This window comes from Bacillus rossius, chromosome 17, assembly GCF_032445375.1.
Source record: "Bacillus rossius redtenbacheri isolate Brsri chromosome 17, Brsri_v3, whole genome shotgun sequence".
NCBI classification, from domain to species: domain Eukaryota; kingdom Metazoa; phylum Arthropoda; class Insecta; order Phasmatodea; family Bacillidae; genus Bacillus; species Bacillus rossius.
Genome location: NC_086344.1, coordinates 7,057,419 through 7,345,776, shown reverse-complemented (window position 1 = coordinate 7,345,776; position 288,358 = coordinate 7,057,419). Strand labels below are relative to the sequence as shown.

The 288,358-nt window shown below is 37.5% G+C and overlaps 1 protein-coding gene across 1 annotated transcript; it reads right to left on the bottom strand.

Moving 5' to 3' along the window:
• Positions 1 to 80,801: 80,801 nt before the first annotated feature.
• On the bottom strand, positions 80,802 to 207,287 carry LOC134540927 (cytochrome P450 4C1-like). The gene is made up of 13 exons (XM_063384004.1): positions 207,209 to 207,287; positions 195,248 to 195,437; positions 126,529 to 126,635; positions 122,463 to 122,553; positions 119,511 to 119,696; positions 116,480 to 116,549; positions 106,212 to 106,553; positions 104,159 to 104,301; positions 101,056 to 101,159; positions 100,638 to 100,706; positions 94,779 to 94,947; positions 92,995 to 93,174; positions 80,802 to 81,104 (listed from the first exon to the last, which is right to left on the bottom strand). The coding sequence occupies exons 2-13, from the start codon at positions 195,432 to 195,434 to the stop codon at positions 80,929 to 80,931; spliced, it is 1,824 nt and encodes a 607-aa protein (XP_063240074.1). The 5' UTR covers positions 195,435 to 195,437; positions 207,209 to 207,287; the 3' UTR covers positions 80,802 to 80,928.
• Positions 207,288 to 288,358: the final 81,071 nt, after the last annotated feature.

Here is a 288,358-nt window from a genome sequence, read left to right as displayed (position 1 = left end):
TTCCATGTTCAGACGTCATAACAATCGGTTGCTGGGCATCTGTTCTTTTGGTTGTACGCTTTCGTGTCTCCAATCTAAAGCGAGGAGTCGAAATGTCGGCAGGTAGTTCAACAGTAGGAGCACAGACTCCACCTTTACATTTTTTCGCATGATGTCGCAAACTGTCAATTCGAGTAAACCATTTAAGGCACTCATCACATCGAAACTTCATGCGAGAAGGATTCTTCGTACATTTGCTCCGCTCATGTCTTCGTGCATCATGGGAAAATGCGAACGACGTATCACAGTAGCTGCAAGGATACCGTGGTGATGAAGACGATCCTTTCAGACCCGATCCAGATACAGACGTTGCAACAGTAGTACCATTTCCAGGCATTCTCTTATGCACATCGATGCATCGTTGTTGCGACGAAACCTTTACTTTCTGCCGCACAGCAGGACCTTTGCATGCCTTCATGTGCGTTTTCATATTATCTTTTCTGGCAAACTGCTTATGACATTTCTCACAAACAAACATTTTACGATATAGGTTCTTGGCACATTCGCTCCTCTCGTGTCGTCGAGCATTGCTGCTGTTTGAGAAAATCTTGTCACAGTAACAACACCGATGTTCGTTAGTTGTTGTCGATTCGGCATCCATTGAAGCCTCCATCGAGGGCGAAACGAAGTTCGTCGAGTTTTCCTGCACAGCCAGCACTACCGGCATTAAAGTCTCTTCTGCTGGTGGTATCGCGTCTGATGAAGTCTCCTCCAGTGTTGTCGCCGTGGTTGTCAACGGATTCTGCTCCTTCTCCGTCGTAGCTGCCGTCAAGGTTCCCGTAGTCGACGGTACAACCTCCATCGAGTTCGACGTTAAAGACGGTAAAGATGCCATCGAGGTCTCAAGAACAGATAATTGACACGACTTATGCACCAGAAGAAACAAACTAGACGATCCTTACACCGCCGACGTCAGTAACAAACTGAGCGATCTACTGTCTAGGACTCGCTTATATACATGCACCGTATGGAATAATACGCTAGTCAAATCAAGAACCATGTACATTAATACTAGAGTCAAATCTACAAAATTAAAAAAGAGGATCATTTGATCGAAAAAAAAATTCGATCTCTCCAATATACGCCAGGCTCCAAGAGCTACAATTCACGTCATCAGATCCATCTACATTTTGCTCCTATGCTTCAATTGACCATTAGCTGCAAGTGCTCCAACAGCTCCATCAGCTCCAACACGTAATGTACGCAATGTACGTGCAATACATACAATTTACACGCAATAAATGTAATGATTACACAGTACACACAGGAAACGGAACGTACACACAGTACACACACACACAGGAAACGGAAACGTACACACAGTACACACACAGGAAACTGAACGTACACACAGTACACACAGGAAACAGAACGTACACACAGTACACACAGGAAACGGAATGTACACACAGTACACACACAGGAAACGGAACGTACACGCAATTTACGCAAAGTACACGCAATGTACGCAATGTACGCAATGTACACAATATATATGCAATGTACACACAATGACTACGCTTCGTTCGCGCAGGACAAGCATTTAATGAAAATGAAGCACGTTTGGACGGAAATTCTATAAAACGAAAGCTCATTTAACGAAAAGGAGGCACATTCTCTCGTTCATTCAACTTGGTAGGATACGATCGCAATGATAAGTTAGGATATAATTTCTCCAACAGTCTATGAATCCAACAGTTTATATTTCCATTAGCCATCGACTCCAACAGTCATTGGCTCCAACAGTCATTGGCTCCAACGGCCTTTTGGTTCATCAGCTCCAATGATATTTGGTTAGAATGCTACGACTCTAAGAGACTATGAGACTACAATTCTACGAGTGTACAAGACTCCTCCAACTACCTTCAAGTGTACAAAGCTCCAACTACTTCAACAGCATTATGTTATAAGATTACATGACTGCTTGTTTACATAGCTACAAGTCAACGAGGCTACTTGGCTACGTAGATACAAGTATACGAGGCTCCAAGCCATCATGACTACGCGACTACGAGCCATGAGGTAACGAGACTACGTGACTACGGGTATTCAAGCTTACGAGACTGCGAGGCTACAGAGCTACGAAGCTTCTAGAACATACGTTTACGAGACTGCGAGAATACAGGACTACAAGTGTACACGAGTACTTGACTACTTCTTAGCTTCATCAGCTCCAAATGGCTCCAACAGGTCCAACAGCCTCCAAATGCTTAACACAGCTCCAAATGGCTCCAAATGCTCCAAACGGTCTCCAAATGCTTGACAGCTCCAAATATCTCCAGCAGCTCCAACAGCTCCAAAAGGCTCCAAATGCTCCAAACAGCCTCCAAATGGCTCCAACAGGTCCAACAGCCTCCAAATGCTTAACACAGCTCCAAATGGCTCCAACAGCTCCAACAGCCTCCAAATGCTTAACACAGCTCCAAATGGCTCCAAATGCTCCAAACGACCTCCAAATGCTTGACAGCTCCAAATGTCTCCAAATGCTTAACACAGCTCCAAATGGCTCCAAATGCTCCAAACGGCCTCCAAATGGCTCCAACAGCTCCAACAGCCTCCAAATGCTTAACACAGCTCCAAATGGCTCCAAATGCTCCAAACGGCCTCCAAATGCTTGACAGCTCCAAAAGGCTCCAAATGCTTAACACAGCTCCAAATGCTTCAAAAGGCTCCAATTATCGCATCTGTCTTCGTCGGCATTTTCTCTTTTGCTCCCACTGCTTCAACAGCATTATGTTATATGATTCCATGGATACTTTGTTACGTAGCTACAGGTCTACGAGGTTCCAATGCATCATGTTTACGAAGCTTCCAGAACACAAGGTTACGAGACTGCGAGGCTACAGGACTACGAAGCTTCCAGGACACGAGGCTACATGGCTACGAGACTACATGACTCTAACTGATTACAATAGCACCACTCAGTGGTGAGAGTTAGGTTATCTAATGCAAAGCAAATTGATGCAAGTAGTTCTGGCTGTCATCAACAGATGTAGCCACGTGTTGCTTGCAGGTGAATATTAATTAGTTATTTTATGTGGGATGCGGGATGCTCACTAACGATCGCAAAAGAAGGAGGGCTTCGCTAGACACCAAGGAGAAGGAAGTTCGTCCATCCTGTTAGTGCTTCTTAGATTTCTCAGAGATTATTTGACTGAATAATGATATATTTTTTTTTAAATTTCCACCTGATAAAAATTTACAAGTGCTGATTTATTGGCAGAATTTCAGTAATTAAATGCAACCTTGAATAAAAAATGACATGACTCATTAAGTAAAAAATTCTTCATGCAGAGATCAATTCCTCATCAGTAACCAGAAGCACTCGGAGAAAACCATCAGATGTCTAGTCAGGAATAATCAGAAGCACCCAGAGAAAACCATCAAAATATTGTCAAGAATAATCAGGAGCACACGGAGAAAACTACCATAATATTGTCAAGAATAAACGGGAGCACACGGAGAAATCCACCATAATATTGACAAGAATAATCAGGAGCACACGGAGAAAACCACCGCAAGTTTTCTTTGATATCATAAAATTTCAGGAAAAAAATAATAAAAAATAAAAATAAATTAATAAAAAATTAAAAATAAATAAAATAAAAAAATACATAAAATTCTGGCTTGTACTAGAACTCTATCTTTGTTCAACAATGAGAAGTTCACAAGCTAGCAGAATATATTTATGTATTTTTTTATTTTATTTTTTTTTAATTTTTTATTAATTTATTTTTATTTTTTATTATTTTTTTCCTGAAATTTTATGATATCAAAGAAAACTTGCGGTGGTTTTCTCCGTGTGCTCCTGATTATTCTTGTCAATATTATGGTGGATTTCTCCGTGTGCTCCCGTTTATTCTTGACAATATTATGGTAGTTTTCTCCGTGTGCTCCTGATTATTCTTGACAATATTTTGATGGTTTTCTCTGGGTGCTTCTGATTATTCCTGACTAGACATCTGATGGTTTTCTCCGAGTGCTTCTGGTTACTGATGAGGAATTGATCTCTGCATGAAGAATTTTTTACTTAATGAGTCATGTCATTTTTTATTTAAGGTTGCATTTAATTACTGAAATTCTGCCAATAAATCAGCACTTGTAAATTTTTATCAGGTGGAAATTTAAAAAAAATATATCATTATTCAGTCAAATAATCTCTGAGAAATCTAAGAAGCACTAACAGGATGGACGAACTTCCTTCTCCTTGGTGTCTAGCGAAGCCCTCCTTCTTTTGCGATCGTTAGTGAGCATCCCGCATCCCACATAAAATAACTAATTAATATTCACCTGCAAGCAACACGTGGCTACATCTGTTGATGACAGCCAGAACTACTTGCATCAATTTGCTTTGCATTAGATAACCTAACTCTCACCACTGAGTGGTGCTATTGTAATCAGTTAGAGTCATGTAGTCTCGTAGCCATGTAGCCTCGTGTCCTGGAAGCTTCGTAGTCCTGTAGCCTCGCAGTCTCGTAACCTTGTGTTCTGGAAGCTTCGTAAACATGATGCATTGGAACCTCGTAGACCTGTAGCTACGTAACAAAGTATCCATGGAATCATATAACATAATGCTGTTGAAGCAGTGGGAGCAAAAGAGAAAATGCCGACGAAGACAGATGCGATAATTGGAGCCTTTTGAAGCATTTGGAGCTGTGTTAAGCATTTGGAGCCTTTTGGAGCTGTCAAGCATTTGGAGGCCGTTTGGAGCATTTGGAGCCATTTGGAGCTGTGTTAAGCATTTGGAGGCTGTTGGAGCTGTTGGAGCCATTTGGAGGCCGTTTGGAGCATTTGGAGCCATTTGGAGCTGTGTTAAGCATTTGGAGACATTTGGAGCTGTCAAGCATTTGGAGGTCGTTTGGAGCATTTGGAGCCATTTGGAGCTGTGTTAAGCATTTGGAGGCTGTTGGAGCTGTTGGAGCCATTTGGAGCTGTGTTAAGCATTTGGAGGCTGTTGGACCTGTTGGAGCCATTTGGAGGCTGTTTGGAGCATTTGGAGCCTTTTGGAGCTGTTGGAGCTGCTGGAGATATTTGGAGCTGTCAAGCATTTGGAGACCGTTTGGAGCATTTGGAGCCATTTGGAGCTGTGTTAAGCATTTGGAGGCTGTTGGACCTGTTGGAGCCATTTGGAGCTGATGAAGCTAAGAAGTAGTCAAGTACTCGTGTACACTTGTAGTCCTGTATTCTCGCAGTCTCGTAAACGTATGTTCTAGAAGCTTCGTAGCTCTGTAGCCTCGCAGTCTCGTAAGCTTGAATACCCGTAGTCACGTAGTCTCGTTACCTCATGGCTCGTAGTCGCGTAGTCATGATGGCTTGGAGCCTCGTATACTTGTATCTACGTAGCCAAGTAGCCTCGTTGACTTGTAGCTATGTAAACAAGCAGTCATGTAATCTTATAACATAATGCTGTTGAAGTAGTTGGAGCTTTGTACACTTGAAGGTAGTTGGAGGAGTCTTGTACACTCGTAGAATTGTAGTCTCATAGTCTCTTAGAGTCGTAGCATTCTAACCAAATATCATTGGAGCTGATGAACCAAAAGGCCGTTGGAGCCAATGACTGTTGGAGCCAATGACTGTTGGAGTCGATGGCTAATGGAAATATAAACTGTTGGATTCATAGACTGTTGGAGAAATTATATCCTAACTTATCATTGCGATCGTATCCTACCAAGTTGAATGAACGAGAGAATGTGCCTCCTTTTCGTTAAATGAGCTTTCGTTTTATAGAATTTCCGTCCAAACGTGCTTCATTTTCATTAAATGCTTGTCCTGCGCGAACGAAGCGTAGTCATTGTGTGTACATTGCATATATATTGTGTACATTGCGTACATTGCGTACATTGCGTGTACTTTGCGTAAATTGCGTGTACGTTCCGTTTCCTGTGTGTGTACTGTGTGTACATTCCGTTTCCTGTGTGTACTGTGTGTACGTTCTGTTTCCTGTGTGTACTGTGTGTACGTTCAGTTTCCTGTGTGTGTACTGTGTGTACGTTTCCGTTTCCTGTGTGTGTGTGTACTGTGTGTACGTTCCGTTTCCTGTGTGTACTGTGTAATCATTACATTTATTGCGTGTAAATTGTATGTATTGCACGTACATTGCGTACATTACGTGTTGGAGCTGATGGAGCTGTTGGAGCACTTGCAGCTAATGGTCAATTGAAGCATAGGAGCAAAATGTAGATGGATCTGATGACGTGAATTGTAGCTCTTGGAGCCTGGCGTATATTGGAGAGATCGAATTTTTTTTTCGATCAAATGATCCTCTTTTTTAATTTTGTAGATTTGACTCTAGTATTAATGTACATGGTTCTTGATTTGACTAGCGTATTATTCCATACGGTGCATGTATATAAGCGAGTCCTAGACAGTAGATCGCTCAGTTTGTTACTGACGTCGGCGGTGTAAGGATCGTCTAGTTTGTTTCTTCTGGTGCATAAGTCGTGTCAATTATCTGTTCTTGAGACCTCGATGGCATCTTTACCGTCTTTAACGTCGAACTCGATGGAGGTTGTACCGTCGACTACGGGAACCTTGACGGCAGCTACGACGGAGAAGGAGCAGAATCCGTTGACAACCACGGCGACAACACTGGAGGAGACTTCATCAGACGCGATACCACCAGCAGAAGAGACTTTAATGCCGGTAGTGCTGGCTGTGCAGGAAAACTCGACGAACTTCGTTTCGCCCTCGATGGAGGCTTCAATGGATGCCGAATCGACAACAACTAACGAACATCGGTGTTGTTACTGTGACAAGATTTTCTCAAACAGCAGCAATGCTCGACGACACGAGAGGAGCGAATGTGCCAAGAACCTATATCGTAAAATGTTTGTTTGTGAGAAATGTCATAAGCAGTTTGCCAGAAAAGATAATATGAAAACGCACATGAAGGCATGCAAAGGTCCTGCTGTGCGGCAGAAAGTAAAGGTTTCGTCGCAACAACGATGCATCGATGTGCATAAGAGAATGCCTGGAAATGGTACTACTGTTGCAACGTCTGTATCTGGATCGGGTCTGAAAGGATCGTCTTCATCACCACGGTATCCTTGCAGCTACTGTGATACGTCGTTCGCATTTTCCCATGATGCACGAAGACATGAGCGGAGCAAATGTACGAAGAATCCTTCTCGCATGAAGTTTCGATGTGATGAGTGCCTTAAATGGTTTACTCGAATTGACAGTTTGCGACATCATGCGAAAAAATGTAAAGGTGGAGTCTGTGCTCCTACTGTTGAACTACCTGCCGACATTTCGACTCCTCGCTTTAGATTGGAGACACGAAAGCGTACAACCAAAAGAACAGATGCCCAGCAACCGATTGTTATGACGTCTGAACATGGAACTAAACCTAAGACTGTGTTCGGAGCATTACAAGTGAACGATAATGGCTTCTACTTGACGCAGTCTGCATTTCGTGGAACGTTGAAAGACTACTATTATCTAAATACGTTCGGTGAGTCGAAGGACATTTGTAATTTTCTTGACGATATCAGACAGAAGATAATCAATCAGCTTACTGATGATGTAGCAACAAACGGACCTTTGAAATATAACTTGTGGTTGGACTGTATATATGGAAAGCCATATCCGTTCGATGACAAAGTGAAGAAGTGTGCATTCAAGACATCGGCTGCAGTAATTTACAGTTCTAACGATGTGAAGCAAACTGTTAAAAACGGTATCCAGAAACTCTGTCAAGAAGAGGTGGACTATGTCTGTAAAGGTTCTGGCTGGACTCTGTCTAGTATAAACCGATTGGAGCTAAGAATTAGTCATTTCACACCGCTGCGGAACTAAATGATTGTAAATTTGCTGGCTTTCGTAAGTGATCCTGTAGTAGAATAGAAATTATGTAATAAATATTATGTTTGTGAAAGAACTTGTGGTGTTTAATTCCTCGAACCTGTTACTATTATGTTAAATTGATATTTTTTTCATCGTCCATAATCGTACCAAGGACCTAAGTTGATCTAATTAATCAGTACATTGATTGGAAATTTATTTAATGATATCTAAACTTTTTCCCGAATCTCTAGCATTAAAATTATGAATTACCAATATGTTGGTGTTGGTGGCTTATAGGATGATGATGACAGTAAAGGTTTTAATGTCTCTTTAAGAATGTTGAACATGGTTTATTGAAATTATTATTTTTTATATAAAATTAAATGTTTTGTATCATTCAGGGATCGAACCAAGGACTGGAGCGGATCGAATCAATATGTAAGTTAATGAGTGATTTATTTAATGAATTTTGGAATTTTTCCCGAATTTCTAGCTAAATAATTACGGATTTTCAAGATGGCGGCCATATTTCAAGATGGCGGGTGTCACAGTAATAAATGATTACTGCACTCTAGCGGATACGAACTAAACTAACATGGTGTCAGCGCACTCTCGTCGACGATACAATGATGATGATGGCTTCCAGCATCGAAGACAAGATGGCGGACATGACGTCATACTAGGTGACGATATATATATGCTTTAAGAAAAGTGGTGGGAGTCAGTCTGCCAAAAGTCACCACGGGAGGAGGATCGGTCGCCATTTTTATTTTTTTCGCCCTCACCGGGTTCGAACCGAGGACTCCGAGCTCCGTGTCGTAATTGTAAATTTTTTATAAGTATTTTATTAAATTTTTATTATTTAATTTTTTTATAAATTTTAAAAAAAATTCGTTAAAATCGGATAATAAATAAAAAAGTTAAAGATGGCGGCCGTAACGAAAATTGCAACGGTGACGTCATCATCCAAAATGGCGGAAAACACAATGCCGGAATTTTCGAGAACACAATTACGTCATCCAAAATGGCGGATCCAAGATGGCCGCCGTGATCTACTTGTCCCGTTACGTTATGTCCCGTTACGCTATGTCCCGTTACACTCCTCCAAGATGGCGGTCATAATCCTAGATGACGTCAGAGGCTTATCGGAGGCTGTAGACAAGGATGCTTAAGCCTCTTTTAGGAATTTGGGTTCTTTCTAGGACAAAACGACTTTTGAGGATTTTCGAAATTCTAATTTTTGAATTGAGGAATTTTTTGAGATTTTTTGGTGGAATTTTTTTCCTAAGAAATGTAAATTTTGGCGATTTTTGAGGAATTTTGGGCAATTTTTGCCCAATTTTGGCGGATTTTGACACATTTTGAAGGTCAAATGTCAAGGTCAAAGGTCAAGGTCACAACCATCCAAGATGGCCGCCGTGACATCACAATCCAAGATGACGGAAAACACCACCTGCCACACACCACGCGCCAGCGCCATGTCCTCGGACCGGCTATCCTATACTACTCATGACTTTTTCTAGATACTACATCAGACTGGCTACTGTACCACTGGGATCACATCCCTAAAGCAAGCTGACTACATTCTTGTGCACACGATTTCGCCATTGCCCCGACAAGCCTCTTAACACAGAGGGCGCCGAGAAGACGTGGTCAGTAGCCGAGCTCAGAGAACTAAGTGCCACAATGGCGGACAAGGCTTCTAATTAAAAACTGGCGCTAACGCCCTAGGGAGGAAGGGGAAGGTTCGGTTCTAAGCCGAAAATTTCCGAAGGAGTCCGAGGCTGGCGTGACAAGAACACGACATGCGCACTCTCTACCGGCCAGAATAGAAGGCAACAAACAATCGACTTCTACAGGCCGCGAGAAGAAAGCATAGTGCCATATGGCACCGCGGCGCTGCTCTCTAGCGGCGTAAAGAGGAACTAACTGAGGCGGTGAGCTGACTTGCCACCAGGTGTCACGAGGGTGAGCTCTGCACGCTGGCGACCAGGCCCGCGGTTACTTTTTCCTCCGCTAGATGTCGGGGACGTCTCTGTCGGACCAGGGAGAAAGTCCTTGAATTAGGCCATCGTCCCGTCAGGTTACTGCTCCTAGCTTGATTTCTCAGAACTAATGTGAGGTGGAGTTTGAGGAAGGGGGGGACAGAAAACGCCACTCCGCTGGGAACACAGCTCCACTGGAGCCCCATTCGTGACGAGACATGCTATTCTCAGCAGGCCTCTACAAGGTAGCAGCTTGCAGCCCAGGAGCTGCTCTATGCAATTTTGGTCATGCAGGGAATTAAAATTACAAACTCGGGACGTGACTGCAGGCGAGAGAAATTTCAACAGGGCTGAAAATGTCCACATTAAACAGCAAAATATCAGATTGGCCCCCTGGGAAGGGGCTTCGGTCCACTGGCACAAAGTTTAAATACGTGGCGTACACCGGCCTAACAAAAAGTAAATCACCCCCATTAACAACCAGATAAATTAAAAAATAAGAAATCCCAAAAAATTTTAAAATTATTAAAATATTTAAAAAAAAAAAGGTGACGAATTGCCTAATTTCCGGCACAGGACTGAAATGGGAAAAATTTCCCTAAAAACGGGAATTTTTTCCTCGAAATAGAGACATTGTTAGGAATTTTGAGACATTTTGTGTCATTTTTAAGGAATTTTGAGGAAATTTAACACCAAAAATGACCATCGTGACGTCAGAGCAATCAGGTAATGACCCAATCAACAATCCACCACCTGAAGCCAGGGGTCGGATATATATTTGTACACTTCTACTATTAACTTGTTTGAAGTGTATACATTTATGACAGCCAAGGCATTTATTAAAGTTCAGTCTTAATTATAGTTCAGATGAAATGTAATATAATTTTGTATAGCCTTCATTATGTTTTTAGTTAATGTGTTGTAACAGTAATATTTAAAGCCAAAGTTTTTTGAATAGTTGGTATTTAATACTTTATTTGGAGATTTGTTATTACGTAATATATATTATTTTTTAGCAGGAAGTCAGTTGTTCATGACTACAAATGTACTATGAGACAAAGTGTTTAAATCAGAGAACAGGTTTAATGATTATGTTTGTTTCAATTTTAGTTTAAAAATAAAAATATACGTACGCAAAGCATTTTTCCCGCTCGTTATTAAAAACTACCATTTAGTGTTGCACTTTCCTGGGTACAGAACTTGGCAAGAAGTGTCAATTTTACCAAAGTACCTACGTAGTATCTACTTGAGATGGGCTTGAAAGTATTTTCACTCCTCATAGTAATTATTATTTAATTATCTTCAGTCTTACTTCAATCATCAACGTCCTTCAATTTAAGTTCTTTGCCGTGATCAGGAAAGCTATAACCACAATCACGTTCAAGAGAAGGAAAATTATAGTCGTCATGCAGCACACTCTTCTTTAATACAGTGGCTTTATCGATGGCCACAATCATGCATATCTTGAAGTGGGCATGGCTTTACAAGTCCTGCCATGTATTTTCAAGCAATCAATTTGTGTAAACAATAGCAGCAGCAACAACACCGGTAGCAGGTTAGCATTTCTCGTAGTGGGTTTTTAACACCATCATTCTTCTCGTGAAATCCAACTTTCTTTCTCAGAAAGCAATCACAATTGTTACCTTTTGATACGGCTGCAGGCAACGAACCAGGATTCATGTTAGCTTCTGCCACCAGATGCAAACTGGAACAATTACTTAAAGAGAATTTTTAATATTTCTTCAGCGGAATTTGATCTATCTCGTACAAGAAACTAATCGCAAGATAAAATTGTCCCTACATCGCTAGACATCAAGGTGGAGGAGATTGTTCTTGCATGATAGTGTTTCTCAGATGTCTCAAGGAATAGTAATCTACTCAGTAATGTTTCTTATTTAGTTTGAATTTCACATGATAAAAATATTGTAATTGCTGATTTGGTAACTGGAATTTGTCGATTAAACGTTACTCTGATTACAATTGCATGTACATAAAAAATAATAATGCATGTCTTTATTGTTTTCTCAGAAATAACCTATACCAAGGAGAGCACTAGCAGTCTTGCTTGCAATAACCAGGAGCACTCGGAGAACACCAACATTAGTCTTCAAAATACAGCACAGACAAATACGGGCGTGCGGCAATGCAGTTGACTTCACGTTTCTACCCTTAAGTATGGGTAGGCTTTTTCTTCAAAAACTTCTTCAAAATCTAGTAAGATAGATCGAAATTACCTTTTGGTCAAGGCATGAACGCAGGCGGAGTGTTTACATGAATACATGAAGAAACGTTGACAACCTACATAATCTCTAGCGTGGCATGTAGAAAAAAAGTTTAAACATGGAGAGTTAAAAGTTACGTTAGTATAAGAGCAACTGCAATAAACCAACAAACGCAACTCCAAGGCACAATACATGCCTTTGACCGTATCCGCGGCCCCTCTGCACGAGCTCAAGGTATGTCTGCTCGAAGTGACTAAAGACGTAAAAGGATTTTATATCAACCCAGGCAGAAGAGAAATAGTACCAAGACACGGGAGAGTCACGCATGCTCAACACATGACGAAGGGATAGGAGTTGCCTGCAGAGGAGTAAGAAAAATAACGATTGAGAGAGGGAAAGGGGAAATCGGAAGGAACTCTCTGAGATGAAAACGCACAGAGCCGACGATATACAAAGAACTTCGAAGATAACACTAGCTGTTTACTGCAAATCTAAAAAAAATTAACTTTAACATTTTTTGCTACAACCAACCATTACTCCAAGGGTGGATAAAGAAGGGTTAACATACAAAGACATTATTATCTCCCTTAGTAGGCAAACCATCTAATCCGTTAACATATTCTGTAAATCTTATAATTTTTATCCATAATATTGGTCTGAAACTGCATTTGATAGTACAAATTATTGCTGCAAATGGTTGGAAAAACCTGGGGTTGAAAAAATAATTTTAATAAACATCCCCTACTCTGCACACTATCGAATATTTTTCTAATTTTTTTTTAACTATTTAAATGTTGTGAAAATTAAATTTTTACGTAAAAAACCAGACTGGAGATATAAATAAGTAAAAAAAAATATTTACATAAACAAATTTGTAAGAAAAAATACATATTTAATTAGATATATATGAAATACATGAAAATTTATTATAAAAATCCCTAACTTTATCAAAAAACATTTTTGGAAAGAATGTTTGATAAATTGAACTATTATAAAAAAATAATAATCTAAATAAAAAAATATAACTTCCATAGTGTCAAATTTGTTCGAAATTGTTTTAAACCATATTAATATTATCTTACCCCTTGACCTAAAGAAAATTTTAATGAGATCACGCATTAGTTAAAGGGATGAAAAACTGTGTTTCAAGGTCTAAAATTTTGCGTAACATAGTAGTCATAATGAAAATCTTCTAAGCTATTCAATGCTGTATGCATTGAATTAAAAATATTCAAAATATTTTCCCTGCATGAAATACGAGAAAATGTGAATTTATTATTTTGTAATATTGGAGAACATTTATAATGTTATGTTCAGGAGTTTATAGAAGTTTCCAAAACATTTCCAGAAGAAATAGGTTCAAACATTCATTAAGTTTGTCGGCTGGCGTTGATCGAGGCATTACTGGCAATGTTTAACGAAAATTACCTGCCAATAGAATCATCGCTCCCCCAAACCGGTTTTGGTTGTTTCGTAAATCTTTCATTGTGCGGTCTAATGGCTCCAAAGATTTTTTGTGTGCCATCGTGCATTCATCCCAAACGATTAATCTGCTTTGCTGCAACACTTTTGACCATCGCAGAATTCCTCGAAAGGTTGCAAGTTGGAGTTTCATTAAGAGTAAATGGGTGACCGAGGGGTCTCAGGGATATTATAGGTGTGGGTACGTGTCGGTATCAATGGTCCCTCAGTGGGGGCTTGCACTGAGGGTAACCTGGGGTTATATGGTGGCACCGATGTTGGGATGGGTCTCCTGAACCTCTCGACGTAGCTGTTAGGCTATCAATAACGATACCGCGTTTGGAAACGGCGTATCCGTTTCTCGTCTCTCGGAGCCCATGACCTTGATTGGAATTTACTCCAATTTTGGACATGCATAAGAACCACCCTTCACTCCTTCTCAGGTTTTCCCTCACGGAAACAATTACTGGGGGAGCGGATATGCACAGTTTTGTAGACCACGAGAGACTTGTATGTCTTAGTAAATCTGAGAAATATCATCATATAAAGGAGATTACACTAAAAGTGAAGTAACTACTTAAGACCTAACGAAGCCTTCCTCCTCGTTCGTTTGTGAAAGTCATTGCATTTAAAATTTAAAAAAAGAGACTTCATTCAATTCAAACAACACTTGGTGAAATCTTTTGTTAATAAACGGAATTATTTGGAACATGTATTATTTCAATGGATGATTTACTCTTGCTAAAGAATTATATAAAATTCTAATTAAATATATGTTTCAAATTAAAACCTCAGTATGCATCTGGTATTAGTCGTAGAACGTTATATGGATTCCGGATTGTTGCCAGCAACAGAATCGAAAGATTACCAGTGTAGTTACTGCAGGAAGAAGATTGCCCTGTGAAAAAAAGTTAAGCGCCATGAGAGGAGCGAGTGAATTTTATGTCCTTAACGAAAATAATTTATTTGCAGCAGTGCCGGACTCGAGTATTCAAAGAAATATCTTGAATAATCATCGCAAGCTGACTAATGATAATGAGGACGCGTCTATAAAACCGAAGAACTGGAATGAAGGCAAAATATTAGAAGACTAAATTGATCACTATTAATGTGAAAATACTGATGTTGACAACACAATCCCTGATCTCGCTAATGATTTGGATTTTAAAGCTAACGAACAAAGTAGCAACTTTAAAGGAAATTAAAAAAATGAATTATTTACATCAAATTCTAGTAGCCTCCGCGAAATTAAGCACTATAATGAAAGACATAAAACTGACAAGATCGAAGACTGTGATGAAGCGCTGACAACAAAATGATTGGGAAAAATCGTTAAATAAAATTATTTGATCAACCTTATGATGGTCACTGGGATGATAAAGATTTAATGACCTTGAGGCAAATCTTAAAACAGAAGACTTAAGAGAACTTAAAAACATTAATTACAAACCACTAATAAATATATCAGCAGCATATGAATTTATTACACATCATGGAAAGATCCTAACAACTAGCTTCGCAAAATGGCAAAAATTTATCCATCACCAAAGAAACATGGACTATTATACTTTGTGCACTAAGAAGAGTGGGCTACATACAGTGATGACTGGTTTTACATGCATGAATATAAAAGTGAAAAATAAAAATTGTCTTATTAGCTACTCGTTATCCTTACTTCCTTACTAACATTAGAAATGCGAAAGTAACTCTGTCTGTCTGTCTGTCTGTCTGTTTGTCTGTTTGTTTGTTTGTTACCTTTTCCCGGCTGAACGGCTGAACGGATCGTAAGGAAATTTGGCAAGAAGATAGATTATATCCTGGGGATGGACATAGGCTATCTTTTGTCTAAAAAAATTATCTTTAAACGGGTTAAAATAATATATCTTAGTTTTATGTAATGTGTGTCATAGATATACAAACTGTTAGTGTCATTCCTCTATGTCTGTCGAGCAATAGCTTTCAAGACATTAGGTTACGTTTTGCTATTGTAAGGTATTTAGTACAGAGTAAGAAAAATTAAATCTCTGCATCGTTGTACCTGAATACACCAGTAGATGTCACTATTTTTTTTAAATCGTTTTATAATTTGCACATCCCAACTAATATAATAAAAGCGAGTTTTTGTTTTCTACGCCAAGAAATTTTGCATAGAGATAATTTATGGGCTGGAGAGTGACATAGGCTCATTCAACGACATATATATATATCATAGACCCAGCATGCCTTCTGAAAGCTGAGGCCAACATGTCCTCCCGCCGCGAACAGCTGATTGTGGGCCGTTTTCTGTTGTTTTCCTATTAGGATACATTGAAAATTTGTGCAGCTGCCTGTGAAAATGGTTCAGAAATGTGTTGCCTACGGTTGTAATGAAAAATCTGTCAAAGGAACATCGGTGTCGTTTCACAGGTAAGTGTATTTATCAAATTTATGGTGTATTTTGAGATTTTATGTAAAAATTGTTCTGAAATAATTGTACTACTTTGACGTTTTGGTTGCATGATAATTTGACTTAAAAATTAATTTATATTTACGTTAAATTTGGGGTATATGTATGGTATAACTATTGGTTACATGTTTTTATCGGAATTGTGTGTTATATTTGTGTGTTTAGTTTTCCTGGAGATGACGAATTGAGGAAGAAGTGGACTCTATCTCTGAGACGGGAAAGTTTTGTGCCATCCAAGCATTCCAGAATTTGTTCCAAACACTTCTCCCAAGATTTTTTTGACAAGGAAGCTTTTGGTAACGGAAGAAAGCTGAAACCAAATGTTGTTCCAACTGTTTTTGACTTTCCGGCACATTTACAGCCAAAAAATGCCAAGAGGAAAGCACCTACCGAGAGAACCCAAATTATGTCTCAGCCGCATGAAAACGCCAGCACCTCGCAGCAATCCACTACCAAGTAAGTATGTGATTCAGAAATATTCTTTAAATTTTATATTTATTAAATTTATTTAATTTTTAAGTTTTAAGACTATGTTTAAAGACAGTTAACTATTAGCCCGAAACTTAAATATACAATCAGTGCAGCTTTTGGCCAAAAAGTAGGGGTTGGGTTAGGTTAGGTTGCTCCTGAACTACTTTGTATTTTAACTTGGAATGAAATTTCAAAGTTCTTCAGGAAAATATCAAGAACTGTGTTACATTTTATATTTACATCCTCACCTTCAAACACTTTCCCCCAGTTATTGCATGACAATGCTGTATGAAGGTATTGATTTGAAATTCAGTAAATTTTCTAGTTATATATTTACGTGTTTCTTGTTTCGAGTCTATACTTTTCACTGACAAGTCAATTATTTGAGCCAAATGATCTGAGCATCGTAATACAACAGTTTATACTTTAAGGGAAGAGATGTTTGTAATGATGAAATCCAAGGGCATCGCAGTTGAACCACCACCCCCCCCCCCCCCACCACCCTGGAGCCCTAGAGATTAAAAAAAAAATGTAGCCAAATGCAAAAAAAAATACATTCTTTTTCCACAACTGGTGACGCCCTTGATGAAATCTATTGTAGTTTTTGATTGTGCTGTTTAGCACGTACTGCCAAACACTCTATTTTTCAAATTGCATGTGCACATAATCTCTACAAGCCTGGTACCTACATAATATGTCCATAGGTTTGCAAAATAATAATTACAACCATAATTTTTTTACAGGGATATTCATGTAGTTGGAAAAAAGTTAAGATTGGCATATCTAGGTGACTTCAAAGAGAAGAACCTGACTTCACCCAGCAGAAATAAGAAGTGCCTTGATGCTGCAAAGGAAATAAGATTAAAATACCGTAAGAAACTGAAACTCCTTCGTCAGCGGTGTAAACGAGCCACTGCAAAAATAGTGAGCCTTCAGGCAGTTATCTCGCATCTGCAGGACAAGAAACTGATAGGTGATGTTGCTGCAGATACACCACAGGTAATGCCACTTCAAATGGCTCAGCTCATTAATACTTTCATTGTTTGTAACACCTATTAGCATTGGACCACATGCAGGCACCATCACCTGGACACCTGGACACATTGTCACTAACTATTAGATTTATTCTCTCAGCTTTCCTTTTGTCTAAAATATTATATCGTAATTCAATTTTAAGTAATTATAAAACAATAAGTTCTCTCTGAAACTTGGTAAGGGTTTGAATGACCAGGATCTAAACTATACTTATGGTCAGAACTGTATACGATTATTCACACGTTTATAAATTTAGTGGTCTAAGTTATTGAGAAAATTATCAAGTAGGCTTACATTATGCAAAATTTCAAACAAAACATGTTTGTTAGGAGAAATGACAATTTGTAATGCGTCTGCTAGTTGCGTCCTTTATTGAAAGACCAGCTTTGACAGAAAATTCCTAGTATACATTTAAGCTGTTATACATTATTCAAGTTAGTATATTATTTGCAGATTCTGAAACAGCAATAACTTAAACCAGTTTCTTTTTACTAAATTTTAAAGGTAAAATCTGTTGCACTATAACACAATTAAGATCATTGGTTTCAGAAATCTTTGCCGCCTGCTGTTGCGGACCTCATCCACCGATGGAAGAAGGGGCCAACCAGAGAAGCCTATCCTCCAGAGTTGAAGACTTTTGCTCTGACACTGAATTTCTACTCTCCTAAAGCGTACAATTATGTTAGGAAGATGTTCATGAAGTGTTTGCCACATCCTGTTACACTGCAGAAGTGGTATTCAACTGTCGATGGAAAGCCAGGCTTCAGTACTGAGGCTTGTATAGCATTGAAACTGAAGACAGCAGAAAATGTTACTTGTGGAAAACCTACATTATGTTCTTTGATGTTAGATGAAATGGCCATACATAAACATATAGAAATTGATGGTAAGAGTTTCATTGGATATACTGACTTCGGTACAGGGTTGGATGATGATTCCTTACCTGAAGCAAGGGAAGCATTAGTGTTCATGGCTGTTGCTCTAAATGGTAGCTGGAAGATCCCAGTAGGGTATTTCTTGATTGCTGGCCTTAATGGTATGGAACGTGCAAATCTTGCAATACAGTGCTTGAAGATTCTTTTTGATTGTGGCATAGTTGTAGCATCATTGACATTTGATGGTGCTGCATCAAACTTATCTATGGCTGAACATCTTGGAGCCAAGTTTTCAGTACCTGATATGAAAACTTGGATCACAGATCCTCATACAGGTAAGCCTATATACCTGTTTCTTGACCCATGTCACATGTTGAAACTTGTCAGGAACTGTTTGGCCAGCAAGGGTAGTTTAGTGGATGAGAATGGAATTATTCTGTGGAGGTTTATTGAGGAATTAGAAAAACTTCAAAGGTCTCAAGGTTTACATGCGGCAACAAAATTGGGAAAACGCCACATAAATTGGTCTAACGAAAAGATGAAAGTGAAGTTAGCTGCACAAACATTCAGCCAGAGTGTTGTTGCTGATGCTTTAAAGTTTTGTAGCCAAGATTTACAGTTGGTTGAATTTGAAGGATCTGAGTCTACCTTCAGATTTATAGAAGTTTTCAATAATTTATTTGATATTTTTAACAGTCGAAACTTGCTGGCAAAGGGTTACAAAGCACCTCTCTCTGAACAAAACATTGACAAAGTGAAGGAATTCTTGGTTGTCGCAAAGAATTATATATTGACATTATGTGAATCATCAGGTGGGAAACCAATACATTTGAGCAACAGAAAGACAGGTTTCATTGGATTCCTTGTATGTATGGAAAGTTTATTGGGTTTGTATGATTATGTGGTCAAAACAGACTTGATGAAATTTCTGTTGACATACAAAGTAAGCCAGGACCATCTCGAGTTATTTTTCAGTGCAGTAAGGAGTCATGGGGGCCATAACAACAATCCAACTGCGAAACAGTTTCAAGCAGCTTTCAAGCGCCTGCTAGTGCACATACAAATATGCACCACTACATCTTCCAACTGCCAAGCTATTGATTCTACCACTATTTTGAATGCAAGCAGTGGGAAAAGGAATATTAGTGATCCCTTCCTCAACATACACTGTAGTGTTCCTGTTGCTGTGGAAAGTGTTGAACATGACCACAGCTACAATACACCAGCGAGTTCAACCAGACTGAGTGAATATGTAGATGATGTAGTGGGGTACATTGCTGGCTTTGTTGTCAGGAAGTTGAAGAAAGAGATTCATTGTGACAATTGTTGTAGTGCACTAGTTGCAGAGGAAACGAGTTTAAAGCTTCTGAACAGAAAGAATATTGGTGGATTGGTGAGACCTGCTGAAGATGTTGTAAAGTTATGCCGTTTGGCTGAAAAGTATTGTAGGATTGAGCTCTCGAATTTTGCTTTGCATAAAGTTTGTTTGAACACTGTTTTGTGTAAAATAATGAGAGGCCTCAATCTATCTCTGTTCCCTGTGCTAGACGAACATATACTGTATCAGCAACCCTTACATAACCATAAGATACAACTTTTAAAGTCCATACTTACCAGATACATAAAAATTAGATTGTATCACACAGGAAAACAATATTCAGATCACTTGCACCAGGAGAGAGTTAGGAGTGTGTGCACCAAGTTAGTGCTGTTTAAAAATCAGTAAACCTGTGTGGGTAAGTATTTATTTGGAGCATATTCAGAACCATTTTTGTTAACAACCAAAATGCGCCTATGGCAAGGAAGCATGGCAATAATGTGGTAAATGGTAATGTGATTTTCAATGATAAATGTGGTAAATGCCGTAAAGTCGTACGTAATGGTATTATTTTCGAAAGTGTTATGAAGTAGATGAAACCTCCGTATCAAACTCGGACTGGATGTGAGAAATGTGCAAGAATGGTAACAACAACATGGCACCAAATACACTGGATACTAACAACGGACAGCGTCAAGCAACCAACACAGAAGATAATGTTGCCAACAAAAACGAATATCTTGTAAATCAGCTTCTTGAAGAGGTGAGTTCTTTAAGAGAAATTATAAGTGTTTTGCAAACAGAACTGAAGTCTCTGATGCAAAATCAAACAAAAACTGTTAATGCGAGTGCACATTCAGGGTTATGGTTGCAAGTGGTACAAGAACGTAAGTGTAACAAACCAGCTCCACCTCGCGAACCTACGATTCATCTAAGAAATAAGTTTCATGCTCTGATGGTGACGGATAGGGAAGAATCTTCTGAGAAGTAGTCGGCACATCAAAGCATGCTGCAGTACAACACAAGAAACTCAAATCTGGGAAGGTAATTATTCTAGCCGACAGTCATGGAAGAGGAATTTCTGGAGAACTGTGTGATATTATGCCAGAAAAACGTATGTTAGGGTTGGTAAAACCAGGCGCAAGGATGCAAAATGTTTTAGATCAAAGTATAGCATGTGTAAACAACTTGGTAACAAAGACTCTGTCATTATCATCGGAGGAGATAATGATGTCTCAAAAAACGAAGGAGAAAAAGCTGTAAATGCTGTGAAACAAAAGCTAAAAACACTTAGTGAAACGAATGTCATTGTAACAGAAATTCCCCTTAGGTACGACCTGCCAACATGGTCTTGTGTCAATGTGGCAGTAAAAGAGAAATAGGAGAAAAAAATGTCTGTCGTATGTTCAGCAATGTTCATGTAATTGAGACATACATTTGAAAGGAAGTTGTACACAAGACATGGGATGCACTTAAATCTTGTAGGTAAACAAAGGTTGACTGCTAACATATGCAACACAATAAATTCTAATACACCTACGCTTTCTATCGCTCAAGTTATCTCTCTGGGAAACTAGATAAGCGAACCGAACCATTAAATAACAGTACACCACATAAAGTTCGGTTCTTAAACTCTAGAATTGATTGTCTACATACTAGAGGTACTGTTCCTAACAATCTAGATAGTTCCAATACTAAAGGTTCACTGGTCATTTTACACCAAAATATACAATCGCTGCGTAATAAACACAATGAATTGTATGTAATTTTCAAAACCCCTCAGTCAAATAGTTTCTTCACTCCTAAACCAAATATTATCTGCTCAACTGAACATTGGTTGAAAGCTGAGGAAATGAATCTGTACCCAATAACCAACTACATTATGTTGTCAAATTATAGTAAAACCATGTTTACTCACGATGGTAGTTGTATATATGCTCATAAAGACATGCTAGAATTATCAGAGAGTAGGAAGGTTATAGGTTTGCTAAGCAAGGAAAAGTTGGTTAAATGTGCAGCCGTAGAAATAAAACTTCCAAGTGACAGATGTGTTATATTATGTTTGTATACACCACCTGACGGAGACGTTGATTTATTCTTTAAACATCTTGACGAAATCATAAGCATAGCATGGAATACGGGGAAAAATAAAATTATACTTTGTGGGGACTTAAACATAGATTACTCAAAAGAAAACAGCACAAAAATAAAATTAATAAATTTATAAAAATCGTATAACTTACCAAATGTCATTAATAAACCTACCAGAGTTACAAAACATTCTAGTAGTACAATTTATTACTTCATCACTAACATTGATCCAAATGATCTTATGAGTTACGTAACTGATTATGGCCTATCGGATCACATGGCACAGAATGACCGTAACACGAGCTCATTTACCTAAAGAGAAATCTAAATGTATAAAATACAGATACATGAATGAATTTAGTATAAAATTATTCCTAAATATGTTAAGACAATGAGACTTGGTTGGATGTATATTAAATAAATAAATCAAAAATTTATTCTTTTAACTAACAAATTGATAAACATTATAAATGCATCAATGCCAATAAAACAGATTCGGAAAGACAGTAAGCCTAAACCATGGATAACCAAAGGGATAATCATATCAAGTCAGTATGCCTGCAGCCACCGCGGGGGAAGGATCGGTCGCCATTTTTATTTTTTTTTGCACTCGTCGGGTTTGAACCGAGGACTCCTAGCTCCGTGTCGTAAATGTTTGTTTTTTAAATATTTTATTAAATTTTTTATTATTTAATTTTTTTTATAATTTTTAAATTTTTTTCATTAAAATCGGATAATAAATTTAAAGATGGCGGCCGTAACGGAAATTGCAACGGTGACGTCATAATTCAAAATGGCCGATAACACAATGCCGGAATGTTCGAGAAAACGAAATGACGTCATCCAAGATGGTGGATCCAAGATGACCGTCGGGGTCAAGATCAAAGGTCAAGGTCACATCCTGATAGAGGCTTAACTGAGGCTTGAGTTAAGGATGCTTAAGCCTCTATCAGGACATTTCTAGCCGTTGGGATTTTTAAGGACTAAATCGGGAAATTTTCCCTCGAAACGGGAATTTTTCCCTCGAAAAAGGGAATTTTTTTCTTAAAACGGGAATTTTTGAGTCATTTTGAGTCATTTTTGAGGAATTTTGAGGAATTTTTGCCGCCGTGACGTCACAAATCCAAGATGGCGGACCGACAATCTCAATCCACCGCCTGAGGCCTGTTTCCGGACCGGCTATGTTATACTACTTATTGTACATACAAACCTGTCTTGAAATGAAATTGTTTGTCACAAGCACGTTTCCATTTTACTTATCTTTGGCCCAATTTTATTCAGTAAATACTCAAATTCTGTAGGAGACATCCTAGTAAAGTTTTTGTACTTTCCACTAATGTGTTGAAACTTCAAATCCCGCATTAGTTGCGACCCGGCCCGCTTTTTATACAATTAAGTACGCCACCATCGTCGAGGCTTGCGTGTGTTTTTTTAAGCATGTTTAACTGGTGTGCACAAATGAGCGTAGCCCCACTGCCCAGAATTAAAGATAATAATAGTTGGTTATCACACGCAGACATGCCGTGCAGCCTGTAGCCTACACCACTGGCCACTGCTGCGTTCGCTGCGGTGCGCTCGTTACGACTGATCGCGGCGTGCTCGCAGTGTGCTCGATGCTTGGCAGTAAGCGACGAGCATTACATCACATGCTCGGCTCGCATAGCGTGTACGCGTCTTTACATTTCCGTTCCATTACTTCCGTCGCATCCACGAAAATACTCCCCCCAAATGCCGCATACCGAGAGCTAAGATGTTACACATCAGAAAGCGAAATCATAGAAGCAAAATAATTAACGATACTAGCTAACCCCTAACGGCCCTAGACGCGTGTGTTGCGTCTCACGCTGACGAATGGTGATCTCCGAGGCGTTGGGAATGAGGAACTGTGCGGGATAACAGCTTCTGAGGAGGGCGTAACGTACGGCCTCGCGCGGTGCTGGTGGTAAATCACCCCGTCTAAACCCTTCCTGCCAACAACCACAAGCCTCTTCTTTGCGGCCGAAGATATTTACAATATATGGCCAGAAAGTCTGGGTCGGGCGCAGTGGCTTAGCGACTCGCCCTTTCCACGGATTTTTTCAAACATAAATCAAACTATAAAAAACCAACAAATGTGAGCGAGTCCTCTCCTACGTACCACAGATGTGTAATATCTAAACTCGGGAACGAGTGTGTTGCAAATATCTTTTAATACGAAACTTGGGCCTCGGTCAAGAAATTTAACAATATTTCTGGACGCGAATAACACGTAGTTTTTTGCAACCACTACTTGAATTTTCTGCCAGAGTAGCAACGTCGAATTATCGAATTATTCCATTTGGAGACTGAAATTTTAAACTATTTAATGAAACGGCTCTACAAGAAACGAAAATGACTTGAAAAAATACTGAACTCAGCTTTGGGCCTGATTTTAGACACATAATTTTATATAAATACTTTCCAAATTATTAAAATTCATTAAAGATTAACATTTTAAAATTCCCCTTTGTGTTTAGAAATTTTGGTTCCCGCCATTCGCCACAGACGGAAGCACTGTGGTTACACATTTCCGTTCTGTGAGACTTCCGTTCGATTCACGAATTACTCTTGCCCATTGCTTTATACTTAAGATGTTACAGAGCAAAAAAATATGTATATCAAAAGCCGAAAATTGGCAGTTCCTTAGAGAGTTTTGAATCTGGTGGCAAGAACATGTACTAAGTACTCAATAGGACTTACATAAATTATGTTTTTAAGGTGAAACCATGAAGGCAAGAAGATAGGGAATGTTTATTTGCAGTTTTTGCCATTTTAATACTCGAAGTTGAAATGAAAAATATCTCCGAAACACCTTTCTGATCGGGTTTTAATATATTTTAAGGCTAGTTCTTTGCAAATGTTACTATGTTCGTTTAAAAATATTCACTGCGTGAAAATGTTTTTATTATTTCCTAGCAGGTTTTGTATTAAGCTATTTAACACCTTTAGCATTATCAGCTATATACACCAACGAGTTGTTTTGCCATCCAATAGCGAACAAGTTGTAGAAAATCTTTACTACAATAGAACTTAAGTCTTTTTAATGTTGTTTTGAAATAATGAGGAATTTCCCACTACAGAGGCAGAGCTAGCTTTGGCTAAGTGTGACAGAGACGAGTGGTCCCATATGTATACCGCTGCTTTGCCGACTAAACTATAAAATAAATTATTTACAGGTCCCTCTAAATGGTTAGGACCATTAGTAGATTTAATATACCTATAATAACATTTACTAAAATTCTGGTTTCAGGTTGTTCTTAAAAACAAAATTTATCTTTAAATATAACAATATATACATTTAAAACCTAGTTTTAATTTTTTTTTCTAAAAGCAAATGGTAGGCAGTATAAACTTTTATCTGATTTACTATTCGTTTCAGAGATTTCTTTACAAAATGAAATTTTTTTAAACAAAGCACGGTATTGTCGCTGCATTTATTTTTACTAGTTACAAGTTGAGATATACAAATGTGTAGACAAACAAGACTTTTAATGTAGTAAAGATTTTCTATAACTCAAAACATACTTTTTTTTTAAATCGTCCACTTTAAAAGGAGTATTTAATCTCAAAATTGTAATATATTTTTAAATAAATTAAATAAAAAAATATTAAAAATAATAAGTAATTTCTAACAGAATTTTACAAAAACTTATCTAAAATCTACATAGGCCTATGTGTTTAAACTTTTGCTGGGACTTTTCGTTCTATGAAATAGCTACATATGTCATGGGACTTCCATTTGGCACAAGATTAATTAATTAATAATATACTGATTTTAATGCTGGTAATGATAAGTTTGGCCTTCCCAATAATCGTCTTGTGGCCATGACGTGACTTTAATACTTTTTTTGGGCGGGTAGGGGGGGGGGGGTCGAGTTTATTAGCTAAAATTGTAATGAGGTGAAAGTGAGATAATTTTTTTTTAAAGAAAATTTATTTGTGGTATTGACCGTTCATTAATGTTATAAGATTAAGATACTTTATCTATAGAAACGTAAGTATTTTTCGAAAGTTAATACCGACAGAAGAGATTGCATTCTTGATGTTGGATTAAGATTATAAATAAGTTGTAAGGTGCATGTTGTTTAGATCAGTTCGAGCTTTAAAAATATTACTTACTAGGTGCCCGACCCGGCTTCGCCCGGCTATACTAATGGAAAAAAATTAAGCCACATCTCCCATTTACAGTAATGGTAAATAAAAAAAATTCAGTGAAAATTTATTACAATGCTGTATAATGTACCGGAGAGAAAATGAATAGCACCAATGGTTTCCCGACTCGTGCACGCAACGTACAACTGATGTACCCGTACTTCGCTACGGCAGTCTACAGGCAGATCACTCTTGCGCCGCTCATTATACATGCCCCTCCTTGTGGGTACGCCACTGCCGCGCGATGCCCGTTGCCATGGAGACGCCGAAGGCATGAAAAATGCAAAATCCTGTTCTCATGCAGACAAAGAACCTTTGTTGCCTGGTTTTAACCACCCATGGATCTAATTTTCGGAAAATGTCATACTGCGTAACATAAGGAACATTACTGTGAAGTTACAAGTCTGTAAAATATAGGTATATACTTGAAAAAAGGGCAATTTTTGTTATTTAAAGTACCCGCAAAATTTCAACGGTGATGAGGACTGCACTAATAGTCGTTGCCATAGAAACGAATGAAGCATCAACAAAGCAACAGCCGTTGCCATGGTGATTTCCTACCAAAAACTGGAAATTTTGATATATTATGCCCCCGAAACTCCCCTTGGGATCGGATTTCCGCAGAATCCATTCTTAGTGAGCGTCTACATCACAAAATGAGTAACTGTGCTAAATTTCAAGTCAATCGGGTGTATCGTTTTAGAGATCTCCTGATGAGTGAGTCAGTGAGTGGTATTTCGCTTATATATATATATATATATATATATATATATAAGACCTGGTCAGAATTGTAACGGGAGAGGAAAATTATTGATGGTCCAAAAATTAAAATTAATTAAAAATAATTCTAGTAAATGAAAAAAAAAATTAAACACAGAGAGAGGAATTAAACAATAGTTTAGGTTTGCGATTTAAAGTGATAAAAAGTATTTAAATACTAATTGAACCCTTATGAGGGTACTGATTGCTTCGTTGTTAATATCACACGGGTGTTTTTTACTTGTATGGGAAAATTAAGAATAAGCCATCTAGTGCGTGGCAACAATGTTAATAGACAATAGGAAATAAACTTCTAGCGCCTGCGGCATTGTCAACACACTCTTCGTACGTGTACTGCATGTTGTATCTAACCCCCTCCAACGCATTTGATTCTAAATTGGACTTAAGGATCCCTAATGTTATTGATAATATAGTATAGCCTTCCTCGATAAATGTACTATCCAACACTGAAAGAATTTTTCAAATCGGACCATTGGTTCCTGAGATTAGCGCGTTCAAACAAACAAACAAACAAACTTTTCAACTTTATAATATTAGTATAGATTATAGATATGATCTGAATTCAAACCAGCGGAAGCTCTCAATCCAGGAAGTAAAATATTCCTCACGAGACAAAGTCCTGATCCAGCCGGAAACTGAAGCCGAGTCGGGCAAGATTGGTCACACTGCCACATAGCACTTTTGTGGTCCGAGTAGGTTGCAGTGTTTGCAGTAGTTCGGGGCGTGTCAGTAGTATGGTTTGATTCCTCCGGGGACAAGCGCCAATTGCTGGAGCTGTGTGTACGGCAGGCGTATTTATTTTTGACGTCACGGCGGCCATCTTGGATGACCCTAACATTGAACTTTAACATTGACCTTCAAAATTTGCCAAAATTTGCGCACAATTCCTCAAAATACGCCCAAAATTTCAATTTTTTTGGAAAAATTTCTGAAAAATATCCCAAAAATTTCGCAATTCAAAAATTATGATTATGAAATACCTCAAAAGTAATTTTGCCTTATAAAGAACACAATGTCCTAAAAGAGGCTAGCATCCATGTCTAAAGCCTCTGATAAGCATCTGACATCATCTAGGATTATAACCGCCATCTTGGATTATGACATTACCATTGCAATTTCCGTTACAGCCGCCATCTTGAAAGACCATATTTTTTATATTAGAAAATCAGGAGAAATTTTAAAATTCATAAAAAAATTAAATAATCGAATTTAATAATAAAAATTTAAAAAAATATTTAAAAAAAAATGTAAATGTACATTTACACCATGGAACTCGGAGACCTCAGTTCGAACCCAGAGAGGGCAAAAAAATAAAAATCACGACAGATCCTTCCTCCACGGAAACCGCTGGCAGACTGACCTCCCACCTCTTATGCCAAAGTATATATATCGTCAGTTAGTATAATGTACCAATCACCATCTTGAAAAACTATATTTATTATCCGATTTTCATGAAAAAAGTTTTAAAATTAAAGAAATTAAAATTAAAAATTTGATAAAATATTTATAATAAACTGTTGCATGTTTCGTTATGACCACCATCTTGAAAATCAGTAATTTCAATGTTAGAAATACCGAAAAAATTACAAAAAAATATTTTAAAAATTGCCTACTTTAAATGTTTAGTTATGTAAACGATTTCGGACCTTGGTTCGATTTATGGCAAGGGTAAACCAGTAATATTAATTTATTTAAAAAATTCTCAATAAAACATAATAAAACATCTTACATCACACCCGACATTTTGAATTATGTGTCCACTGTATAAATTATTGTTATGGATTCCATCTTAAAAATCTTTATTTATTATCCGATTTTAATAAAAAAAGTTCAAAATTCATCAATAAATTAACTTATTAAAATACTGATTGATTACGTCGATTCCCGTCCTTAGTTAGAAACCGGTAAGAGCAAAAAATAAAAATAAAATCAGACCCTTCCTCCACAGAAGCCACCTAACTGACCTCACACCACCAATACAAAGGTATATATCATCAACTGGTATGACGTCATGTCCGCCACCTTGTCTTCGTCCACTGGAGGCCGCCGTATTGTTTTCTTGTACTAGAGTGTGCTGACGCTATGTTAGTATAATTTTCTGTTCTCTATACTTTTGACCTCGACTGTTGGCATTGAACTTTGACCTTGACCTTAAATTTGACCTTGACCTTAAATTTGACTTTGACCTTAAATTTGACCTTGACCTTAAATTTTACCTTGACCTTAAATTTGACATTGACCTTAAATTTGACATTGACCTTTAAATCTGACCTTGACCTTAAATTTGACCTTGAACTTTAACATTGTCCTTGAACTTGAATTTTGAACTTGACTTTAAAATTTGAGCTTGACCTTAACGACCATCATGGACCCGATATTTTGTGTTCAGTACATACTACCAGGAGCTACCACCTGCTAGAGAACATTGCCACCATCTGGTTTTCGTCTGCTGGAGGACACCGTTTTGTGTGTGTACTCTTCTTATAGAGTGCATTACCATCATGCTAGTTTTATTTAATAAAAACAAAAACAAAATTACAATAATTCTACCTTGTTCTAGAACTCTATCCTTATTCTACAAATGAGAAGTTCACAATCTGACAAGCAGTTTTTGTAATTTTTTTGTTTTTATTTTTTATTATTAAAATTATTTATTATTTTATTACTTTTCTGTGATTTTTTGATATCAAAGAAATATATATGATGGTTTTCTCCGTGTGCTCCCGATTATTCTTGTCAATGTTTTAATTGTTTTCTATGTGTGATCCTGATTATTCCTGTGGTTTCTCCAAGTGTTTCTGGGTTGTTTCTGAGAAACCGATCTATGTATGAAGGATTTTTTACTTAATGAGTCATGTCATTTTATTCAAAGTTAAATTAAATTAGTTGAATTTCTGCTACTAAATCATCAATTGTAATTTTGTCGTCAGTTTGAATACAAACGACAATATCATTACTCAGTCATCTAAATATATATAACTCAAAGGTGACTGACTGACATAGTGATCTATCAACGCACTGCCCAAACCACTGGACGGATCGGGCTGAAATTTGGCATGCAGGTAGATGTTATGACGTAGGCATCCGATAAGAAAGGATTTTAATTAATTCTACCCCCAAGGGGATAAAATAGGGGATGAAACTTTGTATGAAACTTTGTCAATTTTAAACCGATCGGGCTGAGACTTTGCATGCATAAAGCTACTACGACGTAGGCATCCCCTAAGAAAGGATTTTGAGATGCAGGCTATATAAGATTAGTAACTTTTCAGTTTAAAATATACGAATTACTGTATGCTAGCGCCATCTACATTGAGTTATTTTGGAGAGAACTTTGAATTAATCATTTTTGTGCATAGTGCTGTGCCATTGCACATTTATAGTAATGCTCATGCTCACTTTATCTATTTTATAGTTATTGTTTTTATTTTATTTTGTATAGCAAACTGGGAGCCATAATTTTTTTTTTATTCTTGAATTTGTGAATCATCTTGTAACCAACAATTTCAGCATAATTTATATTTATAAAAGCACAAGTTTCTGTGTTAAAAATTGTTATATTAGTTTTACAACAAAATAATTTTACTTCTGTCCATAATGAATGTTGATTTGGGAAATCGCACTATAGTGTAACTCTATTTGTTTTACATGTGCAGTCTTTCATGTCTCAACTCTATGGTCTTCTTCAGTTGCACAAAATAATACGTCTTTCTTTTTGAAGCATGTTGGCCATGATGTAACTGTTCCTTAGCTTCGGCCGTTTCTTAATCTCTTGACATCAATGTCTTAATTAATTCTCCGTAAACCGCAAGTGGTGAGTAAAATTGCATATTCCTTCAAGAATATGTGGAAATGATATTTTGTTCAATTATCTTATTTTGTAAAACATTTATGTACAGTGTGTGTGCGGAAGGCGTGGGTGGCCATGGGCGCGATTACTTCGTGACACACAACTTCTTCGTCACCTGAGCCATGGTGCTCCTCAGTGCCTGATGCAGCTCGTCTAATCAGGAAAGATCTTCTTTGTTACTTTCTGCATGCAGAAGAGCAACCATGAGCCACCACATATCAAAAGATAAAATTTTAACCTAACATTTTCGGCATTGTTTTGGACTAATAATTAAATTTTTTTTACTTAACCTATGTAATTTTTAACCTATGTAATTCTTAACATCAAAATCAATGTGCTTAACTTAAATATCTAAAGGGGCCCCTTATCTTAACATTTATTTTTACTATAATTATGACTGTATACTCATCAATTGATATTAAACTTGTTATTGTTATTATTTAAAGTAAAAGAATTTAAAGAAAAGAAAATATAAGGAACAGAGAAACGATATTGCTGTATTCATTTAACTAAAACCACTGTTTGTACTAATTTTGACTATTATATATATTTAACTATTTTATCCTGTAATATGGCCTACCCAGTCGGCTCAAGGTTCTCATGATTTTCTACACGCCTAACAAGGCACCATTGAGCCCGTTCCCCATGCTTTCACTGCTGGCCTCTGTACCTCCTTGGTATTTGGCCAGGTTGAGGTGAAGAGGGCGGCAGAGTGCATAGATAATATATCTAGCGGATTATATTTGACGACTAGCTTTTGCCCGCGGCTTCGCTCGCGTTAAGAAGTATTATTATTAATTAGGTATAGTTTTTGCGGCTTTACTTTTGTTTAGCGTATGTAAAAAATTAGGATTAATTTTTTGGCTGTGCGTTGATAGATCACTATGTCAGTCAGTCAGTCACCTTTGACACCTGTCGTGGGTCATAATTGAAAACTTGCTCCAATTTTTCCCCCTTATATTCAGATGAAACAAAACAAATGCAATCCAAAATATGCCAAGAAAAGAACAGCCAAAATCTAAATATATATAGTACCTCATATAACTCAAAGGTGACTGACTAACTGATATAGTGATCTATCAACGCACAGCCCAAAAATTAAAAAATTAATCCTAATTTTTTACATACGCTAAACAAAGGTAAAGCCGCAAAAACTATACCTAATTAACAATAATACTTCTTAACGCGAGCGAATCCGCGGGCAAAAGCTAGTTTATAATAATATCGAAGATATCTGAAAATCACTAATAAGCAAGACGAACTTCCTTCTCCTTGGTATTTAGAGAAGCCATCCTTCTTTTGCGATCGCTAGTTTGCATCCTGCATCCCACATAAAATATTTACCTGTAAGCAGCATGTGGTGTCATCTGTTGACAAGAGACGATACTACTTTAAACAGGTTATTTTGCATGAGATATATTAACTCTCACCACTGATTGGTGCTATTGTAGTCAGTTAGAGCCAAGTAGTCTCGTAGCCACGTAGCCTCGTGTCCTGGAAGCTTCGTAGTCCTGTAGCCTCACAGTTTCGTAACCTTGTGTTCTAGAAGCTTCGTAATCCTATAGCCTCGCGATTACTTAACCTTGTAGACTCGCAATAGCATAGTCTCGTAACCTCATGGCTCGTAGTCACGTAGTCATTATGCCCTGGAGCCTCGTTGACTTGTAGCTACGTAACCAAGTAGCTTAGTAATCTTATAACATAAAGCTGTTGAAGCAGTTCGAGCCATGTATCTTCGAAGCCTCGTAGCATTATAGTCAAATAGCGTTAGGCCTATGACTATTTGGAGTCGAATACTTTTGACGTCATTGATTGCTGGAGCCAAAACACTGTTTTAGCCAATGACTGATGCAGGCATTGATTGCATCCTAACGTAAAATTAACGAACGCAACCTACTGCGTTGAATGTTCGTGAAAATGCACGTTCATTTCGTTAGATATGCTTCCTTTTTGTGACTGTGTGGGATTAATGCACGATGGCACAAAAAATCCCTTGAAGCTCTTGATCGATCGTTACGAGATTTTCATGGAAACGTTCAACCATTTGGGAATGCATTTATATTGTTCGCAGGAGATTATAGGCAAACATTGCCTGTAATTACTCGATCGTCACCAGCGGACGAAATAAATGCTTGCCTGAAATAATAAACTTTGTGACGACACGTACGTACATTGCAATTGACTATGAATATGCGTGACTAACTGCAGAACGATCAATCAACCGAGTTATTCTCACGATAGTTACTGGACATTGGGAACAGACAGCTGCCAGTCGATGAGACGTCAAGATGAATATCATTTCCTAATAATTTTTTTAATTTAGTAACATTGAAAGAAGAACTGATCAAAAAGAATTTCCTAATATTCAAATTAATTTTGAGAATCATGATTGGCTCTGTGAACGAGCTATCCTGGCCGCAAAGAATAAAGATGTCTGTCAAATTAATAATAATATTCAATCCAGCATTAAAAGTGAGGAAATAACATATAAGTCGATGGACACCGTTGTGGTAGCAGATGAAGTAGTTAATTATCCAATGGAATTTTTGAACTCAATTAATCTACCAGTGGTGCCACCACAAATATTGAAATTGGAAATAGGTGTTTCAATTTTCATGTTGCGGAATATTAATCAGCCAAAACTCTGCAACGGCACGCGACTCGCAGTTAAAAAATTGATGAAGAATGTAGTGGAAGCAACGATTTTAACGGGGCCTTTCAAAGGGTAAGATGACCTCATCCCTTGAAATCCCATGATCCCGACTGAAACACCATTTCAATAAAAAATATTGCAATTCTCAGTTCGATTGCCGTTCGAAATCACAATCAATAAAACTCATGATCAATATTTAGAATTGTGTGGTTTAGATTTAGATGCTGATTGATTCTCACATGGACAACTGTATGTTGCGTGTTCCCGTGTCGGCAAACCAGATACGCAGACAATAGAAAAACAAAATAAAAATTGTATACTCACAAGTATTGCAAAATTAAACTTCTATGAAAAGTATGCTTTGTTTTGTCCCTTATTTCTCATTCATTCAACCACAATGTGCCACAGCGATGCGTGGCAAAGTACAGCTAGTATTTATTATAAAAATGAATGGAAGATGATGGCCGTAGTAGATTTATTAAGCATCATAGGAAGATCCTTACACATTGGTCGACAAATTAAGACTTCTACATGTTAGCTTTGTGCAAGAAACTGTTCTTACATCAAAAAAGTATCCCTTATACTCAAAGAATTGAGGGAAGCTGGCTACATATAAAAATAGCTTATATTCCTTGCATGTGTATAAAATTGAAAAAAAAAAATATTATGTTTTCCAAAGTCATTGTTTTACTTCTCGAAATCTGATTTCTATCTAATAGCGAATTTTCGTAGTACAACTTCTAAATTAAAGATGTAAAAATCATAACCATTTACAGACAAAATGGAGAGTAATAGTAGTCATACCAGCAATCCTGCCAAGTACGATCAAAAAATAATTGAAATCATTTAGATCGCAAAGTAGGTGGAGCTGTTGGAGCACTTAGAGCAACTGGAGCTCTTGGAGCATTGGATCTCTTGGAGAAATTGTAGCTTTGGAGCTCTTGGAACGATTGGAGCATTGGACTTCTTGGAGCAATTGGAGCTTTGGAGCATTAGGAGCTTGGGGCACTTGGAGCAGTTAGTTAATTTGAGCATATGGAACAGTTAAAGCTGTTGTAGCTGTTGGAACTATGGAGAAGTTAGAGCACATTAAAACAATTGGTGCACTTGGAGCATTGTATAGGTGGAAGCTGTTGGAACAGTTGGAGTTGTTGGAGCAATGGTAAAATTTGAGTTTTGGATCTATAGATTATTTGGAGCAGTTAGAGCTTAAGACTTTGGGAGCTTAAGACTGTTTGAGCCAAAGACCATTGGAGGCAAAGATATTTGTCCTTCTCTTAACGATAACAGGCTAATTATAATAAATCAGCTAACTGATGAAGTATCAACGTATGAGTCTAAAATATAACTTGTGGCTGAACTGCTGGTAACGTAAACCGTATATTTTCAAGGACAAAGTAAAGAAGTGTGCATTCAAGACAAAGAATACTTCCATTTACAGTTCCATCGTTGTGAAGCGGTCAGTTAAACACTGTATCAAGAAACTCTGTCGGAAAGGAAAAGACAATTTAGGCAAAGGATTGCATACAATTAATTTAAAATGGCAATAAAGACCACAATGGCTTTGGTAGGCAATGGAGCATCGACCTTATGTAATGAGACAGAGCGACACTGGCGCTATCTAAGAGTAAACAGGAGAAACAAAGATGACGGAATCTAAAAAGGTTAGCCTCCAGCAGAACAGGAAAAAAAACAATATGTCGGATGTGTCGTTATCTAAGATGTCGGCCTCCAGCAGACGAAAACAAGATGGTAGACGTGTCGTCACAATCGAAAAAATTGCTTCGAAATCAAATCCAAGATGGTGGACATGTTTTTACAATTCAATATGGCGACCATAAATTAAATTTAATGTTATATAATCTCAGATGGCGGCCATAACGAAAAGTGAAATGGTGATGTCATACACATCCAGGATGGCAGGCATAACGAGAACTGCAACATTGGTGAGCAGGGCGGTTGATTTACAGATGGCGGAGTCAAGGTTAAACGTCAAGGTCATGGTAAAAGTGCAAGGTCAATGACATCTAAGATGGCCGCCAAAAGTCAATACTGTACTTTGGCTTTGTGAACCCATCCACATCTGCAGCCTTCCTGGCGCCGGATTTCCATTTGTATACTACTCTCCTTAATATCATATATCAAATGCGGCTTTTTTCGTTTTAGATCTACTAGAAATTTCATTGATTTTAAAAATTAACAATTACAAATTTAGGCACATAATGTAATGGGGTGAGGTACCTGTAGGCCTATGTTGTAGTAAATACTAATTAGGCTAGGAGAAAATATTTTTGTGCATTTTATTCCGTTTAAAATATGGTAAATTAAAAGAAAAATATGATTATTTAATTATTTTGTTGGCTATTCCTGCATAAATTCTAGAACAGCTAGCTAGCTTGCAGATACATTCCGTTACAACTTTTAGAGCCAGAAATTTATTTATATCGATTATACAATAAATATGAACACTCTCGTAACTTTCTGCAGCTCAAAGATAGCTTTATGTAATCATAATGATGATGAAATTTGAAGAAAAGTAAAGAGATTTAAAACAATTGCAGTTAAGTAGTAATAATTACAAGAAAAAGAAAATAACAACCAACTTAGGGTAAGCGACCGTCCTTGATTATCCCGTGCCACCGCCGAACAACCACGCAAACTCCTGTTTTCTTCCGTTTTGGAAGTCGTCCTTCGACGCGAATGATTAAAAGAGTGGAAAACTTCCCATTCAACCCGGTGATTGGCCAGGAAAAAAAAAAGTGGGGGAAGGGGCGTTAGCAGAAGGCAATTAACCACCATCCTAATTGTTTCTTGACAGTCACCGGACTCGCTATATCTCAACGAGGACGAACTCGGCCGACATTTCGTACGTTCCCACCACTGCATCGTTCCCCTGGGTATCCAGACAATTGTAAAAAAAAATAATGTTGTTTTTTCTCTCGTCTTTTTACTACTTCCCTCTCCCCCTTTTTTTCCAATCATATCCCCTCCTTCCCCCCTTCCCAACACCGCCAAAAACACGAGCAAACACACGTGCGAGCGAGCTCACATCCAATGGTAGAGACCAAAATAAATTGCCTTGCAAAAATTGTTACCCACTAAAGAGCATGAGTTGGGGAACTTCGTTGTCAAACGGAAAAGGGTACTTTCCCCTCCCACAATTCTTGTTCTATTTTTTTTTGTTTCTGCTCTTGGAGGGGTGAGTTTTAATTCGCTCTGTTCACGTCCGTGCTCGTACAATTCACACACGAGAAAAGGAAAAATTGGGTAAGGGAGAGAGTTGTTCCTCCCCTTAAATATTTTTTTCGCCTTCAAAAAACCAAAATCCATTTTTTTATTTTAACTTTTTTTAGATAACATTTCCCACGGAGGAGGCGTCCTGTCAACCAATTTACATGTTCGGAATCGAATTCGTGGGAAAATAAACAAAAAAAATTGAAGAGTCGATGCGTGAGCAAGGGAAAGACAATAGCATCCCGCGTGGACTCGCGTTTACTCCCCCCCCCCCCCCCCATCGGCCATCCGCCGAATTCCTAGCTCATCCAACCGAAAAAACCTCGCGTCCAAATGCAGAGACCCACCCCCAATATTCGACCGTCTCCCATTATGCCAGCACGGACGCAGCTTCACTTTTCTTATCCACCCTCAACTCCAAACTGAAAACAAGCAGAGTGGTGCAGGAAATAAAAAAATAAAAAAAACACACACACACGGGAACCTTCTCCACGTTGGCAACACCGTTAAAAAGAACTTACCGAGTAAAAATAATCTACAGTTATATGTTTTTAGTAAAAAATTTTGAGTTTTACGTCACGTAAAAAAATTAATAATTACGGCCTTCGCCTACCCGGGCACTACATATACGGTGTACAAACCTTGAAAAAAAAAATTGGTTGTCTGTAAAGTCGGTTTACGGACGATAGTTTAACGTGACAACGTCATAAAAAAACATTGATGAAATGATTGATCCAGAAGAAAAGGAAATATATTCGGCCTGAGAGTAGCCGTAATAGGTTTTTGCAACCAAACCATTTAGGCATTAAAAATATTATATTCTTTGAGGAATAATTTTTTTTAATTTTTCTATCTTTTGTATGATAAAATCTACCTCTGCATACTTTTATGAATAAAATTGAATCATTTTTATTGAATTATCACTATTTTGTATGGATACAAAGGAGTGAAATGAAATGTTAAATTTAATTAATAAATTTACTTTTATTTGTATTAATTAATCAAATATATTTATTACTTTTGAAATGTTGCGTACGCCGTATTTATTTTTACAAGTACAAAAAATAATTTGCAGCTGGCGAGATACGAACCGACAACCTTTGGATTGGAAGTTAGCTACACGGCCACGAGGCCATACTTGAGCAATAATAGTTTCAGATGTTATATACATATTTATAAAAATTTTGCTCACGGTAGGGGAATATTATTATTTCGTTTTTATAACACGATTTCATAACAAATACGCATCCCAAATACACCAAACTTATTTATAATGTGTTACAATATTTTTTAAAACATTGTGCAAAAGATCCCGGGTGTTAATTTGAATAATTATGTGTAACTGTAAAACAACATTGTTGGTTCAAAAACGTATTTGCATATTCAACATTACTTTTAAATAACCGTACCGATTGTGCTGAAAATCGGTGGACGATCGTTAAATTTCATAATATTAATAATTCAAACGACGAAAATATGTTTGTAAAGTCAAATCGATGGTTGTTCCAATCGAGTGGCAGAGAGATGCCACGCATGCGTACAATGAGCATAACAGGACACATCCGTAGTGGGACATCCGTAGTGGGACAATGTGCGTTACGGGACACTTTCTCGTGAGTGCAGCCGGCGTTCATTGATTTATTAGACGCTGTCACGTCAAAAAAATGTGATCAAGTCTTTAAGCGTGCGAGGGAGATAATATTTTCTCGCGCGCGGTCAGTTGAAGTGGTTCATTTGTTCCTCGTAGGATAGCGCTTCAATCTGCCACGAGCGTACGGAGCATGAACATGTGGAGATCCCGCGAACTAGTAGGAAAACTGAATGCCATATAAAGGGTTGGAGGGGGGGGGGTGGAGTGTGATAGAAAGACGAATGATGTACGGCTGATAGGGGTGGGATGAGTCAGCTGTAGCAGCCAAGGCAACAGCTTTGTGATGTGCTGAAGCACAAGAGAAGACACGACTATGGACTATCACGCCCGTTTCACTCATAACCAGACGGAGCGGATAGAACTTATCTACATATTTTTTTTTCGTTTAAAGGAACGCCGATTTTATACTTAACTGTTTCGGCGTTCATTTTATAACCTTCTTTACGCTTCGTGGATGTTACTGTGTGATACAACACCACTTCGTTTAAATAAAAACCGCACAACAGTTCTGGTACATAAATTATTACAAAGTAAATTTATCACTCATGTTTATTTTACATTTTACTGCAAGCGAAAAAAAATAGAACTTTAGATACAAGTCTACACTACATACCTAATAGTTTAGTATTGTCATCTGCCTGACAACTGCAGAACGAAACTTCTTATTTATACCTTTTTTTTAATACACTTGACGTTTCTGACTCGTGCTTTGTAACAAATGTACCGTTGATTTGTAGTAAATAAAACACAACATAATTTGTTAATAGTTTGAGAAGATAGCATATTAAACTATGAAAAATCAGCCATCTCGGCACTTTCCGCATTACAAAATATCAGCTTGACCTCAACTTTTTCTGCTCTTATCGCGCGAGGTGGCGTTAATACCAATGGCGCGTCCTGATAGGCTGGAACAGTTTTCCGCTCTGTCTGGTCGGCGTTGTCTGGCTGACTCGAATTACTAGGCACTGGCTCCGGCAACTGAAGCTGAACTACTCCAGGAAATATCCTAATCAGTTTGCTGGTATACTATTTTATACATGAACATTTGCTAATTGTTTCTCCAAATTTCGTTTCGAAGTAAAAAAAAAAAAAACATGAAGTCCGTGTAGTCTACGATTTTGATTGAAAAGTCAAACAAGAATTTGTCTTATTTTTTCCCCGCAATGGACCTAGATACTAGTTTCTATATTTTCTCTAAATCCAAATGTCCATACTTTAATTTTAACTTTAATTTAACTTTCATAAATGTATGTTGTGTATAATTAAGTATACCTTTTTTATCGATCAACATAATATTTGCTCCGTAACCAATTAAATGAACTTAAAAGTAAATGTTACTGGCATTACAGTATATAACACATAAATTATTATAATTGAAATCACAACTGGTAATCATAATTTAAACAGAACTACTATAATCTATTTTACTGTCCGAATTTTGACGTTTAGCTTGTGAGAAAGGTCTCTGTAAACAGGATTGCAAAGATCTTATTTTACCAGAAAACTATTGGACTGCCAGAAACTTTTTAAAAAGTGAACGTCAAAATTTGGACAACAATGACTTTATCTCAATGGAAGTTATTTCTGAATACAAAATATTATTATATCGGTTTTTCGAAATTGAATGACAGTTCACTATATAATCATTGTGTTATGTTGAAATTGAGCCAACTTCTAGCTACAGAAATAAAACGTATGTCTCTTCTCATATAACGTAGAACATGGTCGTGGTAACTAGCCACCTATATACTACCTCTGAAGGTACAATTACTAAACTCGCATTCGCGGTAGCCTGGGTTTCAATCCTTTTCCAGCGAGTCTTGTTATATTTTAAGTAGTGTATCTATATTGCGGCAAATTTTAGACTAAATTATATCTGTCGTTAAGAGCCATGGCCGTCTATGGTGGAAGGCCGCGGCCTAAGGTGTGGGAGGGCTTGCTGCCTTTCGCTCAGTGGCTGTTCTGTAATTGAAGCTACCGTATATCTAAATATGATACAGAGACTATAACAGCTAATGAGCGACAGCCATTAACCCTAGCACACCGCGGCCTTCTAATAAAGATGCCCATGAAAGAGCCCATCGAAAATTAATATTGAAACATGTAATTAATTTTAGTGAAAAATTATGTACAATATTTTTTTCGTTCATTTAACGTAGCGTTTTCTTTCCATAGGCCATTCATAGGTTCAGCAACTTAACCAAAGTAAGTTTACTCTTGGTTATTGAGAACTATATATATATATATAATATGTATTATATATATAATACATATTAATTTGATATATATACACAACGAGTATCTAAAACATACGTACAAACTTCGGCAGGCTGTTTCTGAAAAGAATACAAGGCGAAAGCACTTTACTCATAAATCGAGTTACGAACCTCCGAAAATGGAATTTTCGATATCTTGAAATTAACATCATCAGTAAGTAAACTGTGGCATATGATTTTTTAGGAAGGAAACTTTTTACCATGCAAACGTGCTTTGTAATGCCTGCCCCGGTTTTTTATTTATTATTAGTTTTCAGGTGATAAAATTTGCTAAAACAGAAATGCCGTTATATTCATTAAAGGATGTTCATTACAACCCACGTATCTAGTGGTGAAAAATTTGCGTTCTACACAATCATCAGACGCAGTGCAAGTTATTCAAGAATAGGAAAATTTGATTTTTGGGGGTTCAAAACTCCGAATCCATTTACGAGAAAAGTATGGTACACAGGTATTCGTCTTGTATTTTCGCCAGGAATATTCTGCCAGAATTTTTCAGTTTGTTTTAGATTTACGTTGTATATAGAATACATTAGAAAGTTTACATATATATTTTTTAGAATACAGTAAAAAATTTACACATATAATATATAGAATACATTACTAACTTTAAAAATGTATATGGAATACTTTAGAAAGTTGACATTCCGTGTTCGGCCCTTAACAATCGAAGTTTTACAAATCGCATCCACAAAACAATAAGTAATGTGTGCAGAAAATATAAATGATTATGGAGTATATATTAAGAAAACGATATGAAATGAATTTACAGTAGGATAGGTCTTACAGTAAAGCACACAAAAACACATTTACTATGTACTTCTTGCATCAGAGAATAGCTTTGGCGAAACCTTGTACTTATTCATTCAAACCTTCTTTTGAAAGTTAGCCTATCTGCGTACATGCATCGTAGTTAAAAAAAAAAAATTTGTTTCAATTTATACAGTTAAAAATAGTTAGGAACATATGAGTAGTCTAGTTCCAAAACTCGCCGTGTCCTCTTTCACTGGAACAGAGCAAATCGAGAAAAACTGATATGCAAAGAGGTTGTGACATAGCCAACACACAGTAGGTATTATTTATTTCAAAAATTAAATTGAAATATGTTTATTGATGTGTTTGAAATGTAACAGTATACACAAATATTAAAACTATTAAAATAAATTGGACAAGATTAGTTTTGGAACAATACTTTGGACAAGGTGAATTTTGGGACAGTATATAATACATAAAGGAATTGTTTGGTAAGGAAAACCAGTAACAAACTCTTTGATTACATCTCTTATTTTAATAATGATACAGAATACATTATTTTACACAAAATAATATTATTTCTAATGCATATTAAGATCCTACACTACTGAAGTTTCTCCTTATTTTCTCAATATTGTCAACTAAAAAATATGTGGAACTATTTCAAAACATCATACTCTCAAATATTCATCCACCATAGGTTCATCATCATCCTCTTCATGCACAGTTGTGTATTGTCCGGCAAGAACATCTCTATTAACTGCCAAACTTGCATTCTCCTTCCAATCAGGCCCATAGTGCTTCGACAGTAGCTTATTCTTATCATTGGCTTTGGCAGCATTTGGGTTTAGTTCTAGTGGAACTATTACTGGGTTAATTTGCCGGAAACACTTGCCACGTCAGCAAATACCTTTACTTTCCATAAGGTCAGTTCGGTAATTGGGTTCCCCTCGAACAAGTACTTTACTTTCTTTTGATTTCTTCAAAATGAACCGCTTCGTGTTACAAAATTTGAAGTGCCATGAACTCCTAGGTCACTTAACTTCTGTAGTAGCTGATTTCTAATCGTAGAAGTAAAACCAGCATTTCCAGGTTTGATAACAGTTCCGAACCCTCCAAATATATCAAAATATTCTTGGGGTGACACTATCACTTCCTTTGCTTTTACCCTCATTTCAATTCGACCAAAAACACGGTCTGCTGGCAGGAATGAGTGTCCAGGTACGGGGAAAATGATGTGTACTTCCTTGATGTGTTGTGGTGCTTTACACTATAACCATTTTGATACCACACCTACCATCGTACTATTTTTATTTTCGCCTCCGCAGCCGTCAGCAAAAAGCCTTATAGTTGGTAATTTTTAATCCATTCCAATATTCTGCAAGCAGTGCTAAACAGATGGTGAAATTTCATTAGAGCCTTTGTGTGCATCTAGTTCTCTCCATGTGTAAATAAACGTGTTATTGGTGGTTTTTTCTGTTTTAGACGATCCTCGACAAACAGTAAAATTATACACATAGAATTGCCTGCTAAAATAGGCACTTTGATCTGGTACCTTTGGTAGTACCATATTTTTTTGGCAATAAAAAGAAAATGTGAGGGTGTTATCATGATTTTCTTTCAGCATATCATAGAAAGCTTTCTAACGGAGTTTGTGAATCCTAAATTCGACTCCCAACCCTTGTTTCACATTCTCATTGTTTTCAGTTTTTATTTTACCTTAAAGTTCAATGCAACGAGAGCACTTATCTTTAGCTGGACTACGAAAGCTGAATTTGTAATCATTTTTTAAATTGTTCTAAAAAAGTCATATTTGACTCTTAAAAGACTATCGTTAGTAGTATTATTGTAGATCCTCCACATTTTTTAAATTGACAATTCACTTGGAAGATATTGTTTCTTAGAACGATCCCTGCAGTAGTGTGACTCAAGGGACTGAAAGGACTCTATAAAAGCTCGAACATTTTGTCTTCGTGCTGTAAAATGTTTACTACGGCGGTCCCCTCCACGATTTTCTTTCGGTGGCGTACCTTTAAGTAACTGTTATTTACAAAGCCTCTGTACTCTGAATTTAGAGACATCCAATGTATCAAGAAATGCTTTTTGGCATACTTGTACCAAAACACGCCCTGAAGCCTGGCTAAATCGTGGCATGTTATATGTCACAGTAACAGTTTTCCTTGACCCGTGTTGAGTTCTTGGACGAATTCTTTTCGGTACATTATTTGCGACATAACTTAAGATTTAATGGTCCTGTGTTATATTGTCACTGGTAGCATATAAATTTTGGTGGAAGCGACGAATATCTTGCATGCTTAATGTGCTGCACTTTAACATTGTCTTGAATCCATGACAACATGTATGACGTTGTGGCAGTGATTTGGAAGCATGCCTGAAACAAGTATTCACAGTTTTCTTGCCAAACTCTGCAATCTGCCGCAATGACAAGGACCATAACCTCTAAACTTTCAGTGTTTGCTTTATGTTTACATACAATACATTCATTGGCTGTCTTTTGTATGAAAACACAAAGTGAAACCTAAACTGAAACACAAAAAGTTTAACAGGTTATGGTCTAATTGAATAATGTGCCCTGTTAACATCTTTACCTTAGTTCATTTACTAAATAATACATCTTACCTCCTTTTCTTTGCTTCGTTTTTTGCCCATTCAGAATTGTTTCGCTGTTCCTTTCTGCCTCTTCCTGGTTCTACAGAAATGATTTTAAAAGAGTTTCGCACTTCGTTTTCACTAGTATCCATGTTTACAACAATTAACAAATACTTATATATAGTTATACCAACATATGAATATGTTTATGTGATTATAAAACAGTTTTTACTTTCTAAAACAATGTTAAATTAGACATTCTATTATGTTAACATAACCACTTTTGATTAATGCAGTTAGTTTGTTCATGGCTGCTTATAAGGACAAGGCGACATTTGAAACAGTTTTTATATATATGGACAAGGAGAGTTTTGTGACACAAAACCTTGTGGACAAGAAGAGTTTTGGAACAGTACCTGGTTTTCAGAGTGTGTCTGTTATTGGACATGGGGAGTTTTGGAACGTGTTATAATTCTATCTATTGCGCACTTATAAATAGCTGCACAAAACAATAAATAACTCAATTTTTCTTGGTGGTGGACAAGGCAAGTTTTGGAACTGGACTACTCATATCCACATATCATTATAATTTAGGCAACTATTATATATGTAAATTAATCATGAACATACCTTACAAAATTGCGGGTTTTAAAGCATGCTAACTTATAATAGGCCTACTTATACATTTTTATATTGAACCATTCAATACCGCACATAAAATATATTTTGGGTTAAAGTTACAATAACAGTGAGATAACTAACAACATTTACACTGATACAATTATGATTGCTACAGTGAATATTTCAATCAACATAAAAGAAAACATCTGTTGTTTTAGTTAATATGCACACAACTGGCACTTGTCAAAGCTCAACTAACCAAAAAATGTTTTCATAAACCGTACGCATCTAGGTACATAAATACATAACGAAGTAGCCGTTTTATTACATTATTCTACTACAACGCTCAACGCACTCATAATGTTGGCTGGCAGCAAACATGAATGACACTGTTGTCAGTCAAAGTAAAGCTGGCTGGTATTGTACGAAAAGAGGTAAGATGATACTGAAAAATAAATGAGCAGTATAACAACATAATATGTTTTCTAAATATTAAAGTTACACAGTTTACTTCATGCTAATAAACTTAGAGTGTCCTGTAGAAATTATTTAATAGGCAACTATTTGCAAGGATATTATAACGAATAAATTTCTTCTGAAAACAAGGAAGAAAATTAATACCCACATGAAATAATTAAAATTACATGTTTAATGTTTATTTCCGAGAATGTACTTCATAAAAAAAATATGTTAACGCTTCTTGAACACGTTAATAAAATTAGTTCACTACGGATAGGTGAGTTCTGGCAGCGTTATTAGTTAAATGATCTGAAGAAAATCAATTATAAAAGATTTGTGAAAACTAACAAACACAGAAAAACCTGCCAAAACAAAAATTTCACCTACACCAAATTATAATTGAGATGTCTGCCCCTGCCGTGTACGCCGACATACTGTTATTAAAATGGTCTTTAGACATCAGTTAATGATTTCAATTTAAAACACAATAAAAAGTACATATTTTATATTTGCCAACAAAATTTCAGTGCCATAATCAATGCCAATATACGCCACGTGCGAAACAATGTAACATAGTACAGACTCACATGTCTTCAATATCTACAGAAGCTTTTTCTTTGCTTTGGGAACCACGCTATTATCTTTCGCATGTTTCCTTTTCTTCAAAGCCTGTTGGGCGTCCATAATGTAAGGCGGATCCCGTATCGGTGGCGTGGATCGACAAGCTCAGGAAGAAGGCATTCTAAATAGAATCTTCGTAGCTTCTCTTGCATCTCATCACACCAAAACATGTCGTCTCTGTATATAATCTCTACTTTAATCCCCAGCGGCGTCCAGACTCCGTAGTAACACTTATTTCGTTTGGTAATGTGCAAATGTCCATGAATTTGAAAGAAATGCTTGTGTTCTGTGATGCTCGGTATATCGAGGCCTTCTGCACTGCTGTTCTCAATTTCAAAATGTTCGCTCCAATTTTTTTGGCGTAGTTTCACATTTCCTAGTTTCGCATTTTTCACCAAGAATGTGATTTGTACACTCTATCTTTTCCACTGTGAAATCGTCATATGGTCTTGCTTGGAGAATTTTTGAATATACACTTGCATCTCCATCAGCAATAAGAATTCCATATTTCACACCATACATCTCCATGCTAGACGCAAATCCATCGACGATTATATCAGCTTCCATTCTGGACGAGCTGCCAGTGAAGTTCTTGTAACAGGAATGTTTTTAAACCGGAACACCTGCGTTTTCAGCTCTCTTGCATAAAGTGCAGTGCTTATTCCTCCACCCTAAGAAAGTTACTTTTCCAGTTCGATAACCCACAATGGCTGCCTGCAACGAAAAAGAAATGGTCACGTGATGTCAGTTAACTCATCAAAAAAAATAATTTCATTGTGTTAGCATAGCTGTGTATGATTACATGTGACAAAACATGATCAAAATAGTCACAAACATTCAGTTTACAATGTATTTGTATATGCGATAGGTCTATGAATAACTATGGCTCAATTAAAATTTATCTTAACATTTCTAAAATATAGTAAACGTTTTAACTTATGGAGGAGGTAGCAGTGAACAAGTATTTAGACTTTGGGGCTCGTAGGCTGGCACCATCCCTGAATTATTGTGACGTGATATGGAAATCTACATTACAACACTACCGGTCTTGGGGGGGGGGGAGGGTTCGGCAGTTCTCCATGAAAACCCCTCCTGGAAACGAACCCGGATTATCGTGAAAATCGTAGGGTTCCAAATTCAAATAATGCAAATTATTTCCTTCGTATTAGTGCACCTTGAAGGGAAGTTTTGTGCACATTCTTGAATTCTATGCTAAAATATGATTTAGTCTATATATGGTAGAACTAATAATTCAAACTGGGTTTGTGCAGTCGATGTATCTGTAAGCCGCAGAATTACATTAGCAGCTATATATGGTTTTCCTGGTTTATTATACTTTTGTGAAGTATACAATTATTTACAGTGTTACCCAAGGGACCCGCTTGCCTCGAGCCTTTCTTCTAATTAATAGACATGACAAATACGGAGTGATAAGGGCAGTTCTGCTAGTGTAGAATCCTTTATTCGCGGAGCACTTTATTAGCATGCAGTGTTTACGAAAAACCCAGGGTTTTAATGAGACTTTCGGCTGTGACCTTTTGATGTTGACCTATGGTCGGGCAAGTTTTGCAAAATATATCCGTCGAATGGTTTCGTATGAAGGCGTTGCAATAAGTGCTTAGCAAGTGGCTAATGAAATGTAATCTTTTACTTTTTTTCTTAAGTTGTTGAACATATTTATTTTTATCGAATTTAGCTTTACATAATTACTTTGGGAACATTAAAAACCTTTCAAAAGTGTGCAAATTGTATGATTTTAAAGAGCCAAGCGGATTTTTGATGGAATTCATTGTAGCGCAATTTTTGCTCATGCAGGTGCGTTCCTTACGGTATTAATTATTTATTCCAAATTATTTTACTAAATACTATTTCTTACAATTTTATGGAACAAAAATATCTTAAACATTGCTTTCTTGAATTCACGAAATAAAAATGAAATGAAGAACTCACCACGCCAGACAGAGAACTGTAATTGTTCCTAAACGATCGTTTAGGCCAACTTCCGCCTGCGTACACTTTTAGAACAGGTATTCCATTTTTGTCCGTTTCGCCATGTTCCACAGCTAATTTCGCTTCTTCTTCAGCAGCACGCTTCATTTCCTGAAGAGCTGTGTTCTCGAAACCATCAAATACTTTATCTTGACTTGTTTTGAATGTTTTCGCTGCCATACTTGGTATATTCATCGCTGATGTTGGTTCAGTCAAGACAGATAACCCAGATACTGATGCGACACATCCCGCAACAGCAGCTGCGTTAACACTCATTTCTGTAGTTAGGGCGCGAAAGCGTACAAAAAAAATTTTTTTTGGGTTTTTGCTATTTTTTTCCCTAAACCACCCCTGTATCTTTGAATATATATACTGTATAGAAGTCGCCAGCCCAGGTTAAAACTTCTAATACGGTTTTGAGGTAGTTGGTTAATTCACCGCCGCAATCGCCACCATCTCTAGGGCATCGACTTGTGGTGGTCCCTAGCGGACAAGTCTCGAACTCTTTAAACACCCCTTCCCCCTCCCGTTGAACGACGTTGAGCTGCAGTGAATGATGGAAGAGGGGAGCGGGGAATGGCAGCGAGCGACAGCGCTGCGCTCTAACGTGTAAATAACAACTAAGACGATACAGGGCGTTACGGCAGCGCACTGCAGCGGTGAAGTTCCCAAGCTGCTCATCATAAGCTTCTGAAAAACGTAGAGTAAATCCTATCCACTCGCGACTTCTATACAGTATACCATATATTCAAAGCCTGTATTAAGGCGAACAAAACAAAACAAAAATTATTAAAATCGGTCCAGCCGTTTTCGAGTTTTAGCCAGACTAACGCAGGGCGATTCATTTTTATATAATAAGATATTCTATTCAACTACAGATAAACTTGCGAAAGTTAACCATTTCATAAACATTTAGTTCCGCATCGGTGTAAAATGACTAATTCTGAGCTCCAATCGGTTTACACTAGACAGAGACCAACCAGAACCTTTAATGATATAGTCCTCCTCTTCTTGACAGAGATTCTGGATACCGTGTTTAACAGTTTGCTTCACATCGTTAGAACTGTAAATTATTGCAGCCGAAGTCTTGAATGCAATTATTCACTTTGTCATCGAACGGATATGGTTTGCCAAATACACAGTCCAGCCACAAGTTATATTTTAATGGTCCGTTTGTTGCTACGTCATCAGTAAGCTGATTGATTATGTTCTGCCTGATATCCTCAAGAAAATTACAAATGTCTTTTGACTCACTTAACGTATTTAGATAATAGTAGTCTTTCAATGTTCCACGACATGCAGACTGCGCCAAGTAGAAGCTACTATCATTCACCTGTAATGCACAGCACACAGTCTTAGATTAAGTTCCATGTCAAGTTGCCATAACAATCGGTTGCTGCACATCTGTTTTTTTTTGTTTGTACGCTCACGAGTCATCAACCTAAACTGAGTAGACGTAATTTCTGCGGGTAGTTCCGCAGTAGGCACACGGACTTCTCCTTTACAGTTTTTCGCATGTCGACGCAAATTATCAAATCGAGTTAACCTTTCATGACACTCATCACAGCGAAACTTCATTCGAGAAGGATTCTTCGTACATTTACTCCTCTCATATCTTCGTACATCATGGGAAAATGCGAACGACGTATCTCAGTAGCTGCAAGGATACCGTGGTGATGAAGACGAGCCTTTCAGACCTGATCCAGATACTGGCGTTGCCACAGTGGTACCATTTCCAGGCATACTCTTATGAACATCAATGCATCGTTGTTGTATAGAAACCTTTACTTTTGCCGCACTTCAGAACGTTTATATGTCTTCATGAGCGTTTTAATATTATCTTATCTGGCAAACTGCGTATGACATTTCTCACATACAAATATGCTGCGAGGAGGATTTTTAGCACATTCTCTCTTCTCGTGTTGACGAGCATTGCTGATGTTTGAGAAAATCTTGTCGCAGTAACGACATCGATGTTCGTTAGTTGTTGACGTTTCACCATCCATTGAAGTCTCCATCCAGGGCGAAACAGAGTTCGTCGAGGTTTCCTGTACAGCCAGCACTACCGGCATTAAAGTCTCTTCTGCTGGTGGTACCACGACTGTTGAAGTCTCCTTCAGTGTTGACGTCAGGGTTCCCGTAGTCGATAGTACAACCTCCATCGAATTCGACGTTAAAGACGGTAAAGATGTCATCGAGTTCACAAGAACAGGTAATTACGCGACTTATGCACCAGATGAATCAAACTAGGTGATCCTCACACCGTTGACGACAGTAAAAAACTGAGTCACCTGCTGTCTAGGACTCGCTTATATACCTGCGACCGGTCGATTTATTTAAAACAAGAACCATTTACAATGATACACGAGCCAAAACAACATTAAAAATAGAAGCCCATATGATCGGAAAAATTCGATGCGGTGTAATACATTCTCGTCTCAGTAATTCGTTCTCACCAATATAGGCCTACGCTAGGCTCTAAAGCTCCAAAGTTCCAAATGCTCAAATAGCTCCAAAAACATCAATTCACGCCATCTGCCATCAACTACTTCGCTTAACAACCTAGTTAGGCTAGGAGTGAGAGGTAGGACAACATTGAAAGCCCGGGAACTATGCTCAATGAAGTGTTTTGCTTTGATGTAAGGTTATTTGAGACAAGAACATTGGTTGACTGGTCATGCACACTTATACAGTTAGGGTGGTTAATTAATAAAATTTTAATTCATGTAAATAATTTATTTCAATTTTTTTATTTTTACCTATACACTTTTGTCATAAATTAAAATAATATATCTTGAGTATAGTCTTTTACATGATCATTTTAAATTTTATATATATATATATATATATATATATTTCTTTAGCAAGGGCCCCGTTATCACACAATGTATTTAACGAAACATTTTAATACATGCCGTTTTTATAAGAAATCATATATATTAAAATTTTACAAATTTTCTCTATCTTTTATAATTATTTTTAAAGTTGTAGTTATGCTGTTTCAAAAGAATTTAGCTTCCTCCGTGTTAGAATTTATACAAAAAGTCCGACGTGATTCAGTTCAGAAAAATTTTAACATGCTTTTTAGGTTAGTAAATCATGCCAAAAATATTATATGACAGCTTTCCTGGCAGATGCGGTCACTGCATGGCTTCAGGGCCGATGAGGACAGGCCTTATACTCACCAGCACTAGGTTGTCTCATGTGAACCTCATGGCCGGTACTCGTCGACCGCTATTGACAAAATAACAAAGGTATTTGACCTTGTCCGGTAAAACAAACATTACCAGACATTCTTCACTAACAGATCAGAAAAACTCACCATTTGGTGCAGTAAAACAATGCCCAAAGCATGTTTAAATTCCCAAACTTCTACAGACACGAATTCACACTACTTAATCATGGCGTCAAGGTATTGAAAAAGAAAGTCTTTTGCCCACAGCAAGACGAAGAAGAACATAGATAATAGTGCTAGTAGAGAATACCTTTCGGAAACACAATATATATATAGATTATTACTGGATAATATTTTACAACAACAAAAAAAGAATTAACTTATTGATTATGAAATTATTCCTTTACACATTTACAAAAATAATTAAATTAGAACAAATCATTGTTTATAATAAACTTGAAGTTATGTTGACACAATAACAAAATTGCTGTATTACAAAATTTTAAGTTACACCTAATTACAATTATTATGAACAATTCCAACCTTGCCCAGTTGTAAACTTTAAATATTGAAGTATGACATATTAAATAAATAATTTCCAAATTGAATAAAACAAAAAAAAAGTGTTGAAAACAGTTCCTCATTAAAACAATAAAAAAAATTATAAGGTAAGTAAAGTTCAGCAAATGCTACAAAACAGTACATTGGCACAGCCATCAAGTTTATCTACATTTGGCACCAATGCTCCATTTGCCCATCGGGTTCAAGTGCTCCAAGAGCTCCAACACGTAATGTTCACGCAATTGACACGCAATGTACACACAGTACGCACAGCAACGGAATGAACGCACAGTACACACAGTACACACAGGAAACGGAACGAACACGCAATGTTCACGCAATTGACGCGCAATACACACATTGTACACGTAATGTACGCAATGACCACACAACATTCACGCAGTTCAAACGTTTAATGAAAACGAAGCACAATCACAAAAAGGAAGCACATTTGGAAGCACAGTCACAAAAAGGAAGCACATTCGGAACCACAATCACAAAACGGAAGCATATTTGGAAGCACATTCAACAAAAAGGAAGCACATTTTATGAAAAGGAAGTACATTTTCACGAACATTCAAACTCAGTAGGTTGCGTTCGTTAATTTTACTTTAGGATACAATACCTCCATCAGTCATTGGCTACAACAGTGTTTTGGCTCCAAAAATCAATGACTTCAAAAGTATTCGACACCAAATAGTCTTAGGCCTAACGATATTTGACTACAATGCTACGTGGCTTCTAAGATACATGGCTCCATCTGTTCCAACTGCATTATGTTATAATATTACAAGGCTACTTGGTTACCCCTTCTACTACCAAGGTATAATACACCCTTGGTATCTGGTGGGGGGTAATAAAGTTACCCCACCTATAAATGCTTATTATTAAGCATATCTTATATGTAAATTTATAGTTTTTAAGTTTTTAATTAAATAGTTTTGTATGAATACTGCTGTGAAAATATTTTTTCAATATATTTAATTTTAACAATTCTTAGCAAATATTTACATAAATATTTGCATATATCTATATAAACATCAACATTTTTGAAACAATGTGTGTGTATGAGAAGCTCAATGAAGTTCATTAGACGTATTCCAGTAAAAATAATACTGAATGATAACTGATAACTCAAATGTAAATATTTTATTGCATTAATTATACATATATAAGTTTGTAATCCTCCAAGAAAAGACTTACTTGTACTCTCTCCAATTAATTTTTATAGCTAGTTTACTAGTTCACTATAATGTTTAAACACTACAATTACAAAACTATATGTTCTCGATGACCATTATTCTATCATTTCAACTTACAAAAACAATAGTATAAAAATGAACATACATAACACACAATGGTGCTCAGAATATATGTAGTAGGCTTCCATAGTAGAACACAATGAATGGTAACTAATGTTTAGTAGCCAGTAGTTTAATTGTATGTAAATTTTCAGCACTGAAATACTCTACTGTGAACAATGTAAACACCTAGCTAAGATGTTCTCAACTCTGTGCAAATTGCACACTGGTTTCTTACATGCACAACACATCCACCTTATTTTTCTGTCTTGCTTTCTTGTACAGAAAGCACATCTCTTCCCTGTTGACATCTGTGATGATTGACCCGTGCGTGGTTCAGTTTCGTCTTTTCTCTGTACTTCCACGCCCTTAATTTGCATTGCGTTTAGAGTTTGTGTATGGAGCCCAGTAGGATTTTTCGCTCGCAGTTCAATATAGGGCTTTGAGAGTTCCAATATCAATTTGTGTAAAAACAGACGCCTTCTTCTAGGATTGTTTTGCTCCAATTCAGGAAACTTGTGAGTCCATAACTTATAATATAATCATTGTGGACTGCTATGTCAATTATTTCCAAGAAGAGGCGGAATGGCCAACGTTTTGTAGTACGAACACATGTATATTCTTGATTCATCATGTCGCCTGTATCTACTCCCCCCTTTGTTTCGTTGTAGTGGTGAATTATTTGCGGTTTGTCGTGATCTATGTCTGCACTGTGGTGCTGTGTTGAGAGGAGGATAACCGATTTATTTTTCTTTGGAACGTAGAACGTGAGAGTCATATCTTCTGTAAAGGCAAAAAGGGACGAATTTACTTCTCGTCGAGGACTAGGATAAAATTCATTTGGAATTTCCCTTTTATTAGCTCTCAGTGTTCCAACAAGTGTCACTTTTATTTCCAACAATGCTTGTGCTAAAGGTACGGAAGTAAAAAAAATGTCTGTCGTTATACCTCTTCCAGAGTGAAAGTATGGTTCTACAAGTTCCATAACAACTCTCTTTCCTTGGTTCACTTCTCTTTGTTTGTTCACCATTCCAGTGTATACTTGAAGGTTGCAAACATAGGCAGTTTTGTTATCTGCACAAATCCAGATCTTTATTCCGTAACAACCAGGTTTTGATTTCATATAAACCCGGAATGAGCAGTGTCCCCTATAAGTAGCAAGCCTTTCATCAACTGTTAGATTGTCATGAGGTACAAAATTACGAACACATGCATTGGTAAATATATGAAAAACATCTCTTATAGCCTGCAACTAATCATTTTTCAATTCAATACGAGCTTGTCTCGTAGCAGGATCATCAAATATAAGCATGGAACAAAGTATCTGAAATCTAGTTCTAGACATAGTAGCTGTAACAAATGGTTGACAAAATGCTGGATCAGAATCCCATAATTCTGCCACACTTACCTGATTATTGTGTAGTTTACCAGCTGCTATCAAAATAGCAATAAATGCTTTTATTTCGGTAATTGATGTATTTTTCCAGTGTTTTGTGGTTTGTGGCTGTTTCTCATTGTTAGCTTCAACACTTCTCTCGGCTTTCAAATTCGTGCACTTAGAAACAATTTCTAAAATTTCGACAGGAATAAAAAGTAAAAATGCTCTCACAATCAGATGTAACTTCTGTAGTACTTGCAATGCTTACCTCGTCATAAAATTCACTTTCTGCTTCAACGACATCTTCGTCTTCGCTGTCATTCCAAATAGCGAATATTCCTTTCTTCAGCTGTAAGATTACTTGGATCATCTATAGCTATTATTTTTTGTATCTCATCAGGTGTGTAATATTTAGCCATTTATGAATCCTAAGACACAAAAGTGAAAAAATGCAGTTTAGATAGGCTATAGGGTATTTTTTTTTCCTAGCCTAAGTTAATTCTAAGTGTGTAGGGGAGGGTCCAGGTAAGGGGAGGACCTAAGTGTGTCTCAGGCCGAAGCCTATACACTCTACCATGCGGGTTTTTAACCATGCAGGACAAGGGCGCGTGCATCGTGTGCTATTGGGGTTTACTGGCCAGCCATGGCTGCAATTGGCGCCACGACTGACGCCCCATTGGTCGCCTAGCTTAAAGCTAGCTAATGTGACCCAGGTAAAACCTGCATAGACACAGGGAAAACCCTGGGCCGGTTCATGCGGGGATCAAATAACATGCATTAAGCAAGCAGGTAACTACTGGACTAGAGGAAGAAGGGTCCAGGTAAGAAGAGTTGGAGGGGCTGAAAAATCAACCATGCTGGAGTTGGGTGCTTGGGCCTTGCGGCCCGCATTTAAATGTTGGGTACTCCTGGGTTATTATTAACCAGGGGCGCACGCACCCCCAGGGGCGGGCGACTTCACGTCAGCCCAGCCACAGCTGCCCAGGCAGCCACAGTTAAAACAGAAGTTGGCAGACGAGCCAGTAAACCGGCTCGAACTGCTGGCTCTCGGAGCGAAAGGCAGCCGGACATTGCGCCATCTTCATCTTCCTTCTTCCAGTCAACAGCCAACGACCTTTCAAGCCAGGGTGGGGGTAAGTCGTTCAGGCGAATGAAGTATCTTGCGAGTCGGACCCTCTTGCCCCCCAAATTCCCGGGTCGGTTGAAGGTCGCGCCGCCCAGGCTACCACTGGCTCCAACAGGGCCCCAACTTGAAGGCGCCGCCATCTCTTCCTTCAGAATTCCGATGCTGTTCAGTTCCATTGCGCGCGCGGCAGTCCACAGCTCCGCAAGTTCCAGCCCGCAGTTCGTCTACACTTCGCATCCAGGGCACATCGAGCTCCCCTGCGGTGCCTTCGCCGACGAAGCTGCTTTCTGCCGCGCGCCGAGCTACATTCAGGCTACCTTTCTCCCCGACAGCCGTGATAACGACTCCACAGGCCGGCCATTGGTCCGCGGACTGCTATTGGTTATTCACAGCCACCCCAGCGAGATTGCAACTCTCGAGCTGGGCTCCCGTATCCACCACCCGCGGGACGCGATCGGTAGCAGTTGGCGCTGCTAGGCCGCCCCCAGTACGCCCACAAAACCAACACGCACTGCCAGCCTTCGGTTACCCAACAGCCCGCGAGAGAGATGCGCACGCCCAAAGAGACGACCACCGACCTATAGGGTATATTCATTACTTCATTAGTTAGATAAAATATATAAAAGAACGAGTCATATTTATATCATGATAACTAAACAGTTACTACATTCTGTTCACAAAATAGAAAAATAGTAAACGCATTCTTCACACCAAAAAAAAGTTAGACTAAACAAATCACAATCGCATAAGCATGATATAGTCAGCAAGAGCAAGTCATCATAAAACAAAAAACACTGCTGCGCAGTGCAGTGGTCATGCGAAGAACTAATTGATGCAGGTTCCGATAGCTCAGTATGTAAATTCATCTTCCTAAGGTTTTATTTTACTTCTCAAAAAAATTACAAAATGGCAATATATTTAACCGTTTATTCAATGCATGAGTTACCAAGGGGGGTATTTCGATTACCCAAGCAGAAATTTTTTTTACACATTCCTGATAAATAAAGCTAGTTGGTGCTGACACTTTTATATTGTTTGAAATATTATAAACGAATAGAAAAATTTACAGCTTTGGAAAAAAATCACTGTCATTTTTATTGCAAAAAAAAACATAGTGGGGTATTTTGACTACCACCCTTGGTAGTAGAAGGGTTACGTAGCTACATGTCTACGAGGCTCCAAGACATCATGGTTACGTGACTGCGAGCCATGAGGTTACGAGACTATGCGATTGCGAGTCTATAAGGTTACGTGATCGCGAGGCTATAGGACTACGAAGCTTCCAGATCACAAGGTTACGAGATTGCGAGGCTACAGGACTACGAAGCTTCCAGGACACGAGGCTACGTGGCTACGAGACTACTTGGCTCTAACTGACTACAATAGCACCATTCAGCGGTTAGAGTTAATTTATGACATGAAAATAACCTTTTAAAAGTTGTGTCGATTCTTTTAAACAGATGACACCACATGCTGCTAATAGGTAAATAAAATTTAGTTATTTTATGTGGGATGCAGTATGCTCACTAACGATCGCAAAAAAAGGATGGCTTCGCTAAGCATCAAGGAGAAGGAAGTTAGTTTTGTTTTTTTTAGTGATTTCAGATGTCTTAGAGCGTATTATTATATATGACTGAGTAATGTATTGCCGTTTGAATTCCACCTTATATTAATATTACAAGTGATGATTTAGTATCAGTAATTCAATTAATTAAATTCAACTCTGAATAAAATGAAATGTCTTATTAAGTAAAAAAATCCTTCATGCATGGATCGTTTTCTCAGAAACAACCAGAAGCACAAAATTAATAACCAGGAGCACACGGAAAAAAACATCATAATATAATGAAAAGAATAATCGGGAGCACACGGAGAAAACCGTCACACATTTACTTCGATATAAGAAAAATCACAGAAAAAATTTAAAAAAATTTAAAAATAATACAAATCAAAATAATTTAAAAAAATTTAAAAATATACAAACAAATGCTTCTGTAAGCTTGTGAAATTCTCATTTGTAGAACAAGGATAGAGTTCTAGAACAAGCCAGAATTTTTTCATGTTATTTCGGTTATTTCACATTAATATGTTCAAGTAGATAACATTTCCACACATTTCAGTTCTTTCCTTTGATTAATTTCGTTAGAATTCATGCATTTAATGATTGTAATTCGTTCCTATTAAAATACATTTATTTAGTTATAAATGGGTTCTTTTGCTGCTTTTTAAAGTAATTTTAATTAAATTTATTTATTTAATTACATTTAGCTATAAATAATTATATTTCTACTGTAACGAGTAATTTTGTTTGAAGTGTTAGGTTTCGGAATCATTTCGGTATATGTGCATTTATTTTATTTCCATTTGTATCGTTTCAGATACTTTCCGTTATTTCACATTAATATGTTCAGTAGATAACATTTACACACATGTCTGACCTATCCTTTGAATTATTTCGTTTCAGTTCATGCATTTAGTCATTGAAATTCGTTTCTATTTAAATACACTTATTTCGTTATGAATGGGTTTTTTTATGCTTTTTCGTGTGATTTTACTTTATTTTATTTTATTACATTTAGCTACAAATAATTCAATTTATATTGTATCGAATAATTATGTTTGGTATGTTAGTTTTCCGACTTATTTCTGTGTATGTGAATTATTTTATTTCCAATTCCATCGTTTAAGATACTTTCGGTTATTTCAAATTAATTTATTAAAGTAGATAAGATTTCCACACAGTTCAGTCCTTTCCTTTGATTTATTTCGTTACAATTCATACATTTAGTCATTGAAATTCGTTTCTATGAAAGTACACTTATTTCGTTATAAATGGGTTCTTTTGATGCTTTTTCATGTAATTTTACTTCATTTAATTTTTTAATTACCTACGGCTACAATTATCTCAATTTCTATTGTATTGAGAGATTTTGTTTAATGTATTATGTTTCCGAGTCATTTCGGTATATTTGAATTTATTTCAATTCCATTTGCATCGTTTCATTTTATTTTGGTTAGCTCACATTAATATGTTTAAGTAGATAACATATGCACACAGTTCAGTGATATCCGTGGATTTATTTCGTTACAATTCATGCATTTAATCATTGAAATTATTTCCTATTAAAGTCGTTTATTTTATTTTAAATTGGTTCTTTTGATGCTTTTTCATGTAATTTTACATCATTCTATTTAATTATTTACATTTAGCAACAAATAATTTAATTTCTATTGTAATGATTGATTTTGTTTGATGTATCATATTTCCGACTCATTTTGGTATACGTGCATTTATTTCATTTCCATTTGTATCATTTAAGATAATTTAGGTTATTTTACATTATTATGTTTAAGTAGATAACATTTCCACACATTTCAGTCATTTCATTTGATTTATTTCGTTACAATTCATGCATTTAATCAATGAAATTATTTCCTATTAAAGTCGTTTATTTCATTTTAAATATGTTCTTTTGATGCTTTTTCTTTCAATTTTACTTCATTCTATGTATATATTTGTTAAAATGAATTCAAATTTAGCGCCATCCATTGTATCGATTTTCCGTTTATGTTTGTTTATATAAATTGACGGTTTTTATTTTGTGTTGATAGAAAGAAACTGTTATCGTTTTGTCTATGGAAATAACAAGAACATGTATGTGTGTAAGTATAAAATAAAATTGTGATTAATTACGAAAAGTTATCAGGTTATGGGCCCAGAGTGCTTAAAATATAAATTGTTGATCCACTGAATGTAAAAGTTGTGCTTCGTGAAAATTTGATCAGACTTAATAAGTTTTTTAAGATGTTTTCGTCGAGTTCGATTAAACCTCTCACAAAGGAGAACTACGATACTTGGGCAATTCAAATTGAAGCTGTGATGGTTAAAAATGGAACATGGGTATACGTAAATGGAAGAAAGCCAAGACCAGAACCAGTTGAAGGTAAGGACGCTTCACTACAAGACCTTGAAAAGTGGGAGGATGATGATGCTAAAGCAAAATCAGATCTAATAATTGCAATAGATCCCAGTTTATTACGTATGGTAAAAGGTTTAAAAACTTCAAAACAAGTTTGGGATAAGTTAAAGTCAGAATATGCTTCCACAGGACCAGTAAAAAGGGCAAGTTTATTAAAACGCGTAACTTCGTACAAAATAAGGGAAAATGATGATTTCCACACACAACTGATGGAGTTTTTCGATATAATTGCAAAACTGTCAGCTATGGGCGTTCAGATGCACAATGATTTACAATCAACGTTACTTCTAAACGCACTACCACCAAGTTTTGACATGTTTAGATGTGCAATGGAGTCTCAAAACGAATTGCCAAAACCGGATGTTCTTCGAGAAAAAATTATCGAAAGGTATGAAGCTAAAAATCAACGAGATACAGACGATTCTGAGGTTATGTGGGTAAGGAAAAATCAGAAAAGTTTCAAGCAATATCGAGGAAGTCCACGCAGATACAATAGTGATTTTAATAGGCCTTTCAAATACAACTGTTTTAAATGTAATAAAATAGGACATAAGGCAATTGATTGTCCCAGAAAACTAAGTGATGATGGTCAAGAATTTTCGTCAAAAGTTGAATCTCAAGTTGAAGATGTGTTCAAAATCAAAGAGAAAATTACCGAGGAATCTTTACATACGAAGATTACATCAAGCGATGATCGATGGTGTCTGGATAGTGGTTGCACGTCTCACATGTGTTGTAATGAAGCAGCGTTTCTAAATATGTCATCAACAAATGGAAAAGTTTTGTTAGCTAGCAGTGCGGAGACTGAAATTGTTGCAAAAGGAACTGCGCAAGTTACTACTACGGATGGGAAAGTAAACAGGTCTGTAAAACTAAATGATACACTGTTAGTAAAAGAATTGAGAACAAATTTGTTATCTGTTGCGAGAATCACTGATCACGAAAATACAGTCACTTTTCTCAAAACTGGTGCAACAGTTTTCGGGAAAGATGGTAAGATAAAACTGTTAGCACAAAGAGTTGGAAATCTATACTATGTTTGCGGTAGTAGAGAACAAACAAATGTTGCAAATGATAATTCTGCTAGTTTGAAGTTATGGCATCATCGTCTTGGTCATTTGAATGAAGAAGACTTGTTAAAGATTCCGCGAAAAGGATTAGCTGTCGGAATAAAGCTAAATGGAGAAAAGCAGTTGGGAACATGTGAGGTATGTTTACGAGGAAAAATGACCGCCTTGCCATTTCCCAAGAAATCTGAAAAATGTACAAACATATTGGAATTAATACATACCGACGTCTGGGGACCATCAAGAACAGAGTCATTAGGACACGCTAGGTATTTCGTGACATTCTTTGACGATAGCACTCGTTGGTGTGAAGTTCGATTCATTAGAAATAAAAGTGATGTTTTTCGAGTTTTTAAGGAATACAAAGTTTGTGTTGAAACACAAACTGGTCGTAAAATAAAATGTTTGATGTCAGACAACGGTAAAGAATATTGCAATAAGGAATTTTATGATTTCTTAAAGAAAAATGGTATTCGTCGACGTCTGACAGTTCCTTATACACCACAACAAAATGGAATGGCAGAACGAAAAAATAGAACATTAGTTGAAATGGCACGATGTCTTTTGATAAGTTCTGGATTAGGTCATGGATTTTGGGCTGAAGCAGTATCTACTTCAAATTATTTGAGAAACAGGTGCCCAACATCTAGTCTAGACAGTCATTCTCCATTTGAAGCTTGGAACAAAGAAGTGCCGGACTTGAGTAACTTGAAAGTGTTTGGCGCAAAAACATTTGTTTTGGAAAAAGGATTAGGAAAATCAAAATTTGATTCACGATCACAAGAAGGTGTGCTGGTAGGTTATTCTGAAGAATCGAAAGGCTACCGAGTATGGATTCCAGTCGAAAGGAAAGTTGTTGTAGCAAGAGATGTACGAATACTGGAAAACCAATTTTTGAATGAAGAAAAGGGAAGTAAAACCATTGAGAGTAATAAAGATGATTTTGAATGTGTACATATGCAAAATAAAATTCAGGAAGAAAATGAAGAAATAGGAAATGAGCAAATAAATAAAAAAGAACAGGCACAAGATGAAATTTTTCAGCCAATTTTGCATAAAATGCCCGGAAGACCACGATTGGAGAGATTAGGTAAACGAGGAAGACCGCGTAAAATTTATAACACTGGACCAACAGCAAAAGTAAATGAAGATCAAGAAGAATATGAAAATTATAACCAGACTGGAACGCAAGGAGTTCTGAGTGATGATGAAATATTTGTTGATGGTGCAGAAAATGAAATTGACATACTAGACGAAGCAAACTTGGTTAACATAACACTGAAAGAAGCTATGACTGGAAACGAAGCAGCTGAATGGATGAAAGCTATCTCTGAAGAAATTCGAGGTTTGATAAAATATAATACTTGGGAAATAGTTGAACGTCCTAAACATAGAGCAGTTATCACAAGTAAAATTGTTCTTAAATATAAATTAAAGCCCGATGGAACACTTGAGCGAAGAAAAGCAAGAGTTGTAGCTCGAGGTTTTACGCAGCGACAAGAGGTTGATTTTACTGATACATTTGCTCCTGTAGCAAGATTAGATTCAGTTAGACTTTTGATGGCACTGGCTGCTCGTGAAAAACTGCCAGTTTTTCAATTGGACATTGTCGCAGCTTATTTAAATGGAAGTTTAGAAGAAGAAATATTTATGGAACCCCCACAGTACATTCAAGAAGCTTTACAAGAAATAATTACAAATGATGGTATAAACAGCAAAATAGGAAAAGAAGCTCAAAAAATGCTCCTGACACTAGCACAAGGACATAAAGTTTGTAAGTTAAGGAAAGCGTTATATGGTCTACGACAAGCTGGTCGTCAGTGGCATAAAAGAATAAGTGAAGTGTTGCAAGGTATTGGACTTATTTCAGCCGCAAGCGAAACTTGCTTATATTACAACATGAGTGAAGATCAGTATACGATTTTAGTTGTCTACGTTGACGATATTTTGTACATATCAAAGAATGAAAAGAAGCTAAATGAAATTAAAACTGGTCTGGCAAAAGAATTCGAAGTAAAAGATTTAGGATTAGCACGACACTGTTTAGGAGTTGAAATTAATCAAGAAAATGGTGAAATTATATTGAGTCAACAAAAATATATAAACGTTCTTTTGAAAAAATTTAACATGGAAGAATGTAATCCTGTAAACACTCCCTGTGAACATCAAGCAAAGTTACCAGATGGAAATTCAAATCGAAAAGGGAGTGAAGAAAAACAATTCAGACAATTAATTGGATCATTGATGTATTTGGCAATCGCTACTCGTCCGGACATTACATTTATTGTAAACAGATTATCGCAGTTCAATGAAAAGTACCAAGATATTCATTGGTCAGCAGCTAAACGTGTATTACGTTATTTACGAGGTACCCAAAATTATGGCCTAGCATTTAAGGGGAACTCATATGGAATTCAAGGATATTCTGACGCAGATCACGCAAATGATATCTTCGATAGAATTTCATACACAGGATATGTATTTACATTAAGTGGAGCTGCAATATCATGGCGTTCGAAGAAACAGAAATCAGTTGCGATTTCGTCCACTGAAGCTGAATATGTAGCCTTGTCAGAAACAGCTCGCGAAGCTTTGTATTTACGAAATTTAATGTTGGAATTGAACTTGATTGATTTATCAAAAATAGATCTCGGAACAGACAACAGAGATGCGAAATACATTGCAGAAAATGCTACTTGTCACTCACGCACTAAACACATTGCTACAATATACCATTTTGTGCGTCAATTGTTGAAAAATGATGAACTAAGTTTAAGATATATACCAACAGAAATAATGCCTGCTGATGCTCTCACAAAGCCGCTTCCAGGACCTGCGCATCATCGTCATGCAGAAGCAATGGGATTAAAAGTCTGTAGAGATGCAAAAATTTGAGAGGGGCGTGTTAAAATGAATTCAAATTTAGCGCCATCCATTGTATCGATTTTCCGTTTATGTTTGTTTATATAAATTGACGGTTTTTATTTTGTGTTGATAGAAAGAAACTGTTATCGTTTTGTCTATGGAAATAACAAGAACATGTATGTGTGTAAGTATAAAATAAAATTGTGATTAATTACGAAAAGTTATCAATATTTATATTTAGCGACTTATAATTTAATTTGTAATATTCGAGTGATTTTGTTTGATGTATTAGGTTTCCGACTTATTTCGATATATGTGCTTTTTTTTTATTTCCATTGATATCGTTTAAGATACTTTCGGTTATTTCACATTATTATGAACAAGTAGATAACATTTCCTCACAGTTCAGTCCATTCCTTTGATTTATTTCATTACAATACATGCATTTAGTCATTGATCTTCGTTTCTATTAAAGTACACTTATTTCGTTATCAATGTGATTTTTTTATTGATTTTTCGTGTAATTTTACTTTATTCTATTTAATTACATTAAGCTACAAATAATTCAAATGATTTTGTTTACAGTGATTTTGTTTGATGTATTAGGTTTCGGACTCATTTCGGTATAAGTAGATTTAATTAATTTTTATTAGTATTTTTAAGATAATTTTGGTTTTTTCACATTATTATGTTCATGTAGATAACATTTACACACATTTCAGTCATTTCCTTTGATTAATTCGTTACAATTTATGTATTTATTCATTGAAATTATATCCTATTAAAGAACGTTTATTTCGTTATAAATACATTTTTTTTAAGGGTTTTTAATGTTTTTTTCTTCATTCTATTTATTTAGTTACATTTAACAAATAATTCATTTTCTATTGTAACAAGTGATTATGATTGATGGATTAGGGTTCGACTCATTTCGGTATTTGTGCATTTATTTTATTTTCATTTTGTATCGTTTAATATACTTTCGGTTTTTTCACATTAAAATGTTCAAGTTGATAAAATTTCCATACATTTAAGTCCTTTCCTTTGATTTATTTTGATACAATTCATGCAATTAATAATTGAAATTATATCCAATAAAGTAGTACGTTTATTTCGTTATAAATGGGTTCCTTAAAGCTTTTTTATGTAATTAAAATTAATTCTATTTTTTTTCATTACATTTAGATAAAATAATTCAATTTTAATTGTATCGAATGATTTTGTTTGATGTATTAGGTTTCCGACTCATTTTGGTATATGTACATTAATTCATTTTCTTTTGTATCGTATAAGATACTATCGGTTATTACACATTAATATGTTCAAGTATATAACATTATTACACATTTCAGTCCTTTCCTTTGATTTATTACGTCACACATCATGCATTTAATCATTGAAATTATTTCCTATTAAAGTACGTTTACTTCGTTATAAATGGGTTCTTTTGAAGATTTTTCATGTAATTTTTCTTCATTTTATTTATTTAATTACATTTAGCTACATAAACTTAATTATCTATTGTATCGAGTGATTTCGTTGTTGTATTAGGTTTTCGAATAATTTCAGTATATGTGCATTTATTTCATTTCCATTTGTATCGTTTAAGATAGGTACAAGTAGATAACATTTCCACATAGTTCAACCTTTCCTTTGATTAATTTCTTTAAAATTCATGCATTTAACATTAAAATTCGTTTCTTTTAAAGAACATTTATTTCGTTATAAATAGGTTCTTTTGATGCTTTTTGATTTTTTTTACTGTATTCTATTTATTTAAATACATTTAGCTACTAATAATTCCATTTCTATTGTATCGACTGATTTTGTTTGAAGTATTAGGTTTCCGACTTTTTTTCGGTATATATACATTTATTTCATTTCCATTTGTATAGTTTAAGATACTTTCGGTTATTTCACATTATTATGTTCAAGTAGACCACATTTTCACACATTTATTTCCTGTCCTCTGATTTATTTTGTTACAATTTATGCATTTTTCATTGAAATTCGTTTCTATTAAAGAACACTTATTTAGTAATATAAGTTTTTTTGATGCTTTTTGATGTTTTTTACTTCATTATATTTATTTAATTACCTTTAGCTTAAAATAATACAATTTCAATTGTATCGACTGATTTTGTTTGATGTTTCCCGACTCTCGAGAACGCAACGTACAACTGGTGTACCCGTACTTCACTTCGGCAGTCTGCAGGCAGTACACTCTTGCGCCGCTCATTTTATATTCTCCTCCTTGTGGGTTCGACACTGCAGCGCCTCGAATGGAAAAAGAAATCAAAGCGTTGCCCGTTGCCATGGAGACGAAGTAACCACTGTTGCACGGGCTTAACCACCCTTGGGAGCTGTTTTTCGGAAAACATCCTGCGTAACATAAGGAACATTACTGTCAAGTTTCAAGTCTGTAGGATATATACTTGAAAAAAAAAGAGCATTTTTTAACATTTAAATTCCCCGGTGATGAGGACTGCACTAAAAATGAAATAGTCGTTGCCATAGATACGAATGAAGCATCAACAATGCTACAGCTGTTGCCATGGTGATTTTCTACCAAATCATCACAACATACACCTCTAAACCTCTAAAATTATCAGTGGTTATCTACTATATTATGCATGTTTTTAGATACAAACCTTCCTCTTGAATCAATCTATCTTTTAATAAAAACCGCATCAAAATACGTTTGGTAGTTTTAAAGATCTAAGCATATATAATGACAGTCAGACAGCGGGAAGCGACTTTGTTTTATACTATGTAAGATATAGATTACAAGCGGAGTTAATAAGGGGTGTTAATTAACTGTAGGTAAAATTTAATATGGAGTGGGATCTTAAATTCGCGACAAGGCAGAACCTATGACTCTACTAACACAAACTCCGCTATTTCTTTTCTTCTCCAACACTTAACACTGATTAATATTGTGTAGTTTTTTTTTTTTTGTAAATATTTAACCTCTACCCGTATTGAACAACAACCTGAATTAAATGTGTTAATTATATTATTAATTAATTGAATTTTATATTTTTTCTTCCTGTGTCGACCAACAAACTGAATTGAATGTCAAAATCTACTTAAACGCGAGCGAAACCGTGGGATAAAGCTAGGAAGTAATAAATGTAATGGATATGATTTTTATTATATTTTCAGAAATGAATGTATTATGTATCATTTAATCATTTCTTGTTCTACAAACTGCTGAAAATGTTTTATATATATCCACATGTATATACAAACACAAACACTCACACATATTAGGTGTGTGTATATGTATGTATATATACCTGTATATAATCTTTCCTTGCGCGCTGCAGTTGTTAGGCTAATATTACACTATGCTTTTCTGACGCTGCGGATAAAAGTTACACTGAATATATATTAATTTTGACACAAGTAACTAAGAAATTTACTTTATCTAAAGTGAAGTATAAACATACCTATTGACTACTTGTAAAACATTTATTTTATAAAATTAGTTGTATAATTCTTTATTTATATTAATTTTTAGACCAGATTATTCTAATGAAAAAGTTGTGGGACTAAGTAAGTAGTATGGTTAGATCAGATTTAGCACTTTTCTTTAAAGAAGCAGTCAAATAACTGATATCTAAATTAATGTAAAATTCGAACAATTTCTTACATTTTGTTTTTTAATTCAACTTTATTTAATTATTGCTGTAGAAATGTAGTAATAATAACAGAAAGACTGTGTTAACATTCAAAAGTGATGTTAACTTGTGAGAATTATAATGTATCATATTTAAAAACACGTGTGCGCCACGTTCCAGTGCAACCATGCAGTAATAAAATAGTAAGTGAATCAAAGAATTATTCCTGTTTTTTTAACACATTAAATAGTTATAATTGATTGTACACAAAAATATCACCAAGAAAGTATTGAAATAAAATTTTTTTTATTCCGAACTAAAATCTAAAATGAAATGTTAACACCAAACATAATTTTACAAATACAAACATATTAAAAATGTAAATATACTTAAATATTTGTTTTAAAGCAAATTTATTAAAACGCAGAGGTTTGAACCGAGTAGGAATTTGAATAATTAAAACTTATTGGCAGTTTATAAAGAGCAATGTGTGGAAATACACCAAGGGCCTTTCACGACTGCAGTGAAGAAAGCATCGACAATGCAATAGCTGCGGTCAGTAGGAATAACACGGAATAGAGACTATACTAAGAATATGTCAAATTAAAAGTCATGCTACAAAATAAGTATGCTGTTGATAAAAACAAAACATTTTAAGTGTTTTGTAAGGTATTTCCGAATAGAAAAAAAGTTCATATGAAGAAAATAATACTAATATAATATAAAGTAAACTTAATATATGCAGAAGAGGCATGTGAAAGGAGTATGTTTAAAATAATAGTTTTACAATTTGTGAAACACGGGATTCGGTCGAGGTGTATATCATGGCATGCAGTAAAGGAAACTTTATTAAATTCTGATAATATTTATTTGAAGGGAAAATTTACCCCCTTCCCTTTCCTCTCTTCCAGAAGAATCTATGTAACAAATTAACGTCTCCGAGCAACGCGAAAGACAGACAGAAAAACACTAATTTATTATTGTAATAGACAGAATTTATAAAAAATGCATAGCAAAACAGGGTTTAAAATATATGCATTGCTCTTAAAAGTAGAGACACTTTAAAATATATTTATTGTAAAGATAGATGGTTTGATTAGTTAGCAAAACGTAGTTAGGTACACACTGATGGATAGCGTCTCCCTTCTGAGCTCCGTGTGCGTGGCTGATAGCAAATAAAGACAAGACTACAATCGCATTACTTAATAAGGTACATGTAAATGAAAGACTGTAACGCTATAGGCATATAAGCTTGACAGGAGCAAGGCACTGAGACTAGGGATTGCAATACAGCTAAGAGTAATCCCGCAATCCCGCGGGATCCAGCATCATCTGAAGGCCTGGGGGATCCCTCACTGGCTTGTGGATCCACATCATGTATTGGTTGACAAATCGCGCAAAATTCAGTCAAATTTGCCGCTCTTTGAATCGCTTAGTGCGACGTTGCCGCTCCGTCGCTCTGCATCTCGCATGCACTCGGACATAGCCGCGCCGCCGCGCCGCCGTCTCACTCGCCAGTTGGCATTTGACCCGTGCAAAAAACATGGGTGGTTTCGCGAACAATCCGTCGTCGTGTTAGTAAAGTATACTTTTGTTTACGTTCATTTAAATAATTTCTGCCTTTACCTTGATTCAAGGTAATCCCATTGAATAGTGGCAACTTTTTAGAGTAATTTTATAAGCTATTCACGTAAGGTGCATTACATTAATTCATGTACAAAACCTAATCTAATAATTTTAATTGCGGGTACTAGTAAAGTATGGCTCTTTCCAAACCACATCAGAAAAATTTTGGTGACAGTAATGTTAAAGGTTAATGGCATTATTTAAATACGTCTGAAGTCCTAATGTGTTCTATTTTATTTTAAATCAGTCAACGTTATATCACTGGCTTAAGAACCAACTTAAAAACAAAGCGATGCTTAGAAATAGGTCAGTTACGTACATTTATAAATACAGATACCAAAGCATCCACGTTAAAAAATGAAGATATGAAGAAGAAATACTCAAAAAGAAAAGTAAAACTATCAGACGGATATTTGATAAAAGAAAATTCAATGTGGCTTCTTACTACAATATTACAACATAAACACAATTGAGTAGGCCAGTTGCAAAGTAAGCCTTGTCCACAAAAATTGAAAAACGAGTTTATGGTGGTTTTGGGTGCACCTTTGTGGTAGGTATCAGTGACAGTTAAGAAACTGGAACAAAATAATTATTGTCCCTGTTTAAAAGCAGCACAAAATACCAGTACAGTTTCAAAACATGCCTTGTCCAAATTTGCTACTGTTACAAAACAGGTTATGTCCATCCCGAATACTGTAGCAAAATAGGTCTTGTCCTTTAAAAATCTAGTGTTTTCAAATGCGTGGTGTCAAAACTGGTCTTGTCCAATTAAGATTATTTAAACATTAGTACGTGCTGTGAGAGGTTTTATAAATCTACAAATGTTGTGTAAAATAAAAAGGCAAATATTGATGAATATTGTCGTAAATATTATAGTGTCGTAAAACTATTTCACTCATGTATTTTTGTACCTACTGGGTAGGCATAAAATAAAACGAGTTTTTAAAATATACCAAAGTGATAAATCTAACATCAACTTCAACATTAATTGCTTACAGGAGTTGTATACTATATTAATTTATTATCACTTCAGCCATAGCATTAATATTGTTACTTAATTTTGGTTTCGTTTTGTTGAAGGTGCACCAAAAGAAAATCGCAGTGGTGATGTTAGATCCAAACAATTTGCCTTAAAAAAACAAGCTGTCAAAACATACATTCAATCACTACAACTACTACAATTGCACTACTGTCGTGGCAAATCAAAACAGCAATATTTGCAGAGTTCTCTTACAATAAAGAAGCTTTGGCGTTCTTTTAACCAAGCTTCAGATATCAGCCTAAGAGTTAAATATGAATACTTTAGAAAGATCTTTGTTGAGGACTTCAATATTAGTTTTGGTTGCCCATCAACAGATGCATTTTTATTCTGTATTCGGTTGAAAGAGGAGATTAGTTACACCCATTATCAGGGCAGCAATCAAGATCTAATTACTCAATACAGAGTGCATAAGCTCAAAGCAAAAGTGTTTTATGAACTGCTTAAGAAAGAAGAAGATGGTGTAGTTAGTTTTAGCTTTGATTGCCAAAAAAATCAAGTGCTACCTAAACTACCTGATCAGTCTGCTTACTGCAGCCGACAACTCTATTGCTACAACTTTACGATGTGCCAGGGCACGTCATCCTCCAAACAAGATCACCATAGTACTTATGTTTACACGTGGACTGAGCCAGAAAGGTATAAAGGGTCTAACGCTATTGCATCTGCAGTCTACAATCGACTAAGGAACACAAGCCTTGCTGGTGTACATACCGTAAGTCTGTACTGTGATGGCCGTGGTGGCCAGAACAAAAATAGCTCAATGATCGTTATGCTATGCAAATGGTTACAATCATATGCTCCACAAATGTAAACAGAATTATACTGACGTTTCCGATCCCAGGACATTCATACATCCCTCCCAATAGAGTCTTTGGCCTCATTGAACAAGTGATAAAGAAGAGGGAAACCATAGTTGCTCCTGAAGAATACTATAAACTGTCCAGGGAGCATGGCCAGCAATTTAGACCAGTAGAAGATTATAAGTTTTATGATTGGAAGAGTGCAGCTGAAGTAATATTAAAGAAACCTGGTAACTGGCATTTTCAGTTTTCTCCGTTCAAGCGGTTCGTAATACATCGTTCAGAAAATGGAACTGTTCTTGTAAGAGGAGAGCCTAACTACAAGGTAGATGCTGGAGCTGCTAAATTTATATGCAGGCGTGGCAAAACCATTTCAAACATAACACCACAAGAATTGAAATTGGGAGTACCAATAAAACCTGAGAAACTAAAAGATGTGGAAAGCCTTTTGTGTAAGCATTATGGAAGTGAATGGAAAGACAATCCCCTTCTTGGCTAATACAGTTCTATCCTTGAATACACAAAAGTAGGTGAGGCAGAAGATGCTGAAGATGACATTATCATGACAGATGATGAACTTAGTATATAGTATTTAGGACAAACTAAGAAACTCACTGTTTGCTCATTGCAAACCTTTAATTTTTTTTATTTGCATATGTATGTTAAAATTGTGTTGAAAACAATGGTAAGCAAGTCGGTTTGTTTAGTGTTCTTAACTTACAATTTAAATTACCTGTTTGTTCCAAAGTCTGCATCTGTAGCTAAAATACACAATACAAATTTAATTAGTTATAATGTACATTCCTTTAGCAAAGTGCATCTTGTCCAAACCCAGCAGTTTCAAAATAAGCCATGTCCAGCTGACTGTTGCAAAATAGGCTATGTCCAAACAATTTTATTTTATTTAAGACACCCCAATTGTGCAATTTGTATGATACTTTGTGCCGTGGAAAGAAGACTCACTAGAAGTTGGTTAGTATTTTTTAAATCACTGTTAACGCTTGGTAAATGGCGGCAGCAGTTTTTCCTGCATTACGCAAAATGATTTATGCTGGACAAGGCTTACTTTGCAACTGGCCTACTCAATTTATTCATACAAATGTTTTCTGAACAAAACATTACCGCAAACCGTTATTTTCAAAGCCTTGTTTTCGCCAAACGAAAACTAACCATAGAGTGACTCAACATTTAAAGTAATTTACCCTCGAAGTAAATACAATTGGAGGCTTCGAACGAGAAAGTTTAAATCACGTTTAAAGAAAGAGGAATTAATTTCCTACATAAGTAAGGTTTAATTCAATACAATAAAATAATAAGTAAGCCTACTGTATTTGTAAACATTAAGTGGCGCTCACCCGTCATGACGAATAAAACAAGTGTGAAATGGACGGCGTGTGCATTTTACGCATTAAATCTAATATAATGCACGCACTTTTGTATGTTGTAAGTGAATCCAATTATATGTGCAAATAAGGCGTTTATAAATTATTGATTTGTATAAACAAAAAATTGCGTCTTCTTGGTTAGAACTTTTGCAATTTTTTTAATGATGTTTCATTATATGACACTTATATTGCATTCTTTAAGCAACAACTAAATCTGATTTTTTTTGTTAAATGTATATTTCTGTATTCACTTAAATATAGGACAAGAAAACAATGACGTTAAAATTTTTTTGCTACCTTAAACAATTTAAAATGACTCTTTATGTATATATCTACCATACGTTGCCAAACATTTCTAAAAATAATTACTTGCATTAAAAGTTATGAAAGAATTTCATCATATGAGAATAATTGTCATTAATGTTTTATTAAATTTTATAAAGATTTACCAGCATTCTGTATATTATTATGACAGATTCAGTCAGATTGAAAAGTTAAAGAAGAGAATGAGTATTTGAACATAAAGACTTCCTGCTTGCTGCGGAGAAGATCAGTGTCCTAATGGGCTTGGAAGTGGAGGATTTTTTGTTGTCTTCCCGAGGTTCAAATACCATAATTGAATTAATTGACACTAATAATTTTTTTTCAAGTGACTGGTTTCAAATACGTTTTAATATATGTTATATTTATAAATAGTTGTCTGAAAAAAAGAGAATGAAATAAATAATTAATTATAATTTATCTTTCAGTTTTTAGGTAAAATTGGAATCTAGGATTCAAAATTCACTTGAAGCATCAAATTCTACCTGAATTATGAAACTTTTTTAGATCTATTATTTTTCTGTCAAAGTAATACGTCAAAGTCGGGCAGAACCCAACTTTAACAACAATAACAACTCTAAATTATGTTTTCGACTCGCCAGACCTTACTACTTACAAGAATTCAGAAATTTGTTAGTCCATGAAAATGTTATGTAATTTTTTTTCTCTTTTAATGTTAAAATATCCAAGTTAACCAACATGAAAATATATTGTTAAAATGCTACTTTCCTTATTCATTTAATTTAAAGGAATTTTGTAACAGGTAAAAAAAAGACAAAATGTTTGTGACTGCAGAAGTAAAACTAATTATTTTGGCAACCAAAGTCAAGTACACTTTAAAAATACAGCAGTATGAATCAGTCCACCGAGAAATATCTTCAGGCAATATTTTGTATGGTTACGAAAAAAAAAAAATACTTAAATTTGTTTTCAGGCTAATTTTTCATATAAAATTTAAAACAAAGTTTTAAATTTTTTATAAGTCTAGAGAAATCGTTTTAAAATAATATTCTGAAGTAGAGGCCTATTAAGCGTTAACACAAATAAATTATGGATAGTAAAAGAAATGTAAGGTTATTAAATTAGTTCTTAAAATAACGACTCTCTTAAACAATTAACGTTATTGAGTTAAAATAAGATAGGATGGCTGGTCGCTACAGCAGTATCAAATATAATTACGAAACACAAATCATAAATTTTGTACGTATTTTTGGCATTGTTTTCTTGATAATCCAATACACGATCAAACTCCATTCGATAATCCGTTTGAAGTGTACAAAACTATGTTGCTAAAAATTTTTTCTCAATTCCATTAGCCTACAACACAAACTCTAGATGCTTTACTTACATATAACAAATGGTTGAAGTAATATCTTGTAACGTGTAATGAAACCATTGAACTATCAAGTATATATTTTAAATTTGCATGATTATAAAGCCCTGCAGTAAATAATAAAATTTACATATAGAAAAAAAATGAAATATGTTGATTTCAAACTTTTGCCAAAAGATAGACCCGTAAGTCTGCTAAGTATGTTTTTATTAGAGCAATTTTTAAACTAAAATAATACTATTTAACTGTGAATTGCACATAACGAAAACTTAAAAAAATATCTCACTGTGAATTGACTAACTTTCTGTGTTGTATGGGATGATTATGCATTTTCTATAAGACTTCGACTAGCCGTAGTCATTAATTCATTTTATTACACGTAATATTTCAGCGAACAAACATTATTATTGATCATTGGACTGTGAATTCATTTTTCCGTTTCACAAATGACCAATAAAGCGGAGTTTTATAAATTAAACGAAATAACATATACATTTTAAAAAATTATTTTAATTACGCAGTTTAAAAACACGAAGAGTTATTTGGTGTTCACTACTATTAAGGATAAACCAATCGTATTGTTCCCAGTTTTAAAAACATGCAATCAAAACAACCCATCAAGTTTTAGGCATTACTAGCTAATTTAAATGGCCGTTATTTCCATCATAACTATATTTTTTAATTCAGTTGAAGTAATTTTTTTTTAGATTGCGCTTCAAATAATTTAGGCTATTTTTATATCATAGTTCAACTTTGTGTTTCAATTGGAGATAAGCTCATTTTTTACTATTCTACAATTAATAATGCATTAAATTTATTTCTCACATATGTTCTTTGTTAAATGTACGTACTGTGTGGAAATGCCATAGTTAGTAAAAGAAAGTTTATAAAAATGTAGTATTTAAACTAACTAATATAAATCACTCGTGGTAAAGATGGTTAGGTATTCATCTCCATCTAACGGGTAAAGTGAGAACTATGTAGGGACTGCATGAAAGACCGCCACAAACACACAACCGAATGTTAACAATTCAATATCCTCACAAATTAGAAACGTCATAACGTAGAAAATCATAACTTATAACTATCACAACTTTGAAACACACAACTTAGAACTGTCATAACTTAGAAACACGTAACTTAGAAACACGCAACGCAGAACCACACAACTTAGAAACGTCATAACGTAGAAAGTCACAACTTAGAACTATCACAACTTAGAAACACACAACTAATAACTGTCATAACTTAGAAACACGTTACTTAGAAACACGCAACGCAGATCCACACAACTTGGAAACGTCATAACGTAGAAAGTCACAACTTAGAACTATCACAACTTAGAAACACACAACTTAGAACTGTCATAACTTAGAAACACGTTACTTATAAACACGCAACGCAGAACCACACAACTGAGAAACGTCATAACTTAGAACTATCTCAACTTAGAAACACACAACTTAGAACTGTCATAACTTAGAAACACGTAACTTAGAAACACGCAACGCAGAACCACACAACTTAGAAACGTCGTAACGTAGAAAGTCATAACTTAGAACTGTCATAACTTAGAAACACGTAACTTAGAAACACGCAACGCAGAACCACACAACTTAGAAACGTCGTAACGTAGAAAGTCATAACTTAGAACTGTCATAACTTAGAAAATTCTACGTTATGTGTTTCTAAGTTATGACAGCACCCTTGTTGGCACTACCGGCGATGCAGCAGCAAATCGACGAGTCGGGGCGTTACACACACTTCTAAAGCTGCACATCGGTGGCAGGAGGGGAAGAGGAGTAGTTACCCTCGGAACCTCGCGCCGTGCATGAAAGGTCCCGGCGCGTCGGCTGATGGAGAGAAATCTGAACGCGAGAATCGGTGAGTGACTGGAGCAACAGTCAGCTTCGGGGGCTGCGCAATCGCGCGGGGCACTGGCTGTCTGCGGGAGTAAACTGACAGAATCCCGCGCGGTTGCCTGCCTTAACAAACCTCTTTCCCACAGCGGAACTCTACACTATTCACGATTATATGCCTCCTCGGTGACTGGCCGGGCACATACCTGTTGGGGGGTCACTGTGCTGTCGCGCGCGACCTTGGAGCTCAACACTACACTCACACAACGAGATTAACTAGGCCACTTTTGACGCAATACTTTACAAGCCTCTAAATACAGACATCTCGATACTTCCATACATCAGTTAGCCACCTAACTGAGGGGGAAAGGCTAACCTTTACCCCTCCTGACATATACACTAAATAAATTAAATCCAAGCACCATACTAAACCGAGAGCCACCATTAATCTTCAAATCGCACATTTCGCGCCCTGCCGTCGTTTCTAATGGGTGTCACAATCTTGAATTGACTTCCCTCATAGCGAGTTATGGGAACATAATAGGTCCTGGTATCGCTGTCACACGCTCCCGGCCAAGCATATGAAGAAACGGCGGGTCAGTCTTCAGTCTGCTGGTGGCCACCGTGGGGGAAGGACCTGTTGCCATATTTTTTTTAACCTCACCGGGTTGGAACCGAGGACTCCGAGTTCCATTGTGTAAGTAAACATTTTTAAAATATATTTTTTTAAATTTTTGTTAATTTTTTACATAATTTTATTGATTAATTTTTTTTTATAAATTTTAAAAATTTTCCCGATTTCTAACAAAAATTGCGGATTTCCGAAATGGCGGCCGTTACGGAAATTGCAACAGTTACGTGATAATTCAAAATGGCGGATCCAAGATGGTGGATCCAAGATGGCCACCAAGGTCACGGTCAAAGTGCAAGGTCAATGTCATCTAAGATGGCCGACATGATGTAACAATCCAAGATGGCCGTTAGCTTCTCACCCTAAACCCTGACGCAGGTCGTTCTATTATACACTGCTATTAATAATAACTTATTTATTACATGATGAGATAATTATAGAAAATAATTCATTGCACGATTATTCTAACAGGGATACACACTATTATGTGTTTGTATACATGTATAAACAATTTTTATTACAGATAAAATACCAAAGTTTTAATGCTATCAAACATAAAACTTATTGTGGCATGAATTATTTCTTAAAGTGGCTCTGCAGTTCAATCTTTATTACTTACAAGCTCTTACCTTATTATGGGTTCTTTTAAATTAATTTTTTGTATACATATCCATTGTTATTTATATCTAGTATAACATGAAGAACTGAAAAAAACACGAATACTATTGAAGTGAGTCACTATATTTCAGCTACATATCTACCATACTGGACAACATGGGTGCAGGCACGAAACAAATTCCCAAAGTATATGAGATGTGTCAAGGCAGTATAACATTGTGTGTGAAAACCTTCGTGACTGCTCTATCATTCTATAATCACAGAAACAAGTCATTTAAGATGCGGTAAAATCATAAGTATTTTTAAAGGACATGTTACATTTCAATCACTATGCACGTGCGATAAGGACGATAAAAGAGTCGTTTCACAGCAAATGCTCTTTTTCAGCGTTGAAAGATTACTTTTGTTAATTTTAAATATTTTATTTTGTATGCACAGCAAGCTACTGCGATGATGGATGTTACAATTGGTCATCAAACCACCTTTATTGAATTCAGGAAACTTTCATAGATTACAAGAAATATAGAATATTAATTAAATTAGTGAAATTTAAAAATCTGGTGTAATTTTAATTTTTTTATACTTATTAGGTATTTAATTAAAAGGAAATAAAGCACAGATAAAAATATTCTTGGTTTTACATTAAAGATTTTAAAATTGACAGGATCTGAAACTAATATTTAATTTAAGTATACAAATTTCTGCTATAAATTTAAAAATATATAGATATTGCCGTCACAAAACAACAGCGTAACACTGATGAGATTTATAAAAAAAAATTTGAGGATTCATTGCTAAAAATTATTTTGTCAAACATTGCACTGTCAAAATGGTTATGACAATAGAAAACATATTTCGTGTATTACACTATCAATTTTGCTGAAAGTTAAATAGGGAAATATGAGCAATGACTTCAGATGAATTAAGAAACAAATTAGGTTTTTATTTCTTAAAATAGAATAAAAAAATTATGAAAAACTACTTTCTTGTATTAAAAATGCAGTTAGTTTTATATAAAAAATATATCATTGCGTATTTCTAAGAATAAAAGTTATTATTTTTGTTTTAAAAAAAACAGGTACCTACAGAAGATATTTGTGATATTACACGAAAGACCAAAACAATGGTTAAAAAAACTTATTTATTTATAATAAAATTTACACACTTGAATTAACAATCACTACAATATCACCATTCATTATGAGAGCGCTTGGGTTTTCCAGTGTGATAATCAAATATATTTACATTTTTCACCCAAATTAATACATAAATTTCATACTTATTTAAAAAGAAGTAAAATTATTTATTGACATTAATTGTAAAAAACAAAAATACATTTCAGTGGCATATTTATTACCGAATTACAGTTTAATTGAAGTTAAATGTTGAAAAATAATGTAAATATAAAATTAAACAATTAAAAATTATATTTATTTTTTAAATTAATTTTTTGGTTTTATTTGTAAATATATTTATTAATATACATAAAACGAATGCATTAAAACAATTATTAAAATACATATAACATACATTTTTTACTAAACACAAGCGTATCTAACTTGGCAACATTTGGAAATTTCAATAAAGGCAAATTCATTCAAAAAATTTGTGAACATTTTTTTAAAATTTTAAAAAACCATTATTTTTAATAAACCGATTGACAAAAAAAAAACAATATTTTTTTAATAATATCTTACATATATACAAAGGATATATAATGTACCAAAACCATAAATATAAATATCTGCACAAACAGCGTCACATGTTAGTTAAAAAATATATATATATATTAATATTTATACACACCTGCTAAAGTTTCAATTATTATATCAAATGGTTGAGAATTATTACAACAAACACTGAGAAAGTGAAAACAAATAAGGTAAAGGCACCTATTATGGGACCCCTTTTAAATAAAATTCATATATTTTTATTAAGTGAACATAAATTAACATTTAACGTATGATAAATTACTTGATATGTTTAACTATAAAATGCAATACATACATATTGTTTAAAAATAATAAATTTATGTCCTCTGCAAAAAACGGATGACACTGCACTTTTCCAAAGGAAAAAAAAGGGTTCCTAATATGGGACACATTATTTCTTTATCCTCTTTTGGCAATGAGGACACACAAAGTGACTGTCAGTGGCACCACAATGTTCATGAGCCCAACGACAGCAGACAGTACACTGTATCCACTGTTCGCCATGTTTGTCATCTGAAAATATGCATCCACAGAAGAGGCATTCAGCATAGTTGTCTTCTTCACCAGAGCTATCTGATAAGATGTCGAAATCATCATCCGACTCGTCGCTGCTGGATTGTTCCATTAATCTTCTTGTACAACATCGTGATCTTGACTTTTGTGTGTTGGCAGAAGGTTTTTGTCAGGGTTTTATGACATTTCCCTGCAGCTTCTTTTTTTTATTTTTTGCTGTTGTAGCTCTTTCCAAACTCTTCAGGAGATCGGATTTGTAAGGCGATGAGGTTATTACAGATGCTTTGCCACATCTTCGGCTTTATAAATTTGCTGAAAGACTAGGAATTGGCTTAATGTCTTTAGGAGAGATAGGTGTGATGTCCATTGTTTGAGCAGGACTAGCATCAGAAGGCCCTGTGCCAAAAAAATGTGGGTGATCCATAGGCAGAACAGGGTGAGAATTAGATGGTCCTGCACCAGTTTATGTGTCATTCGAAGTGGCGATGATAGTTGCACTGGTATGAACATATCTATCAGGAATTTCGTGACAACTGTGAATTACAAAGTCACAATCACGAAACCCATCACTGTTGAATGGGTAAAATCCTGTTTAGCGGAATGCATTGACTGCTATTTCCATTGTTGCAGCTCGTTGATATGCTGCACTGAACAACTTTGCAACCAAGAGTGGTGTTACAATACGGTAAGGGTTGTTTCTTAAAGAAGCCTGTATTTCTGAGGCATAATAGGTTTTCAGTGGTTTCATGAAGCCTACATCCAGTGGCTGAATTTTGTGTGAACTGTGAGGAGGGATACAAAAGATTGATACGTGGTTCTCTCTAGCCAATCGTATCACATCAACATTTCTGGTGTGTGAGTAGTGGCCATCGAGAATAAGAACAGGGTCTTCAAGTGGTGGCTTTGTATATTCAAAAAATGATCAAACCACTTTGTGAACAAATCCCCCTGAATCCATCCAGAAGGGTGGCATCCCCAAATATAACCAGCTGGTGCCCCATCCATGAGTTCTATTTTCATATTATTCCTTGGCCACACTATCAATGGAGGGACAAAAGAACCAACTGCATTCATGCAAGTAACGACTGTTATGAGTGACCCTCTCTCAGCTGATGTCAGTGCAGCTACTTCTCGTTTTCCTTTCAGGGATATTACCTTCTCAGCTCTGTGCTGTACCACAGTTACCCCAGTCTCGTCAACATTGTACAACCTGTGAGGACGGCCTTTAATTTTGTCAAATTCAGTTACATAGAGCTCAAAAAATGTTTTCACATTTTCAGGACTGAAACCTTTTACTCTGGCGTGAAAAATGCCTTGGGGAACTCTTAATGACAACTGTGGATGACGCTTTAAGAAAGACCCCATTCACTTCTTACCAGCTGATTTATTTTTTCTGAGAATGGGTGTTTGATACCATTAGCAATGGCTAGTTGGAAGGCCATCCTTTTAATATCACATTTCCTCAACCCATAAAACCTTTTATCCATCTCAATGCAGTACGGTACGAGTTCATTTTCTAGTTTACAACTTAATGTAGGCCTTCTTCCTAATGGCACATTTACCAAATCATCAGTACGCAATTCAGTATTTTTCATATACCTTTCCGCTGTGCTTTTTGGTACCCCAAAATGTTTCGCTGCTGACTTGTAACCCATAGTACCTGTTTGTACAGCTTTGACAGCTAGGATCATCTGCTCCTTGTCCATTTCTTCCTTTTCGGATTTCGGCTAGGATCCCTCTAAAAGCAAAACATTAATATGAAAGGTAATAATAAAGTTAAATTCAATGTCATTTTAAGCAAAGAAAACTGTTAATCTATGCCTATGAATTAATATCCTAAGTCCAGCATTACTTATGAAATATGTCATTACAGTTTGTTAATAAAGAGAATTATATTGCTATACATTAGATATGAAGCAATTTAATTACATTATAACATAATAAATCATCATTCTGTTGTAACAAGGCGATAGTTAAATGATACTCTCATGTTTAAATGCATAACACTTTATTTAGCAGGAAGCTCTTAATATGAGACCCGGTTCCTAATATGAGATAGTATCCCATAAAAGGGTACTCTGTAGGTCTCATAATAGGAGCCATCAATACGCAACAAAAGTCTTTGTGTTGCAGATACAAAAAGTGCACGAAACACAATCTCACTAGCATGCACATAACCACTCATCTATATAGCAATCAGCATGTATGAATGTTATAACAAGTAACCTTACCTTGATTTATATGTAAGCCGTTTCTGTTATCTCGGTGGAAAACTCGATAGCTCGTAAAACACAAAATCGGTAACCACGCTTGTCTGCACATTCGCTCGCTAATGAAAACAATACACACGCAATAAAACGTTCCCTACACCGAGTTAGTGTATTGTCCGCTAGAGTTGAGGAGCTCCCGGCTGAGAAAGTGTAGGGTCTCATATTAGGAAAGGTCTCATAATAGGTGCTTTTACCTTACAAAAATGTAAAGGCAGTCATAAAAATGAAAACTATCACATGAAGGAAATGCCGCTGAATGTCCCGTAGCAGACAATGGTTAACGCCGAAGCGAGCTGGTCCGAGCAAAGAGCCGTGTGAGGACAAGAAGGCGTGCAGAAGGGGACGGACTACGAAGGCGAGACCCACACCCGGGGAGTGAGCGCCAACTTGACGCCAGCAGCGGGCCGCAGGATCATTTCTCCCGCGACCAAGTTCCCCTGCTCCGGCTCCACGGACCGCAGCTCGTAGCGCCGCAGCACCGACGACAACACCATCTTCTCCTCCAGCATCGCGAACTTTTGGCCTGCCGGCAAACATGCACGCACCCCTCATGTGCTGGCAACTGGCCTGCCGGCAAACAACACACACCCCTCATGTGCTAGCAACTGGCCTGCCGGCAAACACGCACGCACCCCTCATGTGCTAGCAACTGGCCTGCCGGCAAACAACACACACCCCTCATGTGCTAGCAACTGGCCTGCCGGCAAACAACACACACCCCTCATGTGCTAGCAACTGGCCTGCCGGCAAACAACACACACCCCTCATGTGCTAGCAACTGGCCTGCCGGCAAACAACACACAACCCTCATGTGCTAGCAACTGGCCTGCCGGCAAACAACACACAACCCTCATGTGCTAGCAACTGCCCTGCCGGTAAACATGCACACACCCCTCATGTGCCAGCAACTGTCCTGCCGGCAAACAACACACAACCCTCATGTGCTAGCAACTGGCCTGCCGGAAAACAACACACACCCTTCATGTGTTAGCAACTGGCCTGCCGGCAAACAACACACACCCTTCATGTGCTAGCAACTGGCCTGCCGGCAAACAACACACACCCCTCATGTGCTAGCAACTGGCCTGCCGGCAAACATGCACGCACCCCTCATGTGCTAGCAACTGGCCTGCCGGCAAACATGCACGCACCCCTCGTGTGCTAGCAACTGGCCTGCCGGCAAACACGCACGCACCCCTCATGTGCTAGCAACTGGCCTGCCGGCAAACAACACACACCCCTCATGTGCTAGCAACTGGCCTGCCGGCAAACAACACACAATTCTCATGTGCTAGCAACTGGCCTGCCGGCAAACAACACACACCCTTCATGTGTTAGCAACTGCCCTGCCGGCAAACAACACACAACCCTCATGTGCTAGCAACTGGCCTGCCGGCAAACAACACACACCCTTCATGTGTTAGCAACTGGCCTGCCGGCAAACAACACACACCCTTCATGTGCTAGCAACTGGCCTGCCGGCAAACAACACACACCCCTCATGTGCTAGCAACTGGCCTGCCGGCAAACATGCACGCACCCCTCATGTGCTAGCAACTGGCCTGCCGGCAAACATGCACGCACCCCTCGTGTGCTAGCAACTGGCCTGCCGGCAAACACGCACGCACCCCTCATGTGCTAGCAACTGGCCTGCCGGCAAACAACACACACCCCTCATGTGCTAGCAACTGGCCTGCCGGCAAACAACACACAATTCTCATGTGCTAGCAACTGGCCTGCCGGCAAACAACACACACCCTTCATGTGTTAGCAACTGGCCTGCCGGCAAACAACACACACCCTTCATGTGCTAGCAACTGGCCTGCCGGCAAACAACACACACCCTTCATGTGCTAGCAACTGGCCTGCCGGCAAACAACACACACCCCTCATGTGCTAGCAACTGGCCTGCCGGCAAACAACACACACCCCTCATGTGCTAGCAACTTGCCTGCCGGCAAACAACACACACCCCTCATGTGCTAGCAACTGGCCTGCCGGCAAACAACACACAACCCTCATGTGCTAGCAACTGGCCTGCCGGCAAACAACACACAACCCTCATGTGCTAGCAACTGCCCTGCCGGTAAACATGCACACACCCCTCATGTGCTAGCAACTGGCCTGCCGGCAAACAACACACAACCCTCATGTGCTAGCAACTGGCCTGCCGGCAAATAACACACACCCTTCATGTGTTAGCAACTGGCCTGCCGGCAAACAACACACACCCTTCATGTGCTAGCTACTGGCCTGCCGGCAAACGTACACACAACCCTCATGTGCTGACATCTTGGCTGCAGGCAAAAACGAATATTCTCATGTTCTATCATCAGGCCAGCTGGCATCCATTAAATACCCCTTACTTGTTAGCAACTAGACTGCAGGCAAACACATGTGTTATGTGCTATTAGCTGGAATGTCGGCAAACTTTCACATACTCTTCTATATTAATACATTACCTGCCGGAAATCTTACACATACCTCTAATGTGCTATCTGGCCTGAACGAGACATGCACATATGCTAACATTTAGAGGATATTTGCATAGTTGTGTCTGGTGAACTAAACAGTCGTTAATCGAATGTATGTGTAAAATTGTTTGAAATCTCACCTATACAGTTTCTTGTCCAGGGTTTGTGAAGGAGTGTTTTGTGGACTCGTTTAAAGATCCTGGGACAGGCATTTTCAGCACATAAATATAGGAGCATCTGGTAGGCCTATCTATGCATTTTATGGGCCGAAGCTGTAGGGTATGGATGATTTTTGGGTTCACCTGTGCAACTAATGAGGTCAGCACTGAATGGCATTCATGCAATTTATGTGATGGCAGGTTCACTTAGAAAGTTCCTGGGGCCAGCACTGCACAGCACAGTGTACATGTGTCAGACGGGATCTTTGAGACCAGCACTAAATGGTACGTATGCATTTATGTGTTTGATGAACTGACTTCTAAAGTTTCTGAGCCCAGTAGTGAAGGCCACATATGTCTTGGCGTGTCTGGCAGGATACCTTGTATACAGATACTGAAGCGGTTGCTTAAGGGTATATATGCTTATGGATTTATGAAATTTCTTAGGACTGTGCATAAGGGCACATTATTCTAAGTTGTGTTTGGATGTTCACATTGGTTACATATCTTTAAGCAGACACTTAATGGTATGTATGCACACGAGTATTTGGTAGAGTAACTTCTGAAGTTCCTTAGACCTGTGTAGAAAGGTTTATGTACACACTATTCACTGTCTGGCAGGCACACCTCTGTTTACAGATACTGAAGCAGGCACTTAAAGGCACGTTAGCATAAGGGTGTCTGGTTGAGTCACATATGAAATTCCTTAGACTTTTGTTGAAGCTCACATGCACTAGTGGTGCCCAGCAGGCTCACTTAGGTATACTGATCCTGAAGCTGGCACAGAAGGGCATGTATTCATAAGGGTGCCTGTTAGGAATACCGCAGAATTTACTTAGACCAGTGCTGAAGGGCACATTTGCTAAGTAGTGTTTGTGTAGGTAACATATGTAAACAGATACTAAAGCAGACATTGAAGAGCATAATAATGTTTCTTGGTACAAATCAAAATTTCTCTGTTTGGTACTGAAGGGCACATTAACTAAGTGGTTACTGGTGAATTAAAATATATAATAATTGGATTCAGCTCTGAAATGAATGAATGTGTATCTTTGACTGTCGGTCTAACTTAAGCAGTTAGTGAGGCTGACCATGAAGTAGGTATGTCTGACAGGCTGAACTATACAAAACTTGTTCAAATGGGCCGATGATGAAAGGTGTATTAACATATGAAGTTATTTGGGCCAATTCTTAACGCAACATGTAGGTTTGTCTGTTTGCTTTCATATTCAGTTCCTGGGGCCAGTGTTAAGTGGCACATATTTATAAATGGGTATGGTTGCCTAACTTATAAATTTGCGAAGGCTGTCAGGTCAACCTCAGTTGGCTAGGTTAGCCTCGCGGGGGACACAGCAGGGAAGACTCCAGGACCACAGGCTCAATTAATTTGTTCTGTATGTGCACAGAAATAAATAAGCAGAGAAAACATGCGCCGACTAGCTCATCACTTGGTTCTTACTACCAACAGAACTTATCAAAAGAATCATTAATGAAATAAAAAAGGTACTGATTTTATATAAAAAATACTTATATACTTCTGTTCAGGTCATTTTATTTTAAATAATATCATGCTCATAATTAACTTACAGTTATCAAATGAGTTTTATAATTAACTATAATCGTTCGTAAATATAACCAAGCTTGGGGGCCCCGCAAGAGAACATAAACATTAAAAAATTATAAACACATGGCAGGTTGCACCAGTGGTCATTAAAATAACAAGAGCAACATTTAAAATTTGTAAAATATTATCACTACGTTTTATTTAGTCATTTAAGTTAATTATAAAAACATAAGGGAAAATCCTTTCACTTGATGGAGTTAATATTTTTCGACGCGATGATAGATTTGCAGAAGTCCGAAAGGAAATTAACATTCATGCCAAAACATGCTTGAAGCCGAAAGAGAATTATTGAAGTAACTTTCCTGAAATAGTAGGCTGCATCCTGATGCCAATAGAGAAGGAGAAAGGCTCAGTTCTGTCCCATACTTAATGTACTAAACCAATCATTCCCCAGGTGTCTCACGCCACACAAGGACCGCTAAAATAAATTACAAAAAAATAATAAATGTAAGACATCGGTCAAAAAATACATAATATGATTCCGGGTGAATCAAGGAAGTAAACTCACCAAAGAGGCGGTAAGGGGTAAATAAATTCACCGCATAATCCAGCGGATTTAAGCAGTTACAAAGTATTGATATGTTCATATGATAGCTGACGACAAGAAAGAAGAAAGGACAAAGTAGGTCTTCTCTTTAAGAAGCTACACCATAGATAGTGACACAAGATGTCAAACTTGGTAAACAAAAAATTAAACAATACAGGTTTAGTACCAAAATGACCAATAATATATCTCAGCTAAAGTAATTGATAAAAAAATATAAGGTAATTAAATATTAGTTTTAAAAATGTTTATAGTTCATACTGATATTTATTAATTTATATACCGTATATATATAAATATATATTTTGAAGCACTTCAATATAGATTATAAATTAAGTTCACAATTTTCACAATTTACATTAATATATGATTAAATAAAAAATATTACATAACAAAGAAACTATTTTCAAGGCTTACACAGAAATGTACATATAATTATGCAAGCGTGTCTCATGAGATCAACCTATGCAGTTCCTTGGAAATTACTGAAGGTCACATATGGGAGAATGTCTAGCATTCTTAAAAATATAATTGTTGATATCTGCACTGAAAGTCATGTAGGGATAGAGGTATCTGGAGGCTAATCTATGCAGTTCCTAGGGCCCATGCAGATGAGCACATTATCGTACTTGTATCTTGTAGCCTTAGCTATGCAGGTAGTCTGGCCCACACTGAAGGTTATGCAAGATTTGGTTTGTATGGTGTGTTAATCTAAGCAGTTAATGTTACCCGTGCTGAAGGGCACGATTTCCTTTTGGTGTCTGTCAGGATCACTTGTGAATTTCTGGAGCCTACACTGAATGCCTCTTGTAAGGGGTATCAGGCGGGCTCACTTATGCGGAAAGTTATGCATAAGTAGGTGTATTTCACAGGCTCTCCTATACAGTTCCTGAAATCCGCGTTAAATTTCGCAAATAGTAAGCGTGTCTGTATGCTCACCAAAATAGTTCCTGGTGTATACAGTGAAATCAACTCATAAAGTAACATTTGCGGTTTCTGGGACTCACATTAAACATCATTAATGAAATGAGTGTCATGTGCACACACCTATAGAGTTGGTGAGGCCTTCTCTGAATGTCACATGTACGTGTTTATGACAGACTAATATATGCAGTTTATTGTGCCTGTGCTGAAAGTCAAATTTACATGTTGGTGTCTGGCAGGCTAACAAACAGAGTTTCTGTGGCTCGGGCTATAGGTCATATATTCGTAGGTACATTCTGCAGGCTCACCTATAAGGTTCCTGGGTACACACAGAAGTACACGAGTGCATAGTGGCGTGTATTGAGCATAAACATGTATATGTAGGGGTGTCTGGTAGTCTCATGCATGCAATTCCTTGGGTGTATACTGAAAGCCACTTATACGAATGTATATCTGGCAGGATCACCTATATCCAGTGGCCCGCCATTAAAGTCATATATGCACAGATGTGTTAAGCATGTTCACATAAATATATATTGATTGGGGTCCGTGCTAAAAACATTGTGTAGGGGTGTCTGGTGTGTTAACCCATACAGTTCTTGAGCTACCACTGACCGTCACACATACTAAGGGGTGGCTGGTAAGTGCAAATATGCATTTTATGGAGAACATGATGAAGGAATTTCTAATAATGTGTGTTAGGCAGACTAAAGAACTTAATTACTGGGACTGTGCTGAACATAATGCATACTTAGGTTTTTTTTTTTTTTTGGTAGGATCATGCTGAAATAAACTTAGGGTTTATGGCAGGCTCCCCTCATACCTTTGCAGAGATGTATTTATGCTTATAGCTATCTGCCAGGCTCACATATGCAGTCCGTGGGGCCTGGGCGGAATGAAGGTATGAATATATAGTGGTTTCTGGAAGGCTCATCTATACAGTCTCTGAGGACTGTGTGGCAGGTACGAAAATTTATAAGTGTCTAGCAGGTAAAACTATACAATTATAGGGACCACACTGAAATTAATATATGCTTAGGATTCCTAGCAGTCTAACTTATTCAGTCACTGAGGCCCAAGCTGAAATTAAAGGTATGCTAAGGGATATATGGAAGACACACATACACATTTAATGTGACCCACATGAAAGATAAAAATTCTAAGGGTTGCCTGGCAGGCTCACCTATATTGTAACTAGGGTCTACAAAGGAAATTATTTAGTCTAAATGATTTCTGGCAGGTGCTCCTATAGAGTTACATATGACCATGCTGATATGAATTTATGCTTTGCGTAAACTGGCGGCGTACTTATGCAGTCCCTAGAGCCCCTTCTGAAATGAATGTTTGTATATGGTTGCATGGCAGGATAATGTATACCAAACCTGAGGCCTACACTGAAATGAATGTATGCTAAGGGATATCTGGTACGCTAACTATACATTCCTGGGGCTCATGTGTAAGGCACATGTCCTAGGAATGTCTAGCAGGCTCACCTATAAAGTTACTGTGGCTTGTTCACAAGAACACACAGTCTAGGGATTCTACTGACTCACCTCTACAGTTCCTAGGGCCCTGTCTAAAGGAAAATAGCAAAAGTGTATCTGGCAGGCTCACCTATACTAAGTCTAGGGGCCAGCACTTCAAGAGACGCAGCTTAGGGGTATCTTGCCGGCTCACCTATACAGTAACTGGGGCCTGGGCTGAAAATCATGTGACCAATGGGTGTTTGACAGGATCACAAATACAGTTCCTGGGGCCCTTGCTGAAAGGCACATAGCCTAGGGTTGTCTGTCAGGCTCACCTAAACCATGCCTAGGGCATGCTAATAAGCACGTAGTAAAGGAGTGTTTAGCAGGTTAACCTATAAAGATCCTAGGGCTTAATTTAAAGGCATGTAATCAAGAAGTCTCTGCAGGCTCACATATACAGTTCCTGGGACTCAAATAAAAGGCACATTACATAGAGGAGTCTGACAGGCTTATGTATAAAGTACCTGTGGATCATTACAAAAGGCATGTAGCGTAGGGGTGTCCGACAGGCTCACCCATACAGTTCCGAGAGCCTGTGCTGAAAGGCACATAATCTATGGGTGAATGGCAGGTTCACGTACACAGTTACTGGGGTATGTGCGACGGCACGTATTCTAGGGGTTTCTGGCAGGCTCATTATAAAAATCCTGGTGGCCGCGCTAAAAAGAGGAGTGGGCATCACCCTGCCGCGAAGGTGATTGTCCCTTGAGGTGTCGGAGCTGTTGCCGGCTCTAGTATCTAAGACATGATCCAACAGGTTCACAGAATGCCTCTCCACAACAAGTGGCAATCCTCTTCCTCCATGTGGACACTGCTGTTGGATGCTAATCATGGTGACTATGTAGGAATAGGTAGCCTCTTTTCATAGCCGCAGTGTATCCTCAATTGCATGTATGAGACCAAAATTGTTAATTGACAGGTTCTTCTATACAGTTCCTGGGTCCCATGCTGAAAGGCACTTAGTCTATGAATGTCTAGTAGGCTCTCATAGATAGTTAATTAAGGACCATTTGGTGGGATACATTTCCTAAGAGTGTCTGCTAGGCTCACCTATACGATTCCTGTGTCCAGCACTGATAGACACATAAACATATGGGTGTCTGACAGACTCACTTATTCAGTCCCTCATACCTGTGCTGAAAGGCATGTAGTCTAGGGTATCTCGTAGGGTCACCTATAAAATTTTGGGGCCCATGCTAAAAGGCACACAGTGCAAGGCAAGGGTGTCTGGCCTGCTCACCTTTACACTTCCTTGGGGCTTACACATAAAATCAGTTATCCTAGAGGTGTCTGGCAGGCTCAACTATACAATCACTAGAGTTGGCCCTTAAGTGCATGAATCCAATTGGTGTCTGGCAGGCTCACCTAAATAGTTCCCGGAGTTACATTGTCCTGGATACTCAGCTGATAGGTACATTGATAAAGTGTGTCTGGTAGACAAACCTATACAGTTCCGGGAGCCAATGCTCAAAGGCATGTAGCCTAAGGGTGTCCAGCATGTTCACCTATATAGTTCCTGGGGCCCAAGCTTAAAGGCATGTAGCCTAATATTGTCGGTCAGGCTCACCTGTACAATACCTTGGGATGATCTGAAATGTAAATAGTTTAGGGGTAGTCTTTCAGGCTTAAGTATACAGTTCCTGAGACCCGTTCTGAAAGGAAATTAAAGTAGGGGTATCTGGAAAGCTCACATATACAGTTCCTGGTGGCCGGTACAGAAAGGCAAGTATACCAACTGTAATACCCCAAGTGTCTTAAAGAATAATTAAATAATGAGGTAAAAAGATATGGAAACTCTAAATGCTGGGGCCCTCAATTAATAACTATAAAAAGTCAACAACAGAGGCGACACTAGGCATAAACAAAGCAAATTTAGAGACTCCCTACGAACACTAGGGAGCAAAAAGGATCGTTATTATAGATTAATTAAATAAAAACAACAGTTACGTCTATAAACTTCCTTATTTTATTAATCATTTTTCTTTCTTTTTTTTATAGATTTAATTTTCCTTCGTAACATTGGTTTTTCATTGATAAGTGATCTTACATAAATTCCTCACATTTACACTTATTATATTATATTCTTTGAACTTATTCACGATTGGGCCGGCCCTGAATGTTTAATAAAAACTACAATATTTAAAAACATGAATGAAATTAACATCGCTAACTTTACAGGTTGTACATATAGTCCTTGCAAAACATTATATAAATTTCCTCTCCTCGAACTGCTTTAACTGTCCGCTGTCTTAACTGGTTTACACTATTTTTGAGTTCGTAAAGAAAATGCTAGAATGATGTGGGTATCACCCGGGGCTGTAGGTAGACGGTGATCGAGTTAGTAGGCCTAAAGATGGTGGATTCTGCTCAGGAACTGACTCCAGAGGTTTTGGCAGAGGATTTTCGTTGCCCCAAACTTGGAACCCTGTCTGAAACAGAAGTCCAAATTCCAAAGAATCAGACCTGTTTCCAGACAGTAAACTTAAATGGCGCAAAAGGCCAATAGACGGAAATTAAAGGGGGGGGGATGACGTCAAGACTTACCAAAACAGGGTGTTGGTCCTGGCGCTCAGGAGAGGGCGTTTGGTTCCGAAAACCCGAACCACGATTCGCGGTAGACATGGAAGTCTTCATGATTTAATAAAAAAAACTAAGTTTCTCTACTTTTAACTAAACTACTGACTGGTTACTCTTAATTGTAGATAGGGACTTCATCCCTCTAGTCTGAGAAGACTACATAATATACGAAGTTCGCAGTTACAAACGGTACCAGCCAGTCAGGAGGCGCGCACCGAAGTCACTTCAGAGCGGGATATCATCAGTATATAATAAGCGCGGGATCTCTAGAGAATGGGAGGGGGCTAGGCTCTGAGCCGAAAATTACCGAGCCCACCCGAAGGTGTCCGGCATAAAAAATATCAGATCTTACTGGCGTGACTGCGCGACTGAGGCGATATCTTTTGGTGGCGGTAAGAAGTACTAATAAATCGACTTGTGGCCAACGAGTGTGTCAATGCTAGGAGTATATGGAGTAAACAGAGTTGCCACCTAGCGGCCCGAGACATAAGGATGAGAAAGGTTGTCGTTACCTCCGCGCGAGCGCGGTAGTGTCGGCGCTGCCGACGCCTACACGTGGATTAGTGACCCCAGCCGTCGCTTGATGTCGTTAAAGTCCAGAATCGTCTCTGCGGCTGTCAAGCCTGAGATGGCCTTGAATTCGGTTACCGCCCCCGTGAGTTCACAAGCGGTCATCGCTCCTGGCTTCTCTTCTGAGAAGAAAGGGTGGGGGATCATGGGGGATGGCTTCAAAAAACGCATGGTCTGTGGTACGCAAGGCCCACGGGATCCTCCCGTCGTGTCTTGCTGCTAGTGAACCTTATACCGATTCGTGATAGAGTAAGCAGGGCTCAGCACTGCTCCACGAGCTGCTGTAGGCAAAAGTAGTCATGCGGAGAAATTAATTTACCGGCCTCCGACGTGCCTCTAGCCGGGAGAAATATTAGCCAGAATGCTAAGCTAGCATTAGGGTGAAACAAAATCTGCTCGCCTCTGAGAACATAGGCTGAGGGCCTGGCCATAAAGAAATAAGAAGAGAAAAAAAGAATAAATTTCCAAAAATATATTTATGATAACAAAATTTTGAATAAAACGTGCCTAAATCCCTAATACACGGCACACAACAGTGTCTGGTAGGATCACCTGAACAGTTTCTGCGGCACATTATGAAAGGCACATAGTTAAGGGGTGTTAAACTGGCTCTCATATACTATACCTGGTGCCCTTTCTGAAAGGCATTAGGCCTAGGGGTGTCTGGCAGTCTTGCCTATACAGTTCCTAGGGCCTGCTCCGATAGGCACATAGTCTAGGGTTATCTGGAGGTCTCACCTATACAGTTCATGGGGTAGTGCTAAAAAGACATGTAGACTAGGGTGTCTGAAAGGCTCACCTATACAGTTCCTAAAGCCTGTGTTGAAAAGCACGTTGTTTAGGGTTGTCTGGCAGGCTCACCTATACTGAACCTGAGGTCTGTGCTGAAAAACTTAATGTATAGTGGTGTATTGCAAGCTAAACTAATAAGTTATTGATGCCCATGCTGAAAGAAAATAGCCTAGGGGAGTCTACAGTCACACATTTACAATTTTCAGGATGCACGCTGCAAGGCACATAGACTATGGATGTCTGACTGGCTTATCTATACAGTCCCTGGAGCCTGTGGTATTTGGCAGGATCTCCTAACCTTTTAATGAGGCCCATGCTGATCATAAATTAGTATAGTGGTATCAGGCAGACTTATTTATACATTTAATGTGACCTGCGCTTTATGGCACATAGCTTAGAAGTGTATGGAAGGCTTCAATATAGAGTTCCTGGAACCCACATGTAAAGGCACGTAGCCTACTGGTATATGGCAGGCTCAACTTTAACGGTTAACAGGGCCCGTGATGAAAAGTACTTAGCCTAGGGGTGTCTGGCAGGCTCACCTATAAAGTTTATGAGTGCTGAGCTAAAAGGCATGTAGCTTAGGACTATCTGGCAGGGTCACCTATACAGTTCTTGAGGCCCACACTAAAAGACACGTAGCCTAGTTTTGTCTGGCAGACACACCCATACCATTCAGGGGGTCCGTGCTGAAAGGCATGTAATGGAGGTGTATCTTTAAGGCTCACCTTTACAGTTACTGAGTCCCGCTCTGAAATCTCGTAGTTTAGGGTTGTATTGCTGTCTCACGTATATATTCCTAGTCTCATGCTGAAAGAAAATAGTATAGGGGTTTCTGGAAGGCTCAAGTATTCTGAACCTGGGGTCCTAGCTGAAAGGCACTTAGATTAGAAGTGCCTAGTAGGCTCATATATAGAGTAACTGGAGCTCATGCTGAAATGCAATTATCCTAGAAGTGTCTGGTAGTTTCACTTATACAGTTACTGGGGCCCGCACTGAAATGAATGGTTTTAAGGGTGTCTTGGCTCTCTCATCTGCACTGTACCTGTGAGTCTTCATTTCAAGGCAATTAGCCTAGTAGTGTCTGGCAGGCTCACCTATATAGTTCCTGGGGCCCGCGCTGAAAGGCACGTAGCCTAGGGGTATCGTTCAGGAATCACCTTTCAGTTTCGGGGACCCACACCAACAGGCACGTAGCCCAGGGGTGTCTGGCAGGCTCACCTATACAGTTCCTGGGGCCCGCGCTGAAAGGCACGTATGCGTAGGGGTGTCTGGCGCGCACTCGCTCCGTGGAGAAATTTTCTGGGTTGAACTTGTCAGGATCGGGGAAGTGGCGCTCGTTGCGGTGCGTGTTGTATATCAGCGCGCTCACAGTGCAGCCAGCCGGCACCGTGTACTGCCCTGTATGCCGCCAACACACCGCTCGTTACTTCCCTCTCGGAGACTGCATACCTACTGCTGTAAGGTTGGTGTTGTACTTCCTTACTTTTAAAATTAAAATCATTTGAAATTATTAGTTCCGTAAATCACGTTCAGAATGTAATATTTCGAGTGTAAATATTGATTACCTTAAGTTGAATGATTATTTTTTAATGTGTTGATAGTGATTTAGTTTTTTTTTAATTTCCTAAAGTTTTTTATTTATCTTTTAAACATTTGGAAAAAATTCAAAGAACAATGCTCAGGCAAAAATTATTTATCTTATCTTGCTCTTTTACTTCATTATGAAATAAATTAAAAAGTATTCCTGTTATTGTTATTTATATTGAAGTTTAATTATAAAATTAAATATATTGATAACTGTATTTTGTATTTAAAAGTAACTAGGACAATTTTAAATTATATTCTATAAACGAAAAATGTGACATTCATTTTTGTTTGTTTTTTTTATTATAAATATTTAAACTTAATTCCCAATTGTGCAGAACCATATAATGTGCTTAAATATTGCACGTGGTGCTGAACATTACAAGGGTGGCGACACTGCTGAAGTGACGGTTCGTTTTTTTGTTTGGTCTGAAAGCGTACCGAGGCATAATATCGGAGTTGGAGTAATGTGAAAAAGGAATATTCGTCTATATAATCTTTACAAAAAAATTTTTGCTGACCAGGGATTTCCAAAATTATTTAAAGTAAAAGGAAAAAGGTTCTTTACTTTGTACGCACTGTTTATCAATACGATACGCATTTTATTAGTTACAATTTTATAGTTTAACACAACTTTAGTCCCAAAAAAAATCATTATCCTACTGCACTCGAGCTTACAAGAGTGCTAATCATTTTGACAATTTTTTTCCTGACGAATCTATTTGAAATATATTGGAAAGTAGTAAGTACTAGTAACCAATAAAGGGGTTTTATATAAATGTGATGTTATTAATTTGAGGCAAAAATTTTATGCCACTAAACTGAAAGTTTAAATTAAACATTCGTGTAAAATGCATTAATTTGGTTTAGTATGTTCAAAACTGTTAAATTGATTTCTAGTTTCACTTACCCTGTTTATTCTCATCATATTTATAACACAGTAACTAAAAAAAATTACGTTTTACATGGCGTGTATTTTTTTGCCTGAAATATTTTTGCCTAAAAGTGTTTTCCTAATCTTATTTCCTCTTCGGAAAAATACTTACACGACTGTGTTTAACGTTATTTTGCTTAAAGTAACTTCGCTTAGTATTTCAGAAGATTGACTATATAGTGTTGCTGTCGCCGTAGTTCGACTTCCTGAAAATATTTACACAATTTTTCGTCTTATGGTCCATAGACCTAAAACCATCGTCAACTGAAATGTGTGTGTCAATGTAGGTGTGTACACATACATATATATTAAAATGCCGTAATTTTGTACAAAACAAAAACAAAAATAAAATGTTTGAGGTGTGCGGTGTGAGGTCTGATGTGTGTGGTGAGGTGTGAGGTGTGAGGTGTGAGGTGTGAGGAGTGTGGTGTGAGATGTGAGGTGTGATGTGTGAGGTGTGAGGTGAGAGGTGCGAGGTACTTGCCGAACTGCAGGTCGCAGGCCGCGCGGCGGGAGACCGAGTGGACGCTGGGGTACAGTCGCAGCGCCTCCTTGATGACCTGGCCCAGGTACTGCATGTCCTGCAAGTCCTGCATGCTCGCGGTGCGCTCGCTGCCCGCGAAGATCCCGTGCTGCTCCTCCGCCACGCGCGCCTGGTAACACAGTGGTACAGCACCACATAACTATGGCACACGGTCACGACACTTTGGTACACTGTCCCCCACACGATCAGGCCTGTCAGTCGGAACTGCCATTAGTGTGCGAGGACGATGGACAGATCAGTTTGAACTCATGGACAGACGAACTGATGGCATCTCATTGAATAGGACTGTAAGCTCTAGATAACTCCAAACTCTCAGACCAATAACTGAGTTTTATTGCAGACACATTTGTTTTTACTCTTTGGTTACTTTGGTTTTTTTTCTAATTAAAAGTGCAACTGCAACTTTAAACATCCAAAGTTTCTTCCATCTTATATATAAAATTCTCGTGTCACAGTTTTCGTTGCCATACTCCTCCGAAACGGCTTGACCGATTTTGATGAAATTGTTTGTGCTTATCCGGTATCTATGAGAATCGGCCAACATCTATTTTTCATCCCCCTAAATGTTAGGGGTAGTCCACCCCTAAATTTTTATTTTTATTTTTTGGACAACATTTTTTATTTTTATTTTTTTTATAATGTGCCATCAAAAATACATACAACCCTAAATTTTCACCCTTCTATCACCAACCCCTAATTTTTAATAGAATTTTATATTTTTCAACCCCGGTCGATAGCTGATCAATTAACACTTGATCAACCTTCCCCGCCTACAGCGAGCTCATTACCTGGATTAACACATAGACCACATATTAATATGAAATTCCATCCCTAAGGGAGTGGAAAAGTGATAATTTCATTTTATAACAGAAAAAATCATAGGTCAAAGACATACAAATAGTGAGTGAGTGTCATTTCTCTGTGTCTGCCACATGATCATACACATAGTAAGGTCTGGCAAATTCGTATTTTTCTCCTTGGTGAGACCAGCCCGCTTAGTGGAGCTCGCAGCGGCTAGCAAAATAAAGGTGCTAATAACAGTTTTGTTCTTAACTTCGTAAATAGATAGAGTTGCCTTGAATTTTAAACGCACCATCGTTTGATGCGTTTGTCATGTCTTTAATTTTCGTTTGTTTGTGCCGTATGCGTTCCTATACCATTCATCCGATTGCGATGAAATTTTGGTGAGTTGTTATGCGCATGCCCGTGAAGGTTTCTGAGACGGTATAACTATTTTGCAATAGTTGGAGCACAAATCGTTTCAAAAAATTAGTTTATTTCATATTATATAGCGGCACTTCGTCTGTTTTTGTTGTATAAGTGCGCACGCATGACACAATTGATTTAAATATAAAAGAGAGACAGAGATAGTGTGATATATAGAGAGTGAGATAAAGAGAGACAGAGAGATAAGTTGAGATAGAGCGAGGTATAGAGAATTAAATGGGTTAGATAAACAGATATACATGTATAGAGCTATATAGAGATTTATATATAGAAGATATAGAGATAGTGGGAGTTATATATATATGTAGATATAAAGAGATAAATATAGATATATACATATATAGATGTATATAGAGATAAATACACATTTGGAGAGATTGATGTATGATTTTTATATGTGGAACTACTTCAAACATATTACAAAACAAAACTGAATGAGGCATTGCAATGCATGCCGAGCATTAGCTAGATAATGGAATCTTTTCAATATTAGTAATCTCTTATTTTTAAGCTTTTATTGTTATAGAGTCTAGACTACATACAGATCACCAATTTTTAGATATATACAGGTAAATAACTATACACTGGCAGAACAACGTCTGTCGGGAACTGAAAGTGATATAAATTATTTTGCACACTTGACATTCAAATTAAGAAGACAATTACTAACTGCATCTGATTTCGAAAAATGTCACATTCACCCTGTGATCAGCCCGGGCAACGCCGGGTACTGTAGCTAGAAATTCCCTAGAAATAATTTATATGGCAAAACAACGTTTGCCGGGTAAGCTAGTCTTATATATAAAATTCTCGTGTCACAGTTTTCGTTGCCATACTCCTCCGAAACGGCTTGACCGATTTTGATGAAATTTTTTGTGCTTATCCGGTATCTATGAGAATCGGCCAACATCTATTTTTCATCCCCCTAAATGTTAGGGGTAGTCCACCCCTAAATTTTTTTTTTAATTTTTGGACAAATTTTTTTTTTAATTTTTTTATAATGCGGCATTAAAAAATACATACAACCCTAAATTTTCACCCTTCTATCACCAACCCCTAATTTTTAATAGAATTTTATATTTTTCAACCCCGGGAGATAGCTGATCAATTAACACTTGATCAACTTTCCCCGCCTACAGCGAGCTCATTACCTGGATTAACACATAGACCACATATTAATATGAAATTCCATCCCTAAGGGAGTGGAAAAGTGATAATTTCATTTTATAACAGAAAAAATCATAGGTCATAGACATACAAATAGTGAGTGTCATTTCTCTATGTCTGCCACACGATCATATGCATAGTAGGGTCTGGCAAATTCATATTTTTCTCCTTGGTGAGACTAGCTCGCTTAGTGGAGCTCGCAGTGGCTAGCAAAATAAAGGCGCTCATAACAGTTTTGTTCTTAACTTCGTCAATAGATAGAGTTAGTTGCCTTGAATTTAAATGCACCATTGTTTGATGCATCTGTCATGTCTTTAATTTTCGTTTGTTTGTGCCGTATGCGTTTCTATACCATTCATCCGATTGCGATGAATTTTTGGTGAGTTGTTATGCGCATGCCTGTGAAGGTTTCTGAGACGGTACCTATAACTATTTTGCAATAGTTGGAGCACAAATCGTTTCAAAAAATGTGTTTTTTTTTTGTTTTTTTTTTATATTATATAGTGGCACTTTGTCTGTTTTTGTTGTATAAGTGCGCACACATGACACAATTTATTTAAATATAAAATAGAGACAGAGTGATATATATATATATATAGTGAGATAGAGAGAGACAAATAAGTTGAGATAGAGCAAGGTATAGAGAATGAAATGGGTTAGATAAAAAGATAGGTATATAGATGTATAGAGCTATATAGAGATTTATATACAGAAAAGATAGAGATAGTGGGAGTTATATATGTATATATGTTAATACAAAGAGATAAATAGAGATAGATACATAGATATATATACATATATATAGATGTAGATAGAGATAAGTATATATTTAGAGAGATGGATAAATGATTTGTATATGTGTAACTACTTCAAACGTATTACAAAACAAAACTGAATGAGGCATTGCAATGAATGCCAAGCATTAGCTAGATAATGGTATCTTTTCAATATTAGTAATCTCTTATTTTAAGCTTTTTTCTATAGTGCTTTATAGAGTCTAGACTACATACAGACCACCAATTTTTAGATGTATACAGGTAAATAACTATACACTGGCAGAAAAACGTCTGTCGTGATCTGAAAGTGATATAAATTATTTTGCACACTTGACATTCAAATTAAGAAGACAATTTCTAACTACATCTTATTTCGAAAAAGGTACCCTTCACCCTGTGTTCAGCCCAGGCAACGCCGGGTACAGCAGCTAGAAATTCCCTAGAAATAATTTATATGGCAAAACAACGTTTGCCGGGTCAGCTAGTATTATATATACATTGAAATGATACATCCAACGGCAACAGCAACCACACAACTGATCGTGAGTGCGGAATGCTAAACTGTCAGTTCGCACTGTTCGGTCCGAACTGAGCAGCTGGAATAATCGCGTGTGCAGAGAGCTTCAATTCAGTCCAAATTGTCAGTTCGGGCTGTTCAGGGCGCTGTACTGATAGTGTTTCGCCGACCGCAAGAGTTGGGTGACCAGCTGTATTCCTATGAAGATTTCGTGACTGTGATGGCAGCAGTCATCGCTGGGTGATATGACTATTGCCCTGAACGAAGAAGTGTGCACCGAACTCATTTGGTGAAAAATTACTCCATAAGTTTCTCCCCTGTCAAAACTAGTACCGGTGTGACGGTAAATTGTCTGCCTATCCTTGTAACAGATGTTAGTCAGCCGAAGGAGTGGTTATGTTAGTTTTCCAGCAAATATATATATAAATATATACATGAGGGTTGTCTGAAAAGATTTAGACCTCAACATGAAGATGGCAGCACTCGTCAACGAAAATTGCTTTGAGAAATTTCAGCCATTTTGGACGAACATTTGTTTTTTAACAATTGCTTGCGTGAGTATCTGCATAATAGTTGTTTACGAATGTGATGGCCTCCTCATTCGTCAAAAATGTCTGTCCTCTGAGTGAAATTTTTAGCCTAGGGAACAAAATAAATGTCAATTGGGTTTAGATCTGGTTAGTTAGGAGAGTGGTCAAGCAGTTCAAACCACAGTTCGTAGATTTTCACCATGGCAACCGCTGAGGTGTGAGCTGGTGCATTGTTCTGGTGAATCAACATTTTTGGTTCTGCAAATGTGACATTTTTCTGTAATTTCTGCCTTCAGCTTGTCAAGTAATGATGTGTAGTTATGTTTTTCTTTTTCTAAAATAATTTATTAAGACAATTCTATGACTAGCCTAGAAAACAGTATCTCTGTTTTTTCTCCGGCCAAAGTAACAGTCTTTGCATTTTTGGGATCTGATTCTCCCTTCGCGGTTTTTGATGTCGCAGACGTTCATCGTCACCCGAACTGGTGTGGCCATGTTTGAATTGAGCTGCCCGAAATATCCTTGTGGTAAATGATGGCGCCGTATCACCATGCACACCGTCCAACTCGTCTTCAATTAGCGTAGGCGTATTTCCTTTCAAAAATAAATAATTAATGACACTTCGATACACAATTTTTTTCATTTACAAAAATATATGCGCATCGACCCACGAAAACGATGTTAAAAAAACAACTGCTTGTCCAAAGTGGCTGAAATTTCAGACAGTATATTCCTAAACATGATTAAACACATTCCCCAATGTTCGTTGACGAGTGCTGCCATCTTCATGTTGAGGTCGGAAACTTTTCAGACAACCCTCATATTTGTTAAACTACGAATGATTGCGAGGTACATAAGTGACTAGAAAAACTCAATTATTCGTACAAGAAATTTAAATAAAAACTAGGCTCTAGGCAGCCATAAACATTATAGCTACTTCATAAACACTGTAGTAAGAAATAAAGTTCGTATTAAATAATATTGCTGTTTATAAAAAATGTGTCTCACCTTTCTAAAATATTGCTGTGTGCATTGTTGGGTGAAAGTATAATAACCCTTAAACAATTCCAAAAATGAGTTTAAGATTCTTGTTTTATAACTCTATTACGTGGCCATATGGGAACGCTATTGTCAATATTATTAATCTTTGCATTCATTTTCATAATTTCTTGCAATTCACATCGTAAAGGTTTATTTTTGGTATAGAATTAGCATAGTTTAGCTTCTCAGTTAAACTTTTGCTTTTCCAAAACCATTTTATGTTATAAATTTGAAGTTTAAAGTTTTAAAAAGCCATCAGCAAAGGAAAAAAAAATAGCAGAATGTCGGTGCAAAGGTTAGAGTATTGTCCGTTCACATAATTTTGTGGTTTATTGCAGTGAATCATTATAAGGTAGACTGAATTTCTCAGAGGAGGCAGAAGAACTAGCCACCATACCACACTAATGTTTTGACAAAGTAGACCTTATCCGAAGTGAGCAGGTTCATAGGTTTTATTCAGCCGGACAGGTGTCAATGTGCTCAGTACATACTCATCAGGAACACCACGGCCTTCAGGGTGTCACCAGGAACTGTGTCGTACCTGCACGTCAGGGTGCAGCCCCAGCAGGAACAGACTCCAGGTGATTGCCACGGTGGTAGTGTCGTATCCCTGCAAGAGCGAAGCAGCAGTCACTACTGGCACCTCCAAGTGTCCCATTGGATGAGTTATTAGTAAGTGTCCCAGTTATTAGTTTGCTAAATATAGGAATCATTAAAAAAATCCAACGCAACAACAAATGTTTATTGCAACAATGTTTCGATAAATCCATAGTTGAGGAGATATTTCACATTTCCTTTTTTCCCATCTTTTTACGACTTTACTATGCACAATCGGTAATAATTACAGATATAGAGAGGCTACAACAAATCTATTCGTACCATTCGAAAGAGAATTAGATTTTCTGTTATGAAATAATGTTTTAACTAAACATTTGAAAATGGAGAAAGTCGACGCTTGCCTCGAACATGAAGGTGTCCACTTCCTCACGAAGCTCCTCGTCACTCATCACCTCCTTGGAGGACGCCTGCAGCAGGAGGTCCAGGAAGGCTGCCCGCTTCTTGCCTGCCGCAAGTGGGGCGCACGTCAACACCTGGGTCACAGCGAGGCCAGTGGAGATGGGCACAGACAAGGGATACTGGGGGAGGCAGCGGCCGTGGCATGTGGTGAGGAGCTGTGCGAACCTCGCCTGAAGCGATCTTGTGAAAAACGGCGGGAAGCCGAAACAGTGATGGCAATTCATACAGGAATTCAACCCCACTATCTATGGAATTCCAGACATGTGTCTTACCTCTGTGACACCCCTCTTAATGGCCCATGACACATAAGTCTGTCCACACTGAAGGTCAGTAAAGGTTTTACACGTCTGCGCCGAACCCGTGTTCGTCTCAGTGAGCCTTCGGCTGTCTTCGGCCTTCGTCGGCGTTATTGTCGTGTTCCTACCCCCTCCCCTCTCCACATCACGCCAAACCCTCCTGACCACTCTAGCCTCTCGGATCACTTCACTTTAGTTCCTTGATCTAGCTTGTTGTCACGGCCGGTCTAGGGGTCTATCATGGGTAAGTGTCTTAGTTCAAATTAGCGTGTAATGTTGCTCAGTGGAATATTGACCGTGTTAGTTCTTGTATACAGTTTAAATTTTGTTTCGTTGCCACGTTCTAGATTAAGGTTTGTACTCACGAGTCTATTAGCATTGGTTTATCTGGTTATATCACCCATGATCGGCACCCGGTTGACATGCATCGCATATTATTTACGTAAACTTAAATGAATCACTAGCCTTGCTTTGTAGAACCCTAACATTAGGGTGTGTAGAGTTAATCTCATGATCTCACATTGTTTGTACCTTGCACACGTAATTTCGCATAATGTTTATTCTCTAATGATAAGTGTTGCATTTGCTTATTAGTAACTAACATCCACTCATTATTTACGTTTCGTTCATACGTTCCTTATGATGTATGTGCAATTCACACACTTGTATTGTACACACACTACGTCAGTACGTCTCTTACGTTCAACATACTGTATACACGTATATGTATTGTACACATACATACACTATTTCTATATACGTTCACTACATTTATATGCACCTATCCTTTGCAAGGTTTCGCCTTTTTGTTATTTTCAATGATTGCCTTATTTTAAATGTATCAAGGTAATTACTTTTTACAAATAAAGTACAAAGAACGTCATACATCTCTTACGTATGACATATAACGTCTGTATTACGCTTATCCATGTATATTACTATTGTAGCTTAGCGGAGTATATCTCCTGTGTTATATAGTATGAAGAGATTGATATTTTTTATTGTTATTCGTGAGGGGATAAACTCCAAACCAATTAACAATTACACTTTCTCTTCTTTTTCAGCTTTTAGTTAGGGGCAAAATAAAGACAAACCAAATCAGAATTTATTGTAAGCCATTCACGGATTTCTACAGTAAAGCAATTAAGTAAACAAATCCTACACCAAGTTATCAAACCTTGACATGCCACTACCAGGGAATAATAGTCTAAAAGTCTAAAGGGACATATTTTTTTGTATTTGTATGTATGTATCTTGTTCACTTGTGTAACATAAATGTCCCCTTAAAATGACTTTGGGAGACTAGTGGATCTTTTAGTTTCAAAAAGGCAAAAAAAAAAAAAAAAAAAAGAGTGAATTTGTCTAAATGTAAGTGCTTCTATATGTATTGTACCATTAATTAAGTGAATATAAAACAACAAAACATGAATTCCACAAACAGGTTATAAAGGTAACTTAATTTACGTATACATATTGACAAATATATATATATATATATATAATTTATATAATCTTCAATGAATTGGTTGACAAATATGTTTTTAATTTATTAAATTAGATTAAAATTTATTTAAACTACATAATTTAAAGTATGGGCCAGCCCTAATAAGAAAACTACTCTTAGGTTTCATTTGGCATAGATAAACTAAACCATAAACCATAAAAAGGTTAACATTAACAATCCCAGATTTAGTGCTTAGAGTGATTAAAGTCGCGTAAAGAAAAATTTCGGATTTTCCAATCTTTTCAATGTAGTGGTTATGCTGTCGAAATAACAAAAAATCGGGAGGACTGGAGATATGACATTCGCTGGCCGAAGGTGAGCTGTTACATGGTATCAGGGCGCCTTAGTCGTCCTTTTTTCTGGAGGAAGGAGTCGAGGGTGGTGTAGTTAAGTCCACATCCGGCCCTTGAACCCTGTCCGTGAACAAGCCTTAATCGGACATGATCAGAACTGGTTCACAAACAGTTAATAAAATAGTCAGAAAATGCCCACTAAAAACGGTGATGGTCGGGGAATAAAAGTGACAAAATATCACCAGACAGGGAGGTGGATTCAAGTGTCAGCAAAGTAGCATGCCAGGATGCGAAGGTCGCGAACACGCGGTTTTCATTGACGTTTCCATAATTAAAAAAAATTAGTGTAGTATGACTATTTCTAATAGGCATGCAGACTGACTAATTACTGATTAAGAAATGAGTTATTGGGACAAAATCCCTTGCCTAGCTGACTACATATTTGAACGACGACCATGCATTGGAAGACACCGAGTTTGTACGGAACATGGAATGGTACAAATAGTATCGTTAGGGCAGTGACATGTATCTAAACAGCCGATTACATACTATCAATACGCAATCCATATAAATTTAAACAGACTCTGACAAATAGTATATATTAACGAGTGGGGGCAAATTTATTTTGATATTTAGTACACATTTCTCGTTTAGAGAATATTTATTTGCCTGGAAGCCACCAGTTACATTGAGATTGCATTGCTTAAACATTTTTTTTTGACAGTTATTAGCAGATATGTGTTAAACACCAGTTACAAATGTGTTTACACTTGCAAAAATAAATATTACATGTGCTTGGTTTGGTTAACTTGTGGAGAATTTCTGTAGATTCAATATTCAATGGCTAGGAAATAAATAATAATATCGACAATGGAAAATGTAAGAAGAAAAAATTAAATAATATTCATGCATCATTGATAACATATTTCTGCTGAAGACAAAAGTACTTTACCTTCGACAGTTTCTTGTCCTAGTTGCTCAGCGGTTGCATTAGCTGCCAGCTTGCTCTTCTTCTCAGCTATAATCTGGAACACCAAGAAAATGCGACGGTTTGGGACTTCTTTACACCGAATGTTGCTCGTGGAAAACCTATTATTTTATTTGAAAACAATGCCTAAATTAAAAAATTTGTGAGAACATTTGTTTTCTCTCTAGGGAAACAATTACCGAGCTTTGTAAATGAGATATTCTGGTTCGTGCAACACAATCCATGTTCTAACAAACTATAAATAAAAATTCGATTACACGGAGGATATTTGTCCTCATTAAAAACACAGTTACTTTAATATTATTTTTTTTAGTCGTATATATAAACTGTCACTACTTACATAATGTGTACGGCGATTAGAAATGGTGATCAAAGTATCAAAACACACATATTAGATGATATCATCAGTGCCTAAAAGGAGTGGATAAGTACCTATTTTACCAGTTGGAGTAAATGACGGCTACAGCAAAGATTTTATGATAAACATTTTGTAAATCTGTATCGGTGCATGAGCGCAGGTGCTGCCCCCATATGCTTATGTGATCATTGGACATGTTCGGCATGGGCTTCATGTACGCTGATGCATGATCCTCCTCCTTCCACCCCTCCTTCGGCGTGTTATACTTGTGTCACCCCACCTTTGTGTTAAGGGTAGCTAGGTGCATGCGCAGTTTAAATTCGTGCTGTAACCTATTTAAGCTCACGCAGCTTATCCTTGACTGGCTCCTTGAATTAAATTAACCTTGCAACTACATGTAACTTAGCTTTCCCACCTGGATCTGTGGAGTATATATTCCATAATTAGTCTTGTCATTAAATGAATCCTATATCTTTAGTGTTAATATGCTGTATTCCTTTCATTGTTTGTTTTTTAAAGCCTTACTTTATTCCTGTCTTGTAAATATAATCTGTTGTCTTAACTCGTTCGTAATTACAGCATGCACGACTTTTGCTCAAGTTTTTCACGTGATTTTGTTAGGATTATTTATTAATTGGATTGTAACAGTTTAATATGAAATCTTGTGTCATTCCCTGATTTTTAATTAATTTTTTATATTTGGTTAAATAAATATTATTTTGTCTTTCTTCGCACAATGGAGGTCCCAGATATCCTTATTAGAAGGAATTTCGCGGTTAGTTTAGAAATATTGTATCTTCGTTAGCAGGTTTGAAACCCCTCTGACGACGAAACTGTCCCATACGTTTCTAATTAGAGATCATTCAACTTGATAATTGGATATGACCTTTGCGACCCTAAGCAAATCATAAACAAGGAGAAATAGTAACCCAACTACATGCAGTCCTGCCTGAGGATGACAACTTTGTATCGACCAATGAGCAATCTGACAATGCTTTATTAAAAATAAGCTAGTTAATGCTAGCCAAAAGTGAAAACAAACCACTAGATATTCTTGATTCTAATACCTTAGGGACATTATTTCTTGGATCACTACTTCTAATCGTTGTCCAATTTAGTAATAAGTGATTATCAAACATTGCCCACGTCATAAAAATCAATGGCTTATAAACAACACAACCACACAAACATGGGTGTCGTAGAGTCGTCCAGCTCTGGACGAGATCCTGATGGTCTCACCATCATAGCAAATTCGCGAATGACTGCGAGGTGCCTCACCATGCACTAACAACACAGCCTCACTCAACCCATAGAACACGGATGTCATAGAGTCTTCCTGCTTCGGACGAGGTCCTGGTGGTCTCATCTTCCTGACAAACCCGTGGATGACTGCGTGTTCTCTCACCACACGCTAACAACAAAATTACACTCAACCCATAGAACACGGATGTTATAGAGTCGTCCAGATTCAGACGAGGTCCAGGAGGCCTCAAATTCCAGGCGAAGCTGTGGATGACTGCGAGGTGTCTCACCACGCGCAAACAACGCAGTCACACTCAACCCATAGAACGTGGATGTCATAGAGTCTTCCTGCTTCGGACGAGGTCCTGGTGGTCTCATCTTCCTGACGAACCCGTGGATGACTGCGTGTTCTCTCACCACGCGCTAACAACAGAACTACACTCAGCCCACGTAACACGGATGTCATAGAGTCTTCCTGCTTCGGACGAGGTCCTGGTGGTCTCATCTTCCAGGCGAAGCCGTGGATGACTGTGTTTTCTCTCACCACGCGCTAATAACAGAACTGCACTCAACCCATAGAACGTGGATGTCATAGAGTCTTCCTGCTTTGGACGAGGTCCAGGAGGTCTCACCTTATAGGCGAAGCCGTGTATGACAGCGAGGTGTTTCTTCATGCGTTTGCCACACGGCAAGCGGAAGTAGACGCAGTCCGGATGCAACCAGGGACGGAGTGTGCGGTACAAGACTTCCTCCGAGACTCTGAAACAAGAACAAGTCTCTCTCTGGTTGTGGGGAGTGTGTAGCTACTGTGAGTTAACAAGTTGCGTCGAGAGAAGATCACCTCAACGGAGCAAAAATATGTTGGTCATATTAGTGTAATTTTGTGAAATTATGTAGTGTCTACACCTTAAAATGTAAACGAGATAGAGTAATCATATATTGGATATTAGTGGAGTGGTAAATTGAATCGTATTTTATTATTCTTGGACGTGGCATAAGCCTACCTGTTATTTATTAAAGGAATGCCCCATTTTTCCACTGAAACTTTCACCACACACATTCTGTACAAGACTTAAGTAAAATTTAATTGGTTTTAATTTAATATTTACATATGGATTATGATGGCATCCTTCAGTAAGTCTGGCGTATTTTTATTTGATGACCTTGACAAAGAATGAGACATGAGAAGCAAAGTTGTTGTGAAGTTAAAACGAAATAAGATAATTGTTTCAATATTATAAGTAAACATGACCAAATTTCGTAATTAGCTCACAAACCATCTCGATCGTCTGATAGTTTACGGTATCATAAATTGTTCATGAACACATGGAAGTGTTACTGACTATGGTTTAGTATAGCTACTTAATAAAATTCTACCACTGACATGACAGACAATTCAAGTAGTGTAAAAATGTATGTCCGGGGACAGGGTATAAGGCGTGGTGCCGGCCGCCATCTTGGATTGTGACATCATGGTGGCCAATTTTTAATTACCTTGAACTTGACCTTTTACTTTGAACATGACCTTCAAATTAGCCAAATTTTGCAACATATTTGTCCAAAACTCGACACTTTTTCCAGAATTTTTAAAAAAATTCGCCTAAAAATCTCAAAAATATTGATGATTCAAAAATTAGGTATTCGAAAAACGTCAAATGACTTTTTCCCTTAGAAAGAACACAAATTCCTAAAAGCGGCTTAAAATTCCTAAGAGCTAGCTGCTCTAAGCCGTCGAGGTCATGACCTTGAAAGATAGGATGACATGGCGGCTATTTTGAATTATAACGTCACTGTTGCAATTTCCGTAACGTCCGCCATCTTGAAATCATTACTTATTATCCAATTTTAATACCAAAAAAAAATAATTTATAAAATTTCATTAAATTTTTATTAATATCTTCAATAAACACCCTTCTGCATTTAATTAAGCCCACCATCTTGAAAATCCGTAATTTTAATGCTAAAAATTAGGAAAAAAAAATTTATAATAAAAAATTTAACAAATCATATTTTAATAAAAATTTCTTTAAAAACGCACTTTCATCATGCAGTCCTTGGGTCGAACCTGGTAAGGGTGAGAATAAAAATTGGTGACCAATACTTCCTCCACAAAAGCCGCCTACAGACTGACCTACCACCACTAATGCCAATGTATATATAATTAGCTAGTATGAATTCATCTCCGCCACCTTGTTTACATCTGCTAGAGTGCACTGTCATTATGTTAGTTAGTTATTTACCTGCTAGAGTGCAGTTATAATTTATTATTACTAAGACACCCGCCATCTTGTGATTAAAAGCCATTTTGTAAAGTCGTACATATTTTGATAAAAATCGGGAAAAATTCCAAAAATAATAAAATAATTCTGTAATCAATACACTCATATATTCGATCATTTCCGAGCCTTGGTTCGATCCCTGGGGAAAGCAAAATTAATTAATTTTGTGTAAAACTAATAAATTCAATCAGATTAGCTAAAAAAAATCCTAAAAGCTGCTTACGTTCATCATATACAAGCATCCTATAGCCCTTTATGTACGCCATCTTGAAAAGTCGTCATAATTAACATAAAAATTAAGGAATAAGTTTAATATTCATTACAAAATTCACTCATTAAGTAACTGGTTTTATCAAGGTATTCATGTCCTTGCTTCGATCATTCTTCAAAGCAATTATTTTTAATTTATGTAAAAAAATACTAATTTAATATATGTCAAAAACCCTAGAGGAAGCATAGGTTCATAGTCTACCCAGCATCAGTAAGCCATATTGACCACCATTTTGGAAATTTGTAGATAATAATTAACCTAGAAATTCGGGCAAAATTCCAAACTTCACTCATTAAATTAATGACTGAATCGATGGATTATTGTCCTTTGTTTTATTCTCGACCAGTGGCAAGTATAACTAATTTTTAATAAATTGTATATTCAGTTTCCCATTTATTTACGAGGAGTTTATTAATGATTCACTCAAAGAAAAACAACTCAAGACAATATAACTATCCGACGAATTCAATACCTTGGCGATATACCTAACATGGAAGTTGAGTTTTCAATACTTATAATAACTTCTAAAGAGCTCATGTACAATGTTATATGTATAGGCAAAACATCTTCAGACCATGAGACCAAGTCAACAACAATGTCATATGTATAGACCAGATGTCTCCGATCCACAAGACCTTCGTCAATATAATATAACATATCATTTTAAGCAGTCAAGATAAAGTTTTAAAATTCTAAGACCTATAGTATGATTATAATAAATAATAAGCATTGAAACCAACAGATCATGTTTTACTGTAACAAGAGGACCAAGAATCCCTGAAAAATTATTTATCAATACCAAGAGGTTTTAAACTGGTAAAAGATTCACAGAAAATAAGATTTGTCTACGCACATTTAACGACGCACATTCAACAAAAGGAATGAATAAACACAGAGTATACACAGTACACAGAGTACATACAGTTCACACAGTACACACAGTAAACACAGTACACACACATGGACCCGCAGTACACACACATGGACCCGCAGTACACACACAATACACACAGAACATGCATTGGATATGTAATGCAGGCATTGCAGTAGCGTGCATAGAAATCAGATGCAAGAACTAAAACATTAAATTTTTGAAATTAAATTCTTTTTATTTATACAAATGCAAGTAAATCTAATCATTATAGTATGTAGCCGGCTTCCCTCAGTTCTTCGAGTATGGAGACTATTTCGTTGGTGCACGAATAGTTTCCTGCACAAACCAAAGCATGAAGAAGTCTTAGCCTGTCAGCCAATATGTTAGGATCTTCACTTGAAGTGTATTCATTCTCTTCTACTGCCTTCTTCCTTGCATGTTTATTATAAATACTTTTAATATCACCATCGTCCCAGATATCATCATAAGCTTTATCATAATTATTTGTTATAACACGATGTATCCATCGTTTCGGTCTCACGTCTTCGTCACAGCTTTCGATTCTGACAGCTTAAGGGAATTGAGTACAGTCTCCGATCACGTCAATAGCTTCAGAGTCACTATCAGGAGAAGTAGCAAGTTGTGTCACCTGTTGCCAAGAATCGACACTACTTTAAACGGGTTATTTTGCATGAGATAAATTAACTCTCACCACTGAATGGTGCTAATGTAGTCAATTAGAGCCAAGTAGTCTCGTAGCCACGTAGCTTCGTGTCCTGGAAGCTTCATAGTCCTGTAGCCTCGCAGTCTCGTAACCTTGTAGACTTGTAGCTTTGCAGTCAAGTACTCATGTAGACATGTAGTCCTGTAGTCTTGTATCTTCGTAGCCTCCTAATATTGTAGTCAAATAGCGCTAGGCCTAATACTATTTGGAGTCAAATACTTTTGACCTCATTGATTGTTGGAGTCAAAGACAGTAGGAGCAAATGACTGTTGGAGGCATTGTATCCTAACGTAAAATTAACGAACGCAACTTACTGAGTTGGGTGTTCGTGAAAATGTGTGTCATTTTCGTTAGATGTGCTTTCTGTTTGTTGAATCTGCTTCCGATTGTGTTTTTTTTTAAAGATTATGCTTTCAAATGTGCTTACTTTTCGGTGATTGTGCTTCCAATTGCGCGTTCTTTTCAATATTTGTGCTTCCGATTTTGCGTCCTTTTCTATATTTGTGCTTCCGATATTGCGTCCTTTTCTATAATTGTGCTTCCAATGTGCTTTCTTCTCATTGGATGCTTGCACTGCGTGAACGTTGTGTGGCCATTGCGTACATTGCGTGTAAAATGCGTGTAATGCGCGTCAATTGCGTGAACATCGCGGCTTCGTGCCGTTTACTGTGTGTACTATGTGTACTGTGTGTGCTTTGTGTACTGTGTGTACAATGCGTACATTGCGTACATTGCGTGTAAAATGCGTGTATTGCGCGTCAATAGAGTTACCTTATTTTTGTGTGCTTTTTTTAATGTTGGTTTGACTCGAGTATTATAGTAAATGGTTCTTGATTAAATTGATCGATCGCGGGTATATAAGCGAGTCCTAGACAGCAGGTCGCTCAGTTTGTTACTGTCGTCGACGGTGTAGGGATCACCTAGTTTGTTTCATCTGGTGCATAATTCATGTAAATTACCTGTTCTTGAGAACTCGATGGCATCTTTACCGTCTTTAACGTCGAACTCGATGGAGGTTGTACCATCAACTACGTGAACCATAACATCAGCGATGACGATGGTGGAGCAGATCCCGTTGGCAACGTCGACGTCAACACTGGAGGAGACTTCAACAGTCGAGATACCACCAGCAGAAGAGTCTTTAATGCCGGTAGTGCTGGCTGTACAGGAAACCTCGACGAAAGCTGCTTCGTCCTCGATGGAGACTTCAATTGATGGCGAATCGTCAACAACTAACGAACATCGATGTCGTTACTGTGACAAGATTTTCTGAAACATCAGCAATGCTCGTCGACACGAGAAGAGAGAATATGCTAAGATTCCTCCTCGCAACATGTTTGGTTTTGAAAAATATCATAATCAGTTTGCTAGAAAATATAATATGAAAACGCACATGAAGACATGTAAAGGTTCTGCTGTGCGGCATAAAGTAAAGGTTTCTATACAACAACGATGCATTGATGTTCATAAGAGTATGCCTGGAAATGGTACAACTGTGGCAACGCCTGTATCTGGATCAGGTCTGAAAGGCGTGTCTTCATCACCACGGTATCCTTGCAGCAACTGTGATACGTCGTTCGAATTTTCCCTAGATGCACGAAGACATGAGCGGAGTAAATGCAAGAACAATCCTTCTCGCATGAAGTTTCGCTGTAATGAGTGCCATAAATGGTTTACTCGAATTGACTGTTTGCGACATCATGCGAAAAAAATGTAAATGTGAAGTCTGTGCGCCTACGGCTGAACTACGTGCAGAAATTTCGACTCCTCGCTTTAGATTGGAGACTCGTAAGCGTACAAGAAAGAAAACCGATGTGCAGCAACCGATTGCTATTACGTCTGAACATGAAAGTAAAACTAAGACTGTGTATGGTGCATTACAAGTGAACGATAATGGCTTCTACTTGGCGCAGTCGGCATTTCGTGGAACGTTGAAAGACTAATATTATTTAAATAAGTTAAGTGTGTCGAAGGACAATTGTAATTTTCTTGATGATATCAGACAGGACATTATCAATCAGCTTACTGATGATGTAGCAACAATCTGTCCATTAAAATATAAATTGTGGTTGGACTATATATATGGAAAGTCGTATCCATTCGATGACAAAGTGAAGAAGTGTGCATTCAAGACATCGGCTACAGTAATTTACAATTATGACGATGTGAAGCAAACTGTCAAACACGCTGTCGAGAAACTCTGTCATGAGGAGGAGAACTATGTCAGTAAAGGTTCTGGCTGGACTCTGTCTAGTATAAACCAATTGGAGCTAAGAATTAGTCATTTCACGCCTATGCGGACCTAAAGATTATGAAATTGTTAACTTTCGCAAGTGTTCCTGTAATAAAATAGACATGAAGAAACAAAATTTGTTTTGTGTAAGAACTTATGGTGTTTTATTTTCGAACCTGTTTTTTTTTTTAGGTATTTTTACATAAAATTATATTTTTGTATCGGCCAGGGATCGAACCAAATTTCGAATCCATTATTACTTTAATGAGTGAATTTTTTGATGAAATTTGGATTTTTTCCTGAATCTCTAGCTAAATACTTACACGATTACAAGATGGCGGGCACCTTAGTGATAATAAATAATAACTGCACTCTAGTGGGTTAAAATAAAACTAGCATGATGGTAATGTACTCTATAAGACGAGTATACACACAAGATGGTGTCCTCCACAGAGGAAAAAAGATGGTGGCAATGTCCTCTAGCAGGTGGTGGCTCCTGGTAGTGTGTACTGAACACAAAATGTCGGATCCATAATGGTTGTCAAGGTCAAAGCCAAATTTCAAGGTCAAAGTCAAATTTAAAGGTCAAGGTAAAAGTTCAATGTCATAGTTCAAGTTCAAAGTTCAAGGTCAAGGCAAAAGTTCTATGCCAACAGTCGAGATCAAAGGTATGGTGAACAGAAAATTATACTAACATGGCGTCAGCACACTCTAGCAGACGAAAACAAGATGGCGGACTCTAGCGGACGAAGACAAATTGTCGGACATGTCATACCATTTGACGATATATACCTTGGTATTGGTGGTGAGAGGTCAGTCTAGGTGGCTTCCGTGGAGGTAGGATCTGTCGTTTTTTATTTTTTGCTCTTGGTTTCGAATCAAAGACGGGAATCGATCTAATCAATCACAATCAGTATTCTAATAAGTTAATTTTTGATGAATTTTGGATTTTTTTCATTAAAATCGGATAATAAATAAATATTTTCTAGATGGCATCCATGACGTTAATGATACAAGTGGTGACATAATTCAAAATGTTGATTGTGCTGTAAGACGTTTTTATTATTTTTATTTAGAATTTTTTAATATATTAATTAATTACTGGTTTACTCTCGCCGGAAATCGAACCGAGGACCGAAATCATTTAAATTATTAAACATTTGAAGTAGGCAATTTTTTAAAATAATTTTTCCGGAATTTCTAGCATTGAAATTACGGATTTTCAATATGGTGGTCTTAACGAAACATGCAAAGTTTTTTAGATTTTTTATTCAAGAATTATTTTTTTATAAATTTTAAAACTTTTTTCATTAAAATCGGATAATAAATAAATATTTCAAAGATGGCGGTCATGATGTTATACTTGCTGACGATATAAATACCTTTAAATAGGTGGTGGGAGGTCAGTCTGTCGGCGGCTTCCGTGGAGGAAGAACCTGATATCATTTTTTTTGAGCTCTTCGGGTTCGAACCGAGGACTCCAAGCTCCATGGCGTAAGTGTATATTTAATTTTTTAAAAAAATAATTTTTTTAAATATGTTATTATTAAATTGGATTTCTTAATTATTTTATATTGTTTTTAATTTTTCTTGATTTCCTAACATAAAAATTATGGATTTTCAAGATGGCGACCGTAACGTAAACTGCAACGGTGCCGTCTTAATCCAAGATGGCGGTCATGGTATAATTATTCCTAGAAATGGCCTTTCGGAGGCTTTAGACATGAATGCTAAAGCCGTTTTTAGGACATTGTTTTCTTTCTAAGGCAAATTTTTTTTTGAGGTTTTTCGAAATCCTAATTTTTGAATTGTGGAATACTTTGAGAATTTTTGGCGAAATTTTTTTCCAAAAAAAAATGGAAATTTTGGCGATTTTTGGCTAATTTTGAAGGTCATAGGTCAAGGTCAAAGTTCAAGTTCAAGGTCATCCAAGATGGCCGCCGTGACAACAGAATCCAATATGGCGGACAACACCACGACACCACACCCAGAAACCAAGTCCAGGGAGCCCAATTTACGTACTACTGTCGTTCGAATTTTCCTATGATTCACGAATATGTGAGAGCAGCAATGTGTAATGAATCCTTCTCGTACGAAGTTTCGCTGCGCAGAGTGCCATGTTTGGATTACATGTGTTGACAGTTTGCGACGGCATGCGAAAAAAAAAAAGGTAAAAGTGAAATCCGTGTGCCTACTGATGAATTACCTGCAGACATTTCGACTTCTTGCTTTAGATTGGAGACACTTATGCGTACAAGCACAAAAACCGATGTTCAGAAAACGCATGTGATGAGTCCTGGACATGAATCTAAGACTCAGACTTTGCTCGGTACATTACAGGTAAATGATAACAGATTCCACTTGGCGAAATATGCATTTCGTGGAACATAAAACACTACTATTATTTAAATACGTTTAGTGAGCCGAAATACATTTGTACTTTTCTTGACGATATGAGTCATAACAATATCAATCAGCTTACTGATGAAGTAGCTACATACGGACCTTTAAAACATAACTTGTGGTTGGACTGTGTAAATGACAAAACATTTGTTCGAGGACAAAGTGAAAAAGTGTGCATTTTTACAGTGAATACTCCCATTTTTAATTCCAACGATGTGAAGTAGTCTGTTAAACACAGTATCAAGAAACTCTGTCGGGAAAAAAAAGAACATGTAGGCAAATAATTTGTTAGGTCTCTGTCTCCATTAAACCGATTGGAACTAAGAATTATGTAGTCAGTTCAAGCCGATGCAGAACTAAATGTTTATAAGATTATTAACTTAAGCAAGTGTACCTGTAGTAAATTAGGAATTATGTAATAAATTATAATTGTAAAAACGTTATTTCCCCGAATTTATAACTAATAAGTTACGAATTTCCAAGATGGTGGTAATAACTGTTTACTGGAGGTCGGTTGGCAAGGAAACTAATTTGCTCTAAAAGGTATTCACCATATTTATTTCAATTATTATTTTTACCTATTTTTTTGCATCTATTAAGTATCGAAACAAGGACGGATGTTGATCCAATCATTCACTTATTTCATGAGTGATTATTAATAACAAAATGTGCAGAGGTTGTTTTTAAATATTTTTTATTAAAATTTTATTAATTTTTAATTTTCTTCATGATTTTTAAAAAAATTTCATTCAAATTGGATAAAAAAAATTCAAGATGGCGGCCATAACAAAAATTGCAAATTACCTTATAATATAAGATTATGTCAGAGGCTTATCAGAGGCTGTCGATGTGGATTCTTAAGCCTCAAATTGGACAGTTCAAGCCGTTGTCATTTTTGAGGACTAAAAAAGGGAAATTTTCTCTCTAAACGGGAATTTTTCCTTCAAAATTGGGAAAGTTTTTATTTTTTAAATTGTTTGAAAAATTTTGGCGGATTTTTTTTCTTCAAAATACTGGAAAAATTGGCGGATTTTGACGAATTATGGTGAAATTTTGGTAAACATTAGGCAAATTAAGACAAACTTTTAAGGTCAGGGTTATAGGTCAAGGTCACGCTCATATAATATGGCCGTCATGAGGTCATAATCCAAGATGGTGGACACCGACACCTCAAGAGAATCTGCGCTCGGAGAAACAATGTAAACAATCATCAATCCACAGCCAGAAGCCATGCGCCGGAGCCCGAATTGTACACAACTGATGACATAAATTAACTAACTTTAGCAGTTTAAAAGACGAGACCTTACGTACATTACCAATATTATTTAAATAATAATCATGCAATACATGTAGTTCCATTGAATAACTTCTTACTCAGCATAAATTAAGCGACAAGAGCAAGACTTGTTGCCATAGATTTAATATGTTACTGGACAATGTTCGCAAAGGTATATAAGGTACAATTATCCGTGAAAAAAGGCTTGCCTGAGATGTTTGGAAAATAACTTATGCGTCTCAGAAAAAAATATATCGAGTGTTTGGCTGAATGTCTTGTATTATCACGGTGATGTTAACTGGCATCCACTCTGTAGATAACGCAATACTTTACATATAAAAAACGTAAATTTTTTGTTTGAATGTAAAAGAAAACAAATAAATTTTTTATTTTAAAAATATTAAAATGGAGCCAAAACTGTATGTATATTGACAAATATACCGTGGTAGCTACGAAGAGTATGAAGTTAAACTTCATACTGTGGAACGTAAACCATTCCAACTCTCGCACCTTAGATATCTATCGATTAAATATTTAGCTGCTACATCCAATTAATAATTTAGAATGTGAAATATTAAAGGTTAACTTAAAATATATGTATTTAAAGCGAATGTAGCTTTCTTACCCGTACAAAGCTGTCACATATTCTGACTCCTTTTCGTCTTGTGCATTTATCTTAGTGCCCATTGCCGTCTCTAAGAAAAACAAGAAAACAGATAAAACATTATACAAAAAATCATAACAAAAATATTTTTTGTAGCATTTAGATAGTTTAATGTTACTATTTAGTTACAGTTCTTCAAAAATGTTTTAAAATCCTCAAATTTTTAAAACATGTAAAAAATAACGCTAATCATATACTTATGTATATGAAAATTATTTTAATTATATATTTTATTTAATAAATATATAAAGTTTTTTATTTGAGCATTTTTTTGGTAATAATAAATTTTATGATAACATATCCTTCAAACGAAAGAGCCAGATGACAAGACATTAAATAATTAATGGGATTTCGTGGGGACCCAGTGTGACTTGCGGTTTGGACATCCATATGTAGCTCTTTTTATGTATCTCGAAGTCAGATTCAGAGCGAATCCTTGATGCTTGTTGTAAACCCAGGCTAAATATTTTCCCCAAACATTTAGTTTGTAGACAGGTCAGTTCTTTTCAATGACTTAATTTACGAGGATATTTAAACGCAATAATACTAAATAAAAAATGCTCTTAATGTATCTGCCACAAAACCACATCACTCAGATTGAGGCAAGCATGCAGGTTATTTGGTTAAGACAGCCTTCTAGCTTGCAATGTTAAGCTAGATACGAGCTTCTTTAAAGCCTAACTTCGATGATCATACTCAGGCTGGAGCTCACAAATTTGTAAACTTATGTGAAGATTGACAAATTAACTTTCCATTACCACCTATATTAAAGTATGACGTAGGATCCTTTAATAATAACACAAGTTTTACTTAGAAAGCTTAAAGCAAAGCTCAATGTTTAGTGATTAGAAAGCTTTATTAATGGTAGTGAAGGGTATTTACTCTATTGCAGTGGTTTGGCGCATTCTTGCAGTGACCTGTTAGGCAGGATAATAGTAAGCTTTATTTAAGTTGGTTACGGTAAGAATGCCTAGTAATTTTTATTGAATCTGGTCGTACAATCTTGCAGTAACCTGGAAATCTGGAGAGTAATTTTTTTGTAGCCGGTTCTGGCAAGCTTGCAGCAACCTGGACCTCTAGAAACTAACAAGGTTTATTGAAGCTGGTCGTGTAATTGTGTGTTAACTTGTTCGTTTGAGACTAGTTGGCTTTATTGAAGCTGCTCCTGACAAACTTGCAAAACCTTGACAATTAGAACTATTAAGTTTTATTTTAAGCTCATTCTCGCAATCATGCAGCAACCTAATGGCGTGGCTTCTAGTTAGCTTTATTGTAACTGGACGTAATACGCCTGAAACAACCTGAACGCCTGGAGACTAGTAAACATTATTGAGGCTGGACATGGTAAGTTACCAAACGGGTTGTTTGGAGTCTAGCAAACTCATTTAGAGCTGGTCGTAGCAAACCTGCAGCAAATCTGGACGTGTAGAGAATAGTATGTTTTAGTAAAGCTTTTCGTGGCATATTTCAACAACATGTAAGTCTAATAACAAGTAAGATTTTTTGAAACTGGTCGAAATTTTGGAAGCTGGTTGTAGCAAGATTGCTGCAGCCTAAAATTCTGATTACTAATAATTTATTTTTAATGTTCCTGGTAAACTTGCAGCATCTTGGTCATCTGGAAACTAGTAAACATATATTTATATGGTTGTCACAAGATTGCTACAACCCGTAATTCATGTGACTAGTAAGATTCATTGTCTGGGAAAGCTTGAGCAACCAGGAATCTGGAATTTAGGAAGCTTTATTGAAGCTTGTCGTTGCATTCGTTCAGCTACCTGAACATGCAAATATTAATAAGCTATATTGAAGGCGGTCTTAGTCAGTTTACAATAACCTGGACGTCTAAAGACTTGTAAAATTTATTGAAGTTGGTCGTGGCAAGCCTACAGCCTGGACGTGTGAAGAGTAATAAGTATATTAAAGCTGGTTATAAAAAGCTGGCAGTAACCTAAAATTCTGGAGACTAGTAAGATGAATTGAAACTGGTCGTGGCCATCTTGTAGCAACCCTTACATCTGGAGACTGGGAAAATTTATTTAATCGCGTTCGAGGAAGTTTCTAGGAAAATAGAAATCCGAGTACTAGTAAGCTTTATTTAAGCTGAGTGTAGTACTCTTGCAACAACATGGATATCTGGAGACTAGTAAGCTGGTCGTTAAAACCTTTCAATAATCTGGACATCTGGAGACAGTACAATTTATTATATCTCATGGAAAGCTTACAACAACCTGGGAATTTGGTGACTGGGAAGATTTTGTAACTGGCTATAGCTAGCTTGTAGCAACCGGGACATCTGGGGACTTGTAAACTTTATTAGAACTGGTCATGGCAAGTTTGCAACAACGCAGACATTAGCAGGTAATAACATTTATTGAAACTTTATATGGTAAGTCTACTGCAATCTGTTCGTCTGGAGAATAGTAAGCATTATTGAAGCTGGTCATGCAAGATTGCAGAATATTGCCCATCTGGAGAATTGCAAACTTTGTTGAAGCTGTTTGTGCAGCAATTTGGACATCTGATGTTTTTTAACAACAGTTAAGTAATTTGTCTAATGTTTTCAGTGACATGATAGTCTGGAAAATAGTAATTTCAATTAAAAATTGTTTCGACGAGGTAGCAGAAACCTGGATATCTGGAAAAATTAATTTTTGTTGAACATGTTCGAAGCAAGCTTGCAGAAACCTAGACGTCTGGAGACTCATCAACTTTATTGAAGCTCGTCTTGGCAAGCTTCAGGCATCCTGAAAGCCAAACGATAAGTAAAATTTTAAAGGATGGACTTTTTAAGCAAACAGTAAGATAATTTTGTAGACTGGGACACTTTATCGAAGTTAGTCATGGTAAGCTAGCAGCAAATTGGATGTTAGCAGAATAATATGCTTGATTGAAGCTGCTGAAATCGGGAAGTGTGGATAATAGTTATCTTAGTTGCAGCGTGGTCGAAGCAAGGGTGCGGGCTTCATGCCTCCAAGAAACCTCTACTCACCACAGATGATGTCCAGTGCGCAGCGGGCCACCAGCGGGAACACATCGAAGGGTGTGCCATCGGCGTGTCTCTGCAGAATGTGGACCAGCACCTCGCTTTTTTCGGCGAATACCTCCACGAAGTTGTGCAGGATGGAGAAGTGGAAGGCCGGCGTGATGAGTTTCCTGTGGCGGCGCCACTTGTCTCCTGCGCCAACAACACTCTTGCACTGGTCATACACCTGCACTGCCCGGCGCACGTCGTGGCACTCTGGTCTCAGCCACAACAAGCGCCACTTGTCTCCTGCGCCAACAACACTCTTGCACTGGTCATACACCTGCACTGCCAGGCGCACGGCGCGGAACTCTGGTCTCAGCTGCACACAGCATCACTTGTCTCCTGCGCCAACAACACTCTTGCACTGGTCATACACCTGCACTGCCAAGTGGACGGTGCGGTAATCTGGTCTCAGCTGCAGACGGCGTCATGCGGAACTGCATCTTTTATATGTCCGTGGACTTGCATGATGGTCCCAGCGATAACAGCTATGGTTCTAATCGACCAACCTGGGAATTTCGCCTTTAACATGTCGCCAAAGAGTTATCGAACAAATTCGAAAACCTCTTGGCTCAAATCCTTTAAGAGTTAGAGAATAATATAAAATATTGTATATTACTACATCTGTAATAACAATTATGTATGCAATTTTTTTTGTGCAATAATAAGGCTTTCAACCATAATATTTGGCATTAACTCAAATTTACCAGAATCTCTAGTTTACAAAACTAATTTACAAAGATATTATAGGATATTCTCTTCCAAAAATTGAATTAATCGTCATGATAAATTTCAACGAAAAATAAAATAAAATAAAAAACATCCACTCGATACCTGGATAATTTAACTAATGATGAAATATGTTTACAATGTATGTGGATTTTTTCGTATTACTAATGCAGATTTTTATATTTATTGTAATTTTTAAGTATTTAATTTTATGTAATTCTTCAATAACGTATTAAATTGTTACGCTACTCACACATTTCTATTAAAAAATTTATCATATGTTTTGTAGTTTTCTAGTATATCATAAGTGGATTATACTTTCATGAATAAATAAAACTTATTTTGTAAAATACTCAATTAAGTCTCAATTGTGATAGTTCGAATACATTTCAAACTAAATTTTGTTAAAAATAACAAATATGGTTGTTCTAATTGATTTCGGCAGTCAGTTGTTTGACCGTAGTGATAGACCTGCTAGTTGTGTTTAAGGTCAGGGAATACGATCAGATGCAGCACTTACAAGAATATCAGGTTATTTATTAGGTACAGACGCCCTACTTACATGAGCTTTAGTTTGGAGAGATTAATAAAAGAAGCCCACACACCTGGGCGTCATGTCGGGGGAATTTCGTACAGACGTAGAAACTATTTGAGCGTCCAGTCGAGGATAATGTGCAAACAAAGCATTCACATGGCCGTCAGGACCGGGATTATTTACAGATGATACACCCCTCTGTTAGTCAGGTCGGAGGGTATGTACAGATGCATCATTCAACTGAGCTTAAGTACTGGGAGTATGTAAAGTCGATACATCGCGCTGAGCATCAGTTCAGTGTTTATGTACGAACGCCGCATTAAATTAAGTGTCAGTAATGGGAGTATGTACAACCGATACACCTTGCTGAGGGTCAGGTCAGGGAGTTAGTACATACGTAGCATTTACCTGAGTGTCAGTACTGGGAGTACAAAACACACATCGCAGTGTCAAAGCTCAGGGAGTATGTACAGACTCAGAATTTTTTGATGGTCTGTACTGAATGTACATACAGAAAAAACTCCACTGAATATCTGTTCAGAAGTATGCACAGTTGCAGTTTTAACCAGTGTCTTAATACAGGGAGTATGTACAGACTCATCATTCAGCTGAACATCAGATTGAACACCCTGTCGAAGGTTAGGTCAGGGAGTATGTACAGATACAGCTATCACCTTAGCATCATAACTGGTAGTATGTACAGACTCAGAAACAAATTGAGCATCAGTACAGGGAGAATGTGAAATGCAAAACCAAATGGAGCGTCATGTCGGAGAGTAAGTACAGACAAAGCAACCACACGGGCTCAGGTTGGGTAGGATGCACTGTTGCATCACTCTCCTGCACTTCAGTACAGTGAGTAAGTTTATATGCAGCACTCACTTGAGCATCAAGTCAAGGAGTATGTACTAACGCAGCATTCACCTGAGTGTCATGGATGGAGAATGTACAGACGCAACATTCATCTGACCGTAGGTTGGTGAGTATGTACAGAGGCAGCACTTACTGAGCTCAATACTGGGTGTATATACAAGCAGAAATAATGAACGTCAGGTAGTGAAGTATGAACATACGCAGCAATAACCCGAACTTCAATATTGAGAGCATGTACAAACTATATAACCAACTGAGCGTCAGGTCTGCAAGTATGTACATACACAGCAAATATGAGTGTCAGTTCTGGGAGTATGTACAATGAGGTTCTAACGAACGTCAGGTCACGGAGTATGTACAGACGTATAACTCACCTGAGCATCAGTACTTTGAGAATTTACATACGATATATCCCGCTGAGCATCAGCCGAGGTGTTTGTACAGACGGAAAACTGTCTTGAGCATTTGTCCTGGGAGTTAGGACTGGCGATACGCCCATTTTGAGAATCAGGCCAGGGAGTGTGTAAGACAATGCACTCACCTGAACCTGAGATCATGTCGTATGTACAGACTCTGAAATTCACCTGAGCGTCAGGTCGGAGAGTATGCACTGATGCAACACCTACCTGAGCGTTATCTCGTAGAGTATGTACAAATGAAAATTCTATCTTAGCGTGTTTACGGTGAGTACCTATGTACGGACGAAACACGCGGCAGAAGCAGGTCGGGAAGATGCACTGAACGTCATTGCGGCTACGACACACAGCTGCAGCACTCACCTGTGCTGGTGAGCAGACCTGTGCCTAGCCAGGGATGCAGCAGCTGGTACAAGTATCCCTTCTCCAGGTGCTTGGGACTGCTCAGGAGCACCTGCGCAGCATTACAACACTCCTGCTCGGCTTCCTAGTGGATGCGTCTACTAGTTTTTGATGTAAATGAACCGTCTTGTTTAACATATTAATAATTTTGCACATATTCCTATCACAATATAACACTAACCACTTCCCTAATTGTTTCAGAGACCTGCCTATTTACGTTATTATTTAACGGCAGTTTGATTCGAAACTTCAGAACTGAGATTGACAAATGTTATTGTAGCGCAGGTTTTTATTTGCATTAAAGTACTAGCAGTTATTGATAAATACCTAAATATTATCACAACGAATCATGTTTTGACTATGAAAGAAAGTGAAATGATGCAGCAGCCATTGAACACTTGAGATGACTTGATATCGATTCTTACCTAGCTCTAGAAAAAAAAATTCACACGCCACTGATAATTATTAGAAACCCCTTTGTATGGCTGAGAGCCACACGATATTTCACCCATATGTTTTTTTATAACTATGCATTGCAAGGTTTAAATTGACAAATCCTCCGGTGACTTCAAAATTGAAGAGTATCCTGTGATATATTTTTTTCAGCTGGACGGTTATCGCTCTAAGCCATACAAAGGGCTTGGTACGAAGCATCGGTGAAGCAGAGACAATGTCTTGTTAAAACAACTTCTTTTATAGTGCCAGGTAAGAATCCAAATCAAGTCAATCTTAACTGTTCCTTATCGAAAATCATGTCCAAAGCCGGGGTTTCATCAGAGCAGTTTCTGATAGTTTAAAATTTCCGGTGGTTTCCTGATGCTAATTGCTATCTGCGTTTGATGGAGGCAAACAACGTCTACGATTCAAGCAGCGAATTCTAGCGACAGGTTCACAGTATGTGTGTGATTCGCATTTATAAATGTTGGTATTTGAAAAGTGACTACTTTATTAATAAGTTTATTTATCACGCACAGCATTATTTAAAAAAATTCGTTAATTTTGTTTCCTAATTTCGTATTATAAGTTTATTAGGAACATGAAAAACATGAAAACGCATGAGTTTGCACTTTACCAAAGTTAGATATGTATACATTACTGGTGAATACTGAAAGTATCGGAATTTTTGACGTGACAACGTCCAATAAATCGATTAACGCCGGCTACACGCACAAAAAAGTGTCCCGTTACGCACATTGTCCCGTTACAATGTGTCTCGTTACGCTCATTGTACGCTTGCGCCGCATCTATCTCTCTTCCACTCGATTGGAACAACCATCGATTTGACTTTTTCGAGGGACATTAAACTTGAAATACTCCCATTCGTTTCCTACTTTTCCTATCATCGTACTATCCTTAACAGAATAACACAGATTGGAAGAAGTTAAATAGCAAACATGTATCAAAGTTACAGTTAAAATATCTTCGTTAAAGTAATAAACATATGTGAATTAATGATAAAAGGAAATTTATCAATTAAATTGTAGATTTCATTTCACTCTTTCTTTTAATCCATACAAAATAGTGATAATTCAATAAAAATGATTTAATTTTATTCATAAAAGTATGCAATCATTTCATCAATGTTTTCTTATGACGTTGTTACGTTAAACTATCGTCCGTAAACCAACTTTACAGACAACCAATTTTTTTAATATAATTAAAATATAGTAAATTAATAAAAACTAATATATCACTGTGCAATAAAACGTATGTTATTTTCTTAAATGTAAGAATGCCCTATTATAAGTCATCTCAGGAATCATGGGAGTAAGTAAAACTACTAAACACCCTCAAAAATAGAATTTGAAAAAAAAAATCAATTATTACGTAACAACATTTATTCTATATATAATAATGTTTTATTTCTGTAAAATGTGTTTATTGTTATTTTTTAAACCTAAGATATTTATAAAAAATATAATTAATTTAAATATATGACATGTTTAAAAAGATATATTTTTCACTTACTAGTATTGTGTATATAGTTAGATAATTCTGTGTTTTTAATTGTTAATGTTAGTGTTATTGTCGTTTGTTCTGAGAAACCATGAAATACGTTTATTTATGAGTTGTATAAGTCTTTGTTGAGTCATATTCGTTAATGTTTATTACAATTTCATACCTTAAAACTAGAAATGGAGTTTTTTGGTTAGTTTTAGCAAGACTATAGGTATAAAACACATAATTTGACTCAACCTTAGTAGTGAAATAAATATATAATTCATTAGTTACTATGTCAATGTCTAAATACTATGTCACACTCATTCTGAAAAAATTAAAATTATTTGAATACTTGAACACAATGCAAGATGTCATGGCGTATTGCAAGCGAGTTTAGAATTGCCACCTGCGTAATGAAATGATAAAATGATCAGGTGTCAGAAGAAGTACTGTACAAAGCATAATAAACATACCTTCAGCTGTCTGAAGTGAGCTCCCTTGGCTGAGGGGCAGAGGCTATAAGCGAGCCCTAGACTCTCTTTGATGCGGCATCTCAGCAAGAAACCTTGAGTGATCTCGAAAAGTAATCATTCATAATTTACTGTTGCAGCTTCAAACCAAGAATATAATAATGCCGTTTTAAAAGTGATTTCAAGAAAAATGGGAGAAAGAAAAACTACTGAACACCATCAAAAATTATTTTGCAATAGAACTGTCACTTTTTGGCATATCATATATGCGCAAATATTTGCCGATTCTTGACAAAAAACAATGTCATGGCTTAATACTGTAAGGGACTTTCATAAACATAGAAAAATCGTCTATTTAATTAAAACATTGTACATATATGGTGTGATTATTGTAATGATGAGCTAGTCAACTATATGCAGGGGACAGATGCGATTTTTAAATCAGTATGTTTTCTAAGTTATAAGTCTGCAATTATATTTTTGTTTGCCATATATTGATTACGTGTGACTGATATATAGTTGGAAAACAACCGGTGGTGAATGACAGCGAATGTTTGGTTCTTGTAGAACTTTGGAGTTTTAGACACTGGGACTGTTTGGGTGTATGATCTCCAGCTATGGTTCTTTAATGTTCTACTACGAATTGCACGCGATTTTATATTGTTCAATTTATGATAAAATAGCAGAAAAAACCAATCCAGATATATCCACCGCTGATGTGCTAAAGCTAGATGAAGCCTGTACTGATATTCAATAAGACAAAGAGCGTAAAGCAGCGCTTGTGTGCTAAAGCTAAATGAAGCATGTACTGATATTTAGTAAGACGACGAGCGTGAAGCAGCACTGTTGTGTTAGAGTCAGATGAAGACTGTACTAATATTCATTAAAAATAAGAGCGTATATCAACGCTGGTATGCTAAAGCTAGATCAAGTATGTACTGATATTCACTAAAACAAATATCGTGAAGCAGCAATGGTGTGCTAAAGCTCGATGAGGCATGTATTAATATTCACTAAGACGAAGAGTGTAAAGCAGCGCTGGTGTGCTAAAGCTAGATGAAGCAAGTACTGAAATGCACTATGATGATGAGCGTGAAGCAACGATGGTGTGCAGATGCTAGATAAAGCATGTACTGATTTTCACTGATGACGATCTTTAAGCAGCGCTGTTGTGCTAATGCTAGATGAAGCATATACTGATATTTACTAAGACGACGAGCATGAAGCAGCGCTGGTGTGTTAATGCTAGATGAAGCATGTACTGATATTCACTAAGACGACGAGCGTGAAGTAGCCCTGGTGTGCTAATTCTAGATGAACCCTGTACAAATATTCACTAAGACAACTGGGAAGCAGCGCTGGGTTGTTAATGCTAGATGAAGTATATACTGATATTTACTAAGACGACGAGCTTGAAGCAGCGCTGGTGTGTTAATGCTAGAAGCAGCATGTACTGATATTCACTGATGACGATCTTTAAGCAGCGCTGTTGTGCTAATGCTAGATGAAGCATATACTGATATTTACTAAGACGACGATTGTGAAGCAGCGCTTATGTGCTATTGCTAGATGAAGCCAGCCGGCGGAGTGGTGCAGGGTGGAGTGGATAGTCTCACCTCGAGGTACTCGGGGTCGCTGATGTTCACGACGGGCATGGGGCCGACCCAGCCGCGGAAGATGGGCCCGTACTTCTTGTTGCGCTCCAGGTAAGCCTCTAACATCCCTGCGACAACAACCACGTTTCTGGCTGAAAACTGCGTTCTCTACTGGCGAGGCCACAAGTCAGAGTAATAGCACTGTTATATTTGTTTAAGTCAAACAAATACATAGCATTTTAAATATTAAGCTCTTCCTTAATTTTAAAAACACAACACTGTAAATTGTATCTTCTATTATACCTGTTGATTCTACAGAACATTTGAAAATTCGTGGTTCACATGTCAGGGGTGATAGATCAAAACTATACAAGCACATGTCACAGTACAATTATTGCTTGGAACTCAGCCTGAGAGATGCTCGAAAGCAGTTCTTGCTTGTAGTATATAAATGGCGATTCGGGCAAAATGTACTTCCTATAGGACTACATCTTGATGGCTTGTTGACTAGGAAATCGTCAGGAATCAGCCATGTTCGGGCGTTTACTCTGTTATTGGTTTATGATTAGGATCTCGGCGGCCATCTTGGTGACGATACATCCGCCATTTTGGAATCTATATATCTTGAAAATTTGTAAATATTTAGCTTGAATATGAAATAATTTCCAAAAATCATTAAATAATTAGCTTATTAAAATAATTATTGATTCCATTGATTTAAGTAATTGGTTCGATCCTTTCTTGGTGCAAAATTAGTAATTACCGTTTAAAATATTTATTTAATAAAACATAGTAAAACAAATCACAAAATAGTTATAAGTACCTTACCTAACAGCCTCCAATTTATTTGATAGAATTTTGTCCTTGATTATATCTTTGCTTAATACAAAAAAAAAATAAGTTTACATAAGAAAAAACCTATTTGAAACAAAATGTGAAATTTCTTAAAAACGCCTAAATTCATCATCTACCAGCCGCCAGTAAGATGTAAATACATTTTGATTGCCATCCTGAAAATCTATTATTTTTAATGCTAGAAATTTGGAAATATCTAAAAAATATTAAAAAAGCAACAATTTATTTACCGCTCAATTCCATCGATTCTCGTGCTTAGTTTGATCATTGCTTGGTGCAAAAAATATATAAATTCAGGTAAAACATATTTTATTTTTGGTTTTAATATAACATTGAAGTGTCAGATTCAATTAAATAAGCAAAAAAAAAAAAACAACGAATATAAAATTACTTTTAAAATTTCTGCAAGTATACATCGGGAAATTACTAGCATTTCTCGGTTTCTATAGCCATCTTAGAAGGCGAAGCGAGAACTTGATATAACTTGACATGTGTTTTCAAGGCAATTCCACATGATAGTCGGTTAATCAGGCACGGCAATCAGGGGCCACACACGTCCAGTCAGTGTGACCAGCCACGTCCCATTGCTTGTCTAGGAACGCAGATAGGTTGGACAGACACATCAGTCGGTTGTTCAGGCTAAGACGTTAAATTGGTGATAAAGTACGCACATTCGGAAGCCATGCACGTAATCGTTGGTCAGGCACATCCAGTTGTTGGCAAGGCTGGTCCAGTCCGTGGCTAGGCGTGTATCTTCAGTGGTCAGGCATGTATTTAAGTACAACCACATTTATCTTGTTTTCCGTGTCCTGTTATCAGCTTGTCATGTCCAGTAAGCTACCAGGCAAGTCCATTTGTTTGATAGATATTTAACGTTGTAGACTATATGAACCCAGTCGGTAGCCAGGAATGTCTATTCAGTTTTCAAGATCGCACATCCAGCAAGTTGCAAGGCACATTCAGTTGGCAGATAGGCATGTCTATTTATTAGTCTGGCATGTAATGAGACACCAGGTAAATTCATTTTGTGGTTGACATGTCCAGTTATCAGATAGACATGTCCAGTCAGCGACTAGGCACGACTAGTTGACGGCTACACATCAACTTGTGGCAAGGTAAGTCCAGCCGGTGGCCATGCACGTCTATTAATAGGCTATACATAAGGTGGCCATACTCAGCTAGTTGGTTGCTAGGCAGTACTCAATAGCCTGGCCAGTTTTTTGGCTAGACACATTAAGTTTTGTGGCAAGGTACATCTAGTCAGTGACCAGCTCGTCTATTCAGTGGTCAGCATCGCATGTCCAGTAGGTGGCATGGTGCATCCAATTGGTGGCCAGGCATGTCTTGTCAGTGGTCATGCATGTATTAAGTGGTCAGGGATACGTTCAGTTTGTTGGCTAGGCACTTCCAGTTTGTAGTTAGGTACTTCCGGCCTATAGTCAGGCTATCATGAACTATTGGTGGTCAGGTAGGTCTATTCGCTGGCCAGGAACATTTAGTATTTGTTGGCTAGACTCTTTCGGTCTTGCTTTTTCAGTCACAACAGTCGGTTGGTCTGGCACATCCAGTTGTTGGCTAGACACCTCCATTCTGTGGCCAGGCACGTCAGATAGGTTAGCCAGGCATGTCGATTTGGTGGTCAGGTTGATATAGTCAGTAGTTAAGAGGTGTAATATGTCGATACTTTATATACCTTTCAAGAAAGCCAAGTAAATTTTTTGACGTGTGGGCTAAGAATCTACGAACCAAGAAGTATTTTTCGCCGATTCTATGCGAAAATTTTAAAGAGGTCATGTTAAATCACATGTCAGTCATTTTCGTTAAATGTGCTTCTTCTTTTGACGAATGTGCAGTGAACGAGTCTGTTTTCGGGACATGATTGGGCTCGTTATTCAGAGAAGAATGGTCTAAAAACAAGTCATTGAACATTACCTATTTAAAATGTTCGCACGTGTTCAACGAAAAATACAGTTCGTTTCGGAGATGCTTAGCCTGCATTTCTGACATTGAAATTTGACTTGTTCGTTAGGTATATCAAGTATCGAAATATTACACCTCTTAGCTACTGACCATATGTACCTGATCACTAAATGAACATGCCTGTCCAACCTATCTGACGTGCCTGGACACGGACTGAAATGTCTAGCCAACAACTACTGAATGTGCCTGGCCACTGAATAAACATACCTGTCCACCAAAAGATTGTGTTAGCCTGGCCATAGACCGGAAGTACCTAACCACCAATTCAACGCGCCTTGCCACATAATATATGTGCAAAACCACTAAATATGTGCCTGACCACGGACTGGACACGTCATGACACCTACTGGACGTGTCTGACCATCGAACACGTGCCTTGCCACTGATTGGGCGTACTTCATCATCATCTTTACGTTTAAGTCTAACCAACCGACTGATTTGTCTTTTCCCACTAGGTACTTGCTAACTCGACGTCCCTAGACAAGCAATGGTACTTGGCTGGTCACTACTGGACGTGTGTGGCCCCTGATTGTCGTGCCTGATCAATCGACTATCATGTGGAAATGCTTTGAAAACAGATGTCAAGTTATGTCAAGTTCTCCCTTTTCCTTCTAAGAAGGCTATAGAAATCTAGAAATACTAGTAATTTCCTTGTGTGTACTTCCAGAAATTGTGTAATAAATGTTTATTTGTTATGTTGTTACTTTTTTTTCTCTTGAACCTGTCACTCTTAATGTTAAATTGAAGTAAATGTTTTTTACCTGAATTTATATCGTGTTAGCTTCGAGCATGGATCAAACTTAGTCCGAGAATCGATCGAATTAAGCATTAAATTAATTGATGAACATTTTAACAGATTATTTTGTAATTTTTCCAAATTTCTAGATTAAAAATAACAGATTTCTAAATGGCGGTCAAAATGCATTGAGAGCTGACTGACGGTTAAAGGGTGAGGAGTTTAGCAGTTTTTAAAATATTTCACGATTGTTTAATGTGTTTTACATAAAATAAGTGTTGTTTTATCAAGTAAGGATTGAACCATGAACAAGAATCGATCGAATTAATTGTTGGCTGGGAGATGAGGAATTTATGCCTGTTTTGAATTTTTTTCACCATATTTTATTAAGTTAATATTTTTTGCCTGAAATTTCAATTTTTACATCGATCAAGAATCGAACTAAAGACAGATATCAATGGAATCAAAAAATACCTACTTTAATAAGAAAATGTTTTGATGATTTATTGTTTTTTCTCTCCAAATTTCAAGTTAAATAGTTGCAGATTTTCGAAAATGGTGTATTCCAAAATGGCCGATATGTTATCATTCAAGATGGCATCCTAGGTCCTGATAAAAAACCACGAACTATGTTAAAGGCCAAACATGGCTGATTCCTGACGAATGGCAAGCCAAAAAGCCATCAAGTTGTAGTCCCATAAGAAATAAATTCGCCCGAATCTTCATTTATATACCTACTACTATTGATGTTGAGGAATCAAAATTAATACGGCAGAAAGAGACAGGACGACAGGATCCCGGTGAATTTTAAGAAAAATGTTGTATACAAAAAAATTTCAACTATAGACATCCCACATCACGAAAACTGCCCAAAACTTGGTCCGCTAAGGACGTACTGAACACACATTTCTCTATCAGAAACACCTGAAAAGTCTCGTATGGAGTCACGGGAATCCGGGCTAAAGTTATTCATCTGTATTGACGGGACTTCCATCGCAGATGGACTAGTGGATGGATGAGAAATCGGGGCGAACAAATTGTCTAGCATTTCACCAAGTGAATTCTGGGCATGCACTGTACTGTGATTACTACTATTCTGGTTGCCTTCTAACGCCCATCAACGTATGCAAAACGAGTTTCCAAAAATATCCTGAGAAAAACTAATGGTTTATAGTACTAGGCAATATCAGTTACAGACTACATTTTTCAAGTCCAACAGAAATATGCTAGAAATTGCACAAAGTTACTGGTAACACTATAGTGACATAAATATTTCAACATTGTAAAAAATATAAAATATTTAGTATTTTGGGACAGAAATGATAACTTGGTAGTTGATATAATTTTAGTTGATTAATGCCAGTACATCGTTTAAAAATGTCATCAGGATGGCTGCACACCTTAAAAATATATTTTCCGCGGTAAAAAGCAATTCCTACACTGTAAAAAATATGTACATTTACAAAATATTCCTTCAGAAACCAGTTTCCAAGTAATAATTCGTAAGACTACAAGAAATTTATTGTAACTTTGTACAACACATGGCCATGGTTATTTTTGCAAGTATGAAAAACTTTTTTTTTTCGAGATAATAGTGAGTATTTCTTACGATAATTGGCGCATAATTTTATATTTTGATCAATGTGTCATTCAAGCTTATTTATTTTTAAATTTAGGAAAACATAATCACAAATTTAATAATGGGATTTTATTTTATTTTCTATGCTAATTAATGTGCTTAGTTAATACAGGAAAGCTATTCAGGGAAAGGTTTCAAAATAACTTTAACTAATTGAGGTTCTGGGACAACACAAAACATAAATTACCGGGTAAGAATCATAACCCAATATTATTGCTAACTCTATTTTCTAGTAATACAGTAGTTGTTTTCATGTTAATGTACAAATTAAAAAAAAAAAATATCTGTACTTTTACATAAATATTTCTGTCCCTTTACAAAAAAAAATCACTTTAGGTATTAATTTACATCTAGTGATTTTGTCAGTTTATTTTCTAGAAGATTGTTCGTCAGTGTGGTAGCTAGCCCACATACACACCGAGTAAGGTGGCGAAATGTTTGATCATTTTATTCACATGCGGGATGACCAGAGTTGTGTGACCCATCCAGCCTTCCTGACGTCAGTCTCCAAGCTTCCCACGGGAGGTGGACCTTACGGGAGCACTGAGCCAGTTCTGCTAATTGTTCAACGCTTAATAGAATATAAAATAATAAAACTCTTTTAAATATTGTATTTTAATTACAATTAAAACATCAAATATCATCTCTATAAAACCATGCAATTATTATTAATTTTAAGTATAAGAAACAAAATTTTTATTATTTTATCACTTGTTGCACCTAAGAATTGGCAAAACGATGAATACAACATGGCATGGTGAATGTGACCGGCGCGCTCGCTGCAAGGAATATCAGTAGTATAGAAAAGGGGCTCCGAGATCAGGGTCCAGGGTGTGGTGTCTGTGGTGTTGACCGCCATATTGGATTGTGACGTCACGGCGACCATCTTGGATGGTTGTGACCTTGACCTTTGACCTTGACCTTGAAATTTACCTTCAAAATGTGTCAAAATTCTCCAGAATCGGGCTAAATTTGCCCAAAATTCCTCAAAAATTCCATTTTTGTGAAAAAAATTCCACCAAAAAATCTGAAAAAATTAAAAAAATAAAAAAAAATCTCTTTTCGAGGGAAAAATTCCCGTTTCGAGGGAAGATTTCCCGTTTTTAGTCCTTAAAAATCCCGGTGGCTAGAAATGTCCATATAGCGGCTTAAGCATCCATTACTACAGCCGCAGATAAGCCTCTGACGTCATATTGGATGATGACGTCACCGTTGCAATTTTCGTTACGGCCGCCATCTTTAACTTTTTTATTTAGTATCCGATTTTAATGATTTTTTTTTAATTCATAAAAAAAATAAAATAATAAAAATTTAATAAAATATTTATAAAAAATATACATTTACGACACGGAGTTCGGAGTCCTCGGTTCGACCCCGGTCAGGGCAAAAAAATAAAAATGGCGACCGATCCTTCCCTCACAGTGGACGCAGGCAGACTGACCCCCACCACTTATTTCAAAGTATATATATCTTCACCTAGTATGACTTCATGTCCCCCATCTTGAAAATCTGTAATTATAATGCTAGAGATGCGGTAAAAAGTTCAAAATTCATTAAAAAAAATTACTAATCTAATTAAATAATAGAAATTAAACAAAATAGTACTTATAAACCACTGTTGCACATATCGTTATTGTCGCCATCTTGGATTATATAATTGTAGCATGTTTTGTTACGCCCGCCATCTTGTCTTCATCTGCTGGAGACCACCATCATGTTATCGTTGGCTAGAGTGCGCTGACGCCATGTTAGTTAAATTGTTACCAGCTAGAGTGCAGTAATCATTTATTATTACTGTGACACCCACCATCTTGTCATTTGGCTGCCATCTTGGAATCATGTAATTATTTAGCTAGGAATTCAGGAAAAGTTCCAAAATTCAGTAAATAAATCACTCATTAATTTACATATTGATTCGATCGATTCCTGTCCTCGGTTCGATACCCGATCGATGCAATATAGTTTAATTTTATGTAAAAAAAAAATAATTTCAATAAGCCATGTTCAACATTCTTAAAGAGACTTTAAATCCTCTACTACGATCATCCTATCAGACATCAAGACCACCATATTAAAAATTCGTAATTTTAATGCTAGAGATTCGGGAAAAAGTTACAAATTCATTAAATAAATTTGCAAACAATAAAATGATTAACTAGGTCGACTTAGGCCCTTGGCACGATTCGGAATGAAGATGAAAAAAATAAACATAATATAATAGTGGCAGGTTCGAGAACGAAAACAACACAAGTTCTTTCACAAAATAAAATTTATTACATAATTTCTACTTTACTACACGAACACTTCCAAAAGCCAGCAATCTTATAATCATTTAGGTCCGCATAGGCGTGAAATGACTAATCCTTAGCTCCAATCGGCTTATAATAGAAAGAGTCCAACCAGAACCTTTACAGACATAGTCCTCCTCTTCTTGACAGAGTTTCTGGATACCATTTTTAACAGTATGCTTCACATCGTCAGAACTGTAAATTACTGCAGCAGATGTCTTGAATGCACACTTCTTCACTTCGTCTTCGAATGGATACGGCTTTCCATATATACAGTCCAACCACAAGTTGTATTTTAATGGACCGTTTGTTGCAACGTCATCAGTAAGTTAATTGATTATGTTCTCTCTGATATCATCAAGAAAATTACAAATGTCTTTCGACTTACCTAACGTATTTAAATAATAGTAGTCTTTCAATGTCCCACGAAATGCAGACTGCGCCAAGTAGAACCCATTATCATTCACTTGTAATGCGTCGAACACAGTCTTAGGTTTATTTTCTTGTCCAGACGTTATAGCAACCGGTTGCTGCACATCGGTTTTCTTGCTTGTTCTCTTACGAGTCTCCAATCTAAAGCGAGGAGTCGAAATTTCTACAGGTAATTCTTCAGCAGACACATGGACCTTACCGTTACAATTTTTCTCATGTCGTCGCAAACTATCAATACGTGTAAACCATTCATGACACCCATCACAGCAAAACTTTATACGAGATGGATTCTTCTTGCATTTACTCCGTTCATGTCTTCGTGCATCATGAGAAAATGCGAACGACATATCACAGTAGCTGCAAGGATACCGGGGTGATGAAGACGAGCCTTTCAGACCCGATCCAGATACTAACGTTGCCGCAGTTGCGTCATATCTAGGCATGCTCTTATGCACATCGATGCATCGTTGTTGCACCGATACCTTTACTTTCTGCCGCTCTGCAGGACCTTTACATGTCTCCAAGTGATGCTTAAAATTAGCATTTCTTGTAAATTGCTTGCGACATTTGTTACAGCTAAACATTTTACGATAAGGGTTCTTAGCGCATTCTCTCCTCTCGTGTCGTCGAGCATTGCTGTTGTTTGAGAAAATCTTGTCACAGTAACAGCACTGATGTTCGTTAGTTGTTGTTGAATCACCATCCATTGAAGTTTCCATCGAGGACGAAACGAAGTTCGTTGAGGTTTCCCGTGTAGCCAGCACCACCGACATTAAAGTATCTTCTGCTGACGGTATCGCGACTGTTGAAATCTCCTCTTGTGATGACGTCGTCTTTGCCGACGGGATCTGCAACTTCTCCGCCGTAGCTGACGTCAGGGTTCCCGTAGTCGATGGTACAACATCCATCAAGTTCGTCGTTTTAGATGGTAAAGATGCCATCGAGTTCACAGGAACAGGTAATTACGCGTCTTATGCACCAGAAGAATCAAACTAGGTGATCCTTACACCGTCGTCGTCGCCAGTAACAAACTGAGCGACCTGCTGTCTAGGACTCGCTTATATACATGCACCGGTTGGAATAATACGCTAGTCAAATCAAGATCCAATTACTATAATACTCGAGTCAAAACATCATTGAAAGAAGAAGCACACCAAAATAAGGTAACACAATTGGAAAAAAATTCGACAAATGAAGTGGACATGCAATGCACGTACTTACAGCTTTCATCTCAAGGTATTATTTAAATTTCATTCAAGCGAAGTATCAAGCCAATGACACATCATATTAACATCCTATTGCACATACCATCCTCAAAATTTCTCAGCATTATAAATCACACCAGTTATAGAAGGACTTATAGTTAATAACACACATCATTTCAGTCATTGTTCTTTAACAAAATCAAATTTAAAAATACAAAATATACACGTTAATCGAAGAACTAGGTACGTAAATATTTTATATACTTTATGTACACTGTAGGCGTCAAGAGCTTGAAAGTACACATGTAAGAATGGTATTTAATAAAACTCATAGTAAATAATATATGTATTCCCATTAATATACATCAGATCAGAAAAAGTAGGTTTTATTCTATAAACCACACATTTCTTAGTTCATGTTTCTTTGAGAACGTAAAAATTATCATCATTTCGCGAACCAAGTAGAAGATTTAGCCTATTATCCCATCATTTGGATGATCAATTTGGTCTCGCGTGCTACGGCTTCCATCTTCATTACATAAATGTTATTATTAGTCTTAATATCTTCGCGTCCGTGTCACTATCTCAGACGTAAAGACATCATCACCGTAGCTACCAGTTATAATACCAGGAGCTGCATCAATATCACTCATTTTATGATATCGTTTCCACATATCTGTTGTCAGAGACGTACCACAATCTATGATCTTGTGAGCTTTACAATAGTCTCTATTGTTTTCTAGACATGGTTAGCTCCATTCTCATTTTCTTTAAAAGCCTATGTGTCCAGTTTTATTATTTAATCCTTCAACCCATCATCCCAAACTCAATTAAATCATCTTAGTATATAGAAAAAAAAATCATCAAAGTTCCTTTCATTTAATCTTAGGAACCGCATCATCCTTTCCACCTATAGTTTAGTTTCTTGAGCCCAAGAGTCTTTCATTATATATACCATCCAGTGTTCTTCAAGAGATGTGGTATACCACAATTTCTACATACAAATCCGTCCTATCATTAAATTGTTTACACATTAGAAAAAAAAACCACGTTATTTTTACGTGTTCTACTAAATTATCACTTCGACTAAAATAATTACCACACCTTGTAATTTCTACACAGGACTCTTTACCCATGTCATTTTAAACATCATCTCTGAAAACATCCATGACCCATCTATATCACATAGTAAAAGAGGGTTAGAGGAGATAGGTCAAACGACAAGTGCTAATCACCCATAGGACAATAGCCACGAGTTCGATACCTATCTCAGTCAATGTAGCAGCTATGTATTTGTCCTACCTCATGTAGAAAAATATCTTCCAATGCATACGAGTTTAAACTTATTCACGTGCGACTAGTCAAAAGTACATAAATTCAAGCACGTCAACCGCAAAAAAAAATTCTCATGGATAGAGGCAGAGACTTCTCGATCGAGACATGCCTACCATCACCTGCAAATGAACATTGACCCCTCGCGCGGGAATTGCAAGCTTGCAGAATGCTGCGACACTCATATGTTTTGCTCAACACATGCATACATCACATCGTTAGCCTTCCATCTCATTACACGTAAAACTCCAGTGAAATCGTAATCCAGCATACATAAAGTACTTGCTGGAACCACTTCAAAGTATACATCACTGAACCAGAGCAGAAAATCAGCCTACGAATGTATATCTTGCTACCTACAAAAATAAATGTGTAGCACATATACGAGAGGAGTCGATTCCTACATACCATATTGTGAAAGCCGATACTCTGATAATTATAAGCAGCAAAATATTTCAAATCAAGACCTTAGCCAGTAAACATTTAATTTCCCATGTTGTAAAAATTCATGTTAGTAATTATTAGCAACGAAGGAGTGAGTAACTTGGACGAAGAACCGCTTTCCAAGTATCCAGAATCTTACTGATACAGCCCATCCAGTGCACCAGCAGACCCCGAAGTGTGGTCCATTGATAAACATTCTTTAATTTTTTAATATCACCTCCGTAGTGTACACCAATATATGACAGGTTACGATTTAAGACCATAAATTTCCCACAAGTCTGTTAGTTTTATTTCGGGAAGTAATAAATTATTTCGCAAAAATAATAAATCAAATTCCTATCAGATTTGCTCTAATGTTACGGTATTACCTGTACCTGCACTTTACCAAAATATCGCCATAAAAAATCCTAAGAATGCAGATGGCATACTCAGACAAAAATAATTTTAGCAAAAAAAAAAAACAGTCTACAGCATTATTGGTAAAAAAAATAATACACACAAACAAGACAAAACGGACATTACAAATCTGACCTAAATTACGTGTCACATGTAGTTTATTACATTAAGTTATAACGATGTAGGTTAAGAAAAAACAAATTAAAAATTCTTTAATGCTATGATTTTTTAAAATTGTACATTTTTACACAATAAAATCTTACATGATATATATATCGTATACATTTCTCAGTCCAAGCGACATTAATTTTTATTAAAATAAATTATTAAAGTTCGTTTTAAGAGGGACAAAATACAAATAATTCATACAGATCACGAAACATCAGATCAGGAGTGTAACACCTTAGAGGACCAGAAATTATGCTACGAACCCGCCTTTACAAAATTTATAATGTTTTTTCAAGTAAAATTTTCGTGTAACCTGTATACCGCACTTCTCACACAGAAATTTTACACGGTCAAGATTTCTTCTGCAGCCATGCTTTTCATGGATGCGTGTACTTCGTAGTCGTTCAAATCGTTTACCACAGTAGCAGCACTGATACAGATATTCATCGCAATTACCATCGATTCCCCACTGTACAACTTGCAAATGAACTTTGCTTTTACAATGCCTAATCAAATTACTTTTGTTTGTGAAATATACACCACACGGGTCACACGGAAATGTCACACGATTAGCGTTTCTTCCACAGACATGATTTTCATGTCTTCTTGCATGTTGACGGTATTTAAAACTTTTGTCACAGTACGTACACAGATGTCTCGTCGTTAGACCTTGAGTCACTGACGGCTCGGAAAGTATCTTACTTTCAATGTACACTGCTGTTGTAAGCGACGAAGTCCCGTATGTTGCATGAGCTGGAGATTTCCCAGTCGACATTGACAGATCATCTGTACTGGATGTCAAAGAATCTTGTGTATACACGACTGATGCAGAAGCTGGGAATTGCTCACGAAATGTTGTATTTACCAAATGCGGTGTAGTTGCAGGTATCGGAGTTTCCTCTGCGTTCGATAATGCACACATTAAAGTCTCTTGGAGTGAAGAGACAGTAGATACAGCCATCATCGGGATCTCTGGAGATGGTAGCCTCGTTACCATCGGAATTTCTGGAGCAGCTCTCATCGTTGTCATCGGGATCTGCTTCGTCATCATCACCTCCGTCGTCAGGGACCCCGGTGAAGTCGCGAGACCCTCCGTCAAGATTTCTGCAGTCGGTGACTCCGCCACCATTGGGATTTGTACCGATTTCGACGTTGCTACCATTGAGTTCGGATACACATCAATATTCATGTATCGGACTTATATGCAGACAAGCCAATTCATCAGATCTGCACTGTACCACTACAAGAGGTGGACTAAGGGACCTTCTGTCTAAGACTCGCTTAAATAACAGTGTCCGCTTGTATAATACGCAAGTCAATACATCGTCCAGTGTTATTACTTAAAAAAATTAGGAATTTCAAGGAATGTGAATTTAAATTATATATACAAACAACTAATCACACATCCTACATACACGGTTATTTTAGACTTAATAGAGGAGCAAGAGTCTGTAATCAATGGAACTTTCACAACCCAAACAAAATTTAAAGTAGGTACCCAAATTTAAATATTATTATGTACAGCTACACATAACATCCAACTGACTCCAAATGACTACAACACATGACTATGTAACACCCCAAGTGTCTTAAAGAATAATTAAATAATAAGGTTAAAAGATTTGGAAGCTTTGATTACTGAGGCCCTCAATTAATAACTATAAAAGTCAACAACAGAGGCGACACTAGAAGTAAACAAAGAAAATTTAGGGACTCCCTACAAATACTTGGGAGTAAAAGGATCGTTATTATATATTAAATAAATAAAAACAACTGTTACGTCTATAGACTTCCTTATTTTATTAATCATTGTTCTTTTTTTTGATAGATTAAATTTTCCTTAGTAAAGACTGTTTTTCATTGATAAGTGATCTTATTTACATAACTCACAATTACACTTATTATATGATATTCCTTAACGTTATTTACGATAGGGCCGGCCCTTAATGTATAACAAAAATTAAAATATTTAAAAACAAGAATGAAATTAACATTGGTAACTTTAAAGATTGTACATATAGTCCTTCCAAAACATAATATAAATTTCTTCTCCTCGAACTGCCTTTTACTGTCCGCTGTCTTAACTGGGTTACACTAATCTTGGGTTCGTGAATAAAAAGATAGAATTATGCGGGTATCACCCGGGGCTGTAGGTAGACGGTGATCAAGGTAGTAGGCCTAATGATGTTGGATTCTGCGCAGGAACCGACTCCAGAGGTTCTGGCAGAGGATTTTGGTTGCCCCAAACTTGGAACCCTGTCTGAAACAAAAGTCCAAATTCCAAAGAATTAGACCTGTTTCCAGACAGTATGCTTAAATGGCGCAAAAGGCCAATAGAAGGAAAATAAAAGGGGGGGATGACGTCAAGACTTACCAAAACAGGGTGTTGGTCCTGGCGCTCAGGAGAGGGCGTCTCGTCTCCGCAAACTCGAACCACGATTCGCGGTAGCCACGGAAGTCATCATGAATAATTAAAAAAAAAAAATTTATACAAACATACTAAGTTTCTCTACTTTCAACTAAACTACTGACTGGTTAATAATTTTAGCTAGGGACTCCATCTCTTTAGTCTGAGAAGACTACATAATATACGATGTCGATGATTCGCAGAAGATCGCAGATACAAACGGTACCAGTCAGTCAGGAGGCGCGCACCGAAGTAAGTTCAGAGCGGGATATCACCTGAATATCATAAGCGCGGGGTCTCTAGAGAATGGGAGGGGGGTTAGACTCTGAGCCGAAAATTACCGAGTCCACCCGAAGGTGTCCGGCATAAAAAAATTAGATCTTACTGGAGTGACTGCGCGACTGAGGCGCTATCTTTTGGTGGCGAGAGGAAGTACTAATAAATCGACTAGTGACCGACGAGAGTGTCAAGCTAGGGTGTTAATGGAGTAACCAGTGGTGCCACCTATCGGCCTGAGACATAAGGAGGGGAGAGGTTGTCGTTACCTCCGCGCGAGCGCGGTAGTGTCGGCGCTGCCGACGCCTCACAAGTGGCATTAGTTACCACAGCCGTCGCTAGGTGTCGTTAAGGTGCAGAATCGTAACTGCGGCTGTCAAGCCTGAGATGGCCTTGACTTCGGTTAACGCACTCAAGCGGTCGTCGCTCCTAGCCACTTCTGAGAAGAGAGGGTGGGTGAGCAGGCGGGGGGTGGCTTCAAAAAACGCATGGTCTGTGGGACACAAGGCCCACGGGATCCTCCTGTCGTGTCTTGCTGCTAGTGAACCTTATACCGATTCGTGACAGAGTTAGCAGGGCTCAGCACTGCTTCACAAGCTGCTATAGGCAAAAGAAGACCCGCGAAGAAATAACGTTACCGGCTCCGACGTGCCTGGAGGCGGGAGAAATATTAGCCAGAATGCTAGCCTAGCATGAGGCTGGGAAAGAAAAACAACTCGCCTCTGAGAACAGAGGCTGAGGGCCTGGCCGTAAAGAAAATAAGATGAGAGAGAGAAAAAAAAAATATTTCCAAAAATATTTAAGATTACAAAATTTTTAAATAAAACGTGCCTAAATCCCTAATACACGGCACATACTCCCCCGCGTTAAAGCGGAGCTTAGGGGAAAGCAAAAACAAGAAACCAAAAACTTCAGTAGGACGAGTTACCAGGTTCGCCTGTATCCTACTACTTACATGCTAAAACACAAAAAAAAATATTAAACACTCTTATGCACTAATGTGCACATTCTTAATGACTAACATGATTAAATTCATTATCTTAAATAAAATTATTAACTTAAGTGGCCACTTAAACTAACACCTTATATTAAGTTTTCTTACAAACTAGTACCATGGATTTTTATTGTTACCTAATGTTACTACCTAGGTTTTGTATTCTTCAGTTAAACTCCTTATTGAGTCTTAAATATATATCTCTGGCATGCCAAGGCTTAGAGAAAGTAATCGCTCCTATTTTAAATTCGGATGCGCTTTCTTAAGGTGGGAGATGTGCGCTCGTGTCACATACTCTCCGGAACTGGGGTCGGCTAGACTCACAGTCACTGGGGTTAGAAATCGTTGAATCTGTAATGGTCCAGTCCAGCGATACGATAACTTGGCCGATCGCTTATCGATGGCCTTACTCTGCGGGTGTGCTTTGCACATTACCGAGTCACCTACCCTGTAGGGGTTAGGGGAGCGGTACTTATTGTACCTTCTCTGACTTGTTTGGTGAGCCAAATTTAAATTCCTACGCGCCTTTCCCCAAATCCCCGCGATGTCCTTGGGATCATCCGGTAGTAGGTCTTCGAGAGACCAAAGATTGGAAAGGGGTGTGTTGGGCTTATAAGTAAACATAATCTCAAATGGGGTGGATTTGTGTCCTTCATGTCGGGCATAATTAAATGCCATCTGTAACCACACCAAATTACTGTCCCATTTTTCCTGCGCATTCGCGTGGAACGCTATGAGCGCCAAACGAAGATTTCTATTAAATCTCTCCGCGTGCGAGGGTTTAGGGTAGTATGGCGATGTTGTCACATGCTGTATACCATGCGAGAAACACATGTTCTTGAAAGTTCTGGATGTAAACTGTGTTCCGTTGTCGGATACAATTATGTTCGGTAATCCTGAAGTTTTAAAAATGTGATTTTGTAATGCACGCACAGTGGTGTCAGCTGTAGCCTTACGGAGAGGAATAAGCCAAACAAATTTCGAAAAGGCATCTATGCCCACAAGAAGCATAGAGTGTCCGGATTTGGATCGAGGAAATGGCCCTACAAAATCAATAAAAAGTTTTTGCATAGGTCTTTCGGCTACTTCTGAGGCAAGAAAACCGTACTGTGTATTTTGTGCAGGTTTACTTAGTGCACATAGCTTACATAACTTAACTCGCTGTGTAATGTCCCGGTGCATTCCTTCCCAAATAAAATGGCGTCGGATACCTTGAATGGTTTTATAAATACCTAAATGGGCACCGAGAGGTGAACTATGGTAATATGTGAAAATCATATCACGCAGATTTTGTGGAAGAACAATTTTAAAGTGCCTTGACTGTTGTGTACGTTTTTGTAGGAGACCTTTAGCTAACTTATAAAATTTCGGAGCTGTACCCGCTTTAACTTGTTCAATTATTTTTGCCAAATATGGGTCGGCTTGTTGATGTGTTTGTATGTCCTGAAAAGCTAAGTGGAAATCGGTTAGGAGTGCCTGACACGAAATCTGAGGTTCCTCCTGAGATATTGTTTCGGAGGGGTTCTCGAACATTCGAGAAAGTGTGTCAGCCACAATGTTTTGAGTACCGCGAATATGTTGAATATTAAATTTGAGAGAAGAAATTTTGGTGATCCACCTTCCAAGTTTTCCTAATTGTTTAGGGTGAGCTAACAGCCAAGCGAGCGCCTGATTATCAGTTTCCAATAGAAATTCCCTATGTTCCAGAAACTGTCGGAATTTATCAATACCAAAAACTACTGCTAAACATTCCAATTCATACACTGAAGATGCTTTCCTTTCCTGAAAAGTTAATGTACGTGAGGCAAAGGCAATGGGTTGCCTGGCACCATCTATTTCCTGAGACAATACCGCCCCTATAGCAACACTTGAGGCGTCTGTTTGTAAAATAAAGGGTTTACTAAAATCTGCCATGCGCAGAACAGGTGGATTCGCTATGGCTTTTTTCAAGAAATTAAATGCCTTGTCTTGTTCAGGACCCCAAATATATTGTGTATTTTTCTTACGTAATGCATTTAAAGGTGCCGCATGCTCGGCGAAATTTGGTATGTATTTGGCATAAAAATTAGCCATGCCAATAAAACGAGCTATGCCCTTTGTGTCTTTAGGTGGTTTGAATTCCCTGATCGCCTGTGTTCGTTCTGGATCAATTGTAACACTTTTGTGTGATACCAAATGTCCAAGAAAAGATATTTCGGAAGCAGCAAATTTCACCTTTTTTGTATTTACAGTGAGGCCTGCCTTGCGCAGTCTTTCAAGGACAAGAGTCAGATGCTGGATGTGTTCCTCAAAACTTTCTGAATAAATTACAAGATCATCCAAATAATTGTAAACAAATTTAAATTTAAAATCCCCTACTACTTGTTCAAGAAGTCGTGTGAGTACTTGAGCACCTGTGGCCAAGCCAAAAGGTACCACATTATACTGGTAAAGATTCCAAGGTACGCAAAATGCGGTAATAGGTTTTGAGTCTTGCGTGAGTGGGATCTGATGGTACGCCGAATTGAGATCGAACACACTGAAATACCTGGCCTTACTAAACCAATGAAAGGCCGAGTTCAAATCTGGGAGGGGTGTTTGCGGTATTTTAATCTGTTTGTTCAGTTTTCGATAATCAGTGACGAAACGTTGTTCCGTGCCCTTGGGTACTAGAAATGCAGGTGAACTGAAAGGAGAATTAGAAGGTTCTATTACCTTATTATCTAACATTTTCTGTACGTGTTTTCTCATAATTTCCATTTTGGGACCTAAAAGTTGATAAGGGTGACTTTTGACTGGCGTGGTATCAGTCAATTCAATTTGATATTCAATTAGGTTAGTTCGACCTAATTTCTTAGTTAGCACATCTGAAAATTCATTACACAAATCTCGAATAGCAACTTGTTTACTGGGCTCGAGATGATCCAGGGACAAAGAATTTTTCTCGTCAGTGTTGGTAGAAACATTAGTAATTTGTCCTGACCTTTTATTTTCAGGTTCCACGAATGATATGACAAAATTTTTATTAAATTTAAATACAAAACTTCCTGCTTGTAGATCAATTAAAATACCTGTTTTAGCGATGAAGTCGGAGCCTAGAATAAGCTGCGTGGCTAAGTTTTCTGCCACAAGAAAAGGGAAATTCCAAGTGAATAATTCTATCCTGATTTTCACTATAGCCACTTTGGATATACTAATTGATTCGTCCGCTGCAGTAAAACAGCGCACATCCGTGACTTCTGTTTTCAGAACCTGCTTGTTCTTCTGTAATTCCCTAAACAAATCGCCTGAAATAAAACTACGAGTAGCTCCTGTATCTATCAGACCAATAATTTGATTTTTGCCAAACATTGCTTTAGTGTACGGTAATACAGTTCGGACGTGACCGAAAATGTTGTGACACTTACGTTTTCCCTTGTTAGTCAGGCTAACACATGTTTTGCAAATTCTTGTGAATTTCTCAGAATTTTCTTTATGATTAATTTGCTGTGTTATAATCTTCTGTTTGTGTTTCCTGTCTTTTTCTGTGTATTTCTTTCGTTTATTTTTCTTGAGTTTTTGTTTTCCTGCGTTATGCCTTTTTTGATTTTTGTTTTGTTGTTGTGATTCGTTAGTATGCACATTATGCACTGAAAAATTCCTCTCGGATGAAGTTTTAGGTGGACCAGGTAGAAATTTGCCTGGCCACCGCCTTACGCGTTTTTTGCCTTGTTGAAATTTGGTTTGAAATTTTTGTGGTTACATTGCTCAATGTAATGTCCTGTTTGCTTGCAATAATTACAGAAAGGTGTTTGTTGTTGTATGTTCTTGTTTGAACCATACCTATTATTTCTGTAGTAGTTTGTTTTCTGTTGTGGGTGGCTATTTTGTTGTTTCGTGTATGGAAAACTATTTGCATTTTCTGCCTGAGAATCATGCTTATCCACGGACTTCTCTGACCTGTTTCTCTGAGTGTCTGCATATTCGTTACTCATGGCCTGTATACAGAGTTGATCTAGTTCTACAAAACTCCGTGGCCTAGCCTGGAAAACAGCGCGTGAGCGCTCTGCCTGATTTAGTCCGTCTACTATGCAACTAACTATTTCGCTCTCTGATACGCCCAATCTGAGAACCGCCGCGGCTTCTCTGATTGATGCTACATAGTGCGGCAATGCTTCATTACTTCGCTGTAGCCTGTTGTACCATTCCAAACGGTAATTTGTCAAAAGTCTGCCAGGTATAAAAAAATTCAAAATTTCTTCGTGGTATTTGTCAAAAGAGTAACTATTTTCTATTGCTTGACTCGTTCTTTCACTCAGTGGTGGTTGGGTGTAGGGAAAAACTATCTCCAACAACTGTTTGTCAGGAATGCCCCCTTTCTGTCTGATTTTAAGTAAGTGCCTTATGAATTCGATTAATTTATCTGGGTCAAGACCACTTGTTTCGGGAAAACCAACAAGTAATCTCTCGACTGGATGGGCAATTTTCCCATAACAGCTATACTCAGCCGCCCTTGGCGTAACTGGTAATGTTGTTTCTGGTTGATTCTGCGTTGATGGCGGAGGTGGGGGTGAATGATGTGCAATTTGCGCGGTGGGGATGGTAGGGATCGGAGTTCCTTGCCCGGATGTCAATAAAGAATGAAACTGGGAATATGGATTAAAATATGGCTGGTTTGTGGCGAATGGGAAAAACAAATTTTGTTGTGTTAAAGGATGCGGATTTGCAGGCAAGTTACCGGAAAATGTGACACTGGTGATGGGAGCTGTAGAAACATGCATGCCTGAGGGAATCTGAGTGGTGGCTGCTGGGATGGGAGGGGTTAAAACCGTGATGAGTGATTGAGATGTTGATGTTGATGAAATGGGCGGAACCTGCCTTGTTTGACACAAAGATACTTGTGTGTCGGGTTGCCTTATTTCCTGAGGAAATTCCAGACTTTCACTCTCTACATTTCCTAGTGTTTCCATTCCTAGGTTTTCTGCCTGGGCATTGTTGGCCCGGAGGTCCTGTTGAGTTTCTAATTGGGCTGCCCTAGCTTTCAATTTAATTTGGAAGGCGTTTGTCTGTTGCAGACAACGATCTAGCTCTGTTCGATAAACACCATTGAGCACATCTGCGGAAAGTACCACAAGATTTTCCAGTCGTCTGGTGACATGCTCTAATCGCATAATGTGTCGCTTTACATTGGGCAAATTCTCTTCCACATCTGAATAACTTACGAAAGCAGCTATGTCGTAAAATTTGGAGCAAGCTATGTTGAATTCCTCGAGTATTTCTAAATTAAGATTATGTACTGAGGTAGGTAACTTATCACGTACTGCGGCTCGAAGCCTTTTTCGCAGCTCTTGCGCATTTCCAGTAGTTGGTAAATTACGCAACTGCAACTCGTAACTTAGTTCATCTACTAGTAATAGCTCCGGAGTAATCATCCTGTCCGGATTCATAATATTACACAAAACAAAACAATACCCTCTTAAAATTATCTCTTAAACTTTAAACTTAGGTATACACTTAAATCTAGCTTATGATTAAAACAATTGCTTTATTGCGTGGGAAGTATGTGCCTTCCTAATTTATTATTATTATTATTACGCGCGTCGGGAAAAGAACAGTGTATTCAGGTGTAACAAGCTGTCAGGTTAGCTTGCACAACAGGGTACCTACAAGGAACGTCACGTCAGCCGGCAGGACTGACCTTGGCGCGCAGCGCCTTTAACTAGGGGTGTGGGGGGGAGGGAGTATCTTGTCCAGCGGACACGTCTCTGTTGATAAGCCACGCGCGCGGCCCGAGTTGCGTGGGCGGGCAGCCAGCCAGCTGCTCACAGTACACGCTCAAATGTAAACACACAAAACTTATGATAATTTTAAGATTCAAGGGTCAATTTAGCTACTACGTGTATCAGCGGACAGTTCACAAATTACTTACTACAAAAAGATTCTAAGTGACAAAAAAATATAAAAATTTTTTTTTATTCCATTTTTTTTTTAATTTTAATTTTAGGTATGACCTTTCAAATTAGGTATGCCTATTGACGTAACCACGCTCTGCTACCATTTTGTAACACCCCAAGTGTCTTAAAGAATAATTAAATAATAAGGTTAAAAGATTTGGAAGCTTTGATTACTGAGGCCCTCAATTAATAACTATAAAAGTCAACAACAGAGGCGACACTAGAAGTAAACAAAGAAAATTTAGGGACTCCCTACAAATACTTGGGAGTAAAAGGATCGTTATTATATATTAAATAAATAAAAACAACTGTTACGTCTATAGACTTCCTTATTTTATTAATCATTGTTCTTTTTTTTGATAGATTAAATTTTCCTTAGTAAAGACTGTTTTTCATTGATAAGTGATCTTATTTACATAACTCACAATTACACTTATTATATGATATTCCTTAACGTTATTTACGATAGGGCCGGCCCTTAATGTATAACAAAAATTAAAATATTTAAAAACAAGAATGAAATTAACATTGGTAACTTTAAAGATTGTACATATAGTCCTTCCAAAACATAATATAAATTTCTTCTCCTCGAACTGTCTTTTACTGTCCGCTGTCTTAACTGGGTTACACTAATCTTGGGTTCGTGAATAAAAAGATAGAATTATGCGGGTATCACCCGGGGCTGTAGGTAGACGGTGATCAAGGTAGTAGGCCTAATGATGTTGGATTCTGTGCAGGAACCGACTCCAGAGGTTCTGGCAGAGGATTTTGGTTGCCCCAAACTTGGAACCCTGTCTGAAACAAAAGTCCAAATTCCAAAGAATTAGACCTGTTTCCAGACAGTATGCTTAAATGGCGCAAAAGGCCAATAGAAGGAAAATAAAAGGGGGGGATGACGTCAAGACTTACCAAAACAGGGTGTTGGTCCTGGCGCTCAGGAGAGGGCGTCTCGTCTCCGCAAACTCGAACCACGATTCGCGGTAGCCACGGAAGTCATCATGAATAATTAAAAAAAAAAATTATATAAAAATACTAAGTTTCTTTACTTTCAACTAAACTACTGACTGGTTAATAATTTTAGCTAGGGACTCCATCCCTTTAGTCTGAGAAGACTACATAATATACGATGTCGATGATTCGCAGAAGATCGCAGATACAAACGGTACCAGTCAGTCAGGAGGCGCGCACCGAAGTAAGTTCAGAGCGGGATATCACCTGAATATCATAAGCGCGGGGTCTCTAGAGAATGGGAGGGGGGTTAGGCTCTGAGCCGAAAATTACCGAGTCCACCCGAAGGTGTCCGGCATAAAAAAATTAGATCTTACTGGAGTGACTGCGCGACTGAGTAGGGAGAGCGTGCCGACTCTGGAACATAGACGAGGGGGGAGCGGGGTAATCCGGGGATTATCCCATTTTTTATGGTTTTTTATGCATTTTTTATGGTTTTTTATGTGCAAATACAGTTTTTTATGCGCTAATCCAGTGGCTAATCCGCAGATCCGCAAATCTGCTAATCCGCAAATCCGTAAATCGCAAATCCGCAAATCCGCAAATCGCAAATTCACAAATCCGCAAATCCGCAAATTCACAAATCCGCAAATCCGCAAATCCGCAAATCGCACATTCGCAAATCCGCCATTTTGTATTTCTAGAAATTTCCACCAATTTGAATCATGACGTCATGATTCTGTGTCGTCTGCTGGAGGCTGCCATCTTGATTTCTTCTGGCCTGATTCTGTGTCGTCTGCTGGAGGCCGCCATCTTGATTTCTTCTGGCCGCCATCTTGTTTCGTCTGCTGGAGGCCGCCATCTTGATTTTTCCTAGTCGCCATCTTGTTTCGTCTGCTGGAGGCCGCCATCTTGATTTTTCCTGGTCGCCATCTTGTTTCGGCTGCTGGAGGCCGCCATCTTGTGTGACGTCATATAGTTCTGTTGGTCGCCACCAGGTAGCAGCAGGTATTATTTTATTTTAACTAAAATATTTTCAGTGCCGAGGCTGGGATTCGATCCATGGGACGTGAAAACGTCCAGGATGTCGTGGTTACGAGGCGGACGCCTTGACCACTAGACCACGAGACCAATTGGAATATGGTGGAATAAATAATCTATATATGCTATGTACTGACGGCAAGTTTATGATAAATGGGGGGAGGGTGTTTTTGCCTTCCTTAATGCTTACCTAAGGTGCCACATTTGAAATTAAAAATTATTATACAGCCGCCATCTTTAATTCCAGCACAGACTACCAGATGGCGCTAAATTCAAAAAATTAGTTGCCAGAGGCGCCGCCATCTTGGTTCTCAAGTTGGCTGGTAGATGTCGCTAGTATCGCGCGCCAAATTCAAAAATTAGTTGTCAGAGGCGCCGCCATCTTGGTTCTCAAGTTGGCTGGTAGATGTCGCTAGTATCGCGCGGCAAATTCAAAAATTAGTTGCCAGAGGCGCCGCCATCTTGATTTTCAAGTTGGCTACCAGAGTGTGCCACCGTCGCCATCTTTATTTCATATTTCAGCTGCCAGGGCGCAGCACCATTCGATAGGTCGAATGCTAATCGATATATTTAGTTACAAGTGTTGCTACCAGGGGGCGCGATATTTAAATTAAATAAATATTACAACCTTTAAACAATTCTCCGCCATCTTGGATTCAACAGCCCCACCATCTTGGAAGCATATGATACACCCAAGGACTCGTTCCAATACATGCACAGAGTGCACCGAAAAGATTGTTCCCTTACATGCACAGAGTGCACCATATTGAATGATCATGATATGTGTTTCTTTATATGCATCAGAAGCAGGCATAAGAAATATTTTCTTATAGGAATACTTTAGTGTTAGCTTTCCTGTAATGCATTTAATAATAGTGTAAGCTCATTATTATTATTTAGTGATAGTGAATTTATAACTATGATGTGTAGTCTCATTCTCTTCGTCTCGACGTGGCGGAAGATTCTCTGGAGTGTAAGCTGAAAATAAAAAAAAACTTGTGTTTGAATTTATAGTGGTATGCTGCTTTCCACATCACCTTAGAGACTATGTCTCAGGAGGTACAGCATTAGATGCGTTAACTCCTTTTTTTTATACATGGCGAGTTTCCCCGAGAGGCCTATTATCCATGTTTAACAAGGGCGCAAGCATTATGCTTCACCGTCACTCTCTCCCAAGCCGCTGTCCACTCCATCATCTGGCTCCACTTGCTCTTGAGCCTCCATTACAGCTTCAAAGCATGCTATAATACCGTCGTAAAGGTATGTTAGAAACTCGTATTCCTCTGGAAATGCAGCGAACAAATTGATCGCGGAGACCTCTAGATGGTGTACTATCGCATCTATATTCATGCCGATGCAAGCATGAAGCGCATATTCAATGCAATCGCGCATTTCCTCAAAAGCAGCCATGTTCATTATGGAATTGTCAGAGACAGAATGAAGACTATAGTTGACCTGGTCTTGACGGAAAGATGACATGCAACCCCGATGTCGCGCTACACATTCCAATGAGGCGCCCAGCGCGGGCTGACGTCACAGCTTGTTGATCCCAAGCTGCAGAGTGCTGGGTCGTGTTCAGGAAGTAGTCCACACATTATAAATACATTGCAGGAATAGAATCTCAACAACAGCCCACACAAACGATTCCATAGAATATGCTTTGATTGAGAACAAGCAATAAGGTAAAATAAAATGTGTATATGTAATCTTAAACTCCCATATCCTTTCTCTTTACCCATGTCCTCACGGTATCGGGAAACCCCTTCCAAGACACCTGGAATCTTTCACCACGCTTTCGATGAATTTTATTTACCAAGTATGTATCGGGGTATTTTGTAATTTGAATTTCTGAAGCATAAAAAACACCTTGTATTTCATTTCCATCCATATCACTCAAGTTATACACACGCGGAAAGCTGGACCTCATAGCTGTTACTTTAAACACTTCGTGAGACCAATTCGGTGTAAACCCCTTTTCAAAAACTTTCTTGTTTCGTGACACGCGTACATGATCCCCCACACGAGCCTTAGGTTTTCTAGGGTCAATTGTCTTTACATATTTGTAAACACTTTGTAGCAAAGAGTCATCCTTCACTTGATTCGGAGCCATGCCAATGGTGCGGTGGAATCTGTTATTGTAGACACGTAGAACTTGTGGTAAAATTTTAAGCCACTTATAATTTCCTTGAGCTGAAAACTCGCGAAAAAGCAGCGATTTTAGAGATCTATTAAACCGCTCTACCACACTTGCTTTAATCTCACTGTGAGTGGAATAATGATTAATATTTTTTCTTTTCATAAGAGCTCTGAAAGTTGAGTTATAAAATTCTGTTCCCGCATCACTTTGAATACTTTTAAAACTTCCTGCTTTTTTCAAAATACTTCTCATGGCAGCAGTAACCATCACACCTGTCTTTTGTTTAACTGGAACTGCATAAGCACGTTTGCTGTACACATCTATGGCAGTCAGGATGTACTTGTAACCACTGTTCACTTTACTGTATGGTATCATTTCTACCAAATCAATCTGTAGTAAATCATGGAGTCCATATGTTAAAACCTTTCTGCGAGGAAATATAATACGTTTGCCTCGGTGAAGCTCGTATGCAATCCCACGCTGTGCGTCGCTCATTTTGCAATGTATCCTGATTCTTGTAACTCTTCAAGTATCGAAAGGATTTCGTTATTGTGTCCGGTGTGGCCAGAAGCCTGCGAGGCCATTAACAACCTGAGTCGATCTACTATCTCATTCGGATCATTCCAATAAATGAACTCTCGTTTACGACCTAAATCCAATGTTTTATGTAACAATCCACTTCCTCGTTGCTGCGAACCAATATGTGGAAACAGTTGCTTAATGATATCAAATTTCGCATGTGACGTGCTTTTATAGAGATTTGTTGCAGGATCATTCTTTTTAAAATAAGCATTTGTAAGCTCTAGTAGATTACCATATTGTTTAAGGGCCGATTCCGAGTACGTATGCGGCTCTCTGCGAAATAAAAGTTCAAATAAACCAGGAGCAGGTTGTATTAGTTCATCTTTAACGCGAATCATATTGTTATCGTGAAAAAATACTTCCGTGTCCCCTAAAAACCAGCGGTTATGTCGTTTAGATACACCATAGGTTCCATCACCAGAGCGAAGGTTGTAGCTCTGCAAATAAGACTGCACTCCACCTAAAGAATCATCATATGGAACACCGTGATGTTTTAAAGGAATAGCGTTCGAGTCATCACTGTCGCTTGATTCTAAATATTGTTTCACAGTAGCTTCTTCCGCAGAATCCTGCTTCACAGTATCGATAGACTGTGCGAGCGATGTAGTAGGTCCAAGTTTATCCAAACGTGAATTAACAGACTTGAATATTTCTTCATTAATTGCATCCCTCTCCAAACGAGCTCGTTTGGCAAGTAGATACTTTGCACGAACATTTTCTATGACGCGCTCCAACTTACTAGCCTCAAGAGCCATGACTGCAGAGTTAGCGATAGCATATCACCCTTTTATATACAACTAACATCAATACGTGAGTGATCTAGGCATGTCTAGAGCTTGATGGTTTTGGAGGTGCTGGTTTTGGAGGTGCTGGTTTTGGAGGTGTTGGTTTTGGAGGTGCTGGTTTTGAAGATGCTGTTTTTGCAGGTGCTGGTTTTGGAGGTGAAGGTTTCTTAGACAACACACCGCGAGAATATTCATCAGGAGTAATCGTCAAAACACCAACAGTGCGATTCATTTGTGAAAGCTGTTGTACAATTCCAGCATTAATTTTCAATACCATCTCAACCATGTTAGCATTTAGTGCTTCATTTAGTTCCTCTATAAATGTTTGTGCGAATAAATCTAACCTGCTCTCCAACGAGGTGCACATATCACCCAACTTTGTCGACACACCTGAAAGACTTTCATTTAATTGAGCAATTAAATGCTGTTCTTTAGCCTCCATATTGCGCAAGAACTCCATAATCCCCACTTGCACATCTCTTGTTACAGTAAGTGATCTGTTGATATCTGTAACTTGTCGTGTCATACCATCAGTCATCGAATGCAAAGCATGTGTAAAAGCCCCGCTTACTGCGTCAACATACTTCTTATTAGCAGCATCACCATCTTGTTTAGGATCACCAACTCTCTTCAAATGTTTCCAGCTTAAGTCGCAGTCCCCTTCACGAGTAAACGTCATGCATGAGTCGTGCGATCGTTTAAGACCACCACCACCGAACTTTGACATCATGATTCATGAACCTATCACAATAAACTGATCAAAACCACATCTGTAACGCCCTTTATGTAGAGGAAAATCTTTAGCTATCACAATGAAACCATGCTCATTAGGACTGTTCCAACAGTGACCGCAAAGAGTTTTAAATCTCTCAAAGCTCATATCTGTACCGACATGGTCGGAAAACACATGTTTTAGATTAAGATCGTCCATTTTAAACAAAATTATTAGATTACAATTATCTCGCACTAATTGCTTTCGGGTTTGGGTATAAGTTTGTACCAAGTAGAAACAGTCGATCTTGTGGAGTCGCCCCATAGAATAATACTTTTGAACAATGCTTTGTTTATCACAAGCAACATCATCGAAGATTAGCACAGAGTTGGGGAGGGCTTGACTGGGGTCTAAAACATCAGCATTTTCTCGAAATTTAAAAAATTTCACTCCCCCGACATTTTCCAGCACATGGGCTAAACGTTGATATTTTGGTTGTTCTAGGGACTTGCTATATAAATACACATTCTCAAAACGTATCCCATTGGGGTGTTCTAGAAGTGAAAGAATAAGACAAGTTTTGCCAGAATTCGAAGGACCTGACACTATACACCGTATGGTATTTGGTAACAGAGATCCATGACGTTCTTCAGTTTTACTAAACACATCATCATCAATTAGTGAAATTGGTAAAGCGAGCTGTTGTTGAACAACCTCCATTCTTAATACTAAACCTAAACACTATAAAACAGTCATCCTTATAGTGAAACCACTCAGTGTCTTGATATGTCTTGTATGAGACGGAAGAGAGGTTCAGGCTTAGTTAATTCTGTTATAAATAAGCTACCATTCGAGGCACATATTCCGGGCTACAATTTCTGTGGACCTGGCACGAGACTAGCCGAGAGACTAGCAAGAGGTGATCGTGGTGTGAATGCACTAGACGAGGCGTGTCGTCTTCACGATATTGCGTATGCGAATAGTAATAACTTGTCTGAAAGACATAAAGCGGATAAAATATTAGCTGACACGGCCGAGAAGATTAGAAAGTCTCCCGAAACTAAATTTGGACAGAGAGTATCCGCGTGGACCGTTAACAAGATTATGAGAGTGAAACGTAAGCTTGGTGCAGGTTTAAGATTTTCATCATCAAAGAAGAGAAACCGTAAATCTGTCAGGAAAGCCCTGGGGAAGAAGGGTGGTCTATTACCATTTATATTTCCAGCACTCGCTGCATTAGGCAGCTTAATTGGTGGAGCTGCGGGTGTTGCTAAAACTGTTTCCGATGTCCGGAGTCAGGCACGTATGCAAGCGATAGCACGTGCAGCAAAAAACGGTTCAGGACTTTATCTACGCCCCTATCCACAGTCGGGTGGTGGGGGAAAGCGAAGAGGAAGAAGAAGAAAGAAAAATCGCGGGAGCAGGAAGCGATAATCAAAAACTTACCAAAGCGAGCTCTTACAAACCTCGAGTTAATGAAGGCGATAAAAGAATTGAAAATACCATACTTTAGACAAATATACATGCGCGATTCGCTACCTAAGAAACCATTGCGTAATGAAAGTGCTATTTTGAATCTAGACTCATCCAAAGGACCGGGAACGCATTGGACTGCTTATGTCAAGACCGGTCCTAACGTTGAATATTACGATAGCTTCGGAGACTTGCCTCCACCAGTGGAACTGATACGATATTTAAACAAGTGCAACATAACCTATAATTATGACAGGCAACAAAAGTTGCATTCATGGAATTGCGGTCACTTATGCTTAAGATTTTTAGTATCAATATATAAGAAGCATTAGTGTTATCATAAGCCACATATGCGACAGAGTGTTTATAGAGAGACCACACACAACGCGAGACGCAGTGTAAACTAGACAAAATGTCAATAACATTAATTTTAACTGGGAAGAGCTCGATTATGAGAACCTACTACTTCCCTCCCTTGCAATTGGATGGAGAGTGGACAATGGCATTGATCGATCTGACAACATATAACTCGATACCGAACATTGATGAAAATAATCAAGTTTTTCGATACATCGCAAACAATGAACATCATGAAATGAAATTACCAACAGGTGCATATGAAATAAGTGACATGGAAGCTTACATAAAACAGAACCTACCTGCAGATTCAACATTTCTATTACGAGGCAACCCCAACACCTTACAGTGCATAATGTTCAGCAACAATATACATGTGGATTTTAGTGGAAAAAATACATTAGGTGAAATGCTTGGATTTTCTTCTCAAGTATACAAAGCAGGTGAGCTGCATGAATCGACAAATCCTGTAAATATATTCCCCGTGAATGTTATACGAATTACAAGCAATGCTGTGGGACACACATACTTGAATGGTAAATTAAACAATACTATTCATGAATTTTCCCCCATAGTACCTCCGGGATATAAGATAAATGAACGACCTACCACGCTCATTTATGTCCCAGTTACCGTTCAATCGATATCGGAGCTCGACATTCAAATAGTCGATCAGGAAGGACGCTTAGTTAACCTAAGAAAGGAAGAAATAACTCTAAGACTGCATTTGAAAAAACAATGGGAGTGAAATATTTTTCTAAGCATAAATGGAGCTTTTCAGGTGTGTCCTTATCCAGTAGACGACGAGACATCAAGCGGCTAACATCTGTTAACGTGAGATTCCTTAAAAAACTTGGATTTAGAGTTTATCCTCATGGAGAACACCGTTCTTGAAGTCGAGCAAGCACCACAATTTGAGGATTCTATTTCAAAAACTGAACTGCATATTTACAAACCATACTTAAATGGACCCTATGCCCCCAACTCTGAAATCCGTATAGTGATTCAAAATCATGATGCATACACAAACATCTCAAAATCCTTTTTGCGTATACGTGGAAAACTCGTAAAGGCAGACGGACGGAAACCGGACCATGCAAAGATTATAAACAATGGTGTATTACATATGATCAATCGGATAGGATTTGAACTGAACAACGTTCTTATAGATCAGACCAGATCACTAGGAGTGGTATCTACAGTGAAGAATTATCTTTCACGAACTCGTGATGAATACGCCATCAGCAAAATGGAGGGATGGTGTCTCGAGGAAAACTATAGCTTGCCTCTAACAGCCGATGGTGTTTTCGAAATCTGTGTTCCGCTAAGCCATCTCCTCGGCTTTGCTGAGGATTATCACCGTATACTTCTAAACTCCAAACAAGAGTTAATTATAGTTTTAGAAAATACGTACATTAACTCGATCGTAGATGCGAGTGCGCAGCCTCAAGCAGTTAATTTAACCATAAACTCTATCGATTGGGCCGTACCACACATCCAAGTGTCTCCAGCAGAACGCACGCGACTGCTTAAGCTTGTGGAGAAAGGCAAAAATATAGATATAGCATTTAGATCTTGGTCTGTTGAAACATATCCCAGCATGCCACAAGCACAAAATGTCAGCTGGTCAGTAAAGACAAGCTTCTCGATGGAAAAACCACGATACATAATAGTCGGCTTTCAATCGGCTAAACATAATGTAATGGCTGCCGATAAATCGAGGTTTGACCACTGCAACATAAAGAATATAAAACTATTATTGAATTCAGAAAGTTATCCGTACACGGATTTGGACATAAACTTCGACAATGGATTTTACTTAATCGCATATGATATGTATTCAAATTTTCAAGAGTCTTACTATGGAAAGCAGAATGCACCTTTGCTTGACCCTCATCAGTTTAAGGAACTGGCTACGTTATTCATGTTTGATGTAAGCCGTCAAGCTGAGAAAATACCTTCGAATATCATAGATTGCAAGTTGGAGATCACAAGCTCAGACAACCTACCGATCTTAACACAAGCATTTGCAATAATATTGCACGACAGACTTGTCTCCTATAATCCACGAGACAAAGCTGTTAAAATACTGAGTTAAGCATAGTAGAGGCTCAGTCGTGTCTCAGCCACCATGAAGTATGTTAATCTGCAAGGATTTTTCTCTCAGTATGGCTTTATTACCAAGGAACTTAGCATTGCTGACTCTGAGGGGAACATAATTACGCGAACATTCAAACCGCCGTTTGAGTGGAGAGACATTAGTCGTAAATACCGGAGAAGTAATGCGTGGCTCACTAAAAATTTTCATAGTTTAAAATGGGAACACAGATTGTTTCCCTACAACAGTCTTTCCACCATCTTGACAACTCACTTGAGTGGAACTGTAATAGTTGCTGGAAGCGAACAGAAAAGATGGTTGGGTAAACACTGTCTCAAACACATGCACATAGTGGATGCACAAGAGGAATATGGCTGCCCGGCTTTCAAAAAATTAGACATAATGTATGCTCAAAATCGTGACAGCATAAGACCTGTATCGTCTCGCCGTAACGTCGCATTGCTTCGCTTGTTGTTGATTCCATTTCGAGCGCGTCATCCAACATTCCAGGATCGCTGTGTTCTAGCATCCAAGCCCTAAGCAATGCGACGTTACGGCGAGACGATACAGGTCTTATGCTGTCACGATTTTGAGCATACATTATGTCTAATTTTTTGAAAGCCGGGCAGCCATATTCCTCTTGTGCATCCACTATGTGCATGTGTTTGAGACAGTGTTTACCCAACCATCTTTTCTGTTCGCTTCCAGCAACTATTACAGTTCCACTCAAGTGAGTTGTCAAGATGGTGGAAAGACTGTTGTAGGGAAACAATCTGTGTTCCCATTTTAAACTATGAAAATTTTTAGTGAGCCACGCATTACTTCTCCGGTATTTACGACTAATGTCTCTCCACTCAAACGGCGGTTTGAATGTTCGCGTAATTATGTTCCCCTCAGAGTCAGCAATGCTAAGTTCCTTGGTAATAAAGCCATACTGAGAGAAAAATCCTTGCAGATTAACATACTTCATGGTGGCTGAGACACGACTGAGCCTCTACTATGCTTAACTCAGTATTTTAACAGCTTTGTCTCGTGGATTATAGGAGACAAGTCTGTCGTGCAATATTATTGCAAATGCTTGTGTTAAGATCGGTAGGTTGTCTGAGCTTGTGATCTCCAACTTGCAATCTATGATATTCGAAGGTATTTTCTCAGCTTGACGGCTTACATCAAACATGAATAACGTAGCCAGTTCCTTAAACTGATGAGGGTCAAGCAAAGGTGCATTCTGCTTTCCATAGTAAGACTCTTGAAAATTTGAATACATATCATATGCGATTAAGTAAAATCCATTGTCGAAGTTTATGTCCAAATCCGTGTACGGATAACTTTCTGAATTCAATAATAGTTTTATATTCTTTATGTTGCAGTGGTCAAACCTCGATTTATCGGCAGCCATTACATTATGTTTAGCCGATTGAAAGCCGACTATTATGTATCGTGGTTTTTCCATCGAGAAGCTTGTCTTTACTGACCAGCTGACATTTTGTGCTTGTGGCATGCTGGGATATGTTTCAACAGACCAAGATCTAAATGCTATATCTATATTTTTGCCTTTCTCCACAAGCTTAAGCAGTCGCGTGCGTTCTGCTGGAGACACTTGGATGTGTGGTACGGCCCAATCGATAGAGTTTATGGTTAAATTAACTGCTTGAGGCTGCGCACTCGCATCTACGATCGAGTTAATGTACGTATTTTCTAAAACTATAATTAACTCTTGTTTGGAGTTTAGAAGTATACGGTGATAATCCTCAGCAAAGCCGAGGAGATGGCTTAGCGGAACACAGATTTCGAAAACACCATCGGCTGTTAGAGGCAAGCTATAGTTTTCCTCGAGACACCATCCCTCCATTTTGCTGATGGCGTATTCATCACGAGTTCGTGAAAGATAATTCTTCACTGTAGATACCACTCCTAGTGATCTGGTCTGATCTATAAGAACGTTGTTCAGTTCAAATCCTATCCGATTGATCATATGTAATACACCATTGTTTATAATCTTTGCATGGTCCGGTTTCCGTCCGTCTGCCTTTACGAGTTTTCCACGTATACGCAAAAAGGATTTTGAGATGTTTGTGTATGCATCATGATTTTGAATCACTATACGGATTTCAGAGTTGGGGGCATAGGGTCCATTTAAGTATGGTTTGTAAATATGCAGTTCAGTTTTTGAAATAGAATCCTCAAATTGTGGTGCTTGCTCGACTTCAAGAACGGTGTTCTCCATGAGGATAAACTCTAAATCCAAGTTTTTTAAGGAATCTCACGTTAACAGATGTTAGCCGCTTGATGTCTCGTCGTCTACTGGATAAGGACACACCTGAAAAGCTCCATTTATGCTTAGAAAAATATTTCACTCCCATTGTTTTTTCAAATGCAGTCTTAGAGTTATTTCTTCCTTTCTTAGGTTAACTAAGCGTCCTTCCTGATCGACTATTTGAATGTCGAGCTCCGATATCGATTGAACGGTAACTGGGACATAAATGAGCGTGGTAGGTCGTTCATTTATCTTATATCCCGGAGGTACTATGGGGGAAAATTCATGAATAGTATTGTTTAATTTACCATTCAAGTATGTGTGTCCCACAGCATTGCTTGTAATTCGTATAACATTCACGGGGAATATATTTACAGGATTTGTCGATTCATGCAGCTCACCTGCTTTGTATACTTGAGAAGAAAATCCAAGCATTTCACCTAATGTATTTTTTCCACTAAAATCCACATGTATATTGTTGCTGAACATTATGCACTGTAAGGTGTTGGGGTTGCCTCGTAATAGAAATGTTGAATCTGCAGGTAGGTTCTGTTTTATGTAAGCTTCCATGTCACTTATTTCATATGCACCTGTTGGTAATTTCATTTCATGATGTTCATTGTTTGCGATGTATCGAAAAACTTGATTATTTTCATCAATGTTCGGTATCGAGTTATATGTTGTCAGATCGATCAATGCCATTGTCCACTCTCCATCCAATTGCAAGGGAGGGAAGTAGTAGGTTCTCATAATCGAGCTCTTCCCAGTTAAAATTAATGTTATTGACATTTTGTCTAGTTTACACTGCGTCTCGCGTTGTGTGTGGTCTCTCTATAAACACTCTGTCGCATATGTGGCTTATGATAACACTAATGCTTCTTATATATTGATACTAAAAATCTTAAGCATAAGTGACCGCAATTCCATGAATGCAACTTTTGTTGCCTGTCATAATTATAGGTTATGTTGCACTTGTTTAAATATCGTATCAGTTCCACTGGTGGAGGCAAGTCTCCGAAGCTATCGTAATATTCAACGTTAGGACCGGTCTTGACATAAGCAGTCCAATGCGTTCCCGGTCCTTTGGATGAGTCTAGATTCAAAATAGCACTTTCATTACGCAATGGTTTCTTAGGTAGCGAATCGCGCATGTATATTTGTCTAAAGTATGGTATTTTCAATTCTTTTATCGCCTTCATTAACTCGAGGTTTGTAAGAGCTCGCTTTGGTAAGTTTTTGATTATCGCTTCCTGCTCCCGCGATTTTTCTTTCTTCTTCTTCCTCTTCGCTTTCCCCCACCACCCGACTGTGGATAGGGGCGTAGATAAAGTCCTGAACCGTTTTTTGCTGCACGTGCTATCGCTTGCATACGTGCCTGACTCCGGACATCGGAAACAGTTTTAGCAACACCCGCAGCTCCACCAATTAAGCTGCCTAATGCAGCGAGTGCTGGAAATATAAATGGTAATAGACCACCCTTCTTCCCCAGGGCTTTCCTGACAGATTTACGGTTTCTCTTCTTTGATGATGAAAATCTTAAACCTGCACCAAGCTTACGTTTCACTCTCATAATCTTGTTAACGGTCCACGCGGATACTCTCTGTCCAAATTTAGTTTCGGGAGACTTTCTAATCTTCTCGGCCGTGTCAGCTAATATTTTATCCGCTTTATGTCTTTCAGACAAGTTATTACTATTCGCATACGCAATATCGTGAAGACGACACGCCTCGTCTAGTGCATTCACACCACGATCACCTCTTGCTAGTCTCTCGGCTAGTCTCGTGCCAGGTCCACAGAAATTGTAGCCCGGAATATGTGCCTCGAATGGTAGCTTATTTATAACAGAATTAACTAAGCCTGAACCTCTCTTCCGTCTCATACAAGACATATCAAGACACTGAGTGGTTTCACTATAAGGATGACTGTTTTATAGTGTTTAGGTTTAGTATTAAGAATGGAGGTTGTTCAACAACAGCTCGCTTTACCAATTTCACTAATTGATGATGATGTGTTTAGTAAAACTGAAGAACGTCATGGATCTCTGTTACCAAATACCATACGGTGTATAGTGTCAGGTCCTTCGAATTCTGGCAAAACTTGTCTTATTCTTTCACTTCTAGAACACCCCAATGGGATACGTTTTGAGAATGTGTATTTATATAGCAAGTCCCTAGAACAACCAAAATATCAACGTTTAGCCCATGTGCTGGAAAATGTCGGGGGAGTGAAATTTTTTAAATTTCGAGAAAATGCTGATGTTTTAGACCCCAGTCAAGCCCTCCCCAACTCTGTGCTAATCTTCGATGATGTTGCTTGTGATAAACAAAGCATTGTTCAAAAGTATTATTCTATGGGGCGACTCCACAAGATCGACTGTTTCTACTTGGTACAAACTTATACCCAAACCCGAAAGCAATTAGTGCGAGATAATTGTAATCTAATAATTTTGTTTAAAATGGACGATCTTAATCTAAAACATGTGTTTTCCGACCATGTCGGTACAGATATGAGCTTTGAGAGATTTAAAACTCTTTGCGGTCACTGTTGGAACAGTCCTAATGAGCATGGTTTCATTGTGATAGCTAAAGATTTTCCTCTACATAAAGGGCGTTACAGATGTGGTTTTGATCAGTTTATTGTGATAGGTTCATGAATCATGATGTCAAAGTTCGGTGGTGGTGGTCTTAAACGATCGCACGACTCATGCATGACGTTTACTCGTGAAGGGGACTGCGACTTAAGCTGGAAACATTTGAAGAGAGTTGGTGATCCTAAACAAGATGGTGATGCTGCTAATAAGAAGTATGTTGACGCAGTAAGCGGGGCTTTTACACATGCTTTGCATTCGATGACTGATGGTATGACACGACAAGTTACAGATATCAACAGATCACTTACTGTAACAAGAGATGTGCAAGTGGGGATTATGGAGTTCTTGCGCAATATGGAGGCTAAAGAACAGCATTTAATTGCTCAATTAAATGAAAGTCTTTCAGGTGTGTCGACAAAGTTGGGTGATATGTGCACCTCGTTGGAGAGCAGGTTAGATTTATTCGCACAAACATTTATAGAGGAACTAAATGAAGCACTAAATGCTAACATGGTTGAGATGGTATTGAAAATTAATGCTGGAATTGTACAACAGCTTTCACAAATGAATCGCACTGTTGGTGTTTTGACGATTACTCCTGATGAATATTCTCGCGGTGTGTTGTCTAAGAAACCTTCACCTCCAAAACCAGCACCTGCAAAAACAGCATCTTCAAAACCAGCACCTCCAAAACCAACACCTCCAAAACCAGCACCTCCAAAACCAGCACCTCCAAAACCATCAAGCTCTAGACATGCCTAGATCACTCACGTATTGATGTTAGTTGTATATAAAAGGGTGATATGCTATCGCTAACTCTGCAGTCATGGCTCTTGAGGCTAGTAAGTTGGAGCGCGTCATAGAAAATGTTCGTGCAAAGTATCTACTTGCCAAACGAGCTCGTTTGGAGAGGGATGCAATTAATGAAGAAATATTCAAGTCTGTTAATTCACGTTTGGATAAACTTGGACCTACTACATCGCTCGCACAGTCTATCGATACTGTGAAGCAGGATTCTGCGGAAGAAGCTACTGTGAAACAATATTTAGAATCAAGCGACAGTGATGACTCGAACGCTATTCCTTTAAAACATCACGGTGTTCCATATGATGATTCTTTAGGTGGAGTGCAGTCTTATTTGCAGAGCTACAACCTTCGCTCTGGTGATGGAACCTATGGTGTATCTAAACGACATAACCGCTGGTTTTTAGGGGACACGGAAGTATTTTTTCACGATAACAATATGATTCGCGTTAAAGATGAACTAATACAACCTGCTCCTGGTTTATTTGAACTTTTATTTCGCAGAGAGCCGCATACGTACTCGGAATCGGCCCTTAAACAATATGGTAATCTACTAGAGCTTACAAATGCTTATTTTAAAAAGAATGATCCTGCAACAAATCTCTATAAAAGCACGTCACATGCGAAATTTGATATCATTAAGCAACTGTTTCCACATATTGGTTCGCAGCAACGAGGAAGTGGATTGTTACATAAAACATTGGATTTAGGTCGTAAACGAGAGTTCATTTATTGGAATGATCCGAATGAGATAGTAGATCGACTCAGGTTGTTAATGGCCTCGCAGGCTTCTGGCCACACCGGACACAATAACGAAATCCTTTCGATACTTGAAGAGTTACAAGAATCAGGATACATTGCAAAATGAGCGACGCACAGCGTGGGATTGCATACGAGCTTCACCGAGGCAAACGTATTATATTTCCTCGCAGAAAGGTTTTAACATATGGACTCCATGATTTACTACAGATTGATTTGGTAGAAATGATACCATACAGTAAAGTGAACAGTGGTTACAAGTACATCCTGACTGCCATAGATGTGTACAGCAAACGTGCTTATGCAGTTCCAGTTAAACAAAAGACAGGTGTGATGGTTACTGCTGCCATGAGAAGTATTTTGAAAAAAGCAGGAAGTTTTAAAAGTATTCAAAGTGATGCGGGAACAGAATTTTATAACTCAACTTTCAGAGCTCTTATGAAAAGAAAAAATATTAATCATTATTCCACTCACAGTGAGATTAAAGCAAGTGTGGTAGAGCGGTTTAATAGATCTCTAAAATCGCTGCTTTTTCGCGAGTTTTCAGCTCAAGGAAATTATAAGTGGCTTAAAATTTTACCACAAGTTCTACGTGTCTACAATAACAGATTCCACCGCACCATTGGCATGGCTCCGAATCAAGTGAAGGATGACTCTTTGCTACAAAGTGTTTACAAATATGTAAAGACAATTGACCCTAGAAAACCTAAGGCTCGTGTGGGGGATCATGTACGCGTGTCACGAAACAAGAAAGTTTTTGAAAAGGGGTTTACACCGAATTGGTCTCACGAAGTGTTTAAAGTAACAGCTATGAGGTCCAGCTTTCCGCGTGTGTATAACTTGAGTGATATGGATGGAAATGAAATACAAGGTGTTTTTTATGCTTCAGAAATTCAAATTACAAAATACCCCGATACATACTTGGTAAATAAAATTCATCGAAAGCGTGGTGAAAGATTCCAGGTGTCTTGGAAGGGGTTTCCCGATACCGTGAGGACATGGGTAAAGAGAAAGGATATGGGAGTTTAAGATTACATATACACATTTTATTTTACCTTATTGCTTGTTCTCAATCAAAGCATATTCTATGGAATCGTTTGTGTGGGCTGTTGTTGAGATTCTATTCCTGCAATGTATTTATAATGTGTGGACTACTTCCTGAACACGACCCAGCACTCTGCAGCTTGGGATCAACAAGCTGTGACGTCAGCCCGCGCTGGGCGCCTCATTGGAATGTGTAGCGCGACATCGGGGTTGCATGTCATCTTTCCGTCAAGACCAGGTCAACTATAGTCTTCATTCTGTCTCTGACAATTCCATAATGAACATGGCTGCTTTTGAGGAAATGCGCGATTGCATTGAATATGCGCTTCATGCTTGCATCGGCATGAATATAGATGCGATAGTACACCATCTAGAGGTCTCCGCGATCAATTTGTTCGCTGCATTTCCAGAGGAATACGAGTTTCTAACATACCTTTACGACGGTATTATAGCATGCTTTGAAGCTGTAATGGAGGCTCAAGAGCAAGTGGAGCCAGATGATGGAGTGGACAGCGGCTTGGGAGAGAGTGACGGTGAAGCATAATGCTTGCGCCCTTGTTAAACATGGATAATAGGCCTCTCGGGGAAACTCGCCATGTATAAAAAAAAGGAGTTAACGCATCTAATGCTGTACCTCCTGAGACATAGTCTCTAAGGTGATGTGGAAAGCAGCATACCACTATAAATTCAAACACAAGTTTTTTTTTATTTTCAGCTTACACTCCAGAGAATCTTCCGCCACGTCGAGACGAAGAGAATGAGACTACACATCATAGTTATAAATTCACTATCACTAAATAATAATAATGAGCTTACACTATTATTAAATGCATTACAGGAAAGCTAACACTAAAGTATTCCTATAAGAAATTATTTCTTATGCCTGCTTCTGATGCATATAAAGAAACACATATCATGATCATTCAATATGGTGCACTCTGTGCATGTAAGGGAACAATCTTTTCGGTGCACTCTGTGCATGTATTGGAACGAGTCCTTGGGTGTATCATGTGCTTCCAAGATGGTGGGGCTGTTGAATCCAAGATGGCGGAGAATTGTTTAAAGGTTGTAATATTTATTAAATTTAAATATCGCGCCCCCTGGTAGCAACACTTGTAACTAAATATATCGATTAGCATTCGACCTATCGAATGGTGCTGCGCCCTGGCAGCTGAAATATGAAATAAAGATGGCGACGGTGGCACACTCTGGTAGCCAACTTGAAAATCAAGATGGCGGCGCCTCTGGCAACTAATTTTTGAATTTGCCGCGCGATACTAGCGACATCTACCAGCCAACTTGAGAACCAAGATGGCGGCGCCTCTGACAACTAATTTTTGAATTTGGCGCGCGATACTAGCGACATCTACCAGCCAACTTGAGAACCAAGATGGCGGCGCCTCTGGCAACTAATTTTTTGAATTTAGCGCCATCTGGTAGTCTGTGCTGGAATTAAAGATGGCGGCTGTATAATAATTTTTAATTTCAAATGTGGCACCTTAGGTAAGCATTAAGGAAGGCAAAAACACCCTCCCCCCATTTATCATAAACTTGCCGTCAGTACATAGCATATATAGATTATTTATTCCAACATATTCCAATTGGTCTCGTGGTCTAGTGGTCAAGGCGTCCGCCTCGTAACCACGACATCCTGGACGTTTTCACGTCCCATGGATCGAATCCCAGCCTCGGCACTGAAAATATTTTAGTTAAAATAAAATAATACCTGCTGCTACCTGGTGGCGACCAACAGAACTATATGACGTCACACAAGATGGCGGCCTCCAGCAGCCGAAACAAGATGGCGACCAGGAAAAATCAAGATGGCGGCCTCCAGCAGACGAAACAAGATGGCGACCAGGAAAAATCAAGATGGCGGCCTCCAGCAGACGAAACAAGATGGCGGCCAGAAGAAATCAAGATGGCGGCCTCCAGCAGACGACACAGAATCAGGCCAGAAGAAATCAAGATGGCAGCCTCCAGCAGACGACACAGAATCATGACGTCATGATTCTAAGTTGGTGGAAATTTCTAGAAATACAAAATGGCGGATTTGCGAATTTGCGATTTGCGGATTTGCGGATTTGTGAATTTGCGGATTTGCGGATTTGCGGATTTGTGAATTTGCGATTTGCGGATTTGCGGATTTGCGATTTGCGGATTTGCGGATTAGCAGATTTGCGGATCTGCGGATTAGCGGATTAGCCACTGGATTAGCGCATAAAAAACTGGATTTGCACATAAAAAACCATAAAAAATGCATAAAAAACCATAAAACATGGGATAATCCCCGGATTACCCCGCTCCCCCCTCGTCTATGTTCCAGAGTCGGCACGCTCTCCCTACTCGACTGAGGCGCTATCTTTTGGTGGCGAGAGGAAGTACTAATAAATCGACTAGTGACCGACGAGAGTGTCAAGCTAGGGTGTTAATGGAGTAACCAGTGGTGCCACCTATCGGCCTGAGACATAAAGAGGGGAGAGGTTGTCGTTACCTCCGCGCGAGCGCGGTAGTGTCGGCGCTGCCGACGCCTCACAAGTGGCATTAGTTACCACAGCCGTCGCTAGGTGTCGTTAAGGTGCAGAATCGTAACTGCGGCTGTCAAGCCTGAGATGGCCTTGACTTCGGTTAACGCACTCAAGCGGTCGTCGCTCCTAGCCACTTCTGAGAAGAGAGGGTGGGTGAGCAGGCGGGGGGTGGCTTCAAAAAACGCATGGTCTGTGGGACACAAGGCCCACGGGATCCTCCTGTCGTGTCTTGCTGCTAGTGAACCTTATACCGATTCGTGACAGAGTTAGCAGGGCTCAGCACTGCTTCACAAGCTGCTATAGGCAAAAGAAGACCCGCGAAGAAATAACGTTACCGGCTCCGACGTGCCTGGAGGCGGGAGAAATATTAGCCAGAATGCTAGCCTAGCATGAGGCTGGGAAAGAAAAACAACTCGCCTCTAAGAACAGAGGCTGAGGGCCTGGCCGTAAAGAAAATAAGATGAGAAAGAGAAAAAAAATATTTCCAAAAATATTTAAGATTACAAAATTTTTAAATAAAACGTGCCTAAATCCCTAATACACGGCACAACTAAAATAATTTATACGATACCAGGCTAGGTCCAAAGTCAATTTTTTTTGTACCTCTCATCTACAGTTCAGAGGACCTTCAGTGTTGATATAGCTACAGCCAAGACATGTCCAGTACCATACATCTTCAAAGCCTTCAAAGTCGAACCTTGTTAAGCCTTACGACAAAAGTCTCCGAAACAAGAGATTTACTCTATAAGTTTACTAGACATTTTAATCTTGTCATAACACACATCGATAAATATCTTCGTAAATAACCCAAAATATTATCAAACCACTAGCATTCGATTTATGCACATACAGTAGGTCACTAACATATTCATCAACACATAACCATTCTACATTAAGCTCCTCACTTACTTATCAGCCTACTCGACTACAATCAGCACACATAAACTAAAAGAAGTCAAATAACATCCTATTATTTATTTACATTCGAATATTTAACAGCATGCCGTCTGCTAATTAAATAAGCCTGACAGTGAACATGTTAGCAAAGTTTACTTTTATATAGGGCCAGGAATCCATTGAACCTTCAGAACACAGTGCTGGATGCAAGGAATTCTACACTCATTAGCCATCACTGACACTCACATTCCATAATCTAATCTCAATTCGGCACTCATTTTCCATCATCGACACTCAATTCAACACTCACTTTCCATCATTGACACTCAATTCAACACTCACTTTCCATCATCGAAACTCAAATCAACACTCACTTTCCATCATCGGCACTCAGTTTCCATATTCGACACTCAATTCAACACTAATTTTCCATAGTCGACACTCAGTTTCCATCATCGTCACTCATTTTCCATAACCGACACTCAATTCGACACTCATTTTCCATAATCGACACTCAATTCGTCTCTCATTTTCCATAATCGACACTCAATTTCCATCACCGACACCCAATTCGACACTCAGTTTCCATCATCGACACTCATTTTCCATCAACGACACTCAATTCAACACTCATTTTCCGTCATCGATACTTAATTCTACATACTCTTTCCTTCTTCGACACTCATTTTCCATCATCTACATACAGTAAATTGGAAACTTTCCATCAGCCAACACACACACACACACACAGATACATATATAAATATATTCATACTCAACTCAAGTCTTTAAAGTAGCAAACACATGTACTTTATTAGGACATGAATAACGGTACATTTTAATAACAATTTTTAAAATTATATTTATATCAAAAATACAAAAGTATAAAATTTCATCAGTCAATACACATTACTAACTTATTATATATACCCTGAAATTCTAAGTTCATCAAGAATAGTCCACGTTTCTTTGATAACTGATACAATTTCGTCATCTTGCGAAACAAGTAAAAGTCGCAACCTGTTTGTTAACACGTTCGGGTCTTTCCACGATATATAATCAATTTCACTTGATGCCACCATCTTCTTCGAATGTTTGCTGAACATATTCTGAAAATCGTTGTAATAATGATTATGATAATTTGTATCATCATCATCGGTGTTGTCCACATCTTTATCAAACACAGTGACATCTTCATCTTGCATATCCCAGTATTTAGAATTTTTTTGACATTGGAGTACCATCATTAGCATCAAGCTTACTTGCTAATTTTCCAAAAAAATATTCCAAAGTCCGTAGAAGTCTACTATAAGACGACTTGTCACTTTTTCTGGAGATGTTACTTTCATTATCTTCTACCTTACTTATATCTTCAACACCAGTTAAGCTATTTCCTTCCTCAAGAACTGGAGATATTTTAACACAATCGCTTTTAAGGCTAGGTAGATCAATTTCATTATACTGTCCCCGAGCATAGCGTCTCCATCTACGTACTTTATCTCCTGCGCGAGCTTGGCTTTACAAGTTTAATCGTGTCTTTTTAAATTATCTCTTCGTGTCAACCGTCTACCACACTTGTCACAAATTAGTATTTGACGGAATGGGCTTTTAACACAATCGGTCTTTTCATGTCTACGAGAGTAGTATAGGAATGGGGCTTCTGGCACAGGATTCAGGTTGTGGTGTGTGGTGGGGTCAATGACCGACCGACCTCTGACGTCACGGCGGCCATCTTGGATGACCTTGAACTTGACCTTTGACCTTGACCTTGACCCCGGCGGCCATTTTGGATCCGCCATCTTGGATCCGCCATCTTGGATGTCGTCATTTTGTTTTCTCGAACTTTCCACCATTTTGATTTCCGCCATTTTGAATTATGACGTCACCGTTGCAATTTCCGTTACGTCCGCCATCTTTATCTTTTTTATTTATTATCCGATTTTAATGAAAAATTTTTTAAAATTTATAAAAAAATTCAATTAATAAAATTTTAATATATTTTTTTTAAAAATTGTACTTTTTAGACACGGAGTTCGGAGTCCTCGGTTCGAACCCGACGAGGTCAAAAAAAATTAAAAATGGCGACAGGCTCCTTCCTCAATGACGGCTGCTGGTAGACTGACTTACCCCCACCACTTTTTTTCAAAGCATATAGATCGTCATCTAGTATGACGTCATGTCCGCCATCTTGTCTTTGATGCTGGAAGCCATCATCAATGTATCGTCGGCGAGAGTGCGCTCACGCCATGTTAGTTTAGTTCTTATCCGATAGAGTGCAGTAATCATTTATTATTGCTGTGACACCCGCCATCTTGTCATTTGGCCGCCATCTTGAAAATCCGTAATTATTTAGCTAGAAATTCGGGAAAAGTTCCAAAATTCATTAAATAAATCACTCATTAATTTACATATTGATTCGATGGATTCCTGTCCTCGGTTCGATACCCGATCGATGCAATAATGTTTAATTTTATGAAAAAAAAAAACAATAACTTCAATAAACCATGTTCAACATTCTTAAAGAGACTTTAAATCCTCTACTACCATCATCCTATAAGCCATCAAGACCAACATATTGGAAATTCGTTATTTTAATGCTAGAGATTCGGGAAAAAGTTCAAAATTCATTAAATAAATTTGTAATCTATATACTGACTGATTAGATCGACTAAGCTCCTTGGTTCGATCCCTGGATGATACAATACAACTTTAATTTTTAAAAAAATACTAAAAAAGTGACAGGATTGAGAAAATAAAAAACACCGCAAGTACTTTTAAAAACTTTTATTACATACATTCTAATCTACTACAAGTACAAAAAATAATACACAGACAAATTACTAAAGCCTTGTGGATTTCTCGATGTCTGCATCTGCCACCCACGAATTGAAGCGAGGTGGAAAGCCCCACCACTTGACGTAGGACAGTCCATTTCTTCGTTTTATAATCTTCTCCACCAAGTACATATCAGGATACAACGTAGGCTGAATCTTTTCGGCATAGAAGCCGCCACGGATAGGTTTGTGGTCCAAATCTTCGAGGTAGTAGGTCCTAGGCTCTGATTCACGAACATGTGTCACACGGAAAAGTTCGGGACTCCAGTTCGCAGTGAAACCTTTCTCGAAGATACCTTTCTGCTTGGAGATTCGCACAATGTCGCCGACGTTAGCTTTACGCTTTCGTGGATCTTTCTTCTTCGTGTTGGGAAAAACTGTTTGAAGCAGGCGATTATTCTTTACGTCCTTTGGCTTCATTTTCGTGGTAGAATGCACAGTGGAATTATACTCGCTTATTAGTTTCGGCAAGATGTCAAGCCACTTGTAATTTCCGTTAGCCGTGAACTGCCGCCACATCTTGGAACGCAAAGTTCTGTTAAACCTTTCGACAACGGAGGCTTTGACGTTACTAAATGTAGAGTAGTGTTTGATGCCATACTTCTTCATCAAAGCCTTGAAGGTCGCATTGTAGAATTCTTTCCCGAGGTCCGTTTGCAGGTGCAAAGGTACACGTCCATCACGCAAAATATTGTTCATGGCCTTGGCTACGTCACTTGCAGTCTTTGATTTGACAGGTCTAGCCCAAGCGAACTTGCTATAAACATCGATGACTGTCAACATGTACTTGAAACCTTTATTCAATCGGGAATACGGTATCATCTCAACAAGGTCCGCCTGGAATAAATCATCAATTCCACGAACTATGACTTTGCGACGAAGGTATTTCCGTCTAGCAGGAGCATGAAGTTCGCGAGCGATTCCGGTTCGACTCATTGTATGTAGCCGGCTTCCTTCAGTTCTTCAAGTATGGAGACTATTTCGTTGATGTGCGAATAGTTTTCTACACTAAGCGATGCATGTAGAATTCTAAGGCGATCAACTAATTCATTAGGGTCGTCCCAATATACATAGTCAAATGTCTGACCACTTTCTAGCTTTTTTAAACCTTCGCCATGTATTGTTAGTTCACTGAAGAGATTAGCGAGAATGTCCATTTTTTCATGATCTACGTCTTTATATACACCACTATCTGGATCGTTATCGCGAAAATGTGCATTGGTTAGCTCTAGCAGTTTTTTGTACTCTTGTAAGTCGTTGTGAGAATATCCTTTAGGCTCCCTGCGAAACAGCAATTCGTACAGACCCGGAGTCCCGCGCGTTTTGAACTCTGCTACGCGCACGATATTTCCTGGTAGAAAGTCTATTTCTTTAGCACCGAGGAACCATTTATTATGTTTTCTGTACACTCAGTAGGTCGTGTCATTATTCCGGCTCGTAAACGATATCAGGTATGGTCGGACCATTGCATTAACTTGATGTCCCTTTTTCGGTATTTTTTTCTTGTGCATGGACTCTGTACTTGTTAAGTCCTCTTCTTCTCGATCTGTTCATACTTTCTCTTCTTTACAGTCGGCATTTCATCTTCAACTTCTGTCTTCACAATGAAGGCTGGTTCTTCCTTGTTTTTAAGTTCGTCGAGCCGACTAGTGATTGGTTTAATTATCTCCTCATTTTCCATCTCACGTGCAAGTCTGGTTCGTCTAGCAAGTAAATATTTTTCGCGAACAGACTGTATAGCTCGATGAAGGTCACTGGCCAGGTCCGACATTGTACTGGCTGAAAACTTATTGCAAGACCTCCTTTTATACTTTTTTATTCGTTCGCAGAAACTTCTTTCTTGTGTTTGGCCAAATCTGAATTTGTTGACGATTGAGATAGTGATGCTTTCAGACTACTTTGAAAAGTCCTCAGATCGTCCCGTCTTTGTGCATTCGAAACTTCGATCATGTCGCGAATGCGAGAATCCGAAGCTTCCACGCGCTGGTCTATGGCTACGAGGTACTCAAGTAATTCCTTTTTCACCCCGTCTATTTTTTGAGCCAGTAGCGAAATGTATTTGCGGATAACGTCGTCATGAGACTTGAGAGCAGTACGTAAGTCTCGACTGCTACGACCGAATTTCGAAATGCTATGACTCATGTTTGGTGATAAACTGATCGAAACCTCGTCTGTACCTGCCCTTATATAGAGGCCAGTCTTTGACTATAACTAGGAATCCGTGTTCTTCTTTCCAACACAAGGAGCACATGTCTTTGAATTCCTGGAATGTCATGTCGGTGTTTACGTGATCATCATAAGCGTGGCGTAAATTAAGTTCGTCCATGCGAAACAAAACTATGACATTTGCGTTGTCTCGTAGGAGATGTTTTGGAATACGACTGTACGTCTGACACAGGTAAACGCAGTCTACCTTGGCGTGTCTGCCCATGGAAAAGTACTCTTGTATTATGCCTTGTTTCTCGCACATTACATCGTCGAAAACAAACACGGAATTGGCTTTTGCTTCGCTTGGAGGTACAACATCGGTATTATCGCTAAACGGAAAATACTCCAGACCATCCACAGATCGTAGAACAGTTGCTAGGCGCTGGTACTTTGGCTGTTGCAACGACTTGGAATACAAGTAAACGTTCTCGAACCGAAGACCATTTGGTTCCTCCAGTAAACTCAGTAAAACACACGTTTTACCGCAGTTGGACGGAACCGCCATTATGCAACGTACGGCAGAAGGCAACAGTAAGCCATGTCGTGATTCACGCGCTCTAAATACATCGTCTTGCGTAATGCGCACGGGCAAACACACGTCTTGCTTGACGACCTGCATTGTACTAAAGTAATTGTATAAAATCAAACACATTTATACTTTCTGGTCAGTTGTGCGTAATGACTCGAAGAGGTAAGAACAAAAAACACATCGGCGCAGGACTCGTGAACTCTCTGATAAACAATCTACCATTCGAGCTACACATTCCCGGCTACAGATTTTGCGGCCCCGGCACGAAACTAGCGAAAAGGTTAGCTCGCGGTGACGTGGGCATTAATTCTCTCGACGAAAAGTGCAAGCAGCACGATATCGCATATTCATTAAGCAAGGATCTGGAATCCAGGCACAGGGCCGACGAGATATTGGCACAGGAAGCCGAAGATATAAGTAAATCGTCGAACGCGGGACTAGGAGAGAAAATCGCAGCGTGGGGCGTATCTAAGATCATGAAGGCAAAGACGAAATTAGGACTGGGTGCTCGTCGAACCAGCTACATCAAGTCAAAGACTAACTCACGCAAGACCAAGAAGCGCAAGATCGGTGCAGGCGTGCAAAAAGCCAAGCAAATACTACAGACTCTCGACAAGAAGATTATAGGAGGATTTCTTCCTTTGCTTTTGCCTGCATTGGGTGCTCTCGGAGGCCTTATCGGTGCAACGAGCGGTATAGTGCGGGCAGTCAACACTTCGAAGAATGAGCGCAAGCAGTTAAAAGAAGCACAGCGACACAATGCCAGCATGGAAGCCATTGCCATCGGTAAAAAAAACGGCGCAGGACTGTACTTGCATCCTCACAAGACAGGACGAGGCATGAGAAAGAAACGTGTAAAGAGAAAATCCTAAGTTCCCTACCGAAACGACCGCTCACCAACGTAGATTTAATAAAGTACGCACGCAAACTGAAAATACCAAATTTCCGCGGCGTGTTTATGCGAGACACTTTGCCCAGCAAGCCAAAGACACGTGAGTGTGCCATAATTAATTTAGACACGTCGGCGGGTCGCGGCACGCACTGGGTGGCGTACATAAAGTCTGGAAAAAAAGCAACTTACTACGACAGTTTTGGAAATTTACGCCCTCCGCCCGAACTGCGACAGTACCTGGGCCGGTCCACTACGTTGTTTTACAATTACGAAACGGAACAGAAGCCTAATCAAACAAACTGCGGACACTTGTGTCTTCGCTTTTTAACAAACAAAAATTAGCTGACAAATAAAAATTGCTACTTAAAGGTTGTTCAGTGATGTTAATTTATTAGTCATGTCGATAACACTTACCCTGTCAGGTCACGCATCTGAGCTGCGGGCGGTTCATTTCCCGCCTCTGGATTTAGACGGAGAATGGTGTATCGGACTCGTAGATTTTCAAACGTATAATGCCATACCTAATATCGACGAAGAAAATTGCAAGATCTGCTTCCTGAAAAGTGATGGGACCGCTCATGAAATACGGTTACCTGTTGGCTCTTACGAAATTGACGACATTGCAAATTACATCAGGGATATGTTACCACAGGATGTAGACTTTCAACTGCGTGGAAATCCAAACACTCAAAAAAGCATTCTAACATGCAGTGAAAATGTCGACTTTACGAAACCTGGCACCATAGGTACGATGCTCGGATTCGAATCAAAGGTTTATGATACGGGAAGAACGTACGAATCTACACGCGCAGTAAACATTTTGCCTGTGAATGTCATAAGAATAAACTGTAATTTGGCAAGTGGAACAAATCTCAACGGAAGACTAAGCAACATGCTGCACGAGTTTTCGCCGATGGTCCCGCCAGGATATAAACTGGTCGAAGTACCGCAAAGTATCATTTACGTTCCAGTCGTCGTGAAGTGCGCACACGAAGTCGTCGTCCGAATCGTTGACCAGCGAGGACGATTGGTGAATTTTCAAGACGAAGAAATTACATTACGTCTGCACTTGAAGCAATGGGCATAAAGTTCGTAACACCGAACAGTTATAAAAGAAATCGTATTGGCGTGAACAAGAACAGTTCTCTACCAGACATCGGTGCATTAACACCTGACAACATAAAGTATCTTCTCAGTATTGGACAAGTGCCGAATAAATATGGAAGACGAAATCCTCAACGTGGAAGATCCGGTCATTTTTGATGACAGCATTACGAAAATGGAATTGCACGAGTACCAGCCTTTCCTGCTCGGACCGTACGCACTACCATCGGAAGTACGCATTGCAGTACAGCACCAAGATATTTGTACTTTACCTTCGCAGTCATTTCTACGTATAAGAGGCACGCTTACAAAAGCGGATGGTACGCATCCGACAACGACGTCAATATCCTGCAATGGTATTCTTCACCTAATCGAACGCATTACTTATGTACTCAATGGTGTCGAGGTAGACCAGACGAGAGATGTAGGCATAACATCTGCTATGAAAAATTACCTTTCGCTCACGCCAAATGAACTGTCTGCTGCAAAGATGGCCGGTTGGGCTCTCGAGGATGAATATAAGCTTCCGGTTTATGCCGAAGGGAAGTTCGAAGTTTGTGTCCCTCTGTCCATGCTTCTTGGATTCGCTGAGGACTACAAGCATATAATCATTAATTCGAAACAAGAGCTCGTACTGCTTCTAGCCAACACGCACATTAATGCAATTGTCGCCGCTGCAGAAAACCCTCAAGATGTCTCGCTAACACTACAGTCTATCGAGTGGATGCTGCCCCACATCCAAGTAAGCACCGTTGAACGAGTCAAGATGTTGAAGAACAGAAAATGGCAAGAATTTCGATGTGCCATTCCGATCCTGGAGCCTGGAAACTTATCCTGGCTTGCCTCATAGTCAGCGTATCAATTGGATAGTAAAGTCCAGCTTCGCTACGGAAAAACCAAGATACATCATCGTCGGGCTTCAGACCGGAAGACAGCTCAATGCAGGAGTAAGTCGCTCCGTATTCGATAACTGTCAAATACGTAATGTAAAAATATTTTTAAACAGCGAAAGTTATCCATACGTTGACATGAACATGGACTTTGAAAGTGGAAGATTCCTTCTAGCATATCAAATGTATGCCAAGTTTCAGCAAGCTTACTATGGGCGGAGTCAGTCACCGATACTGAGTCCCGACAGTTTCAAGAACAAGGCACCGTTAATGGTGTTTGACGTTTCCAAACAGGATGATCGAATAAATTCATCATCATCGACTGTAGGATCGAGATAACGACTAGCGGAAATATTCCACCAAACACCTATGCTTTTTGTCTGATACTTCACGATCGGCTTGCTTCGTACAATTGTCGAGACAAACTTGTGAAAATTCTGACATAAATACTGTTTCGTTTTCGATAATAATTTAGTTACGACCGAGCATTGCTAGCGACAAGATGTACTGCAACCTGCAAGGTTTCCAGAGTCAAAATGGATTCGTGCTCAAGGAAATTAGCGTCACCTCTGGAGACAAGACTCGAACCCGTAGCTTCCGACCTCCGTATCCGTGGAAACTACTAGACGAAAAAAGTAAACGGTCGAACGAATGGTTATGTAAATACTATCACGGACTAGAGTGGGACGAAGGAAAAATTCCGTACCACCAAGTGAAAAACACTATTGGAGATTTACTAGTTCAAAACGAAATAATCTACGTTGCCGGACCCGAACAGAAGAAATGGCTACGAGAACTGTGCGACGTTGGAGCAGCTGAAATCGTAGATATACAGACCGACTACGGCTGTCCTTCCCTGCGCAAGCTTAGTGCAATATACGACATGCAGCCATGTGACAAGTTTGAACGTGTCTCTGCCTGTACAAACTCGCAGCTAATGCAGAAATGGCACACACAATGTTAGTAGGAGCCTGCATATATAAATGGCGTACATACGTACGTGCCTTCAGTTGACGTTCGACCTGCAAGAAGATGTTTACGTTTCATCCTGCTAACGTGTACGTGAGCGCAAGACCTAGCTTCAGCAGTGTCGAGTACAGCTACTGGGATTCCGGATATCTACGTACATATACAGAAACCTGTGATGGAGGTGCTCAGCATTGGCGGTTTGCACACTTTCCTGTGTCCTACGAACCGACTCAGCAGCTGGTTGCTTGTTGCGAACCTGGAAACTGTGCCGTCTATCACATGAGACCACACACAATCCTTCCTGCTAGCATCGTTGAGGTAGTCGCCTCGTCTGCATGTGCAACACCAAACATGAGCGTGTTGCAACCTGTTGCGACCTGTGATGCTTCTACGCAGACGCCCAAACGGTGTGTGTCTCGTCGTCGCAGTTCAGGCAGTGAATCTGTCCCAACTAGCACTGAGCCAAAGCCCAGGCGTAGACGTGGTCACAGACGTCATCGACCATGTCTTGTCGGAGTTGTCAACGTCACAGAAGATGACCAGCTGGAAACCTGTGTTCCTGATCCTGTGGCCTGCGAACCAGTTGGAACCGGAGTCAACGAACCAGTTGGAACCGGAGTCAACGTGTCAGTTCGTGCGGCATTAAAGACTGTGCTTGTAAAAATGCTTGATTCCTTAACCTAATATGTATTTGTGTACTTTTTATAAATAAATGTGTAAAACTGGAACTCGTGTGTTTTTTATTTCTACAATTTTTAGGTACCTAATAAAAAAATTTTTAATACAGACATTATTTTGACTCATGAGGTATACCAGTAGACCACGGGTATATAAGCGAGGTTCAGACGACTGGACCCGCAGTTCACCTCTGGTCGTGGTGCAGTACGGACGTGCTCTCTCCATTAAGTTTCGTGAGGTTTAGTTATGTCGACCGGAATAGAATGTTTACCGACAGCAGCGATGATGGAGTCGGAGATCCCGATACCATTTGCAGAGGAGACCACGGCAGCGGAGGGCTCAATGGCTGAGGTGTCGACAGCTGTGAAGATCCTGATACCTGCTGCAGAGGAGACAACGATACGTGCTGTTCCGCCATCAGCTGAAGTTTCATCATCAGCAATGGATTCTTCAACTAATGAAGAGCGTATATCGCATCAATTCAAATATTGTGGTGCATCAATAACCTGCAGTGGGTCTCTGACAATCTCTCGAGAAACATATAAATGCGACAAATGCGATAAGGTTTTTTCGCATTGTAACAGTCTGGACAGTCACAAGATTATGTGCATAGGAAACGAATCAAGTGATAGTATGCTTCCATACCATCAGACATCATCATTTATTGCCTTACCTGAGGCGATAGTCAACAAAAGAGCAGTAGTCAATTGCCAAAACTTCAAGGACCAGTTTTGTTTTAAATGGAGTATTTTGGCAAGATTTGTCGAGGGAAGTCATCAAAACCGTGTTGATAAGAGGTATTATGCTTTGGAGAATAAGTACAACTTCGATGGACTGTGCTATCCGCCACCGTTAAATCAGATAAAAGTTTTTGAGAAAAATAACCCTGAAGTCTCAGTTAACGTGTATGCGCTAAATGAGGATAATAAGGTGTGTCCGATTCGGGTAACCAAACAAGAAAGAAAAAATCATTTCGATTTGTTGCTTGTGACAAGTGAAGGCGGTTCTGCACACTACTGCTACATCAAAAACTTCTCCCGACTTGTGAGACCCCAGGTTACAAAACATCAACATAAGATTTATATGTGTAAGATGTGCTTTAAGTATTTTGCTAATCTACCTCGAAAATCAGGACTCACAGCTATACAGTGTCTTGAACAGCACAAGATTAAATGCGGAAATAAATCTTAACCAAGACTTTAGTAATTTGTCTGTGTATTATTTTTTGTACTTGTAGTAGATTAGAATGTATGTAATAAAAGTTTTTAAAAGTACTTGCGGTGTTTTTTATTTTCTCAATCCTGTCACTTTTTTAGTATTTTTTTTTAAATTAAAGTTGTATTGTATCATCCAGGGATCGAACCAAGGAGCTTAGTCGATCTAATCAGTCAGTATATAGATTACAAATTTATTTAATGAATTGTGAACTTTTTCCCGAATATCTAGCATTAAAATAACGAATTTCCAATATGTTGGTCTTGATGGCTTATAGGATGATGGTAGTAGAGGATTTAAAGTCTCTTTAAGAATGTTGAACATGGTTTATTGAAGTTATTGTTTTTTTTTCATAAAATTAAACATTATTGCATCGATCGGGTATCGAACCGAGGACAGGAATCCATCGAATCAATATGTAAATTAATGAGTGATTTATTTAATGAATTTTGGAACTTTTCCCGAATTTCTAGCTAAATAATTACGGATTTTCAAGATGGCGGCCAAATGACAAGATGGCGGGTGTCACAGCAATAATAAATGATTACTGCACTCTATCGGATAAGAACTAAACTAACATGGCGTGAGCGCACTCTCGCCGACGATACATTGATGATGGCTTCCAGCATCAAAGACAAGATGGCGGACATGACGTCATACTAGATGACGATCTATATGCTTTGAAAAAAAGTGGTGGGGGTAAGTCAGTCTACCAGCAGCCGTCATTGAGGAAGGAGCCTGTCGCCATTTTTAATTTTTTTTGACCTCGTCGGGTTCGAACCGAGGACTCCGAACTCCGTGTCTAAAAAGTACAATTTTTAAAAAAAATATATTAAAATTTTATTAATTGAATTTTTTTATAAATTTTAAAAAATTTTTCATTAAAATCGGATAATAAATAAAAAAGTTAAAGATGGCGGACGTAACGGAAATTGCAACGGTGACGTCATAATTCAAAATGGCGGAAATCAAAATGGTGGAAAGTTCGAGAAAACAAAATGACGTCATCCAAGATGGCGGATCCAAGATGGCGGATCCAAAATGGCCGCCGGGGTCAAGGTCAAGGTCAAAGGTCAAGTTCAAGGTCATCCAAGATGGCCGCCGTGACGTCAGAGGTCGGTCGGTCTTTGACCCCACCACACACCACAACCTGAATCCTGTGCCAGAAGCCCCATTCCTATACTACTTACGAGCATTATAGCTGTTATCAAAGTATTTGCTACAGTATGTACAATGTCCACCATATCGAGATCGATATTTGTGTATCATACCTTCACTAGACTGTACGTACTCCATAATGGTTGAATAGCAACTAAAAGTATTTTTTAGGTACTTCGTATTTTTATGTATGAACATTCATCAATTATTAACGAAAAAAGATTTTTTTTTCTCATTTTGAAAAAAAAATCTTGTTCCACGTAGTTTTACTACCCTCCTTCATATTTCCTCATATGTTATGTTGTAAAAGCAACCAAAGTTGGTTGTAGGTTATTGAATGCTCACTCACGATCTCTTGAAAAAGGTGTGCCTCCCTAGATCTCAAAAGGAAGAACATTAACCTTATTTAAAAATTAGTGAATAATATCATGGCCTAGCAAGAATCACAAGATAATCTATTCTCATATTAGCAACCATCATGTATCAGTTGTCTGTATAAGCAGTCAATGTTCTGTGTGGGATGCAGGATGCTCCCTAACGATCGCAACAGAAGGAGTGCTTCGCTAGAACTCAAGGGGAAGGGAAATCTTCGTGTGTGATAGCGTTTCTCAGTTGTTTCATGACGTAGTAATCGTCTGATTAATGAACTTTCGTTTTTGCCTGATTTCCACCCGTTAAAATTCTTTTTTAAGTGTTGATTTGATAGTATGACTTCGGAAATTTATACGATACTCTGAATAAAATTACCTGTCTTAGACACCAAGGACAATGCAGTTTGTCCTTCATGTTAATGCTTCTCAGCTGTCTCAAAGCATATTATTTGTCTGAGTAAGGTTATTATTTTTTTAAATCCACCTGATAAAAATATTGTAAGTGCTGATTTATTGACAGAATTTCACTGATTAAATGTAACTCTGAATAGAAATGACATGACTCATTAAGTAAAAAATTCTTCATGCAGAGCTAGATTTCTCACAAATAATCAGGAGCACTCGGCGAAAACCATCAGATGTCTAGCCAGGAATAATCAGAAACACTTGGAGAAAGCCATCAATATATTAACAAGAATAATCAGAAGCACTCGGAGAAAACCATAAGATGTCTAGTCAGGTATAATCAGGAGCACACGGAGAAAACCACCATAATATTGTCAAGAATAATCGGAAGCACACGGAGAAAACCAACATAATATTAAAAATAATAATCGGAAGCACACGGAGAAAACCACCATATTATTGACAAGAATAATCGGAAGCACACGGAGAAAACCACCACAAATTTTCTTTGATATAAATATACAGAAAAAATATTTAATAAATAACAAATAAATTAATAAAATAATTTAAAAGACAAAATAAAATACAAAAAATACATAAACAGATTCTGCTAGCTTGTGAACTTCTCATTGTTGAGCAAAGATATAGTTCTAGTACAAGCCAGAATTTTATGTATTTTTTGTATTTTATTTTTTCATTTAAATTATTTTATTAATTTATTTGTTATTTATTAAATATTTTTTCTGTATTTTTATATCAAAGAAAACTTGTGGTGGTTTTCTCCATGTGCTTCCGATTATTCTTGTCAATATTATGGTGGTTTTCTCCGTGTGCTTCCGATTATTATTTTTAATATTATTGTTGGTTTTCTCCGTGTGCTTCCGATTATTCTTGACAATATTATGGTGGTTTTCTCCGTGTGCTCCTGATTATACCTGACTAGACATCTTATGGTTTTCTCCGAGTGCTTCTGATTATTCTTGTTAATATATTGATGGCTTTCTCCAAGTGTTTCTGATTATTCCTGGCTAGACATCTGATGGTTTTCGCCGAGTGCTCCTGATTATTTGTGAGAAATCTAGCTCTGCATGAAGAATTTTTTACTTAATGAGTCATGTCATTTCTATTCAGAGTTATATTTAATCAGTGAAATTCTGTCAATAAATCAGCACTTACAATATTTTTATCAGGTGGATTTAAAAAATAATAACCTTACTCAGACAAATAATATGCTTTGAGACAGCTGAGAAGCATTAACATGAAGGACAAACTGCATTGTCCTTGGTGTCTAAGACAGGTAATTTTATTCAGATTATCGTATAAATTTCCGAAGTCATATTATCAAATCAACACTTAAAAAAGAATTTTAACAGGTGGAAATCAGGCAAAAACGAAAGTTCATTAATCAGACGATTACTACGTCATGAAACAACTGAGAAACGCTATCACACACGAAGATTTCCCTTCCCCTTGAGTTCTAGCGAAGCCCTCCTTCTGTTGCGATCGTTAGGGAGCATCCTGCATCCCACACAGAACATTGACTGCTTATACAGACAACTGATACATGATGTTTGCTAATATGAGAATAGATTATCTTGTGATTCTTGCTAGGCCATGATATTATTCACTAATTTTTAAATAAGGTTAATGTTCTTCCTTTTGAGATCTAGGGAGGCACACCTTTTTCAAGAGATCGTGAGTGAGCATTCCATAACCTACAACCAACTTTGGTTGCTTTTACAACATAACATATGAGGAAATATGAAGGAGGGTAGTAAAACTACGTGGAACATGATTTTTTTTTTCAAAATGAGAAAAAAAAACCTTTTTTCGTAAATAATTGATGAATGTTCATACATAAAAATAAGAAGTACCTAAAAAATACTTTTAGTTGCTATTCAACCATTATGGAGTACGTACAGTCTAGTGAAGGTATGATACGCAAATATCGATCTCGATATGGTGGACATTGTACATACTGTAGCAAATACTTTGATAACAGCTATAATGCTCGTAGACATGAAAAGACCGATTGTGTTAAAAGCCCATTCCGTCAAATACTAATTTGTGACAAGTGTGGTAGACGGTTGACACGAAGAGATAATTTAAAAAGACACGATTAAACTTGTAAAGCCAAGCTCGCGCAGGAGATAAAGTACGTAGATGGAGACGCTATGCTCGGGGACAGTATAATGAAATTGATCTACCTAGCCTTAAAAGCGATTGTGTTAAAATATCTCCAGGTCTTGAGGAAGGAAATAGCTTAACTGGTGTTGAAGATATAAGTAAGGTAGAAGATAATGAAAGTAACATCTCCAGAAAAAGTGACAAGTCGTCTTATAGTAGACTTCTACGGACTTTGGAATATTTTTTTGGAAAATTAGCAAGTAAGCTTGATGCCAATGATGGTACTCCAATGTCAAAAAAATTCTAAATACTGGGATATGCAAGATGAAGATGTCACTGTGTTTGATAAAGATGTGGACAGCACCGATGATGATGATACAAATTATCATAATCATTATTACAACGATTTTCAGAATATGTTCAGCAAACATTCGAAGAAGATGGTGGCATCAAGTGAAATTGATTATATATCGTGGAAAGACCCGAACGTGTTAACAAACAGGTTGCGACTTTTACTTGTTTCGCAAGATGACGAAATTGTATCAGTTATCAAAGAAACGTGGACTATTCTTGATGAACTTAGAATTTCAGGGTATATATAATAAGTTAGTAATGTGTATTGACTGATGAAATTTTATACTTTTGTATTTATGATATAAATATAATTTTAAAAATTGTTATTAAAATGTACCGTTATTCATGTCCTAATAAAGTTCATGTGTTTGCTACTTTAAAGACTTGAGTTGAGTATGAATATATTTATATATGTATCTGTGTGTGTGTGTGTGTGTTGGCTGATGGAAAGTTTCCAATTTACTGTATGTAGATGATGGAAAATGAGTGTCGAAGAAGGAAAGAGTATGTAGAATTAAGTATCGATGACGGAAAATGAGTGTTGAATTGAGTGTCGTTGATGGAAAATGAGTGTCGATGATGGAAACTGAGTGTCGAATTGGGTGTCGGTGATGGAAATTGAGTGTCGATTATGGAAAATGAGAGACGAATTGAGTGTCGATTATGGAAAATGAGTGTCGAATTGAGTGTCGGTTATGGAAAATGAGTGACGATGATGGAAACTGAGTGTCGACTATGGAAAATTAGTGTTGAATTGAGTGTCGAATATGGAAACTGAGTGCCGATGATGGAAAGTGAGTGTTGATTTGAGTTTCGATGATGGAAAGTGAGTGTTGAATTGAGTGTCAATGATGGAAAGTGAGTGTTGAATTGAGTGTCGATGATGGAAAATGAGTGCCGAATTGAGATTAGATTATGGAATGTGAGTGTCAGTGATGGCTAATGAGTGTAGAATTCCTTGTATCCAGCACTGTGTTCTGAAGGTTCAATGGATTCCTGGTCCTATATAAAAGTAAACTTTGCTAACATGTTCACTGTCAGGCTTATTTAATTAGCAGACGGCATGCTGTTAAATATTCGAATGTAAATAAATAATAGGATGTTATTTGACTTCTTTTAGTTTATGTGTGCTGATTGTAGTCGAGTAGGCTGATATAAGTAAGTGAGGAGCTTAATGTAGAATGGTTATGTGTTGATGAATATGTTGGTGACCTACTGTATGTGCATAAATCGAATGCTAGTGGTCTGATAATATTTTGGGTTATTTACGAAGATATTTATCGATGTGTGTTATGACAAGCTTAAAATGTCTAGTAAACGTATAGAGTAAATCTCTTGTTTCGGAGACTTTTGTCGTAAGGCTTAACAAGGATCGACTTTGAAGGCTTTGAAGATGTATGGTACTGGACATGTCTTGGCTGTAGCTATATCAACACTGAAGGTCCTCTGAACTGTAGATAAGAGGTACAAAAAAAAATTGACTTTGGACCTAGCCTGGTATCGTATAAATTATTTTAGTCATGTGTTGTAGTCATTTGGAGTCAGTTGGATGTTATGTGTAGCTGTACATAACAATATTTAAATTTGGGTACCTACTTTAAATTTTGTTTGGGTTGTGAAAGTTCCATTGATTAGAGACTCGAGCTCCTCTATTAAGTCTAAATTAACCGTGTATGTAGGATGTGCGATTAGTTGTTTGTATATATAATTTAAATTCACATTCCTTGAAATTCCTAATTTTTTTAAGTAATAACACTGGACGATGTATTGACTTGCGTATTATACAAGCGGACACTGTTATTTAAGCGAGTCTTAGACAGCAGGTCCCTCAGTCCACCTCTTGTAATGGTACAGTGCAGATCTGATGAATTGGCTTGTCTGCATATAAGTCCGATACATGAATATTGATGTGTATCCGAACTAAATGGTAGCAACGTCGAAATCGGTACAAATCCCAATAGTGGCGGAGTCACCGACTGCAGAGATCTTGACGGAGGGTCTCGCGACTTCACCGGGGTCCCTGACGACGGAGGTGATGATGACGAAGCAGATCCCGATGACAACGATGAAAGCTGCTCCAGAAATTCCGATGGTAACGAGGCTACCATCTCCAGAGATCCCGATAATGGCTGTATCTACTGTCTCTTCACTCCAAGAGACTTTAATGTGTGCATTATCGAACGCAGAGGAGACTCCGATACCTGCAACTACACCGCATTTGGTAAATACAACATTTCGTGAGCAATTCCCAGCTTCTGCATCAGTCGTGTATACACAAGATTCTTTGACATCCAGTACAGATGATCTGTCAATGTCAACTGGGAAATCTCCAGCTCATGCAACATACGGGACTTCGTCGCTTACAACAGCAGTGTACATTGAAAGTAAGATACTTTCCGAGCCGTCGGTGACTCAAGGTCTAACGACGAAACATCTGTGTACGTACTGTGACAAAAGTTTTAAATACCTTCAACATGCAAGAAGACATGAAAATCATGTCTGTGGAAGAAACACTAATCGTGTGACATTTCCGTGTGACCCGTGTGGTGTACATTTCACAAACAAAAGTAATTTGATTAGGCATTGTAAAAGCAAAGTTCATTTGCAAGTTGTACAGTGGGGAATCGATGGTAATTGCGATGAATATCTGTATCAATGCTGCTACTGTGGTAAACGATTTGAACGACTACGAAGTACACGCATCCATGAAATCCATGGCTGCAGAAGAAATCTTGACCGTGTAAAATTTCTGTGTGAGAAGTGCGGTATACAGGTTACACGAAAATTTTACTTGAAAAAACATTATAAATTTTGTAAAGGCGGGTTCGTAGCATAATTTCTGGTCCTCTAAGGTGTTACACTCCTGATCTGATGTTTCGTGATCTGTATGAATTATTTGTATTTTGTCCCTCTTAAAACGAACTTTAATAATTTATTTTAATAAAAATTAATGTCGCTTGGACTGAGAAATGTATACGATATATATATCATGTAAGATTTTATTGTGTAAAAATGTACAATTTTAAAAAATCATAGCATTAAAGAATTTTTAATTTGTTTTTTCTTAACCTACATCGTTATAACTTAATGTAATAAACTACATGTGACACGTAATTTAGGTCAGATTTGTAATGTCCGTTTTGTCTTGTTTGTGTGTATTATTTTTTTTACTAATAATGCTGTAGACTGTTTTTTTTTTTTGCTAAAATTATTTTTGTCTGAGTATGCCATCTGCATTCTTAGGATTTTTTATGGCGATATTTTGGTAAAGTGCAGGTACAGGTAATACCGTAACATTAGAGCAAATCTGATAGGAATTTGATTTATTATTTTTGCGAAATAATTTATTACTTCCCGAAATAAAACTAACAGACTTGTGGGAAATTTATGGTCTTAAATCGTAACCTGTCATATATTGGTGTACACTACGGAGGTGATATTAAAAAATTAAAGAATGTTTATCAATTGACCACACTTCGGGGTCTGCTGGTGCACTGGATGGGCTGTATCAGTAAGATTCTGGATACTTGGAAAGCGGTTCTTCGTCCAAGTTACTCACTCCTTCGTTGCTAATAATTACTAACATGAATTTTTACAACATGGGAAATTAAATGTTTACTGGCTAAGGTCTTGATTTGAAATATTTTGCTGCTTATAATTATCAGAGTATCGGCTTTCACAATATGGTATGTAGGAATCGACTCCTCTCGTATATGTGCTACACATTTATTTTTGTAGGTAGCAAGATATACATTCGTAGGCTGATTTTCTGCTCTGGTTCAGTGATGTATACTTTGAAGTGGTTCCAGCAAGTACTTTATGTATGCTGGATTACGATTTCACTGGAGTTTTACGTGTAATGAGATGGAAGGCTAACGATGTGATGTATGCATGTGTTGAGCAAAACATATGAGTGTCGCAGCATTCTGCAAATTTGCAATTCCCGCGCGAGGGGTCAATGTTCATTTGCAGGTGATGGTAGGCGTGTCTCGATCGAGAAGTCTCTGCCTCTATCCATGAGAATTTTTTTTTGCGGTTGACGTGCTTGAATTTATGTACTTTTGACTAGTCGCACGTGAATAAGTTTAAACTCGTATGCATTGGAAGATATTTTTCTACATGAGGTAGGACAAATACATAGCTACTACATTGACTGATATAGGTACCGAACTCATGGCTATTGTCCTATGGGTGATTAGCACTTGTCGTTTGACCTATCTCCTCTAACCCTCTTTTACTATGTGATATAGATGGGTCATGGATGTTTTCAGAGATGATGTTTAAAATGACATGGGTAAAGAGTCCTGTGTAGAAATTACAAGGTGTGGTAATTATTTTAGTCGAAGTGATAATTTAGTAGAACACGTAAAAAAAAAAGTGTTTTTTTTTATAATGTGTAAACAAATTAATGATAGGACGGATTTGTATGTAGAAATTGTGGTATACCACATCTCTTGAAGAACACTGGATGGTATATATAATGAAAGACTCTTGGGCTCAAGAAACTAAACTATAGGTGGAAAGGATGATGCGGTTCCTAAGATTAAATGAAAGGAACTTTGATGATTTTTTTTCTTAATACTAAGATGATTTAATTGAGTTTGGGATGATGGGTTGAAGGATTAAATAATAAAACTGTACACATAGGCTTTTAAAGAAGATGAGAATGGAGCTAACCATGTCTAGAAAACAATAGAGACTATTGTAAAGCTCACAAGATCATAGATTGTGGTACGTCTCTGACAACAGATATGTGGAAACGATATCATAAAATGAGTGATATTGATGCAGCTCCTGGTATTATAACTGGTAGCTACGGTGATGATGTCTTTACGTCTGAGATAGTGACACGGACGCGAAGATATTAAGACTAATAATAACATTTATGTAATGAAGATGGAAGCCGTAGCACGCGAGACCAAATTGATCATCCAAATGATGGGATAATAGGCTAAATCTTCTACTTGGTTCGCGAAATGATGATAATTTTTACGTTCTCAAAGAAACATGAACTAAGAAATGTGTGGTTTATAGAATAAAACCTACTTTTTTCTGATCTGATGTATATTAATGGGAATACATATATAATTTACTATGAGTTTTATTAAATACCATTCTTACATGTGTACTTTCAAGCTCTTGACGCCTACAGTGTACATAAAGTATATAAAATATTTACGTACCTAGTTCTTCGATTAACGTGTATATTTTGTATTTTTAAATTTGATTTTGTTAAAGAACAATGACTGAAATGATGTGTGTTATAAACTATAAGTCCTTCTATAACTGGTGTGATTTATAATGCTGAGAAATTTTGAGGATGGTATGTGCAATAGGATGTTAATATGATGTGTCATTGGCTTGATACTTCGCTTGAATGAAATTTAAATGATACCTTGAGATGAAAGCTGTAAGTACGTGCATTGCATGTCCACTTCATTTGTCGAATTTTTTTCCAATTGTGTTACCTTATTTTGGTGTGCTTCTTCTTTCAATGATGTTTTGACTCGAGTATTATAGTAATTGGATCTTGATTTGACTAGCGTATTATTCCAACCGGTGCATGTATATAAGCGAGTCCTAGACAGCAGGTCGCTCAGTTTGTTACTGGCGACGACGACGGTGTAAGGATCACCTAGTTTGATTCTTCTGGTGCATAAGACGCGTAATTACCTATTCCTGTGAACTCGATGGCATCTTTACCATCTAAAACGACGAACTTGATGGATGTTGTACCATCGACTACGGGAACCCTGACGTCAGCTACGGCGGAGAAGTTGCAGATCCCGTCGGCAAAGACGACGTCATCACAAGAGGAGATTTCAACAGTCGCGATACCGTCAGCAGAAGAGACTTTAATGTCAGTGGTGCTGGCTACACGGGAAACCTCAACGAACTTCGTTTCGTCCTCGATGGAAACTTCAATGGATGGTGATTCAACAACAACTAACGAACATCAGTGCTGTTACTGTGACAAGATTTTCTCAAACAACAGCAATGCTCGACGACACGAGAGGAGAGAATGCGCTAAGAACCTTTATCGTAAAATGTTTAGCTGTAACAAATGTCGCAAGCAATTTACAAGAAATGCTAATTTTAAGCATCACTTGGAGACATGTAAAGGTCCTGCAGAGCGGCAGAAAGTAAAGGTATCGGTGCAACAACGATGCATCGATGTGCATAAGAGCATGCCTAGATATGACGCAACTGCGGCAACGTTAGTATCTGGATCGGGTCTGAAAGGCTCGTCTTCATCACCCCGGTATCCTTGCAGCTACTGTGATATGTCGTTCGCATTTTCTCATGATGCACGAAGACATGAACGGAGTAAATGCAAGAAGAATCCATCTCGTATAAAGTTTTGCTGTGATGGGTGTCATGAATGGTTTACACGTATTGATAGTTTGCGACGACATGAGAAAAATTGTAACGGTAAGGTCCATGTGTCTGCTGAAGAATTACCTGTAGAAATTTCGACTCCTCGCTTTAGATTGGAGACTCGTAAGAGAACAAGCAAGAAAACCGATGTGCAGCAACCGGTTGCTATAACGTCTGGACAAGAAAATAAACCTAAGACTGTGTTCGACGCATTACAAGTGAATGATAATGGGTTCTACTTGGCGCAGTCTGCATTTCGTGGGACATTGAAAGACTACTATTATTTAAATACGTTAGGTAAGTCGAAAGTCATTTGTAATTTTCTTGATGATATCAGAGAGAACATAATCAATTAACTTACTGATGACGTTGCAACAAACGGTCCATTAAAATACAACTTGTGGTTGGACTGTATATATGGAAAGCCGTATCCATTCGAAGACGAAGTGAAGAAGTGTGCATTCAAGACATCTGCTGCAGTAATTTACAGTTCTGACGATGTGAAGCATACTGTTAAAAATGGTATCCAGAAACTCTGTCAAGAAGAGGAGGACTATGTCTGTAAAGGTTCTGGTTGGACTCTTTCTATTATAAGCCGATTGGAGCTAAGGATTAGTCATTTCACGCCTATGCGGACCTAAATGATTATAAGATTGCTGGCTTTTGGAAGTGTTCGTGTAGTAAAGTAGAAATTATGTAATAAATTTTATTTTGTGAAAGAACTTGTGTTGTTTTCGTTCTCGAACCTGCCACTATTATATTATGTTTATTTTTTTCATCTTCATTCCGAATCGTGCCAAGGGCCTAAGTCGACCTAGTTAATCATTTTATTGTTTGCAAATTTATTTAATGAATTTGTAACTTTTTCCCGAATCTCTAGCATTACAATTACGAATTTCCAATATGGTGGTCTTGATGTCTGATATGATGATGGTAGTAGAGGATTTAAAGTCTCTTTAAGAATGTTGAACATGGCTTATTGAAATTATTATTTTTTACATAAAATTAAACATTATTGCATCGATCGGGTATCGAACCGAGGACAGGAATCGATCGAATCAATATGTAAATTAATGAGTGATTTATTTACTGAATTTTGGAACTTTTCCTGAATTCCTAGCTAAATAATTACATGATTCCAAGATGGCGGCCAATTGACAAGATGTTGGGTGTCACAGTAATAATAAATGATTACTGCACTCTAGCAGGTAACAATTAAACTAACATGGCGTCAGCGCACTCTAGCCAACGATAACAAGATGGTGGTCTCCAGCAGACGAAGACAAGATGGCGGGCGTAACAAAACATGCTACAATTATATAATCCAAGATAGCGACAATAACGATACGTGCAACAGTGGTTTATAAGTAGTATTTTGTTTAATTTCTATTATTTAATTAGATTAGTTAATTTTTTTAATGAATTTTGAACTTTTTCCCGCATCTCTAGCATTAAAATTACAGATTTTCAAGATGGGGGACATGACGTCATACTAGGTGAAGATATATATACTTTGAAATAAGTGGTGGGGGTCAGTCTGCCTGCGTCCTCTGTGAGGGAAGGATCGGTCGCCATTTTTATTTTTTTGCCCTGACCGGGGTCGAACCGAGGACTCCGAACTCCGTGTCGTAAATGTATATTTTTTATAAATATTTTATTAAATTCTTATTATTTAAGTTTTTTATGAATTTTAAAAAAAATTTCATTAAAATCGGATACTAAATAAAAAAGTTAAAGATGGCGGCCGTAACGAAAATTGCAACGGTGACGTCATCATCCAATATGACGTCAGAGGCTTATCTGCGGCTGTAGACATGGGTGCTTAAGCCGCTATATGGACATTTCTAGCCACCGGGATTTTTAAGGACTAAAAACGGGAAATTTTCCCTCCAAACGGGAATTTTTCCCTCGAAAAGAGATTTTTTTTTTTTTTTTTAATTTTTTCAGATTTTTTGGTGGAATTTTTTTCCACAAAAATGGAATTTTTGAGGAATTTTGGGCAAATTTTGCCCAATTTTGGAGAATTTTGTCACATTTTGACACATTTTGAAGGTCAATTTCAAGGTCAAGGTCAAAGGTCAAGGTCACAACCATCCAATATGGCCGCCGTGACGTCACAATCCAATATGGCGGTCAACACCACAGACACCACAACCTGGACCCTGATCTCGGAGCCCCTTTTCTATACTAATAATATCGTTCAGTGATATTGTTAAATATGCGTGAATTTGATATGTACACAGTGTGTTACACGAAAGGGACTAAAGAATAAATATTTAAAAATGCATTTCATAAATATCACCTCCTTATATCCGGTAGATAAAATGTTACAACGCTCTATAAATAAATTGCAGGGGTGTTACTCCACATGCCAACTAAAATATTCCTAATTTTAATTTATATTTATACACCATTAAACTATTTATTGTACACTTATACAAAATGTTAAATATGCAATTTATAAATAACGTACATATTTTATTGTTGCGACGCGTTTACTGTTAATTAAACCTTGACAAAACAACATTCATGTTTCTCAAGTTGGCGAATTTGTAAAGTCATTATGAAGAAATAAAATACTTAGATGTAATAGCACTGAGTGTCCACTCTGTAGTATTAATTTATTTAATATGTGGTTTCCCGAAGTCTTGCTTTCTTCCGATCACACAATTCACCATGGAGGTGGAAGTACATGGCAAACTGCCTTCTTGGGATGTCTCGGTCAAAAATGAAAAAGAGAACTACATCAGCCACACTGTTTACAGGAAGCCTATCCACACAAATAGGTTCACGCCACCTACCATCGCAGAAGAAAACAGTTATTTCCACTTTGGCCAACAGGGCTACAGCCATTTGCGAAGGAGATAAACGTAGGGAATATATGAGACACCTAACCACTGCTCTTGAAGCAAATGGTTACTCAAAATCCGAGAAAATGAAAACCAAGAAGCCACCCCAAGAACAAACGAACGAGCGTCTTCCAAACAAAACCTTCATCATTTACATCATAGAATTTCAGATCATGTGGCCAGAATTTTCGGAAATCAAGAAGTACAAACACTTATCAAACCTATAAACATGGTTGTGTCCCTGACTTTAATGAAAGATAAAACTCCAGCTGAATGTTAGTCAGTTTGTACAAGTTTTCCATGTTCATGTGGCGGAGTGTACAAACTGTCATGTAGGTGAAAAAAGATATCAGCGACTATAAATGGTAAACCTACGATCAGTTATAGCAGAAAGTCCCATGGAAACTAGTCACAACATTAAATTAATTAAGATAGACAACTTCCCACAAAAAAGCACATGTGCATTCGAGAATCAGTAGAAATAATCAAACACACAACAAACATAATTAGAAAGGATTGATGCAATTTAAGCAGATTGTGGGTACAACTCTTTAAAAATCTTCAAATCCTAGCTTTGCATTCAACACAAGACAGATCACCTCTGATTGGCCAAACAGACCAGCCATCCAGAAGAGGCCGTGAATGACCAGCATCCCCAGCCAATAATAGAAGACCATCTCCGATTGGTCAAACAAACCAGTTAACCATAACAAAAGAAGGCTCTGATGGGTCCACAGTTACAGCTAATTAAAGGAACACTCCAATCGCAGACAAGAGTATTTAAAAGCAGTAGAATTTCCAAGAACCTCAGTAGGTAACTATTACTATGATGTTAGCGACTACAACATCGACCAAAATGACGATGAAATCTTTTCCTCCTACGCAGCTACAACCAAGATACCAAGCAACTCCTGAATTATCTCTCCTCACAACAATTTGTAACTAAGTTTAATTAGTGGAGTTTATGTTGACACTGACAACTCATTAGAGAAGTAGCCATAAACTAATAGTCTGTATGGGATGTACATTGTGAATACTGAATTTCGGAGTTAATTGGATTTTTCGTAAGTGACAGTTTCTAATGACCTCACTGTCGACAACACTCAAGAGCGCTTCTAGTCCCATCTTGAGTTAGAAACTACGATTCTTCATATTATGGTTTAGTTTTTGTATTACATTGATGTTTAAATTTGTAAAAAGTACAAAAACACTTCAATTAGTGCATGATTTTATGTTAATAAGGCCCAATTTAACTTAAAAATAAAACCATAGCCAATTAGTAAATAAATTTCTGAACAAAACTATGTCAAAAGGGGATATATTCACATCATAGAATTGTAATCTAATTTACAAAAGCCTATAAGTTAAGCTAGAGCATGAATAGAGGTACACCCAGAATCCACTTTGATCTTGAACCCTATGGTACAATCTTGATACACACATAGTCAATCAAAGTGTAAAATACCATATGTTTTGAAACTTCATATGACTATTAGCGCTTAAAACAATCAGCTATATAAAATCATAGAATATTTAAGACCCTTTATCATAGTTTTAATTGTATAACCAGATGACAATTTTTTTTTCCAACATGTGTAAATCACAAATAGATGAACTTATAGCAATTCTAAAATAAAAACAAAGATATTTATGACATATAACTTTTTAACCTTTATATGCTGATAGTAAAAGGAAATACTGACGGTGCTTGGGCAAGCCCATGAATTCGAGGCAGCATCCGAATATAGGGTAGGCGGGCGGTCCTGGTAGCTTGTTCACCATTCGCACAAACTTCGCCCTTCGCAGGTAGCAGGCCAGCAGGTGAGCGCCAACGAACACCGCACTCGTAGCCGCCAGCAGCACCAGAAGCACCTCCCAAACCTCAACCATCTCCTGTAACATCGCACCCATTTCCTGTAACACTTTGCCCATTTCCTTCGCAAGGTACCGCTTATCTTCTGCAACACATCTCCCATCTCCTGTTACACCACGCTCTTCTCCTGCAACAAACTATCCCATCTCCTGAACTACACATCAACATCTAGTAACACCGCCCATCTCCTGTAACAATCTGCCCATCTCCTGCAACAAACAGCCCAACTACTGTATTACCTTTCCCAACTCCCGTAACATCTCACACATTTCTATAACATCTCGCCCATCTGATGTAACAACCCACCAATCTCCTGCAACATCCCACCCATATTCTGTAATATCCCATCCAAATTTTGTAACACCTGCCCATCTCCTGCAACATGCCGCTTATCTCATAAAACCCATCTTATCTTCTGTAACACCACGCCCATATCCTAAAAACCACGACCATCCCCTGCATATCCCGCCCAATCTGATTCACCTCGCCAATTTCTTGTAACATTGCAATATCCCGATAATTTCCTGTACAAATACACCTATCTCATGTTATTTTCCACTCATATTCTGTAACACTTCGCCCATCTTTTGTAACACACCACCTATCTCCCATAAAACAATCCCATCTCTATTACACAACGCCCATCTTCTGTTACATCTTGTCCAAATTCTTTACACCCTGACATATCTTGTAACATCCCACCCATAATTTGTAACACCCTGCCCATCTTCTTTAACTTACCGCCCTTCTTCTGTAACACCTCGCTTATCTCCTGTAACAGCCTGCCTATTTCCTGAAATATCCTGCTCATCTCCTGCAACACACATCCCATCTCCTCCTACGTAGATATAATTAGACAAATACAGAAAATATTCCCGTATGGTAGAGAGATTTACAAACAGAAAAAAATGTGTATTTTAGGAATCATAATCAGGTCTCATGAACAATATTCTTTTATTATATATAAAAAAATAACATGGTAACTGAACACAAATATAGACAAAAGATTTTAATGTCTTTAACCAATATAGAGAGGGATAAAGTAAAATAATAAAGAAATAATATTACGTATGTGGAATGCGACTCTAGTGCGTCTCGGGTCAACTAACGAACCCGATACACACAAAGTACTGTGTGTTCTGTGTGTTCATTCCGTTTCCTGTGAGTACTGTGTGTTCTTTCCGTTTCCTGTGTGTAATGTGTATTCATTGTGTGTTGGAGCTATGGAGCTTTGGTGCTGTTGGAGCATTTGGAGCTTTTGTAGTTTTGGAGCTTTGGAGCTGATGGAGCTTTGGAGCTTTGGAGCTCTTGGAGCCTAGCGTATATTGGTGAGATCGAATTCATGACACGAGAACGCATAACACCGCATCGAATTTTTTCGATCACATGTGCTTCTATTTTAAATATTGTTTTGACTCGTGTATTATAGAAAATTGTTTTTTATTTGACTAGCATGTTATTCTGTTAGTTTCATGTATATAAGCGAGTCCACTGACGGCGTGGCTTTCAGTTTCTTACTTTCGTCGATGGTGTAAGGATCACCTGGTTTATTTAATCTGGTGCATAAGTCGCGTAATTACTTGTTCTTGTGAACTCGATGGCATCTTTACCGTCTTTAACGGCGAACTCGATGGAGGTTGTACCATCGACTACGGGAACCCTGACTTCAGCGACGTCGATGATGGAGCAGATCCCATTGGCAACGACGATGTCAACACTCGAGGAGTCTTCAACAGTCGTGTTACCACCAGCAGAAGATACTTTAATGCCGGTAGTGCTGGCTGCACAGAAAACCTTAATGAACGTTGTTTCGCCCTCGATGGAGACTTAAATGTCTGCCGAATCGGCAACAACTAACTAACATCGGTGTCGTTACTGTGACGAGATTTTCTCAAACAGCAGCAATGCTCGACGAAACGAGAAGAGAGAATGTGGAAAGAACCCTTCTCGTAAAATGTTTGGCTGTAAAAAGAGTCGTAAGCAATTTACAATAAATGCTAATTTAAAGCAACACTTGGAGACATCCAAAAGCCCTGCTGCGCAGCAGAAAGGAAATATTTCGGTGCAACAGCAAATGATTGATGTGCATAAAAGTATGACTGTAAATGGTACAACTGCAGTTACATCGACATCTGTTTCGAGTTCGTCTTCATTAACTAGACATTCTTGTGGCTACTGCGATATGACGTTTGCATTTGCACATGATGTACGGAGACATGAGAGTAGTAAATGTACGAAGAATTCTTCTCGCATGAAGTTTCGCTGTGATGGGTGTCATGAAGGTTTTATTTGAAATTTATAATTTTCATCGATATGCAAAAAAAACTGTACAGGTGAAAACCGTGTGCCTACCGTGGTACTACCTGCAGAAATTTCGACTCCACGGTTTAGATTGGAGACTTGTAAGCATACAAGCAAAAAACGGATGTCCAGCAACCGATTGCTATGACGTCTGGACATGAAACTAAACCCAAGACCATGTTCAGTTCATTTCAAGTGAATTATAATGGCTTCTACTTGGCGCAGTCTGCATTTCGTGGAACATAAAAGACTACTATTATCTAAATACGTTCGGTGAGTCGAAAGACATTTGTAATTTTCTTGACGATATCAGGCAGAACATAATCAATCTGTTTACTGATGACGTAACAACAAACGGTCCTTTAGAATACAACTTGTGGCTGGACTGCGTATATGGCGAACCATAACTGTTCGATGACAAAGTGAAGAAGTGTGCATTCAAGACATCGACTGCAGTAATTTACAGTTCTGATGATGTGAAGCAAACTGTTAAACATGGTGTCCAGAAACTCTGTCAAGAAAAGGAGAACTATATCAGTAAAGGTTCTGGCTGGTCTCTATCTAGCATAAACCGATTAAAGCTTAGAATTAGTTACATAACACCAATGCAAACTAAATGTTAATAAGATTGATAGCTTTCGCAAGTGTTCCTGTCGTAGAATAGAAATTATGAAATGAAATTTATGTTTGTAAAAGAACTGGTGGTGTTTGATTTTTTAACATGTCACTTTTGTGGTATTTTTAAATAAATTATTGTTTTCTTTGCCCAGAGATCGAACCAAGAAATAGAATCGATCCTATTAATCAATAAATTAATGAGTGATTTTTTCGATGAATTTTGTGATTTTTCCTGGATTTAGAGATTAATAAATACAAATTTCCAAGATGGCAGACATAACGACTTATAGGATGATAATTGGCTATGAAACTTTGCTTCTTTTAAGACTTTTAACATGATTTATTGAAATTATTATTTTTACATGAAATTAATATTTTTTACATCGTCCAGGGATCGACCAAAGGACGGGAATCGATCGAATCAATCTGTAAATTGATTGCGATTTTTTTTTTTTGTGAATTTGGAATTTTTCTCGATTTTTTAGCTAAATTATTACACAATTCCAAGATGGCACCCAAATGACAAGATGGCGGGTGTCTCAGTCTCAGTAATAATAAATTATTACTGCACTTTAGCGGATAAAATTTTAACTAATACGAAGGGAGTGCACTCTAGTAGACGTAAACAAGATGTCGATCTCCAGCAGACGAAATAATATGGCGGATATGATGTCATACTAGCTAATGATATACTTTGGTATTGGTGGTAGGAGGTTAGTCTGCAGGTGGCTTCCATGGAAAGTGGATCAATCGACATTTTTTTATTTTTGTTCTTACCAGGTTTGAACCGAGGACTTTAAGGCCTGAGTAAATTTGGAAAATAGTATTTTATTATATTTTAATTAATAATGAGTTCATATTTTTTGACATTTTTTCCAAAATTTCTATCATAAAAATTATGGTTTTCCAAGATGGTGACCATAACGAAACGTGCAACGGCTGTAACGATATATGCAACAGTGGATTTTTAGTATAAGTACATTAAATTTTAATTAATTATGTTTTTATAAATTTTAAAAAATTGGTTTCATTAAAGTAAGATAATAAATAAAGATTTTCAATATAGTGGATGTAACGGAATTGCTGTGGTGATGTCATAATCCATGATGACGTTAGAGGCTTATCGCAGGCTGTATATATGGATGCTTAAGCCTCTTTTAGGATTTTGTGTTCTTTCTAAGGCAAAAAAGCTTTAGAGGTTTTCGAAATCTTAATTTTTAAATTAAAAAATTTTGAGAATTTTTGGCTGAATCTTTTTCCCAAAAACTTGAAATTTTGGCTGAATTTTGGCCAATTTTGGCAATTTTTGGCAAATTTTGAACGTCAAAGGTCAAGGTCGTCACAGGTCCATTTCATCCTAGAAAGAAGCCATGGCGTCACAAATCCAAGATGGTGGACCAGCACAGGCAGCTCGCGACAGCGCCAGTGCCAGAAACCCCTTTTCTATACTACTTCAAAGCATGTTTGATCTTTGAACCAAGCAAGTTATGCCCTATAAATAGGGACCCCAGAAAATGGTGAACCGCGAAATACACGAAATACCTCGAAATTGGGCACTATTTCACCGTTTTCACGAAATCTGCTATTTTTCACAAAACACGAAACTTTGCGCGAAATCCACGTAATTTCCTTTACCAAGAATGTTTACATTGGTCGGATACTGTAAATGATCTTACTATCGATTGTATTGATATCGCGTAACGAAATAAATTTTAGTTCCAACATGGCGGCAAACGTGTATATTTACGTTGCCGTCATGTAGCAGCGTTACGAACACAATTTTCGTGAAGTTGGTATTAGTTCTCAAAAATTCTAGCGCACAGAAGCGAACACAATATTTACGCTTACATAATAGTTTCATTCTGGCCGAACACAATATTTTTTCGTGTGCGTGCCACTACGGCATAAATGTTTTTACGGTGCAGCTTGCAGTAGTGTTTTTTTATGATGTCTTGGTTACTCGGTATTAATTTCCAAGCATCTAGTTAGTAGTGCTTATTTTTGTGTTAAGATGCCGAAAATAGTTACGGTTTTCGATCGAGAACGAGAGATGAAGCAGAAAGGATTTTATATATTTGATGTTAAGGATAAGATAATAATGTGTACCTAAGGTTTGCAACGTTCGTGTGGACTGGATGCGTCGAGACACATGCCTAAAACACGTTTCTAATGCAACTCATAAAAAAAAATTATGTGCGGCATCAACGTCGACTACCGGTACTGCAAAACAGACGTCTATAGGAGCTGCTTTGCAAACTTCTAAAAACATAGTTGTAAACAAACAACAATTTATAATTAACTTTGTTGAAATGATGGTGGGAGCAAACATACCTTTGGAAAAAGCAGATGACCCAAACATGAGGACCTGGTTAAATAAATATGTTCAAGGTACTGTGGTTCAGTATTTTTATTGCATTTATAATTTTTTTTATTATTTTGTGTGCGCGCAGTAGTTAAGCACCATTTGGCCAATGAAATAATTCTACAGTTCATCATGCCCGCATAAAACGTTAGTTAGTATGAGTAATGTGAATGTAGGCCTCCTATAGCTTTGTTACAAAAATCTGTTTTTGGGATTAGAGAATGTAACTTAGTAACCAGAAAAATGTTATAAATGGGAACTTACAATCAGGGTTTCATTGTATAAACATATACTTAATATACTTTTTGTAAAATTCCAGGTTCTGGAGATCTTCCTGTGGCAAATACACTGCGTGAAAATTATTTGCCAAAACTAGGCGAAATGAAACAAGAATACATAAAGAAGTGTGTTGAAAATCAGAAGGTCATTCTCATGTGCGACGAAACCACTGACAGGACTGGTAAATGCATGTTTGTAGTGTTGATAAGTGCTGTTGTTCAGTTCAGAGCAGACAATATTTGCGGGAGAAGTTAAAGAGCTTCAGGCTGCTACAGGTTAAGAGTGCACACGAGCTATTTTGTCGACTCTTAGTCAATGTGGCATACAGTATGATGATGTTGTGGGAATTGTAAGTGACCTAGGTATATGACCTCTTGCGTTTCCACAGTGAAAGAAATACTTTCCCCTGGTGTGGTTCACATTCAGTGCTGGGCCCATAAATTAAACCTGGTTGCAAGTTTATGGAGCTCTGAACTGGTAGAACTGAACCAGTGCATTGCCAACACCAAACATGGATTCTTGAATGCGAGAAAACGAAAATAGCGGTACATTTCCTTCTTGAAAGAGAAATAACCACAAGAAGAAAAGAAACCCCTACTGTTCCCTAGTCCAGTTATGACGAGATGGAACTTTTGGTTAATTTCTGCCAAGTACGTTGCCGACTATTTGGATGACTTGGAGTTTTTTGGTAAGGAGGAGGAAGGAAGTAGTGCTGTGACACACTTCAAAGACCTGTCCAAAGAGAGCATTGGTGTAATCAGATGTTCAGCTGTATTTTTGGTTGAACATTTCTCTGCCACAACCAAGGCCATAACTGAATTTGAAGGGTCAGGGCATGCACTTGTGCACAAACTCCATGGTAGACTCACCAATCTTCAAAATCAATATCTACTTGCAAGCAGAGGGTGCCTAGGAGAAGAAACAAGCTGCCTTATTGCCAAGCTGCCCACTGCTGTTAAAAGGCAAAGTGTTCGTGAGATCTTGGTTGCCCTAGGATTGAAGTGCCACAGTAAACTTTCTTCTCTAATGAGCCAGAATCCTGCTAGAGAAATAATTTTTTGTTTATGTAAATTATTTAACCCAAGACATATTGCAACCAACACAGTTAATGTTGATTTATGTGTCAGTGCCAAGAAGATTCCCATTCTTGCTGAAGTCTCGGACCAAGAGTTTCTGGAAGGCTACCTAGCCTTTCAAGGCCAAGTAGTTGACCTTCAGAAAGAAATGAAGGATGTTGATGTCACCACCGTATTGCTGGGATTGCAAGATCAGCACAACAAGTTTGTTCAAAAGTCTCTGTCTGTTCTTGCAATACCACCCTCCAATGCTGATAGCGAAAGGGCTTTTTCGGCCTACGGACACATTTTGTCAGACCTTCGGACAAATTTGAAACCAAACACGTTGAAAATACTTTTAACTCAATTTTTTGGGAGGAAACATAACTAGGAGAATTTTATTTCAGTGTAGCAGTACTTGTAGTGCAATATGTAAAAAGGTTTTATAATGCACACATTAATTATTTTTAAATCAAGTGTTGATATTGTACATAAGAAATCGTAATTTTTGTTTATCTGTATTTTCTCTTGTTTATGGTACCTATATTGACTCTTAAAATAATATCAATGTTAATATTTTGTTGTGATAAAGTGCTTGACTGTTCCAAGTTTTTCAGCTCAAAATATGTTACATATTTAATGGATTGTACAGTCTCTCCACTTCATTTTCTTCTTAAATTAATGAATTGTAATACTATTGTTCCTGTAATTAATAATTATAATTACTTTTCTTCTTTTTATTCAGACCATACATTATTTTAATTTCCAAACATAGTAATATTACAACACAATTTAAAAAAAAAAAAACCAACATTTGGTTAGAAACAGATGGAATATAACAGGCTAGGGGAACACAGGGTTGCTGTAAAGGAGACAAGACCAAGAAGAAAACTAGAAACACTAAAAACTTTTTAGTGTTTGTCAACTGAGTGCATTTTATGTTTAATATTAAAATTTAAAAAAAAATTGAAGCAAAATAATACTAGTTTGCCAATTTCAATTTTAATTTGATGTATCTCATCAAATTTTTACACCGATTTTTAGCACCGCTTGCTTATTTTTACACCGATTTTTTGCACCGCTTTTGTCATTTTTTTACACCGAAATGAGCCAGTTTTATTTACCATTTTCTGGGGTCCCTACCTATAAATTAGGCGAACAAATACATGATGCCAAGTTGATACTACTGGGTTGGTTATCCACAAACGACGAAATAGATGCATATCAAAGAGCCACAGTAAAGTTTACAGCCTTCAAATGCGAGAGTACGGAGTCGACGATTGCGTTATGGGACGCTGATTTTAAGTGTCAAAAGCAACACATACGCTATTGCAGTTTTGCACTGTTTGTCATGGAAAAAATTCGAAAATCAAAAGATAAAAAAAAATCAGCCTGTTTGTGTCTGATAACCGGAAGAGATGTCAGTTCCCGAAACGTCGAAACTTTTGTCACTGGAAACCTTCTGTGTTGTCAGTGCTATAGTCGATGTGTTGTCCACAGTACTTGTTTATCTTCATCGCTGTGTTCATATGTTTGCTGCGTTGCCTGCAGTTAATCTGTCTTGTTAGCACACTGCGTTCGACAGCGTTGTTATAATATTTTTCACGAATACGTTTCTGTAACGGAATTCTTGTGCTGGCTTATATTTAGAGGTTGAATATTTTGTCCGTGCTGTTGTCGTTGTTATCCATAATTCTTGATTAGTTTCAACGTTGGTTCTGTTTGACTTACATAAAGTAATTCAGTCTTGTATTCTGTGAAATTTCATCACCATATTTTTATGTATCTTTTTGAATTTTCTAAATAATTCCATGACAAACTGTGCAAAACTGCATTAAATTAAATTCCCCATTCCATGAATCATTTAAAGAACAAAACAGATTAACGTTTTTACGAAGAGAGCCAAAACACAGATAAAAAAAACCTGTCGATTCGACTGTAATGGTCAAGAAGAAGTTAAACAAAGTGAAGTACAAGACTACACAATTACTCTACATTGCCACAGGAAATCAAAAGTTAAACAGTTTACCTACATCCATGATCGGTCCCGCATCACAATCTTCCCCAACTGTACTACTAATTCAAAGACTAACAGATGATAAGGAAAAGGCGCGTTGTTTGCGAGCTTAAAACCTCGTAATAAAGTATACGTATGCAAATACAATTAAGTTACCTGTAGAAATAATGAATTAGCAAGGGTGGAAAAAAGTAGAGGTGTAGGGTAAAAGGAGGAGACCGTTACACCAAGCCGAGAATGTTTGATGATAGCCGATGGATATAACTATGCGGCAACGAACGAAGGGTCGTTGCAAAGTCTTCGGACCTCACTGCCTTGCTTCTAGCTCGCACGTATTTAGAAAAATAAACGAGAAAATATTGTTCAATAAAGGACGAGAACTCCACCTGCCGCATAAAATAAACAACGGTAGTTTTTATAGTTAAAAAAAACGGCTGGCCTTTTTAGTGCGTGACCTTCAAAATAATGATAGACTTTCCGGAACGACTCGGGACTCACGCATGTCGTCAAACCGGCAGTGGAACAAGCTTGCGGGGCGTCATGGCCGCCGAGAGCTAGTCCCTGACATCAATGTGGAAATATCGCGAATTGCCTCGAATAAGCCAGTTTGACTAGAATTGGGCGAGAGCTGCTCCGCTGGCATACTGAAAGTTAAATGTCTTTGATAAAATCACCCGTGTTTTTCTTTGGGGTTTGGAGCGAATCAGGCCATGTATACAAGCCAGGCGAGTATCATATAAGCTACAGCGTGACACACCAAGCCACCAGTTGCCATTTGTCATCAGACTGCGGGAGGCTAATGGATGCCACTTGTATAGTGTCTCGTCACGCTACGAGCACGTACTATACTCCACCATATCATTTAAATAAGTTTTTTTTTCGTTTCCTAGCATGAGTAAAAATAACCAAATGTGAAGAAACTACACACAAGTAAAAAAAAAATTACACAGAACTAGAAATACTATACTTTCTTGGGACCTGCTAGGGCCTCTGTTGATTACAAAGTTTGTGTCAGCATTTTTTTGTATTACAGGTATTTGTTGTTTCGAGGTGTAAGGTCTTTTTTTTTGACGTGACAACGTCTAACAAATCGATGAACGCCGGCTGCACGCACGAAAAAGTGTCCCGTTACGCACATTGTCCCGTTTCGCTCATTTTATATTGCTCTTTGCTAACCTGAACCTCCTAGCATTGCGACCGAGTCCGTGGCGTAGTTCTGTTTTCATGCATTTCAATGTAACATTTTCATTGCTCTTTGCTAACCCGTACCTCCTAGCATTGCTGCAGAGTCCGTGGCGCAAATATATTATTTTTGACTGCATTTTGGTGTTGGGTAAGCCATTTTCCTTCACATCATCCTTGAAATACTCCCATTCGTTTCCTACTTTTCCTATCATCGTCCTATCCTTAACAGAATAACACAGAATGGAAGAAGATAAATAGCAAACATGTATAAAAGTTATAGTTAAAATAATCTCTTCGTTAAAGTAATAAACATATTTGAATTAATGAGTGCAAATAAAAGTAAATTTATCAATTAAATTGTATATTTCATTTCACTCCTTCTTTGTATCCATACAAAATAGTGATAATTCAATAAAAATGATTCAATTTTATTCATAAAACTATGCAATCATTTCATCAATGTTTTGTTATGACGTTGTCACGTTAAAATATCGTCCGTAAACCGACTTTACAGACAACCATTTTTTTTTTACTTTTGTTTATTGCTTTTTTCAGCGGAAAAATAAGTGCTTCTAACCATCGTCATTTATATTTAAAATTAAAAAATATATATATATATTTCACATTTTATTTTAACCTAGCTGTTGCATCGGTTTCGTACGTGCAGATTAAGACTATCCAAGAAGTATTTTTTTAATATCACATTAAAAAACGATATCTCAATACATTTCTTGTGACAAGCCCAATTATATTCCATCAAATGACTCGCATAAACTGCTGTTTTTGAACAATTTTGATACAGAAGCGTAATTCACAGTGTAGATGGGGGAAAACAGTGGACGTTACCGCGGAGATTTATTGTAATTTATGAACTTGTAATCTCCTACACAGTACATTTCGTAGCTTTCTTCCGGTTTTATATGATACATAACTATATATATTTTAAACTTTTTTTTCAAATAATAAAAAATAGTCTATGTATATAAAATAATTTAAATTAATAACAGTGAATAATGTTTGAAATTGTTCTTTTAAGTAGGATATAATTGGTCCTCCGAGCTGACGGTTCAGGGTGTGTAATGGGATTGTCCAACCGCAATCTTGAATTGTGAGGTCACGGTGGCCATCTTGTGTAACATTGACCTTTGATCTTGACCTTCAAAATTTGCCAAAACAGACTCAACATTTTCTCAAAATTTGCCAAAATTCGTCAACATTTCTAGTTTTTAAAAACAAATTCCACCAAAAAAATTTTTCAAAAATATCAAAAATTGAAACTTTCTCTATTTCGAGGGTAAAATTCCCGTTTTGCGGGAAAATTTCCCGTGTAAGTCCTCAAAAATGCCAACGGCTTAAAAAGTCCGCAATGAGGCTTAAGAGACCGAGAGCATTACCTTGTCAATTAGGATTCCATGTCAGCCATATTAAATTATGTCATAATTGTTACCATTATCGTTCGACATTCATCTTGAAAATCAGATTTTTTTATGATAGAAAAAATCAGGAATTTTTTTTAATTTATAAATAAATTTAATTAATGAAATTTTCATAACGATTTCTGCCATCTTGAATTAAGACATTGCCGTTGCACATATCGTTATGGTCACCAACCTGGATTCTGTAACCAATTTGGATTCATTATATCCTCCAGCTCGGATGTGTATGACATCATCGTTGCACATTTAGTTACGACCACCATTTTTTGTTTGTAGAATGTTGCAATTATCGTTACGGTGGTCATCATAAAAATACGTAATTGTTATGAGACAAATCGGAAGAAAAATTTAAATTCATAGAATTTTTATTAAAAATAAAAAAAATTATATACAAGCTTTCCCCAATCTTGGATTATGACGTCACGGCCAACTTATTGTTACTTTGTAATTATTGTCTGGTTTTAATGGAAGAAAATTTAAAATTAATACAGAAATAATTAATTATAATTTTATAATTTTTTTTAAAAAACGTACTTACGTCGTGAAGCTTTGAGTCCTTGGTATAAACCTGGTGAGGGCACAATTGAAAAAAAATTACGAAAGAACCTTCCTCCACGGAAGCCGCCAGCATACTGACCTGCCACCACTAGTGCCAAGGTACATATACCTCCAGCGAGTGTGTAAATACTTTCTCCATCTGGTTTTCGTCTGCTGGAGGCCACCAACTTATTTTCGTATGCCATTTTAGTTTAATTTGTACCTGCAAGAGTGAAGTAATTATTTATTTTTGCTGTGGCGCCCACAATCTTGAAATTTAATAGCCATCTTCTTAATTCATAATTATTTAGTTATAAATTTGGGGAAAGTATTCCAAAATTCATTAACATAATCTGCAATTAATATACTTTTTGATTCGATCAATTCCTATCCTTTGTTCGATACTTGATCGAAAAAAAAAAAAATTTGGGTTAAAAATACTCTTATTTAATAAAATATGATGGAAAGTCCTATAAGCAGCTTAGTTTCCTAACCAACCAGCCAGTAGCTAGACGATGAGGACATATTGACCATTATCTTGAAAACTCGTAATAATTAAACTGGAAATTCGGGAAAAATTCTAAAATTCATCGAAAATACTATAATTATTATAATGATTGATTCGATAAATATCCGTCCTTATTCGAAATTTGTTCAATGCAAAAAAAAATCATTTATACAATATTTCTTATTTAATAAATCATGTTCAAAATCCTAAAAGCCGCTTAAGTTCCTCATATACCAGCTTCCTATAAGCCGATATGACCACCATCTTGGAAATTTGTATTTATTGACCTATAAAATCGGGACAAAAAATCCAAAATAAAAAAAACACATTAAAATAATGTTTGACGTGATATTATTTCGTACTTTGTTTAATTTTTTGGCCAGTGATAAAAGTAACTTAAGCTTAATATAAATTTTAAATTGTTTCCCGTTTATTTATCATTCACTCCACGAAAAACAACACCAGACAAGATACCTGCCAGACGAAAAAAAAAAATGTTTTCGCACTGCCTTAAATGGAAGTATAGTTTTTTCAATGCATGAAGTACATTACTACCAATTCATGTACAATACGTATAGGCCAACCATAGTATACGGACAACGATATTTGGTCATGTAGATTGTCAGACGTATTGACCAGATGTCTTTGAACCACAAAACCTTCTTCGTCGATAGGTAATATAACAAATTTAAAGCAGTCAAGACAAATTCTTGGAACTGTCAGACCTTAAGTATCGATAAAATCAGTTACAAGCAATTATACCATCGAAACATGTTTTACGCTTACTAAAGGATAAAGAATCCCTGAAAAAATTGTTTTATCAAGACCAAGATGTGTTGAACCAGTAAATATTCAGAGCTACTACAGACTTGACAGTGAACATTTATACTGGTTTCATGTCTTCTTCATTTCTTCTTGAGCAGCCACTCTTTCACCTCGCATGTCTTCTTGCGCCCTCTTTATGTTGTCAATTTCGGTCTTCATGATGGTCTACACTTTTACTTAGCTGTTCCGTATTTCACGCTTCATTTCTTTATTAAGATCTTAATGGCAGCTATTAATTGAATTCTTCATTTTCACCTGGTTACTCTCCAGATTTATCACCATTTACTACTTGTTACTATCCACACGGAAATACATACATAATTAGATTTTTAAAAAATAATTTTCATCATACAGAGAACTCTTATTTTGTATAGCAGGTTCATCATTCTCCTGTATCATGTAAGTGAGCAAGGCTTTACAAGTACTATCATGTCTTTCTTTGCTCTCTTTCTCTTCGCGGTAATCACTGGCCGCAACAAAAACAATTTTGTGTAGTGTGTTTTTAACGTAATCATTATTTTTAATATGCCAAGCATTCTTTCTCAAGGCAAAGTCCTTTCTGGAATAATTACACCAGATATATTTCGATACCACTGTAACAATGATTCAGAATCCATATGAAATCACGTGACCAATGACATACACACTATTTGTTAATTTTAAAATCAAATACATATTTAAAAAAGTGTTAATTCCAACATTCAGTTTCATGCATATTTTTACATTTTTTGACGTGTAATTCGGAGAAACACATAAAGAATATAGAGTTAGTGTACTTTTACACCTTACTTGTGTAAAGTTTCCACTATGTCCTGTAATTTTGTACCAAATATAGGTTTATATTTTAAAAACTCAACATTGGTTAAAAAAAAACTGTTTACGTTTAAATTAACAGCTCTTGTGTTAATTTTACACTCACAATGTCTTTATAAATGTATTCCTTAATGAAGTAAAATAACACATTCTGCTGTGATAATACACCGACATTTTTAACGTAATTTGACCAAACATTGCGTATTTAAACACTATCAGCAAGCTTAACCTCACTCAATCGTATTCCGGTATGCCTATCAGGTAACATTTTTTATGTAATTGTCTCACTACATAGGGTGATTTTACACATAATGAAAGTTACATTCTTCAGATTTAAATTTGATAAAAACTGATTTGCTGTGTGATTCAACTACTTTTCTGATGATTATACACCCAAATTGTTCTAATAAATTTACACTTACGTGCGAAGTAAATCAACACTGTGTGTTGTGATAATAATACATTAACCTGATGTGTGTGATTTTACACAAGCATTAAGCATTTTAAAACACTATAAAGCATTTTGGATTTACTTATTAGTATCTCCATGTGCGTACACTGTAAAAAAGTTAATTTTTACTTTGGAAGAATGGTTATTATGACTCGTTAGTAGGTGTAATATATGAAAACTCATTGTGTGTACTTTAAACTCTTGTTCTTAGTTATTTCGACCTTATTATGTGGACTAATGGAGCAGGTCTCTGCTTTCGGGACATTATGAAGGTACCTTATCTACAAGAAACTACACCAGCGACACCTAGTTTCGAAGTGCGGAACCTTCTTTCATACATGAAGAGCGCAAGATTTAAAAAAAAAAATTGTATTTGATGATTGATAGAAACACATATACAGAAGCGTAATTTTACACAGACAAAAAGGGCGTTACCTTACACTATATTACACATGCAATGTATATTTATATAGACGATGTATGTGTAAATTTACTAAATGAAACTTTGTCAACTTACGCATACAGTGCTTATTTTATTTTTAATGGTAAATAGTTAAATACCCGTCACTGATTGCAAAATCACCCCTACATTGCTGTTGTAGGTTAAAATACACTTACACATGTGGGGTAAAAATACATATACATCAATGGATATACAGCTGCCAGCATCATCGGTGTAAAAATACACATTTTTTACAGTGTACATGATAGGAATATAAATAATCCATTAGTGAAAATAAAATTTCCAATTACAAATTTGTTATCAATGTGCATCCAAATCTGCGTCCTAGACAACGAACATGCGTCCAAATAGGTGTCCGTGATGAAAGTACGCCCAAAAGTGCGTCGGTTTTTATGAAATTGCTTTTAAATGTTCTTCATTTTTTTATAAATGTGCTTCTAAATGTACGTCTCCTTTTATTAATATGCGTTCAAATGTGGGTTCATTTTGAAGAATGTGCATCTTTTTTGATAAATGTGCATGTTATTTCATGTATGTGAGTCTTTTTTACGAATGTTCATCCATAATGAGTATACATGTGAGTTTTTTTATGTGTAATGGTTGCGCAAAGTGAACTCGGTAGTTAGGACTGAAGATTTCATGGTTCAAGGTTTCTTTGTGTTAAAGTAAGTGTTAAACTCTTGTTGTTATGATGGCTAACGGACTCTTTTTAGTATATATTTGGTGAATAAAATTAATTTAGTCTATAGTGTTTCCGAGTTCTTTGTTCTGTATGCCCGTACGCTAGAACTGGCAGTTCAGAGACTCTCGTCCTTAGTGCTTGATACTGAGCATTACTTGATTATAAGGAATGCCAAGTATCCAAATAGAAAGTCGTATAAGCTTTATTTTTTTACGAGTGCATTCATTAGGATTAGAACCGTGGACTACAAAGCCTGTGAGGTGATTTTTATATACTTTCTAAAATTGATAATTATGTTTTTTGACTTTTTAATTTTACTACTCAACTTTTATTAAATAATAACGTTACTGGGAACTTTAAACTTGATAATAAGCGTTTTTATAATAAATTATTCTTACAAAATTTTACAATGAAATTTTTTATTTGAGATGGTATCCAATATGACGTTAGTGACTATCGTTAATTATATGAAGCCCCCTTAAGAATAACTAAGCAACATTAAGGAAAACAATGCCACTTTGATGAATTTTAAAATTTAAAATATTTCGGTAATATTTAATTAATTTTATATTTGGTCTCAATTTTAAAAGTCATGACTTTAAAAAGTCGGTTTTTTTTAACAGAAAATCTAGGTTTTTTTTAGAAATTTTCAAACCGCCAGGACTCTTCGGGAATAAACCAGGACATTTTACTGAAAAGTTTTTTTTTGTGAATAATAAAAATATACAATGTGGTGGTTGGTAAAGGAACTTTTTAGGCGCTTTGAAAGCCTTCACCTTATTTTATCAAATAAATAAATTTAAAGATTTTAAAGATTAATTTAAATATTTTGATAGCCCAAGGATATAAATAAATACAGTAATTGATCATAATCACTAAAATAATGGGTAATTTTCAAAAGATTTTGGACATTATTTTTTGTTATTAATTGCGAACTTTTAAAGATAGCAGCAAGATGACCAACAAGATGGCAGACAAAATGGCAGCTGACACTAGTGATTCACACTATTGCGTTTTAGCGGTGCAAAATAAACTAATACGACAGTAGCGCATTCTAGCAGGTGATATGTGGAATTCGCGACACCAACTCTCCTAGTAGCAAGCATTGAAAACAAAGATGTTAGTAGCGCTCTCTAGCAGATGACGTGTGCAATAGGTGACAATATGATTCCTAAAAGCATACATTTAAATTTAATAAGTGGGACTCCAAAATACACTGTTATTTATCCTCCACATTAAAAAAATATCAAGTCCGAATGTGAGTTTTTAAATTTTAAACCTTATATAATTCTTAGTCTGGTATATCTATGTCTTGTTGGCCGTGAAATGTGGGGGATTCCAATGAATCTAAGGGATTTTGGCTGGATAATGTACACGATTAAGGCGTCGAGGATGGCGGCAGAAAATGACACGGATTTTTAAATATGTCTGTACCAATGGATTAAGACACTTAAATTGCGCTGATTCATTGAGTAGGAATAATTAACCTTGAAAAGCGGCTCCTTGGAACACAGTGCTCTTGACATACCCTAGAAACCCTGAACCAGTCATGCACAAGGGTAAATGTCGTGTAACCTCGTGTAACCCGCCAACCTTGTTACCGACCAGTGCACAGTCTAGGAAGTGATACGCACAGAGAAGAGCTGAGTCTAGTCCGGAGTGAAATGAATCCGCATATATCATCGCGGCTCTGCGTGTGAGCAGAGGACATTCACTCGAGTGTGCAGAGAGCACTGTATCGGTCCCGAGCTGCACGAACACGTAGCTGTCTCCTGAAGACCAGGGTCGCCGAGACCAGCCAGAAGGAGGTCACCAGCCTCTGTCTGCCCCCCTCCCCACCAGACACCGCTATCTACGCCAACACAGGCCCTGGCGGTCGTACAACCAGATTTTCAAAAGATCTATGAACTGTGCGCGCCGGGGCTCCGTACCTGCTCCCTAATGGGCTGAATCGGGGGGAAACTCCATGGTGGATCTTTTACATGGCACGGGACCTGGAATATTTACGTTATTCAGACGCGGCACAGTTCTGAAGCCCAAAAACTACGCACAGAGGTCGAGGAACCTATCCCAACATGCTACGCCACCGCAGGCCTCCAGCCACCGAATACCCCAGGTCACCACCAGTGCGAGCCCCCCACTGTGGGCCTGGTAAATACCGTCACTGGGACCACTCGGTCACCCAGATGCTCGTGATCCAGCCGAGGTTACCCGCCTCTGCTAGCTTTGTAGGCTAGTACCCGAGCATTAGAGTAGCTCACGACTGCCACTCGTCATCAGAGCGGGGTCGTACAACCAAGTGGAAACATCTGAAAACAAAGTTACAAAACAAAATCTGGTAAACCACAAAAAAAAGGTACTATTACTACAGTCGCGATTACACCGCGGACTCAATCCACTCCAGGGTGGACTCAACATGTCCCATCAACAGTCATTGTTCATTGGTATCTAACAAGGTCACATCATGTGGCGGGTTACACATGTTTGGGGAAAAACTTATTTGCCGTGACTATAACTGGTTCAGAGTCTTCAAGGCTGTATCAATAGCATTATAGTCCAATCATTCACCGTGGACCACATTTATATGTGCTTTAATTATACTTTTCTACCCATAGAACACAGAATTACTCTTGGATTTAATTATTAATGGGCATCTGGAATATTTGCCTAATTTTTAAGAAAAATATAAATTACCACTAAAGTTTTTTTTTAAATACTGTAGTAGAAGTTTTGAAGCGCACAAAAAAAGCAAAAAAAAAAAACAGTCAAATGAAAAAGAAAACACAAAATATTCAATAACTCGTAATCTGAATGGAGGAAAAATATTGTAGCAGTCAATCGACAATACACACACAATTAACTTGTTTTGGAAGTGTAATGAGTTCATTTAGGTATCCAAAAATTATTCGAAATTATTGCAATTATTGCACAAATATTTTGTTCTAAAAATATTTTCAAATACTTTTTTTTTTTAAAGTTTAGATAGATATTTTAACTTGTTTTGGTTACTTTCAGCCCAAAATGGACCTTCTTTAAAAAAAAAGAGGATTCCGGTAAAACTTGGTAGATAGATTTTAGAACAATAATAGTTTATATTTCGAAGATAAACTATCTTTTGAGTTACCGGTATATAATTGTCTGCAGTATCTCTAAATGTGAAAATGCATTATATGTTTGATAAATTTGTACACAGTACCTTAGACCCATGATGTTTAATAATCAGATCTTTCACATGTTTATCTGAGTAAATATGCTCATCACTGTCAGCAAGTTCCACCATAATACCTCTTAGTTCTTCAAGTGAGTACTGACACTCGTCATTTTCATCCAAAAAGACACAAAGCTGGTCAAAAAGAGTAGCACATGTTTCAACCTTCGGTCGTCCAACTTTTTCTGATTTGGTCACTGTTTGAAATAATGTGAAACAGTCTGAGTGATAGCATGCTTCAGCAGCTATCAAATCATTCGATGTACATATTCGATGTTTTACATCGTTTCCCCAGTCATCACCGCGCTCATCACAATACATTTCTACATTTGCACACATTGCATAAATAGAAACTTTCGAAACATTACGTCGTCAGTTCTTTGGAAGCTTTGTGTTTGGTGGCCCTGCTTCTTTTGCACAAAACAAAAAGTGCATTTTGAAACTAAACGGGAGAACATCACTTCGTAATGTGCATGGTTCTGATGTAAATTTGGCTTGCAATTCGCTTCGGATATCTTTCAAACGCGTCTTGATATTTTGTTTTGCTGTGTATTTTTTTCCGGCAACTTACGTGAAGCGTCACTTGTGCACTCGATGACAGTAAAGTGTGGATATTATCATTTATTACCTTACTACAATTAAATTACTTATTCCTCTTTGAATGTCCACAGTTTCGCCTTCCTGCAGGATTGACCTACAGACAATGCATTTGTCCTCATCCATGTCCTCTACCTTAAGTCTGGATTTCAGTGTGTTTATCTGGAACAAATATAATTATATTATAATCAGTTTACTCCAATTAATTACCTTAATGCATGTAAAAGAAAAAAATTAAAATTATTTTAACAAAACATTTAGCCTACTTAATTTAACTGATCTACAATCTGTTTAGTCACATATTACATTTTTATATTGAAACACAGAACAAAAATATATTAGGTCAATTATTATTTTGTAAATAACTCTGAAACCAATGCAGATACGAAAAGAATTACTCTTCTCTAAAATGTGTGTTTTTAAATGTACTTAAAGTTTTACTCAAACATTTTCTTCATATTTTCAACCGGTATTGAGATAAAGTCAAAAAAGTGAAAACTGGTCGCCATTTTCTAAGATGGCGGCCAAAGCACAGCACCCATTAGTGTTGATTTTGGATATGTTGTTATTGGGGCACTATTACCATGCATATGCCAAATATCCCCTTTAAGGGAATTATTTCCAGGTGAAGCCATTTTTTAACAATATGACTGGACTATGTGGACAATGTGTCGGCTTGATACATGTGGTACCACCGTTATCACAAAGAAAATTAAATATTTTAGGGAAAAAAATATTTTAAAAATTATTAGATATTTTAATGAGAGAAAATATACAAGTGTTTCAAATTTCTTAAAAAGTAACTAGGCATGTTTTACAACTCATGGAATAATATCTATAAAAATTAAAATGTTTTAATTAAAATATTGAAGCCACATCTGTTGCCGCTAGATTATTTTTCTCACACTCCCTAACGCTGTTTGCATAGAGCTGTGTTCACTTCAACATTCACCGATCCCCTATCAGGCGCGAACAACTACAACGTTCGTTTAATATTCTGGGAAACCTCGTGGTCGAAATCCTACTAATATTATAAACGCGAAAGTTTGTAAGTATGGATGGATGGATGTTTGTTACTCTTTCACGTAAAAACTACTGAATGGATTTGAATGAAATTTGGCCTGCAGCTAGCTTATAATCTGAAATAACACATAGACCCCATAGTAATATGAAATTCCATCCCTAAGGGAGTGAAAAAGTGATAATTTCATTTTATAACAGAAAAAATCATACGTCATAGACATACAAATAGTGAGTGAGTGTCATTTCTCTATGTCTGACACACGATCATACACATAGTAAGGTCTGGCAAATTAATATTTTTCTCCTTGGTGAGACCAGTCGGCTTAGTGGAGCTCGCAGCGGCTAGCAAAATAAAGGCGCTGAAAACAGTTTTGTTCTTAACTTCGTCAATAGATAGAGTTGCCTTGAATTTTTCATGCACCATCTTTTAATGCGTTTGTCAAGTCTTTATTTTTCGTTTGTTTGTGCCGTATGCGTTCCTATACCATTCATCCGATTGCGATGAAATTTTGGTAATTTGTTATGCGCATGCCCATGATGGTTACTGAGACGGTATAACTATTTTTCCATAGTTGGAGCACGACTCGTGTCAAAAAATGTGTTTATTTCATTTTATATAGCGGCACTTCGTCTGTTTTTGTTGTATAAGTGCGCACGCATGACACAAATTATTTAAATATAAAAGAGAGACAGAGATAGAGTGATATATATATATATATATATATATATATATATATATATATATATATACATATATAACGAGTGAGATAGAGACGGAGAGATAAGTTGAGATAGAGCGAGGTATAGAGAATGAAATGGGTTAGATAAAGAGATATACCTATAGATGTATAGAGCTATATAGAGACTTTTATATAGAAGATATAGAGATAGTGGGAAGTATATATGTAGATATAAAGAGATAAATAGAGATAGAGAGATACATAGATGTATATAGATGTAGATAGAGATAAATATATATATACAGAGATGGATAGATTATTTGTATATGTGGAACTACTTCAAACATATTACAAAACAAAACTGAATGAGGTATTGCAATGCAGGCCGAGCATTAGCTAGATAATGGAATCTTTTCAATATTAGTAATCTCTTATTTTTCAGCTTTTTTCTATATTGCTTTATAAAGTCTTAATTACATACAGACCAGGTAAATAACTATAAACTGGCAGAACAACGTCTGTCGGGATCTGAAAGTGATATAAATTAATTTTCACACTTGACATTCAAATTAAGAAGACAATTACTAACTGCACCCTGTGTTCAGCCCGGGCAACGCCGGGTATTGCAGCTAGAAAATAAAATTATTAAAATATTTTCGCTATTCATGAATATTTTAAATATCTGTGACATAACAAAACGAACTATTTATTTCAACTGCGATACTTTAGACGTGCGAGAACATACTCTTCTAAGAAAAAAAATCAAAAAGTATTTTAATTTTTTTTAATATTATAATAATTCAACAAATAATTGTCTTTTTAATTAATGTAACTGACCTAACATAACCAAACATTTATTTCAATTATGAATACCTTGGGGTGCAAAAACCTAAACTACTGAAAAAAAGTCATAAATAACAAAATTTTTGAAATTATTTTATTATGTAATAAACCTTATCAGTAGTATTCGCACATTCAGGCAAAGTGGCTGACATCTGGTGGTTTGATTTTGAATCACCGAAGACGGTATAAACAAAGGGAGCATATGCTTGGTTTCAAGGAGAGTTAAAGGATGGCAAGATGTTTTGGATTTGTGGTTTGAGTAAATTTTTTTTAATTAAGCAGTGTATGAGATATGTTTTAAGTTCGGAAGATACAAGAAATTTGTGTAATGTATTGCTCAGTTCCGGACTGTAGAGTTTATTCAGGAAAAAATGTTTCAATGCATCGTTTTCCTAAGGACGCGAAGTTGAGAAGACGATGGGCGCATGTTTTAAGAATAGGCAAACCAGTAACCAACTATATGTATGTATGTCAACATCATTTTACGAAAGAGGGTATCTTTTATAGAGGTAGGTAATTGTTGTTTTTCTTCTTACTTACTAGGCTCTTATCAATAGTGGGTACTATAAACAGCAATTTCACCAAAATGGTAAGGAATTCCTTATCTCCGCCTTTTGCAATAAATTCAGAAAGGTTTATATTAATAACTAAAATTTTTACAGAATTTTTTACTTTTGTTTTAAAGAAGAGGGGCAAAACTAAATAATTACCATACTACAGCTCGTAACCTATAATTCATACTCAAATCATAAAAATGAGATATTTAACTTGAATATAGGTACATATATAAAATAGAAAGTAGTTTTTAAATGATAATATCATCTAATCCAGGCCACCATAAAATGGCTATACATTTAAAAACTGTAAGCATTCATGACATTTTAAATATATTTTTTTAAAGACTCGTATAAAAGCGAACTTAAAACACTTAAGAATAATCTATATAGGAAATTTAATACTAAAGATGTTTATTTATTTTTAATTATTTTAATTTTTTGTAGGAACATGTTTTATTCTCAAGTATCTTCTCATTTCTCACAGGATACTAATAATTCTGTATTTTGAACTCCTTTTGCACTACATTGTAACCTGTTTTCCCAGCAAATCATTTTTCACACCAACACCACCTTCTACTGTGCTCTATTAGCACTTATCATAAGTCTTAAGGAAAAATATAAAATATAACCATTTCTGTTAAATCTTAAGTCATCATGTGGTTTGCACACGACCCGTCAAAATTCCTACACAAAAATCATAAACCATTCCACTACCATGCATTGAGTCATATTAAGTACACAACTAATTACGATTCATAATTCATAATTCTTAATTTTCAATTATAAACCCAGCTTAAGTACATAGTTCATGATTTCGTGCATTTCAACTACGGGTTCAAACATTTTATAATTATCACCTACAGACACACGATAACACAAATATCCATTACAAATCAACAATCTCAATGCCGTCTTTGCCCTCCATTTTGTTATATGCAGTGCTGCGCTCTAGAAGTGCTAAATCCGCGAATAGAATAGTTCCTGCTGGGACACGGGTCCGGGACGACGTGCGAGGTGCCGAGCCACATCTGTGAATGTTACGTCATGGCGGCCATCTTGGATGAGCGTGATGGGACACAGCGTACCTAATGGTACAAGTAGTACCGTGACCTTGACCTTGACCTCGGCGGCCATTTTGGATCCGCCATCTTGGATCCACCATTTTGGTTGACGTCATTTTGTTTCTCGAACTTCCTGCATTTTATTTTTCCGCCATTTTGAATTATGACGTTACCGTTGCAATTTCCGTAATGGCCGCTATCTTTATCTTTATTTATTATCCGATTTTAATGAAATTTTTTTTAAATTTATAAAAAAATCCAATTATTAAAATTTTAATAAAACAATTAAAATAAACAATCATTTACGATACTGAGCTCAGCATCCTCGGTTCGAACCCGACGAGTGCAAAAAAAAATGGCCACCGGTCCTTCCCTCACAGTGGCTGCAGGCAGAATGACTCCCACCACTTTTTTTCAAAGCATATATATCGGCAGTTAGCATGAAATATTGTCCGCCATCTTGAAAATCCATAATTTTTATGTTAGAAAATCGGGAAAAAAATTAAAATTCATTAAAAAAATTAATCAACCGAATTAAATAATAAAAATCATTAAAACCACGGTTGCACTTTTCGTGGCGGCCACCATCTTGAAAATCCGTAATTCCAATGCTAGAGATACGAGAAAAATTCAAAATTCATCAACAAATCTACTTATTAGAATACCGATTGATTAGTTCGATTCCTGTCCTTGGTTCGAAACCGCTAAGAGCAAAAAAAAATCAGATCCTTCCTCCACAGAAGCCACCTACAGACTGATCTACAGCCACCAATAACAAGGTATATATATATCGTCAACTAGTATGACGACATGTCCGCCATCTTTATAATCCATAATTTTTATGTTATAAAATCGGGAAAAATTTTAAAAATCATAAAAAAAATAATCAACCGAATTAAATAATAAAAATCCTTAAAACCACCGTTGCACTTTTCATGACGGCCGCCATTTTGAAAATCCATAATTCCAATGCTAGAGATACGAGAAAAATTCCAAAATTCATCAAAAAATCTACTTATTAGAATATCGATTGGTTAGTTCGATTCCTGTCCTTCGTTCAAAACCGCTAAGAGCAAAAAAAAAACATCAGATCCTCCCTCCACAGAAGCCACCGACAGACAGATCTACAGCCACCAATAACAAGGTATTTATATCGTCAACTAGTATGACGACATGTCCGCCATCTTGTCTTCACCTGCTGGAGACCACCATATTGTTTTCGTCTGCTGGAGTGTGCTGATACCATGTTAGTATAATTTTCTGGTCACCATACCTTTGTCCTCAACTGTTGGCACTGAAGTTTTACCTTGACCTTGAAATTTTACCTTGACCTTCAAATTTTACATTGACCTTGAAATTAGCCCTTGACCTTGAAATTAGACCTTGACCTTGAAATTTGACTTTTACCTTGACCATCATGGCTCCAACATTTTATGTTCAGTACATGCTTCCAGGAGCTACTGCCTTCTAGTGGTCATTGCCACCATCTTGTTTTCTTCTGTTGGAGGACACCATCATGCTAGTTTTATTCTAACCCGCTACAGTGCAGTAATCATTTATTACCGAGTTGCCATCGCCATCTTGAAATTTAAGCACCATCTTGATATTGTGTAATTATTTAGCTAGAAATTCGGGAAAAAATCCAAAATTCATCAAACAAATCATACATTAATTTACATATTGACTCACTGGATTCCTGCCTTTGATTCGATACTTGAACAGTGACAAGTGTAACTAAATATTAAATAAATTTAATATTCTGTTTTTCCATTACCTTTCGCGGAGTTTTAAATCATTCTCTCTTCAAAAATAAAACACAAGTCAATGTACGACAATGTTCGACGAATTAAATACTTTGCCGATAAGCCTAACATGAAAGTCTAGTTTTTAGATAATCTGAATAACCGCTAAACCGTTCATGTACAAAGCCATACATACATATAGACCAAGCGTCTTCGGACCGAGAGACCGGGTCATAATCAATGTCAGACGTATAGACCAGTTATTTCCGAACCTCACGACCTTCCTCATCGTCAGCTATTTATATTCAATTGAACCAACGGATCATGTTCTTTACACTAACAAGAGGACCAAGAATACAATCATAAAGGCAGCACCATTAACAAAAAGGAAGCACATTAAGAGGAACCATAAACATAAAAGGCAGTACATTTGAAAGCACCATCAACAAAAAGGCAGCACATTTGGAAGCACCATCAAAAAAGGAAGCACATTTTGGAAGCACCATCAAAAAAGGAAGCATATTTGGAAGCACCATCAAAAAATGAAGCACATTTTGGAAGACCATCAACAAAAAGGCAGCACATTTGGAAGCACCATCAACAAAAAGGCAGCACATTTGGAAGCACCGTCAAAAAAAAGGAAGCACATTTTGGAAGCATCATCATAAAGGTAGCATTAATTGGAAGCACCATCAACAAAAAAGGCAGCACATTTGGAAGCACCATAATCAAAAAGGCAGCACATTTTGGATGCACCATCATAAGGGCAGCACATTTTGGAAGCACCAACAAAAAAAGGAAGCATAATTGGAAGCTCCATCAACAAAAAGTCAAAAAGGAAGCACAAGTTACGAGAACTTAGTCTTACTTAGAAATCAGAATACAAGACATTTAAACTAAAAAATTTTATAATTTAAATCATTTATTTTATTTATTTACATTATACAAATGCAAGTAAAACAAGCCATTATTGTATGTAGCCAGCTTTCCTCATTTCTTTGATTATGAAGGATATTTCTTTAATCCACGAATAGTTTCCTGCACAAAGCGAGCCATGTCTGAGCCGGTCAACCAATATGTTTGGATCTTTCCATGATGTGTAACCAATCTCTTCTACCACCATCTTCCTTGCACGTTAATAATAAATATTATGATCTCTGGTGTCTTCCGTTTTATCACCTACCTCAGGGTAACTTTCATTTTTGAGACAGTGATCATCACAAGCTTGATCAGATTTATTTCATAGGTATATCACGACGTTCCCAGCGTTTCGGTCTCAGGACACCACCACATTCTTCGATCTTGTCAGCTTTAGGTGCTTCATCAGAGTCTATGTCTTTGTCAACAGCCTCAGAGTCACTGTAACAATCACCGTAGAAGGCATCGTCTTCACCCAATTTACCATGATAACTCGATGTTGATGATGTTGAAGTGTCTTCATCGTCTTCATGCTTCCTTTTTAGAAGTCCATCATTTTTACAAAGTAGGAAAGATCTACTTGAATTCGGCTGGAATATATTCTCACTTTTAACGTTAAGGATTCTTCCATTGTCTCCATTCTTCCATAAATCATCAACCTCCTTCAATTTAAGTTCTTTGTCGAGATCGGAAGAGCCAGGAAAATTATTGTCATAATGCAGATCACTCTTCCTTAGTTTAGTAGATTCATCGTGGTCCTCTAGCTTGTACGCAGGCTTGGCGTTACAAGTTCTGCCATGTCTTATTAAGCTCTCTCTCCGCGTAAACGACTTGCTACATCGAACTCAACTTATCATATTGCGTAGTGGATTTTTAACACTGTAGAGCTACTGTAGGAGTTTAGGCCCCACTTGGAGTGCCAAATAACTATGTGGGGGAACTTCCTTGCTTAAGGCCCCACACACTAAAACGTTGGGCTGAATAAAAACGGTGTAATAAATTTTGTTTCTTAACTGTGTGACTCTCCACTGGTAGTGTTGATGTCATGTAGGTCACAGTTAAGTGTCACTTGATTGGTTACCAACATACATAAATATACACTGGGATAGGTGAAATTACAAATGACATAACACAACACTTTGAATATAAAATATAGAATTATTTTATTCCCAATGTAAAAAAGATTTAAAAGGTTTCAATCTTATTAATATATTTAATTATTATTCATATTCAAACAACATCCTAACTTAACATTGACATCATAGGAATTCAATAAAAGTTCAATTACCAGGAGTTATGTTGCGCACATTAAAATATTTTTCAAAAGTCTTTATTTGGGTTCGTTGGCACTACGCAGTTTTAATTAATGTTTTTAGGGAACTTAAAATCAATTTACCTCGGCTAGTTAGGTTCAAAAGTCATCGGCAGAGCTCAGAGCCTCTCATCTATAGGACCACTGAGTCTGTTAATTAAGTGTGTAAATTCGTAAAATTTATGTCCAAGTATTATTTAAATCATCTATAAAGTCAATTTAATTCATGAAATCAAAGTTTATATTAAGTTTCGGCGACGATGTGACATAAAAACGGGAGTTGCGTGATTCGTGCATAAGATTAGGGCACAAAAATCTGGGCACTTTTATTACTCACGTTATTCACTCCTATATTATTTATCTTTTTAGATAAATCCTATTTCAACATTCTGAACTCCCTAATGGTTCATAATTATCATCCTCTATCCGGGATGCCTGATGCTAAATAGCTAATTTTCAGGATTTAAAATCGCTGACGTCACGAAGTTGCCGCTCATTCAGCTGGCCATTAAGAACTCTCTTTCTTACTAGTTTCTCAAATAAACCAGTAAGACTCAACTTTTAAATGGTGGCCCGTGATTGGCCAAAAGGACCAATTCTGTTACTTAATTTCTTACCGAAAACGTGAACTCCGAACGCAACAATTGCGCGGATAACAAAATTTCACTTATAATTTAAATACATAAATATTAAAATAATAATTTACATAATAAAATTACGGCGTTAATTATACCGTTTACAGTTTCCAAGTCCATTAGTCCTTAGAGGGGTATCAACAATACCTCGTTCAAATAGTCCGGTAAAAATCCAAAGAATCACTTTTCCATAGACATACATCACAAAATATTGCCGTTTCTGAAAATAAATAATATTATACATAGAGCAAACAAAATAAAATAAATCGTAAATAATAATAAATAATTAAACTGTCAAAACAAACATTTTGCAGTACAGATTTTGCCGCCCTTGTCAATTACATTGAACAGTGCTCTTTGACCTGTTAAAAACGGTGCAATGTGATTGGCACTTCCCTTTCTCCGTCGCACAATACACAACACTCTTCGTTGCCTAGCAACGCGCGCACAAAACGACAAACAAAAAAAACAACTTGGGAGAGACTACCTCTCCTCCTGGATTCGTTTTTTACCGTTGCGCGCTTGAAAATCGCGCCTTTTTAAACACTTTCCGTCGGGTCGTCGCTGCTAACAGACCTGCGCGATGAAGTTCACGGATTTTGCAGTGCAAAAATCTTCGAAGGCGGGAACTGCTGCGGCTCTCCGATTGCTTCTGCCTTGAGCCGCTCCTGTTGAGAGTGACTCGGGAGGACTTACTTACTGTGAGTATGATTCACTAAAAGGATTAGAAGGGGTGCAATGTACAAGTGGATCAACAATAGGACGTTCTCCAGGTCACGTCACGGCAGTGGGTCAACGTCCACCTGCGGTGATGACTGCATCCTTGCTACTCCTCCTTCCTGCAGCGGACAGCGGCGTCGAGGCGGCGCCTGTCCTCAAAACGACCAACAAACCTGGCCTGGTTCACCACGCGTCGACGGGGTCTGGCGTGGGGCGATGTACCAGACAGCACGGCATCTGGCACTGCAGCTGACGTCATCAACTGCTGATGTGGCGGCATCCAGCCGCCCTGCCTCACGACTACGCGCGAGACGGCGTCGTGGCGTCTGCGGTGCTGATTGCGTGGGGCGAGGTCACCACTTCTCACAAGGAAGCACTCGTCTATTCCCATCACTGTTAGGTACACAATCGTTGCGAACCGCACTATGTCTAGCTCACTCTGGTGTAACCTTCGCACCTGACTTAAGTATAGGTGTCCGGGTCTTAATCGATAACTTAATCACTATGTGCGTACTTGTACTCTTGCAAATACAAGTGTCTGCAGGCAATACAACTTGTGTACTTGCCGCGGAACCCTATGATGCCAGTGTTAAAACAAAAATATCTGAAATTAACCTTAAAATTCCTAGCTTAACATATAACATACACATTATTAACATCATTGTTAGAGAAAAAAAATAAATACAATTAATTATTAAATCTCAATTCTTGCATAACAATGCATGGTTATCAATAACCAATAAATTCAATATTAGGGCTTTGCTTGCTACTAACATATCACATTGTTAGTTCATACTTGATTAATATGCATCACAGTGCATTTGCTTGTTTGTGTTCTCATTTCATGAGATTTCATACATTTCACAAAACATTTCATTATACATATCATTATTGGATATTAAACATCACATGTTTTGCTTTTCATAATAATATATTGATAGCTAACATACTTGCTATTTATTACTCAATGTTTGTAACTTACATGTTTACATTTCATTATTAAAAATATTTGCATTTAACTGTAGCATATTTAGCTTGCAATTTACATTTGCATTTCATCACACTTGTTAACATTCCATCAAAGAATTAATATCATATCATGTACATACTGACAATTAATAGTTCATTATTATGTTTACATGGCCCATATTAACAATTGATCATAAAATATAACATTTACTTATAATTATATATATACAATAACAAAGAAACATCATAACATTTACAATTTCATTATGTTTACAGGTTGTACAATTAAAATTTCATAGTGTTTTTACACGTTGTTTACATTATCATCTCACATACAGAGAAAACGTTGGTTTACACAATTACCAACTTAGTGATTTTTCAATTTCAGTCTGCTGTGTTCAGCTCAACAGCTGTGGAGGCTTTATCTTCCTCTTCTCATCTTTCATTACTTGTTTTTTTTTTTATCCCGTAGCGGTCTCGCTGGGTTGAATAATGTTCACATTTCATCTCATCTTGGTTACTATCAGTAACATGAGTCTTGTAATCTACTGAGGCTCCTGGCTTCAGTGTAGCTAAGGTTCCTTTTACCAATCAGCTGTTTCACAAACATGCTGTATCATGATAGCTTTTAACATATGGTATCACATGTTCTATATTTTTTTTTATTTTTTTTAAGAAAAATTTTCTTGCTTTTACCATTCTAAAGCTTCTGTTAGGCGAAGTTGATTGTGGACACTTGTTTGCCGGAGTACATTCACTTCTCGCGACAAAGGGCTTAGATCCTGAGTTTTTCAGATCCACATTCTTCGCTATTCTTCACATCATTCGAAGAATACTATTCAAGCAACTATAACAGTGCTGCGAGTGAATAGTGTTGAGATGACGTAATTTTCTTGTATAGGGGCTTCTCCCAATAAATCCTCAAAAATCATCGATTTCAAATTTTCGTGTTTTCATTTCATAAAATTTCAATACCTTGACATCCAAAGTTTAATAATTACTTTTCTAATCTGCATTCTGGGTAGAATGCAATCCTAAAGATCATTCTTTTCCCTAAATTCATCCCAGAAATGGTAAAAAAAAAATAGTGAAGTTTTAAAATCTTAGTGAGTTCTTCTATAAATATTAGAAAAATTAGTGATTTTCTATTTTTCATCATCAACATAACTACGCCTATTGGATTACTCAGCATCATCAATAAATCAAGGTAACCTGCATTATATTATTCTGCTTGTAGTTGCGAAGTGTTATGTGCTTTTAGAGATGCTTTGCATGCCAGTGTTTACATATGTTTACACAGCAGGATGGGGTATCATACCACATAGTTACATCGACACTAAATAAGCTTAATTTCTTCTCGTTTGTCAGTACACAGTACATACAGCTTCACATAGGTATAGGCTAGTCTAGCGTTAAATATATATCTTAGTGACATTTGAGTTCATACTCATACGAGGAATTGTGCCAGCCAACTGATACATAAATACAATACACATTGTACACTGGTAGCTTCACAGGCTACAATAACATCTGTATGGGTGGCATTTCACTTCACCTCAAATACAGCAATATAGCAGGAATTACACTTCCGCATAACCACAGGGTAAATATCTGCATAGGTGGCATTTCACTTCACCTTTACACAGAAACAAGCGGGAATTACACCTCCGCTTAACATTACAAATTACAGTGGCTGCACTACGCCTCACATAGCGTACTAGATCACATAATCACAGTGACATACACTTACTCCTCTGTACAGTTCAGATCCTTGGTCTGAAACTTACACTTAGACTGCTCTCAGCTGTTTATGGTACTAAACCTTGTACCATGACGAGGCATTCACATCTTAGGTCGGTACTGCTTACATAGTAGTAGGGCTCTTGTATTCCCTCAACTGCGTTATATTATAACGGCCTACTGGTCGGCCTGTTGCTGGCTCTGCTAGTGCATAGCAATTCTCTTGTACTATGTCTGTGATGACATAAGGACCTTCAAATAACAAAAACAATTTCTTGGTTACATGTTCCCAGGCCTTGCTTACTGGAGTTGTTTTCTTCAGTACCTGGTCTCCAATTTTAAATTTTGCTAATTTTGATGCTGGTTTCCTCTTGCGTCTGATGTCAGCTTCTGCTGTCAACTTCCTCTTCACTAGAGCTTCTACCTCTTCTCCTGTAGGTAGTTCTTCTTCTTCATTAGGGGTTTGTTCACATCGGGGTAAATATTTCGGGTTGATCGCCACCGATCTATTCAGGCTCATAGCTTCTCCAGGGGTAACTCCAATAGAACCATGTACAGTATGGTTAATAACGCACTCTACATATGGCAACTTATCTCGCCATGATTGCTGCGAGTTATGGCATAGCGTACGTAAAAGACTCCCTATTGACCTCATGAGTCTCTCCACAGGGTTACTTTGTGGATGTCGTACACTGATAGTTGTAGGTATTGCACCTAATTTCCTGACTCCTGTTTGCCACAAATCACTGGTAAACTGGGTACCTCGGTCTGACAATATCACTTTAGGTAAACCAATTTCTTCAACGAAAATTTTTAATTTTTGCATAACTGCTTTTGCAGTTGGGTTCACAATTGCATACAATTTTGTGAATTTTGTGAAAACATCTTGCATCACAAAAACATACTTAACACCTCCCTTTGACTGTGGTAGGGGGCCAAATAAATCAACTGATAATAATTCCAATGGTGCTGTTGGAATGATGGACTGCAATTCTCCATGCAGGTGTTGTCCAGGTGGTTTCACCTTCTGACATAGGTCACAGGCACTTGTGACCTTACTTACATAGCGTGACATGTTAGGCCAATACACCTGCCTCTTTAATGCTTCAATGAGCTTCTTGCTCCCTACATGTCCCAAGGCTACATGTAGTTCCCAGGTGATTGGTTGCCTCAAATCAGCTGGTATCACTGGTTTCCAGTGATCTTCGAAAATACCTCTCTTTCTTGACTGGGCAAACAAAACATTTCCTGCTGACAAACAGAAATGTTGGTGAATTTTATTATTAGCTGACTGCTTCTGCAGCTGGTTGATGGTATTTCTGCAGTACTCATCTGATTGTTGTTTACATTTTATATCCTTCAGGATATCTCGAAGTTTAGGGTTGGTTTTAAATATTTCTGTGGATACTGGTGCCACTAAAAATTCCTTTTGACGTTTTGATCATGATAGTGAACTTTCTTGCAGTTCATGCAGACGACTTAGGTAATCTGCAGTGGTGTTGGCAGATCCCTTGATATGATGTATATGAATATCATATTCCTGCAGTAGTAAAAACCATCTCGTAAGGCGGCTACCAAATAACTTGCCTGCCTTAAGGCATGTTAACGCCTGGTGATCTGTTAACAATTTCACTGTTTCTCCAAGTAGCAGATCCCTGTACTTCTGGAGTGCCCATATAATGGCCAGAGCCTCTCGCTCTGTAACGGTGTAATTTCTCTCGGCCTGGTTGAGAGTACGACTAGCCATTGCTACAGTCTTTTCAATTCCATTTTCCTCCTGTGCAAGCTTACAACCTAGGGCTGTGTCAGAGGCATCTGTGTATAACAGAAATTCCTTCCCTTGGGTTGGATGGTAGATGACGTGTTCAGTCAGGAACAAGTTTTTCAAGCTGAGGAAGGCTTGCTCGTGCTCTTCACTCCACATCCATGCCTGACCTTTCTTCAATAGGCTGAACAGCGGAACTGCACACTGTGCAACTTGGTTGGAGTATATCCTGTAAAAACCAATTATTCCAAGAAACGCTCTCAACTGTTTCACGTTCTTCGGTGTAGGAAATTCCTGGATGTTCTGCAGCTTGTCTGGGGCTGTCTTGATGCCTTCAGGTGTGAGGATGTGACCTAGAAAAGGTAATTCCTCTCTGCAGAATACAGATTTTCTAATTTTTACAGTCATGCCTGCCTCTTGCAGTTTGTGCAGTACAGTGGCAACATGCTGCATGTGCTCTTCAAAATTTGATGATGTTATTAATATGTCATCGACATACGCCCTTGCAAATCCCTGACACTCGGGTCCTAAGGTTGCGTCTAGACATCTCGTAAAGTCAGCCACTGCGTTACACAGTCCAAATGGCATAACTGTGAACACATACTGTTGATTCCTGAACAGAAATGATGTATATTGGCAGGAGTTAGGCTCTAATGGTATCTGCCAATAGCCTGACGACAGATCCATGGTTGTGAGATACTTCACACCTTGATACAATCTTAAAATTTCTGCCGTTTGTATGGGACTTTCCCTGTCTTTGACTGTAATTTTGTTGAGCTCCCTAGCATCGAGACACAGTCTCACTGTTCCGTCTCGTTTACTCACACAAACTATGGGGTTAGCATAGGGGCTTGCTTCTCTCCTGATTACATTCCAATCGATCATAAGTTGTAGGTAGGCTGTGGCTTCCTGGACGTACTTCACCGGAATGGGATAGCATTTGCGGTGGTACGGTGCCTCCTCATTTATCTTAATTTTAGCTTGGTAGAATCTGTTTCTGCCTGGCTTGTCAGAAAATACTGACTGAAAGTTGGCCAGTACACCAAACAGTTGTTGTAGCTGACTGGGTGATACACTCTTCACCTCCTGTAGTGACTGTCTTATGTCTTCAAGTGATGCCTGAAGTTGCTCACTTGCTTGTGCATTGTATATGTGCCTGTGCATAGGTTCACTGTACAATATTCCCACAAAATTTTCTCTCACATGCCACTTGCCTGTGAGTGTGACTGGAGTTTCACAGTCATTTGAATGAATTTAACATAGTTTAAAATCTATCATTACACCAAATTGTGATAGAAAGTCAGTACCTATTATTAGCGGTTTTGCTAGGCCCTTCACAACTAGTGCAGTCATGTATTTTGGTCTGCCTAGGCCGTGTACTGTTATCAGTACCTGTCTGTTTACAATAGGGCTTGCCCTTGATGTCACTCCAATTATTTTGAGTGCTGGTACTGGTATCTTGGGTAGTATTATGACCTGGTGTTCAAGGTAGTTCACCAACTCCTCACTGATACACGAGACTTCAGCGCCACTGTCAATTAATGCATCCACATTGCATTCTTCAATTTTTAATGTCACATGTGGACAAACTGTACAAACTTGATGAATCCTATTTTCATCAATTTTCATTATATAGAAAGTCTCTTTCACTTTCTCTTAGCATAACAGTGCGTATAAATTTGTCGTAGCTGATGCAGCTGTAAATTGGAGTTTTATCGTTTTGTACCCCTGAGCCTGAATAGTGGGTTTCTGTTCGGGGCGATCCAACTGAAACCCGTTCTAGTTTAACGTGCCCTGGTTGGCACGTCCACCTGGAACACGTTGTTGTTGTTCGTTGTGGTTCCAATTACTGGGTCCTGCGACGCTCGACACTGCAGCCTTGAACTCGGCTGCAACCGGGTTCACTTCCCCTCGTTGGTAGTATGCAGCCTGATGTCCTGAATGCTGCGCCTGGAATGGTGGCGGAAACGTCGCGTTCTGGTAGCGTTGCTTGTTTCCAGAGAACTGGCTATTATGGGCTTGGCCGCCATGATTCTCTGTCGTCTGGGGGGAATAATGGTGGGGTGGCATTCGGGTTTCTTCGTGCCGGCCCTGGTATCGAGGTTCTTCCGTCTTGCGGTACTTCCTCGCGTACTCTCTCTCGTCTTCAGACGAGGATCTTGGGCGTCGGTCACGGGACTCCCTGGGAGGCCGTGCTTCAGGCGAGTAGGAGCGGCGGCGGTTGTCGTTGCGGTCGTCCTTCCTCTTGCGCTGGTACATCTCTTCATCGCTATGGTAGTTCCTCGCGTTTGACCACCATGTCTTTTTCTTGTTGTAAGGGCCTTTGCGTTGACTCGTAGCGTACCGGCCATATGAGCTGTGCTCCCTGCCCTTGGGTTGCCACTTCATAGTGTCGACAGCTGCCTGACGGTTGTCCCTTGGCTTGTTGTCTCTGTTCTGCCAGTAGTTGTTCAGAGGTGGCTGGCGGTTCTGTTGAGGTACCCTGTCGTGGTCCTCCTTGGGTGCTGGCGTCCTGTCCATTTTCTCGAGTTTGTCGTAGTTCAGGAGCCTCTCCCTGAACTCTGTGACGTCCCGGTACGTTAGGCCGGACAACTGCTTTTGGTAGCGCAGCGGCAGCTGAGTCAGTATTACTGCTACGAACTCCTCGTCCGTCATGGGCAAGTCGAGATATCTAGTCTTCTCAAACATTGTGGAGAGGTGGGCCTCCAGCGTTGTGCCCTTCCTGGGGCCATACCTCTCAGTATGGAGCTGGGCACGCAGATTACTCTGAATCCGCAGACTCCAATACTGCTGGCGGAACATGGCCTGGAAGTGGTTGTAGCTACTGGTGGTTGCACTCAGCATTTCCCACCAGTAGAAAGCCTGCCCCTTCAATGCGCTGTTGAGGCACTTTAACACCTCAGTTTCGCTGAGATTGAACGTGGCCGCATATTCCTCGAAGCGTTTCAGGAAACGGATCGGGTTCTCGGTAACCCTTCCTGAAAACGTGGGCATGGCCTCTGCCCAATGCTTAGCCGGGTGGTGGATCAGAGTAGCGGGGTCCAAACTCGACGTGTTCATGAACGTCCTGCTACCTGGCCGGTGAGTGATGGGGGTAACGTGTGGCTGTTCTTGGGGCTGGTGCTCAGTGTAGCACTCGGTGCTGCCCTGTCGCTTGCCTGTGGTAGGCAGTGTGGGAACAGTGGGTCCATGGCACTCACTTGCCTGGGCCTGGCCTATACTACCAGCTGATCCAGCTGTAGGGCTTGGTTGGACAGACATATTTTCGAATCTGTCCCTCAGTGTAGCGGTGGCCACCTCAATGTCGCCAAGCCTGCTCTCCAGGTGCTGGATGTGCTCGCGCACCTCTTCCCTGGCATTGGCCTGCCCTCGATGCTCGTTGGCCATCATGTTTCTTAGGGAAGTGACATGGGACTCCAATCCATCTACCCTGCTGTTGTACTGGGAGACCTGTTCTGCTATCTGTTGAATCTCCTCGTGTTGTTGTGAGAGTCTAACCTCGATGCTATGCTCGAGATTCCTGATGCTGTCACTGGTTTGATCTAACTTTGCAGTGAGATTAATGTTATTCCGTTCCAGCTCAGTCTTCAATTCAGCAGTAAGATTAGTGTTGTTCTGTTCCAATTTCTCACTAAGAATTGTGTTACTCTGCTTCATTTCTGTGTTGTTTAGCAGCAGAATCTTCATTAATGACTCTAGTGTCACTGGTGGTGGAGTAGGAGTACTGTCCTGGGGTGCAGCTGTGTGTAGGACAGTGTCATTCGTATTTTCCTGCTCCATGATTAGGGGAGATGTGGGCCGCCCTAACCTCTCCTCACAGGTGACTACAGGCGAATTCCCTGCAGATGATGTAGGATGTGATTCACTGCTTGAGGTTTGTGCAGTAGCATACTCCTCACCTACACTTCGTGATCTTTCTCTACGAAAGTATTTGTTTTGTTCGTCGGCCATAGTGGTGTGCAAGGAAGTAATTGAAAAAAATAATGTGTTACACAAATAGTGCACTTGCACACAGTACTTGGATGGTACAGAATTTACGCTCAAAAAAAAATGTTGAGGTGTCCCTTAACCTCAATATCGGCCCCACCGTATGGGCTCCAAATTAGTTATGTAGAGCTACTGTAGGAGTTTAGGCCCCACTTGGAGTGCCAAATAACTATGTGGGGGAACTTCCTTGCTTAAGGCCCCACACACTAAAACGTTGGGCTGAATAAAAACTGTGTAATAAATTTTGTTTCTTAACTGTGTGACTCTCCACTGGTAGTGTTGATGTCATGTAGGTCACAGTTAAGTGTCACTTGATTGGTTACCAACATACATAAATATACACTGGCATAGGTGAAATTACAAATGACATAACACAACACTTTGAATATAAAATATAGAATTATTTTATTCCCAATGTAAAAACGATTTAAAAGGTTTCAATCTTATTAATATATTTAATTATTATTCATATTCAAACAACAACCTAACTTAACATTGACATCATAGGAATTCAATAAAAGTTCAATTACCAGGAGTTATGTTGCGCACATTAAAATATTTTTCAAAAGTCTTTATTTGGGTTCGTTGGCACTACGCAGTTTTAATTAATGTTTTTAGGGAACTTAAAATCAATTTACCTCGGCTAGTTAGGTTCAAAAGTCATCGGCAGAGCTCAGAGCCTCTCATCTATAGGACCACTGAGTCTGTTAATTAAGTGTGTAAATTCGTAAAATTTATGTCCAAGTATTATTTAAATCATCTATAAAGTCAATTTAATTCATGAAATCAAAGTTTATATTAAGTTTCGGCGACGATGTGACATAAAAACGGGAGTTGCGTGATTCGTGCATAAGATTAGGGCACAAAAATCTGGGCACTTTTATTACTCACGTTATTCACTCCTATATTATTTATCTTTTTAGATAAATCCTATTTCAATATTCTGAACTCCCTAATGGTTCATAATTATCATCCTCTATCCGGGATGCCTGATGCTAAATAGCTAATTTTCAGGATTTAAAATCGCTGACGTCACGAAGTTGCCGCTCATTCAGCTGGCCATTAAGAACTCTCTTTCTTACTAGTTTCTCAAATAAACCAGTAAGACTCAACTTTTAAATGGTGGCCCGTGATTGGCCAAAAGGACCAATTCTGTTACTTAATTTCTTACCGAAAACGTGAACTCCGAACGCAACAATTGCGCGGATAACAAAATTTCACTTATAATTTAAATACATAAATATTAAAATAATAATTTACATAGTAAAATTACGGCGTTAATTATACCGTTTACAGTTTCCAAGTCCATTAGTCCTTAGAGGGGTATCAACAATACCTCGTTCAAATAGTCCGGTAAAAATCCAAAGAATCACTTTTCCATAGACATACATCACAAAATATTGCCGTTTCTGAAAATAAATAATATTATACATAGAGCAAACAAAATAAAATAAATCGTAAATAATAATAAATAATTAAACTGTCAAAACAAACATGTTGCAGTACAACACAGTCATTCTTCTCGTGTTGTCTATTATTCTTTCTCAAGATAAACTCTTTGCTGCAAAACCTACACCTATGCTCTTTCGATACAGCGTCAGATCCCATATTAGTTACTGAGACTAATGCCAGATACCAATTGAGTGTTTTAAATTAGATCCATTACTTAAATAGAATTTTTTCATATTTCATCAGCGAGAATTAATATATCTCATGCAAAGGTACTTGATGCGTGTAGTTCTGCTTTTCAACAACAGATGTCGCCACATGTTGCTTGCAGGTAAATAATATTTAGTTCTTTTATGCGGGATGCGGGATGCTACTAACGACCGCAAAAGAAGGATGGCTTCGCTAGACTCCAAGGAGAAGGAAGTTCGTCCTTCCTGTTAGTGCTTCTTAGATTTCTCAGAGATTATTATTATTTGACTGAGTAATGATACTTTTTTTAATTTCCACCTGTTAAAAATATACAAGTGTTGATTAAGTAGCGGAAATTCGCTAATTAAATGCAACCTTGCATAAAATGACATGCCTCATTAAGTAAACAAATCCTTCATGCAGAGATCAATTTCTCATCTGTAACCAGAAGCACTCGGAGAAAACCATAAGATGTCTAGTCAGGAATAATCAGGAGCACACAGAGAACACCACCATAATATTAACAAGAGTAATCGGAAGCTCACGTAGAAACCACCAAAAGTTTTCTTTGGTATCATAAAATTGCAAAAAATAATAATTAAAAATTAAAAATAAAAACAAAATCTGGCTTGTACTGGAACTCTAACTTTACACTACAATCAGATGCTCACAAGCTAGCAGAATTTGTTTTTGTATTTTTTGTTTAAATTTTAAATGGTAGCCATCACGAAAAGTGCAACTGTGGTTTTAATGATTTTTATTATTTAATTCGGTTAGTTAATTGTTTTAATAAATTTTAAATTTTTTCCTAATTTTCTAACATAAAAATTATGGATTTTAAAAATGGCGGACATGACGTCATGCTAGCTGCCGATATATATGCTTTGAAAAAAGTGATGGGTGTCATTCTGCCTGCAGCCACTGTGAGGGAAGGATCGGTCGTAATTTTTTTTTCACTCTTCGGGTTCGAACCGAGGACACCAAGCTCCGTGTCGTGAATGATAGTGTGTTTAAATTTTTTATTAAAATTTTAATAATTGAATTTCTTTATAAATTTTAATTTTTTTTTCACTAAAATCGGATAATAAATAAAGATTTTAAAGATGGCGGCCGTAACGGAAATCGCAACGGTAACGTCATAATTAAAAATGGCGGAAAACAAAATGCAGGAATGTTCGAGAAAACACAATGACGTCATCCAAAATGGCGGATCAAAGATGGCGGATCCAAAATGGCCACCGAGGTCAAGGTCAAGGTCACGGTACTACTTGTCCCGTTACACTGTGTCCCGTTACACTCATCCGAGATGGCCGCCGTGACGTCACATTAACAGATGTGGCTCGGACCTCGCACCTCGCCCCGGACCCGTGTCCCAGTGGGATCTATTCTATACTACTCTTATCTATTCTACCTTTATATTTACAACAGGTAACAAATTTAGGCGCTGGACAGTGACGGTCGTTGAAAGTGAAACTTCACAGAGAAGAGGGATAGGAAACATTTAGAACACTCTAATAATTGTATCACTCACGACTCTTTATTTTCTAGTGTCCGTCTTTGTCTTCAATGGAATCCAATAATGAATTAATGTGTTCATGATAGCCAACATATGAAACATAAAACATTATTAGAAATGCATATCCAAATTGCAATCAACCAAATGCTAGTACCGGTCACAACCTCAGGGTTGAGAGTTTAGAGTTGAGAATTACGAGTTGCGAGAGTATTCAGATGTGGGTGAGAGAAAGTATGCAAAAGGACAAGAAAGTGTGTAAAAGTGCTGTGTCGGGCCTTGGAGATGTGTCTGTGCAGACTCCAGGAACTGCAGGATGCCGTGTCTGTTCTCTCTGTGTCCTGCCGCAGACAGCCAGCACCTGGCAACCACTCCTTCAAGGCTCAGTGGAATGAAGAACTAAACCACCTTTTTTTAGTTTTTCTACACGAAATAAGGCTGGAAGTATTGGTTTTTTCGTAAACAAGTTACGTACACCAAGGCCTTTTAAGGCCATGTAATTTCTTTGAAATATTTCCAGGAGAGCTGTGTGTTTAAACTTTGTAGCATTGTCGATGTATCCTTGTTGGATGGGTTATTTTTCAAGAACGCGTCTACTGTCAGCGCACCAGTGCGATAGAAAACCCCGTCCTGTATGACCTTCAGACGGCCGTAAGTTACAAGGGAATAATCTTTTTGGCGCGGTCAGACATTATTTAATAAGCTATCCGATTACTACGCCAAAAAAATGCATCCCTACTATGGAAACGACATAATCGCCAAAATCTTAGACGACAACTTCCTAGAACGAGATCAGAGTGACCTCAGGTTCATTTAAGGTGAAGGAAGTGTGTTTGTAGCGGCTGTAAATTTTCGTGAAAATAATTATCTAAACGTTTACTAGACTGCTTTTGTTATCTCAGTGAATTTCTGTGGTTTGTAAATCGACAGTAGACACCGAGAAAATCCCATGATACACAGACTATGCTAGAGAGTTACTACACAACACATGTTGAAATTTACTCCAGAAAAATACATGTTCGTAACGACGACTTGCAGAAGCTATGTTGATTTCCATGAAACATTTTACCGGATAATATGCTTCGAAATTTTTTTCATCAAATTCTTTATATTTTTTTTATTGGATTTTATTGGCGAAAAACAAAAAATTCGCATTTAACTCAGCCAATAAGGAAACACACAGTGAGATACATATATATTATTTGTGATTCGCCAAGAAATAACCTCTCATATAAAAAGGATTTCTTCCAATCATTAGGCAAGACTATCATAACGCAAGACATTTTCATTAGGAATCATCGTATCCTACACTGAGGCGTGAATTTACCTACCTCAAATATGTTTAATTAATTAAGTATACCGTATCATAAAAACATACTCAAAAGAATTAAAACATACGCATAGTTAATAAAAAACAAGTAGAGATTATTTATGGTAATATTTCCGTTTTACGTCACTACATTTTGCGGAGATGCTTAAGAGGACGGGACCTCACAGCCTGTAGTTGGTTGCAAACTTTAAGTGAAAAAATATGGTGTTATGGTCTTCACAAAGTTTTTTTTTTCCACAAAATATTTTGTTTAAAAATCAAATAATTTCTTAATGTTCAAAAATTTTCTTATAAGTACAGGAAAATTTTGCTGAGACCGAAATATTAAGTTGTTGTCAACACAAAATACTAACGGTGCTTGTACTGACCAAACTCTTTTATGAAAAAACACTATTCGCTTGCAATCAAATTAAGTCTCCTTTTTTGTTACCTTTTCCACTGGTTTAGAAATGTCCAGAGTAGTTGATATCAAAAGTGTGGATAATAATAAGGAAGTGAACTAAATGGAGTAACTGGAAAGAAAAATTACCACCACATTCTAACGACTGTAAGAAGCTAATTTAAAATTTTATTTTATTTTAAGTGTAGTTTTGTGTATTTTTATTATTTGTTTTAATGCACAGCATAAAACATGCTTGATGGGCATGTCTGATACTAAGTTGGAGTGTAGTTGAAGAATGCCAGGCAGTCAAGGCAGTGACTACTTTCTGCCACGCACGAATACGGGAAGCCTACGATTCACTCGTCTTTCTGGACATACCCGAATACTCACGTTGGCAAGCCTTCTTTCAACAGAAGATAGAGCCAAACGCCCGATCGTGCATCTTCGTTTTTTTTTTTGTTCATTGTAAATAAATATACAACCCAAGATAACTAATGGTCAATTAGGTTAGGTTAGCTACATTATAAATACTTTAAAACATTGTGGACGGTTGATTTGGTTAGGATAGCTACATTAAAGATACTGTGAAATCATGTAAACGGGTTCCCCCAAATAAATACACATGTTGTGGTACGTAAAGAAAAAAAAAGCGAGCATGAACTTTGGGGAACTTCGGGTTTGGCTCTCTCGTCTGTTGAAAGAAGGCTTGCCAACGTGAGTATTCGGGTATGTCCAGAAGGACGAGTGAATCGTAGGCTTCCCCATGATCACAGCGCGGTGTGGTGGGTCACCGGGCGGACAGCAGCGCGGCGAGAGCTCGCGGAAGGAACTATGGTGCGCGGACGAGCTGTTTGACTGTCGCCGGGCGAGAGAGAGCTGAGCAGTGCTGGTGCAGAGTCCGAGAGTACTGAACGGTGAGGATTCAGAGAAGTTTAGAGTTGCACGAGAAGTGTGATGATCGGGCGTACTGTAAAAAAATAATCGGCAATTTGGTTGTTTTGCAATTCGCTTGCCGTTCTGAAACTGTGCGTCGTCAACCGTCAGCTGTGGACTTCAGCTACAAGGTACGTCATTTTACGTGCCAGTCAAGGCTGTGTCTGGTACGCCTTCCAGTAAAGCTGCAATATGCAATATGCGCCGCCCAGCGCATCATCACGTGAGTCACCGGCCCAGTCCCGATACAAGATTCAGCTCGACGTCTCCCTGCTGTCCTTCATTGCATCGGAATAACAGTAACAAGTATGTGCATTTATGCACATGTAATAACTGTGTAGTGACATCCGTAGTGAACTTAGATGGTTATTTTAGGCTGCATTGTACTTCAGGACTTTAAAAAAACTTTGAAATATATTTTTTAAATATATTGCCCAATATTAAGTAACTCTTAACAGGCTGCCCATAAATATGTATAAGAACTATCTGATAGATACGTAAAGAAAACTAGTGTCATTTTGTTTTGTAATTTTTAAATAATTTTTGGATTATATAAATTTTTTTGATAATATTTATCGTAATTTATTTAATATATAGTTTTTCTAATGAGATATATTTGTCAAGTAACATTGGCTCGGGATATTTTTTTGATAAATGTAATAGTATTGAAATATTTAATCATGAACATTTTTCTTTTAAAACATTTATATATTTTTAATCATGGTAAACTGCAAAATTTGTATACAAGGTTTTTGGCAACGCACTTCATGAAGTATACAGGCATTGAACGGAGTACGATCATATCAAAAGCACCAACAAGTAAAACATATTTTCTTTCGTTAGCGCCTGCCAGTTGGTCTTCCTTGAAAATATGTCATTATATGTTTTTCTCTGCTCACAGGCTTGCAAATAATGAGCAGCTATCATGGTAATCGCGGTGTTTCAAAACTCACTGTTTTAAGCAATGTTTATGTTGCCGTATATACATGTGGCTGCTCCTAACACGTCGAGGGGACTGTCACTGCATTCTGTCCTCGCGCGGGATAGTGACAAAACTAAAAAAAAAAAAAAAACCTTTTATAGTGCGTTTTTTTAAAAGGTTTAAAAAGTGCCGCGTATTTATAATTCGTAATGAACTATAGAATCACACCTGACACGGAACTTCTGCTTTGCAATATACTGAAAGCGTGCGACAGAAACCCTATTGACACACATAATTTTTAATAGATATCGCATTAGCCTGTAAAAGAGGTGGATATACACTAAGTTGAAGTTTCTAGACCTACCCAAACAGTAAAAGATGAAGCGAGGCTTTAATATAAACCAGAGCATAGGCGCTCTACGTGTTGTGTTAAAGGCATTGGTGTTCGCCAAAGAGATGATAAGGGGCGGGGAATATATTCCACCTGTAAATAATCCTACAATATCATAAAAAATTGGTTGTCTGTTGTCTGTTGTCTGTTGTCTGTTGTCTGTTGTCTGTCGCTTTAACGTGACAATGTCATAACAAAACATTGATGAAATGATTGCATATTTTATGAATAAAATTAAATCATTTTTATTGAATTATCACTATTTTGTATGGATACAGAGAAGGAGTGAAATGAAATCTACAAATTAATTGATAAATTTACTTTTATATTCACTCATTAATTCAAAAATGTTTATTATTTTACGAAGATATAATTTTAACTATAACTTTTATACATGTTTGCTATTTAACTTCTTCCAATCTGTGTTATTCTGTTAAAAACAGGACGATGATAGGAAAAGTAGGAAACGAATGGGAGTGTTTCAAGTTTAATGTGCCTCGAAAAAGTCAAATCGATGGTTGTTCCAATCGAGTGGAAGAGAGATAGATGCGGCGCAAGCGTACAATGAGCGTAACAGGACACCGCGTAACGGGACAATGTGTGTAATGGGACAATGAGTAATCCTTTTTCGTGCGTGCAGCCGGCGTTCATCGATTTATTAGACGTTGTCACGTCAAAAAATCTATCGCTCTCACCAACAAAAAAAAAAGAATTCGAAAGCAAACGCAGTCAAAAAGATTCCACCCCCCGCCCCCGCACCTGATTCAAAAAAAAATCCTGCGTATGCTCCTGGTAATAGGGGAGTGTTATGGGATAAAATTGCAAAATACTGTAAGGTACACTTTCACGTGATTAAAAATATACATAATCTACGTATACCATATTTTCTAACACACAGACCAGACAATATTATATCTGTTTTTGATTATTTAGATAATTAGAGGTATAAAATTCGAGATAATTTTATTCCGAATATATTTACGACTGTTTCATAGGCTTTCGTAATTTTTTTCTATATTCGCAAATTCGCAACATCATTTCTCTTATGTTTTAAAAATTTTTCTATGATTGGGAAAATTGATTCAAGATGTAGTTTTTGAAACACGCTATATCTGATAATGCTGTATTCCATAATAAGCCTCAATAAGAAACAGTGTAATTTGCGAACACCCAGAAAACAAAACAAAATAGCACAGAAAATCCGGGGAAGGAATAAGTCATAATATTATTGCATGCGCAGAAGGACACAGTGAGATAACAACAACGATATATTAGCAACAAGAACAATAAATAAATACAAAAAACGACATAGACAACACAACGACAAACAGTGTAACCAAACTATGTTAATAAACAGATAAAACGTACAACACGGCGACAACGCAGAGACGCACAAGCGAACACACCAATGTGATAAAACAGATACTATGGACACCACAACAGCGACAGCACAGACGAACATACCTGGTCTCCACATTTGTTTAAGGAAGCCTACTGTACTGTCGTAGTTGTGTTGTCCACAATATCTGATTTGTCATATCGCTGAGTTTGTCTGTAAGTATCTGTTGTTGTTTTCTTTGTTTTATTTGTTTAGTATCCTCTTTGGGATATTATGTAGGTAGTTGTGTCTTCATTTACTGTTCTTTTTGCTACTGGCTCGTCTTTTTTAAGCCCATTGTTTCCGTCTGTGTTATAATAATTGTTTTGACTAATTACTTCGGTGGAATTTTCTGTAATCTCTGCGTTTTTAATTTTATATTCATCTTATTTTGGCTTGTTCTTTACATATTAACATTTCTTCTCTGTTATTTTGATTTCTTTGACATAGATTTCAGTCAGTAATTTTGTATGTACAAAACTAAATTTGGATTTAAATTTGGCTATAATCATAACAGAATCTCGTTTTGCACTTAGCCCATGAGAAAACTCAAAAAGTAACACAGGCCTACTGTGAGTAGCTATAAAATAACTACGTTCTGTAAAAATTATTTCTTTCAAATACAAGCGAAAGAACAATTAACAGTGGATTATATAGTTTCTTCGCACTAAAAATTTCGCATAAAATCATAGTCTCTGAATAAAACCCACAATTCCGTAAGGAGTTGAAAAACAGGTTCTAAAAAGATAGACCATTAAATTCACTAGAGTTTTGTTTTTAACTATTATTTACACTTTAAATTAAATAATTATACATAAAATATATTGTCTACAAATTAATCACTCATGAATTTACAGTTTACTGTCTCCACTGAAACTCTACTCAACGATCGTTAGTGAGCATCCCGCATCCCACATAAAAGAAAGAATAATTTTTACCTCATAAAAACATGTAGCGAAATCTGTTGGCAAGAATAAGGACGACTTACAATTCTTCTGCATGAAATAAAATAACTCTCGCAGCTGAATGGAGTCAAAAGCAGTTAGAGCCAAGTAGTCTCGAAGCTTCGTAGACTTAAAAGCCATGTAATCTCGTAGCCTCGCAGAATTGTAGGCATGTGGTCTCGTAGCCTCGTAGCCTCTTAGCCTGATAGAATTGTAGCCTCACAGCTTCGTTAAATTGTAGCCTCGTAGATTTTTAGCCATTTAGTATCGTAGCCTAATAGTCTTGTAGCCATGTAGTCTCGTAGCTTCGTAGCCTCCTAGTCCCATTGCCAAACATAAGCTAGGCCTAAGACAGCTGGATCCAAATACTTTTGGAGCCAAAAAATGTTTTGGAGCCAAACACTGTTTCAGCGAATGACTTTTCGAGCTAAAAGACTGATGGTGCTATAGAAGACGGTTGGAGGCATTATATCCTATCGTAGAATTGGCAATTGCATCCTCTTGAATGTTCGTGAAAATGTACGTCCTTTTCGTTAAATGTACGTATTCAAATCTGTAGTAGCTCTAAGTATTTACTCTAAGTCTTAAAAAAAATTTCAGGGATTCTTGGGCCATTAGTAAGCTTAAAACATGTTCCGTTGGTCTAATTGTTTAAATTGATTTTATCGATACTTTTGGTCTGAGCATTCAATTTAGTTCGAATACTTCGTCTTGACTGCTTGAAATATGTTATATTAGCTGTCAACGAAGAAGGTCTGGTAGTTCAGAGACATCTGGCCTATAGCCTGACACTGTTCATGACCTGGTCTTGTGGTCCAAAGACACTTGGCCTATACGTATTGCGTTGTACATGAACTGGTGGGAATGTATTTCATACATAAAAATATACTTTTGTGTTGGGCATAAGGTAAACGTATTTATTTCATCGAACTGATATCTTGTTCAGGGTAGTTATCGTAGAGTGAATGATTAATAAATAGCACCGTAAGTGGTGGGAAACAATTGAAAATATATTTTTAATTTTAGTTGCTCTTATCACTGGTCTAGAATTAAACCAAGGATGGAAATTTATCGCGTCAGTCATTATTTTAATAACTGATTTCTTTGGTGAATTTAGGAAATGTATTTCAAATTTCTAGGTCAGTAAATACGAATTTCCAAGATGGCAGTCAATCGGCTTACTGGAGGCTGGTATATGAGTAAATTAAGCTGCTTTTTGTATTTTGAACATGATTTATTAAATAAGAATATTTCTGTAAAATATATTTTTTTCTATTGATCAAGTATCCAATCAAGGACAAGAATCCATCTATTCAATCAGTAAATAATTAGTTATTTTTTGAAATTTATATTTTTTTCCGATTTTGTAGGTTAATTAATACGAATTTTCAAGGTGGTAGTCAATTTTTCATCATCGGCTTACTAGAGGCTGGTAGTAGAGGAATATAAGCTTGCTTTAAATATTTCCACAATATTTATTAAAATTATTTTTTAAATAAAATTTATTATTAACATCGATATAACTAAAGACAGAAAACGATAAATAAATTAGTAAATAATTTAGCAATTTTTTAATGAATTTTGGAAATTTTCCCGAAGTTATAAAAATGAATATAGATTTCTAAGATGGTGTCCGAATTTTAATATGGTGGGTGCCACATTATTCATAAATGATTACTGCACTCCAGTGGGTAAAAATTAAACTAACACGGCGGTAGTACACTGTAGCAGATGAAAACAAGATTGTGGTCTCCACCAGATGATGCAAGCTAGTATGATGGCATGCCCGCCATCTTGTTTTCATCTGCTAGAGTGCTATATATATATATATATACCATGTCATTATTGGTGATAGGTCAGTCATGGAGCCACTCTGTTCAAACCGAAAACCTCATTATATTAGTAAGTTTTTATTAAAAATTATAAAAATTTAATTTATTATTTTTTGATTTTTTTCCCATTAAAATCTAGATTTTCAATATGGTGGTCGTGGCGTTATAATAAAAAACGGCATATTGTTTTATTTTAATTTCAATTAACCAGTTTTTTTCTAAATTATAATTTTTTCCCGATTTCCTAGCTAAAAAAAATACGAATTGTCATGATGGCGCCCATAACGAAAATTGCCATGATCTAGAATTCTATATGACGTGCGTAACTAAATCGCAATGATGACGTCATACACATCCAAGATGGCAGGCCTAAGAAAAAGTGCAACGTTTCTAGAATCCAAGATGGTGACCATAACGATATGTCAGATGGAGATGTCTTAATCTAAGATGGCAGAATTTTAATTGAAATTCTTTTAATTTTTTTTTTAGAAATTTAAAAAAAAATTTGAGTATCTAGCATAAAAAAATACATATTTTCAAGATGGCGGTCGTAACGATAATTGGAAATTTTACGGCATAGTTCAAGATGGAAGCTTTGCATTCTAATTGTAGAGGTTATAACCTCTACCACTTGGAGCGGGTTATCGCTAAGGAATTAAAGCTACTTTGGAGGATTTTAAAGCCCTTGGCATGTTTGAGGATTAAGACGGGAATTTTTCCCTCAAAACGGGAATTTTCCCCTTGAAATAGCCTTTTTTTATTTTTGTAAATTTCGTGAATTTTGATAATTTGGGGCCAATTTTGGGTCATATTTAGCCAATTTTCAATGTCAAGGTCAAGGTAATCCAAGATGTCCACCGTGACGTCACAATCTCAGATGACGGTCGGCACCTCGGCAACTCAGCCTTGTAGCCTGTCCAAGGAAATAATTTCCTATTCTAGTGTAGTTCATAAATAACTTGAGATTGCAACTAAAAAGAGAAATTCAATCTTAGTATAGACCCTAATCCCGTTCTTCAGAATATTCCTGAATTCAACTGACAAACCTCAGCCGCGGATTCACATCTTTACTTCTTACGGTCTAAACTGCTTTCGGGGCTGAACTGCATTTGTATTACAGAAAATAAAGGAAGAAAGTATTTAAGACTCATCTCTGAGTGTATGAATTATGTTTACGTGAACGAAGTGTTACAACATCGTGAATTTTTTTTCACTGACGCAAAATTATTTCATTACATTAACTGGACAATAATGCTTTTATTTTCTTTATTTTTTTTTTTTTGTGGCGTGTTACCAAACCCAGTTATTTGAATGAAATTATTTTTCTACACCCACAGAATTCGTGGTGTTTGTAGAACTTAAATCAATTACTCATACTCAAAATGCCTAGTGTTCCATTTTAAATACCGTCACTATTTTTTACAGTTCAAACGTTGTTCAGCATCAAATTCAAAGACAACAGAAGTATAGCAGCCTTGGGAAGCAATTTAGAACATAAGACGTTAAACATTTTTTTGTCGTAATAAACCTGTATCCGAGGTTGTTGGTCGAACTGTATGTTCAGGGTATAAAATACCTGGGAGAGTATCGCAACGATCAGCATAGCCATCATGTGTGGTTGTCTTTTTACCCCTCCTCCGATTGCGGATGCAAGGAGCTATTTTTACAACTGACTGTTGCCTGTCGTTTTGCGTTCTTGTTTATGGAATACAATTATCCACCACGTTGCTTCAAGCTTGAGGAATATTATTACCATAAAATAACCACAGTTCTTTGTCAAGACTACAAAAAAAACATGTTCTTAAACATTGCAGGATTAGCAAATGCGGTTTTCCCCCTTGAAATAATTTCGCAAACTTGAATCAAGTTATTAACTGAAGTTTTATTGTACTATTTCTTTTTGGTCAAATTTCAAATATTAAAATTTTATTCTTAAAACTAATTAATTATAAACAGAGTCGCTTTTAATTTATTTAAAAAAAATGAATTATTGTCAAATAGGCGTTAAAAATAAAGGAGGTTTTTAACTGACATTGAAACCCTTAGGGCACTGATAAGACGAATAAAAGCTTATGAGTTTCTGCGCGTCTGACATATTTTGCCTGATGAAATTAAATTTATGATTTCCTACATAAGTTATAGCGTTGTACCACAACCTTTCACTCGTTACAACCTAGCTTAGCCTATAATAAATGGCAGGCGTATTGAAACGTACCAATCATCATTAATTAGTTTTTCGTTTGAACTAGTTAAACATTATAATGGACAGGTAAAATATTTCAGTGAAAATTGTATGTAAGGTCCACTAATTATGGACTACAACGGGTTCATCAGTATGACATTCCCTTTCTTTTCAACTTTCTTTCCATTGGTGGATACAGAAACTCGTGAGCAGTCTCTCGTGTCCAGGTAACGACAATTGGCCACGTGCAAGTAGAAATGAGGAGGATATTGTCGCTTATGGTGTTTACCTATCCGAGGGCGTGTTTTGTGTCGGTCAAGGAGAATGATTAGTGTGTCTTGCGCGGTATCGCCTTCAGGTACTAAACTCTGTGTTGGAGCGACATCTTCTAGTCTCATGCAGGCTAATGACGAATCATTGTGAGATTTTCATGACACTTTCAGGTCTCGAAATGAAGATGAAAGAGTAATACGTGTGCCTATGTTACATATCCAGATGTGTCGTATCTAAAAATTAAACTGAAAACAAACGTTTCAATTCATTTTCATTATAAAAAAACAAAATACAATTGAATATAGAAAGATAACCACTATTCCAACCAAAACAAAATTCTTAAACTTTCTTCGTTAACAGAAAACACTCAGTTCTCCTGGTAGGTTTTTTTTTTCGAAAGTATGCGTTACGTACACCGTATGAGCCCTTCCCTGAAGCTAGAACACTTGTCCTTCCAAACTCATGCCTTTTGATATATGTCTCGCGGGAAAGACACTAGACTGCCCGCCATGGTCAGCACCATGCAGTATTATATGAATGTACATACTGGGATATGAGTGGGAGTGTGGTGTTAGTGTCGGTGTCCGCCATCTTGGATTGTGATGTTTCAGACGAGGATCTTGGGCGTCGGTCACGGGACTCCCTGGGAGGCCGTGCTTCAGGCGAGTAGGAGCGGCGGCGGTTGTCGTTGCGGTCGTCCTTCCTCTTGTGCTGGTACATCTCTTCATCGCTATGGTAGTTCCTCGCGTTTGACCACCATGTCTTTTTCTTGTTGTAAGGGCCTTTGCGTTGACTCGTAGCGTACCGGCCATATGAGCTGTGCTCCCTGCCCTTGGGTTGCCACTTCATAGTGTGGACAGCTGCCTGACGGTTGTCCCTTGGCTTGTTGTCTCTGTTCTGCCAGTAGTTGTTCAGAGGTGGCTGGCGGTTCTGTTGAGGTACCCTGTCGTGGTCCTCCTTGGGTGCTGGCGTCCTGTCCATTTTCTCGAGTTTGTCGTAGTTCAGGAGCCTCTCCCTGAACTCTGTGACGTCCCGGTACGTTAGGCCGGACAACTGCTTTTGGTAGCGCAGCGGCAGCTGAGTCAGTATTACTGCTACGAACTCCTCGTCCGTCATGGGCAAGTCGAGATATCTAGTCTTCTCAAACATTGTGGAGAGGTGGGCCTCCAGCGTTGTGCCCTTCCTGGGGCCATACCTCTCAGTATGGAGCTGGGCACGCAGATTACTCTGAATCCGCAGACTCCAATACTGCTGGCGGAACATGGCCTGGAAGTGGTTGTAGCTACTGGTGGTTGCACTCAGCATTTCCCACCAGTAGAAAGCCTGCCCCTTCAATGCGCTGTTGAGGCACTTTAACACCTCAGTCTCGCTGAGATTGAACGTGGCCGCATATTCCTCGAAGCGTTTCAGGAAACGGATCGGGTTCTCGGTAACCCTTCCTGAAAACGTGGGCATGGCCTCTGCCCAATGCTTAGCCGGGTGGTGGATCAGAGTAGCGGGGTCCAAACTCGACGTGTTCATGAACGTCCTGCTACCTGGCCGGTGAGTGATGGGGGTAACGTGTGGCTGTTCTTGGGGCTGGTGCTCAGTGTAGCACTCGGTGCTGCCCTGTCGCTTGCCTGTGGTAGGCAGTGTGGGAACAGTGGGTCCATGGCACTCACTTGCCTGGGCCTGGCCTATACTACCAGCTGATCCAGCTGTAGGGCTTGGTTGGACAGACATATTTTCGAATCTGTCCCTCAGTGTAGCGGTGGCCACCTCAATGTCGCCAAGCCTGCTCTCCAGGTGCTGGATGTGCTCGCGCACCTCTTCCCTGGCATTGGCCTGCCCTCGATGCTCGTTGGCCATCATGTTTCTTAGGGAAGTGACATGGGACTCCAATCCATCTACCCTGCTGTTGTACTGGGAGACCTGTTCTGCTATCTGTTGAATCTCCTCGTGTTGTTGTGAGAGTCTAACCTCGATGCTATGCTCGAGATTCCTGATGCTGTCACTGGTTTGATCTAACTTTGCAGTGAGATTAGTGTTATTCCGTTCCAGCTCAGTCTTCAATTCAGCAGTAAGATTAGTGTTGTTCTGTTCCAATTTCTCACTAAGAATTGTGTTACTCTGCTTCATTTCTGTGTTGTTTAGCAGCAGAATCTTCATTAATGACTCTAGTGTCACTGGTGGTGGAGTAGGAGTACTGTCCTGGGGTGCAGCTGTGTGTAGGACAGTGTCATTCGTATTTTCCTGCTCCATGATTAGGGGAGATGTGGGCCGCCCTAACCTCTCCTCACAGGTGACTACAGGCGAATTCCCTGCAGATGATGTAGGATGTGATTCACTGCTTGAGGATTGTGCAGTAGCATACTCCTCACCTACACTTCGTGATCTTTCTCTAAGAAAGTATTTGTTTTGTTCGTCGGCCATAGTGGTGTGCAAGGAAGTAATTGAAAAAATAATGTGTTACACAAATAGTGCACTTGCACACAGTACTTGGATGGTACAGAATTTACACTCAAAAAAAAATGTTCAGGTGTCCCTTAACCTCAATATCGGCCCCACCGTATGGGCTCCAAATTAGTTATGTAGAGCTACTGTAGGAGTTTAGGCCCCACTTGGAGTGCCAAATAACTATGTGGGGGAACTTCCTTGCTTAAGGCCCCACACACTAAAACGTTGGGCTGAATAAAAACTGTGTAATAAATTTTGTTTCTTAACTGTGTGACTCTCCACTGGTAGTGTTGATGTCATGTAGGTCACAGTTAAGTGTCACTTGATTGGTTACCAACATACATAAATATACACTGGGATAGGTGAAATTACAAATGACATAACACAACACTTTGAATATAAAATATAGAATTATTTTATTCCCAATGTAAAAACGATTTAAAAGGTTTCAATCTTATTAATATATTTAATTATTATTCATATTCAAACAACAACCTAACTTAACATTGACATCATAGGAATTCAATAAAAGTTCAATTACCAGGAGTTATGTTGCGCACATTAAAATATTTTTCAAAAGTCTTTATTTGGGTTCGTTGGCACTACGCAGTTTTAATTAATGTTTTTAGGGAACTTAAAATCAATTTACCTCGGCTAGTTAGGTTCAAAAGTCATCGGCAGAGCTCAGAGCCTCTCATCTATAGGACCACTGAGTCTGTTAATTAAGTGTGTAAATTCGTAAAATTTATGTCCAAGTATTATTTAAATCATCTATAAAGTCAATTTAATTCATGAAATCAAAGTTTATATTAAGTTTCGGCGACGATGTGACATAAAAACGGGAGTTGCGTGATTCGTGCATAAGATTAGGGCACAAAAATCTGGGCACTTTTATTACTCACGTTATTCACTCCTATATTATTTATCTTTTTAGATAAATCCTATTTCAATATTCTGAACTCCCTAATGGTTCATAATTATCATCCTCTATCCGGGATGCCTGATGCTAAATAGCTAATTTTCAGGATTTAAAATCGCTGACGTCACGAAGTTGCCGCTCATTCAGCTGGCCATTAAGAACTCTCTTTCTTACTAGTTTCTCAAATAAACCAGTAAGACTCAACTTTTAAATGGTGGCCCGTGATTGGCCAAAAGGACCAATTCTGTTACTTAATTTCTTACCGAAAACGTGAACTCCGAACGCAACAATTGCGCGGATAACAAAATTTCACTTATAATTTAAATACATAAATATTAAAATAATAATTTACATAGTAAAATTACGGCGTTAATTATACCGTTTACAGTTTCCAAGTCCATTAGTCCTTAGAGGGGTATCAACAATACCTCGTTCAAATAGTCCGGTAAAAATCCAAAGAATCACTTTTCCATAGACATACATCACAAAATATTGCCGTTTCTGAAAATAAATAATATTATACATAGAGCAAACAAAATAAAATAATTCGTAAATAATAATAAATAATTAAACTGTCAAAACAAACATGTTGCAGTACAACACAGTCATTCTTCTCGTGTTGTCTATTATTCTTTCTCAAGATAAACTCTTTGCTGCAAAACCTACACCTATGCTCTTTCGATACAGCGTCAGATCCCATATTAGTTACTGAGACTAATGCCAGATACCAATTGAGTGTTTTAAATTAGATCCATTACTTAAATAGAATTTTTTCATATTTCATCAGCGAGAATTAATATATCTCATGCAAAGGTACTTGATGCGTGTAGTTCTGCTTTTCAACAACAGATGTCGCCACATGTTGCTTGCAGGTAAATAATATTTAGTTCTTTTATGCGGGATGCGGGATGCTACTAACGACCGCAAAAGAAGGATGGCTTCGCTAGACTCCAAGGAGAAGGAAGTTCGTCCTTCCTGTTAGTGCTTCTTAGATTTCTCAGAGATTATTATTATTTGACTGAGTAATGATACTTTTTTTAATTTCCACCTGTTAAAAATATACAAGTGTTGATTAAGTAGCGGAAATTCGCTAATTAAATGCAACCTTGCATAAAATGACATGCCTCATTAAGTAAACAAATCCTTCATGCAGAGATCAATTTCTCATCTGTAACCAGAAGCACTCGGAGAAAACCATAAGATGTCTAGTCAGGAATAATCAGGGGCACACAGAGAACACCACCATAATATTAACAAGAGTAATCGGAAGCTCACGTAGAAACCACCAAAAGTTTTCTTTGGTATCATAAAATTGCAAAAAATAATAATTAAAAATTAAAAATAAAAACAAAATCTGGCTTGTACTGGAACTCTAACTTTACACTACAATCAGATGCTCACAAGCTAGCAGAATTTGTTTTTGTATTTTTTGTTTAAATTTTAAATGGTAGCCATCACGAAAAGTGCAACTGTGGTTTTAATGATTTTTATTATTTAATTCGGTTAGTTAATTGTTTTAATAAATTTTAAATTTTTTCCTAATTTTCTAACATAAAAATTATGGATTTTAAAAATGGCGGACATGACGTCATGCTAGCTGCCGATATATATGCTTTGAAAAAAGTGATGGGTGTCATTCTGCCTGCAGCCACTGTGAGGGAAGGATCGGTCGTAATTTTTTTTTCACTCTTCGGGTTCGAACCGAGGACACCAAGCTCCGTGTCGTGAATGATAGTGTGTTTAAATTTTTTATTAAAATTTTAATAATTGAATTTCTTTATAAATTTTAATTTTTTTTTCACTAAAATCGGATAATAAATAAAGATTTTAAAGATGGCGGCCGTAACGGAAATCGCAACGGTAACGTCATAATTAAAAATGGCGGAAAACAAAATGCAGGAATGTTCGAGAAAACACAATGACGTCATCCAAAATGGCGGATCAAAGATGGCGGATCCAAAATGGCCACCGAGGTCAAGGTCAAGGTCACGGTACTACTTGTCCCGTTACACTGTGTCCCGTTACACTCATCCGAGATGGCCGCCGTGACGTCACATTAACAGATGTGGCTCGGACCTCGCACCTCGCCCCGGACCCGTGTCCCAGTGGGAACTATTCTATACTACTCTTATCTATTCTACCTTTATATTTACAACAGGTAACAAATTTAGGCGCTGGACAGTGACGGTCGTTGAAAGTGAAACTTCACAGAGAAGAGGGATAGGAAACATTTAGAACACTCTAATAATTGTATCACTCACGACTCTTTATTTTCTAGTGTCCGTCTTTGTCTTCAATGGAATCCAATAATGAATTAATGTGTTCATGATAGCCAACATATGAAACATAAAACATTATTAGGAATGCATATCCAAATTGCAATCAACCAAATGCTAGTACCGGTCACAACCTCAGGGTTGAGAGTTTAGAGTTGAGAATTACGAGTTGCGAGAGTATTCAGATGTGGGTGAGAGAAAGTATGCAAAAGGACAAGAAAGTGTGTAAAAGTGCTGTGTCGGGCCTTGGAGATGTGTCTGTGCAGACTCCAGGAACTGCAGGAGGCCGTGTCTGTTCTCTCTGTGTCCTGCCGCAGACAGCCAGCACCTGGCAACCACTCCTTCAAGGCTCAGTGGAATGAAGAACTAAACCACCTTTTTTTAGTTTTTCTACACGAAATAAGGCTGGAAGTATTGGTTTTTTCGTAAACAAGTTACGTACACCAAGGCCTTTTAAGGCCATGTAATTTCTTGGAAATATTTCCAGGAGAGCTGTGTGTTTAAACTTTGTAGCATTGTCGATGTATCCTTGTTGGATGGGTTATTTTTCAAGAACGCGTCTACTGTCAGCGCACCAGTGCGATAGAAAACCCCGTCCTGTATGACCTTCAGACGGCCGTAAGTTACAAGGGAATAATCTTTTTGGCGCGGTCAGACATTATTTAATAAGCTATCCGATTACTACGCCAAAAAAATGCATCCCTACTATGGAAACGACATAATCGCCAAAATCTTAGACGACAACTTCCTAGAACGAGATCAGAGTGACCTCAGGTTCATTTAAGGTGAAGGAAGTGTGTTTGTAGCGGCTGTAAATTTTCGTGAAAATAATTATCTAAACGTTTACTAGACTGCTTTTGTTATCTCAGTGAATTTCTGTGGTTTGTAAATCGACAGTAGACACCGAGAAAATCCCATGATACACAGACTATGCTAGAGAGTTACTACACAACACATGTTGAAATTTACTCCAGAAAAATACATGTTCGTAACGACGACTTGCAGAAGCTATGTTGATTTCCATGAAACATTTTACCGGATAATATGCTTCGAAATTTTTTTCATCAAATTCTTTATATTTTTTTTATTGGATTTTATTGGCGAAAAACAAAAAATTCGCATTTAACTCAGCCAATAAGGAAACACACAGTGAGATACATAAATATTATTTGTGATTCGCCAAGAAATAACCTCTCATATAAAAAGGATTTCTTCCAATCATTAGGCAAGACTATCATAACGCAAGACATTTTCATTAGGAATCATCGTATCCTACACTGAGGCGTGAATTTACCTACCTCAAATATGTTTAATTAATTAAGTATACCGTATCATAAAAACATACTCAAAAGAATTAAAACATACGCATAGTTAATAAAAAACAAGTAGAGATTATTTATGGTAATATTTCCGTTTTACGTCACTACATTTTGCGGAGATGCTTAAGAGGACGGGACCTCACAGCCTGTAGTTGGTTGCAAACTTTAAGTGAAAAAATATGGTGTTATGGTCTTCACAAAGTTTTTTTTTTTCCACAAAATATTTTGTTTAAAAATCATAAATTTCTTAATGTTCAAAAATTTTCTTATAAGTACAGGAAAATTTTGCTGAGACCGAAATATTAAGTTGTTGTCAACACAAAATACTAACGGTGCTTGTACTGACCAAACTCTTTTATGAAAAAACACTATTCGCTTGCAATCAAATTAAGTCTCCTTTTTTGTTACCTTTTCCACTGGTTTAGAAATGTCCAGAGTAGTTGATATCAAAAGTGTGGATAATAATAAGGAAGTGAACTAAATGGAGTAACTGGAAAGAAAAATTACCACCACATTCTAACGACTGTAAGAAGCTAATTTATAATTTTATTTTATTTTAAGTGTAGTTTTGTGTATTTTTATTATTTGTTTTAATGCACAGCATAAAACATGCTTGATGGGCATGTCTGATACTAAGTTGGAGTGTAGTTGAAGAATGCCAGGCAGTCAAGGCAGTGACTACTTTCTGCCACGCACGAATACGGGAAGCCTACGATTCACTCGTCTTTCTGGACATACCCGAATACTCACGTTGGCAAGCCTTCTTTCAACAGAAGATAGAGCCAAACGCCCGATCGTGCATCTTCGTTTTTTTTTTGTTCATTGTAAATAAATATACAACCCAAGATAACTAATGGTCAATTAGGTTAGGTTAGCTACATTATAAATACTTTAAAACATTGTGGACGGTTGATTTGGTTAGGATAGCTACATTAAAGATACTGTGAAATCATGTAAACGGGTTCCCCCAAATAAATACACATGTTGTGGTACGTAAAGAAAAAAAAAGCGAGCATGAACTTTGGGGAACTTCGGGTTTGGCTCTCTCGTCTGTTGAAAGAAGGCTTGCCAACGTGAGTATTCGGGTATGTCCAGAAGGACGAGTGAATCGTAGGCTTCCCCATGATCACAGCGCGGTGTGGTGGGTCACCGGGCGGACAGCAGCGCGGCGAGAGCTCGCGGAAGGAACTATGGTGCGCGGACGAGCTGTTTGACTGTCGCCGGGCGAGAGAGAGCTGAGCAGTGCTGGTGCAGAGTCCGAGAGTACTGAACGGTGAGGATTCAGAGAAGTTTAGAGTTGCACGAGAAGTGTGATGATCGGGCGTGCTGTAAAAAAATAATCGGCAATTTGGTTGTTTTGCAATTCGCTTGCCGTTCTGAAACTGTGCGTCGTCAACCGTCAGCTGTGGACTTCAGCTACAAGGTACGTCATTTTACGTGCCAGTCAAGGCTGTGTCTGGTACGCCTTCCAGTAAAGCTGCAATATGCAATATGCGCCGCCCAGCGCATCATCACGTGAGTCACCGGCCCAGTCCCGATACAAGATTCAGCTCGACGTCTCCCTGCTGTCCTTCATTGCATCGGAATAACAGTAACAAGTATGTGCATTTATGCACATGTAATAACTGTGTAGTGACATCCGTAGTGAACTTAGATGGTTATTTTAGGCTGCATTGTACTTCAGGACTTTAAAAAAACTTTGAAATATATTTTTTAAATATATTGCCCAATATTAAGTAACTCTTAACAGGCTGCCCATAAATATGTATAAGAACTATCTGATAGATACGTAAAGAAAACTAGTGTCATTTTGTTTTGTAATTTTTAAATAATTTTTGGATTATATAAATTTTTTTGATAATATTTATCGTAATTTATTTAATATATAGTTTTTCTAATGAGATATATTTGTCAAGTAACATTGGCTCGGGATATTTTTTTGATAAATGTAATAGTATTGAAATATTTAATCATGAACATTTTTCTTTTAAAACATTTATATATTTTTAATCATGGTAAACTGCAAAATTTGTATACAAGGTTTTTGGCAACGCACTTCATGAAGTATACAGGCATTGAACGGAGTACGATCATATCAAAAGCACCAACAAGTAAAACATATTTTCTTTCGTTAGCGCCTGCCAGTTGGTCTTCCTTGAAAATATGTCATTATATGTTTTTCTCTGCTCACAGGCTTGCAAATAATGAGCAGCTATCATGGTAATCGCGGTGTTTCAAAACTCACTGTTTTAAGCAATGTTTATGTTGCCGTATATACATGTGGCTGCTCCTAACACGTCGAGGGGACTGTCACTGCATTCTGTCCTCGCGCGGGATAGTGACAAAACTAAAAAAAAAAAAAAAACCTTTTATAGTGCGTTTTTTTAAAAGGTTTAAAAAGTGCCGCGTATTTATAATTCGTAATGAACTATAGAATCACACCTGACACGGAACTTCTGCTTTGCAATATACTGAAAGCGTGCGACAGAAACCCTATTGACACACATAATTTTTAATAGATATCGCATTAGCCTGTAAAAGAGGTGGATATACACTAAGTTGAAGTTTCTAGACCTACCCAAACAGTAAAAGATGAAGCGAGGCTTTAATATAAACCAGAGCATAGGCGCTCTACGTGTTGTGTTAAAGGCATTGGTGTTCGCCAAAGAGATGATAAGGGGCGGGGAATATATTCCACCTGTAAATAATCCTACAATATCATAAAAAATTGGTTGTCTGTTGTCTGTTGTCTGTTGTCTGTTGTCTGTTGTCTGTCGCTTTAACGTGACAATGTCATAACAAAACATTGATGAAATGATTGCATATTTTATGAATAAAATTAAATCATTTTTATTGAATTATCACTATTTTGTATGGATACAGAGAAGGAGTGAAATGAAATCTACAAATTAATTGATAAATTTACTTTTATATTCACTCATTAATTCAAAAATGTTTATTATTTTACGAAGATATAATTTTAACTATAACTTTTATACATGTTTGCTATTTAACTTCTTCCAATCTGTGTTATTCTGTTAAAAACAGGACGATGATAGGAAAAGTAGGAAACGAATGGGAGTGTTTCAAGTTTAATGTGCCTCGAAAAAGTCAAATCGATGGTTGTTCCAATCGAGTGGAAGAGAGATAGATGCGGCGCAAGCGTACAATGAGCGTAACAGGACACCGCGTAACGGGACAATGTGTGTAATGGGACAATGAGTAATCCTTTTTCGTGCGTGCAGCCGGCGTTCATCGATTTATTAGACGTTGTCACGTCAAAAAATCTATCGCTCTCACCAACAAAAAAAAAAGAATTCGAAAGCAAACGCAGTCAAAAAGATTCCACCCCCCGCCCCCGCACCTGATTCAAAAAAAAATCCTGCGTATGCTCCTGGTAATAGGGGAGTGTTATGGGATAAAATTGCAAAATACTGTAAGGTACACTTTCACGTGATTAAAAATATACATAATCTACGTATACCATATTTTCTAACACACAGACCAGACAATATTATATCTGTTTTTGATTATTTAGATAATTAGAGGTATAAAATTCGAGATAATTTTATTCCGAATATATTTACGACTGTTTCATAGGCTTTCGTAATTTTTTTCTATATTCGCAAATTCGCAACATCATTTCTCTTATGTTTTAAAAATTTTTCTATGATTGGGAAAATTGATTCAAGATGTAGTTTTTGAAACACGCTATATCTGATAATGCTGTATTCCATAATAAGCCTCAATAAGAAACAGTGTAATTTGCGAACACCCAGAAAACAAAACAAAATAGCACAGAAAATCCGGGGAAGGAATAAGTCATAATATTATTGCATGCGCAGAAGGACACAGTGAGATAACAACAACGATATATTAGCAACAAGAACAATAAATAAATACAAAAAACGACATAGACAACACAACGACAAACAGTGTAACCAAACTATGTTAATAAACAGATAAAACGTACAACACGGCGACAACGCAGAGACGCACAAGCGAACACACCAATGTGATAAAACAGATACTATGGACACCACAACAGCGACAGCACAGACGAACATACCTGGTCTCCACATTTGTTTAAGGAAGCCTACTGTACTGTCGTAGTTGTGTTGTCCACAATATCTGATTTGTCATATCGCTGAGTTTGTCTGTAAGTATCTGTTGTTGTTTTCTTTGTTTTATTTGTTTAGTATCCTCTTTGGGATATTATGTAGGTAGTTGTGTCTTCATTTACTGTTCTTTTTGCTACTGGCTCGTCTTTTTTAAGCCCATTGTTTCCGTCTGTGTTATAATAATTGTTTTGACTAATTACTTCGGTGGAATTTTCTGTAATCTCTGCGTTTTTAATTTTATATTCATCTTATTTTGGCTTGTTCTTTACATATTAACATTTCTTCTCTGTTATTTTGATTTCTTTGACATAGATTTCAGTCAGTAATTTTGTATGTACAAAACTAAATTTGGATTTAAATTTGGCTATAATCATAACAGAATCTCGTTTTGCACTTAGCCCATGAGAAAACTCAAAAAGTAACACAGGCCTACTGTGAGTAGCTATAAAATAACTACGTTCTGTAAAAATTATTTCTTTCAAATACAAGCGAAAGAACAATTAACAGTGGATTATATAGTTTCTTCGCACTAAAAATTTCGCATAAAATCATAGTCTCTGAATAAAACCCACAATTCCGTAAGGAGTTGAAAAACAGGTTCTAAAAAGATAGACCATTAAATTCACTAGAGTTTTGTTTTTAACTATTATTTACACTTTAAATTAAATAATTATACATAAAATATATTGTCTACAAATTAATCACTCATGAATTTACAGTTTACTGTCTCCACTGAAACTCTACTCAACGATCGTTAGTGAGCATCCCGCATCCCACATAAAAGAAAGAATAATTTTTACCTCATAAAAACATGTAGCGAAATCTGTTGGCAAGAATAAGGACGACTTACAATTCTTCTGCATGAAATAAAATAACTCTCGCAGCTGAATGGAGTCAAAAGCAGTTAGAGCCAAGTAGTCTCGAAGCTTCGTAGACTTAAAAGCCATGTAATCTCGTAGCCTCGCAGAATTGTAGGCATGTGGTCTCGTAGCCTCGTAGCCTCTTAGCCTGATAGAATTGTAGCCTCACAGCTTCGTTAAATTGTAGCCTCGTAGATTTTTAGCCATTTAGTATCGTAGCCTAATAGTCTTGTAGCCATGTAGTCTCGTAGCTTCGTAGCCTCCTAGTCCCATTGCCAAACATAAGCTAGGCCTAAGACAGCTGGATCCAAATACTTTTGGAGCCAAAAAATGTTTTGGAGCCAAACACTGTTTCAGCGAATGACTTTTCGAGCTAAAAGACTGATGGTGCTATAGAAGACGGTTGGAGGCATTATATCCTATCGTAGAATTGGCAATTGCATCCTCTTGAATGTTCGTGAAAATGTACGTCCTTTTCGTTAAATGTACGTATTCAAATCTGTAGTAGCTCTAAGTATTTACTCTAAGTCTTAAAAAAAATTTCAGGGATTCTTGGGCCATTAGTAAGCTTAAAACATGTTCCGTTGGTCTAATTGTTTAAATTGATTTTATCGATACTTTTGGTCTGAGGATTCAATTCAGTTCGAATACTTCGTCTTGACTGCTTGAAATATGTTATATTAGCTGTCAACGAAGAAGGTCTGGTAGTTCAGAGACATCTGGCCTATAGCCTGACACTGTTCATGACCTGGTCTTGTGGTCCAAAGACACTTGGCCTATACGTATTGCGTTGTACATGAACTGGTGGGAATGTATTTCATACATAAAAATATACTTTTGTGTTGGGCATAAGGTAAACGTATTTATTTCATCGAACTGATATCTTGTTCAGGGTAGTTATCGTAGAGTGAATGATTAATAAATAGCACCGTAAGTGGTGGGAAACAATTGAAAATATATTTTTAATTTTAGTTGCTCTTATCACTGGTCTAGAATTAAACCAAGGATGGAAATTTATCGCGTCAGTCATTATTTTAATAACTGATTTCTTTGGTGAATTTAGGAAATGTATTTCAAATTTCTAGGTCAGTAAATACGAATTTCCAAGATGGCAGTCAATCGGCTTACTGGAGGCTGGTATATGAGGAAATTAAGCTGCTTTTTGTATTTTGAACATGATTTATTAAATAAGAATATTTCTGTAAAATATATTTTTTTCTATTGATCAAGTATCCAATCAAGGACAAGAATCCATCTATTCAATCAGTAAATAATTAGTTATTTTTTGAAATTTATATTTTTTTCCGATTTTGTAGGTTAATTAATACGAATTTTCAAGGTGGTAGTCAATTTTTCATCATCGGCTTACTAGAGGCTGGTAGTAGAGGAATATAAGCTTGCTTTAAATATTTCCACAATATTTATTAAAATTATTTTTTAAATAAAATTTATTATTAACATCGATATAACTAAAGACAGAAAACGATAAATAAATTAGTAAATAATTTAGCAATTTTTTAATGAATTTTGGAAATTTTCCCGAAGTTATAAAAATGAATATAGATTTCTAAGATGGTGTCCGAATTTTAATATGGTGGGTGCCACATTATTCATAAATGATTACTGCACTCCAGTGGGTAAAAATTAAACTAACACGGCGGTAGTACACTGTAGCAGATGAAAACAAGATTGTGGTCTCCACCAGATGATGCAAGCTAGTATGATGGCATGCCCGCCATCTTGTTTTCATCTGCTAGAGTGCTATATATATATATATATATATACCATGTCATTATTGGTGATAGGTCAGTCATGGAGCCACTCTGTTCAAACCGAAAACCTCATTATATTAGTAAGTTTTTATTAAAAATTATAAAAATTTAATTTATTATTTTTTGATTTTTTTCCCATTAAAATCTAGATTTTCAATATGGTGGTCGTGGCGTTATAATAAAAAACGGCATATTGTTTTATTTTAATTTCAATTAACCAGTTTTTTTCTAAATTATAATTTTTTCCCGATTTCCTAGCTAAAAAAAATACGAATTGTCATGATGGCGCCCATAACGAAAATTGCCATGATCTAGAATTCTATATGACGTGCGTAACTAAATCGCAATGATGACGTCATACACATCCAAGATGGCAGGCCTAAGAAAAAGTGCAACGTTTCTAGAATCCAAGATGGTGACCATAACGATATGTCAGATGGAGATGTCTTAATCTAAGATGGCAGAATTTTAATTGAAATTCTTTTAATTTTTTTTTTAGAAATTTAAAAAAAATTTGAGTATCTAGCATAAAAAAATACATATTTTCAAGATGGCGGTCGTAACGATAATTGGAAATTTTACGGCATAGTTCAAGATGGAAGCTTTGCATTCTAATTGTAGAGGTTATAACCTCTACCACTTGGAGCGGGTTATCGCTAAGGAATTAAAGCTACTTTGGAGGATTTTAAAGCCCTTGGCATGTTTGAGGATTAAGACGGGAATTTTTCCCTCAAAACGGGAATTTTCCCCTTGAAATAGCCTTTTTTTATTTTTGTAAATTTCGTGAATTTTGATAATTTGGGGCCAATTTTGGGTCATATTTAGCCAATTTTCAATGTCAAGGTCAAGGTAATCCAAGATGTCCACCGTGACGTCACAATCTCAGATGACGGTCGGCACCTCGGCAACTCAGCCTTGTAGCCTGTCCAAGGAAATAATTTCCTATTCTAGTGTAGTTCATAAATAACTTGAGATTGCAACTAAAAAGAGAAATTCAATCTTAGTATAGACCCTAATCCCGTTCTTCAGAATATTCCTGAATTCAACTGACAAACCTCAGCCGCGGATTCACATCTTTACTTCTTACGGTCTAAACTGCTTTCGGGGCTGAACTGCATTTGTATTACAGAAAATAAAGGAAGAAAGTATTTAAGACTCATCTCTGAGTGTATGAATTATGTTTACGTGAACGAAGTGTTACAACATCGTGAATTTTTTTTCACTGACGCAAAATTATTTCATTACATTAACTGGACAATAATGCTTTTATTTTCTTTATTTTTTTTTTTTGTGGCGTGTTACCAAACCCAGTTATTTGAATGAAATTATTTTTCTACACCCACAGAATTCGTGGTGTTTGTAGAACTTAAATCAATTACTCATACTCAAAATGCCTAGTGTTCCATTTTAAATACCGTCACTATTTTTTACAGTTCAAACGTTGTTCAGCATCAAATTCAAAGACAACAGAAGTATAGCAGCCTTGGGAAGCAATTTAGAACATAAGACGTTAAACATTTTTTTGTCGTAATAAACCTGTATCCGAGGTTGTTGGTCGAACTGTATGTTCAGGGTATAAAATACCTGGGAGAGTATCGCAACGATCAGCATAGCCATCATGTGTGGTTGTCTTTTTACCCCTCCTCCGATTGCGGATGCAAGGAGCTATTTTTACAACTGACTGTTGCCTGTCGTTTTGCGTTCTTGTTTATGGAATACAATTATCCACCACGTTGCTTCAAGCTTGAGGAATATTATTACCATAAAATAACCACAGTTCTTTGTCAAGACTACAAAAAAAACATGTTCTTAAACATTGCAGGATTAGCAAATGCGGTTTTCCCCCTTGAAATAATTTCGCAAACTTGAATCAAGTTATTAACTGAAGTTTTATTGTACTATTTCTTTTTGGTCAAATTTCAAATATTAAAATTTTATTCTTAAAACTAATTAATTATAAACAGAGTCGCTTTTAATTTATTTTAAAAAAAATGAATTATTGTCAAATAGGCGTTAAAAATAAAGGAGGTTTTTAACTGACATTGAAACCCTTAGGGCACTGATAAGACGAATAAAAGCTTATGAGTTTCTGCGCGTCTGACATATTTTGCCTGATGAAATTAAATTTATGATTTCCTACATAAGTTATAGCGTTGTACCACAACCTTTCACTCGTTACAACCTAGCTTAGCCTATAATAAATGGCAGGCGTATTGAAACGTACCAATCATCATTAATTAGTTTTTCGTTTGAACTAGTTAAACATTATAATGGACAGGTAAAATATTTCAGTGAAAATTGTATGTAAGGTCCACTAATTATGGACTACAACGGGTTCATCAGTATGACATTCCCTTTCTTTTCAACTTTCTTTCCATTGGTGGATACAGAAACTCGTGAGCAGTCTCTCGTGTCCAGGTAACGACAATTGGCCACGTGCAAGTAGAAATGAGGAGGATATTGTCGCTTATGGTGTTTACCTATCCGAGGGCGTGTTTTGTGTCGGTCAAGGAGAATGATTAGTGTGTCTTGCGCGGTATCGCCTTCAGGTACTAAACTCTGTGTTGGAGCGACATCTTCTAGTCTCATGCAGGCTAATGACGAATCATTGTGAGATTTTCATGACACTTTCAGGTCTCGAAATGAAGATGAAAGAGTAATACGTGTGCCTATGTTACATATCCAGATGTGTCGTATCTAAAAATTAAACTGAAAACAAACGTTTCAATTCATTTTCATTATAAAAAAACAAAATACAATTGAATATAGAAAGATAACCACTATTCCAACCAAAAAAAAATTCTTAAACTTTCTTCGTTAACAGAAAACACTCAGTTCTCCTGGTAGGTTTTTTTTTTCGAAAGTATGCGTTACGTACACCGTATGAGCCCTTCCCTGAAGCTAGAACACTTGTCCTTCCAAACTCATACCTTTTGATATATGTCTCGCGGGAAAGACACTAGACTGCCCGCCATGGTCAGCACCATGCAGTATTATATGAATGTACATACTGGGATATGAGTGGGAGTGTGGTGTTAGTGTCGGTGTCCGCCATCTTGGATTGTGATGTCACAGCAGGCATATTATATGACCCTGCCTTGCGCTTGACATTTGGCCTTGACATTTGACCTCCACCTTGACCATTAAAATTGACCTTAACCATTGACATTTGCCCTTTCACCTTGACTTTTGACATCAGTCGCCGTCTTTAATTCAGCTAACTTGACATTGAGCGCTCCACTACACAAAAGTAGAAATTTTCTTTACAGTAAAAATTTCCACCATTTCAGATTTGACATCACATCTGCCATCTTTAATTCCAAAATATAATTTTTTTGTTTAATACACCTGCAGGTAAAATAAGTCATTATTGCATGTAGACAGATTCCCGTATTTATTTTTGTGTAAGAAGGCTACTTCGTTTATGTGTGAGTAGATTCCACCATTAACCGATGCCAGTGGAAGTCTAGGACGATCTACCAATAAGTTAGGATCTTCCCATGACATGTAATAAATATCTTTTGCTGCCGTCATCTTCCTGAATGTTTATTATAAATATTTATAAGATCACTGATGTCTTCTGTTTTACGTCAGCTTCAATATCACTGTCGTCATCATCATAGCTATGAGAATCATCATTGACGACAAACACATTTTCATCTCCAAATGGATTACTGTTAGATTTTAAAAACTATGATGTTGATGCTTCATAGTGATCAAGCATCCTTTGTAAGTGTTAATAATTTTTCTGAATTACGTAGTCACTGTCAGAACAAACTCCTTGCTGCAGGATTTACACCTCTGTCTGTTCGATAACGCTGCAGGTATGGAACCTGGATTCATATTATTTTCTGCGTCTGACACCAGATGCAAACTGAAAGTTTCAAATTGGCACAAGTAAATTAATAAAATTTTTAATATTTCATTATTGGGAATTAATTTATATGATACAATAAAATTGTTAAAAGTAGTTCCTATTCTTGTCTACAGATTTCGCCACATGTTGTGTTAAGATAAATATTATTTAGGTACAGTATTTAGTTATGTGGGGTGCAGGATTCTCACTCACGATTTCAAGAGAAGCCATAATGTGAACGAACGACTAGAAGCAGCGCACACAAAATTAATTATTTTTTTAAAATTACCAACAATAATATACTTGCTGTTTTTGACCCGCCCGGAAATTCCCAACATTTTAGCAGAGCATGAAACTGTAGAGAACGAGTTAAAATAATTTCATAAATTCTCTCAATTATTTTTATTTATTTCAACTTTTTCATTAAAAGTCATACATTTTATGCTTAAGCATGTCAAAATCACTTCGAAGTATATAGTACATAACCATATCAAAAAATTACTTATCATATTTATAATTGCTTTACCATATGAAAATACCAAAAAAAGGACGATAAAATTCAAATTCACTAAAATGACTAGATATTACAAGTTTGAGGTTTATGATATAAAAATTCATATTTATAAAAAATAAATATGCCCTAATTTTATAAACACAAAAATATCAATAATAATCTCAAAAATATGCTTTTATTTGCAGCCAAATAACCACCATTAAATAAACCTTGTTCCATAAGAGTCCCGGGTCTTTTCTTGACAATTTAATAAACCGGTCCAAACTCATTTCGTGACACGCGATTATGGGGACATTCTTTTTTAGAATCGGGTGGATAACTGTCTCTATATTAGACGAAGTTTTAAATCCAAGAAAGGTAAAAGCGTAATTTCAAAAACAAAAGGTTAGCTCGGTGCCACAGGAGAAGTTGAATTGGGTCAACACGGTTCTTTAGCTTTGTTCGTTTGCTTTGACAAGATCCAGACTTTCTTGTAACTATGATGCTCGTAGGAATCGTGGCAAACCTCCAGCCTTCTTCCAACACCACTCGTTACATTGTAATACTGAGTGAAAGTTGTAGCTTACATGGACCTTTCAAATGGCGGAACATGACACACCCAGTCCCAGCCCTGTCTTCCATCCTTTCATACGTCAACCACCACTCCCCTACTCCTTCCTGCGTCCACGTCACAAACCAAAAACACGCTAACGTATTTATTAAACACTAGCTGCAGTACCCGGCGTTGCCCGCGCTGAACACAGGGTGAGGGGGACATTTTTCGAAATCAGATGTAGTTAGTAATTGTCTTCTTAATTTGAATGTCAAGCGTGAAAAATAATTTATATCACTTTCAGATCCCGACAGACGTTCTGCCAGTGTATAATTATTTACCTATATATATAATTTTTTTTAAATTGGTGGTCTGTATGTTATCTTGACTCTATAAAGCACTATAGAAAACAGCTGAAAACTACAAGATTACTAATATTGAAAATATTCCATTATCTAGCTAATGCTCGGCATGCATTGCAATGCCTTAATCAGTTTTGTTTTGTAATATGTGTGAAGTAGTTACACATATACCAATCATCCATCCATTTATCTAAACATATATTTATCTCTACATCTTTATATATCTATGTATCTCTCTATCGCCATTTATCTGTTTATATCTACATATATACATATATACCTCACACTATCTCAATCTCTTCCATATATAAATCTCTATATAGCTCTATACATCTATATATCTCTTTATCTAACCCACTTCATTCTCTATACCTTGCTCTATCTCAACTTATCTGTCTCTCTCTATCTCACTCTATATATGAGGCGGTGAAAGTAATAATGGTGTAAGTCAATTTAACAAGGTTTTGAGTAATAAGTGGTTTTACTAGTTACGCTACAATTAATTCTACGCCTTTCCGTTACATTTAATTATGTTCTATATTATCTTATAAATAATGTATCTAACTTTTGCTACCATATATGTAACAATTATGTACACATAAGATTGAGTTTAAGAGGGTTAATATAACTTACATCACATTTCCTTCATATCTTTGGGGTATTCCGAAAGGCATGTTTACACTGCTGGTTTTAAAAGTGTAACAAATGGTATTTATATAAACATAGTTTATTAAGAAGTACATACGTATGTTAAGTATATAGCTGGCATTAGAAACAAATGTGAAGAAGACATTGAAACCCAAAAGTAACATACATTAAAGCACTGAAACACTTTGTTGTTTTAGTGATACGTTTAGTCATCACTTTCATCCTCGTCCGTCAGAGGTCCTGCATCTTCAGTGACTGTAGCATTTACTGCGAGATTCTTGAAGTACGTATGGTGTATTGGTGGGATGAAAGGTAACAAGTCACTCATGTCTTTTTTCTTCTGTACACTTACTGGTGTAGGTCCGCTGTACAGGCAGCTTTGACCAATGTTTTGCAAAAGCCTTGGCCTACCTTTCTGTTTGCTTGGGAGTATACTGATAGCCGAGAAGCACATTTCTTCATCAAGATTCTCTTTGTAAAATAAAGTGAAAGGCTCATTACGCTGGCATCGAATCCACTGGATTCGTAACCACGACACATCATCATTATCCATTTTCTCTCTCTTTGTAATGGCTTTCACAAGGGTGGCCGCACTCCTAAAATCTTGTCTAGCCATTTGTGTGACATGGAAGGGTTTATTTCTTCGTGATTTTAGAATCGCTGAGTACCAATCTTCTGGCACATAAATATGCTTGCCTTTGGAATAGTTCTCAACTGACCCAAAGTCTGCGTCATTGGGTAAGTATGAGTGGCCGCTGACCATAAATTTATGGTCGAGAGTTTCAATCTTGTTGGTGTATTTTACCAAATAACTTTAACATCAATAAGGCAAATTTCCAGTTGCGATTTTGGCCTGTACATGAATCACTGTATGTGACAATGTATTTCGCATCAGATGCACATGTTTCAGTGTGCTTAATTACACAGGAACTTATTTTCTGCGAACCTCGGGATGCAAGTACTTCATCCCAACAATGCATAAATGCATTGCCAGTTGTTAGCTCATGGCAACCTAAGTTGTACACGTACATATTACTTTTGTAATACGCTATAGACGTACTGAGTTTAGGGAACGCAAGAGCTTTTTCTAGGTCAAATGTGAACACGTACAGTGAAGGATCATTCATTGCCTTTTCCGTATCTCTATTCATCGATAACCGAGAACGCTCTGCTCTGCGAAGGTGTACTTCATACTAAACTTCCAGCTTTTTTATTTCCGTTTCGTCTGTCAGAGTACCTTTCCGTATAATGTACGAATCACATCGTTTGCAGGTGTCTGTGTGTGGCGCATGAAAATGCAAATTATATTCCGTGTTGAAGGTCCTACGATAAATATCAATAGAAACAGGAATTACATTTTTCTCTTCGCAGGATTATTTATACAGCCTGTACAAGGTACTTACGTTAAGGTCAGAAGATAGGCATTTGCGGTTGGGATTTTTTGTCCTGCTGTAATGCGACTGGTAGCTAGGGAAACTTTGTATGTGTTCTCGCTCAAAGGCCATTCTAGCATCAGATATTTTATTGGCAGACACTGCGTGGCCTCGGTTATCAGAACCTGGTTGCTCCCCATTTTGAAGCTATCTTAAAGCCCTATTCATATGGCCATCAGATATTTGGAAAGTCTGTAGAAAGTATGTTTTACACACAAGAAATGTTTGTCCTTGACTTTGAATAGAAAACTTATTACCTAGAGACTTTCCAGATCGTGAATGGTTCCTGGGATGCTTCTCTTGAGGTACGGTCTGTTTAACTAACCCACATAAGAAAGCATTTTGTGCAGCAAAGGAACGTAAATTCCAAAACGATTCATAAGCATACTTTCGTTTTTTTTTTGTGTTATCTTTTGAAAACATTTCTGTCTACATAAACAGTCATTGTTTTTAAATGTCTTGCCTAGAATTACTTTACCTTTTTTTAGTGTTATACTCACAGCCTGAATTTCTAAGCCTTTTTCGGGTTTCCTTTTTTATATTTTTTCTTCATATTTTCGTGTTTTTTTTTTTTCTAGTTTGTTTTGGAGCTTCCCTTTCCTCGTGTGAAGCACTTCCTTTCCTTTCTAATGCCTGCTTGCCTCCTTCCCCCTCTTCACTTCCTGAAATATATCCACAATTCCATTCAGCAAAAGTACAATTAATTTCTCCCAATACAAACTACCATAGCACTAGCATATTTCCATTTGAATTCATGTGTTCCATAAATAATTTGTCTCTTATAGGTTATCTAACTTAAGAGTTAAATAATGGTAATAAATTAAAAGTACATTATAGCCAAAGTCACAGCAAAACTAAAAATACAAAACAAAAATAAAATGTACTGTAGGTTTCATGCTACTTTGTAGGTTAGTTTATGTTTTCAATAACAATCAATATTACTTTCATTAATATTTACACTTACCAGAATCATCTGAACTTGATGGTTTTCATTCATCAGTTCCTGAATGTGCTAAAATACTAGGCTCACTGTCATCGTCACTTACATCGCCAATAATACCTTCATCAGCCATTGTCATGTTTACACTATGAACATTCCTCTCTGACTACACCGCCCAAAGAGGAGGAAAAGTGGTGTACGTCCGACTTTCACCACTATTCTACAACCTAAACAATACGTTCCCTTGACATTCAAACAAGTGCTGCTATCTATGGGCCTACAGTAAAAGTTATGACTTACGCCACTTTCCCATTTTATAGAATATAGTGCGGAGAACACGGGTATGCCATTATCTCAACATTTAAAAAAAACCTGACTTACACCACTATTACTTTAACCGCCTCATATATATATATATATATATACATACATATATATATGTATGTATATATATATATACATACATATATATATATACCACTCTATCTCTGTCTATCTTTTATATTTAAATAAATTGTGTCATGCGTGCGCACTTATGCAACAAAAACAGACGAAGTGTTGAACAGGAATTTGCCTGTATATGAAGTGGTGATTGAAAACTTATAAAAAATTCAAAATATTTTCAAGGAAAAATATATGAAATCGCACAGAACCGCTGCGTAGGGAGACGACCGCGCGAGTGAGCCGCGCGTCAAATGCTGCTGCCTGCTAGCCGAGCGGTGTGGGCGGGGCGCGGGAGCAGGGGCAGGCGGTGGTGGGAACGCGAGCGTCAAGAGAGACACGAGGACGACGGACAGTTGCTAGTTACTGAATTACAAAGATAGGAAAATTAAAATATGTTGCTTAAATAATGTGGTTAATAAATAACGCAGTAAAAAGTAGCCTATGTTCATCAGGGATAATGTCGGCTTCTAATGGAAAAAGAATTTTTCAAATCGGTCCAGTAGTTTCGGAGCCTATTCAATACAAACAAACAAACAAATCTTTCCTCTTTATAATATTAGTATAGATCACTGTCTCATTTCTTTTTGACAACATACGTAACACTCAATGCTGTATAAAATCATCTTGCAAAAGAATTGAAAGCAATCTGAAATACTATTCTTTAAAAAAATATTTGTCAACAATTCGGTAAATTCTTTGTGCAGTAATTTGCACTCAAATCTTAAATTTCCTGACATAATAATTAGTGAAAACTTATAAATATAAACCCTTCTTAACGAAACTTAATTACTTAGAAACTAAACTAAAGTAAAATAACAAGAAAATAAAATATATTTAAAACCTTAACAAAAAATTTTTTTCAAGTCTGAAAAAATTCTTAAATAGTTCTTGAAAAATAGTTCCAGCAAGTAACTAGTGACAGTCGCGGGTTACAGCCAGACCTCAAGGGAAGGGAAATTGTCATACTGTCAGGGTTTCTCAGCTGTCTCAAGGCATAGGGAACGAATTAATAATTATACTTTTTTTTTTGTTTCATGTTCACCTGATTGAAATATTATTAGTTTTAATTCGGCAACAAAAATAAAGCAAAAAAACTCAGCATAATATTGGATATCACATTTAGAAAAAATAGTTCAATAAAGCGAATTTTTTCAGGAATAACCATAAACACTCGGAAAATACTAACAGAAGTCTCTCCAGGAATAAACAGAATCACTAGGAGAAAACCAATAAAATGTTGACAGAAATAATCAGGAGTACCTACACGGAGAAAATCAATGCTCCTATTTAAACACGTTCAATGAATCGCAAAAATTATATTAAAAAAATTACTAAAACAATCTGGCTAGTGCTAGAACACTATCCTTGCTGAACAAAGTAGACGTTCACAAGCTGTCAAAAGTTTTTATATTTTTAAAAAATGATTTTTACGATTCCCTGAGCTTGACTTCACAAAACATGGTTTAGTTTTCTCCGTGTGCTCCTGATAATTATTATAAATATTTGGTTGGTTTCCTCCGAACGCTTCTAGTATTCCTAGCGAAACTTCTGCTGATATTCTCCAAGCGCTGCTTGTTATTCCTGGCGAGACATATGCTGGTATTCTCCTAGATCTTCTGGTTATTCCTGACAAAACAATATCTGCATGCATTTTTTTCGAAATGTGATAGGCAATTGTATCCAGAGAGTTTTTATTGCTAAAGTTCTGTAACCGAATTAAAAATAACAATATTTCAATAATGTAAACTTCAGACAAGGACAAAGATTCATTACTCAGTCAACTACTATGCCTTGAGACAGCTGAGGTCTTCTTAAGGTCTAGCGAAGCATTTTCTCTCTTACGATCGTGAGTGAGCACTCCACATCCCACATAAAAAATAAATAATATTTACCTCAACACAACACGCGTTGACATCTGTTGGAATGAATAGGAACTGCTTGCAACAGTTTATTAAATGAGATGAATAAATTCCCACTGATAAAATATTAAAATTCTTATCTCAGTAACTGTTCCAATTTAAAACTCCAAGTTATCATCTTCTATTAGTCGCAGAAGCTAATATGGATCCTGGGTCGATAACTCCAGTGTTATCGAAAGAACACCTGTGTAATTTCTATAGCAAGGAGTTTGTCCTGAGAAATAATGCTAGACAACACGAGAAGAATAACTATGTTAAAAACCCACTACGCAAAATCGTAAATGGTTTTCGGTTAGCAATTGATTTACACGAAGAGAGAGCTTAAAACGACACGGTATATTTGGTAAAGAAAGCCCACTTACAAGATAGAGGACAACGATGGAGCTACTATTAAAAGAAGAGTGTGTTGCATGTCGTAAATAATCTTCCTTGTCTTGAACGTGTTTATGTTCATAGCTGAAGGTTTAAGGAAGACTAAAGACATTTGAAGTATCATCACCGTGAAAAGTGAACATTTATTCAAGCCGAATTCCTATGTACTTCAAAAAAAAAGGGGCACTTATAAAGGAAGCTTGAAGTCATTGAAGAAGCTTCAACATCAAAGATTTCGGAATCTTTAGGTATCTCCAGGTGCAGATGAAAATGTGTTTGACGACGATGACGAATCTGATAGCTGTGATGATTGCGACAGTGACTGCGATAGACGATATAACAGAAGTCATAAGAGATCTTAAAACAATTATTATAAACATTCCAGGAAGATGATGGTAGCAGAAGAGACTAAATACACGTCATTGGGAGATCCTAACATATTGTTTGATCGTCTAAAACGTCTACTGGCATCGATTTATGTATATAATTTTACATCAACGAAGTAGCCTTCATACTAAAAAAAATGTGGGAAGGTGTTTACGAATAATAATGACTTATTTTACCTTCATGTACACAAAAAATAAAATTTTGAATTTCAAAAACGATTGATATATTTCTCGCCAAAACTAAGTTCCTGTAATACAGCTTCCCTTTTTGTGAATGTGCTTCCTAATGTGCTTTATTATTTATATGTGCTTCCGAAGTGTGCTTTTTTGGAATGTGCTTCCATATGTGCTTCCTTTTTTTTTACGTGAAACCAAAACTGATATATTTTTTAATATGCTTTTAAATATGGTATCCTTTTTTAAAGTTCTTCGAATTGTGCTTCCTCTTCGACTGTGCTTCCAAATGTGCATCTTTTTTGTTGATTGTCCATCTTCAAGTCTGTAGTCAGATTATGATTGGCCTCGTGGTTCAAACGCCTGACATTGTAAATAAGCTGTATAAAATTTTCCCTGAATATCGAAAAAGGATGGTCTCGTGGTTCCGTTTGCTTACCTCATATGAATATTTTTTTATTTTTTAGTTTTCGTAGCGATGTCGATTTGTGGCTTACGGTCTGGGATTGACTCTGTGTTAAATCACATGCACTGCTATATTTTTCGGTGTGCAAATGTTACATTCAGAGGCTACTTTTTTCCTCTCGTTTCGTCTTTGTACTTTGAAGCGATTCTGACAAGTACTTTTCATGTACCAGATTATGATTTCAATTTTTTTTTTACTGTTAGCACGTTGGCCAGAGTGTGACGCGTTTCGTGTATCGCGTGAGCAGCCAGCTGGTCTCCTGGCGCTTCTGACAGCTTGCGATCCTCTCTCCGCGCGCACGGGGTCAATGTCTTCATACACACAGCGGCAGACAAGCCTCCTTCGTCAAACCTCGTGAATATTTATTTTATAATTTGTAGCTAAAATGCTTAAATTAAGGTATTTAGGACATAAGTAGGTGACCACTATTAATTTCATACGTATTTGTAAACCATTTACTACACGACACAATAATCAATTTATCAAGTTGCTGCTGTGCTTGCGGTAGGACCTTACCACACAAGTGATTGTCACTTTGCATCTGCATTTTTTTCCTCTGTCCTTCTGTTTATGTTATCTTAAGGTTTTCAGTTATTTAACCCGGACCGTAGACATTATTATTTACAAATAATTAACTTAATTTACTGTGTACTACCTGGTATCAAACAGTTTATATGAATTAATGGAAAAATCATTAGTTTAATTAACGATTTATTAAATGTTTTTTTAGAATTTTTTGCTTAATAATTACATAACTTAAATATGACAGTAAATATTTCATTAAGGATTTACTGCAGGTGGTAGATGAAGGATCTAAGCCCGTTTTAGAATATATCACCATGTCAAATTGAATAAATTTTTGTTACTTGAATTTTAGTTTTTTGGAATTGACCATGGATCGATCCGAGGACATGAATCGATCGTTTTAATTGTAAATTTTTGAGTTATTTTTTTAATGAATTTTGGAATATTTCCCAGATTTGATGTGTCAATAATTATGCAATTTGAAGATTGCAGCCAAGACAGTCAACCAGATGGCGGTCACCACGGAATTATATATACTGAAATCTAGTGGCTCAAAATTTAATCGAAATGGCAGTAGCACACATTTGCAGACGGCGTGTCTACTACGTGACACTGGCATTTATTATATCGACAACATAAAACAAGATGGTTTGAGGACCACTTTAGTAGATATTGTGTGTTAACTTGAGCTAGTGATAGCACGTATTGGTAATAAATATGGTGGCAACACCCTCTAGCAGGTGATGCTCTTATTCCTTAAAGTTTAAAAACAATTACAATGCTTATCAAGTGTGTATTTTATATAACTTATTTAATACTCAGTCTGGTTAATGTCTTGATGGTCGTGCGGTCAAAGGCGTATGCTTACAACCCAGAGGTATTAAATTATATGTGTTGAAAAGGACCACAACAACATTGGCATGTAATGGAACATCGACTTTATGGCTTGAGACAGGGATGTTGGCGCTGTCTAGAAACGAACAGTTGAAACAATGATGTCGGTATCCTTGATGGCGGCCTACAGGAGAACAGAAATAAAGTAAGTGGTCTCCAGCAAACGAAAACAAAATGGCGAACATGGTATCAGTATCTAAGCAAGTCAATAAGATGTCAGATCCAAGGGCGGACGTGACATCAAAATCCCAAATTGTGGAACATTCTAATACAACGAAAGTTACAACATTTGGAGAGTGGGGCGCTCGATGTGAAGATGGCTGAATTAAAGGTTTCGTATGAGTACAAAGGTCAGTGTCAAAGGTCAAGGCAAAAGGCAATGGTTAATTTTAAATTCAAAGGCCAAGTTAAAGTGTAAAGGTCAGGTTTATCTAAGATGGCCTCCATGACATCACAATCCAAGATGGCTCGTACCGATACCAACACCACACCCCTACTCGTGTCCCAGGACATACATTTACATACTTCTCCTCGCCCCTCCTGCTGTGCGTCTGGTGTAGCGGGTGACTGGCATACAGCGAGTCGATACAAGCATCGGGCGAGACTGCTTCACTTCATTGTAGAACACGTGTACGTTAATGGGGTAAGTTTTTCTAACATTTGGTTTCATAGATAACATGTTTGTTAGACACTTAAATCATCGGCTAATGTATAGTTTTTACATTGTGGAAACAGTTTTAAATGAATATACTTCATGGAAATGTTTAACGACGGTTATTTTCTAATTCATACTTGCCGTCCAAAATCCTTTCCAACATCTTTTCCCGCATTGTTTTGGGCGGAACAACATGGCGCTGGCGAAGTAAAAATGTGACTTCAACTACATCATAACATTCCGTCTCCTAACAGTTCCTAACTTAACTGAACATTATTAGTTTTTGATTACCGTTCGTGGTGAATTTTATCCTTCATTGCAAATTATTCTTCCTTTTCACACTGAGAAATTTAATTCACGGCATTTGAAACGTCAATACAGTATAAAATTTTATGAGTGTTTCAAAAAAACGAAGCTAGGCTACACTTTACTTGCGAGTATTTTCAGTAGTTATTGGAACGTACGTTGTCTTACCGCCACCTTGGTCATATCAAACCGCTCTAACCACTGGTTCGGACGTGTAATTTAGGTCAGTGGGCTTATCGGTTCTTCAGAACATAATCCCGTCAGGTGCAGGTATTCAGATAACTAGCTACTGGAGTTTTCCGCCACCGCACCTGTCCTTGGCCAGACTGTCGCCGCTCGCTGAAACATAACCTCAACTTTTCCTTCTTCGGTGCCAGGAGTCTGGGATTTCAGCTTTGACGCGCGAGGCCGGGAAAACGAGTATCCCCCCCCCCTCCATTTCAATTTCCCTTCACTTTATTACACCTCCAGAATTATCTTTTTTTTTACAAGTATGCGGGAAAAATATTGTATCTTGAGTTTCTCGTATAGTTTTATATTTATTAGAACTTGCAACCACAGCATGAAAGTGTAATAATCATTTACCTTGACTTTTCGTTTGTTGCCATAAATTGCAACTCGTTTACACACTTCTAAATGGGGTGGGATACATATCCGAACCCAGACAAGATAACCGAGAGGAAAGCTGGTTCCAAGTTGGATGCATAAAAAAGCAGCGGTGGGTCTAAAGTATTTTTAAATGTGTATATGATAATATTACGTGTTGAAATAAGTATATGACAAGTAACATTGACGAGAAACAAGTAAAGGGTTTTAAATTCTCCGGCTTGTACTTACTGAAACTAACAAATAATTTGTTAAATAGCTTCCATTACTGTAATGCGGGAGATAAATTTTACGCTACAATATGTTATGTATTTTTTTATATATTCTATTATCATAGGTCTCTTATTTATTGCAATTCTTTAAATAAACTTTTCACAGATTATTAAAAACAGAATACTGGTAGGCTGTATTTTCATCTACTAAAAGTGCACATATATAGTAAAAACTCTCACATTGTGGCATTAGTGGCCGTTGTTTCTAAATTTGAATTCACTCTGGCTACAATTTGGCTGCCAAAACGAACTATAACTGTGTACAGTTTATGATAGAAGTTGGCTAATAGCTTGGAACTAACTCAGTAGGAATAATGGTAATAATACAATTATTAAGTATTTTCAAACAAAGATGTTAAAAATACATCGCCAAACTTTCTATAAATACAAATGTTTTTTTAATGCTTTTAGGAAAATGCATATTTGACTTCAATGACTGACTTAGTAAAAACTGCACATTTCCTTAACTACTCACCTCCATGACATATCCTTACTCTGTTCACAATAAACAAATAAATACTTATTTGAAATAAATAATCATTTTCCCCCTTCTTAGCACGAATATTTATTTTTAAAATAACGATGATTAATCTCAGCACACACCTCGACCCATCCTTAGGCTAAAATTAACGAAAGAAATTTAACATTACTGGATTCCAAACTGCCTGCACTCATGGAAAGAAAGTTTTATTTGCCTCAAAACTTACGCTAAATAGCTGTTTCCTTGGTCTAGAGACCTCAACTTGCAGGTGAACTTGAAACATCCCGTAAAAACACTAGTAGCCATGCAGCTATATAATAAACAGTGACATGACACATTAAGGGGTTCACCCCGGTACAGATCATAACATTATAAGTTAGTTAAACACGGTTTAACTTAAAGTCTGAGTGACTTAACTGTTCACAAATAAATAAATATAAATATAAATTTACCAAATTAATTTAAATTTCTCTTTTATTAGGATTTTAATAGCTAAATAAATTAAAATGGAATTTTCTGAAATAAATTCAAACAATGGAATAAAATAGCTAATAATATTGCTTTAAAACCTAACAACTTTCAGATCTGTAATACACTTAAACCTACCTTTATGCGTGCCAAGAATACGTTAAAACATAACTATAGCTACTAACTATATAAAAGTAGGTAGGCAATTTATATGTAAAATTCACGGAAGTTCAGGCTCTCAAAGATTCTGCTTCGAATTTCGCAGTGTTTAACATAAATATGATGAATTGACAGGGAGAAACACCATATAGCAGAAATCTTGAACGGTTTTTAGGGAGAAAATGTTCAGAGAATAATTTCTGGTGCTTAATTTATTTAGAAACAAAGAAAAATTAACAACCACACAAAGCAACTAAAATTGACGATACATGAAGTAAAATATTTACAGAAGTTACAATACCGAAAAAAAACTACAGTATCAACAAAATTCTGATCAAAACGCTTGCAAAAAGAGTAAAAAAAAATGTAATGAAAATAAAGAATATGGCGCTAATTGGCCCCGCCCACAAGGGCACACACAGGATGTGCAGAGCATCAGAAAAACCGTGCGATTTGTAAACTGCTCAAGATAAGTGAGTGACGTTTGTTTACGAAAATCATTTTAAAATACTCTGAAGGTTGATGTGTAGTATTGTTTCTGTATTTTTAAAAGAATTAAAATGTCTAAAACACGTGTTTTTTAGAATAATGTTTAGGCATGAAAAACCTGGCACAGCTTCTTAAAAGTACTCAAGGGACTTGCTTTACACCTTTACGTACATTTCCCCGCTATGTAATGTTATGGTTACTTCTCATATATCACAGTTGCTCTACGCAAAGCGAGAAGACTGCGCGCCAGTCCACAGCTTTGAGCTTAGAGGCGATATCGCGCTAGAAGCACCAGCGTGCGTCGCACTTACCAGCCCGCCTCACAAACACCTTAATGCTATGTCTCATCAGTAGCTGGAGTCAGAGTGTGGATTAGGAGGTGGGCGTCTACCATTGTGGATTTTACCTTCGTGGACGACATATTGACTGTGACATGTGACCATAAACTTTGACTTCAATTGCTGGAGTCATCGTTCTGTTCCCAATAATTACAAAAAAATAATTTTTATAATAAAAAATTAACTATACATATGAAAACATAATAGTAATAGGAAAGCTCTTATGGCAAAGAGTTCGGAATATTCAGTTTTAACTTGACGAGGAAAGTAAAAAAAAATACATTAATGCTTAATGGTGTCCAAAAGCATAAAAAACGCTATTATTTTCAACAAGACACTCCAACCAGTATTACGTCTCTGCAGTCATATTGGATGCCACAGTGTAAGATTATTTTTTGGTCTGCAATACTGTTCAAGTTTCGATCATATATTTGATTCATTACTTGCTAGAGTGTATTATTGCGAATCACCTGTAAACTTACTGAACGAATTTTTGTCGATCAAATTGGCCGTCATATTGAATAAAAAAAGCACACACAATGAAAATCTGGAAAAATCTAAATCTTATTTTTAAATGATCTAAATAATATATTGACGATTTGATAAATGTCCGTCCTTAATTCGATACTTGTTTAGCTCAAAAAATAGCCGCTTACAAATAATTATATTTAAATTGTATAAATAAATATGATCTCACTTCATGGAAAGTAATACAGTAACACGAAATAAATACCAAAATCTTCCATTCCCTAGCAGTGTGAAGCATATCATTTGCATGTCTTAACATGTCATTTCAAATGATCTTGATTACTACAAGGCGCGTCCCAAAAGTAAGTATCTGTAGGCCCATTTACAAAAACAGACCACACATTCATGGAAATATTTATTGCAACAGATACAGAAAGAGTTCTGTACTATTCAGAGCGCTAAAACTGTTTTTTTTTTTTTTACATGTATGCAAACCATACTTTCGGAATATATTGTGGTGCAGACAAAATTAACTATTGATTAAAAGATATTGGCCATGAGCAGTTTTATTACATAATAAGCTTTTATGTAATAAATGACAGTTTTCTGTTTCTGTAGTATTTCTGATTGGCGACATGTGATTGGCCGCCGCTTCGTGTGGCGCGGAGCTTCGAACTCTCTTAGCTTAGAGCTTAGAGGCACCCGCCGCATTGCATGACGGGATCCAGAACACTACAGAAGTCGGTTGGTCCAGCCAAACTGAGACCCAGCTTCCACGTCAGGTGGGTCTGACCGGAGCTGAATGTTACAGTGTTACAGTGTGTGTGTCGGAGCTTAGGCGTTGTTAGTGTCAGTTGCAATTAAGGATTAGCTACAAGAATGACTAACACGTTGCGCGCGATCGCTACTTCCGATCATTCTGCGTCAGATCAAAGATTGATCCAGTCTCGCAGCATTCCAGGTTAGCTTTTATCACACATTTTAGTGATGCACGCTTGTTAAAGGCTGTTAACATATATACTATATTATCTGAGTAGTGCTCCAAACTCTGAACAAAGTCCCAAAGCACTATTTAATTTTTATTTGTCTTGAAAATAACGTCTCATTTATTTACAAATACACATTAAGTACAAACGGACATACAAGCCCCCCTTCTTCTTGTCATTTTAGTCAGTTTATAGAGACAACTGATTTTAATTGACGGATATTAATTACCAATATCCCTGATAAACATTTTGAGGAAAATTACATTAATATTATTTTCAGTAATAATATCTGAACATAAAGATACTTGGTAAAGATGTGCCAATCATAATGGTATCGTTATATAGAATCTATTAAATTCCGTTTTATGAATGAACTAGAAGGAGTAGTTTACAGTTATATGAGTTATCTAATTTTGTGTGCATCATGTTTTAAATATTTTAATATATATTTTATTTTAATGTTGTTGTCATTTATTTAGTCACCATGAGTAACACAGTACATATCCTATTCCAAAGTTTTTACGATCACCCTTAACCTATGTTAAATAATAAATATATTTGATAAGAAAAAGGTAACTGTAAATATAACACAGATGGTATTCCTAGTAACTCAGTAATGAGTGAGGTACACAGAAACAAAGTTTGTGAAGTAAACCACACAGGTAATATTACAGATTGTTGACCCAAGTGGGACATTTCCAGTGCACTTCAGGTATTTTTCAACATTTGTTATAAATTTGGACAAACATTTTATTACAAATGTAGTATTAGTCTGCCACCTGGGATTGCAACCACTGTGAGACAATCATCTCCGCCTCTTTGTCCTTCTCGAACGCTGGCTCTGACCGGACAGGAATTCCTCGAAGTGTAGGAAGTATGAAAATCACTGGGAGCAATATCCGGGCTGTAGGGTGGGCGATCAAACACCTCCCAGCTGAACACCCGCTGGAGATTGTCTCCATCAGCATCGCACAATCTGCTTGCTCATGACGTTAGGCACAGCAGACGACGAATTTCGATCAGCGCCATGTTCTCTGCATTCAAACACGTGACCACTGTGGAGGAGCTGGAAGAAGTACCTCCTTATCCATCAGCTGCGACGAAGCTACTGTGAGAACGCGGGAAGTACCGTTAGTGTGCCCCATTCCACCTCACTGCTATATCACTGTAGCCGGTCGGAGCTGTCGGCTATACTTTAGCTTGGCTACAACTGTATTTTGGCTACAAATGTAACCGTACATATAAAGCAAATTGGAACAAAGTTCGAGTATCTTTCGTTAATATGTTTTACTTAAAATTCATACAAAATAAACTAGAACAGTAAACAATATCTATATTAAAAATAATAATGTTTGTTGTTTTCAATTTAAATAACACTAGATGTCTTGGTGAACTTCGTACCACCTACAATTAATTTAATTGTAACTCGTCATAAACGATTATCAATCCATATCAACCTACAACTATAATTCATGTTTAGCCGCATTTTGTACGGTTTGGGATTTGTTTGGTTATTAAATGAATCTCATTTGTAATTTTAATAAATTCAATGTTTTTTATTTATATGAAAGATAAATTCAGTTAACATTCAATGCAAACTTTCAATTAAATTAAAATTTTGTTTGGTTTTTGAGTAGTATGTGAATGGGGCTCCTGGCACAGGCGTCAGTCGGTGGTGTCTGGTATCAGTCCACCATCTTGGATTGTGACGTCACGGCGGCCATCTTGGATGAGCCTAACGGGACACAGCGTAATGGGACACAGCGTAACGGCACACAGCGTAATGGGACAAGTAGATCACGGCAGCATTCTTGGATGACCGTGACCTTGACCTTTGTCCTTGACCCAGGCAGACATATTGGATCGGCCATATTGGATCCACCATATTGGATCCAACATCTTTGAAACGAACGCCCCACTCATTTAGATGAAATTTTCGTCTCTGGCACCATATTGATTTTTTTCTGTTCCACTGGAGGCCACCATCTTGGATACCGTCGACTTTGTTTCTGTTGTTTGTACCTAGAGAGATCCAGCTTCGCTCTTGATTTTTTTCTGTTCAACTGGAGGCCGCCATCTTGGATACCGTCGTCTTTGTTTCTGTTGTTTGTTCCTAGATAGCGCCAGGATCGCTCTTGATTTTATTCCGTTCTGCTGGACGCCGCCATCTTGGATACTGTCGACTTTGTTTCTGTTGTTTGTTCCTTGAGAGCGCCAGCGTCGCTCTGTCACATCACATAAGATCGATGTTCCATTACCTTCCATAGCTATCATTGTCCTTATCGACATATTATTTTAATTTTTTATGCAAATACATTGGAAGCGCTGTGATTCGAACCATCGCAGCTCTGATCTTTAGAGAATTTAATAAGGTATATATAAAAATAACATGCATATTCGGACTTAGTATTTTTTTTAATTTTAAGTAATAATAACACTACCTGTTCGAGACAGAAACACCATCTTGTATTAAGAAGTACCTGTTGCAATTATCGTTACGGTCGCCATCTTAAAAATCTGTAATTTTTATGTAAAAAATCAAAGAAAAATTTTAAAAAATCATTCAAAAATTATTTAATCGAATTAAATAATAAAAATCTTAAAAACCACTGTTGCACTTATCATTACGGTCGCCATTTTGGATTATATAAATGTTGCATGTTACATTACACCCGCCATCTTGGTTGAGTACTATGTCATCGTTACACTTTATGTTACGACCGTAATATTGGATCCTATTAATGTTGAATATTTCGTTACGGCCGCCACCTTGAAAATCTTTATTTATTATCCGATTTTTATGAAAAAACGTTCAAAATTCATCAAAAAATTAACTTATTTGAATTCTGATTGATTAAATCGATTCCCGTCCTTGGTTCTAAACCGGTAAGAGAAAAATAAACGATATCCTTCCTCCACAGAAGCCACCTACAGACTGACCAACCACCAAAACCAAGGTATATATAATGTCAACTGGTATGACGTCATGCCCTCCATCTTGTCTTCGTCCACTAGAGGCCACCATCTTGTTTGCGCCTGCTAGTGTGTGCTGGTGTCATGTTAGTATAATTTTCTGTTCACCATAAGTTTAAACATTGACTGTTGGCATTAAACTTTGTCATTGACCTTTAAATTTGACCTTTACTTTGACCCTTGACCTTGAACTATGACCTTGACCTTGAAATTTGAATTTACCTTGAACTTCTACCTTGACCTTGTAATTTGACCTTGACCTTGAAATTTTACCTTGACCTTAGCCTTTGACTTGGACCTTGTCGTCCATCATGGATCCGACATTTTATGATCAGTACATGCTAGTGGTCATTGCCACCATCATATTTTCGTCTGCTGGAGGACACCATATTGTGTGTACTCGTCTTACCATCATGCTAGTTTTATTCTAACCTGCTACAGTGTAGTAATCATTGTTTATTACTGAAGTGCCCGCCATCTTGAAATTAGGGCGCCATCTTGAAATCATGTAATTATTTAGCTAGAAATGCGGGGGGAAATTCAAAAAGTCTCCGAAAAAATCAATTATTAATTTACAAATTGAATCGATGGATTCCTCTCCACGGTTTGATTCTTGACCAGTGACAGTTGTAACTAATTATTAAATAAATTTTAGATTCTGTTTTCCATTACCTTTCGCGGAGTTTATTAATCATTCACTCTACGAAAAAGAACTCCAGTCAATATACCTGACAAACGAATTAAATACAGTGCCGATTAGCCTAACATGACAGTCTAATTTTTCAATATTCAGAATAACCTATAAGCCGTTCATTTACAAAGCCACACATACAGACCAATTGTCTTCAGACTATGAGACCGAGTCATGTCAATATCAGACGAATAGGCTAGTCATTTCAGGTCCGCATGACCTTCGTCGTTAACTAATTATATTCAATTAGTCCATCGTGACATTTTTTATAAATACTAAAGGACCAAGTGACCTTGAAAAACATTTTAGTAACACCAAGAGGTTTTGAACTAGTAAGTATTCGGTCACTACATTTTGTACTACGCGCAATCAACAAAAAGGAACCACCGACAACGAAAAGGCAACACATTTGGAAGTACCGACAACGAAAAGACATCAACATGAACGTTAAGACAGCACATTTGTCATTGGCTCCAATATTCATTGGCTCTAATATTAATGGGCTCCCATATTCATTGGCTCCAATTGCACCAAATGCACCAACAGGCTCCAAAAGGCTAAACCAGTCTTTTGACTCCAACAGTCTTTTGGCTCCAACAGTCTTTTGGCTCCAATAGTCATTGTATCCAATATTCATTGGCTCCAATATTCATTGGTTCCAATATTCATTGGCTCCAATATCCATTGGCTCCAATAGTCATTGGCTCCAGCAGTCTATTGTTTCCATCAGTCATTGGCTCCTACAGTCATTGGCTCCAACTGTCTTTTGTCTGATCAGCTCCAAATATATTTGGCTAGAATTCTACGAGTCTATGAGACTATGAGGCCACAAGGCTACGAGTCTAAAAGGATCTAGCTGGTTACGAGTAATTCATGGCTACGAGACAGCATGGCTAAAAGACCGCGTGGCTACAAAACTATATGTCTTGGAAGCTACAAGAATACAAGTTTACTCGGCCACAACTACTCCAGCATTATGTTATTAGATTACATGACTACTTGTTTACGTAGCTGCAAGTCTACGAGGCTACTTGGCTACGTAGCTACAATTCTACGAGGTCCCAAGACATCATGACTACGCGACTTCGAGCCATGAGGTTACGAGACTACGTGACTACGAATCTTCAAGTTTACGAGACTGCGAGGCCACAGAGCTACGAAGCTTTTAGGTCACGAGTTTACGTAACTGCGAGGATAGAGGACTACAAGAGTGCATGAGTAATTGACTACGAAGCTACTCGTCTACAAGGCTCCAATTGCCGCATCTGTCTTCATCGGAATTTTCTATTTTGCTTCAACTGCACCATCAGCATTATGTTATAATATTACAAGGCTACTTGCTTACGTAGCTTCAAGTCTACGAGGCTCCAATGCATCATAACTAAGAGACCACGAGAGTAGTGTGTAATAGGGGCTACTGGCACAGGATTCAGTATGTGGATTGCAATTTTCGGTCCACCATCTTGGATAGTGACGTCACGGCGTCCATCTTGGACTCAAAAATTCCTCAAAAGCTTTAAAAATGACTCAAAATGGCTCAAAAATTCTTGTTTTGAGGAAACATTTCCCGTTTTAGTCCTTAAAAATACCAGCAGATATAAATGTCCATACGTAGGCTTAAGCATCCATGTCTAAAGCTTCCGATAAGCCTCTGACATCATCATGGATAATGACGTCACCATTGTAGTTTCTGTTACGCCCACCATCTTTAAATTTATTATTCTTTTTTAATGAAAAAATATTAAAATTTATAATAAAATTATATAAATAAAAATTTCATAAAAATATTTAAGAACAAACTCTTACAGCACGGAGTTCGGAGTCCTCTGTTCAAACTCGGTGAGGGCAAAAAAAAAATGGCGAACAATCCTTCCCTTACTTTGGCTGCAGGCAGACTGACCTCCACCACTTTTTGCCATTCATATATATCATCAGGTATTATGTCATGTCCGCCATCTTGTAATTTTGACGCCATCTTGTAAATCTTTATTTATTATCCGATTTTAATGAAAAAAAGTACAAAATTCATCAAAAAAATAACTTATTAGAATTCTGTTTGATTAGATCGAATTCTGTCCTTGGTTCGAATCCGCCAAGAGCAAAAAAAATCAACTGATGCTTCCTTCAAAGAAGCCACCTACAGACGGTCCTACCACCAATACCAAGATATATATAATGTCAACTGGTATGACGTCATGTCCACCATCTTGTCTTCGTCCGCTGGAGGCCACCATCTTGTTTTCGCCTGCTAGAGAGTGCTGGTGACATGTTAGTATAATTTTCTGTTCACCATACCTGTAACCCAAACTGTTGACATTGAACTTGGACCTTGACCTTGAACATTGAACTTGACCTTGAACTTTGACCTTGACCTTGATATTTGACCTTGACATTGAAAATTGACCTTGACATTCAAATTTGACCTTGACCTTGAAATTTGATCTTTACTTTGAACTTTGGCCTTGACCTTGAAATTTGACCTTGACCTTGATATTTGACTTTGACCTTGACGTCCATCATGGATCCGTCATTTTATGATCAGTACATGCTACCAGGAGCTACCACCTACTAGTGGTCATTGACACCATCCTGTTTTCGTCCATCTTGTGTGTACTCGTCTTACTATCATGCTAGTTTTATTATAACCTGCTACATTGCAGTAATCATTTATTATTACTGAGGTGCCCGCCATCTTGAAATTTGGGCGCCATCTTGAAATCATGTAATTATTTAGCTAGAAATGCGGGGGGAAATTCAAAAAGTCTCCGAAAAAATCAATTAATAATTTACAAACTAAAACGACGGAATCCTGTCCACAGTCAGATTCTTGGCCAGTGACAGTTGTAACCAATTTTAAAATAAATTTTAGATTCTGTTTTCCATTAACTTTTCGCAGAGTTTATTAATCATTCCCTTTACGAAAAACAACTCAAGTCAATATACCTGACCTACGAATTAATACAGTGCCGATTAGCCTATTATGAAAGTTTAATTTTTCAATAATCTGAATAACCTATAAGCCGATAATGTACAAAGCCACACATATAGTCCAATTGTCTTTAGTCAATGAGACCGAGACATGTCAAAATCAGACGAATAGGCTAGTCATTTCAGGACTGCATGACCTTCGTCTATAGCTAATTATATTCAATTAATCCATCGTGACATTTTTTGTACATACTAAAGGACTAAGTGACCTTGAAAAATATTTTAGTAACACCAAGAGGATTTTAATCAGTAAATATTCAATCACTACATTTTGTACTACGCGTCATTAACAAAAATGAAGCACCGGCAACGAAAAGGCAGCACCGCCAACGAAAAGGCAGCACATTTTGAAGCACCGACAACGAAAATGCAGCATCGCCAACGAAAAGGCAGCTCATTTGGAAGCACCGACAACAAAAAGGCAGCACCGCCAATGAAAAGGCAGCAGATTTAGAAGCACCGCCAACGAAAAGGCGGCAGCTTTCAAAGCACCGACAACGAAAAGGCAGCACCGCCAACGAAAAGGCAGCACATTTGGAAGCACCGACCATGAATATTCATTGGCTCCAATATTCATTGGCTCCAATATTCATTGGCTCCAATATTCATTGGCTCCAATATTCAGTGGCTCCAATATTCATTGGCACCAATATTCATTGGCTCCAATATTAATGGGCTCAAATATCTGAACCATACTGTGCGCAAGGTAAGTTCAAAACGTCACAGCATCCTTCAAGCTGAACCAGCCAAGGATGATTTAAAGAAAAAGATCGTAAAAAGTAACAAGTTTCTTAAGAATGCAGGAGGTGTAGGGGAAAAACTCGGCGCACCATCTACAGAAGAGCCCAAGTTCAATGCAAGACTAATTTTTTATTCTCGTTAGTAACAATAACAAATATATGAACCGATGTTCAAGCATAACAAAGAATTAAAAGATAATACATAAGTGGTATACTATACAATTTGTAATACTTTACACAATACAGAAAAAAAGGTCAGGTGGTGACGCAATCGGTAAACGATATTTTAACTATAACAGCCTACTTTAACCAGTGACCTGCAGTCAAACCAGCTACGCAAAGGTTTGAAACAAAATGACAACACACTATAAATATTTACGGCGAGCGAGCCATATGGTCATGGGCGAAGGGAGAACAACTGATAAAGAACGTGGCCAACGAAAGAAAAAGGAAAAAAAGACAAACACAACTCTAATTTAACAAGCCACTACAAACACAATAAACAAACAAACTTCGTTAAGGTTCCAAGTTACTCACGCCCATGACCACGGCTTCGACGTCACCAAGTGCACAAGTGCACACACCAAACTTCAAGGCAGACTGCAGGTAGCGACACAGCTAATAGCGTGTTTATATACAAGTTAAATAGGGGCGGAGTAAGCACACAGGGGAGAGGGGAAGGAAGAGGGGAACTAGCCCGAACCGTCCAGACTGAACTGGCTTGACCGAGCACACACCAGCGGAGGGGAGGCAAGGAGGGGCAGGGGAGGTGAGAAGGAAATCACCACACACACAGCGAGCGCAGTCACGTATCAGCCGGCGGACAGTGAGGAGACGTGAGTAGACACGTAGCAGCCGGCGGACAGGTGAGACATGCGTAAGCACGGCTCAAAACCCCCCGCTCTAACGAAGACTTCCAGGCGAAGAACTTTAGGCAGATGTAGGACTTCTATCCACCGAAGTAGCCGACGAGGATATGACCCAGCAGGTCCAGAGTCCATGTGTAGAAATTCAGCCATCCATCAGGGGTTCCGCCTTCCGGTAGGAACTCTGCAACTCCCAGAGTCCAGCTGACTAAACAATACTGGTGTGTGAAGTCAGTTCATACTCCACTCATCTCTGTCCGGCACCAACACATGATATCCTCTTGTAGTCACATAACGGGCCGAGGAGCATCGGAGCAGCCAAAAACTAACCAGTCCATAATAAATGGCGATACCCAGGTCACTCGACGAAAAGATGCAGGAGTCTGAGCTGGTCCGCGAATATCCGGCTGTCGTGATGCGTCCACCAGCGAACCAGTCCGGTCCTTGCGGCAGCAAACAGAATCTCCACTGCTCCATCCAGAGCGGAACCCCGCCAGGCACATGAAGGGAGCCAAGTAGCTTCGGCTGCCAAGACACTATCCCAACTGCAGTAGTGCCTTCCAAGGTGGGCCCAGCGAGAGAAGAAGCGCTGCAACAAACTCGAAGAGGGATGTGAGGAGGGAGAACACAACGGGAGTGCTTACCCCTCAGACACATGAACACCTATCTATATCAAAACACTAACTTAAAACATGAGCATATTACAACCTTACAATAAAAATGAAGATAAAGATCTACTTACAAGTCAAATAAGTATAAGTAATGCACAATAGATTATCTTCAGATTATTAAAGTTACGCATGGTAAAGCTTCAAATGTGAGACATGACATTTTCTCTGCTTACCCCTACGGCAAAAGTACTGTGTTCCTCCCCAAAAAACGCGAAATGACGTAAGGTCCTACGTAGGGCGGAATAAATTTGGATCCTACTTGATTAACTTTAGAAGGGAGAGAAAAATTCCTGGCCAGAACGATATCTCCAGTGGTAAAGGGGGGATCTAACCTACCACTGTTATACCTGTCGCAAACAGATTCTCTAGCTTTCTGAAGATTACATGCTACTGAATCTAACACTTTCTCCATGGCATCCTGTTCCAACGGACTGTCAATGGAGAGTAAACCCCAAATACTTAACAGGGGATGGGTGAGCTCTCGTCCCAAAAAGGGGACGGAAGGTGAGAAACCTGTGGAGGAATGTACAGCACTATTAAGAGCTATGTTGATAAATTCAAGATCACGATCCCACAAGGTGTGGTCGTGGCGGTAGTATACTGTGAAAA

Bases quoted from the DNA above. Each gene is read 5' to 3' on its own strand.
- LOC134540927 (XM_063384004.1), bottom strand. From the start codon at position 195,434: ATGGTTGAGGTTTGGGAGGTGCTTCTGGTGCTGCTGGCGGCTACGAGT. The intron at 119,697-122,462 runs GTGAGTGCTGCA...TTGTTGGCGCAG, and splicing joins AGGTCTGCTCACCAGCACAG to GAGACAAGTGGCGCCGCCAC. The intron at 101,160-104,158 runs GTAAAGTACTTT...CACTTGCGGCAG, and splicing joins AGGACAAGAAACTGTCGAAG to GCAAGAAGCGGGCAGCCTTC.